This window comes from Lissotriton helveticus, chromosome 9 (assembly GCF_964261635.1).
Source record: "Lissotriton helveticus chromosome 9, aLisHel1.1, whole genome shotgun sequence".
Taxonomy (NCBI): domain Eukaryota; kingdom Metazoa; phylum Chordata; class Amphibia; order Caudata; family Salamandridae; genus Lissotriton; species Lissotriton helveticus.
The window spans coordinates 1,285,755,491-1,286,043,848 of record NC_136070.1 but is presented as its reverse complement, the minus strand read 5'-3'; the positions used below and the strand labels follow the sequence as shown (position 1 = coordinate 1,286,043,848).

General features: G+C 50.6%; 1 protein-coding gene across 2 annotated transcripts; it reads right to left on the bottom strand.

Annotated features, from left to right (window-relative positions):
• Window positions 1-108,422: 108,422 nt before the first annotated feature.
• LOC144782497 (uncharacterized) lies at window positions 108,423-241,948 on the bottom strand. 2 transcript variants are annotated; one of them, XM_078661887.1, is made up of 13 exons: window positions 241,654-241,928; window positions 238,115-238,199; window positions 233,943-234,114; window positions 216,432-216,611; window positions 168,342-168,449; window positions 143,518-143,633; window positions 141,663-141,796; window positions 134,128-134,196; window positions 133,131-133,283; window positions 120,469-120,660; window positions 109,811-111,195; window positions 109,198-109,758; window positions 108,423-109,098 (listed from the first exon to the last, which is right to left on the bottom strand). In XM_078661887.1, exons 1-11 carry the CDS (start codon window positions 241,666-241,668, stop codon window positions 111,079-111,081), a joined length of 1,341 nt encoding a protein of 446 aa, XP_078518013.1. In that variant the 5' UTR covers window positions 241,669-241,928; the 3' UTR covers window positions 108,423-109,098; window positions 109,198-109,758; window positions 109,811-111,078. The 2 variants fall into 2 exon arrangements, with proteins under 2 accessions (XP_078518013.1, XP_078518012.1); XM_078661886.1 differs by having other exon boundaries at window positions 109,256-111,195; window positions 241,654-241,948.
• Window positions 241,949-288,358: the final 46,410 nt, after the last annotated feature.

Sequence of the window (288,358 nt, the reverse complement as noted above, 5' to 3'; positions counted from 1 at the left end):
GGAAGTGGTGGACATGGGTGGGGACAGTCCCATCAGGAATTTACATAAGAAGGGTGTTTACAGCGTAATAAACAAGGATTCAAACACATGTGCATGTTACAGATGGAGTATTTGTCAAAGACAGAAACCTGCCCTGGCAACTTTTTATTATAAGGCCCAGAGGTGCCATGAAGGCGCACCATACAAGAGATGCTGATGACATGATGCATTGTGGGGCACCATCTGTGCATCCCTCATACACTTTAGGTCTGCAGTTCTAAAGAGAGTGGTACCAAAGAACGTCTACACTTTATCCAAAGTATTCCAATCTCCCCTCTGCACCCCATGGCACACTCCTGCACAAGAATCTGCTGCCAATCAAGTTGGTAAGACTGACAGTTCTCAATTCAGAGTTCACAAGTATATGTTAATGCCCAGTATTAACAAATAATTCACAATTTTAAGCAGTCTGGAATCTTCTCAAAGAATATACCACAAAAAAAACATGCACAAACTTTAGTCTACAGAGCAGGACAGACTTAAGGCATGGGCAAACTGGAGACTGACCCATAGGGGCTTACTTAAGATGGGCGCACTGAGCTTCCCTATCAAATTGATTTTTAAATCATTTTTGGAGATGCCCAAGTACAATGCCACACATGGATTCCACAAACACACAGAATATGCTCGCCACTGTGAGAATGCAAATCTGAGTTCAGAGTAGGCCTGGGCAGTAAATTCCGTTCCGCTCACGGAATTTGCAGAATTTCTGTAATTTAGTGTTCCGCGGAGAACGCAGAATTGCCAAAAAGTCCGCGATCCGCGGCTTTGCAGAATTTTTTGCTTGTCCGTGCTTTCAAAATGCGTGTTTGCAAGATATTTCTCCCGAAGCATGCAAACAGCGTTCGTGAACAGGAAAAAAGCATCACGAATGGGCGGAACAAGCAATTCCGCGTGTTCGCTGTACTTTTTGCGTGCTCGCAGAGATTTGTTGCCGTTTCCTAGGGCTTTGTGTAGCGCGACTACACAAATACTGACCACCCCTAATTCAGAGTCCTCAGTCCCTTTCACTTTTTCTTACTGGTTTCGGCCTCAAGGCACTTACTACTTTTGGTATTCACAGAAGTTGGGACTCAAGACAGACTTAAGACAGACTTAAGTTAGGATTTTGTCTTAAGTCTGTCTTAAGTCTGTCTTAAGTTTGTCTTAAGTCTGTCTTAAGTCTGTCTTTAGTCTGTCTTAAGTCTGTCTTAAATCTGTCTTAAGTCTGTCTTAAGTTTGTCTTAAGACAAATTTAAGATAAAAACTGAAGACAGACTTAAGACAAAATCCTAACTTCTGTGAATACCAAAAGTAGTAAATTCATTCTGTGAATACCAAAATAGCAGTAAGTTTAGGATTGAGTCTTAAGTTCATTCTGTGAATTGGGCCCATAGTGTTCACACTATACACATCATACTTTGCATTCTGTCTAACAATTGTAGCAGTTCACCTCTCTTGTATGAGAGAGAAGACTGTTCAACAAATCCTTTTATTGAAAACACCTGTCTCACTATTTCTCTGCAACTCTGTAGAAACAAAGCGTGCACGATTGACTGAGTGAAATAGTTATCTATTGTTTCTACAACTCTAAAGATATTTGTTCCTATCATAGGGAAACAAAGTTGTCATGTTTATGCAGTTGTCAGAAACGAATCCCTTCTTGTTTATTCGAGAAAGTTTCTATTGACCTCTGAGTTAGTCGGCACACTTAATTAAGTTTAGTAGACTCGATAGAGACATACTGACCTCAGTCCTATGTCAAATCTATAGTGTGTATTATTCCAATACGCGTAGCCTATTGGGAATATAGGGACTACACTGCAAAACAACCTCACAATATTTATTCGAGTAAAAACATCTAAAAGCACATGGTAATTAGTTAACATCTCATGCTGAAGCCACTAATTAACACTGCATTCCTAGGGCCTTCTTGCAACTGGACCTGATTTTACTGCCTCTTGATTCCAGCTGGTAAAACCACCAGAGGCCCCACCCTCCCTGGCTGGTTTCTCTGGGGGGGGCAGTATTCACTACTTCCCCCTGCCAGAGCTGAGCCCCCTGTCCCTCATCGACTTCCCTACCCCAGTCTTTAACCCCACCCCACACAGAACCCCCCAACACTCTGGACCACCTGAGAGGAGCTGGTGGTGAATGTGTGCATTTATCTCCTCGGAAAAGGTAATACTGTGCAGGAAACTGCCTGCCCTTGTCACCACAGTTATTCCCCATTTAGAAGGCTTTAGCTCCTAATGGCACAGCACTGGCGCAATTGTGTGCGCACCCTTTGCTCCCGGCCTCTACTGTGCAACCAGTAATCAGGGCCAAGGTCCCCGATCTCATAGTTTTAAGTGTAATTTGATTTTTATTCTCATCTGTAAGATTATTAACATTTGTAGCTGCATTTATGAGCTGACACTAAGGGCCAGATGTACGACCATGTCATTTAGCGACTCACAAATTGCGCTCAATTTCGGCTCTAAATTTGCGACTCGCTAAATGCCATGCACAACAGTGTCTGAGACAGTTAGCGATTCCCATCCCATCCCAGGGATGGTGGCCTGCTGGGCTCAGCAGACCACCAAGTCTGGGACTGCTTTTAAATAAAGCCTGTTTTCCTTAAAGTAAAGTGGAATGCATTTAAAAAGAGAAAAATGAAAAGTTTTTGTTTAATTTTTTAAGGGCAGATAGTGGTCCCTGGGACCACTGCCTGCCCTTAAAAATGTATATTGCATGCATTTGCAAAGGGAAAGCAGTCCCCTTGGGACCCCTTCCCATTTGTGAGTGCTTTACCACCCTCTTGAAGAGGGCGGTAAATTGTGAGTGTTTTGTGTACGCAATAATTGTGAGTGTTTTGCGACCGCAATTGCGTTCACAAAACATTCTTGCATAGGCGTCTGACTCGCTATTAGGAAGGGACGCCCTTGGAACGCCCCTTCCTAGTAGTGACTCGCAATTCCTATTTAGCAAGTTGCAAAAAAAATCCGACTCGCTAAATACGAATTGTACATGGTCCTATTAAATTTTGCATGCGCAAACGGGTCGCAAACACGTTTGCACATGAAAAATAGGGTCGTACATCCTTCCTTAGGTGTGTGAGTTGTGGTTTTCATGACTGTTGTATGAATACCCAGTACCTGGTGCAAACTCAGTTAGCACTGGGGTCCCTTTATCCCTAAAAATACCAGTTAGGTCTGTGTTACCTTGTGCTGTTTGAAAGTGATGAGTACCATGAACTCTTGACCTGTAATAATCCCTAGTCAGGGGGGTAGTAGGTGGAAGAACAAGGACCACGGGCAGACCTAGGGCCTTATTTATGAAGGACTTGCGCCGCCGGTGCGTCACTTTTTCCCATTTTAAAAGTGGCGCACCGGCGGCGCAAGGCCTTCATAAAGAAGGCCCCTAGTGTTAAAAGGGTCTGAACACAGAGCTGTCTGTGGGGATTGCACAGGGCTGAGGTTTCAACATCTGTTTCTGTGCTCGAGAGCATCAAACACAAACGACCCTCTGATGTTCCATTGTTGACATGTGCACTGATGTGGTCCATGCACCGCGTCACAGGTGACGTCACATGAACCACACATGTCGTGGCTGTTCCTCATGGTGCTGGGTTGTGTGACCGCTGCCTCCAGTGCTGCCGATGGGGTCAGGCGGTGACCGTCAGAGCTGGTACCACTGTGTCGTGTGCCGGCACCCTGCTGAGCTCAGAGCTGAGCACCAGCGACACCCCTTGAGCACCAGACCCTCATGTCAGTGAGGTCTCGGGGGGGGGGGGGTGGTGTGGGGTTAGAGGCTCAGAACTCAACAGATCATATGATATCTCTCCATAAACCAAGGCCCAGCCAGTGCCTCTGATTATCAAAAGTATAAAACACCAAAGAGGACATGGCACTCGAATGAAGACAGTAGAGAAAAGTCATTTATAGATATCTTCTTCTTTATTCAGAATATTGTTTTCTTTAAGCAAGGGCACAGCCAGTGCGTTTCGTTCCCTTTGTTCCATGGGAACTTCGTCAGGGCTGTAAAAATTACAAACATATACATGTACATAAATATACAGAAAGGAAAAAACACACAAGCGAAATTAATATGTTCATTACATACAGACCAAAAAAGTCACAACACTAAAATTCACTGACCCAAAGAACAACATACTGAGGTTACATCAATATACAACCCACAAAACAGAAAAACACTATAGGTACAATTTTCTTCACATATAACACAAATAAGTCAATCTAAGAATCACAAGATAAGAGTCATGGTAAATACATATATCTATAAAATCATACCGAATATCCCTGAGGTGAAACTACAGGATATTTCAGAGGAAAACAACACTAAAATAGTGAGGAAAGGTACTTGAGTTTGGGGACCACACATTACTATCCATAGAATTCAGGGCACTTCACATTTCACTCTGATATTTTATATGGGGGAGGGGCCTCTGCTCTTCCATCAGGAGAGAGCGCCATCAGCAATGATCAAATGGACCGTTCACCCTCTTGAGGGAAGCTGGCGGGGGGAGTCTTCCTGAGGTCCACCCCACCTGTGATCCGGCCGACTCCTGCCCAGGAGATGGGTGCATTACAGCTCAGTGGGGCAGGGTCGCCATCCTTTCTGTACTCGGCAATGTTTGTGATCTGCAGGCGTGGCCGACACTTGCCAAAGGACATCTCCAGGAGGTTTGCTCCATGCACGCTCGCGGAGTGGGGATTGTCTCCAAACGCGGCTTGTGCAGGTAAGAGCAGTGGGGCGGTGGGGCCAGGGGTATTTCGATAGATGATGATGAGTGAAAATTATTTATTTATTTTATTTTCCCTCTTCATCGTCCATCGAAATCCCCTTCCAGCCGGCCCCTCTGCTCTAACCTGCACAGGCCGCGGCTGTTGTCTACTCTCTGCCCCGCCAAGTGAGGGTACGGTAGTATGTGGTGCACCCCGCCAGGTGCGGGTAGCAGTATGTGGTGCACCCCGCCAGGTGAGGGTACAGCAGTATGTGCTTCACCCCGCCAGGTGAGGGTACAGCAGTATGTGGTGCACCCCACCAGGTGCGGGTAGCAGTATGTGGTGCACCCCGCCAGGTGAGGGTACAGCAGTATGTGCTTCACCCCGCCAGGTGAGGGTACAGCAGTATGTGCTTCACCCCGCCAGGTGAGGGTACAGCAGTATGTGGTGCACCCCACCAGGTGCGGGTAGCAGTATGTGGTGCACCCCGCCAGGTGAGGGTACAGCAGTATGTGCTTCACCCCGCCAGGTGAGGGTACAGCAGTATGTGGTGCACCCCACCAGGTGAGGGTACAGCAGTATGTGGTGCACCCCACCAGGTGAGGGTACGGCAGTATGTGGTGCACCCCACCAGGCGAGGGTACGGCAGTATGTGGTGCACCCTGCCAGGTGGGGGTACAGCAGTATGTGGTGCAGCCTGCCAGTGAGGATACGGCAGTATGCGGTGCACCCCGCCAGGTGAGGGTACGGCAGTATGCGGTGCACCCCGCCAGGTTAGGGTACAAAAGTATGTGGTGCACCCTGCCAGGTGAGGGTACGGCAGTATGTGGTGCACCCTGCCAGGTGAAGTACAGCAGAATGTGGTGCAGCCTGCCAGTGAGGATACAGCAGTATGTGGTGCAGCCTGCCAGTGAGGATACGGCAGTATGCGGTGCACCCCGCCAGGGTGGGGTACGGAAGTATGTGGTGCACCCCGCCAGGTGAGGGTACGGCAGTATGTGGGGCACCCTGCCAGGTGAGGGTACGGAAGTATGTGGTGCACCCCGCCAGGTTAGGGTACGGAAGTATGTGGTGCACCCTGCCAGGTGGGGGTACGGCAGTATGTGGTGCACCCTGCCAGGTGGGGGTACAGCAGTATGTGGTGCACCCCGCCAGGTTAGGGTACGGAAGTATGTGGTGCACCCTGCCAGGTGGGGGTACAGCAGTATGTGGTGCACCCCGCCAGGTTAGGGTACGGAAGTATGTGGTGCACCCCGCCAGGTTAGGGTACGGAAGTATGTGGTGCACCCTGCCAGGTGGGGGTACGGCAGTATGTGGTGCACCCCGCCAGGTTAGGGTACGGAAGTATGTGGTGCACCCTGCCAGGTGGGGGTACAGCAGTATGTGGTGCACCCCGCCAGGTTAGGGTACGGAAGTATGTGGTGCACCCCGCCAGGTGAGGGTACGGCAGTATGTGGTAAACTCTGCCAGGTGAGGGTACGGAAGTATGTGGTGCACCCCGCCAGGTTAGGGTACGGAAGTATGTGGTGCACCCTGCCAGGTGGGGGTACAGCAGTATGTGGTGCACCCCGCCAGGTTAGGGTACGGAAGTATGTGGTGCACCCCGCCAGGTTAGAGTACGGCAGTATGTGGTGCACCCCGCTAGGTGAGGGTACAGCAGTATGTGGTGCACCCCGCCAGGTGAGGGTACGGCAGTATGTGGTGCACCCCGCCAGGTGAGGGTACGGCAGTATGTGGTGCACCCCGACAGGTGAGGGTACGGCAGTATGTGGTGCACCCCGACAGGTGAGGGTACGGCAGTATGTGGTGCACCCCGACAGGTGAGGGTACGGCAGTATGTGGTGCACCCCGACAGATGAGGGTACGGCAGTATGTGGTGCACCCCGACAGGTGAGGGTACGGCAGTATGTGGTGCACCCCGCCAGGTGAGCGCTGATACAGTCAGTACGGGCGGTTGAGACACTGCGTTCAATCAACACTGCTCACGGTCCCATGGATCTTGCTTCAAGGGCAGGAGCTTAGCAAATATTTTTCAGTGAATAATATTTTTTTAATTTCCCCTATATATACCATGGTCACACTCTGCAGTTGGGGCGGAGATGTCAAAATATCGTATTGAATCGAAAAAGAAATATTAAAAATATGTTTACATTGAATATTGATGTAAATCCATTTTACATATTTATTTTAAATCATCTGAAGTGTCCACTCCACTGGCAGCTGAAGCTCTTCAGACCAGTTTCCCCCTTATATCGAGTTCATCTGGACGCAGCCGTCGCAGGCCCTGGGGTCGCGCCAGGACCACGAACAGGCCACATGAGGGTCCCTCACAGACCACTGTTCGTAAAAGTAACTTCGCACAAATACACTACACGTGGGAGGCTTGCTCTGCAAAATGCATGAACTAACCAAAATGTAATACGTAAATAACCAGAAATGTAATAATCTTGTGTATAGTATCAATCAATCAATCAGTGACACTTATAAAGCGCGCTACATACCCGCAGGGTCTCAAGGCGCTGGGGGGGGGGTGCCGCTACTGCTCGAACAGCCAGGTCTTCAGCTTCTTCCTGAAGGAGAGGTGGTCTTGGGTCAGGCGCAGGTCGGTCGGGAGGGAGTTCCAGGTTTTGGCGGCCAGGTAGGAGAAGGACCTTCCTCCTGTAGTCGTTCTTCGGATGCGGGGGACGGCGGGGTAGTATGAATTAAGAAGGTTTTGCATGGCAAGGCCGCATGTATATATAGTAAAAGGCATGACCTGTGCTTTATGATCCTAATAAATAATGCTGCTTTCCTGCTTATGCTATGCTAGGAAAACCGATAACATGAAATAGAGCTAAGGTCGGTGGTAAACAGTAAAAAATACATTATCACATAATTAATAAACGTCTGTTTTGCTTTTTTTCAGTAATGGATTAATCCTCCATCTTATGGAAGCTGAGCACATAACGGGCGGGTGGAGTTGTGTGCGCGAGGGATCCATGTGAACACATGACCGAGCTGTTGAACAAGCTGAGAAAGCGAGACCTGGTGAAGGACAGAACATTTCTCAAGCGGCCAAAGCCAGCGTCTTCATGGGAATGGAAGTCAAGTCGTTTAAAATATTAAGGGGCAGATTTACAAGCCCCTTGCGACATATTTACGCTGCCGTTGCGTCACTTCTGTGACGCAGTTGCAGCGTAAATCATGCGCCATCTTGCGCCGTATTTACAACGTGACGCATCTAGGGAGATGCGTCACGTTGTAAACCCCTGCGCCACATGAAACCTGCGTCAGGTTTCATGTGGGCGTTCCAGCGCAGGGTGGGCGTTCCCTCACAGGCACGCCTCGTAAAAGTGACGCAGTGAAATCTATAAGATTTCACTGAGTCACTTTTCCGGCCATCCTGCGTCAAAACCCTGCGCCAGCTTGAAGCAGGCGTAAGGAGTGACGCAGCATGGTAGGCATAGGGCACCCCCAGGGCTTGCTGGAGCCGCATCGCCCTTGCGACACGACTCCAGCAATGCGCCGCCTTTCCGCCAGGGGGATGCGACACACATCTGCCCGTCTGTGCGCCGCAGCGCATTGTAAATGCGGTGCATCAGTGGTGGGGAACGGGTGGTTTTGCGGGTCGCAAGTTTCCTGGCGCATCCCTGCTGATTTGCAGAGATGCGCCAGGAAACGTTAATCTGTCCCAATTGTGTCATAAAATGTAGCAGATTTACCCGTGAGAAGCTGAAATTGATGACGGTATAAAAAAATGTTTAGAACAACAGCGTAGTCAAGAGTAGAATGATTTCACCATGGGCTGTCATCCCACCCCCAGAACTCAACTAATCCCTTAGCTAGAATGTACGGATATAGCAACTACGGTGGGACGGGCGTGTCGTTTTTGGGTATAAGACTGGGTGCATTGGGGGTGTGGTTTGGTCTGCTGCAGGTCGCATAGGCTGAAGGTGTCCGAGTGAGGTGTGCGCCGCTGATCGTCGGGTTGCAGAGAGGCCTAGCTGTTCCTGTCCTGTCCCTGTCCTGATTTTCCTGAGTCCCTGATCCCTGACTCTTGGTCCAGGGGTCCCCACTGTTACCAAGGCCTGGGTGGTGGTTTTCGATTACAGATGCTTTGGGTTTGTATTTGATTTAATCTAGCTTTGCAGAATAACTTTGCAGTCGTATTTTATGTCCCTGTGCCTTCTGTCTCTTCATCTATCCCTCCGAATTGACAGTATAAATCAATATATTTTGACCGTAATCTGATGTCTCTTCATCTGTCCACTCTTTTGCAACATATATTTGAAATGACAGTTTTGTTATTATGTTGATAAGTTTTGCTCTCACTCACGAGGTTTCCAGCATTTGAATTTATGTATTAATCGATAAGGGCATTTTAATTACTAGATAAATGTATTACATCTCACCGAGGGTCTCTGAATATTTTAGTCAGTTTTATTAATTAAATGTTTCCTCTGGACTTACCATTGCCATCAACTCTTCAACTAGTTGGTCCATCGACCGAGTAGATAAAAAGCAGATTATGAATATTCAGATCACACAAATATACAATTTTAATGTTTAACCTGAATAGCGGGAATAAAATTTAAAACAAGATAACAAACTCGACCGCAGCGCATCAGGGATCTAGGTGAAAGTGTATGGGCCGATAAATTATTTATTGAATGTTTATCCCTTATCAAATTATTGGGTTCACGCTGGATCACCCCCATTCCAATTCTTGTGGTCTCTCCTTTAGCCTTTTTTTTCCCCCTCTCCAGTGCTAGATAGAGTCTCTACCAGATTAACTTTACCACTAGGATTTTGTCTCAGTTAAACTCAAGTTTGTCTTAAGTTTAACTTAAGACCAACACTTAAGTTTAACTGAGACAAAATCCTAACTTTAGGACTCCTAAATGCCTTCTGTGAATACCGAAAGTCGTAAAGTTAGGATTTTTCTCAGTTTAGGAGTAGTAAAGTTAGGACTCCTAACTTTAGGACTCCTAAATGCCTTCTGTGAATACCGAAAGTCATAAAGTTAGGATTTTGTCTCAGATTACTTTTGTGACGCAGACCCTGTGTGTGGCGCCTTCTGCAGCACACACAGAAGGAGCAAAATGCCATCAATGATTGTTTTCGTGCAGAAAGGTATCCCTTCCTGCATAACAAACATCATCCCTGCAAATCAGGCACCATTGTGTAAGGGGGCCGCGTTGGTGCACAGCTGCTGTTTTAACACTGGCACACGGGCGAGGACCTGGGTGCCCCATATTCTTGTAAATATTGTGCATCCCTGCGTTTTTTAAGTGACGTAGATCGGAGCAACAAAATTGTTTGTGGAGCTGCACCATTTAATTGTACATTTGTCCCAGCGTTTCTCTCAGCATTTGTCGTCTGAATGACTCTTCAGGCTCTCAGCTTCTGATGTGTCAACTTTTCATTGATGATTTCATTAGTGTCAAATGCTTTTCACGGAACTGGGGCTGCACACTTTGACTCTACATACACCAAACATTGATTCCGTACTTCGACGGAGGCACACGTGGCATGCACAAGCAGTTTGCTGGACCACGGGATCATTTTATGTGAGAGCACTGTCGGTCGTCAGATTACTCATCCCATATCTTGTCGCCAGTTGTAGCATCCGCCCTGCCCGGGTACTCTCCAATGACTACGCCACACACAGAGCTTAGTATAACACGTCTTTAATCTTCTGCGTCTTTCTAGACCTATATTCACTTCACTACGCTCGCATGCTTACATCACAGTACACCAGGAGCCACAAAGGTTCAGTCATCACATGCTCACACAACACTACAAAGGTCAACTGTTTTTCTACCTTTGAAGAAGATACCCAAATGTATATAGTAATCTTATAATATTGTCCCAGTGAATGGAGTTTGTACCACTACTACCAATCTACAGTTCTAATAGTTCTCCATGTAAACGAGCGCGCTAGACATTTGAAGTTCCAGGAGTTTATAAGGCATGCCAAATGCAAGACGAGTATATTGCTGACAAGCGCAGAGTGTTACCGAATGAATAAATGATTAATCAGTTCTTCTATTTCTTTGTAGGTTTTCATTAGGGATTTCTTGTGAAGCATTAAAAATCGCCAAAAATATCTGCTGAGGGAATCGGGCAACAGGTAAGCCGAAATCCAGAAGCTCAACTTCATCCAAAAAGGCTAGAATGACAGGCATTCTTCTCTGGTCGCGCGAGGCTACATAGCCGAGCGCAACCAGCCCCACTCAACATGGCTGCCAGGTCTTGCCGGATCACTACAACTGCGGGACTTTGTCTGCTTGTGCAAACAGACCCGATCTCCCCCGTACCCTGGCTGCTCGGCACTGTACGCCAGGATCAGGTCAGTGTCCTCGACATTCTTCCGCTGTAAAGTTCAACTCGCGGTAAACACCCGAGACATATGCCAAGTCCCCTCCGAGATCTGGACGTAGTCAGAAAGATTCCTCTGATGCTGCGCCCACTGTTACTTCAGGTCCCACTGCGGTGCCCGCATATGCCAACGGGCATGAGTAGCCAGTAGGATACAGGAAGCCATGAGGCTCAACCGCATTAGAGTCGGTCTCACCAAATCCAGAAGAGAGGCTGAAACCCTGGAATCATAGCCTGAATATCCTGGACTCACCGCTCTGGAAGATAGACCCGAAACTGCACAGTGTCCAGAAAGGCTCCAATGAAGGGGAACATCTGAAAGGGAGTCGGTGTGACTTTGGAATGTTGATAGTGAACCCCACTGAGTGCAGGAGGTTCGCCGTGGTCTGAAAGTGGAAGACGACTGCCGGGGGTAAGCTCATCTTCAACAGCCAATCGTTGAGGTAGGCTAAGACTGAATCCCCGGCCTCCTGAAATAAACTGCAATCACATTTGTAAACACCCAAGGGGAGCTTATAAGGCCGAAAGGGAGCAAATAAAACTGAAAGCGCTCTTGGCCCACCATGAACCGCAGGTAATGGGGGAAACATCACTTACAACGCAACTTTTACCACGCAATGCTTTTACATCGCAGCTTTTACAACGCAAACCATTACAACGCATTGCGCTGGGTGGCGCTCTAGGATAGGGAATATATTTAATTTACTATCCAACACCTTCCCTACTATCCACAGGGACTGGAGTTGGAATAGTAAATTAAATAATTCACTATCCAGCGCCCCAAAGCACTATGTGTTGTAATGGTATGCGTTGTAAAACTCGCGTTGTAAAAGCATGTGATGTAAAAGCATGCGTTGTAATGTCGTACATCCCAGGTAATGCTGTGGGCAGGCAGCACGGAATGTGGAACTATGCATCCTGCAAGGCCATTGCTACCCTCCACTCCCCCGAATCCGGGGCAGACAGACCTTGGGTGAGCACGGGCTTTTGAACTTCTCCTGAGATGGCGCATGTGTGGGATAGGATGAAGCCCTACATCCTTTTTTGGCATCAGACAGTATTTATTTTTTATTTATTTATTTATTTAATTTGTATAGCGCGTTATAACCACCGGGGTCTCTAAGCGCTGTGTATTGGGAATAACAACCATGACATACGTCTATGGCTCACGTGCCATGAGAGCCTGCACTTCCTGACAGAGCCAGGAGAGATGGTCTTCTGTCAGCCAATCATAAGTGGGTGGCATGGGTGGCGAGGATGCCACATAGGAGAGGGAATTGCCCCTTTGGGCAATCCGGAGGACCCAGCGGTCTGATGTTACTGACCATCAGTGGGAGAGGTGAGGGCCTATCCTGCCTTCCACTGGGTGTCCATGATGGTGGGGGGGCAAACTAAAGAGGCATGGAGGCAGCGGCTGCCGAGGGTGGTGGACTCACTCGATTGCTGGCTGCTACGTTGTCTATGGGACCCATGCCCTCAGCCACAAAAAGGCTGGGAAGCCTGCCGGCCATGGTGGCTAGGAGAGTATGGGCGCTGCTGGAGACCCCTTCTGTGGCCGCAGAAGGTATGAAAGGCAGACTGCGGTTGGCACGGGCCGTAGACAAGCACAAGGATCTGGCCGTAGCTCTTCTGTCCTTCAAGCTCACCAGCGCTGATTCCGGCCTTCTCTCCAAAAAGGAAAGAGCCATCGAAGGGCATATCCATGAGGGAAGGCTGAACATTCCCCCAAAAAACAGCTGTTCTCAGCCAGTTGTGGTGCCGCAAGGCCACAGATGATTAGATCGCTCTGCCCAGCGAGTCTGTCATATCGAGCCCACACCTTATGTTGACCTTTGCTGCATCTCGCCCACCAGCAATAGGCTGGGTGAGTATGGCTCGGGCCCATATCGCATGGGAATAATGGCCCAAGAGGCACACAGGGTTCACCAACAGAGCTTGGCTGGCAGAAAAGAACATTCTTATGCCCAAGTTATCCAGCCTCTAGGATTCGCTATCTGGTGCACTGGTAGGGAACATGTCTGGATTAATTCTGGACAAGGAGGATTGGACCACTAAGCTCTCCAGGCTGGGGTGCTGGGCAAGGAAACCGGGGTCTCCAGGAGTGGGGCAATGACTGTGGGCAACGTCCTATGCACAGGAGCCCCTCTGCAGGTCTTGGACCCGGCCCTAAGTAGGACGTCTGAATGGGCTTCTTTGAAGGAGAGTAGGATTCAGAAGGGGAGACACTTGGCTGAAGCACCTCTGTCAAGATGTTCGTATTGGCTACCACTGTGGGCAATGAGGTCCAAAACCTCAGCCGCCCTACGTACCACCATTGCAAACGAGGCTTTGTTGCCAAGGTAAGAGGAGAGACCAGACCAGTGTCAGGTGAGGTGTCTAACCCACTGGCCTCCACCAGTTCGTTATACCACTTGTCCTGTTGCTGTTCATTTTCTGAGAGCTGGTAGCCTTAATGGTTCATAGACCCTTTCCATGTGTCTTCCTCCCCAGGCCTATCAAAATAAATGAGTCACTGGCTCCACTCCGGGAAGCATGGACTCATCCGGCTCAAGAGTCGGTGTTGGACAACACCCATCCGGCTCCATGTTGGAGTTAGGAATAACAATGGGGGATACACTGGCAATGCGTGTTGGCGGCGCCGGGGCATTGGCATTGGAGCAGGCACCAAGGTAGGTCTTGGACTTATTGCGGATCCACTCTGCATCCAGCAAGGGATCCAGGAGGCCCGAGTGGGGACGTGGGCGAACCTGCTGGTGTGAGTCCAGTAGGGGCCCCACTTGCACCCAAGGGTCCCTACAGCCCTCCAGATAAGCCGGGCCACCCAAATATAAGGTGCATGCCCTTAGAAACCTTCAGCTTGGAAGGGCCCTGGGAAAATTGTGGAAGCGCAGAGTGGAACCGGGTCCAAGCTCCACCAACTTGTGCAGTCTGGAGTGCCGACGGTTCTGCATCTCGTCAGAAGGCTTGGAGAAGTCGAAGACCTCTTCGACTTCTTGTGCTTCTGGGTCTTATCCAACGTCCCCGACAACTTGGATTGTAACAATTACCATCGGGAAGAGGTCCGCGAATGAACCTGGGACCTTCCGTGCAAACGGGGCCTCAAGAAGTCCACCAACGTTCGGCGGCGAGGAGCTTGAGGGATTGCTCCCTCAGTGTGGTGGTGAGCCTCAGCAAGGCCTACTAGTGCAAGGGGTTCGCCCTTCTCTGCACAAGTCCTCAGACCAATATGATAGAAGTTGGCACAGAAACTGGAATAGAAAAGACAGAGTTTATTAAACCTCATGAGGTGGAACTACATTCACACAGCACCCTTCGGTAATGTATGAAGTAGCATACTGAATGGAAGGAGCTTGGTCCTTTTATACCCACACAGGGGCTCAAAAGAAGGCGGTACAAGAAGAAGGTTTTAGGTACATGTAAAGTCATACAGAAAATGCACAGTCAACAAGTGGGAGGAGCTAACAGTTGCTAATTCTAGTGAACACATCCTGACAGTTACAGACTAGGGACAGCTGCAAGGACAGCTGCAAGCTCAACTGAGCATGTGCGAAGCAGAAGAGGCTAAATATAACCTGTCTCTAGGCAGATTTCAAGGGCAGACAACAGCAAGGTAGGACAGAGCACATGGCACGCGCGTGGTAGCACATGGCAAACAAGATGGCTGCCAGAATTACAAAATGGATTCCACAAAACTGACAAGATAGCCTCTAAATACAGGATGGCTACTGCTAATGCTAACCTAAACGCTGCCAAATTACAACAGACGACCCTTTTAGCATTAGCTGAAGACATTCGTTCATCTGGAGTAATCTACATATGAATCCTGTATATCTATACTCATCAGTTCAGTGACCTCTTTATTTAGCATTTGTTGGGCTTTCATTTCTGCAACATTTCTCTTGGCAGGTGTACAAGCAGTGATGCAAATAGAGCAAAGCATAGGACCACAATGTATACATATACAGAATGTAAATAGTATCACCAGTAGTATACATAAGATAGTCAGTAGCTTCCAGCCCCAAGTAATAAAGAGTGTCCATATCCAGTTCGAAAATGTCCATGTACCAGTCTCTGGGTGAATCTCTGTAGCAATCTTATGCAGTTTAGAGATTGCATCATATACTGAAGGCGAGTGATCCGGAATGAAAACACAACAGCTGCTGCCAATGATGCAACATGCACCACCTCGATCAGCCAGAATCACATCAAGCACCATACGATTCTGGAGTGCTACAATCCTCGCAACTTGCAGCTCCTCTGTAATGTTCTCAAGTGACAAAGCTGTCTGATTGGTAACAGCTTCCACAACACAAGTCAATCGCCTTATCTTTCTGCTGTTCAATGCAGCACCCACAAAGAAGAAGAATCCTAAATTAAAATTGACGTATTGTTGTAGAGCAGTGTCAGTTTGGTCAACTTCATCCATACTTATTGTCCTCTTATTACTGTTCTTGGAAATGTCATTGTATAATTTGAAGTCGAGGTGATATGACGCAGGTGCCAAAAACACAGGGGGCAACAGAAAGGACACATAGCAGATCCCTGACCACCCAACAGGTAGTTGATAGTATCCCTTATTTCCGCACACGAAATAAGTATTATGTGAAGACGTAAAACTGCTAATATTAGCACCTTCAATGGTCAGGACTATGTGGAAAAGTCAGCCCATAACGCTCCTGATGCCCAAGCTGCTGGCGCAAGACGCCTCTTAGTTCCCATCTTGAATAATTACCCAATAAAGAGACGGGCGCTGGAAGCAGGAAAACAAGAACAGAGTTTTATTTCTCATGAGGAGAGCCTGTCATTTCGGACACTCGCATAGTGTCTTCAGGAGGTGCTCTAACTAGCCTCTCTGAGGCCCGGTCTTTTATACACTGGTTTAAGACATGTGAACGCTCTTTATTACAATAAAGACATTGTGAAGTATGAAGATGACATCCCCGGTACCCCCCCAGTTCCGGCTCATTCCAACACGTGGCTACAGTAGAGGCCCTTACCCCCCATACAATAGGAGGGGGCTATCACGCAGCTGAGTGTTCTGCCGATTCCTTTGGAATGTGTGCGCCTGATCGAATCCCAGGGGGTGGGAAGGTCATGATCAATAGTAGCTCCTTTGAAGAGGGGCGAGTGCATACAGTAGTGGGCAATAAACTGTATCCTCAGGCTGAGGGATGACCAGCGGTCCGTGCAGACAATCAGGCTCAGAGGAAGGGGTCATCAAGGGAGGGGTATTCATGGATGAAAAGGAGGTGTTGGTCAGGCGCGGGGTGTGATTCCCAGAGACAGAGTCATGCGGAAGGGGAAGGGTTCATGACTTGTGCATGTGAGAGTGAGGGCGGTCGGGGTGCATGGGGGATGCTTGCAGGGTCAGGGAAGGGCGCTGATGATCGATCGCGAACAGGGAGACCATGGTACCTAAAATGGCTGTCGTATATATGTGCGCATGGGTCTATGCTGGCGGGATAACACAGTCAGTGTTTTGCAATATCCGTTCTGCTTACGACAAGAGGTACAGTGAACACAAATGAACGCCGCTTATGTGTATATACGTTGCCAATTTCAACAGTCGCCGCTTTTTAACATACGCTAGGTCATTTGTGTTTACCCCAACTGATGGAGTGTACATATAGTCATGTGTGGCCAATGAAATAGCGTTCGTCAAATGCTAGCAAATTGCGTGTAACCATATGCAGTCGATACAATTGGCGGAATGCGGTATATATGAATTTACATTCGTTGGGTTATTCATACAAATCTAGAGATCGGCATAATACTTAGTCGGGGTCAACCAAGGAATCAGGTTCTGACTTTCTCTCCGATTACATCAACATACAGTAAAAAGTGCTCTGATACTTTCGGGTCTTGTCAGTGCTATATGAGACTTTTTGGAAGACTAAATACATGAGTGACCGATGACAAAAATTGCTGAGGGAGGAATTCAGCTTGATACAAGCAATTAGTCAAGGGGTGGGTAGAAAGTTCAGGAAGGGGGGGTCTTTGTCGCAATGTCTTTTTAACAGCGAGCCATCATTGGTAGGCTCTGGTAGTCCGTCTTCTTTCGTTGGCGCTGTTGAGCACCGGCGGTGGAGCTATAAGTCCAGCTCGGATCCATCCTTACGCGTTGCAGGGTGCGATCAGTCCTCTGCTGTTAGATCACAGTCCTGTTTCCTACCTGATCTTCTTAGGGGTGCCTCATGCTGGGCACCTGCGTGTCTTTCTTCTTCCGTGGCAAAACCTTATTCTATCTAAATGCTGCTCTTCTTTTCTGAGTCAAAAGTTTATGCGAAAAGGGTGATGTTGTTGAATAATCGAGGGAAGAGAGGGCGGAGTGGGATCAGATCTTTGAACACACCAAGGGACCAAAGGAGCAAAGGATGACGAGCAGGCAGGCCAATCAGTCGGGCTCAAAAAGGACGGGGACTTCAGGCACGAGTGGGTCAGCAAATCGAGGGCTTCAAGGCAGCCCTTCATTCCTTCATCTGCCGAGTTTGAGAGTGGTGCCTCGTCCCGCGTCTCGTTGCTCTGCAACTCCATCTTTGGTCGAGGTCACACGTGCTTCATGATCTGTGGCCAGGCTGTGCGTCACGTCCAGCTCCTCTCCTCCAGTGATTGTATCTTTGAATGAGTACAAAACAAGTTTTAGAAAAACTGGCTGGAGAAGACATTTATACATCTCAATTCCGTCCCCAATCCTACATAGGTGGGGGATATGTTCATCGATCACAGTCAGAAGTCATCACTTATGGAGTATGTAGGAGGGCATTTCTACTGAATTCGTAAGCCTATTTGGCGCTCAGTCGTGACGTACGTGGGGAGAAATCGGACTAGGTACTGACAATCTTACATTTCCCTTCGGGGTCGGCTAACTCTTGCTAGCAGGGGGTTATCATCATGAGAGGGGGGACAGAGGTGAAACATGCTTTACTTGGGGAGCGATAGTTAACCAAGGTCATCAATTACACTTCGGGGATAGCTGATATGGAGCTGGGGTCAATCGGGAGAAGCGGGGATGCTTTGGACAGGGAGCTGGGGTCAATCGGGAGAAGCGAGGCCGCTTTGGACATCCGCACTTAAGTGCAGAGGGGTGGGGCAATCTGGGCATTGGGGATTGCATTTCTAACGAACTGAAAAACAGAAGACCATTGACGTTATAGTCCTCCTACAAAAGGCCAGATTAGGGGACATCAGTTGTCTTACCTGTCCTTTCTTTCATTACCAACTCGGGTTCTATTGTTTTGCAGAAAGGAGAGGTAGTAATATGGCAAGTTATGATCGTTTTAGTCCCTGTCAATTTTGCCGAACATCTCTGTGTTCGAAGAGACCCAATTAGGTTTGTGCCGGTGGGGCACAACGTTACCACAAGGGAGGAAGGAACAGGGGGACCCTCAGAGAGAGAGTCGCCCGCACTCTAAACGAACCATTTGGTACACGTATGACGTGGAGAGAGAGAGAGAGAGAGAGAGAGGGAGAGAGAGAGAGAGAGAGAGGGAGAGAGAGAGAGAGAAACGTGTACAATAATGGTCCATTCAGTGCGCACACAACACAGAACAGCAGGGGTTAAGTAATACGGAAACACAGGCAGAGGGATGACGTAGATCCATACATCACGTACACACAAACTCAGACGGGGGAGACAGTACATGTATTATATACAAACATCCAAGACAAAACATAGAACAGTTATTGGCCAAAATTATCTTTTCCTGTATGCTGTGCATCCTTAGCATCCTAAGCTCTTTTTACCTTTTTCTTCTCTTTTATTCGTCGGCTGCCTTCACTGGTGGCTTTGATTGTGCACACTTACGCCTTTGGCAATTGGTCAAGAACTAACCTGATCGGGCTAAGGTGTTTCCAGCCTGAGGCAACAGTGGGTGTCAGTTGGGAGAACAATGGGGTAGCTTTGAGTTTCATGTCTATGAGGGTGCGAAGAAGGATGCAGTAGATTTTAAATGTAAACCTCACCTCAAAATATTCCTTAAACTTTCCCTATTTAGTTAATTGTAGGATGCTTATTCATTAGTGCACGTCATTTTAGTTGTACTATTCGGGGTGCCAAGCGAAGTTATATTTTGTAGTTTCCCCTTCAGGCTGCCCTCCCAGGCGCTAAGTTCAGGGAGAGAAATAGTCATTGTTTGCATGTCCTGTGTAGGCACCATAATCAAATCCCTTTTTCCCATCTCTTCGTCCGCTAGACCACTACTTTTTTCGTACTTTTTACTCGACGTTCCGATGTGACCTGCAGAAAGAAGGAAAAAGAAGGGGGGGGGGGGGCGGGGGCAGCATTTAAACAACATATTAGCGCGCATAAACCCGAAAAGGCTTTTACTTACTACATACTCGGCCTATCTCCGCAGGATGCAGTCCCTGCCAACTTGGCGTTTAAGCCCAGGTGGACCCTTTAGCGTGGGAGAAATTATTATCGGAAGCCTGTGGATGGCATAGGTCGCCCAAGTGTGGTATTACGGATCGTGCGCAGGGGGGGGGGTCAAGTCGCACTCCTTCGGGGTGACTTAGGGGCGTTTTAAAACAACCTTCCTGTTACAGGTAGCATATAAAGTATAGGCTAAATACCAGGATCTTTTAACGGTTGCTTTAGGCTGTAAAAAAATGCAAAACACATACAACAAAAACCTGGACCGTTCATATTTGCAATATTTCTGAGCACTATACTTTTTAACTCTTAACTAATCGAGCTGAGCCATTTCACCTGTATTTTAGTTATATCGGAAATAGTGGTCATTTATTCGAAACTTACCAATCTACGTGTGACAACTATGTTTGCTTTTTCCAAAAATCTTTAATAAGAATGTCGGTGCACACATACGGGCCTACAACCCCGTGGGCCGGCCACGGAGCAGGCTGGAACTGTACATGTGGGGACACTTATTAGTGGAAAACCTAATAGAGTCGGTGGTCGTTAATTTCATAATAAAAAGTGCGACAAGTGCAATAAAATCATATCGGAACTTCAGTGTGAGCGAGTATCATAAGTGTTGAAATTCGAACTTTCAATAATCATGATGCGTCAAAATTTAACAACAATTCATTGTCCGAATGTTCAATCGGTACCCATCTCATGTCAATTCATTGTCCTTCATCGTCCGAACACACAATCAGTACCTATCCCATATCAATTCATTGTCCGAACTGACAGTACACATCCTATATCAATCCATTGTCCGAACATATAATCAGTACACATCCTATATCAATCCATATGTTTAAAAACTACATACATATCCCATGACACCAAGGCTGAGCAATCGGGGTACAACAAGGAGTTGAAAGTTTCATTTGTACCGGCGCCATTTTGGGTGCAACCAGGCAGATCCAGGCATAGTCTAAATCTCCACTAACTCGTGGTTGGCCCAGAGCTTCTTTCGGCAGTCCAAGAGTTCCGTTAAAGGGCAAAAGAAAGGATCGGTGGTCTGAACCATCAGTCAAAGGGGGAGGGAGGCAACAATTTTCCTACCGGGTCATACTGGGTTTTCACCGGAACTGATCCGAACTGTAGTCTGCAGGATTCTAGTCATTCAAACTGAGGCTGGCGCCAGCATGGGAGCACCGACGTCTCGCGGCTACATTTTCATCGTTCCGTGGGCAATCATGGCAGTCATTCCCCATCGGGGGTGTCTGCGGGGGTCGGGGACTCCCGCGGCTCCTACAGAATCTTCAAGGTCGAGGAGAACTTTTATGATGGTGGGACTCGTTTCTTAATCAACAAGCAGCCGGGCCATCTCTTCACCCCGGGCCCGCTCCAGCAGGATCGTCCGCCATTTTACGAGTGGTCGAACCCATGTCGGGTGAGTGGAGCGTTGGGGGTGCCGCTGGGGGCCTCCACCTGGGGAGGTGGGAGAGGCTCGTTCGCGCCGCCTCTCCCTCCCAGCGCACCCCACGCCGTTTTCCTCGGCGCTAATATACATGATGGCCGGACCAGGCGATGAGAGAGGGGGGGGGGGTCGGAGGCATAGGCAAGACATCCCCCCCAGGTTGTCGCAGCCATTATTGAAGAAGGGGCGCCCAGTACGTTTCGGGCCGGGCCTCCGGTTGATGGCGGCCGGACGCTCTTCGCCACGGCCCCAGGAACGGGTCCCTTGGTTCATCCTGGGGACAGACCTTGGCGCGTGGTGCCGCCTCCGGGCTATTCGCGTAGTGGTCTCTCCACCCCCAGGCCTCTTATGGAAGCCGGACCAGGCGATTAAGAGGGGGGGGGGGTCAGAGGCATGACCAAGACATCCCCCCCCAGTGTTGTCGCAGCCATTATTGAAGAAGTGGGGACGTCCGGACCCCGTCGGCCTCGGCTCTTCTTCGGGACCACCTTACTCGATGACTTCCGGCCGACGGCTGGCAGCAGGACCCGCCCTACACGTGTTGAAGATCTCGTCTTCCGGATGGGCGTAGCCGCGAACCTGTTGCACTTCGGGAGTTTTCAGAATGGGGGTAGGTATCTGTTGACTTGTATCTATCTCATGTTACCGTTATTGGGGCGTGGCGGGCGGTGGGACAGGCATGTTTGGAGCAGTGAGGGGTGGCGAAGCCTAATTGCCTCGTGGCCGTCGTGATGTCAAGCTTGGCTTCTCTCACCATTTTCATGTTTCTTATTACGGGCTTATTCCTAACGTTTCTCATTTCTAGCAAAATCATGTATTTTATCGTGAGCTATTTCTAACGTTTTCTTATTTGTAGCGAAAATCAAAAAACTCATCAGTGGCCTACTGACTTTACTTGATTCCTTTTGTTTTCCCTAACGATTTTTATATATATATATATTTTTTTTATCTGCTAGCACGATACAGCGGCTAGTCCGCATTTTTCTTTATATTTGTCCTTTTTATTAGGGGTGTCCTCCGGGCTGAGCCGGATGACCTACCTCTAATAAATGGTCCGGGTGGAACTAGTTTACCAATCAGTGGGGAGTAGATAGGCATGAAAGATTACAACGGGGGACAAAAGGTCCACATTACCTACCCTTCACTATTTGCAAAGACTAGACGGAATATTTCTATTCCACGTTATTTGCAAACAGAGAATACCTCCAAAGAGAACCAATTCCAAACAATCAATGTTCGGACAAACAATCAATCAATGAGGAATGAAATAGGCACGACGGGTTACAACGGGGGCAAAAGCCTGCGTTACCTACCCTTCACTATCTGCGAAGGGAGAGAGAATATTCCTATTCTTCCCCGTTTGTAGGCAGAGAAGATCCTTAAGAGAACCAACTTCGAACAATTCAATGCTCGATCAAACAATCAATCAATGGGGAGAAAAACAGGCATGACGGATTACAATAGGGGACAAATGTCTGCATTACCTATCCTTTACTATCTGCAAAGAGAGAAAAACGTTCCTATTCATCGCTGTTTGCAAACAGAAAATGTCTCAAAGAGAACCAATACTTCAATTACAATCAATCAATCAATCAGATGGGCGAAGCCATCCTACCAATCGGACGTAAAAGACGTCCTACTTAACCTTACCCGGACCGGACCATGTGGGCAGTTCTTCGCCTTCCTTTTTCCAGCGCCCGATCGTTCTCTTTCTCCATGTTTTTACCGCAGCATTCCTGTGGGATTCCAGTCAGGACAGTAGGTCACTTGAGAGAGGTCCGTTCGGAATCGGTGAAGTTCATTCAATCGGCAGCCGGACGAGGGCCCTCTCAAGGCAGGTATACTCCAATCGTTTAGATGTTCACCCCATCGTCTGGACCTCTCTTACCGGACCTTATGTCGCTGATGGACCCCGCGTTGGGACGCCAATTGTGGAAAAGTCAGCCCATAACGCTCCTGATGCCCAGGCTGCTGGTGCAGGGCGACTCTTAGTTCCCATCTTGAATAATTACCAACTAAAGAGACGGGCGCTGGCAGCAGGAAAACAAGAACAGAGTTTTATTTCTCATGAGGAGAGCCTGTCATTTCGGACACTCGCATAGTGTCTTCAGGAGGTGCTCTAACTAGCCTCTCTGAGGCCCGGTCTTTTATACACTGGTTTAAGACATGTGAACGCTCTTTATTACAATAAAGACATTGTGAAGTATGAAGATGACATCCCCGGTACCCCCCCAGTTCCGGCTCATTCCAACACGTGGCTACAGTAGAGGCCCTTACCCCCCATACAATAGGAGGGGGCTATCACGCAGCTGAGTGTTCTGCCGATTCCTTTGGAATGTGTGCGCCTGATCGAATCCCAGGGGGTGGGAAGGTCATGATCAATAGTAGCTCCTTTGAAGAGGGGCGAGTGCATACAGTAGTGGGCAATAAACTGTATCCTCAGGCTGAGGGATGACCAGCGGTCCGTGCAGACAATCAGGCTCAGAGGAAGGGGTCATCAAGGGAGGGGTATTCATGGATGAAAAGGAGGTGTTGGTCAGGCGCTGGGTGTGATTCCCAAAGGCAGAGTCACGCAGAAGGGGAAGGGTTCATGACTTGTGCATGTGAGAGTGGGGGCGGTCGGGGTGCATGGGGGATGCTTGCAGAGTCAGGGAAGGGCGCTGATGATCGATCGCGAACAGGGAGACCATGGTACCTAAAATGGCTGTCGTATATATGTGCGCATGGGTCTATGCTGGCGGGATAACACAGTCAGTGTTTTGCAATATCCGTTCTGCTTACGACAAGAGGTATAGTGAACACAAATGAACGCCGCTTATGTGTATATACATTGCCAATTTCAACAACTACAGCACATTCACTTCTCCCCACTGGAATTCTCCCAATACTACTAATACATAAATCTGCTTTAGCTCTTGTCACAGAAATTACAAAAGGTCCATTGTTCTTAATATTTCTCATACTCGTGAAGACTTATGGTGTCGAAATATTGTCAGGTTGATACTCTTCCCATTCCCATTTAGTCCCTTTAGCTTGAGGATAACCATCTTTATCTTGGTAGCATACTTTATTGAGGTGAAAGTTAATCCCACCTACTGAAGGCTTTCCAGAAGCAAACAAAAGCGCAAACCACACTTGACAAGAACCATTGTGCGAGAATGGAAGAGGAATGAAAGGTGTTCCTCCCTTTTCTGGTGAGCAGGTATCATCCCACACACCCAACAGTTGGTAGTATTTGTGGCATTATGAGTATGATGCAGTATCTGAATAAATGTATTATTTAGGTAGGATTGTCGATGCTTCTGCTCATGGTACGGAAGCGTGAAGTAATGATGCTCCACTGGCACTGGAGTAGTAGCAACAAAAAGCTGTCGAACAGGAGCCACCTTCTCAATGTGCCATGTGATTGCTGCCATAATCACCATAGCACCAACAAACCCTACAGCACAAATTATTTTCTTATTGCAGATCTTAGCAACCTTCGATCTTTCGGCAGACATGATCACTGCTTTGTAAAAAACCCAACCGTTGGAGCTCTTATCCCTGGGCAGCCGTTGGTTTCTTCACCGAGGGTCAAGACGGGTGTCACTACACTATGCAGGACTGATCCCCCCCCCCTTGCCACATCGGCACTCCGTTTCACTAACCCAGGGCAGTAGCTCAACCAGTCCGCTTCAACAACGCAGGCTCTTTCCTTGGTCTTAGTTGGTATCGCGATGCTCCAGAAATCGTGTGGTTCGGGAAGACTTCCTCAGATTCGTCAGGTGGGATGGCTTGGTTTTTCTCCGTATCCAGGATCTCTTGATGGTCGGTCAGCACAGCAGGTTCCACCAAGGTAGGCGACACACGTTTGCAGTGTGTGCTATGGATCCAGTTCTTTCTGTTTGTCACTCGAACTGCTGTCCTCGTCGCTAGGAGCACTTGCTCCGGTCCTCGCCACCTCGGTTCCAAGCTGTTCGACCTCTCAAAGACTCGGACCATAACCTGGTCTCCAGGCCGGAGATCGTAAGCCTCACCTGTAGATCTGTCAGGAAGAGCTCCTCGAACCTGTTGATGAATAGAGATTAAACTGTCGGTTGTTGGACAGGCCACATGAAGGGCTCGCTCCCTCCCCGCAGGACAGGGCCCGGGCCACCGTCAGCACCACTGCCCGGCCCAACCGCCATCTTGGACACGGCACCACGCGGCCGTGCGGCCTCAGCCCGACCCCAACCCTGGGCCTGGCCAGGCCCCGACATCCCGGCACCACCCTCCACCCAGGAGGTGAACGGCCCACTTGGCAGGTCAATGGGAGTACGAAGTGTCGATGGCTCTCCCCCGCCAGGTGCCGAGCACCCCCAGCTTCCTCGGGCGCTGGCTCCACCCCCCTGCTGGGTGTCTGGACTCCCTCATCCCGGACCTCCCGACCTCCAAGAGCGAGGGTCCGGACATCAAAGGGCGCCAGACCTATAACTGAGGCAGCCCCAGGACAGGAAGGCAGTTGTATCCTGGAGTCGAGAGACACCGCGACGAACTCATCCTTGACGGACTGTTGGCGCTGCCCCAGCCCTGCCTTGGGAACTATTGCCCTGCCTGCTGGCGCTGCCGCGGCCCTCTGCAACCTTCATCCTCGTGGGACCTGCTGGCGCTGCCGCGGCCCTCTGCAACCTGCATTCTCGTGGGACCTGCTGGCGCTGCCGCGGTCCGTTGTAACCTTCATCCCCGTGGGACCTGCTGGCGCTGCCGCGGCCCTCTGCAACCTGCATTCTCGTGGGACCTGCTGGCGCTGCCGCGGTCCGTTGTAACCTTCATCCTCGTTGGGACCTGCTGGCGCTGCCGCGGCCCGTGCCACCTACGACCTCTTCGGGACCTGCAGGCGCTGCCGCGGTCTGACCCCTCCGAACACCGAGCTCGAGGATTGTGAGCTATCACCGTCACCCACCCGTACCCGTGGGTACCAAGACTGTCCCGCTACCCCCTTCCCTTACTAGAGACTAGAATTGAGAGGATCATCGTGTCCTGATCGCCCTGTATCGTACCACTCTACTACCCGAAGTGCCTATAAAAGGTGTTACCATAAGCTTTGTGTGGTGTCCATCTGTGGGGGGGAAGTTACCTGTCTGTGCGATCACTGTGCTCGGCCGACCCTCCAGGTCCCCGTCTAACATTGGTGGCAGCGGTGGGATCCGAACCAACGCGTACCGTACAGACAGTAACTCACCCTACGACTAAAACCACAATGACGACCAAAGAGAGCGGATCGGCGGAGAAGTTCCAGATGGAAAAGCTGGAAGAATACAACCACCGAGAGCTCAAACAATTTTGCATGGACTTAGGCATTGCTACCACCGGGCTAAGCACAAAAGAAGACTTCAAAAACGCCCTAGAGGCCTGGACAGAGACAAATACCGCAACCCCCCGGGACCCCGCAGCCCCGGAAGTCAACACCACCCGGACGGGGGAACGGAGAACAGGCCCCTCCCATGAAGAGATCCAAGAGCGGGAAAAAAATAGATTACACGAGTTAGACTTGGCACGACTCAGATTAGACGGAGAATTGAAACTGGCGGAACAAAAAATAAACTTAGAACACTTACGGCTCAGAGAAGAGCGAGAGGAAAAACAGAGACAGAGAGACCTCGAAGAAAAAAGACTGGCATACGAGCACGAGTGCAAACTAGCGGAGATAGAAATGCGCAAACTGAACAAAAACCTAGGGGTGCCCGAGCAACCGCACTCCCCGGGTCCTACCGAGCAGAAGGTCCACATCCCCAAGGATGTGGTCCGAGAATATCACCGGAACGACGACATACAGCAGTGGTTCAAGGCCTATGAGATTGCCATGACCGCCCACCGGGTCGCTCGAAGTGACTGGGGAGCCGGTCTATGGGGGAGATTCGTCAACGAGGGTCGTGATGCCCTGCTGCAGCTTCCGGACCATCAAATGACGTCCTATGACCACATGAAGGCCGCCCTCCTCAATCGATATGGACTTACACCCGAAATGTACCGCCAGAGGTTCCGCAACTGCACCAGGATCCCAGGTACGACGTGGTTGGAATACGTGAACTATTTCAGCCGAGCCTTCGAGGGGTGGATCAAGGGTAACAACGTAACCACCTACGAACAACTCTTCCATCTCATTGTGTGGGAGCACCTCTCCAACAACTGCTTTGTCGAGCTCAGGCAGCACCTCCTCGACAGTAAATTGACTGAACCCCGGCAGCTCGCCACCGAGGCTGACCGGTGGGAGAGCACCCGAGTGGCCCGGAGTGGGCCGAATGAGCAGAACAGAACCAACCAAGGTCACCATCGTCCCCGAGGAGGAGGAGGAGGCCCGGGCCGGGGCAGAGACGCCGCCCCGGCCGCACCCACTAACGCCACCCCGGCCCCAACAGGCCGGGGAAACCCCCCGATGCGCCCGGGGTTCCGAGCTAACGTGACGTGTCATCGATGCCAGCGAGTCGGCCACTATGCTAGTGACCCGACCTGCCCGAAGAACCAGGCCCCCGGGCCCCGCCAGATGGCGGCCGCCGCCCTGGGAGAAGAACAAGTCTCCGAAGACACGGAGACCTATGAGTCGGAGCAGTTCGAATGGGAACCCGCCGCCATGACCCGGGCATGCCTAGGAGGAAGAGACATGGTCCCGCGGACTCCCCTGCCCGCCAACACTCGGAAGTACAGCCAATGGGTGAGCATCAATGGGCGCAAGGCCGAGGCCCTGCGTGACACCGGGGCCAGTGTGACGGCCGTCCGCTGTCACCTGGTGACCCCAGAACAAATCCTACCAAACGTACTTTGCCCCGTCCGATCGGCAGATAACTCGGAGAGCCTGTGTCGGATGGCCTGCGTCCCCTTCGAATGGGGAGGAGTGTCCGGCATGCTGAAAGTAACTGTCCGTGACGATGCCCCCGTAGACTGCCTCCTGGGGAACGATCTCGAGAGCTCCCCGTGGGCCGCTGTGGAAAGAAGAGAGCATCTGGGGATGTTGGGTCTCCCGGACTGGGCGTGCGTAACCACCCGGTCCATGGCCACCCGCACCATCCCTAGACCAAAAGAACCAGAATGGGCAGCACCTCCGCCCTCGATCACTCCAGAAGAAGACTTCCTCCAGACCGACCACCCGGACCCCACCCCAGAGGGGTCCACACAGCCCCCCGAGCTTCCCGACCTGGCTCAGTGGCGTCAAGAAGGGGGGCCCACCCAGGAACAATTCCGGCAGGAGCAAAAGACCTGCCCCTCTCTCGAGGGATTGCGACAGCAAGCGCTCGCCCAGAGCCAAGGAGACACCACCGGGGCCCACTGGGTTTATTGGGACAATGATCTCTTGTACAGCGAACAGAAAATCGCAGAACTGGGGGCCGGTCGAGTGCTGGTGGTGCCCCTCCACTTCAGAGACTTCCTGTTGAACCTAGCCCATGATGTCCCCCTGGCCGGGCACCTGGGCCAAGACAAGACCTACCACCGCCTGGTGACTCACTTTTTTTGGCCCAAAATGAGGAATGACGTATCCAACCATTGCCGGTCCTGCCAGACCTGCCAGGCCAGTGGGAAGAGCGGCCGCAAACTCAAGGCACCCCTACAACCATTCCCCGTGGTGACCACCCCGTTCGAAAGGGTGGGAATAGACATTGTGGGGCCCCTGGACCCCCGAACAGCACAGGGACATCGCTTCATCCTGGTCCTGGTGGATCACGCTACCCGCTATCCTGAAGCGGTCCCCCTTCGTACGATAACAGCCCCAGTAGTGGGTCGAGCCTTGATGGGGATCTTCTCTCGAGTGGGCTTTCCCCGGGAAGTCGTCAGCGACAGGGGTACGAACTTTATCTCAAAATACATGAAGTCCCTCTGGCAACAGTGTGGGGTCACCTACCGATTCACGACCCCCTATCACCCTCAAGGGAACGGACTGGTTGAGCGGTTCAACCGCACGCTCAAAGGGATGATTGGGGGGTTGGAAGAGCCCCTCCGTCGCCAGTGGGATGTGCTACTACCGTGCCTTCTCTTTGCCTACCGAGAAGTCCCCCAGAAGTCCCTCGGCTTCAGCCCTTTCGAACTCTTGTATGGACACCCGGTGCGAGGCCCGCTCAGCCTAGTCAAAGAAGGCTGGGAAATGCCCCCGCTAAAAGACACTCCAGATGTTTTCAAGTACCTCCTAACCCTCCGCAACCAGACCAGGAGGTTCAGAGAGATGGCAAAAGCAACCCTGGAGGCCAGTCAGGAGGACATGAAAAGGTGGTACGATCAAAATGCATCCTCCATCGAATTTGAACCCGGCCAACAAGTGTGGGTAATGTCTCCTACCGAGCCATGCGCCCTGCAAGACAAATGGACGGGGCCCTTCAAAGTAATCGAGCGCAAGAGCCCTGTCACCTATCTCATCGATATGGAATCTTCCCGAAACCCCCTCCGGGTCCTCCACGCTAACAGACTGAAACCCCACTTGGCACGCTCCGAACTCAGTCTCCTGATGGCGACCGACAATGGAACCGAGGAGGACTCCGAACCCCTTCCTGACCTCCTACGGTCACGGGAGAAGGACGGCTCCGTGGACGGGGTCCGACTCTCGGAGGTCCTCACCCTGGAACAGCGCCAAGACTGCCGAGTCCTCCTGCTCCAGTTCTCCACCCTGTTCTCCCTCACCCCAGGGGTCTCCCCCTGGTACTTACACGACGTGGACACTGGAGACAGTCCCCCTATCCGCCATCGGGCCTACCGCGTACCAGATCGGGTACGGGCCTGCATCCAAGAGGAGGTCGCCAAGATGCTCACACTCGGGATCATCGAGCCCTCAGACAGCCCCTGGGCCAGCCCAGTGGTACTGGTCCCCAAAGCGGCCGCTCCCGGCGCCACGCCGGAGCTCCGGTTCTGCGTCGACTACCGGGGCTTGAATGCGGTCACCAGAACAGACGCACACCCCATCCCCCGAGCGGATGAACTAATCGACCGCATGGGAGCTGCCCGCTACCTCAGCATCTTCGACCTGACAGCGGGCTACTGGCAGATCGGTCTCACACCCCGGGCCCAAGAACGATCGGCATTCTCTACTCCTGATGGCCACTATAACTTCAAGGTCATGCCATTCGGCATGAAGAATGCGCCAGCAACATTTCAGCGGCTAGTAAACCAGGTCCTGGCAGGACTCGAAGGATTCAGCGCCGCCTACCTGGACGATATCGCTGTGTACAGCCACCACTGGTCCGACCACCTCCACCACCTCCGAGAGGTGCTACAGGCCCTCCAACGAGCTGGCCTCACGATCAAGGCCAGCAAATGCCAAATTGGCCAGGGGTCCGTGACCTATCTCGGGCACCAGGTGGGAAGCGGTCTGGTGGCCCCTCTGCAACTCAAGATCGCTGCCATCCAGTCGTGGCAGTCCCCCATCACCCAGACCGAGGTCCGCGCCTTCTTGGGACTCACAGGCTACTACCGACGGTTCGTGAGGGACTATGGCAGCATCGTAGGGCCCCTCACGGAACTCACCTCTAAAAACCAACCCAAGGAGGTCAACTGGACCCCAGACTGTCAAGCGGCCTTCGAGAAGCTGAAGACCGCCATGTGCTCCGCCCCGGTGCTCCAGGCCCCCGACTACAGCCGGGAATTTATCGTCCAGACAGATGCCTCCGACCACGGCGTTGGGGCAGTCCTTTCCCAGCTGAACCCCGAAGGACTTGACCAGCCAGTGGCTTTCATCAGCAGACGGCTCCTGGCCCGAGAACGACGCTGGAGCACCATCGAGAGGGAGGCCTTCGCCGTGGTGTGGGCCCTCAAAAAGCTCCGGCCTTATCTCTTCGGCACCCACTTCCGGGTCCAGACCGATCATCGACCCCTGCAATGGCTCATGCAGATGCGGGGGGAAAACCCGAAACTACTACGTTGGTCCATCTCCCTGCAGGGGATGGACTTCACTGTGGAACATCGACCCGGCCAAGACCACGCCAACGCGGATGGCCTGTCCCGCTTTTTCCGCCTCGACGAGGAAAGTCCCCAAGAAGATGGGTAACTCTCCCCGCCTTCAGCTGGGGGGGACGCATGTTGGACAGGCCACATGAAGGGCTCGCTCCCTCCCCGCAGGACAGGGCCCGGGCCACCGTCAGCACCACTGCCCGGCCCAACCGCCATCTTGGACACGGCACCACGCGGCCGTGCGGCCTCAGCCCGACCCCAACCCTGGGCCTGGCCAGGCCCCGACATCCCGGCACCACCCTCCACCCAGGAGGTGAACGGCCCACTTGGCAGGTCAATGGGAGTACGAAGTGTCGATGGCTCTCCCCCGCCAGGTGCCGAGCACCCCCAGCTTCCTCGGGCGCTGGCTCCACCCCCCTGCTGGGTGTCTGGACTCCCTCATCCCGGACCTCCCGACCTCCAAGAGCGAGGGTCCGGACATCAAAGGGCGCCAGACCTATAACTGAGGCAGCCCCAGGACAGGAAGGCAGTTGTATCCTGGAGTCGAGAGACACCGCGACGAACTCATCCTTGACGGACTGTTGGCGCTGCCCCAGCCCTGCCTTGGGAACTATTGCCCTGCCTGCTGGCGCTGCCGCGGCCCTCTGCAACCTTCATCCTCGTGGGACCTGCTGGCGCTGCCGCGGCCCTCTGCAACCTGCATTCTCGTGGGACCTGCTGGCGCTGCCGCGGTCCGTTGTAACCTTCATCCCCGTGGGACCTGCTGGCGCTGCCGCGGCCCTCTGCAACCTGCATTCTCGTGGGACCTGCTGGCGCTGCCGCGGTCCGTTGTAACCTTCATCCTCGTTGGGACCTGCTGGCGCTGCCGCGGCCCGTGCCACCTACGACCTCTTCGGGACCTGCAGGCGCTGCCGCGGTCTGACCCCTCCGAACACCGAGCTCGAGGATTGTGAGCTATCACCGTCACCCACCCGTACCCGTGGGTACCAAGACTGTCCCGCTACCCCCTTCCCTTACTAGAGACTAGAATTGAGAGGATCATCGTGTCCTGATCGCCCTGTATCGTACCACTCTACTACCCGAAGTGCCTATAAAAGGTGTTACCATAAGCTTTGTGTGGTGTCCATCTGTGGGGGGGAAGTTACCTGTCTGTGCGATCACTGTGCTCGGCCGACCCTCCAGGTCCCCGTCTAACATCGGTTAACTGTGCCAAATAATCATTCATCAGAACACATGGTACATCATGTATGGGGCGTGGCTTAGGAACTCCCCAAATGTTCATCGGTCTCCCAAATACCACTTCATAAGGTGTGAGCCCAGATCGTGAATGTGGCACCGATCTTATGGACAACAATGCCAAGGGTAGTGCATCTGGCCACTTCAAAGACGTGGAAGCCAGTATTTTCGCCAACTTTAGTTTCAAAGTAGTGTTGTACCTTTCCACTAATCCTGCTGATTGCGGGTGGAAGAATGCATGGAATTTCTGCTTGATCCCTAATCCTTTCAGGACATGTTCAACAACTTGCCCAATAAAATGAGGTCCGTTGTCACTCCACAAAAGTTTACAAACACCATATCTTGGGAAAAACTCCTTTAGAAGCACCTTAGCTGTAGTGAGAGCTGTATTATCCTTTCTAGGGGACGCCTCTATCCATTTACTGAAGGCACATACCACCACTAGGACATATTTTAAGTTATTGCAGCATTCAAGTTGGATGTAATCCATCTGAAAAATTTCAAAAGGTGAAGTCGGTGTAGCAAACCCTCCTGTAGGAGTTCATATCCCTTTACCAGGATTATACTGGCAACAGATCAAACAGGACTGTACTATTCTCTTAGCTGTGCTGGCAATCTCAGGATGCTCCCAAACTCGTGTAAGCAATTTTGTTGTCGCTAGAGCTCCAACATGTGCCAGCCCATGTGCCATTTGAACCATAGGTTGTAAATAGGCTGCAGGCAGTTTCCATCTATCCATGTCTTTGTTGCGCCAACAACCTTCATCGTCCAATATTCTTTCTTTGGCCCATTGCTCACATTCTGCTACTGAAGCTGATCTCTGTACATCTAGTACTTCCTCTCTAGCATCATGCCATCGCTCAGCTTGAGACTTCACTACGTGCATGGAAGTGGTGCTTCGTTGCATTGAAGTCTCACGAGCTACGCGATCAGCAAAAGCATTACCTTGTCCTATCTTATCAGTCACTTTCTTGTGTGCGCTACACTTCACAATCTCTATCTTCTTCGGATATGTCAGTGCAGTCAAAAGGTTATGCACTAATTCTCCATGCATTATCTGCATCTCGTGGGATGTCAGAAAGCCTCTTTCCTTCCAAAGTAGGCCAAAATCATGGGCCACTCCAAAAGCATAGTGGCAGTCTGTGTAAATGTTCACACGCAAGACAGAGCTAAGTTCACACGCTCTCCTTAAGGCTATTAGCTCAGCTGCTTGAGCCGACTTCTGAGGTATGCGAGCGGTCTCCACTATTGTCTCAAGTGTCCTAATTGCATATGCAGCTGAGGTTGTGCCATCAGGTAACTTCAAACAGGACCCATCAACCCACAGTTCTCCATCTACATCTGAAAGGGGCGTATCTTGCAAGTCGATGCGACCCTTTGCCTGTTCCTCAGTAAGAAATATACAGTCATGAGGGTCGTTTGACTGAGACTGAGTCGCAGGATATGGCAACAAAGTGGCTGGGTTTAGTGTCACACACCTCTTCAAGGTAATATGAGGTGCTAACAGTGTCAATTCATATCCTGTCAGGCGAGCACTAGTTAAGTGTTGTGTCTTAGTCTGATTCAAAGGGCATCGACTGCATGGGGTACTTGCACCAACAGCTTATGTGACAAAACTATCCCTTCACTCTGTCGTATTGACACAGCTGTTGCTGCAACTGAACGGAAGCATCCAGGCAATGCACGACCAACAGGATCAAGTACAGCTAAAAAGTACACACAGGGACGCTGCTCATCACCGTGTGTCTGTACTAAAACTGATAATGCACATCCATCTTTCTCATGTACATAAAGTGTAAAGGCCTTCGTGTAGTCTGGAATACCTAACACTGATGCAGAACAAAGAGCTTGTTGTAACTGTCGGAAAGCAGTCTCACATTCATCTGTCCATGGAAGGGGTACTGGAGTGTCTTTAGTCAAAAGTGCTAGCAGAGGTTTAACAATGTGTGAAAATCCTGATATCCATTGCCTACAAAACAAAGTCAAACCAATGAAGGCACGAACATCTTTCTGAGTTGAAGGTACTGGTGTGTCTAAAATTGCTTGAATGCGATCTGGTGTCAGTGCACGGCCCTCCTTAGACCTAAATAGGTTACCTTAGGTCTACAATATTGCAATTTCTTTTGTGATACTTTATGATGGTGTGTAGCAAGAAAAGAAAGCAAGGACAAAGTACACACTTCACACAGTTCTGGCATATCGGCTGCCAACAAGATGTCATCGACATATTGTATGAGAGCCACTCCTTTAGGCAAAACGAAAGAATCAAGTTGTCTCTTCAATATTTGACTGTAAATACTAGGACTCTCAGTATAGCCTTGAGGAACTCTACAAAATCTATACGATCGATTATTCAAAGTGAAACCGAACAAATATCGGCTTTCAGGATGAATAGGGATCGAAAAGAAAGCGTTCTTCAAGTCTATCACGGAGAATGTTGTTGCTGTCGGGGGAACAAAAGTAAGTAGTGTCGTTATGTCAGAAACCACAGGATATTGTGGTACTACAATCTTGTTAACTTTTTGCAAATCAATAATGAATCTGTAAATCCTAGTGTCAGTATCTGTTTTCAAAATAGGAAGAATAGGACTGTTGCAAACATTGTAAAGGACTTCCTCCACAACCCCCACTTTAATCAAATCATAAACAATGTGTATAAGTGCTTCTTCGCCTTCTTGAGAAATTTTATATTGAGGCAATCGTGGCAATGAAGCGCCCTCCTTGACACTAATATGCACTGGTGGGATAACCATCTGTCCTACATCTGTGTCTGAAGTAGCCCACACAGTACTAGGGAGTGAAGCTAATGCAGTGTCCTCTTTAACAAGACAAGATTTCTCAATTGTGGGGTAATTGTCATTCAAAATAACACGTACTCCTTCAGGAGAACATCGTATCGTAGCCCTGAAATATTTGAGCATATCAAGTTCCACAATATTGTCTGGTGTGTTCGGAGAGAGCAAAAATGGACATGGAGCAGTAAACTTATCAACATGGAATGCAAGTGGTTGTGACAACGGGCTAAGGGAAGGTGTTCCATCGAACCATATCGATGTAATGGTTGAGTCAGACAGGGGAGCCCTTGGAACCAATTGTTTAGATAAGGCGCTACGAGTAGCTCCTGTATAAACCAGAAACTGATCAGTAGAACCCAAAACATGTGCTGTAACATAGGGACCCCTCTGGTCTACTGGAACTTCCACTGATTCCTTACCCCATCCTAGGCAATCCTATGCATACGCAGAATCTTGAAAATCAGACGGCACATAATCGGACATTTGATATTGGTTCCTTCTATCAAAAGTGGTAAACCCATCCTGCCCACGTGTATTAGCATCAAACCTAGCACGTTCATCCATGCTTCCTCTAGGCCCTGAATATCCTAAGCGATTTCTCGTTTGTCCCCTGTCCACGTGGATACTGCTGAGCACGCAATGCCGGTCAATCAGAAGCCCGATGTCCAAATTTCCTGCAGTACGCACACTGGTCAACAGACAAATTCGAACGAGTATACGAAGGAAAAGACGAACCATAAGATCCACGTCCTGGCGAGGAATGCGCATGCGCAGGCTCCCGCGCATGGGCAGTTTCCAAGATGAAGCTGCGATGGGGAAGATTGCAGCGCAATAAGGTAAGTTTTATTTAAGTTGTATTGTAGCCTTTAAATATAATTTAATAAGGCGGGCGGGAGGCGGGCGGCCACCTTCCTTTCCGCCCGCGAATGTGCGGAAATTTGCCCCGTTTTTCCGCCTTCTTTGCGGAAAGTGCAAATTTCCGCACATTCCGTGGGCGGAACGGAAATGTCCGCCCACCCCTACCTGTGAGGAGGTAAGGCAGTAATGGTGCGTGTAAGGGGGAAAGTCTCTTGTTGAAGCCCAGTGGCGTAAAAATAGCCCCGGTGGAGTGAGAGGGCCCCAGTGCTCCAGGGGGCCCCTTCTGGCACTGTGCAAAGGCCCCTCCTAACTATGTCCTGAGTGTGAGGTGCCTCCTCCATGTACTTTGCACAGGGCCCCCCTCAAGTTTCGTTACCCCACTGTTGATGCCTGTTAGGAGTTAGAGCAGTAATCGTGCCTGTCGGGGGTTAATTCTTCAGCCTTTCCTGTCTATGCCTGTTAAGGGTTAAGGCAGTAATGGTGCCTATAAAGGATTACGTCTCCAGCCCCTCCTGTCTATGCCTGTTAGGGGTTAAGGCAGTAATCTTGCCTGTATGGGGTTACGTGTCCAGCCCCTCCTGTTGATGCCTGTTCGGTGTTAAGGCAGTAATCGTGCCTGTGGGGGGTTACGTGTCCAGCCCATCCTGTTGATACCTGTTAGGAGTTAAGGCAGTAATCATGCCTGTGGAGGGTTATGTTTCCAGCCTCTCCTCTTGATGCCTGTTAGAGGTTAAGGCAGTAATCGTGCCTGTCGGGGTTTCGTCTCCAGCCTCTGCTGTCGATGCCTGTTAGGGGTTAAGGCAGCAATCGTGCCTGTAGGGGTTACGTGTGCAGCCCCTCATGTCGATGCCTGTTAGGGGCTAAGGTAGTAATCGTGCCTGTCCGGGGTTACGTCTGCAGCCCCTCCTGTCGATGCCTGTTAAGGGTTAAGGCAGTAATCGTGCCTTTAGGGGGTTATGACTCCAGCCTCTCCTGTCGATGCCTGTTAGGGGTTAAGACAGTAATGGTGCCAGTAGGGGGTTACGTCTCCAGCCTCTCCTGACGATGCCTGTTAGGGGTTAAGGCAGTAATGGTGCCTGTAGGGGGTTACGTCTCCAGCCTCTCCTGCCGATGCCTGTTAGGGGTTAAGGCAGTAATGGTGCCTGTAGGGGGTTATGTGTCCAGCCCCTCCTGTTCATGCCTGTTAGGGGTTAAGGCAGCAAATGTGCCTGTAGGGGATTACGTGTCCAGCCCCTCCTGTCGTTGCCTTTTAGGGGTTAAGGCAGTAATCGTGCCTGTATGGTGTTACGTCTCCAGCCTCTCCTGTCGATGCCTGTTAGGGGTTAAGGCAGTGATTGTGCCTGTTGGGGGTTACGTGTCCAGCCTCTCTTGCCGATGACTGTCAGGGGTTAAAGCAGTAATTGTGCCTGTAGGGGGTTAAGTCTCCAGCCTCTCCGGTGGATGCCTGTTATTGGTGCCTATAAGGGATTACGTCTCCAGCCCCTCCTGTCGATGCCTGTTGGGTGTTAAGGCAGTAATCGTGCCTGTGGGGGGTTACGTGACCAGCCCATCCTATTGATGCCTTTTAGGAGTTAAGGCAATAATCGTGCCTATGGAGGGTTACGTTTCCAGCCTCTCCTCTCGATGCCTGTTAGAGGTTAAGGCAGTAATTGTGCCTGTCGGGGTTACATCTCCAGCCTCTTCTGCCGATGCCTGTTAGGGGAAAAGGCAGTAATCATGCCTGTAGGGGGTTATGTGTCCAGCCCCTCCTGTCGATGCCTGTTAGGGGTTAAGGTAGTAATCGTGCCTGTCTGGGGTTACGGCTCCAGCCCCTTCTGCCGATGCCTGTTAAGGGTTAAGGCAGTAATCGTGCCTTTAGGGGGTTATGACTCCAGCCTCTCCTGCTGATGCCTGTTAGGGGTTAAGGCAGTAATCGTGCCTGTGTGGTGTTACGTCTCCAGCCTCTCCTGTCGATGCCTGTTAGGGGTTAATAAAGCAGTCCTCTGCAGCGCGGGACTGGAGAGGCAGCATTGCTTCACTTCCTGTTCCCCCTCCCTCTGAGCCCATAAAGTTTGCAGATGTCTGGAAGGTTCTCCAGGCAGTCTGCCCCCAGCCAGGGCCTGTGCAAGCCCGGCCTGCAGCCCCCTCCCCCCGCAGTGTACACCCAATGCACACCGCACACTCCCCACAGCGGGCCCTGCAATGACATCACCAGATCCCGGCTGCACTTTTAAACATCGAGTTATGTGAGTTATTCCTTTTGTAAACTCACATTTAAGTGAGGGAAAGACTGCGTCATGGCACGCTCAGGCGGTGCGGGACACGCACCAGGGGGCGTTCTGCAATGTAACCTTTGACCCTCAAGACAAGCTCTGCGTGGGTGTTTACACGGTCTGTGGATGTGCACACTTACACAGTCTGTGGATGTGCACGCTTACACAGTCTGTGGATGTGCAGACTTACACAGTCTGTGGATGTGCACACTTACACAGTCTGTGGATGTGCACACTTACACAGTCTGTGGATGTGCACACTTACACAGTCTGTGGATGTGCAGACTTACACTGTCTGTGGATGTGCACACTTACACAGTCTGTGGATGTGCACACTTACACAGTCTGTGGATGTGCAGACTTACACAGTCTGTGGATGTGCAGACTTACACTGTCTGTGGATGTGCACACTTACACAGTCTGTGGATGTGCACACTTACACAGTCTGTGGATGTGCACACTTACACAGTCTGTGGATGTGCAGACTTACACTGTCTGTGGATGTGCACACTTACACTGTCTGTGGATGTGCAGACTTACACAGTCTGTGGATGTGTGTAAAGTCTTGGCCCTCATGCTAATAAAGACTGCGACAATAAAGACTGCGACAATAAAGACTGCGACACGGACACACTGAATGCATGGTGCAACTGGCCCAGAGCACGTGGGCTCGGCCTCTTTTATTTAGGCTGCGTCACCTGACCAGTGACATCAGTGGTGGGTGGGTGTTAAGTGTAGATACATGCTCAGCACTAGAATGCTGACTTATGCTGGGGCACTACAATGTGCAGACTTACACTGTCTGTGGATGTGCACACTTACACAGTCTGTGGATGTGCAGACTTACACTGTCTGTGGATGTGCACACGTACACAGTCTGTGGCTGTGCACACTTACACAGTCTGTGGATGTGCACACTTACACAGTCTGTTGATGTGCAGACTTACACTGTCTGTGGATGTGCACACGTACACAGTCTGTGGATGTGCACACTTACACAGTCTGTTGATGTGCAGACTTACACTGTCTGTGGATGTGCACACGTACACAGTCTGTGGCTGTGCACACTTACACAGTCTGTGGATGTGCACACTTACACAGTCTGTGGATGTGCACACTTACACAGTCTGTGGATGTGCACACTTACACAGTCTGTGGATGTGCAGACTTACACAGTCTGTGGATGTGCAGACTTACACTGTCTGTGGATGTGCACACTTACACAGTCTGTGGATGTGCACACTTACACAGTCTGTGGATGTGCAGACTTACACAGTCTGTGGATGTGCAGACTTACACTGTCTGTGGATGTGCACACTTACACAGTCTGTGGATGTGCACACTTACACAGTCTGTGGATGTGCACACTTACACAGTCTGTGGATGTGCAGACTTACACTGTCTGTGGATGTGCACACTTACACTGTCTGTGGATGTGCAGACTTACACAGTCTGTGGATGTGTGTAAAGTCTTGGCCCTCATGCTAATAAAGACTGCGACAATAAAGACTGCGACAATAAAGACTGCGACACGGACACACTGAATGCATGGTGCAACTGGCCCAGAGCACGTGGGCTCGGCCTCTTTTATTTAGGCTGCGTCACCTGACCAGTGACATCAGTGGTGGGTGGGTGTTAAGTGTAGATACATGCTCAGCACTAGAATGCTGACTTATGCTGGGGCACTACAATGTGCAGACTTACACTGTCTGTGGATGTGCACACTTACACAGTCTGTGGATGTGCACACTTACACAGTCTGTGGATGTGCACACTTACACAGTCTGTGGATGTGCAGACTTACACTGTCTGTGGATGTGCACACTTACACTGTCTGTTGATGTGCAGACTTACACTGTCTGTGGATGTGCACACTTACACAGTCTGTGGATGTGCACACTTACACAGTCTGTGGATGTGCACACTTACACAGTCTGTGGATGTGCAGACTTACACTGTCTGTGGATGTGCACACTTACACAGTCTGTGGATGTGCAGACTTACACTGTCTGTTGATGTGCACAATTACATGGTCTGTGGATGTGCATTCTTACACAGTCTGTTGATGTGCACACTTACATCGTCAGTGAATGTGCACGCTTACACAGTCTGTGGATGTGCACACTTAGACAGTCTGTTATTGTGCACACTTACACAGTCTGTGAATGTGCACACTTACACAGTCTGTTGATGTGCAGACTTACACTGTCTGTGGATGTGCACACTTACACAGTCTGTTGATGTGCAGACTTACACTGTCTGTGGATGTGCACACTTACACTGTCTGTTGATGTGCACAATTGCATGGTCTGTGGATGTGCACTCTTACACAGTCTGTTGATGTGCACACTTACACCGTCAGTGAATGTGCACGCTTACACGGTCTGTGGATGTGCACACTTACACAGTCTGTTGATGTGCAGACTTACACTGTCTGTGGATGTGCACACTTACACCGTCAGTAAATGTGCACGCGTACACGGTCTGTGGATGTGCACACTTACAGTCTGTGGATGTACACACTTACACGGTCTGTGGATGTGCACACTTACACAGTCTGTGATTGTGCAGACTCACACTGTCTGTGGATGTGCACAATTACATGGTCTGTGGATGTGCAGACTTACACTGTCTGTGGATGTGCACACTTACACCGTCAGTGAATGTGCACGCTTGCACGGTCTGTGGATGTGCACACTTACACAGTCTGTTGATGTGCAGACTTACACTGTCTGTGGATGTGCACACTTACACCGTCAGTAAATGTGCACGCGTACACGGTCTGTGGATGTGCACACTTACAGTCTGTGGATGTGCACACTTACACCGTCAGTGAATGTGCACACTTACACGGTCTGTGGATGTGCACACTTACACAGTCTGTGGATGTGCACAATTACATGGTCTGTGGATGTGCACAATTACAAGTATACTACATTTACAACACTTACACAGTCTGTTGATGTGCACACTTACACTGTCTGTGGATGTGCACACTTACACTGTCTGTGGATGTGCACACTTACACTGTCTGTGGATGTGCACACTTACACTGTCTGTGGATGTGCACACTTACACCGTCAGTGATTGTGCACACTTACACGGTCTGTGGATGTGCACACTTACATGGTCTGTGGATGTGCACTCTTACACAGTCTGTTGATGTGCAGACTTACACTGTCTGTGGATGTGCACACTTACACCGTCAGTGAATGTGCACGCTTACACAGTCTGTGGAAGTGCACACTTACATGGTCTGTGGATGTGCACTCTTACACAGTCTGTTGATGTGCACAATTACATGGTCTGTGGATGTGCACTCTTACACAGTCTGTTGATGTGCACAATTCCATGGTCTGTGGATGTGCACACTTATCAATCAATCAATCAATCAATCAGACATTTGTAAAGCGCGCTACTCCCCCATGAGGGTCTCAAGGCGCTGGGGGATGGGGGTTGGGGAGCAGCTAATGGTCAAACAGCCAGGTCTTGAGAAGTCTCCTGAAGGTCAGCAGGTCCTGGGTCTGCGGTAGGAGGATGTGGAGGGCGTTCCAGTTCTTGGCGGCGAGGTGGGAGATTGATCTGCTGCCGGTGGTCTTTCGGCAGATGCGGGGGATGGTGGTGAGGGCGAGGTCGGCGGAGCGAAGCTGGCGGTTCGGGTGTAGAAGGACAGTTGTTCATTGAGGTATGCTGGTTGGCGTTGTGGAGTGCCTTGTGAGTGTGAGTGAGGAGCTTGAAGGGGATCCTCTTGTTGACCGGGAGCCAATACAGATCTCTCAGGTGGGTGGTGATGTGGCACTGGCAAGGGAGTCCGAGGATGAGGTATGCGGAGGCATTCTGTATTCGTTGGAGTCGTTTCTGGAGTGTGGCCGTGGTTCCCGCATAGAGGGCGTTGCCGTAGTCCAGTCTGCTGCTGACGAGGGCCTGGGTGACTGTTCTTCTTGTATCTGTTGGGATCCATCTGTAGATCTTGCGGAGCATGCGGAGGGTGTTGAAGCAGGAGGAGGAGACAGCGTTGACCTGCTGGGTCATGGAGAGCGTTGAGTCCAGGATGAACCCCAGGTTGCATGTGTGGTTGGTGGGTGTCGGCTCAGCTCCCAGCGTGGTCGGCCACCAAGAGTCGTCCCACGAGCAGGGGTTGGAGCCGAGGATGAGGACCTCCGTTTTGTCAGAGTTCAGTTTCAGATGGCTGGTCTTCATTAAGCGTGGGCGGCCAGATACGCTCCGTGCACGGAGTGCACGTAGTGCCGTCTCCTACGCATTTTGCGTAGCGGGCGTAGCCAGGCGGCCCTACGCGCGCTCCGCAGACGGTGCGTAGCCGGCCGCCACCCGCCTCCCTCCCGCCCTCCCTAAATACATAAATAAAGGGATAGAAAGCTTTTAAAAACACTTACCTTGTCTGCCGCGTCCCCGGGGCTCCCTCTCGCCGTCCCTGGATTCGCGCCGCCATTTCGGATACTAATGCGCATGCGCGGGCGCCCGCGCATGCGCATTAGTATCTGAATCGGTGGCGGCGCGGAGTGGGGCTCCGCGGAGTGCCTGGGTGGCCGTAGTTTTGCGCCCACTTTGCGTAGCTCCGCGGAGCCCCACTCCGCACACTACGCCCAGGGTTAGTCTTCATCCACTCTGCGACGGCCTTCATTCCCTCATGCAGGTTGGATTTGGCGGAGGCTGGGTCCTTGGTGAGAGAGAGGATCAGCTGGGTGTCATCGGCGTATGAGATGATGTTGAGGTGGTGCGCTTGGACGATGTCGGCGAGCGGTGCCATGTAGATGTTGAAAAGGGTCGGGCTGAGGGATGATCCTTGGGGTACGCCGCCGGTGATTGTGGAGGCTTCGGATTGGAAGGGGGGGAGGCTGACCGTCTGAGTTCTGCCGGTGAGGAAGGAGGTGATCCAGTTCAGGGTTTTGTCCCGATCCTTGCATTGTGGAGGCGTCTGCGCAGGGTGCGGTGGCAGACTGTGTCGAAAGTGGCTGGGAGGTCTAGGAGGATGAGGGCCGCTGTTTCGCCATTGTCCAGCAGGGTCCTGATGTCGTCGGTGGCGGCGATGAGAGCGGTTTCGGTGCTGTGGTTGCTGCAGATGCCGGATTGGGAGGAGTCCAGGATGTTGTTCTCCTCCAGGAAGTCGGTCAGTTGTCGGTTTGCGGTCTTCTCAATGACTTTTGCCGGGAACGGGAGCAGGGAGATGGGGCAAAAGTTCTTGACGTCCTTTGGGTCTGCTTTGGGCTTTTTGAGTAGGGCGTTGATTTCGGCGTGCTTCCAGCTCTCCGGGAAGGTGGCGGTTTCGAACAAGCTGTTGATGATCTTTCGTAGATAGGGTGCGATGATGGAGCTTGCTTTGTCGAAGATGTGTTGTGGGCAGTGGTCCGAGGGTGAGCCTTTGTGGATGGTGTTCATGATTTTGATGGTGTCTTCGTTGTTGACGTTGTTCCAGGAGAGAAGGAGGTTGGTGTGTTTGGAGGGTGTTGGGTCAGGGGTGTGGCAACTGTCGCCAGAGTCTGGGTGTCGAAGCTGTTGTGGATGTCAGTGATCTTGCGGTGGAAGAAGGTGGCGAGGGAGTTGCAAAGTTCTTGTGACGGCGGGATGTCGTTGGAGCCGGAGTTGGGGAGGCGAGCTCTTTCAGGATGCTGAAGAGCTCTTTGCTGTTGTGTGCGTTGTTGTCGATGTGTTCCTTGCAAAAGGTCTTTTTGGTGTATCGGATGAGTTGGTGGTGCTTGCGTCTGGCGTCCTTGGTGGCCGCGTGGTTGTCTGGTGTCTGGTCTTGGCGCCACTGCTTCTTGAGCCTTCGGCAGGTTTGCTTGGAAGTCTGGAAGTCGGCGTTGAACCAGATGGCTCTTGTGTCGGTGCGCCTGTTAGAGGTCTTCCTTAATGGGGCGAGGGTGTTGGCGCAGTTGTTGATCCATTGTCTGAAGTTGTGGGCCGCTGCGTTGGTGTCCGAGGGCTCAGATGGGGGGTCTCGGGCGAGGGTGGTGAGGAGCTGGTCTTTGGTGACTTTGTTCCAGCTGTGGCGTGGGATACGTTGTGGTTGGCTGTGTGCGGTGTGTTTCCCGAAGGAGAAGTGAATGCAGAGGTGGTCGGTCCAGTGGAGTTCGGTCGTGTGGCTGATGGTGACGTGATTGCTGGCTGAGAAGATGGGGTAGAGCGTGTGTCTGGTGGAGTGGGTGGGAATTGTGATGAGCTGTTTGAGTCCGAGGTTGGCGAGGTTGGCGATCAGGGTTGTGGAGTTGTTGTCCATGGCGTTCTCGAGGAGGAAGTTCAGGTCTCCAAGGAGAATGAAGTCTGTGGAGGCGAGGGTGTGCGTGCTGATGAGGTCGGCGATGGAGTCGCTGAACTGTGGTCGGGTGCTCCGGGGGTCTGGAGACAAGGGTTCCTCTGAGGGTGGTGTTGTGATTGACGTGGATCTGGAAGTGTAGGTGTTTGGCCGTGCTGAGGGAGTCTTCAGCATTGGTCGAGATTCTGATGGTGTTCCTGTGGACGATGGCGATTCCTCCTCCCGGTTTGTTGTTTCGGTCCCTGCGGGTGATCTTGTAGCCGTCCGGGATGGCTATGGCTATGTCGGGCACCGAGGAGGCGTTCATCCAGGTCTCCGTCAGGAAGGCGACATCTAGGGAGGTAGAATCGAGAAGGTCCCAGAGTTCGATGGCGTGCTTGTGGACTGAGCGGGTGTTGAGAAGTATGCATCTCAGATTGGTGTGGTCTGCTTTGTTGGGTGGGCAGGAAGCCCAGGAGATCGCTGGCTGGTGTAGCTGCAGTTTTGGCAGGTGAAGGGTCCGTGGGTGAGCTTCGGGGCAGCCTGGAAGCAGGTGGAGATTCGGCTGGCGTTGAGTGCGTGGAGGGAGTTGGCGTCGTACCGGCGTCGGGTGTCGTGGCGTTCGCGGGGCCAGGGGGTCTGGCTCTGGGCGCGGTCCAGGCACAGACGGGCTTGTTTTAGGTGAGCGCCGCTGCGCGCGTCCGCTGTGTGACCGTGCAGCGGTTTCCATTATGGAGGGGCGGGGGAGGGAATAGGAGCAGCTGGGAGGCGGGCACGACATGGGCGGGAAAGATGGGGGCAAAAGGAAAAGGGGACAGAGAGAGGAGTCAGCGGGGGCCAAAACAAAATACCAACAGGACAGAACCATGACGAAATATAGGTCAGACAAGGCAAAATACAGTGACACAATCAAATAAAATAAAGCAGGAAAAAAAAACAGTACCGGCACCAGCAAGGTGCAGACTCAAAACCTGTCTGGGCAGACCGCAGTCAGAGAACAGCAAGGAGGAGCTGCAGGGAAGGAGCTGATCCCTGGGCGGGGGTCAGGGATCAGCCCTTACACAGTCTGTTGATGTGCACAATTACATGGTCTGTGGAAGTGCACACTCACACGGTCTGTGGATGTGCACACTTACACAGTCTGTGGATGTGCACAATTACATGGTCTGTGGATGTGCACAATTACATGGTCCGTGGATGTGCACACCTAACACGATCCATGAATGTGCACACGTATTTGGTCTGTGGATGTGCACACTAACCATGGTGTGTGAATGATCACACTTGAATGGTCAGCAAATGTGTACATGTGCAGTCATCGAATGTGCACACTTGCAGAGTCCCTGGATGTGCACACTTGCAGAGTTTGTGGATGTGCACACTTGCAGAGTCTGTGGATGTGCACACTCACACAGTCCTTGGATGTGCACACTTACACAGTTCGTGTATGTGCACACTTGCAGAGTCCGTGGATGTGCACACTTACATGGTCCTTGGATGTGCAGACTTGCAGAGTCCGTGGATGTGCACACTTGCAGAGTTCGTGGATGTGCACACTTGCAGAGTTCGTGGATGTGCACACTTGCAGAGTTCGTGGATGTGCACACTTGCAGAGTCTGTGGATGTGCACACTTACATGGTCCTTGGATGTGCACTCTTACAAAGTTCGTGGATGTGCTCACTAGCAGAGTCCGTGGATGTGCACACTTACACGGTCCTTGGATGTGCACACCTGCAGAGTCCGTGGATGTGCACACTTGCAGAGTTTGTGGATGTGTACACTTGCAGAGCCCGTGAATGTGCACACTTGCAGAGTTTGTGGATGTGCACACTTACACGGTCCCTGGTTGTGCACACTTGCAGTCCGTGGATGTGCACACTTACACAGTCCTTGGATGTGCACACTTGCAGAGTCCGCGGATGTGCACACTTGCAGAGTTCGTGGATGTGCACACTTGCAGAAACCGAGGATGTGCACACTTGCAGAGTCTGTGGATGTGCACACTTGCAGAGTCTGTTGGTGTGCACACTTGCAGAGTCTGTGGATGTGCACACTTGCAGAGCCCGTGGATGTGCACACTTACATAGTCCGTGGATGTGCACACTTGCAGAGCCCGTGGATGTGCACACTTGCAGAGTCCGTTAATGTGCACACTTGCAGAGTCCGTGGATGTGCACACTTGCAGAGTCCGTGGATGTGCACACTTGCAGAGTCCGTGGATGTGCACACTTGCAGAGTCTGTGGATGTGCACATTTGCAGAGTCCGTGGATGTGCACACTTACGCGGTCCTTGGATGTGCACACTTGCAGAGTCTGTGGATGTGCATTCTCGAAGACCCTTATGAACTATTATTCAGGCAACGCAGTGACACCTTGCTGCGCTGCGTCAAATGGAGAGCGGGAAGGAGCCATGTTTACTAAGATACAGCGCAGTGCTGCTCTCTTTTGCTGCGCTGGTGATCACAGTACAACCCAGCGCCAATGCAGGCATCCTGGCGCCTTGGTGCAAGGCTGTCTGTATTTTATTCCGGATTGCTTTTGTGGAAGAAGGGGAACCTTCCTGCACAAAAACAATCCTGTGAGGCCTTTACCACTTTCTATGTGTGCAGCAGAATGCAGCACATAGAGAAAGAGGGAATAATGAGGCAAAATAAACATATTTTTCCTTGTTACTCCTCTGTTGGGAAGGTGCAGCAGCATTTCAACGCATTCCCAGGTTCACTAGTCTTAGCAAATCCTGGAATTCGTCAGAATCCGTGGGTGGATGTGTGGGGACACCCAGGCTCCACCGGGTGGATGTGTGGGGACACCCCGGCTCCACCGGGTGGATGTGTGGGGACACCCCGGCTCCACCGGGTGGATGTGTGGGGACACCCCGGCTCCACCGGGTGGATGTGTGGGGACACCCAGGCTCCACCGGGTGGATGTGTGGGGACACCCCAGCTCCACCGGTTGGATGCCCCCCAACGCAGAGTGACACAAAGGAGCGACGTGTCCTGCCTTGCGTTACTCTAGATTCACGAGGCCGTGCAGAGCCGTGCAAGGGGGCTTTGCGTGGCTCAGTAAATCCCACTAAAGGGCTTGCGTTGCCTGCGCCTCCTTGTGTGATGCAAAGGCTCCCTAAATCTGGGGCTCAGTTTGCACCACACTCCTTCAAAGGGAAGCAGAGGCCGCGAGGTGGAAAACAACACATCCTCGTGTGAAACACGTTCTGTCACTAGGGGTCTGTCGTACCCAGACAGTGGGCACTAGGACCCTGGGTCTGGGGCAAAGGGCAGGGGACACCGGACACCAATTCCGGTCAGGGGAGCAGGGTGGGACAGAGGACGACCAGCCGGGCAAGGGGCCGGACATAGATGTATGATGTGCCATAAGATATAATAAATGTACCTTGTAATCAGCCACCGCGTCCTGTGATCTCTGGGGGCTGGAAGATACGACAGGGTCGTTCGGGAAAGGTCTCCAGAAGAGGTGTCCCTGCCATACACGGTTACTAAAGGTGGTAATTTCAGTACTGCATCTGTCAACGTGCCCGCACATCTCGCTGTGTCCTGAGGGGTACACGCTACCACCAAAATCTCTTCTTGTCCCCAGGGGTACACCTCCAGCCCTAGTACCTCGTATTGTCCCCCAGGGGTACACCTTGAGCCCCAGTGCACCTCCTTGTCCCCCAGGGATACACCTCCAGCCCCAGCGCCTCTCCTTGTCCCCCAGGGGTACACCTCCAGCCCTAGTACCTCTCATTGTCCCCCAGGGGTACACCTTCAGCCCCAGTGCATCTCCTTGTCCCCAGGGGTACACCTCCAGCCGCAGCACCTCTCATTGTCCCCCAGATGGCACATGCACACCCAATGCCTCTTCTTGACACCCAGGGGTAGGTATGAGGCTCCAACACCTCTCATTGTCCCCCAGGGGTACACTACTAGCCCTGGGCCTCTTCTTGTCCCATCTGTACACCTCTCCAGCCCCAGTGCTTCCCTTTGTCCCCCAGGGGTACTCCTCCAGCACCTCTCATTGTCCCCCAGGGGTACACATCTATCCTAAGTGCCTATCTTTGTCAACCAGGGGTACACCTCCAGCCCCAGCATCTTTCATTGTCCCCCAGGGGTACACCTCCAGCCCCAGCGCCTCTCATTGTCCCCCAGGGCCACACATCCAGCCCCAGCACCTTTCAATTATTCTCTGGGAATTGCTTTGGAGGGAAACATCGTTTTTTAGGTCTCGGGCCTAGCGTACACTGCGCATGCAGTGTCGCGCAGCGTGAGCCTATTCCGGGCGATTTGAAAATAGGCCTTGCATTCCACAACGCTCGTGCCGTTGTGAAATCCAAGGTCTAATTTCATTGTCCTTCGGGTGCGTGATGTTTTGTAACAGAACACGCAATAGGCCATGGGCGGTCGAGTAGCTCCGCCCATGGCCTATTGGTGTCTGTTACGTGCACCAGAGGCCATTTGTTTTAAATTATCGCGGCTTGACAGCCGTAATATTTCAAAACATATGCTCGCAGTGGCGCGCGCGCACCACTCGCGAGCTTCTTTTTTTAGGTCTCGCCTAGCGTATTGCGTAAGCAATCGCTATGCGAGAGATATAGAGAGCTGCTCCAGGAAAGCTTACCAAGAGGGCTTTTCAATGCGGATTACGGACAGTGCATGTGCTCATGTGCGCCCTCGCCATTTGCTTCCCCCCATCAGACTTGAAAGGAAGCCGCTCGCACACCACCATTACACCATTTGTCTGTGCCTCCCATCACTTCAAAGCCTCCCACCCCATCAGACTTCAAAGGAATGCGCTACCCCGCCCCCGCCACAGCAATGCCGAGAGCTTGTTTTTTTTACTAATTAAATACCGGACTGACATCACAAATGCAGGACAGACCCACAGAATCTGCATGCACAAATTAAATAAAGTACTTTTATAAATCGGAACTACGTAATAATCACTGACTAGCCCCACATTTAAAAGTTTTCATTGCCCATTTTTATCAGTAAAAGTAAAGCCGCTTGGAAAATAATCCGGAGTTAAATTATTTCTCTTCAGCCTTGGCTGGTCTGGGCAGTACTGCTGTTTTACTTTTCTTTTGCTGCCATAGAACCATAGCTCGTCCGTTCACAGATAAAATCAGGGGGCAGCAGCCCCACCTGCTGGTAGATGTTTAATATTTTTCTGTGTTTTGATGTGGAATGAAATGGAAATACATCAATCCCTCAGCCAAACCATGAGAAGATTAGGAGGTACAGAGAGCCCCATGCGCGAGTGGCTTAGCCAGTGCAAGCTTTCTTTGCACCTTGGGACTTGTTTTTTGTTGCAAAGTTGAAAACCGACTCAATCGATCTTTGACGTTGATGCACCCTACATTTAAGTAAGTGATCCCAGGTCATGCTAGCAGCAAAGGGGATGCCCAGATATGTAAAATGTTGCACTTGACTGTCTCAGCCCCTCTGTTTTAGTGTTTTAGGCTCAAGTTTCATGACAAGTGATTTGGTTTGGATGGTGTTTAAACTCAAATCATTAATAAAGTTGCTGAAAGTATCTAGCAATATTTGGAGCCCATTGGAAGTTCAAGTTATTAGAACAGCCTTGCCTGCCTATTACAAGACTAGAACTGGGCAATTTCCTCACCTGTGGCATGTGTTTCCGTACTAACCTAGATGGGTTCCCAGGCCATTTATATGCTTTAAGAAAAGCAAGAGGGGCCAGCACTGTCCCTCGGCTGACTCACAGGGGACATCTGATTTTGAGTGCGAGTTTGCGGTTAGGTCCTTTTGGGCCACTGTGTTCGAGTGCATTCAGCGCAACCGGTCTATAAGAGCTTTGTTGAAACCCATTCCCTCTACAATAACCCATCAGGACATCCAGAATTAAATAGTTTTGTAAACCAACAAAAAGCATAGATTACTGTGGAGCCTAGCGGGCCTGAATCCTGTCCATGATGCAGAAGGAGTTGCAGCATATTATTTTAAAATACTATTTTATTCACACATCTATCATCAGAACAATATTAGCTTTTCACGATTTTTTCAATTCAAACATGTCACTTTAATGTGGTTTAACATAGTTTGCAAGCTAGGAAAAGCAAGAGCGCAGATAACATAAGTTAACATTTGTTATGCTCTGGATTTCTCTAGCCTAGAGAACGCTAGCAGTGCAACCTATATAGAAGGTATATGTCGAAACAGTGTAAATGTAAATTGTGTGTGAGGGATCAGTTGGCTATGTGACTTGAAACAATATCCACCTTGAAAAAGGTACATGGTCCCAGTTTATCACTGAGAATCTCAGACACAATGGAAGCATAGCAGCAACATGTCTTTTGTTTCCATACCCGAAAGGCACTGATGAGGAATAATTACAGTGGAGCCATATTGGCTGATGAATAAATATATTGAACATCAGGTAGTGCGATACACTACCAGAAACACTGCAATTTTATTGGATCCTGGCTGATCGATTTCTACTCAGACGCTTCTTGCATACTAACTGAGACAACCCTCATTAAAATGTTCGCCCAGCTCCCAAAGTACCTGCACTGGAAGACACACCCCCCACACACCTCCACACACATCCACACACACATCCCCATACACCCCCCCCACACACACACACAAACACACAACCCCCAACACACAACCCCCAACACACAACCCCCCATACACAACCCCACACACACAACCCCACACACACAACCCCCCACACACACAACCCTAAACACACACAACCCCAAACACACAACCCCAAACACACAACCCCAAACACACAACCCCACACACAATCCCACACACAATCCCACGCACACCCCACACACACAACCCCCCACACACAACCCCACACACAATCCCACACACAATCCCACACACACACACCCCACACACACAACCCCCCCACACACAACCCCACACACACACAACCCCCCACACACACAACCCCACACAACTACACACACACACAAACCCCCCCCACACACACACAACCACACATACAAGCACACAACCACACAACCGCAAGCACACACAACCACACACACAATCACAAGTAACCACACACACAACCCCAAACACAACACACAACCACACACATCCCCAAACACAACACACACAACCCCACACACACACAACCACACACACAACCACATCCACACACACAACCACAACCATAATCACACAACCACACACACAACGAACCACCTATCTATCCATCGCACTCACTCTATCTCTCTACCTATCGCCCTCACTCTATCTCTCTACCTATCGCCCTCACTCTATCTCTCTACCTTTTGCCCTCACTCTATTTCTCAACCTATCGCCCTCACTCTATCTCTCTATCACCCACACTCTATCTATCTATCTATCGCCCTTACTCTATCTATCTATCGCCCTCACTCTATCGCCCTCACTCTATCTATTGCCCTCACTCTATCTATCGCCCTCCCTCACTCTATCGCCCTCACTCTATCTATATATCTATCGCCCTCACTCTATCGCCCTCACTCTATCGCCCTCCCTCACTCTATCTATATATCTATCGCCCTCACTCTATCTATCTATCGCCCTCACTCTATCTATCGCCCTCACTCTATCTATCTATGTATCGCCCTGACTCTATCGCCTTCACTCTATCGCCCTCACTCTATCTATCTATCTCGCTATCTATCTATCACCCTCACTCTATCTCTCTATGTATCGCCCTGACTCTATCGCCTTCACTCTATCGCCCTCACTCTATCTATCTATCTCGCTATCTATCTATCACCCTCACTCTATCTCTCTACCTATCGCCCTCACTCTATCTCTCTACCTATCGCCCTCACTCTATCTCGCTACCTATCACCCTCACTCTATCTATCTATCTATCTATCTATCTATCTATCTATCGCCCACAATCTATCTATCGTCCACACTCTATCTATCTATCGCCCTCACTCTGTCTATCGCTCTCACTCTATCTATTGCCCTCACTCTATCTATCTATCTATCGCCTTCACTCTGTCTATCTATCGCCTTCACTCTGTCTATCTATCGCCCTCACTCTGTCTATCGCTCTCAATCTATCTATTGCCCTCACTCTATCTATCTATCTATCGCCTTCACTCTATCTATCTATCGCCCTCACTCTGTCTATCGCTCTCACTCTATCTATTGCCCTCACTCTATCTATCTATCTATCGCCTTCACTCTGTCTATCTATCGCCTTCACTCTATCTATCTATCGCCCTCACTCTGTCTGTCGCTCTCACTCTATCTATTGCCCTCACTCTATCTATTGCCCTCACTCTATCTATCGCCCTCACTCTATCTATCGCCCTCACTCTATCTATCGCCCTCACTCTATCTATCGCCCTCACTCTATCTATCGCCCTCCCTCCCTTACCTTAGTCGCCGCTCCTCCCCCGCGCTCCTCATTTCACCGCACATTGTGCAGCAGCCCGGCCCCCCGCCCGCCCCGACATTGTCAAGCAGCCCAGACCCCCGCCCGCCCCGACCCCCGCCTGCCCCGACCCCCACCTGCCCCGACCCCCGCCTGCCCGGAGCCTTACCTCAGCCGCCGCTCCTCCCCGTTCTCCTCATTTCACCGCTCCTCGCCGCTTACCGCTCCTCCCGCCTGTCCGCCGGTCCTCACCGCCATTCCGCCATTCGTCACCGCTCCTCCCCCGCGCCATGTCCGCCGCTCCTCCTCGCGTTCCTGGACGCCGCTCCTCCCCGCGCTGCTGACGTCAGCACGCAGGTCGCGGCCGGCGCTACTTTGAAGGGACTACATTTTTTTTTAATGTTCATTTTTTAAATAACGCATATATTTATACTTTATATAGCCTATGTCCATCTGCACACCCTGACGATTACAATGATGTATTGTATCGGGTGTGTGGATTGGCGCTGTGGTTCCCGAGTTTACCCGCCTCAAAGGTGCAAAGTTCTTCCTTTATAATAGTAGTATAGATGTCACAACAATATGTTAATATTTCACTTCTGTTCTTGGATTTTCATCACAATAAAATACACTGAACATAAGCTTCAAAAAAGTTATTTACAAAACTTTAAGCTATTGCCATTATAAATTACAATAACTTTTATTTAAGTATTAATTATTTAAAAAAAATAAAAGACATTGTTATTTGTAATAGCAATACATCTAAGTCACGTAAATACAAAACATGTTGCATTACAAATGCTATAGGTGTCACATTTGCGAAAGTTATAACTATTGGCATTGTAAATGACAAAGCTATTAATTTCGCTATTTTCAAAACCAACACATAAATAAAAAATGTGTCATTTACAATACCCATAGCTCAAACTTTCCTAATGCGAGACCTATTGCATTGCAAGTGCTTGTCTTTATTTCTTGTTGCTTTTGGGCCATAGTGCTGCCGGTCCCCGGTCCACCACGGTCTATTAGGGACCGATTGTTGTGGAGGGACGTGGCTCCTCCCCCTGCCTCCGTCATTTCCGCAGACGGATTGGCATTTAAACCGGGTGGAGATTCACGGTGATATTTGACAGAACTCCCATTGCCAGTAGCTAGCGATTTTTATGCGCACAGGTAGCGATTGTTGCATGCTGCCACAGCGTGTTTTTAAACTTTACCTTTAATCTCGGGGCATTGCTTTGGGGGGAAACATTGTTTTTCTTTATTTCTTGTTGCTTTTGGGCCATAGTGCTGCCGGTCCCCGGTCCACCACGGTCTATTAGTGGCCGATTCTTGTGGAGGGACGCGGCTCGTCCCCCTGCCTCTGTCATTTCCGCAGACGCATTGGTATTTAACAAGATGGAGGCCCGGCCGTGTCGCAGATGCGCGCAGTGAGGCAAGCCCGTCTGCGCCCGTCAGCGTCCCGGAGGCGGCCGGGGCAGGAAACTCTGCTGGTCTCAACCGTTTTCCTAACAAGGTACTTACCTATGATAAGGAGACTCTTATTGAGTTGGGCTCAGCTTATAAATGTAAAAACATAACTGACATAGGGCCAGATGTAGGTAAATCTATTTTACCGACTCATAAATACCGAATTTTACCGATTCGGTATTTATGAATCGGTAAAATAGAAGTACCGAGATGTAGGTAAATCCAGATGTGGATTTACCGAATCTTTAAAAGTCGGTATTTACCGATTCGGTAAATACCGACCGGTAATGCTCCATTCATTCCTATGGGCTTTGAAGCCCATAGGAATGAATGGGGCATTACCGGTCGGTATTTACCGAATCGGTAAATACCGACTTTGACAAGGGTGCAGGGGGTGTCACTTTGACACCCTCTAGCACCCCCAAAAAAGGTACGAGGGCCATGTGGCAGGCATACCTGCCCTAAGGGCAGGTCTGCCTGTCATATGACACAGGTGTGCATGCACACATGTGCATGCACACCTCAATCGGTATTTCACCATCAAATTGAATTTGATGGTAAAATACCGATTTCTTAGGCCTTGTGGGACTCGGAAGAGTCCCACCTACATATCAATTTTACCGATTCTGTAGAAATACCGGTCGGTAAATTTACCGACCGGTATATTTACAGAATCGGTAAAATTACCGATTTGCCCCGTTTCTGTCCTCCTACATCTCGGTAGCCAAATACCGGTCGGTAACGGCCGAATTCGGCCGTTACCGACCGGTATTTGGCTACCTACATCTGGCCCATAGTGACTAACCTCTCCTTCACAGGGTGTCAATGCTGTACTTGGGGTAATATTACTGGTAGCCTTAATAGGATGCCTGTGTATAATACTCATAAACAAGATAAGTCAGAGGATGTATCTAAGAAACAGCCATTGTTTGAGGCTCTACTTTTAAATTGTCGTTCTTTAAACAAACATGCTTTACACATTTATAACATTTTGATGGAGTCTACACCTGATTTAGTGTTTCTGACTGAAACATGGCTGTCGGATTCGTCCAATTCCTCTATATCTTAAGCCATTCCCCCGGCTACTCCATTATGAGGAAAGATCGGGTCGGTTGCAAGGGAGGCGGAATTGCTATTATTAGCAAAACTGAGATTGCCACCACTTGCATTCCCTTGGAGGAGTTAGAAGGGGTGGAATGCTTATGTTTTCAGGCTACCCTGTCCCCCCATCAGTGCCTTTCGGGAGTTCTCTCGTATAGACCCCCGGGGCAGGACATGAAGTCCATTGGGGATGTTATTGCTCCGGTGGCCTCCAGATTTAAACACTTTCTCGTCCTGCAGGATTTTAACATACAGACGGATCAACAGGACACCTCAGAGACCATCTCTTTGTTAGAAACCCTGGGCACACTTTTGGACTCAGAATGGTGTCATATGCGGACGACACGCAGTTGATCGTGTCCGTACAAGAGTCAGTGGTGGAAACTGCAGGGAATTTTTCCAATGGTATATCAACCTTGATGACTTGGATGTGCACTAATTTCCTAAAGCTCAACGCGGATAAGACGGAGGTGCTGGAGTTCGGGCAGAAGGAGTCCATCTGGAACCAGCTGTGGTGGCCCTTAACAGCAGGTGCCTGCCCTTCGCCGGTTAACAAGGCAAAAAACCTGGGTTTCATTTTTGACAAGGCTTTATCCTGGGCTTCTCAGATTAACAAAGTGGTTTCGGCTTGTTTTCTCACCCTGAAGGGTCTGAAGAAAATCCTGCCATTCATCCCGTTCGATCTGAGAAAGATGGTGATAATAGCATCAATACTGTCAAGAATCGATTACTGCAATGCACTGTACCTTGGAGCGAACACTGGCCAGCTGGCCAAACTTGAGTCAATCCAAAACGCGGCAGCCAGAGTTCTGCTACATCTGCCCAAACACCATCCCACGTCTGAAGCAATTGTGCAGCTTCACTGGCTTCCAGTGAGGAGTCGTGTTGACTTCAAAGCTCTCTGCTTGGTACACAAGGCATTGTTCGGAGGTGGTGCAGTTGCAATGAGGCCCCTTTTCACTTTCTATGTACCCACCCGCTCTCTGAGATCCGCCTCCCTGGGTCTGGTCAATACTTTCGAGCTCAAAAGGGCAAGATGGGGCGGCAAACGCTTCTCTCATCTAGCCGCCAAGCTGTGGAACACGCTCCCTACACATCTTAGGCTGATACCCAACCATCAGCTTTTCCGTAAGCATATCAAGACCTGGCTTTTTGAACGTTTGTTGTAATCTCGCTATTGTCACTCACACTACACAGCGCCAAGACGCCTCGGCATTAGTGCGCTCTAGAAATACCCAGTCAGTCAGTCAGTCAGATTTACACCCTCCTATGCTCACTGGTGGTATAGAGCAGGATGCAGAGGCTCCAGTAGAGTCGAGTGCACAGGGCGCTCTGATCCTTGCTACCCCCATCTTGCGCCCCACAAGAGCAATTAGAATGTCAGCCCCTTGGTATAACAAACACCCTACGTCAATGTAGGAAGAACTGCAAACGCCACGAAAGAGCTTGGAGGAAGGACTTCAAGGTGGAAAATGAAAAGAACTACAAAGAGGCCTTATGAGACTACCATAAAAAGATGCAGGCAGCGAGGAAGAGCTTTTTTGCCTCTAAAATTGAATCGGCGGGGAATAAAAGCAGGGAAATTTTCAACATTGTTAAAAGCTTCTCCTCACCGAAGGCGGAGGCTAGGTTGACCCCCCTCTCGGATGAGTGGATTGGTAATCTAGCTAATTTTTTCTATTCAAAAATTGTTGCCATACAATTCGCTTTTGATGATCCTGCTGTGACAGAGGTGCCATCCTCTGTACAGATCGCCTCAAAGGGGCAGGAAGTTAGGGCTTCCCAGTCTATTTTCCCATCTATGCCGTTAACAACTGCATTGGCAATAATGAAGGGCCTGAAATCTGGCTCGCCGGTGGACCCTTGCCCGGCCAAGTTTCTGACATCCATGGCCGAGGTTTTGAATCCCACCGTAAACTGCGTACTGAATACTTCCCTCTCTATGGGACAGGTTCCAGCAGGCTGGAAGAGTGCGAAGATAATTCCTTTACTAATAAAAACCACGGTTGATCCTATGGTCTTAACTAATTATAGACATATTTCTCTTTTGCCGTTTTTTGCTAAAACAGTCAAGAAATATGTTCATACTGTGATCAGCAACTTCGCAGAAGCAAATAATTTGTTTCACTCTAGCCAGTCAGGCTTTAGGCAGAATCTCAGTACAGAGACAGCGTTGCTGGAGGTACCAGACTCCATCAAAGAGACTCTGGATGCAGGTGGCTAAGCGGTCTTGGTCTTGCTAGACCTCTCGGCGGCTTTCGACACCGTGCCGCACAGCCTCCTTTTGCAAAGCCTAAGGGATTGCGGCCTTGTGGGCACGGTGTTGAAGTGGTTTACCTCTTTCCTAGACGGTAGAAATCAGGAGGTCTGGTCGCCTCCTTTCTCGGCCAGCATACCATCTTTAACCCGTTTGCTGCTTTGAACGTTCAGCGCCAGTGCTGAACGTTCGAAGAAACGGGTGCGGCCGCGTCGGCCGTTGGACGTGCGCAGCACCTGGGAGGTAGCTCGCGCGACGGCCGACGCGAAGGGGTTAAGCGTGGGGGGGCCACAGTGCTCTATTTTGAGCCCTGTACTTTTCAATCTGTACATGGCCCCCCTGGCTTCTCTGGCCAAAAAGAATGAGGTGACAATAATATCATACGCCGATGACACTCAACTGCTGTTCACCTGCAGGAAAGGTGAGGAATTTAATGGGGAGAAGATTAATAAATGCCTGAAAGAAACTTTTGTTTAGTTTAAACAGAACCATCTGAAATGTAACTCAGAGAAGTCCGAAATTATTTTTTTCGGCTCCCCACCACTGTATATCTGGACACAATGGTAGCCTCAAGATATGTCCCCACCCCAGGCCGCAGTTAGGGTTGTAAAGAACCTGGGAGTAAAGATAGACAACATCCTCTCAATGGTACCCCAGGTGCGGCGGTGGCAGGGATCTGCTTTGGCCTCCCAAAAAGGTTGGAAATGTTTTTGTTTTTACTCCAGACCTCACAAAGGAAAATTGTTATCCAGGCCCTCATTATGTCCCGATTGGACTATGCCAATGTTCTGCACCTGGGCCTTCCAGGGCTCTTATTAAATAGAATGCAGGTGGTGCAGAACGCAGCAGCCAGGGCTATTCTGAGTCTTGGGCTTAGAGACCGGATCTCCCATCATATCAGGAACATGCACTGGCTGCCCGTTAGCAAAAGAATTCGTTTTAAGGCGCTGGTTCTGGCGTTCACAGTAGAGTTCATTTTAAGGCACTGGTCCCGGCCTTTAAGGCTCTGCATGGCCTCGGAGCAAAGTACATCTGCAGAAGAGTCGCTGGTTATGTACCGGTCAGATCTCTTAGATCCGCCCAACAACATCTTATGGTCACCCCGAAGTATTGCAGGGTCCGTAAAGGGGGCCGTTCTTTTCAAGTGCAAGTGGCAGGACTCTGGAATAAGCTTCCCCTTTTACTTAGGCAAACCACCGATCTGTTGACTTTCCGGAAGCAACTGAAGACCTGGCTGTTTCAACAAACTACCTAATTGTCTCTTTTTTGGTGTCTTTTTAGGTCTCGTAGACCTATTGCAGCCGAGTTGCCTGTGAAGCGACATACACAGGTGCACGAGCAGCTACAGACAGGTGCACGAGCGTCGATTTCCCAGCGTGGGCGCGCACGCCCAGCCCCCCGGAGCCGTGCACATCTCCTATCTCAGTCAGCCATGCCTCTCTCAGTTCTCAGTCGCGCGCGCACACACAGGCACACACACACGCTCACACACACACACACACACGTGCACACCCCCCCCCAACCTACTCACGGACTCACACACACACACAGTCACACACACGCATCCACCCACTCGAAGTGGCCATCTCCTGTCTCGCTAGCCTGATGCACCCAAACACAGTGTTTACACAGTGTTTACATGTCCCCCTACTCACCGGGCTGACTCTGGACTCCCCCGCTGCTCTCCAGGCCGGTCTTTCCTCCGCAGGTGTGTAGGGTCAGCGGCTCAGGCTCGGCAGCATCGGGGCTATCCAGGACGAGTTTCCTAGACGTCCGAAGATGTGCACGCTCACAGCAGCGCATGACTGAGTGTGCGCCCGTACAGCTGAGGTGCACGCACGCGCTGCCGCAGAGACCAGGGCAGGTGCACGAGAAGAGCAGCCTACAAACCCAGCTCGCTCTGCGATATCCACCAATGGGAGGCCGGATGACGTGTGTGGCTCTGGGCGCATGCGCGCAACTGGAAACACCTCTCGTCACAGCGTGCGCAGACCGGGTGACACCAAAATGCACAATAATGGGACCCCCGCCCGTGGACCAGCCTGCACCGGAGAGCCCCGAGCCCAGGCAGGGACAGCATGGCATCCATAGAGCACTTTGACCCGGTGACCACCAATGTGACGGCCACTAAGATCGGGATCACAGTGTCCTGCAGGTAAGACCCCCGTCCGTGCAGCTGATCCTCACACGCACCCCCTGACACACCCAGCAGCGGACCCCACACACACGCACCCCCATCAATTCCCCCTGAGATATAAACTGCCCAGCGCCCTCGCACACAGCCCCCGGCCGTCGTCTCAGCCATGTTTACTTTCGTCATTAGAGCTGGGCTTATAATCCAGCGATGTGTTAGTTAGCTTAAAGCAGTCCCAGGGAGTCCTTTAAAACATTCAAAGGAGCATCCTGTTCACAGCGGAGAAAAAAACCAATGGAGCGAGGACCCTCTGGCGTCGAGGTAGTAGTGACTTCATAAATGACGCAGTTACATCAACGTTTATTGATAGTCAATTAGGATTTAATGTTGGTGTTTTAAGGTGAGATGTTTTTGTCCCTTACTGCTTTTTTCAAGACTTTCAACACATGTTCCTTTCCAATCTTCCACCAACTTAACGAATTCACAAACTGCAGATCCTCTCTGCAAGACATGAGGCTCGGAAAGAAAAGGTGTAAAGCTCCCAGAAGCCCCGTATCTTGTTGCAGTGCCAGCTATGACGACAGAGTGACCAGACTTCTAGAAGCCTTGTAGAGTGACGTCACCATACACATAGCAGTGTTAAAGCTCCTTGAAGCCTGTAAACTGTTTCATATTACATGCACCATTATAGCGCTACGAAGCCCTGTATGCTATTGTTAAATCGCATATACAATGCCAAAGCTCCAAAAAGTCTGAATTATAGTGTAATATCAAGGGTGTTTTAAGTCTTCTGTTATGCTGGGACATCACTCACCAATTATTAAAGTTCCCAGAAGCCAGTGGGTTTGCTGTGATGTCACACAGCATGGTTCAGCTCCTAGTCCGTTTCTATCCTATTCGGATATATACACACACATCACAGGCGTGTGCAGGGCTGACACCCGTGCACCAGTTTCTATGTGCATCCTGCTGAACTGCTTGTGTGTACTTATGACGCAAGAGCCCGTGACATGGGGCAGGCTCTGGGTCCAACCCACACGTGGCTTTGTAATGAGAGCAATCTCTTCGCACCGGTGCTGTCTAGCACCCCAGTACTTTGTCATTGTAATTACAGTGATGACGACCCCGCCTGGTTTCAGCCTCACGTGTCTCCCAGCTGCATTCTATCAATTAAGCCAATAAATACTTCATGTTGGGGAGAAAAAAAAGAGCTGCGTACTCCCCTCACATTTGTGGCTGGGTGGCTCCCGCGTACACCTGTTGGCAGGGGGCCCTACTCTACACTACTCTCATTGTGCAAAGTCTGTACATCGCTGTAGCATTCCATTATGCACAGTGTGCCTGTTCCACTATGCACGGCTGTCCTGTGATCACAGTAGGCAGAACCCATTTGGGTACTGTCCTGTCCCGTATGCACTATCTTCTTCGTACCTCTCTGTGCACTGTTGCTCTGCATGCACAGTTGTATTCCTACTCTCTGTGCACTGCTGTCCTAGGTGTTGTGTGTGGGGGTGACAGTCGTGTTCCTGCCCCTCCGTGCACTGGTCTGCATGTACAGGTTTGTCGACCCTGTCCCTCCTTGCACTGCGGCCCTCGGGGTGTTAAAGGGGCGGTGTGAACAGTCAGCCCCTGCAGGTGTGAAGTGTTTTACTCCTGCACTTCCCGTCAGTGCTGCCCTGAGGGCGGTGCTAATGGCTGAACACTACAGACCCTTGCTGCACAGTTGCCTGGTGTGTAACATGTTCTCCTCGGTTAAAAGGTTGACTTTGGGGAACTTGCTTTGATTTTAAAAATGTTCATTGCGCTTAGAAATAAACCCCGAGTTCTGGGTCTGGGCATTTCAAACCCCATCTGGGAGGGGCGAGCGGGCTCTGAGTCATCAAGCCCACAAGGCAAGTCACGTAAACTCTCACCTGAGTGAGCCAGAGATCGGCCTAAACTGAGCCATCTCGGGCATTAAGATATGACAGCACCTTTAGTTTTACTCAAGTGGTCAATACGTTCACCAGTGAAGTGGAAGGGCCCCGACATCTCAGAATTAAAGATACCCAATCTTCGCCTCTGGGACTGGCAGCTCTTCGCAAGGTCTGTCCATGTCCTTGTTTTCAACATTCATGCTGCACGCTGCAATGAGGCCAACCCTAACTCTGTGAGGCCCGCCTCACTGTGGGCCAAGAGGAAAATATCATCAATGCTGATGCTCTCATGCAAAACATCTCCAGCCTTAAATTTCACCACATCCCAAGTGCACACCTTTGCATCTCCTAGACCAAATATAAAATGGTACACACGCAGCATTGCCCACATTGTTCATTTAATGATACAGAAGGTCAAATTGTCCAATACTCTCAAAAATAGGTCATTAAAAATTGCAACTTACAGAACGATCTCAGCAGCAATTTTGGTAATAAAGCAGTTTGGATGGTGTAAAAACACAAATTACCTCACCCACTGCAGTTGCTGTATGCTTACACTCCAGTCCTGCATCTCTGACACTAGCGATCCCTCCCAAAATATGCAGCAAATTAATTTTATTTCTCACAACAATCATCCTCTTCAGTACCCCAACAGTACCAATGAATTTCGCTTGAGCCATTCTTCAGCCTCATGTTTGTCCTATTCTTAACCAGTCTTGGGTCAATCTGCCTCGGGCTCTAAACCTTTTAGGGAGGGTTCCAGAGACAAAGCCCTGGTACAGGAGGCAACTAGTAGATTGCACAATACCACACCTAAGCTAGAAGATGGATACTGCTTCATTAGCCCTGGTTCAGTGGTCCAAAGAAAGAGGTCCTATTCCAAGGCCCTGCTTCAAATTGAGATCCTTCTCCTGGGTCCTGATGACTCTTCCTTCCAATTTTATCCATTGATTTTGGATTGGCTTCATCCCACTCCATCAAAAAAACAACTCAATCTCTGAGTCTTGTTCTAACCGTAGGATTTACAAAAGCGCCAGTTCAGTGCTAGTGACTCTATTTTATTGCCGACTTTGTGTTTACTCTTTTGGGAATTTTCGAATCCAGTTCCTCTTTAAACCTGCATACTACTAAAGCAAAACATTTCCTTTTTTTACCGTTGGAGGAGGTTGGTTTTACAAAAGCGACTGTTCATTGCTGGTGACTCAGGTAAGGGACATTTTCGGTGATAACAAAGATGTCATAAATGTTAAACTATAGTATGTTTAAAAAATACTTGTAAGCGCGATTTAAAATTTCTTGGTGTACGCCGCTGCTCATCGCTCACAGACATGTGCTGTAGTACCTCCTGCTTACTCTGCTTATTAATCTACTAGGTCTGTACCTTTCACTGTAAATAGCTAGTATTTTTCTTGTCTCTCTCACTACCTTATAATTGTTGCTCCGTACAAACATTGTCACTCTGCACCACCACAGCGTCACTCAGCACCACCACAGCGTCAACTGGTTCAAATATGTTCTCTCAATGTTTCAAGCTTTATTACAAATGTCACAGAAAGATGTTAAAATTTCACTTCTGTTCTTGGATTTTCGTCACAATAAAATACACTGAACACAATCTTCACAAACGTTATTTACAAAAGTTTAAGCTATTTCTATTATAAATTACAATAACTTTTATTTAAGTATTAATTATTTAAAAAAATTAAAAGCCATTGTTATTTGTAAAGCAATAAATCTAAGTCACGTAAATACAACACATATTGCATTACAAATGCTATGGGTGTCACATTTGCCAAAGTTAAAACTATTGGAATTGTAAATGACTAAGCTATTAATTTAGCTATTTTCAAAACCAACACAGAAATAAAAAAACTTGCCATTTACAATACCAATAGCTCAACATTTCCTAATGCGAGACCTATTGCATTGCAAATGCTTGTTTCTGTTTCTTTTTTCCTGTGCTTTAGCTTTGGGTTTTCTGTCTTAGCGCCGGGATACTCTTTGAGTAGCTGTGCGCTCTATAAGACTATTTTAACATAACACATAACATAACATTGTCCCCCAGGGGGACATCTCCAGCCCCAGCACCTCTTAATGTCCCCCAGGGGTACACCTCCAGCCCCAGCACCTCTCAATGTCCCCCAGGGGCACGCCTCCAGGCCCAGCGCCTCTCCTTGTCCCCCAGGGGTATACCTCCAGTGCCTCTCATTGTCCCCCAGGGAAACACCCCCAGCACCAGCACCTCTCATTGTCGCCCAGGGACACATCTCCTCCCCCAGGGAGACATCTTCACCCCCTGCCTTTTGTGTCCAGGTGCACACCTCTCCAGTCCCAAAGCCTCTCCTTCTCCCCCAGCGGTACATCTCCAGTCCCAGCACATCTCAATGTCCCCCAGGGGCACGCCTCCAGCCCCAGCACATCTTCTTGTTCCTCAGGGGTACACCTCAAGCCCCAGTGCCTCTCATTGTCACCCAGGTGATACGCCTTCAGCCCCAGCTCCTCTCTTGTTCACAGGTGTACATCTCTATCCCCAGCACCTCTCCTTGTCCCCCAGGGGTACGCCTCCAGCCCCAGCACCTCTCATTGTCCCCCAGGGGTACGCCTCCAGCCCCAGCACCTCTCATTGTCCCCCAGGGGTACAAGTTTCCAACTCAAGCTCCTCTCCTTGTCTCCCAGGGGTACGCCTCCAGCCCCAGCACCTCTATTTGTTCCCCAGGGGTACACCCCGCCCCCAGGTGATGCTTGCTCATTGAATGGAGCAGAGTCTGGCATAGGGTTGTAACCAGTCACACACAGGTGGAAATGCTGCACCTGGCCAGTGTGTACTGCTACAACCCCCTGAAGTGTACAGGGGTGGCAGGGACTCTCACCTCCTTACACCAAAGTCCACACACCTCTAACCACTTATGCTGCATGTCGAGAGGCCCGTGCCCCTCCTTGGCCTGCATGTGTGTCTGTAAATAGACCCTGCCTTCACCCCCCCCGCTTGCGCTTTTGTGGGAAATATAGATTATATTTATGTTACTTGCATGTGGATTCCAAACCCTGCCTGCTCTTTGCTGTTTTTTAAAGAATACTTGGCCTGAATGTTGTTTCGCCCTCTGCACTTGTGCCTTCCTTTATGGCGGCTTCCTCAGCACAGGTACTAATTCCACCGGAAGTAACCTCAGTTCAGATACCTTGTCCTGGGACCACCTCTGCATTTCATCTTCATTTAGTTCAATAAAGGTTATTTCCACAAGGCCTTTCTCCAATAGGTCATCCTAGCCTGTTTTACTAAACATTCCTCTATCCTTGGCAAGCTCTCACCTGAGTCTCTAGCTTGGCTCCGCCCAGGAGGGTCCATTGTCCTCAGTCACCAAACTGGTTCTTCTTTTGTGTTTAGTGTGGCACAGTCAGCCATGCCAAGGCAAGAGGTGTTAATGTGGGTACCATGGTGCATGGCAAGGGAGCGTAAAACATCCCGATGGTCTCAGCACCACCAATGCACTGCGCCAGGCAGACGTTCAAACGCGAACACAACATCCCACTGGTCTCACCACCACCACCACTGCACATTCTTGTAAATACGGTGCATCCCAGAGTTTTTGAAATGATGCAGTGCGGCGCTGCAAAATTTACTACAGCTCTACGCTGCACCATTTCTTATACATTAGGGGCAGATTTACAATTACTGGCACATACCTACATATAGCATGGATGTGCCTGTTATTGTGCGCCATGCCTCCGCCACCATAGATGCGCCGCATTTACAATGCTGCGCACCATGGGGCAAAAACGGCACAGATGCGTGACGCGTCTGTGCCGTAAAAGCTGCGCATTGCAGGAGTTGGGTCGCTAGCGTGACGCAGCTCCAGCAATGCTCTGGGGGGCCCTATTCTTACAACGCTGCGTCAATCCTTACACCTGGTTCAAGCAGGCGCAGGGTTTTGACGCAGCATGGCCGTAAAAGTGACTGAGTGAAATCTTGTAGATTTCACTCAGCCACTTTTGGGAGGTGTTTCTGCGCCGGAACGCCCCCCCACCCCCTGCGATGGAACGCCTCCTTCTGGCGCAGGGCTTTACAACGTGACGCATCTCCCAGATGCGTCGCGTTGTTAATACCCCGCACCATGGCGCATCTTTTGCGCTGCCGCTGCATCACAAAAGTGACGCAACGGCGGCATAAAAGAGGCGCAAGGGGCTTGTAAATCTGCTCTAAGCTCTGCAGTTCAGGACTAAAATCCAAGGACTCAGAGGGCAACGTGGTCCACAGCGTCCGGCGCCACCCTGGGTGCAGACCTACCGCAGAGAGGTAGGTGAGGTGGGGGCCGGCCCATTGCCCTCGAACGCAGAATGGCATCGAAATGTATTTGTTGATACATTTTTATATAGCCCAAACATTACCCAAAGGTGCTAGAGCACTTTTCAATAAACCGGGGAGGGGGTATGTAAAGGAAATTACGCAGCACAGTGCTGCACACAGTTTAGCAGTGCAGCGCTGTCTCATTTCCAAAACGCAGGGATGCGCTGTGTTCACAAGAATATGGCACGTCCCTGTGTTTTTCCTAGCACTAGCGCTAAAAGGAACTGCCTAGTGCCAAAAAACAGACACCCTTGCACCATAGTTGTCTGTGTAGCCGGGATGAATGTTTATGAGCAGTGTTGGACCTGGCCTCGTGGCGTGGTTCCCCCCTGTTCCTCAGCACCCTGTTAGCCTAGCCCTGCACCCAGAAGCCCCGGGTCATCCTACTCCCTGCACGACCCCGCCAGCCAACACCAGCCCCGCATGCCCCCAGCCTCCTTCCCGGCTCCGAGCGCCCCGAACCTGCATCACCCCACAGGGCCCCCGGCAGCCATTTTCCCTTCCTGAGGTCCCGGACTCCCCAGGCCTAGCATGACCCCGGCCCCAGCGAAGCTTAGACTCCAAGGCGCGCCAGTCCCGGCTGGGGGGTAAAGGGCTCCCCGAGTGAGATAAGACAGGGAGTTTCGATTGCCCCTCCGGCCTCCCCTGAGAGACTGGTTTCTCTCACACCTCTGGCCTTCCCCTGTGGGCCGGTTTCGATCGCACCTGTGGTCTCCCCGAGTGCTGGCTCCAGACCCTGCTGGGCGTCTAAGAATGCCCGGGCGCATCTTCAAAAGGATCAAAGAGCCAACCGACGGACCTCTCCCCCGACCAGCCCCCAAGGACTGCGACCTCCACCTGCGAGGGTCCGGACATCAAAGGGCCACTGGACTATTTCAAGGCCCGCCCAACAACTGACGGGCAGTTATATCCTGGACAAGAAAGCCCTGCTGATCTGATCGCGGCTGCCCCTTGGGGAAAATTGAACCTTCGAACTCTTTGAGCCCTGCTGACGCTGTCGCGGCTCCTTCTTGTAACACAGAACTGGAACATCGGAGCCCTGCTGACGCTGTTGCGGCTCGTCCTCGGAAAAACCGAACTAGAACATCGGAGCCCTGCTGACCTCGTCGCGGCTCGAGCTTGAACTCTAAAGAGATCTTATTGAAACCTCCTGAGCCCTGCGGACGCTGTCGCGGCTCTTCAAGAACACCTCCGGATCGAGCCCTGCAGACCTCGTCGCGGCTCGAGGAGTACTCTGGTCCGGCTGGACCATCGACGCTACCAACACGACCTGAGTCAACTCGAAGGGAGTGAAGCAGCTAGTACCACCGTCATCTTCCGTATCCCCCGGCTCGAGGATTGAGAGCTGTGCGCAGGGTACGCTTCGTACTGGCCTAAAGACTGAGACTGTCCCGCTTCCCTCTTCCCGAATTCCTGAGACTTTACGATCTCTCGATCGCTTGTAAATAAGAGTGCTGATTCCTTTTTACTGTTCTTAAAGAACTTGTTACTGAAAACCTAGGTTGTGGTGTCCATTCGTAAGGGTGGTGTGAGCTCAGTGTGTACGATCCTAGGCCCGACGTCTTCCCCGGCGAGGACCTCACGTTAAGACTCGGCATTACTTGTGGGAGAGGTGGTTCCCAGGGTGGTCGGGTGAGCATAACCTGGCCCTCTGAGATCGCCCCTTCTAACATTGGTGGCAAGCGACGGGATAAGAGCCTACGTCTAGGGATCGTACAGTAAACGACTGACACACTACCTGAAGGAAGAACAACCATGAGCCTCATTGTAAGAAGCGAAAAGACCACATTCCAGAAAGACCTTCTGGAAGAGTACACCCACCGAGAACTGAAGCAGTTCTGCAAAGATATCCATATCGCTACCACTGGGTTAAGTACCAAAGAGGACTTCCAAAAAGCCCTGACAGCATGGGTAGAGGCCGAAGCCCATCTTCCCCCGCCAGAAAGAGACGGTGGAGAGGGAGGGCCACCGACCGAAACCCGCGTTCAAGAGGGTGAGGGAACAGATTCCCTGACACGGAGTCCCAGCACGGAGAGAGGTCTGTCACCGGAGGAGATGACAGACTGAGAACGCAACCGAAGCCACGAGCTAGAACTGGCACGCCTTAAAATGGAAGGGGAACTCAAGTTGGCTGAGAAGAAACTGGCCATCGAGCAGTTACGGCTGCAAGGAGAACTGGAGGAGAAGAAGCTCCAGAGAGAACACGAAGGCAAGAGACTCCAGCTGGAGCACGAGCGCGGCCTGAAGGAGATTGAACTAAAGGCCCGAAGTGGAGACAACAGAACCTCGGAGAACCGAGATGCCGTTCCCCCGGCGGAACCAAAAGTCCACATCCCCAAAGATGTGGTAAAAGAGTACTACAAGAACAATGATATCCAGCAATGGTTCAAGGCCTACGAAGTCGCTATGACCTCCCACCGAGTTCCTCAGAAGGATTGGGGAGCCGGGTTGTGGGGTTGATTCCTGAGCGAGGGGAGAGACACCCTACTCGATCTACCGTCCTCAGAGCAAACCTCCTACAGCCACATGAAAGAGGCCCTCCTCACGAGATATGGGCTCACCCCAGAGATGTATCGACAACGGTTTAGAGACTGCAAGAAGATCCCTGGCACCACATGGGTAGAATATGTGAATTTCTACAGCCGGGCCTTGGAAGGGTGGATCAAGGGCAGCAAGGGGACCACTTTTGAAGGACTCATTGATCTCATCGCCTACGAACACTTATCATCCAATTGCTTTGTGGAACTGAGACAGCACCTTCTGGACAGCAAGTTGGCCGACCCCCGGAAGTTGGCTGTCAAAGCAGACCGCTGGGTGAGCACCAGAGTCCCCCGGGGGCCCGGGGGAGACTATGGCCGACACGAGCAAGGATCTTCCCGCCAGAGGGGAGGGGGAGGTCAGGGTAGACAGAGGGGGTCCCAGACAGGGCCCCAACGAAGCCCCCCCAGAAACCAGTCCGGAACATCCCCTCCCGCAGCAAGAGCCAGGTTCCCCCCAGCTAGACAAGGACCCAGAATCAGCAACGCCTGCTACCGATGCCAGCAAACAGGGCATTATGCCAGTGACCCCCTGTGCCCCATGCTCAAGAAACCCGCTGCTGCAGGTCCCCCAGCGCGCCAGCTAGCCACAGTAGCCTTAGAAGAGGAAGAGTTTGAGGATCCAGAAGGGTGGGAACCAGCAGCCATGACTTTAGTCTCCCTGGGTGAAAGGCAAATGGTCCCGGGAGCCCCCTTGCCAGACAACACGGAAAAATACCGACAGCCGGTGACGATCAACGGGCACCGCATAGGGGCGCTCTGAGACACAGGGGCCAGCATTACTGCAGTAAGGTGTCACCTAGTCACCGAGGACCAAATTGTACCCCACGCCTCCTGCAGGGTGATCTCAGCAGACAATTCCGTCCGCACCTGCCAGATAGCTCAGGTCCCGTTCGAGTGGGAGGGCGTCTCCAGGGAGTTACGAGTAGCGGTCCGCACCGACATGCCCGTGGACTGCCTACTGGGTAACGACCTGGAGAGCTCCCCTTGGAAGCAGGTAGAGCGAAGAACTCACCTGGAGATGGTGGGCCTGCCCGAGTGGGCCTGCGTGAACACTCGATCCATGACCGTCCGACTGTCCACCCCCGAGGGGGTACAACCCGAGAACCCTCGCCCGGTCTCTGATGACCCGGAGGGCGGCGGGCAATCCAAAGTCCCCGGGCTTCCCCCCAGTGAGAGCATTGACCCCGAAGCAGATCCCCTAGGCCCTGTCGTCGAACAGACCCCGAATTTGGACGACCTTCCTGAGTTAGCCCAGTGGCACCAGGAGGGGGGACCTTCCCGAGAAGAATTCTGCCTAGAGCAGACCTCCTGTCCTTCCCTGGTTGGGCCGCGGCAGCAGGCCGCCGCCCAGGCCGCCGGTGACCAGTCCGGCTCCCACCTTGTCTATTGGGAAAACGGCCCCTTGTACAGTGAACAGAAGTCTGCCGAGCTAGGGTCAGCCCGGGTGCTGGTGGTACCCCTACGCTTCCGCGGCTTCTTCCTGAACCTGGCCCATGATGTGCCCCTGGCGGGACACCTGGGACAGGACAAAACCTACCACCACCTGTTCACTCACTTTTACTGGCCCGGCATGCGCTCCGATGTGGAGGCCCACTGCAAGTCCTGCCCCACGTGTCAGGCCAGTGGAAAGAGCGGAGGGAGACGCAAGGCTCCCCTCCAACCCTTCCCCGTGGTCAGTACCCCCTTTGAACGGGTGGGGATAGATATCGTGAGCTTCTAGACCCCCGGACCTCCTTAGGCCACCGGTTTATCCTCGTCCTGGTGGACCATGCCACCCGATACCCCGAGGCCATTCCCCTCTGAACGGTGACGGCCCCCGTAGTGGGGCTGGCCCTTATGGGGATCTTCTCCCGAGTGGGATTCCCGCGAGAAGTGGTGAGCGATCGAGGGACAAACTTCATCTCCAAGTACATGAAGTCCCTCTGGCAGCAGTGTGGAGTGACATACAAGTTCACCACCCCATACCACCCCCAAGGTAACGGCCTGGTTGAGCGATTCAACCGGACCCTCAAGGGAATGATCATGGGTCTCGAAGAGCCCCTGAGGCGCAAGTGGGACGTCCTCCTTCCCTGTCTCCTGTACGCGTACAGAGAAGTCCCCCAGAAATCCTTGGGGTTTAGCCCCTTTGAGCTGCTCTATGGGCACCCCGTCCGGGGGCCCCTCAGCCTGGTCAAAGAAGGTTGGGAAACAGCGGCCCCAGAGCCCCTGTCCGATGTGTTTCGATACATCTTGGCCCTCCGAAATCAGACTCGAAAGTTCCGGGAAATGAAACGCTGGTATGACCAGAATGCCACTCTGGTCGAGTTTCAGCCCGGACAGCAGGTCTGGGTGATGGCCCTAGTGGAACCTTGTGCCCTTCAGGACAAGTGGACCGGGCCATTCAAGGTGGTGGAACGCAAGAGCCAAGTGACCTATCTCGTAGATGTGCAGTCCCCCAGGAACCCCTTGCGGGTCCTCCATGTGAACCGCCTCAAACCCCACTTTGTGCGGTCCGAGTTGAGTTTGCTCCTCGCCACAGACGACGGAGCAGAAGAGGACACGGAGCCCCTCCCCGATCTCCTGTGTGCGAAAGAAAAAGATGGCTCCGTAGAGGGAGTGAGTCTCTCCTCCTCCCTCTCTCCCGAGCAGTGCGAGGACTGTCGCCAGTTACTGGGACAGTTCTCTGACCTTTTCTCCCTCATCCCCGGCGTCACCAGCTGGTGCGTCCACGACGTGGACACCGGGGACAGCCCTCCGGTACGGCACAGAGCCTACCGCGTCCCTGACCGAGTCCGGGCCTGCATCAAGGCCGAAGTCTCCAAGATGCTAGCCCTGGGAGTGGTCGAGGCCTCTGACAGCCCACGGGCCAGCCCCGTGGTCCTGGTTCCGAAGGCGGCCGCCCCCGGCGCTGTTCCTGAGCCAAGGTTCTGCGTGGACTACCGCGGGCTCAACGCAGTCACCAGCACCGACGCCCACCCCATTCCCCGAGCAGACGACCTCATTGACCACCTAGGAGCGGCGCGCTATCTCAGCACGTTCAACTTGACCAGCGGATACTGGCAGATCGCCCTCACCGAGGGGGCCAGAGAGAGATCCGCCTTCTCCACCCCGGATGGTCACTTCCATTTCCGGGTGATGCCCTTCGGAATGAAAAACGCCCCCGCCACCTTCCAGAGGCTGGTTAACCAGGTACTGGCTGGGTTGGAGGAATTCAGCGCCACGTATCTAGATGATATCGCGGTGTTCAGCTCCCACTGGACCGAGCACCTCCAACACCTCGGGGAGGTGTTGAGGGCCCTGCAGAGGGCGGGTCTCACCATCAAAGCCAGCAAATGTCAAATCGGACAAGGGTCCATGGTCTACTTGGGACACCAGGTGGGGAGCGGCCTAGTGGCACCCCTCCAGCCCAAGATTGATGCGATCGTGGCATGGGAGGCCCCTACAACCCAGACGGAAGTACGGGCGTTCCTAGGGCTCTCGAGGTACTTTCGAAGATTCATAAAGGGATACGGCAGCATCGTAGTCCCCCTCACGGAGTTGACCTGCAAAAACCAGCCGAAGAAAGTTAGCTGGACCCTCGCTTGCCAAGAGGCATTTGAAGCATTGAAAGACGCCATGTGTACTGCCCCTGTACTACAAGCCCCCGACTACTCCCGAGAGTTCGTGGTCCAAACAGACGCGTCCGAGCATGGCATCGGAGCAGTCCTGTCTCAAATGAGCGAAAGCGGCCTAGACCAGCCAGTGGCATTCATTAGCCGGAGGTTACTCCCTCGAGAGCAAAGGTGGAGCACCATCGAGCGGGAGGCCTTCGCGGTGGTTTGGGCCCTAAAGAAGCTGAGGCCCTACCTGTTCGGTACTCACTTCCGGGTTCAAACCGACCACCGACCCCTCCGGTGGCTAATGCAAATGAGAGGGGAGAACCCCAAACTGTTGCGATGGTCCATCTCCCTCCAGGGGATGGATTTCACTGTTGAGCACCGGCCTGGTGTTGCCCACGCCAACGCAGACGGCCTGTCCCGATTCTTCCGCCTCAGTGAAGAGAACCCCCAAGGGGATAGGTAGTTCTCTCCGCCTTTCAGCTGGGGGGGACGCGTGTTGGACCTGGCCTCGTGGCGTGGTTCCCCCCGTTCCTCAGCACCCTGTTAGCCTAGCCAAGCACCCAGAAGCCCCATGTTGTCCTACTCCCTGCACGACCCCGCCAGCCAACGACCAGCCCCGCATGCCCCCAGCCTCCTTCCCGGCTCCGAGCGCCCCAAACCTGCATCACCCCACAGGGCCCCCGGCAGCCATTTTCCCTTCCCGCGGTCCCTGACTCCCCGGGCCTAACATGACCCGGGCCCCAGCGAAGCTTAGACTACAAGGCACGCCAGTCCCGCCTGGGGGGTAAAGGGCTCCCCGAGTGAGATGAGACAGGGAGTTTCGATTGCCCCTCCGGCCTCCCCTGAGAGACTGGTTTCTCTCACACCTCTGGCCTTCCCCTGTGGGCCGGTTTCGATCGCACCTCTGGCCCCCCCGAGTGCTGGCTCCAGACCCTGCTGGGCGTCTGGGAATGCACGGGCGCATCTTCAAAAGGATCAAAGAGCCAACCGACGGACCTCTCCCCGACCAGCCCCCAAGGCCTGCGACCTCCACCTGCGAGGGTCCGGACATCAAAGGGCCACTGGACTATATCAAGGCCCGCCCAACAACTAGCGGGCAGTTGTATCCTGGACAAGAGCGCCCTGCTGATCTGATCGCGGCTGCCCCTTGGGGAAAACTGAACCTTCGAACTCTTCGAGCCCTGCTGACGCTGTCGCGGCTCCTTCTTGTAACACGGAACTGGAACATCGGACCCTGCTGACGCTGTCGCGGCTCGTCCTCGGAAAAATGGAACTAGAACATCAGAGCCCTGCTGACCTCGTCGCGGCTCGAGCTTGAACTCTAAAGAGATCTTCGTGAAACCTCCTGAGCCCTGCGGACGCTGTCGTGGCTCCTCAAGAACACCTCCGGATCGAGCCCTGCAGACCTCGTCGCGACTCGAGGAGTACTCTGGTCCGGCTGGACCATCGACGCTACCAACACGACCTGAGTCAACTCGAAGGGAGTGAAGCAGCTAGTACGACCGTCATCTTCCGTATCCCCTGGCTCGAGGATTGAGAGCTGTGCGCAGGGTACGCTTCGTACTGGCCTAAAGACTGAGACTGTCCCGCTTCCCTCTTCCCGAATTCCTGAGACTTTACGATCTCTCGATCGCTTGTAAATAAGAGTGCTGACTCCTTTTTACTGTTCATAAAGAACTTGTTACTGAAAACCTACGGTGTGGTGTCCGTTCGTAAGGGTGGTGTGAGCTCAGTGTGTACGATCCTAGGCCCGACGTCTTCCCCGGCGAGGACCTCACGTTAAGACTCGGCATTACTTGTGGGAGAGGTGGTTCCCGGGGTGGTCGGGTGAGCATAACCTGGCCCTCTGAGATCGCCCCTTCTAACAAGCAGGAAGGAACACCTTCCTGCACATAAACAATCTTTTAAGTCGATTTGGCCCTTCTATGTGTGCTGCAGAATGCACAGCAGATAGAAAGAGCAAAAATGAGGAGAAATACAATTATTTCTTCCCATTGTGCCAGTGTAACGCCTGCCAGTCAGTAGGGTTAGTTTTTAGTGCTACCTCGGATTTACAAGTCTTTGTAAATATGGGGCAGAGTGAAAAAGCAATGGGTGTTGCAGTGGAACGCCTACCGCAACACCCATTGCACGCCCCTTTCACGCAGAAAACTACCTGGAAGGGTAACATATTTATAAAGCGCTGTTAAACCACTCCAAGTGTGTAAATGCCACTTTTGAAATATGGTGCATGGCTTGTTACTAAGACATATGACATATGATTAAAAAGACATATGATTAAGGAACATATATTTTTTTAAATGTCGGAGCACAGAGCTTCGCCAAATTTCAGCAGCGCTGTGCTCTATTATTTTTAAAACGCAGGAATGCGCCTTATTCACATGCCTGCGCTTCCCCTAGGGCTGGTGCAGAAAAAGCTGCCTGGCGTTAGCTCAAACACCCTGCTGCCGTGTTGCAAGGGTGCCTGCACTGCAGGGGCAATGGATTATGTGCAGGAAGGGACACCTTCCTGCGCATAAACAATCATTCATGGCAAATTGCTCTTTCTATATGTGCTGCACAATGCAGCACACATGGAAAGAGCAAACCACTAGGAGACATTAATAATTTCTCCTTGTGTCGCGATTCTAACGTCTGGTAAACCACGGCATTAGAATGGCACTGTCTCAGCCTTCTAAATCTCGGCCAATAGCAAAAAGCAATGGGTGTTGGGGTGGAACACCCACAGCAACACCAATTGCACGCCCCTTTTCTGCAGAGGGCTGCGACCGAAAGGGACATAATTACAAGGTGGCGTTAAGCCACGGTAAGTGGCTTAGCACCACCTTTAAATATTGAAATGGTGCTGGGCCACCTGAGCGTCAAAAATAGTGAGGCTCCGGTGGCCGTAGGGGCTTGTACCAATGCCCCCACGAGTCATAAAGATGCCCAGATTCGAAACCCTCGAGATGTATGTGCATTACTGGAGTTAGGAGCTGTCCATGTAGGAAGGGATGAAAACACGTCATCAAGAATAGAATGGGCAAACTTGCCCCTTTTCAAACGAAACAACGTAAAAGTCTTTCAGAGAGATATCTGGGCCTGAATTAACGAAACGCAAACAACCAGAGTCTTGAGACAGGTAAACGTGAATAACACCCCTTAGGTACTTCTTTATATGAAGGGTACACCCTCGCTCCTCAGAGTCGGTTGTGAAGACCAGCACCACACCTGAAGTCCAGGCCCTAACAAGGGACCCCGTGGCTGACCTGCCCCCGGCCTGAAGTCGAGGGTTCTCTCTGGTCTGCTCAAACCTCTAGGGCCACATGCTTTCAGGCTCATCGCAAGGCAGTGTCTGAACCCCGAAACACGAGGGTCTAGAAGTGAGGCAAAGAACAACGGGCCCGATTCACAGAACTAACTTGAGACGAAATCCTAAACTTACTACTTTTGGTATTCACAGAAGTTAGGATTTTGTCTTAAGTTTGTCTTAAGACAGACTTAAGACAGGCAGCCTGGCGTGGAGAGGACTCTGGAGCATTGACCTGGGGATAGGCCTTATAATGCTCGTGTACACTCATAGGGAAAGCCAGTGGGATTGACTATTTTGTCTGTGGTGGCACTTTTTTACACACATAGGGAGATGACTGCCTTAGAGTGGAATGTTGCTTCCCTTTGGCCTACAGAGACCAGTGATGTATTGAAATGGAGCGGAACCTGTGCGAGAAAACCAAATCTGCAAGTTCCACAAAGATATCTGAACAACTTATGGGTCACCCAGCATTGCCACATTTCTCTGGCTCAGCTCAGGGTCCGATCCCGGGCCTCTTCCCACCATCCTGTGCCAGGTTAATTACATTTCTCTCCAGCAGGAGGAACAAAGGCCTCCCCACACAAAGGCAGCAATTAACAGCGGTTTACTCAGCTTCTGAGGAGGAAAGGGGTGGTCCTGTGGGTGCATCAATCATCAGCTCACACTGTAGCAGGGATGGGCCTGTCCAAGCCTGCTGAACAAAGGAGGGAGCCCAGACCTCTGGAGCCAACAGAGGGGGGTGGGGAGCCTAGAAGATTTAGTGAGGAAGGCCCTGGCAGTGATGTCAGCGAGGGGCGGAGCTGGGCCCCCAGAGGAGATGGCACTAGTGACTTCTGGATGACGCCATCTTGAACTGTCCTAGCATGCTGTGCAGGAGGTGGAGGACAGTGGTGGAGAGGTACCGTGACATCCTAGGATTTGCAGGGGCACCTGCCTTCTGGAACCTTCCATTACCCTTTTAAAAACATACAAATGGGAGACTCCCTTCTTCCTGGTGTGTTTCTGCACTTTGTTGCTGGAACCTGGGGCCGCCATGGACAACTGGAAGAAAGAACCCCATGATGCCCACAAAGTACCAAGGACTCTGCCCAGATGACCTCAGGACCAAGGGGTCTCCCAAGGGCCAGTGAGGCTGCCCCCCTTGCACCCTTTGAGGAGCAGGTGGGGGGAAAGCCCTGAACTTTTGCGGCCAGAGACAGGGACCAGGAGAAGGCTGGTGCCAGGAGAACAAGCTCTCTGTGAATTACACTGCTTTGGAGGCAAGGAGGTCTGCTGCAGGCGTCCCTGGGGGCCAACGCTTGCCACCAGGAGCAAATTGAGCCCAAGATCAAACAAATTGGCCAAATGTCAGAAGAGTTATATCATTAGGTCTCGCCTGTCAATGTGCATGCGCATTGAGCAGAGCGAGACTATGGGGGCTTAAACAAAGCTTACCTACACTGGCGATTCACTGGCGATTTGATGAAGTGCATGTGCACTTTTAACTCAATGCGCAAGCGCAATTAGTTAACATGCGCGTGCACAGCATCAAATCGTCAGCTTAGTGCCGCCAGCAGCTCTTCCCGCTCCGCCCCCTGCTACATCAAAGGCTTGGCGCTCTGCCTCAGCCCAGCCATTCTCCTCCCCTAATTACCCCCTGCGGCATCAAAGGCTTTTTCACGTCCGGCCGGCCGTGCTTTCAGTTCACGGCTGTCTCCTTTTCTTTTTTTTTTTCTTTCATTAATTGAATGTCTTCCAGCAAGCTCTCCTCATCCGTAGCTTTAGGTGTGATGACAGCATTTCCTTATAAGATTACTGCTCTCTTGGGAATATATGAGGGCAGGAAGCCTTCTGAATTCGGCTGATCATTATCAGAGAGTGTTTTGGTGAAAATACGGGACTTTTCTTATGCGTGCTGCTACAAAAAGAGCTCAGCTCTCCTTAGCTACGGGAAAGCTGTTTGGCTTACTTCTGCTCGCTCAGCCAGCAATTGTGCCATGTGGTGTGTTTTTAGCTTTACTATCTCATTGGTGTGTACTGGCTTGCCACTTTGCTGGAATAAAGTACCGGCCATAACGCTGAATACGACTTTCTTTTAATTAGTTCCCCAGTTTGCTGCCAAGTGAATTTGAGAGTAATAGTGGCAATCATGTTTGAAACTGCATAACGTGAGCGGAATAAGCTTGCAAGCCTCAATCACCCCACATCCACCACATCCACCACCACATCCACCACCACATCCAACACATCCACCACCACTTCCACCACATCCTCAACCCCTCACCCTCACCCTCACCCTCACTCACCCTCAACCCCTCACCCTCAACCCCTCACTCACCCTCACTCTCACTCACCCTCACTCACCCTCAACCCCTCACTCACCCTCACCCTCACTCACCCTCAACCCCTCACCCTCACTCTCACTCACCCTCAACCCCTCACCCTCACTCTCACTCACCCTCACTCACCCTCAACCCCTCACCCTCACTCACCCTCACTCAACCCCTCACCCTCACTCACCCTCACTCACCCTCAACCCCTCACCTTCACTCACCCTCACCCACCCTCAACCCCTCACCCTCACTCACCCTCACCCTCACCCTCACTCACCCTCACTCACCCTCACTCACCCTCACTCACCCTCACTCACCCTCAACCCCTCACCCTCACTCACCCTCACTCACCCTCAACCCCTCACCCTCACTCACCCTCACCCTCACTCACCCTCAACCCCTCACCCTCACTCACCCTCAACCCCTCACTCACCCTCACTCACCCTCACCCTCACTCACCCTCAACCCCTCACCCACCCTCAACCACAACCCCTCACTCACCCTCACTCTCACTCACCCTCAACCCCTCACCCTCACTCACCCTCAACCCCTCACCCTCACCCACCCTCAACCCCTCACCCTCACTCACCCTCAACCCCTCACTCACCCTCAACCCCTCACTCACCCTCAACCCCTCACCCCCTCACCCTCACTCACCCTGAACCCCTCACCCTCAACCCCTCACCCTCACTCACCCTCACTCACCCTCAACCCTTCACCCTCACTCACCCTCAACCCCTCACCCTCACTCACCCTCACTCACCCTCAACCCCTCACCCTCACTCACCCTCACTCACCCTCACCCTCACTCACCCTCACTCACCCTCAACCCCTCACCCTCACTCACCCTCACTCACCCTCACCCTCACTCACCCTCAATCCCTCACCCTCAACCCCTCACCCTCACTCACCCTCACTCTCACTCACCCTCAACCCCTCACCCTCACTCACCCTCACTCACCCTCACTCACCCTCACCCTCACCCTCACTCACCCTCAACCCCTCACTCACCCTCAACCCCTCACCCTCACTCACCCTCAACCCCTCACCCACCCTCACTCTCACTCACCCTCACTCACCCTCACTCTCACTCACCCTCACTCACCCTCACTCACCCTCACCCTCACTCACCCTCACCCTCACTCACCCTCAACCCCTCACCCTCACCCACCCTCACTCACCCTCAACCCCTCACCCTCACTCACCCTCACCCTCACTCACCCTCAACCCCTCACCCTCACTCACCCTCAACCCCTCACCCTCACCCTCACTCACCCTCAACCCCTCACCCTCTCACTCACCCTCACTCTCACTCACCCTCAACCCCTCACCCTCACTCACCCTCAACCCCTCACCCTCACCCTCACTCACCCTCACCCACCCTCACTCACCCTCAACCCCTCACCCTCACCCCCTCACCCCCTCACCCTCACTCACCCTCACTCTCAACCCCTCACCCTCACTCACCCTCAACCCCTCACCCTGACTCACCCTCAACCCCTCACCCTCACTCACCCTCACTCTCACTCACCCTCAACCCCTCACCCTCACTCACCCTCACCCTCACTCACCCTCAACCCCTCACCCTCACCCACCCTCACCCTCACTCACCCTCAACCCCTCACCCTCACTCACCCTCACTCACCCTCACTCACCCTCACCCTCAACCCCTCACCCTCACTCACCCTCAACCCCTCACCCTCAACCCCTCACCCACCGTCACTCACCCTCACTCTCACTCACCCTCAACCCCTCACCCTCACCCACCCTCACTCACCCTCAACCCCTCACCCTCACTCACCCTCACCCACCCTCACTCAACCCCTCACCCTCACTCACCCTCAACCCCTCACCCTCACTCACCCTCAACCCCTCACCCTCACCCTCACTCACCCTCAACCCCTCACCCTCACTCACCCTCAACCCCTCACTCACCCTCACTCTCACTCACCCTCACTCACCCTCAACCCCTCACCCTCACTCACCCTCACTCACCCTCAACCCCTCACCCTCACTCACACTCACACTCACCCTCAACCCCTCACCCTCACTCACCCTCACCCTCACCCTCACTCACCCTCAACCCCTCACCCACCCTCAACCCCTCACCCTCAACCCCTCACCCTCAACCCCTCACCCCCTCACCCTCACTCACCCTCACTCACCCTCACCCTCACTCACCCTCACTCACCCTCACTCACCCTCACCCTCACTCACCCTCACCCACCCTCACCCACCCTCACTCACCCTCACTCACCCTCACTCACCCTCAACCCCTCACCCTCACTCACCCTCAACCCCTCACCCTCACTCACCCTCAACCCCTCACCCACCCTCAACCCCTCACCCTCACCCTCAACCCCTCACCCTAACCCTCACTCACCCTCAACCCCTCACCCTCAACCCCTCACTCACCCTCACTCACCCTCAACCCCTCACCCTCACTCACCCTCAACCCCTCACCCCCTCACTCACCCTCACTCTCACTCACCCTCACTCACCCTTACTCTCACTCACCCTCACTCACCCTCACTCTCACTCACCCTCACCCTCACTCACCCTCAACCCCTCACCCTCACCCACCCTCACTCACCCTCAACCCCTCACCCTCACTCACCCTCACCCTCACCCCCTCACCCTCACTCACCCTCAACCCCTCACCCTCACCCTCACTCTCACTCACCCTCAACCCCTCACCCTCACCCACCCTCACTCACCCTCAACCCCTCACCCTCACCCACCCTCACTCACCCTCAACCCCTCACCCTCACTCACCCTCACCCACCCTCACTCACCCTCAACCCCTCACCCTCACCCCCTCACCCTCAACCCCTCACCCTCACTCACCCTCACCCACCCTCACTCTCAACCCCTCACCCTCACTCACCCTCAACCCCTCACCCTCACTCACCCTCAACCCCTCACCCTCACTCACCCTCACTCACCCTCACCCTCACTCACCCTCACCCTCACCCACCCTCACTCACCCTCAACCCCTCACCCTCACTCACCCTCACTCACCCTCACCCTCACTCACCCTCACTCACCCTCACTCACCCTCAACCCCTCACCCTCACTCACCCTCAACCCCTCACCCACCCTCACTCTCACTCACCCTCAACCCCTCACCCTCACCCACCCTCACTCACCCTCAACCCCTCACCCTCACTCACCCTCACCCACCCTCACTCAACCCCTCACCCTCACTCACCCTCAACCCCTCACCCTCACTCACCCTCAACCCCTCACCCTCACCCTCACTCACCCTCAACCCCTCACTCACCCTCAACCCCTCACTCACCCTCACTCTCACTCACCCTCACTCACCCTCAACCCCTCACCCTCACTCACCCTCAACCCCTCACCCTCACTCACACTCACCCTCAACCCCTCACCCTCACTCACCCTCACCCTCACTCACCCTCAACCCCTCACCCACCCTCAACCCCTCACCCTCAACCCCTCACCCTCACTCACCCTCAACCCCTCACCCCCTCACCCTCACCCTCACTCACCCTCACTCACCCTCACTCACCCTCACTCACCCTCACCCACCCTCACCCTCACTCACCCTCACCCACCCTCACTCACCCTCACCCACCCTCACTCACCCTCACCCTCACTCACCCTCAACCCCTCACCCTCACTCACCCTCAACCCCTCACCCTCACTCACCCTCAACCCCTCACCCTCACTCACCCTCAACCCCTCACCCACCCTCAACCCCTCACCCTCACCCTCACTCACCCTCAACCCCTCACCCTCACCCTCACTCACCCTCAACCCCTCACCCTCACTCACCCTCAACCCCTCACTCACCCTCACTCACCCTCAACCCCTCACCCTCACTCACCCTCTCATCCTCACTCACCCTCAACCCCTCACCCTCACTCACCCTCAACCCCTCACCCTCACTCACCCTCAACCCCTCACCCTCACTCACCCTCAACCCCTCACCCTCAACCCCTCACCCTCACCCACCCTCACAACACATATTGTGTTACAATAGGTGTCACATTTGCGAAAGATAAAACTATTGGCATTGTAAATAACAAAGCTATTAATTTCGCTATTTTCAAAACAAGCACATAAATAAAAAATGTGTCCTTTACAATACCAATAGCTCAAACTTTCCTAATGCGAGACCTATTGCATTGCTGTGCTTCTCTCCCCTGCTGCACTCTCCTGCTCTCTAGAGATGTGGCCTAACGACCAGAGCTGCCATCTAAGTCACGTAAATACAAAACATGTTGCATTCCAAATGCTATAGGTGTCACATTCGCGAAAGTTATAACTATTGGCATTGTAAATGACAAAGCCATCAATTTAGCAATTTTAACAACGAAAAAATAAATAAAATATGTCATTTACAAGACCAATAACTACAACTTTTCTAATGCGAGACCTATTGCATTCCAACCCCACTCATCCACGCAACGCCACTCACACACGCAATGCCACTCACACACGCAGCGCCACTCATCCACGCAACGCCACTCACACACGCAACGCCACTCACACACGCAACGCCACTCACACACGCAACGCCACTCACACACGCAACGCCACTCACACACGCAACGCCACTCACACACGCAACGCCACTCATCCACGCAACGCCACTCATCCACGCAACGCCACTCATCCACGCAACGCCACTCATCCACGCAACGCCACTCATCCACGCAACGCCACTCATCCACGCAACGCCACTCATTCACGCAACGCCACTCATCCATTTGCAAACGAAAAATGTCAAACTCTTCTATTGCGAGACCTATTGCATTTTCAATGCTTGTTTTTAAGATTGCTGACATTTGACCCCCTTGACAAACGGAGCACAAGGGGCTTCACTGCACCCTCCTTTAATTACCCAAGGGGTGGGCAAAGGCCCAGAAGTTGGCAGGATTTATTGATTACATTTCCTCTGGGAGGGGCATGCATGGGACCGCTCAGGCTCTCTACTGCCTGAGCACCCCATCCCAGGGCCATTTATATTGAAAGGGGGTGGAAGTCCATCCCTGGCCCCTGAAACCAAGGAGGATGGGGGAGCACCATTGCCACAACCAGGGCACAAGTCCTAAACAAAGAAGTGGGGGGACGCGGTCACCGGAAGTGATGTCACGACAGGAAGTGATGTCACGAAAGGTGGCTTGCACCATCAGGCTCATTGCCTCCCCTCGCTCACCCCTTAGATGTGATTGCATCTGAGAAGCCAGTGCGTGAGCAGCACGCTGTGAGCTCCGATCTCGTACCGGAGAGGCCAAAGAGTGAAGTCCTGCTGTTTGGCAGGGGGGACGGCGTCCACCCGGTAAAATAAGTGGGGGGACGCCGTCCACCCGCGTGGTACCCCGACTCGAGCCCTGGCTACAACCCCATGGCGGTGGCCTCCCTGCACCTGTGCCTGGGGGAGCGGGGTGGCCACCATAGAGGTCCCAGCAACCCCCCTGCCCCCCCCCCAATAAAAAGAGGAAAAGCTGTGCGGCGCGAGGCCACTGGCACAAACAAGGCAGTAGCTTACCCTGGGGCAGCAGGAGCGCTGCTCATTAAGTATTCACGAACCCGGCCGGAGCGCCCCCTAATGCCCTCCTTGCTCTTCAATTTACACATCTTGTTTCTACTTGTGGTGGCCTCAGGATGGCAGGGGCACCACCAACTAAATGGAGGAAGCGAAGGAGGAGAGCTGCAGGAAGGCAGCATCGCCCCCTTTAAGGGTGATTAACCGGGACTGACCCTATGTCTGCGGGGGTTCGGAATCCTGGACCGTCATCAATGTTTTAAAGGCCGGAGCTTGGGCTCCACAGCTGAGAGTGCAGCGCCCTCTTGGTGCTTATTTTTTTAATTTTATTTTTAAAGTTTCATATAGCGCTAGCTTGACCCGTAGGTATCAGAGCGCTTTACATACACACTGTAAAAACAGAAGGCAATTGCATTACATAGTAGGAAGGCAGTAAGGAAGCAAAACAGAGAAAAAGAAATACAAGAAAAATAGGTAAACAGTGCAATGGAGGGAGAGAAAACAAACGAAGGTGGCTAACACAGTCCGGTCACCAACAATCCTTGAATGTCAAGGGAGAGAGGAGCCAACTCGGATATTGAGGTCTGGGTTAGTTGACGTTGGTCAGGAGAGTATTTGTTAAGGAGGCGGAGTTTCAGGTCCCTCTTGAAACAGGAGAAGGAGGGGTTGCATCGGAGGACTCCCGGGAGAGCGTTCCATATCCCGGGAGCGTTGCCAGAGAACGATCGGTCTTGGGTGGTTTTCTTTTTCAGTTTTGGAGGGGTAAGAAGGAGTGAGGAGGAGCTGCTCAGGGTTCTGGATTTTCCTGCTCTTACTAGTTTGTGGTTCAGGTAGTTTGGGGACAGAGAGTGAAGCCTTTTGTGTGTGATGCCGGCCAGCTTGTAAATACACTTCCCTATCATGGGAAGCCAGTTGAGGCAGTTGAGAGCTGGAGTGATGTGTTCACATTTTTTTACTCCCGATACGAGTCGAGCGGCCATGTTCAGCACTGCTTACTTAATGGTTGCAGCCATGGTGGCCTGAAAGTGTATAAAGAAGTGTATGTGTACAGTGCCCTCTAGGGGTCAAGTCTATTGTTGCAAATTATAATATCAGAAGCTCCCCAGGGGCGGTTCTGACTATTGCATTTTCATGGTTGAAAAGTTTATAAAAAGCAGACATGTTTTGCTAATATTGAAATGCTTTAGTGCTATAATAACACTGGCAATGGTTTTTGATAACAATGCATATGCTCTATTAACAGTAATAAGTGCATATACACATGATTATTATTGATTGCATTTAACGTAGAGAATCAGGTCTTTAACGCGTGGGTTGTTGATCTTGAACCTTTGACCGAGCCAGCAGGCTTCCCGTATATGTTTGTGGGACTCTCTTTGGGGGGAATCAAAGGGGATTATGCAATGTCATCTATGGTATGTTCCATCTGTCATCACGCCGACGTGGGTCTTATAAGGAGTCGATGACGTCAGACGGAGTCGCGCGCGCGATGCCGTGCTCCTATGATGTCGTCCATGCCGGCGTGCTACAAAGAATTTTCCGAACATTGCTGGCGCAAGGGGGATATTCACAAGGCAGATGTATCTATCAGAAAAATGTACTTTTCCTTTTCTGAAGAAAACTCACAAGCTGGACAACCATTTGTGAGTGTTATTGTTGTGTGCCAGTGAATGGTGATTATGAGCCCACACCACCTCCCCCGAGTAGGCCTTGGACTGCTCTGCTTCGCTACCCTAACAGAGTCAAGCGCTACAAAGGGGTGCTTGGTTCCCAGGAAGGAGAAATGGGAATTATTTGTTGCACAGGCTGCACAATTAATAACCCAATTTCCTACAATACTACAGCACTTAAACAGTTATAAAGTGAAAACACAACACAAGAAAAAAAGAAATCACAGGCTAATGTAGAAAAATAGAGCACATTTTAATATATTACTTGACACAACAAGGACAACAGTTCAATCAGTAGAACCTGAGATAAGCAATTTCATAGATTCAAGTAAGTATAGCGCCTAAAGGCAGAAAGCACCGCTCATGGGTTTCTGGTCATGCTAGACCCGGGGAGAGTCGCAAGTTCAGGCCAACAGTGGTGGAGTGCGGTCCGGATACGGGACCAGGCTTATCCCTGTGAAAAAGTTACTCTCTCAAAGTCCAGCGCAAAGTGTCCAGACCGCGGTAGAGGATGCGGCGTGGTGAAGGGAGGAGCGTCGCGGCTGGTCAGCTGTAGCACTAAGATCCTGTTGGGCATCACGGACAGTCGCTGCTGGAGCTTTGCGTTGGTGGTCAGCAAGAGCTCGGTGTTAATGGGCCCGTTCACAGTTGCGAAGAGCCCAAAACTTACGGATTTCTCTTTTTCTTCCAGAAGTGGCTCAACTGATGCCAGATCAAGGGTGCAGGACCTGGGAGGCACCTGTTGGGGAGGAGGGACTCACTGCAGCAGAGGCCGGAAGGGACAGGCAGGTCCGGGGCAGGTCCAGTGCAGCAGGTCCGTCAGGCAGCTGCAGCAGAGGCCGGAAGGGCTCAGGCAGGTCCGGGGCAGGTCCAGTGCAGCAGGTCAGTCGGGCAGCTGCAGCAGAGACTGGAAGGGCTCAGGCAGGTTCGGTCCAGCAGGACAGTCGGGCAGCTGCAGGGAGGCCTCCGTAACGTATTCTGCCCCTGTAGCTCTGAACAGGAGGTCAGTCAGCTGACCTTTGGAGTCCCTTCAGGTAGCCTGGGATGAAAGGATCAGGTCCAATTAATAAGGTAACCCAATGTTATCCCATAGGAGGCATGAAAAGCTTAAACGTGCATGTACAACTTTTTAATGACAGTGCACTGCAAGGTTTGACGAGCACAGGCCAGAAGCCCTCTCTATTCACTAGTAACGCACCTCCTGCGGTGCTACAGGTCACACTTTAGATTACACATCACCGCGCTCTGTGGCGCTGCATTGCATTGAACCTTATAATGTACAGAAGAGATACAGCTGGAACATTTGAGCGACGAGTCACGGGTATAAAGGGTGCTGCCTCTGCACAGGTTAAATTCCAAACCCACCGCACGCTCTGTTCAGGGTTCAGTTTCTGAACTAATCTTTGGGAAACATTTAGAGCAGCAACGGGACAGAGTATCTCCAAAAACAGACAACTCACAAGTTCTGAAGCCACAAGATGTCTATTTGAGTTGACTGTAACAGAGCCATAGAAGCAGGCTTCCTAACTAGCATTCAAATACCTTTAACCCCTTCGATGCTGGCCCGTTTCCGCCGCTGTGCGGTAAACAAATGAACAGGGCGGGGCCGTGACAAACCCCAGCCGTCATCCGCACACGAGCACCGCGGAGGGTGATGGCTGGGGTTTGTCACCAGCATGCAAGGGGTTAAACAATGTAAAACCAATGGCCACAGTCTGGAAACACCTGAAACGTTTACAATTACCTGTTGGAGGATAAGGTTTATTTTCATGGTCCCTCCACTGTGGCACAGGTGGCAGCTGCACAGGAAGCTCAATGACTCCAGAGGTGTGGTACCCAGAGGCACGCACCCAACAGACACATCTGGAGAGGTCAGCAGTCCAGCTCTGTATTAGAACTCTGTGGTTCCATTGGCAGCAGAGGCGTGAAAGGTGCCCCTGGGGCACATCTGGAAGAGTAGTCAGCAGGGGGCCTGGGTGTACACCAGAGATGTGTACCCAGAGGGAGAGAGACAAGTTGTGAAGTAGGTTCAGTGTCTTGACTCCAAACTCGCCATTGCCCCCTCACCAATCATTGGACACCTCCACGCCATCCCACACCACAACCCTGCAGGCACATGTGAAGTCTGTGCTTCACCATGCAATCCAAGGATGCACAGACGCTGGGTTATGGTGAAGGAGAATACCTTTATTAAATTATATCAGACACAAGAGGAGCGCCGAGCGTCTTACTCCAATTTGCGTTCCGGTCGCTCCTATAACGCTCGCGCCGTTTCCTGTGCATGCGCACATCCGCTCATCCCCCACGTCCTTGCGTGATGCGTGGTGATGCGACGCAAGGACTAGAGCGCAACACTACATATCTCCCCTTTTTATACATATACAACAGAGAGCTGAGAGTCCTCAGTTTAACAGTCCCCCAGTTCAAAGTCTCTGAAATGAACCGGTAGGACCACCGCTCTTCCAGCACGTGTACGTCTTACCGATGTAGAAGCTTCACGAACAGCCCCTTCCACAGGGCTCACCCTTCTGTCTCTCTGCTGACTCTGTTCATTTCTGTTGGGTGTCGTGCTCTTCTCAGCCTGCGCATCTTCCGCTTCCGGCACCTCCTGATTGTCTCCCTCCATCTGAAATCCTCCTACTTGGCAATCACTTCCTGCACTCATCTGGTCCTCACCGATTCTCGGTCCTTGATCTTGTTGGTCTACCTCTTCTTCCACAGGCCAGTGCAGGATTTTGTTAATTTTAGCCATGCGGTCATGGGACCACACATTTCCATCACTGAGTAACGCAGCTCTGTCATATACTTCTTCTACTTGCATGGGTGGGCTGTACTTGCTTTCTCCCTTTCTCTTCCGTACTGCCAGCTTGACTCTCACCTATTCCCCTCTCTCCAGGGCTGCTTCCTTCACGTTTATCCTTCTATTATAGTGTTCAGTGTATACTTTCTGGGCCTTCTCCAGGTTATGCTGGACAACCGCAGGTGACCATTTGCTTGTGACAGTCTTCTCCCTCCAGACAACATTATCTTTTGTAAAAGGATGCCTGCCTATTAAGATTTGGAACGGGCTGTACCCCGTAGAGGTTGGGGTAATCCTGTACGCCCATATCATGCTCTGGATTTCTTTCTCCCAGTCCTTGCCCTTCATGATGGTGGCCTGTATAGACCCCATGAGGACCTGATTGAACCTTTCCACCTGTCCGTTGCTTGATGGGCGGTACACCGCGGTGTGTTTCGTCTTGATTCCATTCCTCTCTGTATGCTTGCACCACTTCTCGGACGTGAATTGTGGGCCATTGTCGCTCAGGATCGTTCTCGGGATCCCTTCCCTCAGGAACACCGAGGTGAGGAACCTTATCACTGTGTCCGAGTCCATTTCTTCCTGCACATAAATTTCTGGCCACTTCGAGTATTTGTCCACCAGGACACACAGGTACTTTGACATCCCTTGGCTGTCCAATACCGGTCCCAGGATATCAACCGACACATCTTCCCACGGGTTGCGAGGCTGCTCAAATCTGCCTAACGCTGGCCTTAGCGGTTTCAATATCTTGTCCGCTCCTTGGCACTGGTCACAGTCCCTTACGTGCTTTTCCACTTGTTTGTCCAGACCCGGCCACCAGTACATCTGTTTCACTCGCAGTTTTGTCTTCACTATGCCGAGATGACCCTCATGCAGTTGGCTCAGCAAGAGCGGAATGAGTTTCGTGGGGCGCACCACCTTGTCACCTCGATACAGGAAAATTCCGGAGTCGCTCACCGATAATTCCTCCCGTACTTCATAAAATTTCCGGAGCACTTCCTTCAGGCGCCTCTTCTCAGGCCATCCACTGATTAGGCATTCTTTGACCTCAGTAATATCTTCATCTTCCTCATACGCCTGTGCCCATTCTTGTTTACTGATCACTCTTTCTGAGTCCTCCGTCATCGCCATCATTTCTCCACTCTCCCACGACGACTTTGGCGCGTCTTCCATGGCCGATGCTCGACTGAGGTAATCAGCCACTTTATTGCCCGTTCCCGGAATGTACTCCACGTCGTATCTGTACTCAAACAGCTTCAATGTCATCTTGGCTATGCGGGGAGTGGCTGTTGCATGTCCACTTGAGGTGAGCACTTTGACGAGTGGTTTGTGGTCCCTCTGGAGACGAAATCTGGTGCCCCACAGGAACTGTCTGAATTTACCCATGGCCCATACCGTAGCCAGCATCTCCTTCTCAATCACACTGAACTTCTGTTCAGTAGGGGATAATACTCTAGATGCAAAACTGAGAGTCTCCACCGTGCCATCTTCTCTCTCTTGCGCCAGGACAGCTCCTAGCCCCTTCTCACTGGCATCCGTGGTGAGTATGGTTTGCCCCTGAGGATCATGACCATGTAATGGCACCGCTTGGCTTATGTCTCTTCAAGTCGTCGAATTCTCGTTGAGCTCCTTTGTCCCAACGGAACGCAGTCTTGTCTCGTATGAGTTGTCGCAAGTGATGGGTCTTTGTGGCGAAGTGCTGGACAAACTTGCTATAATACTCCGTCATCCCCAGGAAGGATCTCACCTCCTCTTTGCTGACGGGAGCTCTGGCTTCGCAGATGGCTTTCACATTTTCTCTTTTAGGAGTGAGCCCTTTTCCTCCTTTCTTATGACCAAGGTAGGTGACTGACGTCATACCCAGCCGACATTTGTTCCACTCCGCCGTTAGACATTTTTCGTGCAGTACACTCAACACCTTATGCAATTTCTTGTCATGGTCCTCACGGTCCATCCCCATCACCAGGATATCGTCCTGAAAATACTGGATGCCTTCCACGTCCTTGAACAGGCGGTGCATTAGCTTTTGGAACACCACTGCAGCCGATGCTAGCCCAAAGGGCATCCTACGGAATTGATAGCATCCAAAGGGGGTAATAAAGGAAGTGAATTTTCGGCTTAATGGGTGCAAATCTATCTGATGATAGGCGGATGCGAGGTCAATCATGGAGAACCACTTTACTCCTCTCGTTCTGGCGAGCATCTCCTCTATCCGGGGCAAGGGAAATTTCTCCACAATTGGGCTTCCTCGCTACAACTAAGGGCGCCAACCATTCCGAGCTGTTTATGGGTTCGATTATGCCTTGCTCTTCCAATCTACACAGTTCTTGTTGCACAGCTTCCTTCACTGCTATGGGTACATTTCGGACCTTGTGGGACACTGGACGGGAGTGTTCCTTAAGTAGGATCTTGTGTGTAAATTTCTCCAGTTTGCCAACCTTCCCACCGAACACTCTCGGGAAGTCTCTTTTGATGTTTTCCACGTCTGGCCAACTCTCACAGTCCGTGAGCAGCACCTGCACATCGCCTCCCGGATCTAACTTTGTTCCTAGGTCTCCTTGATCCATCCAACCCAATACTGAGGGGCCCTTCTCCGCCACATACACTTTGCACTCCGCAGTCCTTCCCCTGAATTCAAACTTCAGGGTTCTGTAGCCTACCATGGGGATTGGATTATTCGTGTACAACACCGGTCGTATATCTGGTGGTTCCAACTTGGGTTCTCGGCTGGGCTGGGCTTGAAGTCTTCCTCCCACACTGCCCTTTGGACTATGGTGTACGGGGATCCTGAGTCTATCGCAATCCTGATATTCACTCCCCCTATCAGCATGTCAGCACGTGGTTTACTAGAGCGTTTGCATTCTATTCCCAACACTTGCTCTTCGACACATAGCACTTGGTCCTCGTCATCCTGCTCCTCGTCATCTCCACTTGGTCGGTCCCGAGCTATGTACTTCACTATCGTCTTCTTTCCTTTCCTGCGACAGACTTTCTCATAATGTCCTATTAATCCACAGAACATACACTTCGCTTGAAACGCCGGGCAGCGTTTATCTTAGGCTGTGTGGTTCGCACTACCACACCTGTAGCAGGCGCATTGCTCTCCGCAGACTGCTTCCCCGCATGTCCTGACTTCCCTGCCCACCTGCCGGCTCCTCCATTATCTCCTGGCGGTGTCCTTTTTCTTCCTAAGGGCTCTGTGTCATCCACCCTGTTCACCATAGTCCTCTGGGCGTTCTCTCTTTTCGCCGCATCGGCACAACGCTTCGACAATTTCACCTTTTTTACTATCGCTATGGCTTCTTTTAGCGTTGTTTCTCCATGTGCCCACAGCTTATCTTTGACTGTCTTGCTGGTGGTATGCATAACGATTTGGTCCTTTATGAACTCGTCTTGGAGTGCCCCATACTGGCACGTGATCGCCAATCTTCTCAGGGCAGCAACGTAGTCATCTATGGTTTCTCCTATTTCCTGCTTTCTTTGTTGGAAGTTAAAACGATCAATGGAGACAAACACCGCTGGGCGGTAGTGGTTGTCCAGGTCCTCTAAAGCATGTTTGAAGACATCGACGTCTGCCGCCGGCCTGGTCGTGGGTACAAGGTTCGTGAACACTCTTATCCCTTCCGGGCCTAGGTAATGCAGGAGTATTCTTCTCCTCCTTGCGCTGGGAAAGGCTTCCCCATTCTCATCCTCCAAGGCTTCAAGATAATTTTTGAAATATTCTCGCCAGTCTTCCCACTTCATCTGGGGTTTGCCTGGCTTGGGCAGGAACGGGATCGGCGCTGTGAGTGATGACGCCTGGGCACTCATTCTGGCCTGTTCTTCCGGTTCCCCTCCTTGGCTCCTAGGGCTTCCTGGCGTGCTAGCGTTCCCGCCTTCCTTCGTGGTGAGTCGGGGCTCCCCTTCTCCCCTTTCTCCACGGACTCCTCGAACCACCAGGGCCCCTGAGGGGTTGTCGCCACCCCCTTACCATGCCTCACTTTCGTGTTCGCCTCGGCGTCTGGCTCCAGTGCAAGTAGAGGGAGTATCCTGCGTCTATGCGCCTCTGCCACGCTCCTCTTGCGATTCCACCGTTTTTTGGCCTTCTTCACCCCCTTCCAGTGAGCTCGTGCAGCACAGCCACTCCTTATATCCTGCTGCTCCTCTGTGTGTATCACTGGTGCATCCACATGGACTGCTTCCACACGTGGTGTTTTTTTTTTCCACCCACGATGTGTTTCTTGTGGGAAATCCCACTCTTCGTCACCACTGTGAAGTCTGTGCTTCACCATGCAATCCACGGATGCACAGACGCTGGGTTATGGTGAAGGAGAATACCGTTATTTAATTATATCAGACACAAGAGTAGCGCCGAGCGTCTTACTCCAATTTGTGCTCCGGTCGCTCCTATAACGCTCGCGCCGTTTCCTGCGCATGCACACATCCGCTCATTCCCCACGTCCTTGCGTGATGCGTGGTGACGCGACGCAAGGACTAGAGCGCAACACTACAGCACACACCATTCTAACACATCGCCAGCAGGAAACATAAAACCACAACACACAGCCCGATCAAGAGACATATGTACATATCTCAAGACACAACAAGCCTTTCCTAGATCTCGTTTGGGAGGAGGTGGAGGAAGACTGCTCATAAATAAGTGCAGCTTCTGTACATCAGGGAGAGAGAGGAGCACCCCACAGGCAAAGCCAGCTCAGTCCTAGCGGTTTCTCTGCTTTAATCTCGTTTGCCTCAATTTTAAGGACATCTTGAACACGTCTAGGGGTGTGCTCTGGCACAGACCCACACGCCACACTCCTGCACCAAACGCCCTCTTCAGTGACACCACACACAGCTGCAGAAATCTTTCGAAAATACTTCAGTTCCAAAAAATCAGAAACAATTTTTGTTCCAGAACAAGCGTCAGACTTTTTTCTCAATTACGATTTTCTATGGATCATTGGCCAGTAATCACATGATAGCGCCTCTCCCACTATCGTACACGAGACGGTAGCAAGGCGGTCTCCAAGCTTCAAGGCATCGTAGACGCTTTACTAGGCCTTCTTCAGGAGATGTGAACAATCCTGTCTTTTAATGTCATTTAAATTCCTTTCCTAAATGAGGAGAAATGTACACAGATCATTGACAGCAGCATTGCAGCTCTGTTACTGGAGTCTCAAAAGCAATATAAAAATAAGTTCTTGAGAAGACTTCCCAAACATCTGGTGGTGAATGCGGGCCGCACAGCGGTGCCGTCTTGGATGGAGGCGGCCAATTTTCAAATCCAGAATACCTCATGCGGAAGTAAATCTCAGGCTCTCTCCCCACTTCCACTTCCTGTTCTACTGTTTCAATACTTGGAAATGTAACGCTCTCAGATACTCTGTGATATCTGAAGGACAAGGTACACACCTTTGGTACCAGATTATCTGGTAGAAACAGGGTCTAGCCGCAGATTCCTCAGCTTAGAATCCTCCCCAGCCGCCAGACCAGATCTGAACATTTTCCCAGCAGTACCTCTGCGCGTCGGTAGAGGGCGTCGAGCGACTCTGCAGCGATGGCGTTGTCCAAATGTCCATCAACGTAGTTCATATAAGCCCTCCCCGATGTGCTGCCGTCAGTTTCCTTGGGACTATTTCCACACCAACAACGCAGAGCCAAGTAGAGAAGCCGTCTCAGGAAGCAGTGTGCCAAAGAGAAAAATTTTGTATCAACAAGTTCAGATTGAAGAACTGAAGCAGAATCAAAGAGGGGATCCGACGACCAGAGCGCCCTCAGTCCGCTGCGTGGAGAGGATGGGTGAGTCGATAAGGAATCTGCCACTAAATCCAATGTACCACATAAGGTATTACCAAAGGTAAGTAACTTGTCCATCTGATCGGGAATCTGCAGCTAGATGTCTATCTTGGAATAAGATACCCAAACAATACCATCCTTGGAGGAGCTACAAAGCAACCTCGCCAAAGTCCCTCGAATAGGAACAGCCAGTCCAAAAGTAAGAAGGGGCTAGAGAATCAGGAAAATGATAGGTGACACAAATATGCTCCAGGAGTGATCTCGTAAAAGGACTATGGGGAGCCCAGAAGGAGTAGAAAGCTACAAGACCGTGAGAAACAGTATAGAACCAGTAAAAGAGGCAGCCCCAAAAAGGGTCGCAACCCACTATCCTGGGATGCAAGGGACTGAGGACAGTAGTCCATACAGACAAGGTTCCAAACTAATGGAAGGAACATAAACAGAGTGCTCAGCAGCAGGAAACAACAAACAAGAGCACCCACCGATTGTAAAGGAAACTATCTGGAGAATAGATTTTAAAAAAAAGTAACTCTAATCAAGAATGATGGAGAAAACAGAAAGGAAAAACACTGAATGTTGAAGAGCATCGCTAGAAAAGCAAGAGCAGTAAAAAATAACCTCTCATACGAGAACCTTGATAGAGACACAAGGCATCCTTCGTAAAATGTAACGGAGACACATATTGAAGAGAAGGAAGGAAGGAAACAGACAACCACAACCAAGTAGGTTGAACCAGGTCACTAAGAAGGGTGTAGGTAAATGCAGTTACTTACACCCTATGGAACCCCAGAATACCATCTGGGCAAAACACACACACACACACACATAAATACATACATATATATATTTGAAGTAAAAGACCTGAACAAGAGATCTATGCAAGAGAAAGGGAAACATATGCAGAGACATCCAAAGATAAACAGGATGAATATGCATACAAAAAACAGAATTCCCGTAGACACACAAGTCATACATGGTACAGCAAAAGTAGATCCACTCCTCCGAAGGTAACCCACGTCCTCCACAGCGAGCAGGGTGACGAGAAGTGGAGGGACACTCCATAAACAGAGGTAACCAAGGAAGGACAGAGATAATACATCCTACCACCGTAAAATAAAAGGTTACAATGGTAACTGAAGTGGAGACGGAAAGAAAGCTGACAAATAAGAGTAGAAAGTGGAAGAAATCGCCCACTACAGGAAAACAAGGGCAACCATCCAAGAACCAATGCCACCGACTGAGGAAGGATGCCAGAAGGCGGTAGCAGGAGAAGCAAGAATAAACAGCATCTGGAAAGGCCATGAAATAGAATAATAATGATATGAGGAAATGGAGGGCTGGCAGAAACCAAGGGCAACAGATAGTTGATTATGTCAATCACACATTGTCCAATGGATGGAAGCAGGAAAAGCAGGTAAGAAACCTGTCCAAGGCTTCACAGAAACTTGAGGAAAGATAGGATATGCCCCAAGACAAAGTAATAAAGTACCCTAACCAAAGAAGGGGACAAATAGAACCTCTACCATAGAAAAAAGGGGGACACCTCAAGGGGAGGAGTGAAAGAAGATACAGGAAGAGAGGGGAAACCCAGGCTCCTGTGAAAGAAGGATGCTAGACAAGGATCCAAGCAATCAAGGGGACTGGCGTCCCTAGCGAAGGGACCTGAAAGAACAGCAGACACGACAGCTACCCCACAGTGCAATGGCAGATATAGATAACCCCCCGCAGGAGGCTACAGCCGTACCCCAAGTAGGTAGAACACGAAAGGGTGAAAACACAACATACAGACTGCTGAAGATAAACCGCATTAGGAGCATGGCAAAGTAGAAAGGGGCCTACACAAGAAAGCAGGGAACAGGCGTAATTGGAAATAATATGCCAAAAAGCTGCAGATACAACAAGGGTATTAGGGAGGTGGAGTCAGCAATCAATTCCGAACCAATAGGAACACAATAGGAGTAGTAGAAAATCCATGTGTCCCACAGAGTAAAACAGAACAAGGAGTAAGTTCACACCGAACATGGTCAAAGACCGGAAAGAAAGTTAACGAGGCCAAGAGTGTGCCTGCCCCTGGTACCAGTGTCACTCTATGGAGCGGGCAGAGAAAGATGTGGTAGATGTCTCTATGAGGCATATGAAATGCATAGAAAGCTATCAAAATGACTCCAATGCATACATAATAAGGTCCCTGAACACGGGGAATACATCTATAGTACATCCGCAGAACCGAAACGGAATACCCACCACAGAGCAAGGAGTGGGTAGGAAAAATCAGGCGGCGAAAAGAAACGGTAAGAACAGACTCATGAGACCGCAACGCAAGATATGCTCCAGATGGCTGGAAACTAAACCTGTTACTGACAGCATAAATGAGAAGAAAAGTACCTGCAGAAAGCAGGAACACCACACTGGGTGTAACCCTGGAAGGGGGAGAGAAGTACTCCATCCTATGAAGGCAAATAAAAGTAAAAACAGGGGAAACAAACTGTCCCCAACAACCCTAGTACAACAACAGAGTTAAGACTCCGTACCACCATGACTATCTCTGAACTGGCATAAAGCGGAGTCAGCATGTGCACCGAAAAGGGAGGTGCCATCAAAAGGCATGTCAATTAAAGTAGTTTGCACAGCCTCCGAAAACCAGAAAGTATGCAACCTTGCACGCGACATAGAGCTATGGAAGAGGCCATAGCCCAACCAGAGGAAATGGTGGTATGCATACCGCATCGGATGATGAGTGGCAGCTTGTTGCCCATCCCATGGATGGAGAGCATTCCAAGCTTCTTCCGGAAGGGAGGGCAAGAGGTGCACCACAGAGTCCCACAAGGCGTGGGAGACGTGGGCAAAGTCCCAAGAAGTGGTTAGAGAGAGAAGGGCAGAGCTGGAAGAAGAGAACATACACCTATTACAAGCATCAAGTTTCCTGGTCTCTTTCTTGAGGAACAGGAGGGAGAAAGTCAATATTTTGTAAAGCTAAAGTAGACTGAACCACAAAGCTCCTCGTAGAGCGATGTCTAAGGAGACAAGAGGTAATCGATTGGTGCTTCAGGTATTTGTTTATTGCATTATCTGGTACAGCACGTGTCCTCTGACCTCTTGCCTCGAGGTCCAGCTTGTTGTGTGTGTGTCCCTTCCTGTCCTCTCTCCTGACCGGAACTGGTGTCCGGTGTCCCATGGCCTCTGTCCTGTGCCCCAGGGTCCTAGTGCCCCTTTCCTGGGCATGACACCCCGGGCCGGGCAATGCCTGTGAGAAATGTAGCGATCCACAGGGAGCCCTGTTTCAGGTTTAGCCCAAGAACCCAAGCAGAATGTCAAAACGATAGTTACTATAAGGAAGTACGGGCTCAAAGTTACACTGGTCAGGATGTAAAATGGAAAGGAAGGGGTCTGGTGACAATTCCACAGAAGGAAGTTGTAAATCCAGTATGACCGAAATTAGATTGAACATATCCACCAGAGCAGAACTCGCCTCCGTAGCCAGACCAGGAGGATGAGAAGATTCTAAGCCACTTGGGTTACCCAAGTCAAGTAAGCAGCTAGACTGTATTGGGGATGGATCCATGTCCCAAATGGGAGGGAGACGCACCACACCGTCTGTAGTACTTCCACAACCATGGTTCTCGGAAGGAAAAACCAGAGGACGGTAGTCTGAAACAGTCAGCTCCATGGGCGCCACATCCGATGCCGTAACCAAAGCCAATCAACACTGAGAAAGTGATGCCTCACGTTAGAAGGAGTGTCGATCGGCATCAACGGCACCACTATGGAAGATGGCAGACAAGAACCCCACTCCGATATTGGCGTTGGCAGACCAGAAGTAGGAACAGGCGGTGGGAGTCTCGATGGGCTGGGCACCGGTGGCGCTAATGAATTAGACACGGGAGGCCCGACCTGGAAGCTGAGGAAGAACCTGCCGGCGGGGTCAAAGGCACGACCTCATGCAATTCCGTGCGGCCCGAGGGTAAGCAAGGAGGAGGCGCCAACTCAAGAACAGAATGAAGAGATCGAGAATATGGTCTCATCTGGGTCAAAGCCGCCCCAGCCCCAGGATAGGTGGGGAGACGCGGGGCAGACTCAAGCCCCAACACTTCAACAGAAGAGTGGGGGCCATCAGCAGGAGGCGCCGTGACTTCGACCGCTGACGCCAAGACTTACCGCAAGACATTAAAGTAGAATGACACCTATGGGAAGGGCTTCCTGTGAGGACTTGTGGTCTTGTTCATTGAGCGCGTGGGGGACCGAGGACAACAGGAAGACTTAAATGACTGACACCCTTGCCGCAAGGAGCTGCAAGCGACGTTCCCTGCGCGCCTCCGGTCAGAGCTGGCGACAGGAGTCATGGTGCTCACCCAGGCACCAGATGCAAACCGAGTGAGGGTCCGTGGCAGACATTGGTCATCCACAGCACTCACATGGCTTGAACCCCGAGGACATGAAAAAGGCTAGAAAAAAAAGGGGGCATAGTGCTCCGTCAACAAAAAAGCATCAAGTAGACTGAAAAACGGCCAGAGGAACTGCAGTTTGGGTCCACGTTGCTAGCCTGGAAAAGATAGAACTGACGTCAGCACGTAGGGGGAGGGCTTATATGAACTCCGTTGACGTCACATCTGGTAGACTACGTCTCTGCAAAGTCGCTTAATACCCTCCACCGATGTGCAGAGGTACTGCTGGGGAAAAATTCCAGAGCCAGTCTGGCGTCTGGGGAGGATTCTAAGATAAGGAATCTACAGCTAGATGTTTATATCAGATACGTAAAGCAACTATTGACCTGGTACAAGCAGCCTTCATAGTGCTTTTAAGTTCATATTGATACAATTTGCATTGGATTCTTTCTTACCAACATAATTCTTTCAGCAGGAACATTTTAAATAAGGCAGACATATAAACTCATATCACACACACCAGATCTCTTGACTGGGGGTGAATGTTTTGATTTGTTCTGCATTCCGTCCATCAATTGTGCGTCTTTTGCTTTCTCGTCCTAAGTGCGCCATGTATGCCCAGAAGTGGGTCCTGTGCTCACTGTGCCACTGGTGTCAAGCTATCCGGGCTGAAGAGGAGTGAAACCTCGAAACCGGTCCTATGATGCTTGTTTCAAGTCAAGGAAGGACCTGGCATAGCAGTTCGGGCTGGCCTGTTCCCATTGGGCACAGGGTGAAGACTGATTTGCATATGGCTGGGTCCAAACTGGAATGGCATGGTGAGCAAAAACACGAAAGATTTAGGCCCAGATCTCTGTACTGGGGTGAATGTATGACATTGTTCTGCATTCTGCCCATCAAGATTTCTTTTTGCAATTGTCACCCCAAGTGGGACGGGTATCCTCCGACGTGAGTCCTGTGCTCTTCGTGCCACTGGAATCAAGCTATCCTGGCTGAAAAGGGGTGAAACCCAGTAACCAGTCCTAGGATACTTGTCTCCAGTCCAGTGAGGACCTGGCCTGGCAGTTCAGGCTGGACTGTTCCCATTGGGTGCAGGGTCAAGACTGATTTGCATATGGCTGGGTCCAAACTGAAATGGCATGGTGGGCAAAAAAAACGATGGATTTAGGCCCAGATCTCTGTACTGGGGTGAATGTACGACATTGTTCTGCATTCTGCCCATCAATTGTTCTTTTTGCAATTGAGTTCTGCTGCTGGCCTCTGCTGGAGTGAGTCCTGATCCTCAAAAGGTGCCATCCAGGTCCTGGACCCTTTGCTGGCATCAGAGTGTATTCCTTCTGAACTCCAGGTGACAACATAGCATTCTATTTGCACCCAGAAATGACTACCAATACAACCGCCAAAGCGAAGGTCCAGTGAGACCTTCACTTCGGTCCAACAGTGATCCTGGCTCAACCTCCAACGCAAAGACCCAGCGACAACCGGATCTTCACACTACAACAGCGCCTATCCAAGACGTCAGAACTGCTACTCATGCCGACAACGACCTTCAAACAGCCCCCGCCAACTAGAACGGCATCTCCTCGTGTGGACTTGAGAGTCACTTTTCAGGGAGACAAATTTGTCCCTGTGTTTGGACCGCGCTCCACTGCGGTTGCCCTGAACTTGCAACTTCCCCCAGTCCAGTGTGGCCAAATAACAGTGAGTGGTGCTTTTTGGCACTATATTCACCTAAAAAAACTCATATGTTTGGTTCTACTCATCAGTGTTTTTATCATTTTATTTATAATTCTACATTTGTTTGGGGTTTTCTTGTGTTATGTTTTGACTTTTTTTCACTGTTGGTTGCTTCAAAAATACTTTACACATTGCCTGTAAGTTAAGCCGGACTCCTCTGAGCCAAGCTACCAGAAGGATAAGCACGGGTTTATATTGTGACTTCTGTGGTTAACCCGGACAAGGACGATGTTTATTATTTGAGTGGGGCTTCCACCCCTCTCAACTAATAACCCATTCTGTTACAGTCATGATATACTCCATACATTCCTCAGGGAATGTGATTTTCTCAGCTGGTGTGATCGAGGACATTTGGCAGGCGCGAGGTCAAGTGATCGGCACTGAAAGGAGTGTCCTGGCGAGTGGGAAGGTTTCTACAGCCCATCCTATTCTTATGGATAACACACCCTCACTAGGAAGAATAGAAGAGTGAGTGAGGGGGTCCAGCATCCTGTTAGACGTCTCTTTGAGTCACGTGTCTGGTATAAGAACCAGGATATCCAGGTTCTGGCTATGAACAGTAGCAGATGTCGCGAAACAGCGCTGAGTTGCTGCGGAGGGCAGTTACGCAGCAGCCCATGCAGAGGGGACTGGGTGGCTTTGGACACTGGAGTCACTCGAGGCTACGAGGGAGCTTGTAGGAGGTTAACAAGCACCACCGTCGTGGATGATGGGCAGGCATGGTCGAAGTCTGTGGTTAATGACGGGAACGCGACCAGGGTTTGTTCTGTGACTTCGTTGGTAGCAACATTTGTATATTCATAACTTTCAACTAGTTTATGATGCTCTGCTTCATCAAGTAAAAATGTTGCTCATTGTGGTGGGGGAGAAACAGGATTGCTGCTAAACAACTTACCACCCAGCATTGTTCTTCATGAGAAGACAGCTGGGACAGCCAAGAAGCAAGATTTTTGCAGGATTCCCTAAGCACTTAGTATTCATTCAATTACGTAACTTTTCCAACCTACCACCCATCCCATGGCCTTTCTCGTTCTCTGCTTCCTTAGCTTCTCCAGTGGGTATCGGTTCCGCTCCACAAATATGAAATACACAAATTATGAGAACGGCATTTGAGTTTGTCCATCAAACAAGACAATTGAGTAGCTCCCTGTGATAGGACATCAATTCTCTTAGTAAGATGAACAAGAGAGGAGCGAGGGAGGAGATCGGTTTGTCTTAAAGTGAAATGAGTCGATCAGTCCACGCGGATTGGGGCCTAGAAGTCTAAGGTTGTGCGTTGGCTGCAAGAACCTGAAGGGTGAGAAGGAGAAGAGTTTTGGGGAGTGGAGAATGCAATAGAGGGGGATTTTTAGGAGGTAGGCAAGGTGAAGAGGTGTGAAAAAGAAGGAGCTTTGTTTCTGGGGTCAGCTCTACTTCTCAGATCTCCAGTGACAAGGACCCCCACCAGAAACGGATAAACGCATGGGCTCGGATGATATTTGACCACTCTACAAGATGCAACATCTCGCGTGGAATCTTGAATATTTGCCCTCTGTTTGTACAGTTCACTAATCCAATCCTTTTTCAGCTATCAAAATAAGGCAATTGTGACGTAAAATGCTCTTCTCTTCAAACAAGAACTCTTCTGAGTTCCTCTTGTATATTTTATATCCCATCAGTTCATGATTATTTAAGACTAAAAGCAGCGACACAGACTCGGGACAGTAGATCTCACAGACAGAGTCTGTTTAGAACAAACTCAGGACACTAGATCTCACTGAAAGAGTTTGTTTAGAACAATTGCTGTCTTCACGTCACACAACTGCAGTTACATACATGCAGCCAATACAGAGCGCTCTCCGCCCCCTTTAGGTTTATCAGTGCGACATACGAGTGAAATAAAAAAAATAAAAAACTTCTGACAACACTTGGGGCCAGAAGTAGAAAGCCTAATACCGGTCGGTAACGGACGAAATTACCGAATTTCGGCCGTTATCGACCGATATTAGGCATTTGAGATGAAGGGGCCTAATTTAAGGATTCGGTAATTTACCAAATTGGTAATTTAAGGAATCGGTAAATTACCGAATTCTTAAATACCGATTCGGAAAATTACCGAATCCTTAATTTTTATTTATTTATTTAGAAGTTTTCTATAGCGCTAACAAGACCCGAAGGTAGCAGAGCGCTTTACAGTAAAAGGAATGAAAAGGTGAACAACAAGACATGTAACAAGTAAAGGAGATCAACGAAAGACAGTTTGGGAGGAGGCAAAAGTTCGTATAGTAGGACTTCTAGGTAGTAGGATACAGAGATACCACATAGTTCTGAGGATGCTGGCTGCTCCTAGTTACCCACGACCTAGGGAACGGATAAGGAACAAGGATTTGAGTTGGCTCTTGAATTCCACATAGGACGGTATGGTTCTGATGTGCGGGGGGATAGAGTTCCATATTTTGGGGGCCTTTCCTGTGAAGGAGCAGTCCGCAGTTCTCTTCTTTCTGGTTTTTGGTAGGATGAGCAGCAGGGAGTTAGAGCTTCTCAAATTTCTAGCTTGGCCTGCTTTTTTGAGCTAGTTTGCCAAGTATTCTGGTTTTCCGGTATGGAGGGCCTTGTGGGTTAGGCAGGCTGTTCTGAAGGTACTACGCATTTCCACCGGTAGCCATTCGAGTTCTTTGAGTGCTGGGGAGATGTGGTCAGATTTTTTGCATCCTGTGATCATTCTCGCTGCCGCATGCAGTGTTGTTTTTAATGGGGACAGGTGCGATTTGGGGATGCCTGTTAGGATTGAGTTCCCGTAGTGCAGTCTAGATAGGACTAGGGATTGCATGGCTAGTTTAAGGTCCTTGTTGGGAATGAAAGGTTTGATTTTGTTCAGAAGTCTGAGGTTAAAGAATGCACTTTTTGCCGAGTTCTTAATGTGGTTTGTCAAGGTTAGTTTGGGGTCTAAGGTGAAACCCAGAGATTTAACGGAGTCAGCTAGCGTGAGAGTACCTTTAAGAGCATCGATCGACTTTAGCCACTCGATGATTTGAGGGTTGTCTTCTTTGTTTGAGATGAGAAGAGTTTCAGTCTTGTCGGGATTGAGTTTCAGGTGATGCTTCGTCAGCCAATCTTGAACATCATTTAGGACAGCATTAAGTCTGTGGATGTCATTAGGAGAAGAGGTTTCCAGGTAGATCTGCGTGTCATCTGCATAGAGGTGGAAGTGGATGTTGGCATTCCTGAGTAGTTTGGCGAGCGGTTCCATATAGATGTTGAAGAGTTGAGGAGAGAGTACTGAACCTTGGGGGACACCCTTGTTGACTTGCCGAGTTTCGGAGGTGAAGTTCTTAATTTTTATTATTTGCGAGCGGTTATGTAGAAAGGAGGAAAACCACTTGAGAACTACTTCGCCAAGGCCAGCTCTTTCTTGCAGAGTTTTGATGAGGAGCTTATGGTCCACCGTGTCGAAAGCAGCTGATAGATCAAGGAGTATGAGGAGGCAGCACTTGTCTGCATCAAGAGAACCGTGAATGTCGTCTATGATGTTCAGCATCGCGGTTTCTGTGCTGCGGCCTTGTCTGAAGCCGGATTGGAGGGGGTCCAGGAGATTGATGTTGTCCAGATGATGCGTCAATTGCAGGAGTACGCAGCGTTCCAGTGTTTTTGCGAGCAGAGGGAGGTTAGATATCGGTCTGAAATTGTTCAAGTCAGTAGAGTCAAGACCGGGTTTTTTCAGCAGAGGGGTGACTTGTCCCATTTTTAGACAGTCGGGGACCACTCCGCTTTGTAGGGAGCTGTTTATGATTTTGCCCCAAATAGGTGCTAAGGTGAGCTTCATTTTTTTGATTAGTGAGGGAGGAATGGGGTCTGAGATGTGTGCTGATGGTTTGGAGGTCGAGATCAACGAGATTATCTCAGTTTCCTGCACGGGGCGAAAGCTTAGCCAAAGGAGGGGAGAGGAGCCGGATGGGAGGGCTTGTGGGATAGCCGCGTTGCTCTTCTGGAGGTGTAAGTTGTTGATGTCTAGAGATAATTCGATTTTTAAGACCTTGTCGTTGAAGAAGCTGGCGAAGTTATCGCATAGTTCTTTGGACGCCTGTAGGGTTGAGGGCAGAGGCTTGGATGTTTGATGTCTGATTATGTTGTAGAGCTCCTTAGGTCTGTTTTTGGAATTGGCTAGTGCCTCTCGGAAGAAGCTGGATTTCTTGTTTTTGATATGGTTGTTATACTTCCTGCGGGCTATTTTTAGTTGTAAGCGAAGGATGGCTGTTGGGTTGTTTCTCCACTTTCTTTCTTTGGCTCTCAGCGTTCTTCTTTCTGCGTTGAGGTCCGCATTGAACCAGGTTCTAGATGGGGTGGCACGGCTTCTTTTGAGCTTTAGAGGAGCTAGATTGTCGAGGATGGAGACTAGCTCGGAGTTATAGTGGTCGATGAGATTATTGGTCGAAAGGTGCAGAGAGTTGACTGGAAGAAGTGAACTTAGCTAACCTACTAGGATGTCTTGGGGTACTTGGGAGAGGTTTCTCGACCATTTCGGGGGGTCTTGAGGAGGTTTAAGCGGGATGATGGGGTGAATGATGTGAAATAAGATCAAATGATGATCTGACCAGTCTACGGGAAGTATGTGGTTGACCGCGATGGAGTTATTTTGTGCAATGATGGCGTCCAGCATGGCTCCTTTGTAATGTGTCTCCTCAGTACAGTGTTGAGTAAGGTTGTTATCAGCGAGGAGGCTGGATAGCGATCTGATTAGAGGGTTATGAGTTTCATTCCATCGGACGTTCAGGTCACCAAGAATTAAGTTTTTGGAATCGCCGAGTGCGTCTTGTGCAATCAGGTTGGAAAGTTGATCTCCAAACTCGTTGTTTCTGCCCGGGGGGTGATAGAGTAGGTGGCACAGTAGAGAGTCGTGGTCTTTGGTCTTGATGACAGCGGATAGACATTCAAATGAGTCGTACTCGAAGGAGGAGGTTTCTGTGATGCTCCAGCTGTCCTTGTGGATGATAGCGACCCCACCTCCTCGTTGGAGATGAGGGAGAACCCAGGTGGAACCAGCATGTCTAGGCAGGGAGGAGATGTCTTGTTTAGCCAGGTCTCAGTGAGGAACGCAACGTCAATGTCATGTGTGAGGATAGCTTCAGCTACGTCCGTTGCGTGTAGTGAGGCTGATCTGCAATTGATTAGGAGGCAGTTGGTGATTTTCTCCTGATTGCTGGTGGTTTTGTCTTTAGCCTCTCTAGGAATAGCGGTGAGGACTGGTGATCTCGGTCGTTTGAGAGTGGGGGGATCTTTCCGGTGACCCGTGATTACTTGGATTTAGGCGAATCTGGAATGGGAGAGTCGTAGGTAGCGGCTAGTAAGGTTGCTTCCCTGTCTGACATAGGAGCTTCTGATCTAAGCGGCCTGGAGGTCAGGTGTTTTGAGCCCGCTAGGGTGGGAAGTGAGAATGAGGTCAAGGGCCTGGTGCATGGGGCTCTAGTTGATTCGGGTTTTTTAGGACCGGAACCCCGGCCCTTGGGATAGGGATCGATCGGCTGGGCGCTGAGGGCATCTGTGGGCCCCTGTGTGATGTTGGCGTTGGCGAGGAGGGGGGTTCGGAGAGAGGGATTGTGGGGATTACAGGCTATACCGAGGTTAGAGAGGATTTCTATTAAGCCTTGGGTGATGGTGTCGACCTGGTTTTCAAGGGCTGTGAGCCGCTTTGTTATGGAATCGAGGGGGGGTTGTGGGCCTCTGGAGTGGGGCCGAGCGTGTTAAGGTTCGAGAGGAAGGGTTGGGAGATAGGGATCAGGGTGGAGGGCATGGGGGGTCGGGAGGGGGCTAGGAGGAGGTTTAGACATGGGAGAGATAGGGAGAGGGACAGGAGGAGGATTAGACAGGGGAGGTTTGAGAGTTGGAGGGAGACTCGAGAGGAGGCTCGTTGGCTGGGGACTGCCTGTTGGCAGGGAGGTGATTGTCGTAGGAGGTGGTCGTTGGCTGTGGCTGGGGGAGGTGAGGTTGTTGGGGGGAGGGGTAGGGGGTGAGAGTTGGGTTTCCTGTTGGTGGAGGATGGCTGGTTGTGGGGGATGAGATGTGACGGGTGGAGGGGGAGCCTGGCGGGCTGTGGGTGGATCGATAAAGGGCGTGTTGAGGTCTTCACTGTCAACTGGGGGAGTGGTCGGTGAGGGCGTTGAGGCGAGGTGAGGAGGGGAAGGGAGGGCTGATCTAAGTGAGGGAAATAGGGAGTCGAAGGCTTCCAGGTTCTCATTGTTGGCTTGGATGAGGACTGTGCCATTAGTGAAGATAGTCACAGTTGTATAGCCTCTACCAACTGATCTGAACTGGAGAATCGCGGTTAATTTGCAGCTAGTTTGAGGTAGTTGAGGTATTTGAGGTAGTTTTGGCGATGAACATCCGCGTTCTGATCGTGGAGACCCAATATTCGGGTCTTTCAGTGTGGAATATTAGATCCATCTTCATCGGACCTATGGAGGCCGAGTGGTAGATGTCGATGATTAGGGTTTCTTTGTGTTTGCGGATGAGTTTCTGCTTGAAAGTGCGTCGAAGTTTTGTAGAGAGGAGGGGGAGGGGGAAGATGATGGTGAAGGAGTTCCGACTGTGAGGTTTGAGGTGGGCAAGTGGGACTGGAGGAGGAGGAGGAGGCTGGTACCGGGCCATCGTGAGGGAGATGGAGGGGGGGGGGGGCGGAGCCTGGTTAAGATGAGGTGTGGGGCTTGGAGCTTGTGTGGCCCGGAGGGCAGGAGACAGGCTGAGTTAGGGTTTTGAGTCCGCGCGGTTCATTAGGACACTAGACTTGGGATCCAGTGGGGCAGTGTGTCTGGAGATCAGTGGCCGAGGGATTGCTTTGCTAGGCTTGCGGTGTTGAGGGCTTAAGTTCGCAGGTAGAGGCAGCTCCAGGGCGGCAGAAGTCGGGAGCGACCGGTCTAATGACCTTTCCGAAACAGGCAGCCAGGGTGGCGAACCGTAGGGATCCCGTGGACCAGGCAGGGGAGGGGTCCTATCGCCCGGGTGATTCTGCTTAAGAGTTTGCAGGTAACCAGTCTCTGATTGGTAGTTGAGCCTTTGTAACTTCGCACCATGGGAATGGTGTATGGGGAGACTCTGATCAGGAGAGGTCCTCCTTGGCCGCCTATTTGAGGATAAGTGAGTAAAAATTATGGAAAAAGGACGTTTCGTTGCCCCCCTGTTTGGTGCCCCAAACAAATTTAGCAGCCAGTACCAGTAGCGAGGAGCAAAACGGAACCGGTGGAGGCTCTGGTCAGGCGATGTCCTCTTTGGCCGCCATTTTGAGGTCAGGCATGGGGGCGGCGGGTAACATGGGGAATTCGGTGAAGAGACTTTTGTACAGTTCAAAGGAAGTCAGGGCTGTAACTTGGCGCCCACATAGCGATCGGTACCTTAACAGGTGGAAGAGGCGGTTCCGGTGGAGGTTCCCATCAGGCGACGTCTTCTTTGGCCGCCATTTTGAAGACAGGCGTGGGGTCAGTAGAGGCGGGGATCGAGCAGCTCCGGTAATGGGACTATTTACTTTTGATGGCAGTCGGGTCAGAAGCTTGGCGCCCACATAGCAGTCAGTGCGCTTAACAGGGTGAGAAAAGTGGCTCTGGAGGGGGGCTCCGGTCAGGCGACGTCCTCTTTGGCCGCCATTTTGGGGACAGGCGCGGGGATCCGGCGGTGTCGGGAGTCACGGAGCTCCGATGAGGGCACTTTTTCTTGCTTGTTGAGCGGGCCTGAGGCGTTCAAAGTTCCTGGTGCGGGAGCTGAATGCTGGATCCGGCAGTGGTCGGCAACACGCGGGTGAGTGTCCTGGGGTCGCAAGGAAGGCAGAGGGGCGCCGATCACCGGTAAGCGTGATCAGGCGGCAGCACTCTGCTTTCCGAATGCGGGACAGGCTGCACTTATCCGTCTTTGGCTCCGGTCGCGCTCCTGGTGTTGGGCAGCGCTAGGGGGGCTCTAATTAGGTGGCATTCAATTGAGCCAGGAGCTCAGTTTCAGAGCTCACTACCCCTGCGGCCATTTTTCAAATGTTTGTAGAACTCAATGTACTCAACTTAATGTAGGAAGCTCAAACTCAACTTAATGTAGGAAGGACTCAAGTGAGTGCTTTTCACTTGTAAGGATTCGTTATTTACCACCAACTACACGTTGGTGGTAAATAACGAAAACCTTAAAAAAAAGCAATTTTGTGCTTTTTTCAACTGTGCCATGTGGCAGACATACATGCCCTTAGGGCATGTATGTCTGCCACATGTGCACCCATGCACTATACAGGGGTGCAACAGGGTGTCAAAGTGACACCCTGCCACCCTTGTAGGTCTACCCCCTATTACCGAATCGGTATTTACCGAATTTTACTGATTCAGTAAAATTTACAGAATCATTAGCTACATATCATTTACCGATTCTAAAATACCAATCGGTAAAATTTGGTATTTTAGAATCGGTACATGATATTTACCTACATCTGGCCCCTGGTGTTGAACAATAAGAAACTCGTTCATTGCGCTATTTTCCTTTTTTTACAAGACTGCGTAAGATACTCAACACACATAATGAAAGAAGATCTGGTGGGTTTGGTCTGAAGGGTAAGACACTAGTGTCGATTCTTGGGCAGGAGTGGTTTCTTCTGGAGCCAACTTGAGCAAGTACAGGTCCTCGTCACCACCAGCCTCTGATGCATGTGCACCTTGGTGGCACGGACACTGCGCCGGGGTGGCACGAACACTGCACCGGGGTGGCACGCACACTGCACCAGGGTGGCACGCACACTGCACCAGGGTGGCACGCACACTGCACCAGGGTGGCACGGACACTGCACCAGGGTGGCACGGACACTGCACCAGGGTGGCACACACACTGCGCCAGGGTGGCACACACACTGTGCCAGGGTGGCACACACACTGCGCCAGGGTGGCACACACACTGCACCAGGGTGGCACGCACACTGCACCAGGGTGGCACGCACACTGCACCAGGGTGGCACGGACACTGCGCCGGGGTGGCAATGGGGAACGTGCACAGTCACTAAACACCATCTGACTCGCCAGGTTGACTTAGATCAAGGCACATTTATTTTATTTGATTTACATTAAAAATACAAATAAGCGCTCATTACAAAAACAAACACAAAAATATGTACATTTTTACAATAACACATATGATCTAATTTCCAGACTCCACACACTCAAGTTCTGCAGAGAAGTTAGCATTAAAAGGCTTTCCTGGGTCAATAATGTGCATTTGAAGACAGGAAGGCACTTCTGTGTCATGGAAGACCCTGGAGGAGAAAGCCTTGGACTATTGTTTGCAAATGTAGCAGAGCAGGGAATCAAGAGCCTGGACCTTTGCAAACCCTGGATGTCGTGCCATGGGGAGGTAGCTTGCAGTCACTGCCTCACAGGGAGATCTTATGGATCCGGCCTGCCTGACGCAGAGGCGGAAACACTTACAGGACACGGCTGCGTGGCTGATGTGTTGAATCACAAACATCTCGTTTCTCCTCATCTCAGAGCCTCTCAGTGGCTGCTGGTGTGAAGAATTCTGCTTACATCTCTTTATAAAAGCATTGTCTGTTGGTCGTGTGTGGATCTGGGTACTTACTAAGCAAGGAGGATGATATATTACACACAGTCAAACGGGTCTTCTGTGATTTGCTTCCCATGGACTCCCAACTGTGCCGTTTCAGAAGAACCCAGAGAGGTGGTCAGACCTTCTCTATCCAAGCTGCACATCTGTGGGACTCTGGCACACGTCCGTGGGACTCTGGCACACACGTCCGTGGGACTCTGGCACACACGTCCGTGGGACTCTGGCACACACGTCCGTGGGACTCTGGCACACACGTCCGTGGGACTCTGGCACACACGTCCGTGGGACTCTGGCACACACGTCCGTGGGACTCTGGCACACACCGTGTGGACGTCTACCTGCATCTTTCAGCTCGGATTGCCCACAAAGCGAGTCTGTTCCAGCAGGAGCCATCTGTAACTTGTGGATAAAAGAGAATATATTTACAAACTAGGGACTTCTTTTTAAGCGGGTCGCGGGTAGTCAAGTGTGACTAGTAATAATAGATCAGATACCATCAATTGCTCTAGAAATGACATGGATGATAAGAGTCAATGCATGCCATAGTAAAACGAAATCTTACATTTTCAAAGAACGGCTACCTTTCATGCGTGGCCATTGTGCCATGTCCAGCTAGTACACCCCAAACACACTTCATCCAAAAAATGTCCTCATTCCGGGGAAATGTCCGTTATGCAACAGTAGAAAGAATGACCCTTAGGAGAGATTCACTGGGACTTCCATAGACCTCCACATGGATGGACACGTGCCAACAGGTGTCGTGGCCTGGGACTTCCATAGACCTCCACATGGATGGACACGGGCTAACAGGTGTCGTGGCCTGGGACTTCCATAGACCTCCAGATGGATGGTCACGTGCCAACAGGAATCGTGGCCCTGTTGCCTTTAGACAGGCGGAGGAGGAACGGGCTGACTTCTGAAGACCACCACTGTGACTCCACTGCGGTGTGTACTGACCAATGCTCCACAGTCACCAGCCTCTAGTGGTAAGAGGAGCCATGAGGTGCATAACTAGGAGCGTACAAGCTCTGCAGCTATGTACAGCCATCCCACCAAATGCACAGTCACAGCTGGAGAAACATCAGACTTCTAGTGTCCATCACCAGTGGGCACACCTGTGAAGATCTGTACGCGACATCACGTCTCCCAACTCCGGACATGCAGCTCTGCGATATTGCTAAACATTTGCAGCGCCATCTAAAAACTTTCAAAAATGAACTTGTGTTCTTGAGGTGGGAATTGTAAACTCGACTCCGCTCTGGCACATGGTGGAAGACGTTGATGTTGCCATTTTCGGATTTTTCTCAAAGGAGAGGAACTGTTTTTTCACACCAGCTTTTGTCTCATAACTCAAGTGTCCTTCGACAGGAGGTGTTAGTATTGTAACCAGAAAATAGTGCACCAACCGTTTCCCAGAGGAGCCCAACCGCATAAGGCACAAGTAAATGTCTTTCGAGAGGTCAGGAGCGTCCAAGAACAATCTACGGTGCCTGCGAAACTACAGATCGAACATAAGAAAGCATCCGGCGAGCTGCCCAGTGACTGCGACAAGGCTGTTTCACGCCATCACCTGCAGTCAGAAGCAAGACGCGTCTAAGAGCCATGCCCAGAATCACTGGGTCGGGGAATGAATCAGAGACACTGAGGTAGCAATGACAGAGTCTTTGAGAAGAGTGCTTTTGGGAACTCCAACTTCAGACAGATTATTAGCATAGACATCAAGGTTTAGGATTCATGCCACGTGCTCAGTTCCACAGGACACTTAAATATAGAGGTCTGCAGAGAGTGCGTGGCAGTGACGGGGAAACCAAGGGCAGGCAGTCCATAGCATCACTTAAGGGTTAAAGCAAAGAGAAGCAGACAAGAGACGTGAGCTGGAAGCAGAAACTAAAGACAGGATGGAGAGCTAACAAATCATTCCTCCTTGAAGAAGGCCCAGAAGAACCATCAAGCAGCCCCCCAGGATGCTTTAGTGAAAGTGTTAGCACCATCAAAAGCTTCTTAAAAGGCACTTCACTGTTCAGCAGCCACGGGATTAAAAGATTACAGAAATAAAATTCACTGCATAAAAAGTGTACAAAAAAGTTCACACAAAAATATCGTGAGATCGTTTCAGAAGCCCCTCACGCCTCCCGGCCATCCGTTCGCCGTATTTGGAAAGTCATTCGCTGCTGATTGTCCAGGCACTCTCTCAACTTGTCTTCAGTTAGGGTCAGTCTTTGCTCCAAGATGGACACGGTCTGTCAAAGAAAAGAAACATATTGGAGTGTAAAATGCTACAAAGTTGGATTCATGTTCGATACAGCACTTTTGGCCACTACTGCTCTTTTATCTGCGACGAAGAAAGGTTGGCGCCTGGAGCAAGTTACAGAAACTCCCCAGCCCTGAGAGCAAGTTACATACCTTCAGTAACGCCATTCGTAGTACACTCCAACAGGAGATTCTTCACCTTGTGAAATTACTCCAGACGCCAGACTGGATTCGGAAACTTTACTACAGTTCCCTTCTGCATAGGTAGGTGGCGTTGTGCAGCTCTGTGGCCGCTTATTACTGCCTCGGATATAACATCGGGCCCTATATGTGTACCACCCCCGCGCGATAATGTCAGTTTGTTTCTAATCTCTGTCCGAGCCATCAAATGTGGAGCCATATTAAGTAGTTAGTACAGTGTGCAGAGCATTTTGTTGGCACCTTAAAACTATTCCATGGAAAGGTGGGGAGGATGGATCGGTGAGGACGCTCCAGTTAGACCGAGTCTCTACCTGAAAAGGCCTTACCGAAGGAGAGTTCCGATCAGGAGCTCTAACCACAGATTTCTCACCTTGTAACTAGATACCAAAACAGTACAACCGCTCCGGTGGTAGGTCTGTGGAATGGCTCAGACCAGGATATCCTGCAAGACAGAGCCGGAGAAGCTCCTATACCACTGGACCTGGCTATCTAGGCAGTAATGCTTTGTGTGCAGCCGCGGCATGTGCACGTAGGAGCGGTGGGGCCGGGCTGGTGAGGGGGATTCAACAGACCACCATGAGGGAAAATGAAATAAATAATTAATTTTCCCTCATCGTCATCTGTCAAAATATCCCCCTCCCACCACCACCACCACCAACACCCGGCCCCACTGCTCCTCCCTGCATGGGCCGCGGCTGTTTGTGTGGCGGGACACCCACGTAGCGGCCTGGCAGATCTCTAGGACTATACATCCCGTGCCAGGACAGTGGTGGCAAGCTTCGCACTGGTGGAAGGAGCGCGCTTGCCTTCTGACGGCCGCTTCCTGGCTAGCCCGTAGCAGATATTAGCGCCTCAGGCTATCAATTTCTTTTTCATTTCATTTAATTGATTTCATACTAATGCATAGTATAATCCATCTTGAGATGGTTGATCTTATTTTGCACCGTTTTGTCTTCCTTTGTCCCAGAGAAACTGACGTGAGTTGTGTTGTACCCTGCACATTACATATAAATGTAATACTTAGAATATAACAAGTTGGTTGTGCTGTCATTATCCCTGGTTCGGTCTACATAGATGCAAAGCACCCATTTATGGTCAAGGCCATGTGGCCGTTCTTCCTCCATGAAGGGGTAAGGCGATACATAGAAAGGCAGCAAGGTGATGAATTGCACTGTGTGGAAGGACGTGACTATCTTCGGCAGTAATGGCGCTTCTGTACGGAGGGCTAATTTGTCCAGGATGAAATAAGTATATGGAGGATCCACGGACAATGCCTTGAGTTCACTCACTCATCTTGCGGATGTTATGGTAACGAGAAATGCTCCCTTGATGGTAAGGAGTCTAAGAGAACAGCCATGCATGGGCTCAAAGGGAGTGCACATCAAGTAGGTGAGTAGCAGATTACAGTCCCACTGCTGCATGACAGAGTATCGGTGTGAACATATGGACCAGCCCCTTTAAAAACGTATCACAAAAGATGACTGGAAGAGGGTTGGCTGGTCCGGTAAATGCAAGAAGGCAGAAAAGGTAGAAAGGTAACTTTTAGTTGTTGCGATAGCAAGGCCTTGCTGGGCCAATGACCATCACAACAAGAGAACATCCGATAGCTGTACATTCAGGAGTTGGATGCATTGGGAGGGACACCAGGTAACAGACTTCACCCAGCATCCTGCAGAGATCAATTTAGTTGATGGACGCTCTGCTGCTAAGACAACACCAACCATTTTGGAAGGAAGATTGAAAGCCATCAACAGTCGCTGCTCAGTTCCCACACATGGAGGTGCAGGTTCGGGGGAACCATTTGGATATTAAATGGTTCACTAAGGAAAAGGCCTACCCCTATCTTAATCCCAACTACTATCAGGATGGAGGACAGAATGGCTATGCCCCAAATTACAACAACTATCAACATAGAAGGTTTACTAATTTCTCAGACTCTGGATCCTCTGAGTCAGAGGGCGATAACTATCAAGACTCTGGGAATGGACAATATAACTCTAGATCCTTTAGAGGTAGACCAACACAACGGCCTTTCCATGGACGTTTTTTTTTTACCACGGGGCCAATACTGGGGAAGGAATGTCCGGTGGCAACAAGACGGAGGTGGGCAACATCAGATGAGCCCTCAACCATATGTAAAGACTCACAACCATCAATATTGGTGGTAGATAATCTTTCTACTACTGCCAAGCATAAATTGGAGGAGGTTTTGGCCATTTATAATTTATCAACCACGACTCTTAAATCAGAAGATATATCTATGTTGAGTCGTGGTTTGTCGTTTGTGCCATGTACCCAATTGAACAAATTCAAATTACATGAAGATTTGTTCGCATTTTTTAGGAACAAATTTTTCACGGATCGACCACCTGTAGAGGAAAACGACAATTTGTCACACTGCAAACCCCCATCAGCGTTTACACCTACGTTGGATATGGTAGGATCTGAAGTCAAAATTTTCGAGCAAAATGTGCTACAAGATATTGCTCGGATTATTAAACATCCATACAAACCACAATTTAACCTATCAAAAATAGAAAATATGGCTTTGGAAAGAATTAAGAACGACCCCAACTTAGTAATTAAACCTTGTGATAAAGGTGTTAGTATTGCTATTTTTAATAAGAACCAATAGGACCAGAAGATGCTGGATATGTTATCGGTTACAGAACACTATAGACCAGCACAATCCAGAGAACTTACGAGACTAAATGTAAAGATACAAGAAATGACCCAGGCTGCCTTGTTGGAAGGCTATATTTGTGAGGATGAATATGAATTTTTGAATAAAACTTGTCCTATCACCCCTGCCTTGTATGGCCTTCCCAAAACGCATAAATGTGAGACAAATCCTCCTATGCGGCCAATTATATCTACGATTGGTTCCAGCACCGAGCCCCTCTCTAAATATGTAGATTTTTTCCTATGCCCACTGACACACAAGTATGCATCCTTCATACATGACTCAGGAGACATTATTATTAAGATAGAGGGGGTCCCTTTTAATCCTGAGAGTGACACCTTGGTAACGCTTGACATTGAGGCATTATACACCCATATTCCTCAATGTCAGGGGTTACACTCGGTTGCAGCTCTCTTCGAGAGATTTCCAGACAACAGACCGGACAACTTTATTTTACAGTGTCTTGAGGTTGTCCTTTTGAATAACTTCTTTGAATTTAATGGCTCCCTTTACCAACAAATAAAAGGGACATCGATGGGTGTATCTTGTGCCACCAGTGTGGCAAATACATTCATGGGGGAGTGGGAACTACATAATATTTATAATGAAGCGGCCCCATTTTTTGAAAATGTCTCTCTATGGAGACGCTTTATTGACGACATTTTTTGGAGAGGGCCGACTGAGATGCTACATGAATTCATCCTTCTGCTTAATGCCAGCAACGCCAATCTTAAGTTCACAGATAACTGGAATCATTCAAAAGTGGAATTTTTGGACATCACCATTGATGGTACTAGTGACCATCTGAAAGTGAGTTTATATAGAAAGCCTACAGCAAAGAACACCATTCTACAATTTGGAAGTTACCACCCGAATTGCCAAAGAGAGTCAATCCCCTTTGGGGAATTCTTACGCATTCGGCGTAATTGTACAGACATGGCATCTTTTCACGAACATGGGGACGCCCTAAAAGAAAGATTACTCAGTAGAGGCTATCCACATTGGCTCATACGCCATGCTTATAAGAGCAAAATACTAGAACAAGGAAGCGTTATTGCAAGGCTCCAAACGTGCATCCCAAAATCGTATCACTTGTGTGATTAATCACTCCACTCTTAATTTTAAAATTAAGAATGTGATTAACAAAAATTGGAGGATACTCAATACGGATGAAGACATACCTCCCATACCACTCCCTCTAGAGGCCTATCGTAGAAATAGGAACCTCAGGGATCTGTTGGTTCATACACGAAATATCAAGAGGCTAGATTCTGGCACACAGAGGTCAGTCACTGGTTTGCCTATTATTTTGGGCAACCATCTAGCATCTGGCATACATAACAAGGGCCTGGATAAGCATTTTTAACATTTCCTTCCAGAGGAACAAGTTCAGAGAGCAAAGTTCGTAAATGGGATGAAGGCTTTGGCCCTTTTCGGCCCCATAAAATAATGGGAGTAGCGACCAGGCCCGATCTCTGAAGCGGCGCACTCTTTAATGCTCCACTGGCCAAGAGAGCCTGAACTTCTCCTTGAGACATTTGGTTCTCAGGGAGGTGTTGTAGTACAGGGTATATTTGTGATATAGGACAGGAAGGATACTGAATATCCATGTTCCACATTTTGGAGCACCCATTAATTTGACATGTTGCTCAGTCATCTGGGGAATCTAAAGGTGGCACGAGCTATTGGGGGACTGTGTACCACCAGAGATGATTTAAAGCGTTTTATCGGCGGGGTGAGGGGTTGGGGTAGTGCGATGTCCCCGAGGGCTTGAATGCGGTCGGCTAGCTCCTTGGTCTCGCTCTCGAAAGGTCTGGAAAGCCTGCTGCTGCTGAGGCCTGCTTTGGAGCTGCCTCTGCAGGGATTCCCTACCGAAGTCACAAAAGGGGCAGTTGTTGGGAGACTGCTGAATATTCTGAGCTAGGCCGAGAGACCAAGTGGTGGCTCTGCTCTCTTTAAATATCTTGAGGGCTGAGTCAGCCTTTGCTTCGAAACGTGTAAAATCATCCATCCAACAAAATGCGGTCAAGCAAATCCAAGCGTGGCGCATGTTGGTCCCAGCTGTCCTACCCAAGCAGTCAACGGTGTCCAGGAAAGTACAGATGGTGCACTTCGCAGCATCTTGGCCATTGAGGATGATCTCACATCCTCCGGATGGCTAAATATCCGCCACCCTGTCCTACAAGGGTGCGGATATCATCCCAGGAGGCTGAAGGGATTGACTGATCGCATTGCACAGTACTTATTTCACGAAATATTTCGTTCTTTTGGATTCCCAGTCAGCTGGGGTAGTAGGGGATGAGTTTGGGTTAAGGCGACAGGATGATGCCTGAACCCCAAGACTATCCGGGGTAGGGTGATGGACTAAGACATCTGGTTGCCACCTTGGCATCTGTTTGTTGGGGCTAAGGGGGGGGGGCAGGGGGAGGTGGAGGAAGGGGTAGATCCTGGTGTTACCCAGGTGCCCTCTAGTATATCTGTGGGAGCCTTATTAATGGGGAGTGGTGGTTCTTGGGCGGCAGCTGCAGGGTGAAGGACTCCTCTCAAAATGTTGTTTTTGACCTCCTGCATGGGCAGGGTTAAAGGCAGTATTTACACAAAGGAGGCAGTTTCTTCTGTGGCCATAGGGTTTAGGGAGTTAAGGCTGTCAGGAGAAGTGTCCAACCTACTGGCATCTTTCAGGTTCTGAAGAATGTTACCTTCTTCATACGTGGGAAAACTGTCATCAACTTCATAGTGCTGTTCTGGCTATGAGAAACTAATGACGTTAGGGCGCCGTTGAGCTTCTGAATCCAATAAAACTATTGGATCCGAATCCAGCATTGGTGCTGGTGTCGACGCTCAGGCTTGTAACGTCCGACTCATTTTGGGGGGAGGATTGGTGTCCACCTTGGACAGAGGGTGAGTGGGTTGGGGAGAGATGTGTTGCCAGCCCTTCGACAAGCTGCCACCTCAAATCCTTGGGGGCCAGAAGGCACTCTAGGGGGGGTTACACGAGGTACCAAAATGGCTGCTATGGCCTCCTTCAGAGGTTGTATTTAGCCTGTGGTTGCTTGCTGAGGCAGGAGGTCATGTGGAAGCACTTCCGGAGTCCACTTCGAGGTAGAGAGGTAATCAGAGCGCCACGCGGCTCTGAACAATGTGAGGTGACATTCACGACACACTTGAAACCTGTTGTTTTGTTTTCCAGACAATTATAGTAGAGATGGACATTAGTCCTCAACTGTAGTATAAATGGACCTTGGTCCAGAGCTCTTCCACCCCATAACTGGTTAAATACTAGTGGAATCCACTGCTCCTGGTTGCAGTAGATAAATGGACCTACTAAGAGCTCACTTTGGAGTGATCAGAAAGATCCCTTGCTGCTGCTAGATCCAACGCCTTCTTTCCCGCACTCATCGAGAACGTTCTTCTCAAAAGCAAAAGAATGGTAGGAAAATGGACCTCAGTTGTATGTGGCGATGGAAAGAGCGATGCCCACATTGAGAGGTGCCTTCAGTTGAGGCTGAAGGGTAAGAGTATCAAAGTAGAGGCATCTTCTTCAGAATACACCGGTCACACATTTCTCAGAGGGGCGACAGTATTCTCATCTCCAGGACCCGGTCCAGCTCATGTTTTGGAGAGTGCCCTGTAACCTGCTAGAGATCGCAAGTATCCGGACACCGAGTGCTTGAAGATCAGCAGCATCGGAAAGTTCTTACACGTCCACAGAAATCAATACCTTGACATTCGCTGCTACCACGGGGCATGCGCAGTAATGCACTTTGATCAATACTTGGTTTTCCCGAAGGGACCACATACAGCCACTGAAGAGCAGTATTCAATTCAGATAATGGAGAGAAACTCATTGAACGCACAAAACACAGTAATACAAACTTGTGAGAAATAACGGGTATTATAAGAGCAAATCCAGTCATATGGTGGAAAAACCCAGAAAATGTCCGCCACCGCAGTGGGCCCACTCGGGGGCTCTTGATCAGTGTGATGGATTTATTGGACGAAAGAAGTACACAGATTCGGCTGATCGAACGAGTAGTAAGGATTTACATTATTTAGTAAATCTAGGACCATGAGAATGTTAAACCCAGAAAGAGGGGAATGAAGTAAACCAGCCATAACAGTGACGTCACATGTCCAAATAGAACACTAAGCCGAGGCAAAAATAAATATCTGCTAAGTGGAGCATGCTTTTACAACTGGTTTACACTCTCCGCATTAGGTAATGCTCTTTGAATGAGGGGCGGAACGACATTACCCAATGCCCAACAGGCTCGTTTTTCCATAAACCCGGCTGGGAGGATTGATTTCATACCTGTGTTTATGGGGCGGCTCGAGGTCTAGAGGCTATGAAAGGCCTTTTTACTGATGTAATGGAGTGTGAGGGAAGGCTGCGTGGAAATAGGCGACTCGTCAAAAGAGGCTGTAAACCAAAGTTGTGGTCCTGGGTCCTTTTGTGTGTAGAATATACAAATATGTAGGTAAGGGGGACTGTGGATAGGTATGAGGGGTGCGCCTCGCCAAAGGCATCAGATTAAACTGTAAGGGAGTGAGAGTAAAAGAACTGTTCTAAAGAAAACGATCCAATGGAAACCATCTCCTGGTGGAGTTAGCACAGTTACAAAACAGTGAGGCGTAGTAGTAATGTTAGAGGTGTCAAGGAGAACCGCGCTGAGGTCAAAGGCCCTGAGCAATAAAGACAATGTTGGCCTGAATATCTGGGTTTCAGCAATATCAACCAAATATATGAACAAACAGACAGACACACACACACCGCCCCTCTCTCTAGGCATCCCATTCACCAGGGCCATTTTTAATTTTAAAGGGGAGGGGGTGGGGGCATACCCCCCCCCCAAGCCTACTATGGCCCGAGGACCTTATCCTCCAATGCCAGACACATTTGGCGTAATTCCGTTCAGCGGTTCGGGCTGCTGTCATGTCTAAAATCCCTATGTGAATTTGCATGTGGAAAAGGCGGTTTGGTACCCCCCCCCCTTTATTTCGGCCCCCGCTTGTCGAATCACCTCTATAACTATCAATGAAGTACCTGAAGATGTTCTGAGTGATGTCATATGTGAGGTAATTAACAGTGCCTGGCGAGGGCGGGCGTTATAGTTACTTGAGACGATTAAGACTATAACGGATGAATCTCAGGGCTTTTTAGAAATGAAAACTTAACGTTGTTACTGGACATTTCACCAAACTATAACGTCACTTTAACCTCTGGTTTCTTCAGTGAAATTCTAGTTAGTGATGTTAATGATTGCCCGGGTGGGGGGCGGGCAGAGGCGCGGGGAGCACTAAATTACTGCCCCACAGTAACTCAACAGAGCCGTTTAGATGAGCTGCCCACCCCCCATAATCTGCAACAGAAAAACCATTAAAAAAATACAATACAGATACAAATTCGGCAGTAAAACCAGATAAAAAGAAAGTAAAAGACAGAGCGGGTCAGGCGTCAATGCACACAGAACTGCGAGCCACACAATGAGGTCGCATCACTGAAAATACGACATTAAAAACAAGATAGGAACGTGGACATTGCCATTATGGATATGGATGGAGGTGTGGAGTGAGAACAATGGTGCGTGGGAAAATGCAGTGGTATCCAGGAAGTGGACAGCATGCTGAGAAAATTCACTTTGCAACTAAAGTGAAAGAGTGCACGAACACAAAAGGAAAAACCCTTTTGTGAAAGGATACCTGTAATAGGCTAATACTCCAGGGAAGGAGCAAGACATGAGGAGGTGGGACATAGAAGGCAAAAACACAATTAAGGAGCAAACGTTTGCGAGTGATGCTTTCCTTAACCAATCAGCAGCGAGGGGCGGATGAAAGCCCACATACTGAATACAGCATGTCTAGCAGACAGCGCAGGCGCGGTCTAGGCTCGATCTTACGGTGTGTAATGGTCATCCAACCTCATGCAATTTAGAGAAGTTATAGGGAATAATTCCCATCACAAACACCCCACTAGCAAGATCTGCACAAGGTATAAACCAACAATCCTTGACACAGGGCACAGTCAACCGACACATTTAACACGCCAGAGGGGAGAGTGTGCTAGCCCATGCCGCCTGGTCCCGCCAACCCTCGCATCTCAGTACCGTACTGAGATGCGAAGGATGACAGTACGAACACTTTCTTTATCAGACTTATGGCTTTTGAACCAGATGACGTCAGCAAGCATCCTAACAAGGGACGCCTCAAGGGTCGCCCCTGCATATGTCGGCAGCCATCTTCTGGTACACGTATCATGATGGCAACGCAGAGTCTGGAGAGCAGGCGTCGTACACCGAGGACATGACCCCCATCATAGACACCTGGGTCAAGACATGGGAAGAGATGCAACGGGATGCCCGGGAGTCTGAAGCAGGCGTACCTGGGTCAGGACGTCGAGCTGCCCCACGATGTGCTCCAAGGTGCTGGTCAGCATTGGGGGGAGGCCAGGCTGGACAGGATCCTGCTGCAGAACTTCTTGAGGCGTCGCGGGCTGCTGCCACTGCACTTGCTTGGGCTGCGGTTTACTTTTATTCACCATATTAACGGGGACTTCAGCAAAATGAACCTCCGGCTGTGAAAACACAAATGATGAGTTAGCCGCAGAGTACAAGTGATGCAGGAGTTCAATGTACAAACTTAATTAAGTTGGCACTCGACTGCTCTTAACAGGAGCTTGCTGCAAAAAACAGCATCATACCCACAGGATGCAGCCTTCGAGCCCTTGAAAATACAAAACAAACACCAGACAAAGATTGCGGACTCTGAAAAGCACCCTTAAAGCACCCTTCGAACATTCGTGGTTTCATTACTGCTGCTCTCCCTTCCTGCACAGTTCATAATGCAGAGGGTCATTCATTCTTTGCTCCACCCAAAAATATAAATGACACGCTTCTTACCCACAATAATATATCAAAACTAATGCTTCCAGTTTTATATATTTTTTAAAACATTTCTGTCCGAATTTATCCATATTTCTTTTTTAGCCATCTTATCAGTATTTATTTTGGGATTTATAAAGAAGTTAAGTTGCGAAGTTGTATATTTCCACGTCAATTTTACTGATAAACGATCATTGCTACTTTGATGACTGTCGTGTTTTAATGTATTAAGCAGCCAAAAAGGACATTCCAATACACTCACTGGTAAATATAATCATTCTACAAATATAATTTGATATGTTGACATGACAGTATTCAATGAAATTTTATCCTGTTTTATTTATTTATTTTGTTAAACTACCCCTGCCGTCTATCTGTTAAGCAGCTGGCCTGGAATTCAAGAAGACGGCATGGAGAGTAACCCTGGGCTAGTACGCGTAGTTGCACCACGCTACGCAAAGATCACGTTTAACTACATCGCGCTATGTGTAGCTGCGCGAACTGCGTAGTGTGGTAGGGAAATGCTGTTCGCAGTGATTGCACAGTGCTGGATGCTTGTCCGCACTGTGCAATGATTGTGAACGGCATCATGCACAGTGCAAGCCGCATTTTCCGCCGCTCGAGTAGATTTGTACTCGAGTGGCAGCTTTCTCAACGCGGACTGGTAGTTTCTCATCGCGAGCAAGAATGCCATTTTTCTGCTTCTAAAAGTAATCAAGGCAAAAAACACACTGTTTTCTGTGTCTATCTGTAAAATCAGTAAAACTGAAATCTGGGATCCTTAACCATAACATGTCTGCATGTTTACCATGGCTTTCTTTCGGTTTCAATATAGTCCACAATCCTACAACAGTGATCCCAGAGCTGGGAGGCCCATGCTATATTATACTAGTAGAAGTGCACTGTAGACAGGAGAGGTGCAGACAAACCGCAAACTTTTCAGTGTTTTGTGAAAAAATAAGTTTGATTCCTGAGGTTTCAGCAGCGCCCTATGGTCGTGACATTAGGGGAGAGTGGACACTGAGCAGTGTCCTATGGTCGTGACATTAGGGTAGAGTGGACACTGAGCAGCGTCCTGTGGTGGTGACATTAGGGTAGAGTGGACACTGAGCAGTGTCCTATGGTCGTGACATTAGGGGAGAGTGGACACTGAGCAGCGTCCTGTGGTGGTGACATTAGGGTAGAGTGGACACTGAGCAGTGTCCTATGGTCGTGACATTAGGGTAGAGTGGACACTGAGCAGTGTCCTATGGTCGTGACATTAGGGGAGAGTGGACACTGACCAGCGTCCTGTGGGGGTGACATTGGGGGAGAGTGGACACTGAGCAGTGGCCTGTGGGGGTGACATTAGGGGAGAGTGGACACTGAGCAGTGTCCTGTGGTGGTGACATTAGGGGAGAGTGGACACTGAGCAGTGTCCTGTGGTGGTGACATTAGGGGAGAGTGGACACTGAGCAGTGTCCTGTGGTGGTGACATTAGGGGAGAGTGGACACTGAGCAGTGGCCTGTGGTGGTGACATTAGGGGAGAGTGGACACTGAGCAGTGGCCTGTGGTGGTGACATTAGGGGAGAGAGGACACTGAGCAGCGTCCTGTGGTGGTGCCATTAGGGGAGAGTGGACACTGAGCAGTGGCCTGTGGTGGTGACATTAGGGGAGAGTGGACACTGAGCAGTGGCCTGTGGTGGTGACATTAGGGGAGAGTGGACACTGAGCAGTGGCCTGTGGGAGTGACATTAGGGGAGAGTGGACACTGAGCAGTGGCCTGTGGTGGTGACATTAGGGTAGAGTGGACACTGAGCAGTGGCCTGTGGTGGTGACATTAGGGTAGAGTGGACACTGAGCAGTGGCCTGTGGTGGTGACATTAGGGGAGAGTGGACACTGAGCAGTGGCCTGTGGGGGTGACATTAGGGGAGAGTGGACACTGAGCAGTGGCCTGTGGGGGTGACATTAGGGGAGAGTGGACACTGAGCAGTAGCCTGTGGTGGTGACATTGGGGGAGAGTGGACACTGAGCAGTGGCCTGTGGTGGTGACATTAGGGGAGAGTGGACACTGACCAGCGTCCTGTGGGGGTGACATTGGGGGAGAGTGGACACTGAGCAGTGGCCTGTGGTGGTGACATTAGGGGAGAGTGGACACTGAGCAGTGGCCTGTGGTGGTGACATTAGGGGAGAGTGGACACTGAGCAGTGGCCTGTGGTGGTGACATTAGGGGAGAGTGGACACTGAGCAGTGGCCTGTGGGGGTGACATTAGGGGAGAGTGGACACTGAGCAGTGGCCTGTGGTGGTGACATTGGGGGAGAGTGGACACTGAGCAGTGGCCTGTGGTGGTGACATTAGGGGAGAGTGGACACTGAGCAGTGGCCTGTGGGGGTGACATTAGGGGAGAGTGGACACTGAGCAGTGGCCTGTGGTGGTGACATTAGGGTAGAGTGGACACTGAGCAGTGTCCTATGGTCGTGACATTAGGGGAGAGTGGACACTGACCAGCGTCCTGTGGGGGTGACATTGGGGGAGAGTGGACACTGAGCAGTGGCCTGTGGTGGTGACATTAGGGGAGAGTGGACACTGAGCAGTGGCCTGTGGTGGTGACATTAGGGTTAAGTGGACACTGAGCAGTGGCCTGTGGGGGGTGACATTGGGGGAGAGTGGACACTGAGCAGTGGCCTGTGGGGGTGACATTAGGGGAGAGTGGACACTGAGCAGTGGCCTGTGGTGGTGACATTGGGGGAGAGTGGACACTGAGCAGCGTCCTGTGGTGGTGACATTAGGGGAGAGTGGACACTGAGCAGTGGCCTGTGGTGGTGATATTAGGGGAGAGTGGACACTGAGCAGCGTCCTGTGGTGGTGACATTAGGGGAGAGTGGACACTGAGCAGTGGCCTGTGGGGGTGACATTAGGGGAGAGTGGACACTGAGCAGTGGCCTGTGGGGGTGACATTAGGGGAGAGTGGACACTGAGCAGTGGCCTGTGGTGGTGACATTAGGGGAGAGTGGACACTGAGCAGTGGCCTGTGGTGGTGAAATTAGGGGAGAGTGGACACTGAGCAGTGGCCTGTGGTGGTGACATTGGGGGAGAGTGGACACTGAGCAGTGACCTGTGGTGGTGACATTAGGGGAGAGTGGACACTAAGCAGTGGACTGTGGGGGTGACATTGGGGGAGAGTGGACACTGAGCAGTGGCCTGTGGTGGTGACATTGGGGGAGAGTGGACACTGAGCAGTGGCCTGTGGTGGTGACATTGGGGGAGAGTGGACACTGAGCAGTGGCCTGTGGTGGTGACATTGGGGGAGAGTGGACACTGAGCAGTGGCCTGTGGTGGTGACATTAGGGGAGAGTGGACACTGAGCAGTGGCCTGTGGTGGTGACATTGGGGGAGAGTGGACACTGAGCAGTGTCCTATGGTCGTGACATTAGGGGAGAGTGGACACTGAGCAGTGGCCTGTGGTGGTGACATTGGGGGAGAGTGGACAGTGAGCAGTGGCCTGTGGTGGTGACATTGGGGGAGAGTGGACACTGAGCAGTGGCCTGTGGTGGTGACATTAGGGGAGAGTGGACACTGAGCAGTGGCCTGTGGGGGTGACATTAGGGGAGAGTGGACACTGAGCAGTGGCCTGTGGGGGTGACATTAGGGGAGAGTGGACACTGAGCAGTGGCCTGTGGTGGTGACATTGGGGGAGAGTGGACACTGAGCAGTGGCCTGTGGTGGTGACATTAGGGGAGAGTGGACACTGAGCAGTGGCCTGTGGTGGTGACATTAGGGGAGAGTGGACACTGAGCAGTGGCCTGTGGGGGTGACATTAGGGGAGAGTGGACACTAAGCAGCGTCCTGTGGTGGTGACATTAGGGGAGAGTGGACGCTGAGCAGCGTCCTGTGGTGGTGACATTAGGGGAGAGTGGACGCTGAGCAGCGTCCTGTGGTGGTGACATTAGGGGAGAGTGGACGCTGAGCAGCGTCCTGTGGTGGTGACATTAGGGGAGAGTGGACACTGAGCAGTGTCCTGTGGTGGTGACATTAGGGGAGAGTGGACACTGAGCAGTGGCCTGTGGTGGTGACATTAGGGGAGAGTGGACACTGAGCAGCGTCCTATGGTAGTGACATTAGGGGAGAGTGGACACTGAGCAGTGGCCTGTGGGGGTGACAGTAGGGGAGAGTGGACACTGAGCAGTGTCCTGTGGTGGTGACATTAGGGGAGAGTGGACACTGAGCAGTGGCCTGTGGTGGTGACATTAGGGGAGAGTGGACACTGAGCAGCGGCCTGTGGTGGTGACATTAGGGGAGAGTGGACACTGAGCAGTGGCCTGTGGGGGTGACATTAGGGGAGAGTGGACACTGAGCAGTGTCCTGTGGTGGTGACATTAGGGGAGAGTGGACGCTGAGCAGCGTCCTGTGGTGGTGACATTAGGGGAGAGTGGACACTGAGCAGTGGCCTGTGGTGGTGACATTAGGGGAGAGTGGACACTGAGCAGCGTCCTATGGTAGTGACATTAGGGGAGAGTGGACACTGAGCAGTGTCCTATGGTCGTGACATTAGGGGAGAGTGGACGCTGAGCAGCGTCCTGTAGTGGTGACATTAGGGGAGAGTGGACACTGAGCAGTGGCCTGTGGTGGTGACATTAGGGGAGAGTGGACACTGAGCAGCGTCCTATGGTAGTGACATTAGGGGAGAGTGGACACTGAGCAGTGTCCTATGGTCGTGACATTAGGGGAGAGTGGACGCTGAGCAGCGTCCTGTAGTGGTGACATTAGGGGAGAGTGGACACTGAGCAGTGGCCTGTGGTGGTGACATTAGGGGAGAGTGGACACTGAGCAGCGTCCTATGGTAGTGACATTAGGGGAGAGTGGACACTGAGCAGTGTCCTATGGTCGTGACATTAGGGGAGAGTGGACACTGAGCAGTGGCCTGTGGTGGTGACATTAGGGGAGAGTGGACACTGACCAGCGTCCTGTGCGGGTGACATTAGGGGAGAGTGGACACTGAGCAGTGTCCTGTGGTGGTGACATTAGGGGAGAGTGGACACTGAGCAGTGGCCTGTGGTGGTGACATTAGGGGAGAGTGGACACTGAGCAGTGTCCTGTGGTGGTGACATTAGGGGAGAGTGGACACTGAGCAGCGTCCTGTGGTGGTGACATTAGGGGAGAGTGGACACTGAGCAGCGGCCTGTGGTGGTGACATTAGGGTAGAGTGGACACTGAGCAGTGTCCTATGGTCGTGACATTAGGGGAGAGTGGACACGGAGCAGTGTCCTATGGTCGTGACATTAGGGGAGAGTGGACACTGAGCAGTGGCCTGTGGTGGTGACATTAGGGGAGAGTGGACACTGAGCAGTGGCCTGTGGTGGTGACATTAGGGGAGAGTGGACACTGAGCAGTGGCCTGTGGTGGTGACATTAGGGGAGAGTGGACACTGAGCAGTGGCCTGTGGTGGTGACATTAGGGGAGAGTGGACACTGAGCAGTGGCCTGTGGTGGTGACATTAGGGGAGAGTGGACACTGAGCAGTGGCCTGTGGGGGTGATATTAGGGGAGAGTGGACACTGAGCAGCGTCCTGTGGTGGTGACATTAGGGGAGAGTGGACACTGATCAGCGTCCTGTGGTGGTGACATTAGGGGAGAGTGGACACTGAGCAGCGTCCTATGGTAGTGACATTAGGGGAGAGTGGACGCTGAGCAGCGTCCTGTGGTGGTGACATTAGGAGAGAGTGGACGCTGAGCAGCGTCCTGTAGTGGTGACATTAGGGGAGAGTGGACACTGAGCAGTGTCCTGTGGTGTGTTGGACTTTGGCCCTTAGGGCAGGTCCACCCCTAGACTTTTTGCGTGAAATGGTGACCTGGTGATGGTGATTTTTGGGATTCTGCGCACTTTCACTGTGTCCCAGTGGAAAGTGCGTGCGCACTCTGAGTGCATGTGCTGAGCTAGGCCTGCCCGCCCATAGGAATGCATGGGGAATGTATGTGTCCCTGGTAGTTCCTGATGCGTGGGGTGTACAGGCTTGAGTCTGGTATGTGTGAACTCGTGAGAGTGAATGCTGCGAGATGGTGTATGCAGCATGTATGTGTCTAGTAGCGAAGCGCCATTTCTAGACATGGCTGTACGTGTGCTGTGAGGGTGCTGGCGTGTGATTGGCTGGAGCTGGCTGGCATGCCAGGCTCCAGGAAGTCTGGATGGGTCTGCCCGGTGGTGAGTGGGAGATTAGCATGAGTGATGTGTGGGAGGAGTGTACCTGTGTCCTGGATGGGCTGGGTTTTCCCCACACAATGCTGGCTCCGCCCCCCTGTGGTGTGTCTAATGACCCAAGCCCTGCCAGTGAATAGAGAGGGTGGTTGAGGTAAACAGAGTACTCAAGAACCAGCTGCGACTGGTTCCGCCCCCACTCTGCACCCTTGAACAAAGGAATGCACTGTATAAAAATGGGGCTGTGTCCCCACAGATGTTGTTCTCTTCCAGGATCCTGAGGGGGCTGTTGCTGCTGCTGGGCCAGAGGACCGCCACTTGGGGTGTCTCCCTGCCTGGAGACCCAGTGAGCTGGCTCTGGACCCAGCCTTGCCCCCTGCCCCCCCTGGAAGGACTTTTGCTGACTTGGTTGTCCCTAGCGCTGGTGAGCGCATCCTGATTTTCCTAGCGCCTGGGAGCGCTTTGTTTGGGCCTCTAGCGCTTGAGAGCGCGTTATTTTCGTCCTAGCGCTAGGAGCGCTTTATTGGGGAGAGCCGGTGCCCACCCGGCATTCGCCCCGATCTGGGCTGATCTGGGAGCCCCCTGGCAGGTGCCCACCCTGCCAGGGACATTGCCGCCCAAGCGAGTGCCACCTCGCTTTTAATTGTGAATTCCCGGGAGGCTACCCCGGATTGCGGCGAGAAGAAGTTCCTGCCTGCCCAGCAGCGCGACCCGGAGCCTGGGGGCTCGTCTGCAGGGCCGCGCTGCCATTGGCTGTCCTGCCAGCCTATCGAGTATCAGCCTGGCCAGGAGGGTTGCCCGGCAACGGAAGGAGCGTCCTCGAGGACGTCGGATAAATGGCGGCCTAATTGCGGCTGGGGCGCCGGCCGCACGTGCTGTCCAGGAGGCAGAGGGACAACAGGACGACCCCGGAAGTGATTTTGGTCCCGCGGGGCTCCCGTGGCCTGGGAGAGCCCCGCCGACGGCCGAGGGTGCGTCGCCATCAAGGAGGAGGACGAGAGCCTACCCCGCCTCCTCCGGACCCAGTGTGTAGCCTGCTCCGCACCGGAGCAACAGAGGAAGTCTGCAGCAACCGCCGGAAGGAGCCCCCGCCTGCAGAAGTGCCGGTAAGTGAAGCCGGCTGGGCGGGAGCTCCAAGTCCAGGGCAGTTGAGAGAGAGGGGGGACGTCGGGGCACATTGTCGGTGCTCGCGCCCCCCCCCCCCTCCGGTATTCAGAGCCTGCGAGTCTCAGGGCATAATTTGGTAGTTGAGCCCGAGAGGCTCAAGGGGGCAATTATTTCACGAGCCCTGAGAGGCTCTAGGCGCCCCATTTTTACTTCGAGTCCCCAGGAGGGGGACTCCAATGACGGGCCAGTGTTCTCGAGTCCCCCAGAGGGGGTGACTCCCACAGAAAGGCGCCACAGTTGTGAGAGGCTCGAAGTGCCAAACAGTTATTTAGAGCCACGAGGGCTCTAGGGGCATCAGTTATCTTGAGCCTGAGAGGCTCCTGAGGGGCCAGTCCTCGTTTAGAGCCCAGAGGGGCTCAGGGGACAGTCAGTTGGCCAGAGCCTGCGAGGCTCCAGCGTTGGCCCCATCATTGTTCTTTCAGCTGCCCAGCACTTTGTGGGCAGCTGCCACGTTTAGGCCCCTGACATTGGGACAGTTCTGGTGTTCCTGCCTATGGACAGTCACAGGTGGTGACTTGTGAGTTTGGCGCCATTGTTATTGTTTTTACACCTCTGAATGAATGTCATGCATTGCATCATGTGTATGTTCTTACACCCCTACAGGTATTGTGATACATAGGTGGTTGTTTTCTCCCTAGTACAGGTGGTGCTAGTGAGGTCCTGGTTACCAGTGATTACTGGTTGTATACTATTTTGTGCTAAAGTACATTTATATTCTATGTTCTAAGTGCTATTTCTGAAAGTGCTACTTCTGATTCCTGACAGTGGCCCAGGTGGCCCTGTCTTGTAAATATCCCCTGTAAATTCTGCCCGTGCCTCTGGCACATTGTAAAGTGTGTGTTTTATCTAATGTGTTTTGGTGTAATACAAAGGCTATTTTTATATAACCTTGTGTGGAGTTTCCTTTGTGGTGGGCCTTTGGGTGTTGTTGCTGGGGTGCGTGCGCAAATACTTAGCCTACATCGCCTCCAAGTTTAGCCTTGCTGCTCGCGCCACGTTACCTAGAGGGTGAGTAGGGGTTATCTTGGCGTGTAACTCCCTTGCCCTGACTTGGGGGTGGTGGTCTCTGACTGACTTTGGCGAAAGCCCTGGCCAGCCGGGGATCCCATTTCCAACATGGTGACATTAGGGGAGAGTGGACACTGAGCAGTGGCCTGTGGGGGTGACATTAGGGGAGAGTGGACACTGAGCAGTGGCCTGTGGGGGTGACATTAGGGGAGAGTGGATGCTGAGCAGCGTCCTGTGGTGGTGACATTAGGGGAGAGTGGACGCTGAGCAGCGTCCTGTGGTGGTGACATTAGGGGAGAGTGGACGCTGAGCAGCGTCCTGTAGTGGTGACATTAGGGGAGAGTGGACACTGAGCAGTGGCCTGTGGTGGTGACATTAGGGGCGAGTGGACACTGAGCAGCGTCCTATGGTAGTGACATTAGGGGAGAGTGGACACTGAGCAGTGGCCTGTGGTGGTGACATTAGGGGAGAGTGGACACTGAGCAGTGGCCTGTGGGGGTGACATTAGGGGAGAGTGGACACTAAGCAGCGTCCTGTGGTGGTGACATTAGGGGAGAGTGGACGCTGAGCAGCGTCCTGTGGTGGTGACATTAGGGGAGAGTGGACGCTGAGCAGCGTCCTGTGGTGGTGACATTAGGGGAGAGTGGACGCTGAGCAGCGTCCTGTGGTGGTGACATTAGGGGAGAGTGGACACTGAGCAGCGTCCTGTGGTGGTGACATTAGGGGAGAGTGGACACTGAGCAGTGGCCTGTGGTGGTGACATTAGGGGAGAGTGGACACTGAGCAGCGTCCTATGGTAGTGACATTAGGGGAGAGTGGACACTGAGCAGCGGCCTGTGGTGGTGACATTAGGGGAAGAGTGGACACTGAGCAGTGGCCTGTGGGGGTGACATTAGGGGAGAGTGGACACTGAGCAGTGTCCTGTGGTGGTGACATTAGGGGAGAGTGGACGCTGAGCAGCGTCCTGTGGTGGTGACATTAGGGGAGAGTGGACGCTGAGCAGCGTCCTGTAGTGGTGACATTAGGGGAGAGTGGACACTGAGCAGTGGCCTGTGGTGGTGACATTAGGGGAGAGTGGACACTGAGCAGCGTCCTATGGTAGTGACATTAGGGGAGAGTGGACACTGAGCAGTGTCCTATGGTCGTGACATTAGGGGAGAGTGGACACTGAGCAGTGGCCTGTGGTGGTGACATTAGGGGAGAGTGGACACTGACCAGCGTCCTGTGCGGGTGACATTAGGGGAGAGTGGACACTGAGCAGTGTCCTGTGGTGGTGACATTAGGGGAGAGTGGACACTGAGCAGTGGCCTGTGGTGGTGACATTAGGGGAGAGTGGACACTGAGCAGTGTCCTGTGGTGGTGACATTAGGGGAGAGTGGACACTGAGCAGTGGCCTGTGGTGGTGACATTAGGGGAGAGTGGACACTGAGCAGTGGCCTGTGGTGGTGACATTAGGGGAGAGAGGACACTGAGCAGCGTCCTGTAGTGGTGACATTAGGGGAGAGTGGACACTGAGCAGTGTCCTGTGGTGGTGACATTAGGGGAGAGTGGACACTGAGCAGTGGCCTGTGGTGGTGACATTAGGGTAGAGTGGACACTGAGCAGTGTCCTATGGTCGTGACATTAGGGGAGAGTGGACACTGAGCAGTGTCCTATGGTCGTGACATTAGGGGAGAGTGGACACTGAGCAGTGGCCTGTGGTGGTGACATTAGGGGAGAGTGGACACTGACCAGCGTCCTGTGGGGGTGACATTAGGGGAGAGTGGACACTGAGCAGTGTCCTGTGGTGGTGACATTAGGGGAGAGTGGACACTGAGCAGTGGCCTGTGGTGGTGACATTAGGGGAGAGTGGACACTGAGCAGCGTCCTATGGGGGTGACATTAGGGGAGAGTGGACACTGAGCAGCGTCCTATGGCAGTGACATTGGGGGAGAGTGGACACTGAGCAGCGTCCTGTGGGGGTGACATTGGGGGAGAGTGGACACTGAGCAGTGTCCTATGGTAGTGACATTAGGGGAGAGTGGACACTGAGCAGTGTCCTGTGGTGGTGACATTAGGGGAGAGTGGACACTGAGCAGTGGCCTGTGGTGGTGATGTCTGGGGAACCTTCATCCAAAACACATGTAATGGTTTCCATCACCTCAAGAAGGGCAGTTCTGTGCTGCAGGCTAATGTCTGATTGACTCCGGTGAAAGAATTGTGTAGAGAGATTCCATCTTTTATGAATATAAGAGAGACTTCCTGGATGGACATGGAGCACTTGTTTGTACGCTATTCTCTTTTACATTCTTATAGGGCCTCGCTCAGGTGGTACAAGGGCCAAGTTTACTCCAATATGACCACAAATTACCCACGTGTGCTGTGCCACTGGGTGCTCTTGTACTTCGAAAAGAAACCCTCTTCTGTGAGTGCTCTGGTTCCTTCTGCCGACCTACACACTGCACATCCAGTGCTTGGGGAAATATCACCCCGCTGGAGAGTCCTTGTACATTCAGCCATCATTTCACGTCTTTGGCTCGCAGCCGGAATCTCTGCCGGGGTTAAAATAGGAAGGACTTGGAGCATCTTCTGATGAGACTGCTGCAGCTCCATGACCTGAAAAGATTCTTTTTTACTCCTAAGCTTTTAACAATAAGAGAAGGCAAGACCTGGTTCAGGGGTCAAAGGTAGATACACCAGAGATCTGCACGCTGGGCAGTCACCAGCAACGGAGTTTCATCAACATTGAATTGAAGTCTATTACTTCCCATGCAGTGCATACACTCCAACATACAGCGCAGATGCAACAGAAGCAGCGTTTCATTAGAGTAGGAGCAACATTGGAAGGTAGTTGACCAGATGAAGCATGCAAAGAGCTTAAGGCAGAAGTTACCCAGGCAACGCGACCGTGCAAAAGTCCAAGGAACTCAACTGATGATGGTGGAAGTGAAGATGGAAGCATCACGCTTGTTTGAGCCAAACATAAGCATATGTCCACCTAAGATATACATCAAGAGACAGTGGTCAACAGTATCAAATGCAGATGACACGTCAGACCAGGGCATGGCACCGGCGCCGCCACGGTCAGCAGACACATGAAGATCCACGACGGCTGCTGCTACCACCACCTTTGTGGTATGACCAAGGCGGAAGCCACCCTGAGCGTCGTCACCAATACCGTGGGGTTCAAGAAAGGAGCAGAGCTGTATAGCCATATGATGCTCAAGAAAGTTTGCCAGAGTCCGCAGGAGAGATGGTCTATAGTGCAGGGGACAAAGAATCATGGACTCTTTCTTTGCAAAAAAAGGCAAAGCTTTGAATTATAATGCTGTAACCCATAAATAAGAACCTAACTTCAAATGGCATCCAGCTTTTACTTCCACCGCAGTTGCCACCTAGGTGCGACAGCGTGGATCCGTGCTCCGCAACGTCAGGATTTCCATCTTTATCACTATGCTGCTGCCCCGGCAACAGGTGTCAAGTGATATCTCTTTGCAGAAAGCTCATCCCTTTGGCTGTGATATTTCTTCTGATCCAGTTTAGTTTCCTTGTTCAAATGTCCCAAACCCTATCAACTGGCGCTTTAAGAGTGGTGCACCGCACGAAGTTCAGCGTGGTGCACGGCGTCCAGGATCCAGCCAGTTGAATACCCCTTCACTTCATTAACAATGGTGAGGCACCTTAGTTACCAAGTAAAGAGCTGGGGTAGAGTGGGGACACACAATGTGCCAAGACACCAGTACTGCAAGGAGAGGGATAAAATCAAAAGAAGAGCGGAAACAAGCAAACAGTGGCAGTCTTTGTTCGAATCAAGCCTCTTTACAGTATCGCTCACCTCAACACTATATCCTTTGGCCGTACTCTGCTGTGAAAGCCTTGCGCGGGGGTCCACGGTCGGCTCCACCCCACACACACTGGTAGATCTCTGCTGGGTCCTCAGCACCTCCCCGTAGTCGGTGGCGTCGAAGTTAGTCTTCCAGACCATGACCTGTTGAATAACAGAGGGACGTGGTCACTTGTGGAGCAGACCAATGGAGAACAGAGGAACGTGGACACTTGTGGAGCAGACCAATGGATAACAGAGGGACGTGGTCACTTGTGGAGCAGACCAATGGAGAACAGAGGGACGTGGTCACTTGTGGAGCAGACCAATGGAGAACAGAGGGACGTGGTCACTTGTGGAGCAGACCAATGGATAACAGAGGGACGTGGTCACTTGTGGAGCAGAGCCAATGGATACCAGAGGGACGTGGTCACTTGTGGAGCAGAGCCAATGGATACCAGAGGGACGTGGTCACTTGTGGAGCAGACCAATGGAGAACAGAGGGACGTGGTCACTTGTGGAGCAGACCAATGGAGAACAGAGGGACGTGGTCACTTGTGGAGCAGACCAATGGAGAACAGAGGGACGTGGTCACTTGTGGAGCAGACCAATGGAGAACAGAGGGACGTGGTCACTTATGGAGCAGACCAATGGAGAACAGAGGAACGTGGACACTTGTGGAGCAAACCAATGGATAACAGAGGGACGTAATCACTTGTGGAGCAGACCAATGGATAACAGAGGGACGTGGACACTTGTGGAGCAGACCAATGGATAACAGAGGGACGTAATCACTTGTGGAGCAGACCAATGGATAACAGAGGGGCGTGGTCACTTGTGGAGCAGACCAATGGATAACAGAGGGACGTGGTCACTTGTGAAGCATATCTAATCCATTGCAGTCCAAGGTACTGCCCCTTGAGAAGATCGGACAGTTACCGTCACCAGATTCTGAGAGTTGGTGGCACTTGAGATCTGCCCTTCCCTCCTTCAAGCACAGCGCACCCACCTGTTCATCGGAGCCCCCAGAAGCAAAGGAATCCCCCGCTCGTGAGAAGGCGACACAAGTGGCTGGTCCCTGTAACACAAAAAGAGTTCATTAGAAATGTTAAAGGCAGTATAATGCTCCGCCTAGAATGATGCATAACACGCTTTATACGTGCTGTGTCACAGTTCGAACAGCTCCATGGCGTCAGACAACTTAAACTCTACACCTCCAGCGCACTCAAGTTCAACATTAGAGAGCAAGACGCCATCAAGTACTGCACATACTGGGATCGAGGATGAAAGAATCGGGGTTTGTGGACACTTCAACCACACGTGCGTTCAGGGACATAAGAGGGAACATGGGTAATCTCAGGAGGCATGGGGTGGCCACTGGGGAGCCAGTGAACCCCCACAAAGTTGCAACTTTATGGATAGTCCAGTGAACCCCACAAAGTTGCACCTTTATGGATAGTCCGGTGAACCCACCTGTTTTGACACCAGGCCCAACAAATTAGAGGGGTAAATACATTTGAATTGGGTCCACTTATTAACTGAGTGGTAGGCCAATGAAAAATGTGTTTTATTACAAAATCTCAAATAAGTGATACAGAAATAAGAGTGCAATGCCATAAAGGCTTAGTTACATAGTCTGATATGAGAATTACTCAGCTTCTAATAAGAAGTAAAAATCATAAGGTCCGGACTGTCAGGTTTGCAAAGAATATGGACAGCATCTCTAGAAAAAACAAGCATTTGCAATGCAATAGGTCTCGCATTTACGCAAGTTTAAGCTATTGGCATTGTAAAGGACAATGCCTTTTATTTTGAAAACGAAAACACAAATAAAAGGCACTGTTATTTGCAATGTCAATAGCTCAAACTTGCGTAAATGCGAGACCTATTGCTTTGCAAATGCTTGTTTATTATGTGAACACAACCAAAATAATGTGCGTACTGTTTGCCAGGGTGCAGAAAGGGTGTTGCTCCATTCCCTCTACAAGCAGGAACAGATACAATGACGCTGCTCTAATTCTGTTCTCCGTTTAGGGCATAAAGTGCGCAACGAGGCCCCGGGGGCTTTGCCTCCAAGACGGGACAGCGAGGCACCCAAACAAGGCAGGGGCCCCCTCCGCCGCCGTGCGTCATGGCGCGCCGGGGTGGCCACTCCGTTCCAGGACTCCAGACCTGTGAAATGTAAATTTGGCTCTACCCTGGTGTAAGCTGATGGCATCTGCTGGACCTACACACCAGGAGGGTGGGGTTGTGACGCCCCCTCCCCCCTCAGGAAGCAGCAGCCCAGGAATCCGACAAAAACAAGCACCCAGGTGGCGCATTCCAGGGCCTGACGCATGCAGCGCATTCCGAGAGGTGTATTAACAGATCTGAGCAGGCAGGACACCGGGCTGAGAACGTCTTTTCAACCATCCACATTCTCTCCCCCCCCCCTCCCCCCACACATTTCCAGCAGCTTCCTAGTAAGACATGCTCAAGTCCCAGCAACTACTCCAGGGGTCATGACCTAGAACCACTAACCTCTTAACAAGGCCCTCTCCACCGCTAACAGAGCCCATGACCTAGAACCAGGGCTCCTAGTAAAACCTGCTCAAGTCCCAGGAACCACCCCCTGGTCCTGACCTAGAACCACTAAACACTTCGTAAGGCTTTTTCCACCACCCAGGCGATGACCTACAACCTCAAGTCAAGTCAAGTTTAAATTTGTATAGCGCGCTACTCACCCAGAGGGTCTCAAGGCGCTTGAGGGAGGGGGGAAGCTTTACTTATCAAATATCCAAGTTTTTAGTTGTTTTCTGAAGGAGAGGTGGTTCTGTGTGAGGCGGAGGTGGGTGGGGAGGGAATTCCAGGTCTTGGCCGCTAAGTAGGAGAAGGATCTTCCTCCCATGGTGGATCTTTGGATGCGTGGAATTTCGGCGAGGGCTTGATTGGACGATCGAAGTTGGCGGGTGGGTGTGTAGAAGGACAGGCGCTTGTTGAGGTATTCGGGTCCTAGGTTGTAGAGGGCTTTGTGTGCGTGGGTGAGGAGGCGGAACGTTATTCTCTTGTTGACGGGGAGCCAGTGGAGGTCTTTCAGGTGACCGGAAATGTGAGCTTGGCGGGGGATGTCTAGTATGAGCCTGGCTGAGGCGTTTTGGATGCGTTGGAGTTTTTTCTGTAGTTTGGCTGTGGTTCCGGCGTAAAGGGTATTTCCGTAGTCTAGTCGGCTTGTGACCAGTGCATGGGTGACCGTCTTTCTTGTTTCGGTGGGGATCCAACGGAAGATTTTGTTGAGCATACGTAGGATGTTGAAGCATGATGATGAGACAGCGTTGACTTGTCTGGTCATCGAGAGGGAGGAGTCCAGGATGAAGCCCAGGTTACGTGCGTGGTCCGTTGGTATGGGTGCGGTTCCCAGGGCTGATGGCTACCAAGAGTCGTCCCAGGCGGAGGGGGATGATCCTAAGATGAGGACTTCCGTTTTGTCCGAGTTAAATTTTAGACGGCTGTTCTTCATCCACTCGGCTACTTCTTTCATCCCTTCGTGTAGGTTGGTTTTGGCGGTGTTTGGGTCTTTGGTGAGGGAGAGATCAGCTGGGTGTCGTCTGCGTAGGAGATGATGTTGAGGTTGTGTTGGCGTGCTATGGATGCGAGGGGACTCATGTATACTTTGAAGAGGGTGGGACTGAGTGAAGATCCTTGGGGTACGCCGCAGATGACTTTGGTGGCCTCTGATCTAAAAGGGGGGAGGCGGACTCTCTGGGTTCTTCCGGCGAGGAACGAGATGATCCAGTCCAATGCTTTTCCTTGTATTCCGACGTTGCTAAGGCGTTGTATGAGGGTGCTATGACACTGTGTCGAAGGCTGCGGAGAGGTCGAGTAGGATGAGGGCAGCAGTTTCTCCGTTGTCCAGTAGAGTTCGAATGTCGTCTGTTGCTGCGATGAGGGCGGTCTTGGTGCTGTGTTTGGCTCGGAAGCCGGACTGTGAAGGGTCGAGGGATTTGTTGGATTCGAGGAAGGCGGCGAGTTGACTGTCGACGGCTTTCTCAATGACTTTGGCAGGGAATGGGAGGAGCGAAATGGGGCGGTAGTTCTTAAGTTCAGTGGGGTCTGCTGTAGGTTTCTTCAAGAGGGCGCTGAGTTCGGCGTGTTTCCAGCTTTCCGGGAAGGTGGCGGAGTTGAGGGAGCAGTTGATGACGTCTCGAAGATGGGGTGCGATAATGGAGTCTGCTTTGTTGAAAATGTGGCAGGGACATGGGTCGGTTGGTGATCCTGAGTGAATGGTGTTCATCAGGCGGATGGTGTCTTCAGTGGTGATTGGGTTCCAGGCGTAAAGGTTGTTGGAGGGGGGGTTTTAGTTCGGAGGTAGGTGGGGTGGGCTGGTCTCCAAAGCTGTTATGTATGTCAGCGATTTTGTTGTGGACGAACGAGGCTAGAGAGTCGCAGAGGTCTTGGGATGGAGTGATGTCGTTGGTGCCTGCAGTGGGGTTGGTAAACTCTTTGACGATGTTGAATAGTTCTTTGCTGTTGTGGGCGTTGTTGTCGAGTCGATCCTTGAATGCTGATTTCTTTGTGGATCGGATCAGTTGGTGGTGTTTGCGGGTGGCGTCCTTGAAGGTGGTCAGGTTGTCATTGGTTGGGTTTTTTCGCCAGGCTTTCTCGAGGGTGCGACAGATCTTCTTGGATTTCTTAAGGTCATCATTAAACCAGGGGGCTTTTTTGCTGCCTTGCTTGATTTGATGGTTTTTCAAGGGTGCTAATTCGTCTGCGCTGTGGGTGATCCATTGTGTGAGGTTGGTGGCTGCTTGGTTTGGGACCGATGATTTTACAGGAGGATTTTGGTGAAGCGATGTGAAGAGCTGGTCGGTGGTAATTTTATTCCAGTTTCTCCGGGGAACCTGCATCCTCCTAGTAAGACATGCTCAAGTCCCAGCAATCCCCCGCTCATGACCTAGAACCACTAACCCTTTAGTTAGGCCTTCTCCAAATACCTGCAACCGCCAACTCAGGCCACGACCTAGAACTGGTCCAGGTCTCTGCAGTCCCCTACTGATGAACAAGGGCACGTCCAACAAGAACCAGCAATCACCTATTGATGCCTTCTCCGGTTACCAGCAAGCACTGCCCCTGGTCAGGCCCTAAAACCGCTAACCTCTTAATAAGGCTTTCTCCACCTCTAACTCCGATCATGAGCTAGAACAAGCAGCCTCCTAGTGACACCTGCTCAAGTCCCAGTAACAGACTAGAGAGGTCTCCTCTTGGAACCAGTGAGACCTAGTTCAACAACTGGCAACCACCCATTCTGGTCCTAACCTAGAAGTAACATCATAGTGCGGCCTTTGTCCAAGTGCAAGCAATCGCCGACTCAGGTCGTTACCTAGAACCGGCACCTGCTAGTGAGGCCTTGTTTAGGAATCAGCAACTGCTCCCTCTAGTCAGGGCTAGACCAGCAATGGTCTAGAAATCCCTTATTTTAGAACCACAAAGGCCTTCACCAAGGATTCCACTGTGCCTCCTGTCACCTCCAGCAACAACTTCTACTCACAAGACCGGAGCAACAAGCTCTTGGAATTCTTCTGTAAGAAAATCACCTCCATATATGGCAACTTTGACCATCAACTCAATTTCCCATCACAGCCAAAGAACAAACCCTGAAGTAGTGCCGTGCCGTCACAACTGTAACAAGCATTGGCATAGCCCATATGTTTCGCCTTTGGGACCTTAGAAGTGTTTAGTTATCCAGTATAATATCCTTGATGCAACAACATCAAGTGTTGCATGGCTAAACACTTATAAAGTCCCAATGGCGAGACCTATTGGCTATGCCAATGCTTGTTTTGAGTGAGTGGCTCATCCAGGTATGCCACTGTGAGGTAGAGATGCTGCGAGCGCTTTTACAGGAGCCCCTGTGACATTGCACCTCTTCAAAATGTATCTTAGGGCTGGTGTAATACTTCTAGCCCCTATTCCCGCACCCAATGCATCCTTAAATGTCCCATGTACAGCCAGGGTTGACACTCCTATTACCCCTGCCCTCCAATGACACTTTACCGGTCACAGGTGGTGGTGGACATGGTGGTGGTGGTGGTGGTGGTGGTGGTGGACGTGGTGGTGGTGGTGGTGGAGGATGACTATTGGGTAGGAGGGTGCTGGCAGAATGGGGAAGGAGAGGAGGATCTGAAAGGGGGCACTTGGGAGAGCAGAAAGAGGCTGAATATTAGAAACAAACACTGAAGATAAGAAAATCGCACAGCTGCCATTGTTCACTATTCGACTTAGCAAGTGCAGCTGTCGCGCTGGTTTAATAAACCTTAAAAAGCAGCGACGGAAGAGAGGCAGTGACTGGTAGAAGTGCTTCACAGCGTAAACAAGTGGTCTTCACTTTTCAAGCACTCGCACTCGTGGCGGCATCCACCTTGCGGGAGCGAGCAGCGGCCATATGTTTGTAATCAACATGGCCGCGCTGCTGCTTGCTCCCGCAAGGTGGATGCCGCCACAAGCACGAGTGCTTGAAAAGAGAAGACTGATGGCTAAAGGCCCTCCTAGAGCAGCGCATGCACGCTGCCTAGGCGAGACCTAAAAATTGCTGCTCCCATAAAGAGCATCCACTTAGGGGCCCCATCTGACCCGTGACCCTATCACACCTTCATCAAAGGACTAATACCTATCAGCAAAGCACTAACACCCCTCTTCAACGCCTCCATCCACTCAGCCACATTCCAGGACATCTAGAAACATGCCACCATCATGCCCCTGCTCAAGAAACCAACTGCTGACTCAGCCTCGCTTTTCAACTGCAGATCCATCTCCCACCTGCTATACCTGCCAAAAATCTTAGCACAACCAATCAACCGACATCTCACAGATCACCTCAGCAACCACCAGGTCCTTGATGCCACGCAGCCCGGATTCAGGCCAAACTATAGTATAAAAACAGCACTCATCGCCCCCACGGACAACAATTGCATGATCCTTGACAAAGTAGTAAGTATGTTTACTACTCATGAATAATAAAAATCGTTGATATACATAACATTAAACAAATTAATTTACACAAATTAGATTTGATTTTAAAAGGAATAAAAACCACAATATAGTACCGGCCGCTTAAGATAGAACTTTGCGCTTTCAAGCAATGAGTGAAAAACAATAGTGACAGTTTTCAAACAGATAATCCTCCATGGATTCGTCTTGTAATGTCATATAAATGGCAAGAGCAGCGTAATCAAAACACATGTTTAACACAAGAAACAGAAAGCACACCACAAGCAGGAAGGCACACCACGGAGGAGAAGAAAACTTTGATTTGTCCGCATAAAGCCTCCAGAAACCTTCGTTCAGACGCACTTCACCTAGCTGTAGTCCCCAGAATCAGAAAAGCTAGAAGTGGGGGGCAGGGTTTTTTCGTACAATGCCCCCAGGCTTTGGAACTCCCTCCCATTGTACCTTCGTAGAGAACACAACCATCTCATTTTCCGAAGGCATCTGAAGACTTGGCTCGTCCCATAATCTCTGGTCCCTTTCCTTAGGATCGATCAGCGCTAGGTCATTCCCGGGTAGCCATGCGCTTTACAAGAACCCTTTTCATTTCATTGGTATTGCATCTGTTGAGTTGGAGGGCGACAAGACTGTGTGCCGATGCCCCATATGTTGTGATTGGTACATGAATACCAACAACTGCCAGTCTGTTGATGGGTTAAAGTCATTCACACCTTAGACACCAGTTGGGAAGTCCTTCTGAAAAGTACATCTTGAATCACCACGAAGTAGTTCAGCTAAGTTTGGTGACGTTGTTTAAAAAAGGAGGTGAAGCATGAATGATCTCACAATCACACACCCCGTCTTTATTTATAAGAGCAAGCATTTTAGCAGGATAAAGAGGCTTTACATTTTTTTCTTCTGGGAACTGGTTTACATGTTGGGAATCCAGAGTGGGCATCGTCTGAATGTGGTCCTTCTCCTCAATGAGAATAGTGGGAGTAAAAGAAGCTCTTGCTATTTGCGGTTCTTGAAGCGTCTCTACCCCGTGGAGTGCAGTGATGCGTGGTCAGCTTAATGATACAAGGGTAGCTGTCCCTCTGTCAATGTATTTGGACTTTGAGAAGTAATGAGTTTGTGTGAACTGGAACTAAGGGCCACATCTTTTCTCATTTCTAGAACACATTTGTCTGACAACACCTTCTATAAATGCAGAGGAAAGGCCTTAACTGCAGTAAAATCTAAGAAAAGAACACTTCAGGCAGACCCTTGAATCTATAGATGGACACCAAATGAAGCGGGGTGACGGCAGCAAGGCGGCACCATGCAGGGGGTTACTTACACGAACACTCCTACCACTTGACACCACATCGCCCAATACCTACTAGATAACATTACAGAAGAAGAAACAGGGACGCGGACATTTACCAGTTCCCGTCATCTATGACAGTGAAGGTTCAGGAGACACCACAAGAGTGAAGCCGATCGCCTTGGAGAAGACAAGTGAGAGTCGCAATCACCAAGTGCTTCAAACACCTCACAGCGAACGAACACACTGCAAACCATACAAAAATCCATTGCGCTCACCTGATGACCGTGGAGAGTGTACAGCAGCCTTCCCTCCAATAAATCCAGGATTTTCAGGGTGGAGTCATTGGAAGCAGTGATGAGGTAGTTCCCAGAAGGGTGGAAGGACAGACTGTTCACTGCTGCGCTGTGCACTAAAGAAAGGAAATGAATCTTTGTTAAACGTGTGACATCACGTGTGCGCACCATCAGTTTATCCCGCTGTTCACGTGAAACCTCCAAGCATGGCTGGTCCTTGACACGCATAAGGAGGATTGAGAAGGAACATGGAATTTTATCAGCTCACGAAAACATCTGGTCTACCCACCTTACAACTACACATCCAAGGAAGACCACACAAAAGTCAACTGTGACTGGGTACAAGGGTTTAGTTGCTAAAGTTTACGCTGCTATGATTAAAAGAGTCTACTCAATGAGGAGGTACACCGAGGAAGGAATAAACAAAACCCCCCCAGAACAAAACTACAAGAACGGAATCAAGGCCGGCAAGAAAAGGCCAATCCTGGGAATAATCCCAGGAGTTTCTAGAATGTTTAGTCACCTTGTGGGTATCCAGAGCTACCTATAGGAGCCTCACAGACAAACCCCACAATGCATGGACCTCAACGCCAACAGTCCTCAGTATTTCACAAACACATCCTCCTCTGCCCCCATTTTAAGAGAATGACGGTAGAAGCTCTTGTGCACAGCTCTACTTACGCAGTGAGCGGTGTCTCCCGTTTAGGCTGGAAGAACACCACAACATTTCTGAAGTTGTATAGTGAGAAGAACAGCAGTTATGCGGCATAAATGTAAATAAATGTAGTTGAGCTTATATAGCGCACAGCTACCCGCAAAGCAGGTGTCCCGGCGCTTGCTTAGGGAACCCTTCCTGATATTCCCCTGTGAGATAGCAGGGTATCCACAAGGTGAAAGTCAGGCATCCCGCCACGAGGGGCCGTTGTGGAGATTAAGCAAGCTGTTGCCCAGAGTCGCAGAGTGTGAACCCGTGAGTCGAGGAGGCACCGGGGTGAGAATTATCGAGTCCGTGGAATTTTTAGCCCAAGACCCGCCGGGGCGGGGAATTGAACCCTGGTCCAGGACCGATCTCAGATTCCGGGTCTGCCGCCTCTAACCCCTGAGCCACACTTCTCCACAATATATATAATATACTCCTTAGATGAAGACAACAGGAGACGCTGAACCTTGCCTCTGATCAAAGAGCCAAATCAGTGCTACCTACTCACTTCAGTCAGTTAGTAATGCTTTCTGAAAATCTAACCATGGCAAATCAAAGGCACTTATCCTCTTCCACCCATGAATGCATGGAACTGATGCAAGCTCGTTTTACAATGATTTGTTTTAGAAATCAGACTTTCAGTGTTTGAGAGGTCTGTAGGACCCTCTGTTGGGCAAACTGCAAATATGTACATTAGTAAATTACATTTCTGAGCCACCATTTCCAGTAAACGACAAGTCACTAACAGTAACTGTCAGTGTAAAATGGCACCGCTCAAGTGAAATATTCATGTAAGCAAACCCAAGAGGAGGGACAGGAGCAGAATGCAAGTAGAACCTAAGGTTTGTCGCAAGAACACTTGAAAAGTTTGATGCAAAAACTGCCCTCCGAGGGCTTCCACTCTCCACGGAAGACACTTTGTAGAAAGGTTTGCACGAGAGGAAAGCCGGACCACAGACTTTACCCTTTGCTGCACATGCAAGTGCTGTCCATAAACACTGAACACACCTCAGTTACATAGGACTTTTACTTAAAAAGAACAGCCATGTGTGCTCCTTGTCTGATGTCAACACAATGGAAATCTGCAAGATGAAAACATATTCTCCTGTCTGCTTAGAGACAGGATTCACATCTCACCTTGATAATGCTGAAGCAGCTTGTTCATTCGGACATCCCACACCTTGACGGTATTATCCGTGCCAGCGGAGGCGATGCAGGTCCCACTCGGGTGGAAATCCACATAATTTACAAATCTAAAAAAAACCACACAATAAACACACTGTTACTTTCTTAGTCGTTTAGAAGATGAGTTGCTTTTCCATTATCATTTGGATACAATAAAAAAATGAGTGAAGAGACAGGAGTTTGAATCAGGAACAAGGTGTGGGTCTTGATGCAACATCCACATTCTTATGTTGTCTGTGGAGGATTTACATTTTCTGGGTTTGTTTTGTGAGGAAGTACGTTTATTTTGAGACATGTCTGTGGTATTCTTCTTTTTACTGCTGGACTCAAGTTCATGGGCTAATTAATTAGGTAACTGTCAGAAGGCATGTACTTTATTGCATGTTGCAGTGCACATATTCAAGCGAGCATGCTGTGTTTTCCCTAAAAGAGTTCATGTAGGTAGACCTATGGAGTGGATTTAGTTTTGCAAACCCACCAAAGTCCATTCCTTTAGGGGAGCACAGAAAGGTGCTGATTCAATGCCCAGATCCAGAAAGCCACACGTGCCGCCTGCCAAGGCCCTCACAGCAGTGCGAGAGGCTAAGGCTGCCAACGGCTAGAACAGTGAACATAGAGTGGACTACTTTGACTGAATGAAAGGCACTTCATCAGAATTGCTGTAACTGCAGGTAGTTAGAGCAACTCTGTTTGGGTAGATTTCACCCAATCAAAAGTGGCCTCAGTTTTCATCCTCTGGATTGTCTGCAGGTGAGGCGACTAGACCCTGTCAGACTGTCTGTGAGAGAGAACGGCTGGCCCGGTGATCTCACAGCAGTCTCTGCTGCACTCTCGACCATCACCCAGAACATGTCAGTCTTCGATAGTTGCTTCCACATACTAAAGAGTATAGACAAAAAGAACGGCCCACCCAAAGCAAGAGCGTGTTTGATGCAATCAGCAGAATGAACAAGGCGACATCTGCCCCTTCCCTCGAACCTCTAAACGTTCAGACTGGACTTAAGGCACATCCATGTGAACAGGGTTGTTACCTACTGGACAAGATGGGGGTGTTGCCTCACGCACGTCTTACCACAAAGCTCATCTAGAAGCAGATACTCTGGAGGGACTGCTCCAGTTACTCTACAAGTCACCAGTTCACTGTTTATATTTGGTTATAATGCAGCCTTCCCTTTGTTTATTCTGCTTACGAAGTTATCACGCCCCAGGTAATGAGCTATACAATCCCCGATGTAGATGAAATATGACTTTATGAATCAACCAACCAATCAGGACTTGTAGAGCGCACCTAATCATCCGTCAGGGTATCCAGGCACTGAGAACCTTGCTGCTTCGTGGGGGTGGGGGGGTGGGAAGAGGTTCAGTTGAACAGACTGGTCTAGAGACCTTTCCTGTATATCAGCGGAGGATGAGGTCATTCCAGGATTTCACAGCGAGGTAGGGCAAGGAGCGTCCTCCACAGTTGCTTTGGCGGATGCGGGGTGCGTGAGGGAGCGGTAGCTGCAGGGCAGCTATCTGGAGGGTTGGTGGCAGTTCAGGTGGTGGTTGATGCACGCTGGTCCTTGGTTGTGCTCGGCTCTGTAGGCGTGGATCAGCATCTGGAAGTGTCATCTCTTGTGGACGGGGAGCCAGTGGAGCTTCTTGAGGTGCGTGGGGGGGGGATGTGGGTCCATCTAGGGAGTTTGAGGATGAGTCTGGCTGCTGCATTCTGTATGGTCTGCAGTCTCTTCAGGGTCTGCGGGGTGATTCCTACGTAGAGTGAGTTGCCGTAGTCCAGCCGGCTGGTAACTAGGGCTTGAGTGACTGTTAGTCTGGCGCCGGTGGGGAGCCGTTTGAAGATCTTTCAGAGCATGCGAAGGTTGAGGAAGTAGGCAGAGGCGGCTGCATTATTTTGGCTTTTCATGGTGCAAGTTAATGCTAAGGTTGAAGGCATGGTCTGTTGGAGTGGGGGTGAGGGTCCTAGTTCAGAAGGCCACCAAGAGTCGTTCCAAGGGGAGGTGTTGTTCCCGAAGATCACGGGAGAGAATGTGGCCTAACGGCTAGGGCGGTTGACCTCGGAGCTGGGGAACCAGGTTTGAGCCTCGGCAGGGACGCTCAACATCCTGTGATTCTGGGCAAATCACTTAATCTCCCCAAGTCTAAGAAAACTGAATGTGTCGGTCTGTAATGCAACTGGTGCTCATGTAAAGTGCTCAGATGCCCTCGAGTCTCGTTCGCACTATATAAAACTCCACAAAAAAAAAAGAAAAAGATCAGCACTTCCGTTTTATTTATTTATTTATTCTTTATTTCGGCCAAATGGCCATAAAAGACACACGTATATACATACATGAACAAAAAATGATAACAGTAGACATGCATCAATTCATTTAAAACAATAGTTTTTAAAAAATAAAATGCAGAATTAATTCTCACCAATCAATTTGAAACATCATTCGTTTTAGCAGCAAAATTCAGTTTTTAGAATTAGTCCAACTTAGAGCATCTGTCCCAGTTTCTTTCGGACAATGTACGCAGAGTAGAGAAACCTACTAATACTGAATACAATAAACTGAGCAGTGTTAGTTTTTAAGATCCTATATGCTGTTAAGCACGATCTGGTTCCTAAAAGAACACACATGGGTTTGAGCCATCTTTTGCGCGCTTTCAGATACGCTTTACATATAAACAACATATGGACCTCATTCTCTTTACACAAATCTGAACACATGGGACATCTCTCGGTTATGCTATTCAGAAAATCAGGTTTATTCTTTGACCAACGCTCTATGTTGGAATTCAGCATGAGATTCCCATACCTGAATTTCAGAAAAAGAGTCTTGGCAACAGGAGGCTCTATTTCGTCCAAAAAGGATTCAAAACAAGGTTCACTTTTAAAGGATAAAAAGTTTTGAGTTAAAGTGCCAATTCTGCTTTCGTGGGCATGCCTATTGTTCATAAAGCACCAGTAGGCTCTTTTTACCATGGGTTTAGCAAAGGGAGGTAGATTTTCTGGGTTCTCCCAGAACGAATGCAAGCCCAGATTAACGAGCCATTTTTTAATATGCCCGAACCACCGAAGGGAGTTAAAGGAGTCTAAGTTCATTACTTCTCGAAGACCGTTCCTATAGTCTATCAATTCTGGCGTGGACCAAATCCTTATCCAGAACATTAACGGTCTAATAGTAGTTAAGTGGTCGGTTCGTTTGAAATTCAAATCGAGCTGAAGAGGAATCAAAGGTGTACTAATTGGAACCCTTGTAATTGTTCTCATAAATTTATTATCCAGGCCTTGAAAACTCTCCCGGGCCCAGGGTCCCCATATCTCTGCCCCATATAGGGCGGCAGATTGAATTTTAAATTTAAAAAGTTCAAGTACAGGCGTTACACTTTTACTTGTACTAGCATTCAATCTGCAGATTATTGGTTTCGCATTATGAGCATATGACACCTTACTTTTCTCGATTTGGGCCTTCCATGTTAACTTAGAATCAAGAACTACCCCCAAATAGATGAAATTCTCCACAGTACCTAGGGTTTCCCCATTCAAAGTCAGGTTCCCTCTATCCGGCTTACTAGGATTCAAAGCCATGCATTTGGTTTTATCAACATTTATTTCTAGCCCTTTGGTCACACAGTAACTGCTGAAGGAGTTTAAGAGTGCCTGGAGGCCCTTCTTGGTTTGGGATATTAAGATGGTATCATCCGCGAAGAGCAACGCAGGCACTCTCTCTCCATTGAGCTGAGGTGAGTCATTGCTACAAGCATTAAGATAATCAGGAACATCGTTGACAAAAATAGAAAACAGGGTGGGGGCCAGGACGCATCCCTGTCGGACACCACGCTTAATCGGGATGTCACGCGTCAGTTCGCCATTCGGACCCCATCTGATGTTTGCATGATTTCTATCGTGTAGCTCTATGATGTGGACCAAGAGGCTTCCTGGCAGGCCAGCTTTGTTTAGAGATCTCCAGAGCAAGTTGCGAGGAACAAGGTCAAATGCCGCTCTCAAGTCAATAAAGGCTACATACAAATGACCTTTCCTAATGTGAACATACTTCCAATACAGACAGCAAAATCTGAAGATCTGGTCTATGGTACTGGTCTTAGACCTAAAGCCTGCCTGAAATTTGGAAAGTATAGCTGACTCCTCCAACCAATCATTTATCCTAGATAGCAAGTGTTTGGCGTAAAGTTTTTGGAGAATGTCCATTAAACTAATAGGTCTATAATTTGAGGGGACAGATCTTTTCCCCTTTTTGAAAATCGGGACGACTTCTGCTGCACGCCAACTATCAGGAAATTTGCAGCTTACAGACAGAGCATTAAACGGGCGATTAATATAGGGAGCCCAGACTTCAGATTCATGTTTATAAAGGTCACCTGGTATTTTATCAGGGCCGGGAGCTTTGTTATTTTTTAATTCGTTGATGGCCCTGTTTGTTTCTTCCAAGGTAAAATCAAGGCATACAGGAAGTGGAAGTGAGCCTAAAAACTCCTCATCATCACTATCATATTGTTTATACAGGTTGGTAAAATGTGACACCCATGTCATTTCATCAATGAACGTGTCCTTCACAGGTCTTCCAGCATGCCCCCCATTTGCTACCAACCTCCAAAAGCCAACATTATCATTCTGTTTTGCAGCAGTCAACAAATCAGCCCAAATTGACTCTTCCCATGTTTTTTTCGAAACTTTTTGGACACGCTTATACTCATCCCTGGCGAGTCTAACATCATCTTGGGGTTTATTTTTAATAGCATTTAAGAGCTTCCTCTTAGCCATTTTACATGTATGGTCGTACCAAAGTTTCCCATGACATCCCACTCGTACATTTTGCTGATTCTTCCTTGGCATTTTGGACATATAAGTTCTCAATTCATTAAAAAAGACCTTATGTAGTTCAACAAAATAATCGCAGCTATCAGTTGACAAGGATTGTCCTACTAAAGGTGCGAAGGTTTTATCAAACAATGAGTAGACTGCAGCCAAGGTCTTACCCTCACTTAAAAGGTGCGGCCATTTTAGAGCACGTCTGTTATTATTAATTGTATGTGGTTGTTCGCATAGATCATCACTAATTATCTCAGTTGACATAGGGGCATTAATATTTCTGATTATCTGTGCGTCAATATAAAGTTCCAGAGGGTAATGATCACTCTCGGCCCTTATTGATACTTTAAAATCAATCATAAAATGCCAAATAGTTAAAGAAACAAAAATAAAATCTAGCCTGCTTTTTGATTTCCCAAAGGTAGGTTGTTTAATTAGATCTAAGGGGAAACGACCATTACACGCTCTAAGACCATGGTCAACTGTTAACCTTAGTAATTGAACCGCCAAAGTAGTACACGGGACATAATTCGAGGTTTCAAGCTGAGGAATATTATAAGCTTGGTCTTCATCTTGAAGAACGTCAGTAATCCCGAGGATCGGTTCGAAATTACAATTCAAATCGCCTCCCAATATCACAGGGACTTCGCCCACCATCCTTTTTAAGAAAAAGTCCAAGATTTCCAGAGTGGGCGAGACCTTGGAATGCCCTGTAGGTCTATTGTAGACATTAACAATGTAGTATTCACCCCCTTGTGCGGATACAATTCTTAAAGCCAAAATATCAGGGAATCCTGTATCTATAAGTTCAACCTTTATGGCTAAAGTAATCTTAAGCCATATAATCAGTCCCCCAGATGGCCTTCCCCTATCAGGCTGAACGGCCTCAATGCCAAAGGTTTTGTATCCCATCCTATGCGGGATGTCCAATGCCCAGGTTTCTTGCAGTAGGCAGAAATCACTACAATCTACATAATCTGCCCATTCTGGATCTTTCAGATTTTTGCCTACTCCTGCAATATTCCATGACAGGAAAACCAACTGTGGGTTAGGCCCACTGCCAGAAGAATCACATTCGGCAGTAGGCGGCATTGGTGCCAAAGGGGGAAGTACTCTATCTTGGTAAGGGTCATCTATTTCAGTCTCTACGTCAGTAGTCGGAGCCCCTGGTGAAGTGCTAATTTTTACACCGGTACGATCCTCTGCTATGTCAGTGCCTACTATAGTCGAAACCGGGTAACTTTCCATATGTCTGCGACTATAATCAGACACTACGGGGAGACTATCAGAGAGCCCTACAATCTGGAGTGACGAGGCCGTTACCACTGTATCGACAGTAGGTTGCCTTGCAAGTCAGTCTACCTCTTCAAGGCTACCGAACCTGTTCGTGGTGGATAGACCATTCCAACTCACAAAAGGATCTTGGTAATTGGAGGGATGGATCCTCCATGCATGGCGCTGTACCACGGACCAATCGTTTTCCCGTGATTTTTTAAGGGGTGGCGGATAGAAGAAAGGCAAAAGCCTAGGTATGACAGAGGAACCTTCACCGGTGGGACAAGAGCAAATATAACGTGCTGTATGTGGGTCATCGAAGGTGACCACTATACAGTCCCCAACCACAGATTTCTTTGTGGGACCCACCCAGGGAACACGACGCACCATCAGGACTCTGCTCTTCCGACCATTGGGAATTGGACGGTTCGCATTAAGCCAGTGCATTGTCTTGTTCTTCAAAGACCAGTGGTTCTCATAATGGCCGTTCTCAATCTGAGAAACGCCCGTCAGAACAACCACATAATCATTGGCCTCTGGGGGAAGATCGATATAGCCCCCTCTGAAGTTATTCTTAGCAGAAGTGCCCTGGGAATTTTGCTGGCGAATTTCACTGGGGGGAAGTTTGACAGGAGGGCCTGTAGTAGTCTTTAGGATAGGTAGGGGAGTAGGACGGGTGGGAACCTCAGGTTTAGAGGTAGCAGTAATTTGGTTCACACCCATAGTTCGCGGCTTCGGAACCGGGCGTTCTGGTGGTGATATGGGGGGAGGAAGATGTGATGGTTGTAAAATTGGGTCCTCTACCCCGAAGCCCTGGTTTTCTAGACTTCTCAAGCCAAGAGTGGCCAAAGCAATAATGCTTTTCTCCATCTCCAGCAAGCTGTTTTCGATACATGAGAGTCTAAGAGCAAGGGGGGAAAGAAGTTTCTTGAGTGTTTCCCAAACTATACCTATAAAATCCCCATCCTTCCCTTCCTGACCATCAGCAGATGAGCCCCCCTCTTGTACAGTAGTGGTGGTAAGAGCGGGAATTGTCCCCATAGAAACCCCCTCTCGATGTGGCTGATCCCTAGGGGTAATCTCTTCTATTATATTGGATAGTGGTACACTGGGCAATTTTGGTTTCTGTGTCACCGCTACTCTTGCCTTCTTACGGTAGTAAGTATACCGGGTGGTATTTTTTCTTTTGGGTGCATTACCCGAATTTGTTTTGATTCTAGATGAATTAAAAATTACTGGGGCGGGGAAATCAGAGCTGGGGTCCTGCTTACCAGTGAATGGTTTTAAAATTGTCGGGGTTGAAAAATTAAAATTAGCCTTCTTCATAGGAGACAGCACAAGCGGGATCGTGTTACCTGCATCAACAACTAGTTCACAATATATGCCCCAGTGAGGATTTTTTAGAAACTGCAATTACCTCCGATAATTTTCTAGCGGCAGCCAACTCAAGTGAGACACGAGTCTGTAGTTTGGAAATTTCCTCATCAATCGCCAGATTAGTACGAGTGATGAAGTCATCCATCGGACCGTTAATTGATGTACCTCCCTTGCCAGCCTTGCTACGAGTTAACCTGGCGGACATGTTTATACAAGACAGAAGCCCGGGTAAGGCCTCCTAGAAAATGCAAATAATTACAACATCAAACCCAATTAATCAGTAACGGAATGGTGGGCGAAAGAGGGTAGGCCAGTCCAGTCCTCGGCCGTCCTCGAACGGCCTCAAACGGCCCAGTCTTTGCCCTGTCTTCGCCCGGGCTGCGTCCCGCGCTGCGGGAGGGGGAGGTATGAATATAGGGGGCGTGGGGGGGCGGGCCAGCAGGGAGAGCGGACCGGAAGCTCTCCGTCGGTCTTGCAGGGACTTCTGGGAAATGAAGTCCCCGCACACTCGCAGCCCCGCTGTCGCCACACGCCCGCAGCCGCCTTACCGCCACAAAGATTGCCCCGCTGTGTTGGTGTCCGTCGCTCTCGTCGATGCGGCACCCGCGAAGCGGGTGCGGCGAGATGTGGGCTTGGAGCGCTGATGTGGTGTTAAAAGAATGCCGCTATGCCTCTGGAATTGGAGCAGGAACTGCCGCTAAAACAAAGTGAGTGTCCGTTTTATCTGCATTGAGTTTTATCTAACAAACAAACAAAAAATCAATGTGGGAGAGAGAAGTTAGCGTTCCACTCAACTTTCCAGAACGTAACAGTGAAAAATCAATGGAAGTGGATTTGTATAAAAAAAGGACCAACCTCACTATTGTTGAAAGACCCTAACAGTTTTCTGCTGACGTTCTTAGTAACTGATCGTCACATCATTGGGTCTGTCCTCCACCAGGAGGATTTGTACTTCTTATCAGAGACTGAGGTCCATGGTGTGAAAAATATACTTAAAAATACCTCCTACCAGCAAAATCATGCGTCCTAACGATTAATGAAAAAGAGGGCAGTGGTATCATTGAAAGAAAAGGAGATTTGACTGGAGAAGTATTAGGTGTCATATCTACATCTGGAAAAACCAGGTCAGCAGGGTTCAGCCTGCTTTGCGCCTTTGTGGAGCAAAGGACTGGGTCTTCTCTAATCACCTATGAAGAGAATATTTCTACAACCAAGGGAAAATATCCCAAACGGTTTTTAGAAGGGATCTAAAAGTAGACCTTTGGTCCAGATGAAAGACATTTACCCACAAGGGCGCAACGCAAATGGCTGACACGGAGTGTTGGGATTAGGAAGGACCTCGGGCTAGAACCCCTGTTACACTCACTGAACCTAGAAAGGTAAAATAAAAGCATGTGCCCCACCTGCACCCCGCCAATCCCGATAATTATGCCTGATCTAGACGACCCAGACACTCGCATAGAATTAGCACAACACATAGACCCAACCGTGTACATATCCCACTAACTACCAAACAAAAGCTACAGAACACACATTACAGCTCAGTCTTATTAGTGGTAAACCACGGTGTAGGTTATTTGTATCCAATTCTGTGATCTTAGTTTCTAGGTTGAACTCCAATAATTTTTTGTATATTGGACACAACACAAATTAGCTACCTTATTATATTTCAGTATTGTTGTTGTTATACCGCTTAATGCCCTTCAAGCATTGTTGACTTGACAAAGATTTGTAGACTAAGAGCTGCCGACATGTGTTTCGCCCCCTGCGGAGCGCAAGCATGGAGCGGTTTAACAGTGATACACCAAATAGAAAGGCTGGGTCTTGATAAAAGTCTTTGGGAAGTGGTCTGAGTGCCCGACAAAATATCCCTGTGCATCCAGGGCAAGTAGTTTTCCAGTATTCTATTTCTGGGAAAAGCCTGGTCTCGGAGTATCAAGAATAAGTCTGTATTCGATTGCTCGCTCACACAAGGCATCTTTCCCGAAGCTCTCACGATAGGCCCGATCCCACCCACTCCGACAGAAATGAAAAATACACCCTGATGACCTCGCCAACTACCAGCTCGTCACTCAGATACCATTCCTCGGCAAGATCTCTGAAAAAACAGTCTATGTTCAACACTAAGATCATATCAGAATTAATCATCTTGTGCACGACTACGAATCTGGCTTCAGATCACACTGCAGCACGGAGACGGTTACCATGCACATCGTACACCATGCCCTCCTCTCTACCACTGAACCCTGATACAGCTAGACCGCTCCGGTGCCTTCAACACAGTTGTCTATCAGAATCTTATACGCACCCTGGAGACTCAAACAGGATTCACCGGTAATGTCCTTCACTGGCACTCCGCCTACCTCTCCAAACTCCTAATCACATGTGCACCTCCGGATCACAAAGGATCCCCATCACCTGCGGAGTCCCCCAAGGTTTAACAATGTTTCCCGTTATATTCACCCTTTACACAGAGCTGCTTGGTGTACTACTCACTGTTGACCAAATCATGATTCACCATTATGTCGATGATACAAAACTGTAGTTTAAAGTCTCCTCTGCTTCAGCTATTCAACGCCTCAAACACTGCTTCCACGTAATCCAGAAATCGATGTCATCCAGACATGGATTTGCTGCGCCTACCAAAGGTTCAACCCAACCAAGACAAAATTCCTGTCATTTGCCAAGAACAAACAACAACAAACAGTGCAAACCCTGCTCAAGGACATGAACCCGGATGGCTTTGAACCCAAACATTCACTTGGATTCACCCTGAACACCAAACTCTAGGGGCACACTGCCAAGAAGTCAGCCTAGTGTCAGCTCTCTCTTCTAAAGAAAGTCAAACCATTTCTTCTAGAGAGTGAATAAAGAGCTGTTGTTCAAGCCATCATACCCTCACACGGTTACCCTTTGGAGGTATCCTATAAGCCGCATCATGTCTCCTCCAGGACCTCAAGAAATATCACATCGCCCATATCCAGATGTAACGCCATTGGCTCCTCTTTCCAGCCTGCACCATCTTCAAAACCAGCAGCATCATTTGCAGCTGGCCAGCACCATCTTCAAAACCAGCAGCATCATTCATTTGCAGCTGGCCTGCACCGTCTTCAAAACCAGCAGCAACATTTGCAGCTGGCCAGCACCATCTTCAAAACCAGCAGCATCATTCATTTGCAGCTGGCCTGCACCGTCTTCAAAACCAGCAGCACCATTTGCAGCTGGCCAGCACCATCTTCAAAACCAGCAGCAACATTTGCTGAGCTATCACGACCAGCACACCCGCTTATATTGTAGACAAGCATTCAGTCTCTGGCTCTTGGCACACAAAGCCAGAACTCCAGACTAAGAATTGCAAAAAGAGCACAAATTAGCAAGCCTTTTGCATCTATGCACCAGGATCTGGAACAACGTCCCTGTATCCACCAAGAACAGCCTCAACGGTGGTAGAGTTTTGAAAACCTCATTAAAAAACACTACATCACAGTGCGTGAACAGTTCACAAACCAGCTCATTCTCCTACCGCTCGTTGACTTTATGATTGCCTTGGACCATGTACAGTGCAATGTAGCTCATTGGCTAGGTTCCAGGTATATACATACATGCATAGTGCAGGTATATAACAAACAGGGCAGCACAAGAACTATGAGGGTAGCTTGTTTCACCATTACCCTATATCACAAAAACGACTCAGAAAAGGGTATTATTTTGCCTTTATATAAAACCAAAGCTAAATTTCCAACTGAGAAGTGGCAGGTTTCAGAGAGGCAAAAGAAATGACAGATTGAGAAAGAAGGAAGCAGTCCCTGCACACAAACTATAAAAGACAGGTAGTGCGAGCCATACATTTAGCATTAAGAGTGGCTTGAACTAAAGACACGCGATAGAAGGCCTTTCTTCAGGGTAGCAGAGCATTCATGAAATTACAAGGAAGAAAAGTGGTGGTGCGGTTTGGAAAGGAAAGGATGAGAAAAGTAGCAATTCCTGATCTGGGTATAAACAAAGAAGACGTCAGCGACCACAGTACGATTACATTTAGGATACACATACAGACCGAAAGGGAACAAAAACCGAGAGAGGGTTTTAAAATAAATATTTAGATACAAAAATGATGCATTGAAAATTATTTAAGAGAATTTACTGTAAGGAGATGCAAGAAATTTCTGAATTACCAAACATTCAAACAGCAATTGAGTCAAAGGAAGGAACACTCAAGTACAGATTAAGTTGAAAGAGTCAGGCAATGCAACTGTTCTTGGGACTAACAGATTAAACCAGGGAGTCCCCACTTTATAAAGAATAATGTTTTTCATAATTGTTACATTATGGCAGATTTGAACTTTTGTAATTTAATGTAGAAAAACAATTTTTTTTCGCCCATCGATTACCTGGTGCATTAAATTGTGAATGGTGCTGTAATTACGACCAATGCGTAAAGAGGTGTTTTGTTTGGGTTACAGAACATCTGGGCACAACTAATCGCGGTCTAGTATATTGTTATAGTAAAATGATGGCTTAGTAGAAAACACGTGCCCCAGAGGTCCTTCCTCTTCTGATGTATGGAGGAGGGGTATGTGTGCCAGAGACAGATATTACCCAGATATTGAGTACAGTCCTCTAGAGACAGATATTACCCAGATAACGAGTACCGTCCTCCAGAGACAGATATTACCCAGATATCGAGTACAGTCCTCCAGAGACAGATATTACCCAGATAACGAGAACCGTCCTCCAGAGACAGATATTACCGAGATAACGAGTACAGTCCTCCAGAGACAGATATTACTCAGATATCGAGTACAGTCCTCCAGAGACAGATATTACCGAGATAACGAGTACAGTCCTCCAGAGACAGATATTACCCAGATATCGAGTACAGTCCTCCAGAGACAGATATTACCGAGATATCGAGTACAGTCCTCCAGAGACAGATATTACCCAGATATCGAGTACAGTCCTCCAGAGACAGATATTACCCAGATATCGAGTACAGTCCTCCAGAGACAGATATTACCGAGATATCGAGTACAGTCCTCCAGAGACAGATATTACCGAGATATCGAGTACAGTCCTCCAGAGACAGATATTACCCAGATATCGAGTACAGTCCTCCAGAGACAGATATTACCCAGATATCGAGTACAGTCCTCCAGAGACATATATTACCCAGATATCGAGTACAGTCCTCCAGAGACAGATATTACCCAGATATCAAGTACAGTCCTCCAGAGACAGATATTACCCAGATATCGAGTACAGTCCTCCAGAGACAGATATTACCCAGATATCGAGTACAGTCCTCCAGAGACAGATATTACCCAGATATCGAGTACAGTCCTCCAGAGACAGATATTACCCAGATATCGAGTACAGTCCTCCAGAGACAGATATTACCCAGATATCGAATACAGTCCTCCAGAGACAGATATTACCCAGATATCGAGTACAGTCCTCCAGGGACAGATATTACCCAGATATCGAGTACAGTCCTCCAGGGACAGATATTGCCCAGATATCGAGTACAGTCCTCCAGAGACAGATATTACCCAGATATCGAGTACAGTCCTCCAGAGACAGATATTACCCAGATATCGAGTACAGTCCTCCAGGGACAGATATTACCCAGATATCGAGTACAGTCCTCCAGAGACAGATATTACCCAGATATCGAGTACAGTCCTCCAGAGACAGATATTACCCAGATATCGAGTACAGTCCTCCAGAGACAGATATTACCCAGATATCGAGTACAGTCCTCCAGAGACAGATATTACCCAGATAACGAGTACCGTCCTCCAGAGACAGATATTACCGAGATATCGAGTACAGTCCTCCAGAGACAGATATTACCCAGATATCGAGTACAGTCCTCCAGAGACAGATATTACCGAGATATCGAGTACAGTCCTCCAGAGACAGATATTACCCAGATATCGAGTACAGTCCTCCAGAGACAGATATTACCCAGATATCGAGTACAGTCCTCCAGAGACAGATATTACCCAGATATCGAGTACAGTCCTCCAGAGACAGATATTACCCAGATATCGAGTACAGTCCTCCAGAGACAGATATTACCCAGATATCGAGTACAGTCCTCCAGAGACAGATATTACCCAGATATCGAGTACAGTCCTCCAGAGACAGATATTACCCAGATATCGAGTATAGTCCTCCAGAGACAGATATTACCGAGATATCGAGTACAGTCCTCCAGAGACAGATATTACCCAGGTAACGAGTACAGTCCTCTAGAGACAGATATTACCCAGGTAAAGAGTACAGTCCTCCAGAGACAGATATTACCCAGATATCGAGTACAGTCCTCCAGAGACAGATATTACCGAGATATCGAGTACAGTCCTCCAGAGACAGATATTAACCAGATATCGAGTACAGTCCTCCAGAGACAGATATTACCCAGGTAACTAGTACGGTCCTCTAGAGACAGATATTACCCAGATAACGAGAACCGTCCTCCAGAGACAGATATTACCGAGATATCGAGTACAGTCCTCCAGAGACAGATATTACCCAGATATCGAGTACAGTCCTCCAGAGACAGATATTACCCAGATATCGAATACAGTCCTCCAGAGACAGATATTACCCAGATATCGAGTACAGTCCTCCAGAGACAGATATTACCCAGATATCGAGTACAGTCCTCCAGAGACAGATATTACCCAGATAACGAGTACCGTCCTCCAGAGACAGATATTACCGAGATATCGAGTACAGTCCTCCAGAGACAGATATTACCGAGATATCGAGTACAGTCCTCCAGAGACAGATATTACCGAGATATCGAGTACAGTCCTCCAGAGACAGATATTACCCAGATATCGAGTACAGTCCTCCAGAGACAGATATTACCCAGATATCGAGTACAGTCCTCCAGAGACAGATATTACCCAGATATCGAGTACAGTCCTCCAGAGACAGATATTACCCAGATATCGAGTATAGTCCTCCAGAGACAGATATTACCGAGATATCGAGTACAGTCCTCCAGAGACAGATATTACCCAGGTAACGAGTACAGTCCTCCAGAGACAGATATTACCGAGATATCGAGTACAGTCCTCCAGAGACAGATATTAACCAGATATCGAGTACAGTCCTCCAGAGACAGATATTACCCAGGTAACTAGTACAGTCCTCTAGAGACAGATATTACCCAGATAACGAGAACCGTCCTCCAGAGACAGATATTACCGAGATATCGAGTACAGTCCTCCAGAGACAGATATTACCCAGATATCGAGTACAGTCCTCCAGAGACAGATATTACCCAGATATCGAGTACAGTCCTCCAGAGACAGATATTACCCAGGTAACGAGTACAGTCCTCTAGAGACAGATATTACCCAGATAACGAGAACCGTCCTCCAGAGACAGATATTACCGAGATATCGAGTACAGTCCTCCAGAGACAGATATTACCGAGATATCGAGTACAGTCCTCCAGAGACAGATATTACCCAGATATCGAGTACAGTCCTCCAGAGACAGATATTACCCAGATATCGAGTACAGTCCTCCAGAGACAGATATTACCCATATATCGAGTACAGTCCTCCAGAGACAGATATTACCCAGATATCGAGTACAGTCCTCCAGAGACAGATATTACCCAGATATCGAGTACAGTCCTCCAGAGACAGATATTACCCAGATATCGAGTACAGTCCTCCAGAGACAGATATTACCCAGATATCGAGTACAGTCCTCCAGAGACAGATATTACCCAGATATCGAGTATAGTCCTCCAGAGACAGATATTACCCAGGTAAAGTGTACAGTCCTCCAGAGACAGATATTAGCCAGATAACGAGTACCGTCCTCCAGAGACGGATATTACCCAGATATCGAGTACAGTCCTCCATGGACGGCGTGTTCTGCAGCTGAGGAATTCTATGCCAGATGCTTCCCAGTAGCAAGTAACAGTTGCTTGGTTTTGGGGATGTTTTTTGTCTTATTGGGGTCATACATTGGTACCCTCTTGACATCCAATGTCCCCTCTAACTCGGGCTCAGGATTTATAAAGGTGGGGGAACTTCACGGTCTGATTTACATGGAAGCAGCTAGCACCTTGGGTGGAAACGTTCAGTTTGTCCTGAGCACACCTCTGTCTTTCTGAGCTTGTATAAAACGTTCTTCCGCTTTGAGGCTTGCAACTCACCTTGGGGAGGTGATTGCTAGTAGGAAGGCTACCTTCAAAGGAAGAAACGGCGTCACGAGAGCGTAATGGCTCAAAAGGACGATCCTCAGTTCTGGTTAATACCACATAGAGGTACAATGGACGTGGCTTGAATAAGTCTCTCCAAAGAAAACTTTACACTACTGGAATGTCGAACAAAAACAATGTGTTTGTATGTTGGCTGCCCCAGTCTCCAAGTGTCGCTGAATTTAAAGCCATGCAAGTCCTGCTATTGCAAGTGCAGGAGGTAACCAATAATATCCAGCACCGTGGCTTTGAGCGGTTTGATTTGTGTAGTCGCGTAGAAATGGAAACATCCTTTTCATTTTCCAGCAGGACAGTCCCACGTGGTGAACTTGCGTGCATACACTCTCAAGTAACTAAACTCCAAGACCTCGGGTGCCAAATCGCCATTTTCATTTCCTTGAGGTTTGGGAGCCTGAGCAGGTCGCAAAGTTAGAAGGTCCAGTTTGATGGGTAACATTTTGTGCGGATTGCCAGATATTTCTAGTAACCATCGGTGTCTCGCCCACGTTAGTGCCACCACAATAAGGGTCAGCAACACCTGCCTCATTTCTCTCACTACATACGGTATCAGGGGAAGTGGAGGAAAAGCGTGAGCAAAGATCCCGGACCAGGCCCTCTGGGTGTGTAACATTTCTGAAAGTACCTTTGAAGTACTTGGATATTTAGTGTTCATTTGTGAACTCGTTAACGCCTACTGCTTAGAAGGTCCACAATATCGAAAGTCACCCCAGGTCGATGATGCTACCCTTGGAGCCGAATGTGACGTCACATCTTTTGGGCTGGCACTGACAGCAGAGGAGAGTTAGTAAACCAAATTCTTGCGACCCCATTGCCACAGTTCCTAGATTTAGTATATAAACTGTCATGCAGTGAGTCTTTTCTAGGGCTATTTTGTCTCGAATGAAGATGTAAAATACTCCGAGTGCCAAGTGAATTTTTGTCAGCTTCAGGTAAATGTGACATTCCTGTCGTCGCGTCCACGTACCCTGAACAGAGGTGCTCCCCAGCCCATGAGTGAGGCATCTGAGGTAGTGGCTGAGGTTACGCACTGGCGTACCAAGAAACATGTTCTGATTGTTCCACCACAGGAAAGTATATAGAGTTTTGGGCTCTATCAACGTTAAATCCCACCATTGACCCTGCACTTGTTACCATTAGCTCCCTAGACACTCTTGGGGATGCAAGTTTAATCCATGCATGTGGCACCATTGCTACACATGAAGCCATCACCCCCGCAGTTTCATCACCTTCTGCACCATACGGGGACAACATCTGAGGACAATATGGCAAGGGGACATTTTCTGACACTACTCAGCCTCTTCCATGGGCGCAGTGATCTTGGTCCGAACGGGGAGTCCCAATTTTCATGAAAGCCACAATCACAGACCCCGAGGGTAGATTTGTCCCAGTGGGGGTGCACTGGATAGGCTTCCCTTAGCGTTGGGCATTATATATATCTCAAACTCTGACCAACACACATTCTAGGCTCAGCTATGAGGTTTCCTTGCTACATGTGCCCACCTCCCCTAGGAGTTTGGTGGAGACTAATACTGTATTAGACATCTCTAGATAGATTGCATCCGTCGTTACCTCAGACCAGCCACGTCTGGCAACGCCAGTTCCCTTCCAATTTGGCTTCTACATTGTTCCCTAGTACATATTTGGAGACCACACAAACGTGAGCTACGACTATACAGCTATTGCTCTTCCCCATAAATTGTATGCACTCCTCTACCAAATCCACGTCCCTCCATTGGTCTAGGACCCTTCCTCGATTCCCACTTGGTACTTTCAGGGCTCGGCTCTGGAAGACGCCCTAACTCAGGAAACCAGTCACGTCCTGTATCCTACACTATTTTGAAGTGAATGAGAAATCTACCTCTTTCGGAGCTGCACAGAATGGAACACCTTCAAGTGGTCATTTGCGACCATTGCATAGAAGAGACATCAAGCTTCCCCAAGACAATTGAGGAGCACTCGTCTGAAGCGGCAGAAGCTTCCGGTGGTATAGAACGACTGATAGTTGATGACCCTGGTCTGCGAGAGACACTGAATGCTGCCCAAACCCATGAGCCCCCGCTTCAGAAGCTTAGGTGTCTAGGTGTTTGCAAGTACATTTCCAGCACATACGAAGGAGCCACAGTGGGTAGGGTACTGGCTTGGCTGACCTCCGGAAGCACGTCGCAAGACTCAATTACGGATCTTAAGAACCAGGCTGATACTCGGGTGTACATACATGGCGAGATCTTGCAAGGTTTTCATGGCCATTACCGTGGTCTTTACCAAGAAGTACCCGGTGACCCCTCGCCCCAATTACTGAGCTCCTCAGGGACCTCCTCTTGCCCCACATTCTCCCCCATGAAAGGGAAGAAATTGATTCAGTAAATACGCCCCACGGGATTAAAATGCCTATTCGCAATCTCATAGCTGGAAAGGTGCCGGGTACCAAATGCCTTCCCCATAACTTTTATCAGGCATACCAAGACATTCTCGCCCCTCGATTGGCTGAACACGAGACAGCATTGGAAGATGGATTTTCGCAGTTGCTTTGAGATGCACCCGTGGTCCCCCTCCTAAAACTGGGGCGTCCTCCCAGCGACCCAGCCTCCTATAGACTTAACTCCGGCTACAAGATCTTGAGAAAGGACCTGGCCTCCTGTATCGTTCCGATCCTCCCTCGGTTGATCCTTCTTGAATCAGAATGGGTTAATTCCACATAGGAAGACCATGCACCTATATCCTCTGTTGAGGTGGCCGCAATCTGCAGCCTTGATCTCTAAAAGGGTATTGATACCTTGCGCTCGGACTACCTTTGAGGTTCTTCAGTTTCAAAGCCCACAGCATTTGTATCATCCAATTTCCCCCTCCTTCGAAATCAGCAGAGGAACTAGACAGGGTTTCTCCTTTCATTTCACCCACCCCCCCCCCAATCTGTTTTTCACCCTAGTGATGGTCCATTGCGGCACAATTTAAGACCAGTAGGGGAAGTCAGGAGAATCCTACTAGTAGACACTCAACCACCCTTTATGCAGACAACCTCCCCATCCTTCAGGGACTTCAAATGTGACACTTTTAGGATTAAATCTTTTTTATTGTTATAGAATAGAGCAAGTGATTCACACAGCAAAATGCCTACACCCCCAACTGGGCCGGCTGCAGAAATCAAATGCATAACATCGAACAATCCATGAAGCGTTCGCTGGGAGACCTCTGGGTGAGGAAAGGTACGCAGCAGGTCGCCTACAACCCAGATTGGGTCGGCCGCGTAAGGGGGCACTTCTTAAGGGGGAGTATATCAACTCTCTTGCCCTCTATTTGTTGTTTGCAGTAGAGACAGTCTTTGCTCAAATGAATGATAACAAATTAACAGAAAATGCTTAACCAAAATAAACAGATATGGAAGCGCAGCATCCACCCAATGGAACACATACCGTGCACGGAGAGTTTGTTCCATGTTCATTTGGGTAGTGAGATTCAGAATCTGGGATTTTGACAGGTTCATCTTAAAGCCTGAAACTGCCCCAAAAGCCTCCAGTTCAGCGAGAACGGTTTCTAGCGAGATGAGGGGCTGGGCGATGGAAATAATAATGTCATCTGTTATGTTATGTTATTTATAGTCTTATATAGCGCAACGGATACTCAAAAAGAGTGTCCCGGCGCTTTGAGTAAGGGGAACTAATTCAGAATAACATAACAATTAAAAAAAGAAAACGCCGCACACACAGAGAACACAGAAAGACTGCTAGGGAGGCCTACTGGGTAAACAACCAGGTTTTAAGACCTCTCCTAAAATCCATAAGACTAGTAGCTCCCCGAAGTGGAAATGGAAGCGAGTTCCACATCTGTGGGGCCAGCAGACTGAAAGAGCGGCCGCCCAAGCGAGCTCTCTTGATACGAGGGACAGCCGCCAAAAGCAAAGATTCAGACCGCAGAGAGCGGCCCGGCTGGTAAAAGACCACTCTCTTTTGGAGATGTTTTGCTCCCACTGCGTGTAGTGCCTTATAGGCCAATATCATGGCCTTAAAAGCGATCCGTTTACGGATCGGTAACCAATGCAGAGTCCGCATTAGCCCGGAGGCGCTGGCGCGTCTATTAAGACCAAAAATGGCCCTGGCCGCCGCGTTCTGCGCAACCTGGAGCCGCTGCAGCAGGTACTCGGGTAGGCCCAGGTAGAGAATGTTGGCATAATCCAACCTGGAGCCTATCAGGGCCTGCACTGTCAGCCTCCTATGCTCCTCCGACAAAAAAGGCAGGAACCTCCGCAGCATTTTTAAAAGACCAAAGCAGGTGCCGGTCACCCCAAAGATCTGGGCTTTCATCGACAGTCCCCTGTCCATCTTAACCCCCAAGTTCTTAGCCATAGGGGAAGAACCGGACGGAGGGAACATGTCGATGGGCCACCAGGCCTGCCAGCAAGGCTCCGCATCGCACCCGAAGAAGAGTACCTCGGACTTATCGGAATTGCACTTGAGGCAGTTCAGTTGGAACCATGAGAACACTGCCCCAAGGCAATTCCGGATACTCTCCCCGTCAAAGTCGGCCCCTCTCTCACAAGAGAAGAGGAGCTGGGTGTCGTCGGCATAAGACACAATCCGGGCACCGAAAGACTCCGCGACCGCCGCCAAAGGGGTCATAAAGATGTTAAAGAGGGTCGGGCTCAAAATAGAGCCCTGAGGGACCCCGACTCCCAATGGCGGCATCACAGCGGTGTCAGGCGGCGCCCAGATCGTTTGCCGGCGGTCGGCAAGAAAAGATGAAAACCATTTGAGCACCGTCCCCCGCAGGCCAATCTCAGAGTCTTGCGAGGAGGCCATCATGGGGGACGGTGTCAAAAGCCGCCGACAAGTCCAACAACACCAGCATGACTTTACCCCCGGTATCCAACCCTCCCTTGATGGTTTCAGAAACCTCAAGGAGCGCGGTTTCGGTGCTACGATTTGTACGGAAGCCAGACTGGGAGTCGTGCAAGATCTCATGAGACTCCAGGAAATTGGAGAGCACCGACTGAACGTGCTTCTCCAGGATTTTAACAAAGGCCGGCAACAGCGAAATCGGTCTATGATTGGCTGGGACCTTCGGGTCGAGCCCCGGTTTTTTTAGCAGCGGGATAACCATTGCCTGCTTCCACCCTGGCGGAACCACTCCCTGACTCAATGAAAGATTGAGAAGAGGGTTCGCCAGTGGATTAACCACCTCCGCCAACTTACCCAAGAGCTTAGCTGGGCAGGGGTCAAGTGGAGACCCAGATTTTAAATTGCCCATAAGTGCTAGGGAAGCAGAGGCCGTCAAAGATGGAAACTCGGCCAACATGGCATCCTGCCAAACGGGAGGGGATAGGCCAGATCAGCCAGTAGAGGCTGATGAGATGATGGTCCGCCCCAAACTTAATGCCCACAGCCATGGGGTTATCTCTTAGCATCTGGGCGAAGGGCTCCATGTATATAGCAAAGAGAAGCGGAGAAAGCGGGTACCCCGCTCCACTCTGAACCATGCAAAGCTTATCCCGTTCACTCGGACTATTGCACTGGGCATGCTGTATATACTACTCATCCATTTCAAGAACCAGTCTCCCAACCCAAAGTGCTTAAGGGTCGCAAACAGGTAGGGCCAGGGCACCCTGTCGAACGCCTTCTCCGCGTCTACCGCCATTAAGAGGGCCTCTTCCAGGGATCGATGGAACTTGTCAATAAGATGATACATGAGCTTAGTATGGTCCCCGCATTGACGCAAAGAGATACATCCTGATTGATCGGGATCGATCAAACCCGGCATCAGGTGGTTGAGGCGATATGCCAGGATACCTGCAAATGATTTTGCGTCAACATTGAGCAAAGATATCAGGTGGTAAGAACTGCAATGTTTAGGGTATTTCCTGAGTTTCAGGATCACTGAAATGGATGCCTGCAACATAGATTTGGTCAGTGAACCAGTCTCGGCAAAGAAGTTGGAGAGTCGGGTCAAAAAGGGAGCTAATTCAGCGCAGAAGGTCTTGTAAAAGATTGCACTGAAGTCATTCGGGCCCAGTGCCCTCATGGGCTTTAGTCGTGCGATTGCAGTGATCACCTCCTCGATCCCGATAGGTTGATAGCGTGCGTTTGACTCCTGCGGTGGTAATAGGGTGATTGCAGCGGACTGAAGATGGGGTAGTGGGTCATGGGCCACTAAGTGATCTCTTGTGTATAGGTTGGAGTGGAATGCCCGGGACTCTGCCGCTATGTCTGGGGCGTCATGTGTAGTCGGGCCCGAGCGAGTATGAATAGCTTTGACAGTGTTGGCGTGTTGAGTGTTGCGTAGTGTTGCGGGTTTGGCAAGCTCTTAGTTGAGCTCGTCTGGCACAATGAGCAACGCAAAGTGCCCTTGCCAAGCTTTGTCCACCAGTTGAGGTGGGTGGCCTGGTAGCCCCCTTTGATATATTAACTTGCCGCCCAATTACAATGGTTTGGCAGATTGCTTGCGGGACTTGCACTCAATTAAACATGCTTAGAAACTCAACCCCTGCGAACGGCCAAATCAAATCTTCTCCTGGAAACGAACACCCGCCGTCTCCGCCCTCATCTTCGCCTCCTTTGAGTTGTGCTAGGGTGCTACTATCGGGCAGTTCATCTTACCAAATGGGTAATCCCATATGCCCAAGCTATTCCCCTTCTGGGCTTCTCAGGACCACATGCCCCCCGGGCAGAGGAACCTCAATTCCTGGCAGGACTCAATCTCACAAGACTGGGTGTTTGAAGAGCACCACCTCCTCTCGCTTGAGAACTAAAGCCCTTAAATACTGCCCCACAATCACTGCCAGGCCAGAGATTCATTTTCTATTCAAGCAGTCTGTACAATAAGGCTGGCCCGAAGGCTCTTCACCTGGTTTTACATGGTCCCCCTTTCACAAACTTCACTATTGGTTTCGCTACTGCAAGATAAAAGGGAGGCAGAGGCGGCATAGTGTTTCAGAAAAAGTCCTGGTCAAAAACCCTAGCTTTAATCGCATCCCATTAATGCCACATTCAAACAGAGGAAATGCTTAATACTGCATGAGGCTTCTCTCCCCCGCTGTTGTAAATGTTTCCCACAAGCAAATGCTAAATGCCGGCCGCCTTTCTGCATGCGCTCTGGGCATGCCCTTCCCTAGCGACTCTGTGCTCAAATAAAAGACCTTATATGCCCCATCAGTAAAACCTCTCCTTGACGACTGGGTATCAGTAACTCCCAGAATTTACAAGCCCCCAAACAGAGACAAGGTGGCATCTTGGTTTGTAAATCTCACCCTTCTGGTTGCAAGACACCACTGCTACACACTTGAAGGCCAAGCCCCAGTCTTCCCTGGCGGCAAGTGCAATGCTCGATTTAGGTGGGCGTCAGCTGAAGTCAAGCACGGACAGGGGGGAAACCAGAGACCTCCGCAGACCTCCATAGCAGGGACTTGGGAAACTATCATGGAGAACATGAAAGTGATGCTGGCTGAGAGGACCGCGCCCCTATAGCTCCCCCTGATTTATATCGCTGTGTAAAACGGGTGTTCACTCACCAACTCATGCCAGTTAATACTACAACATCAAACTACATAATGCGCCCATGATATCATTATCCTGAAGAACTCACTCCTGCAGCAAACCCAACACTTCTAGCTCAGCTGTTTGAACGAAGACCAAAGACCCTTCCAGTTTAAACCCCCAATTTAGTATTATGACCTCATTGCCACCCAACATCAGACGGGCTTAAGAACTAAAATTCACATCGTCGGATGATGCCTGCGATACTGCACGCCCACGGACTACTAGCGTAAGCTCACAATCCGAACATTATTATCCAATAAGAAGAAATGTATATTTTGCTCCAGAACCACATTCTAATGACACATTGATACCTTCTTCAGTGAAGCAAAATAATGTATATTTTTATTTGCCGATAAACAATCTTATGGAATGAGAAAAATTCAAAAATGCCAATAAAGTTATTATTTAAAAAGCGGCATTGTATCTGGTAAGAGACAGGGCAGCCTTTGGAACGCTAATACTTTTTCTAGGTTTGGGTAGACAGTCCCACAGCTCCCAGAAAGGGCTGGATCCCTTGCGTCTCAAAATGCAACATTATTTGCATCAACTGTGAACCCCAGTGTGTGTGAGACAAGGACACTACACCAAAGAGTGGTCTGCTGCTCTGTATCAACCAACTGCCCCGGTACAGGAAGACCTGCAGGGCATTTGTTCATAGATGAGTCGCTACCCCCTTTAGACATTTGGTGAACACACTTGGGGACGCGGTGACCCGAGTAGTAGAACTTTATATAGGTAGTCTTGTCCAATTGCCACAGGCGCAGGCAGCACTGATGTGCGGGCTGTGTAAGGCTGTGAGAATAGGCCTCCTTGACGTTGATCTGTTCTTTAGGGCATCCCTTAGTGATGAACACATGGACAGAAGGGTGAGCGAAGATTTAGGATGGCTTAAGACACTTTGTGATTTTAGAAAAGGTAACCAAAAGTAACAGTCTAAGAAATAATTCAAACATTATATAGTTGGACGATGCAAATCGATGAACAAGGCAACACACAAGGTATCACTATTAATTATACCTCATGGAGATCATTGAGTAATGTATGTTTAAAATGCCAGAGTTCTACTGCGCTTCACAGAAGTGCACAGATTGGGCTACATTTTACAGTCTTCTCCATCTCAGAACGTTGTCAAATCTTTCAGACCAGTTTGTATGCCTCCAGGGTAATCTCCGGCATTCCAAACAGTCGGAGTGTATTTATATTGCATTGCTCTGGTGAAGAGAATGCAGCACATTTGAAGGTGTAATCCTGTTGTTCAGGAGACAGGGCTAGGCGAGGGGAGTTAGATTTAGAACAGGGGGGTCTCCAACCTCTGGAATGTCTTGGAGATTCACATAAATTAAACGTATGTGGTGGTGATGGAAGTCTGTGACTAACCAGATGCAAGTTAACAAGGATGACAAAAATCTACAGATAATGTCAACATTTTTATATTAACAAACTTTTCATGGATTTTTTTGTTTATCCTGGGGTACTGTCTTAATGCTAGGGTGAACAGTTACTGGGATTACGGACACAGCAATGGCGCACTTACCCTCCGTGCTCGCAAAATGTGTGTATACACTCTCTGCTCGTTTTATCCCACAGCTTGATAGTTTTATCATCACTGGCAGACACGATTAATCTTCCATCAGGAGAGAATCTGTAATAGAAATTTCATTATTCATACATGTAAATATTCTCTATGCTAATGCATTACAGGCATTACACAACATGATTGGAGGTAAACAGACTAATTATAGTGCAGGATTCCCGTTTGTTCCTATACGCACCTTACAACACCTCTTGGACTCCCTCTTAAAACAACAGCAGGGTCATTCAAACTTGTAGTCAAACTCTCTCTTCCAGTGGAGTCTATTCCAACCTATTCTCTAACCCTGTTCTGCAATCACCCGTCCAGTAACTTCCATCTTTTGGGAATCCTAGGCTTAACCAGGAAACGTAGATAAATGCAGTCTTCGAAACCTCGCTAACTTTTTCTTCTTTGAAAAGACTAAAATCACTACACTTAAACAAAAAACATCTAATCTGATTTACATTGTAGTCTATACCGGTCTCCAGCAACAGCTGGGAAAAGTTTAAAAGTCTCTGTGGGGCCATTTTGAACCTGGTGAGTAGCCAGTCTTTCTGCCAGCTCAGTCAAGGCCTTTGCCTCCTCTGACATGGGGGAACGCTACTGTGGCCAGATCTTCTAGCCGTGCACCGTGTTCAGGGCAGGGAGGGGACTTCTGGCTTGCCATGTGCTCTGGAAGTAAGGGGGGGGCTATTGATTTGCATTGAGTTGAGGGCAGCGAGGCGCTTTCTAGCTTGCACAGCGTTCGAGGCAGTGAGGGGACATCTGGCTTGCCTTGTGCTAGGGACAGTGAAGGGGGGTTTGGTTTGCCTTGTGCTCAGGGCAGTGAAGGTACTTGTGGTTTGCCTTGTGCTCAGGGCAGTGAAGGGGCTTTTGGTTTGCCTTGTGCTCAGGGCAGTGACGGTACTTGTGGTTTGCCTTGTGCTAGGGACAGTGAAGGGGGTTTGGTTTGCCTTGTGCTCAGGGCAGTGAAGGTACTTGTGGTTTGCCTTGTGCTCAGGGCAGTGAAGGGGCTTTTGGTTTGCCTTGTGCTCAGGGCAGTGACGGTACTTGTGGTTTGCCTTGTGCTAGGGACAGTGAAGGGGGTTTGGTTTGCCTTGTGCTCAGGGCAGTGAAGGTACTTGTGGTTTGCCTTGTGCTAGGGACAGTGAAGGGGGTTTGGTTTGCCTTGTGCTCAGGGCAGTGACGGTACTTGTGGTTTGCCTTGTGCTAGGGACAGTGAAGGGGGGTTTGGTTTGCCTTGTGCTCAGGGCAGTGAAGGGACGTTTGGCTTGTCTGGTGCTCGGGCCAGGAGGGGCCTCTGGTTTGCCTTTCTCCTGGCTACTTCTGATGCAGGTTATAAATCTGGGGTTCAGGCACTAGTCCAGACCATCTTTACATAAAGGCTTTCAAACCTATTTTGCGCTTTGCTGCCTTTTGGCACTATGCAAATACCACACACGCACAACCGTGTTTGAGTTACTTAAGCACAATGTCTTCAAGATTTGTTAGATGGGTTTGCTCTTGGTGTCATAGCTCAAGGGGGTGAATATTTGCATTGACCCTCCGTCCCCCAAGGTTTCAGATTTAGAGAAAAGTGCAAACTCACAGGAGGACTAGTTGTGGAGGGTGAATCAGACCAGGATGAAGCTATTTCCACTCTGAAGGTCTGAGCAACATTCACCAGGGAGTTTAGTCCAAATCTTTGAAATTCAAGTTTTCCCTGGTGAATCTACTTCTGCTCAGTGCAAGATGCAATCTTCCTGGGCAACCTCAAGGGTTTCTTTAACTGCCTTAAATTAAGATTCTAGAAAGTGACAATCCTCGGAGATTCAGATTCTCACACCCCAGTAGCTGATGAAGACGCGTGCTAAGGGTCTGATACCTGTGGAGTTTGAGCCGATGGTGGGCTCATCTACTCACCAGAACAGGCTCATTTAGAGCGGATCAGGTCTTCTTTAAAGAGCAACGACCATCACGGTTTACTTGAGGCGCCTAATCAGGTTAGACAATTGAAACAATAAGCTTCTTTAGATACTTAAGGGGAGAGTCACTGGGTAAGGAACCAATTCACTAGTAAAAAACACTATCAAGTGAACTAATATTTCCCCTTTACTGCCACCGCTCCTGTCAAACAAAAACTTGAGACACTTTCCTCAGCCTGCATGGTGTGGTTAACTCTCTGGAGCCTAAGACGAGGATCGAATATAAACTAGAGGTTTTTCATAACTAATTAAAAACTACGCAGAGGAAGAGCCGCTGACCACGAAGAAAGTGCCATGAAAATCTGAGAGGGTTTAACAGTCAATCAACACAATCTTAAACTGTTGAAGTCAGCCAGTAAGGGTCAGCGTTCACACTTATGCAATGCTCATCAGCTACGTCACATCATCTCAGAACACTGCAGTTCGATGAGAGTGCAGCGTTTGCAAAATGTGGCTACAGAAACAAGGCTGTGAGCCGACATCCTGTCCGTTCGCCAGCACCAAGCCTCAGAGAAGGTCCCCTTCCTGCAGGCGGAGGAGGGGGGCAGCTTACGAGAAGCAGATAAGGCCCCACCTGCCCGATGGTGCAGGCCGGGGTGGACTCCTTCCGTTTCCAGACCTCTTAGTAACACTCATTGGCTCCACTGCCAACACCCAACGCATTAGAGAGAACTCACCTGATTGGAGGATGCGGTTACGCCTGTGCTAAAAATTAAATGACTAAGTAAAACGAACTTATGCCTGCCAGATTGCTGCAGTAACAGTGATAACAGATTTTCCAGAAATTAGCAGAATATTCAAGAAAATAAGTATAATTTAAGTGCAATCAGACCATCCGCTACCGATTGTGCTTCATCCTAAAATATGATGCTTATACCTTTGTCCTGTGTCTTACAGCTTGATATAACCTTCTGGAGATGGTCATTGAGGGAGGCGTTGAGGTGCTCATCTTACAGACCACTTGTCAACCCAATGGATCACAATCGTGTGTGCCATCGGTTAGAGGACGTCACCCGCCCGGACCAACTGTCCATCCCAAGACCTGCTTTTTTTTGTAAGCTGCCAAATTCAATTTGTGAAAAGTGGATCTATATGCGGTCGTACATCTACCACGCGTTGTTCCTTAGGACTCAAAGTACTGCCTTGCATCTTCAGCACACGTGGAGCCCTTGACGGCGGTCATTTGAGAATCACAACTCATGTCTCAATGACACACGGACGACAAACGGTGTACTATTAAAGAGTACAAATTCTCAAATCAGCTTTGATCATTTACTTACCTCTCAAAATGGGTACGACTGAAAGAGCTGGTAAAATACTAAGCACCAGTAAGATGGAGGTTCAAGATCGGCTCGTGGCTGAAATCACAAAAGGGAGATGCGCGCTCTCCTTTCACAGGAGATCTTTGCACAACCGTCGACAAGCTCCCCCAAACCTTCTCCGCCCTATTAAAGGTAAAGATCTTGGAAGACAACAGAGTGAGAGAGTGTTGGAAATGGGATCCCCGGCTGGCCAGGGCTTTCGCCAAAGTCAGTCAGAGACCACCACACCCAAGTCAGGGCAAGGGAGTTACACGCCAAGATAACCCCTACTCACCCTCTAGGTAACGTGGCGCGAGCAGCAAGGCTAAACTTGGAGGCGATGTAGGCTAAGTATTTGCGCACGCACCTCAGCAACAACAACCAAAGGCCCACCACAAAGGAAACTCCACACAAGGTTATATAAAAATAGCCTTTGTATTACACCAAAACACATTAGATAAAACACACACTTTACAATGTGCCAGAGGCACGGGCAGAATTTACAAGGGGATATTTACAAGACAGGGCCACCTGGACCACTGTCAGGAATCAGAAGTAGCACTTTCAGAAAGTAAAATTACTTTAGCACAAAATAGCACACAATATAACAATAGAGCGCACAACCAGTAATTACTGGTAACCAGGATCTCACTAGCACCACCTGTACTAGGGAGAAAACAACCACCTATGTATTACAATACCTGTAGGGGTGTAAGAGGAAAACACATGATGCAATGCATAAAATTCATTCAGAGGTGTAAAGAGGAAAACACATGATGCATCACAATACATTCAGAGGTGTAAGGCACATGACGCATAAAAACACATTCAGAGGTGCAGAAAGTACAATTGCGCCAAACCCACGTAAGTCACCACCTGTGACTGTCCCTGTGTCCAAAGTGTCAGGGTCCTAAACGTGGCAGCTGCCCACAAAGTGCTGGGCAGCTGGGAAGCAATGCTGGGGGGGGACAACGTTGGAGCCTCTCAGGCTCTGCAAAAAGCACTTGTTTCCCCTTGAGCCTCGCTGGGCTCTTCACGCTACCACATGCCTCCACTGAGCCTCTCTGGGCTCTGAAACACAATGTGGGCACTCAGGAGCCTCTCAGGGCTCAAACCCAAAAAGATGGAGCCTCGTTGCGCCTCGAAGAACAAATGCCCCCCTGAGCCCCACTGGGCTCTGCACACCAGGCCTGGAGCCCCTTTCCGGGCTCCGGACACAAAATGGGGGCGTAGTTGGAGTCCCCCTCCTGGGGACTCAGTGAACCAAGTAATGCCCACACGAGCCTCTCGGGCTCTCAAAACAACTGCTGCCCTGAGCCTCGCCGGCTCCAACAACAGGTAAGGCCCCCACGAGCCTTTTACTAGGGGGGAGGGGCGGGCACCGAAAATGCGCCCCGACGCCCCCTCCCCTCCCGGGCACTCACCGGTCTCTGCAGGCTGCAGCACTTTCTGCCTCTGACTCCTGGCGGGCGGGGAACTCCTCCTTCGTGCTCCGCCCGGGGCACACGTCCAGGCTCTGTCTCTCCCTCGGGGCTCGCCCTGCAGGCAGCAGCTTCCGCCTGCCTCTCTGTCCTGCCCCCGGCCTGCCTGACTTCCAGGTCGCGGGTGCGGGGCGGGACTTCCGGTCGGCCTACTCCCTCATTGGCCGGCCGGCAGGAACACTTCCGGGTCGTCGCGGGCAGCGCGGCGGCCCGTCTCCAGCACTTCTAGGCGGGGGACGAATTTACCGAGGGGTCGCACCCTCGAGGGAAGAACGAAAACGGGCAACAAGGTCCCTGGCAGGGTGGGCACCTGCCAGGCGACAAAGTAACTACAAATCAGCGAGGTGGCACTCGCTAGGGTAGGCAAAGCGCTCCCAAGCGCTATAGGCAGAATAAAGCGCTGTTAGGCGCTAGAAGGAAAACAAAGCGCTCCCAGGCGCTAGGAACCTCAGAAAGCGCTCACCAGCGCTAGCTACAGATAAGGGTCCACAAAACGTCCTTCAGCAAGGCAGGGGGGGCAAGGCTGGGCCCAGAGCCAGCACACTGGGTCTCCAGGCAGGGAGACACCCCAAGTGGCGGTCCTCTGGCCCAGCAGCAGCAACAACAGCCCCCTCAGGATCCTGGAAGAGAACAACTTCTGTGGGGACACAGCCCCATTTTTATACAGTGCATTCCTTTGTTCAAGGGTGCAGAGTGGGGGCGGAACCAGTCGCAGCTGGTTCTTGAGTACTCTGTTTACCTCAACCACCCTCTCTATTCACTGGCAGGGCTTGGGTCATTAGACACACCACAGGGGGGCGGAGCCAGCATTGTGTGGGGAAAACCCAGCCCATCCAGGACACAGGTACACTCCTCCCACACATCACTCATGCTAATCTCCCACTCACCACCGGGCAGACCCATCCAGACTTCCTGGAGCCTGGCATGCCAGCCAGCTCCAGCCAATCACACGCCAGCACCCTCACAGCACACGTACAGCCATGTCAAGAAATGGCGCTTCGCTACTAGACACATACATGCTGCATACACCATCTCGCAGCATTCACTCTCACGAGTTCACACATACCAGACTCAAGCCTGTACACCCCACGCATCAGGAACTACCAGGGACACATACATTCCCCATGCATTCCTATGGGCGGGCAGGCCTAGCTCAGCACATGCACTCAGAGTGCGCACGCACTTTCCACTGGGACACAGTGAAAGTGCGCAGAATCCAAAAATCACCATCTCCAGGTCACCATTTCAAGCAAAAAGTCTCGGGGTGAACCTGCCCTAAGGGCCAAAGTCCAACATAACCCCCTTCCAGCCAAAACGCAGGGGAGACCAATCACCACCGTGATGGACTTCCCTGCTTGGGGCGATAGAACACGGACGCAGGCCCGCAACTGCAGGGACACCCTCCTGTTCTACGCCACGGTGAACCCATGGGATTCCCTCTAAACACACTGTCTGGACCAACTGGGCTACCCCACTGGTACTCCCAAGTTGTCCGCGGCCAGGACCAGGCCCTGGGCCACCCAGGTGCCACTGGTCCATGCCAATTCGCAGAGCGGGGGGTAGTAACCCCTGGCACATAGGAGCCATTTTTCACTCTTCCTGTCTGCAAGACAGGACTAGACTGCCACTGGTACTCCAGCCTAGGGCCTACAACCTCAGGCTGACCAGGAGTCTCAGGGAAGGCTCTCCTCCCCCTACCTCTTCTCCTAGGGTTCCTCCTCCCTCTGCGAGGGGTACCCCTAGAACGCCATTCCAACCCAGGACTTATCCACTCAGGTTGCACCGGGGTCAGAGGTGGGCTCTCCCACCCTCTGCACCCCCTTCCAGAGGTCTGCCCTCTCCCACCTGGAGAAGTTCCTCTGGAAGAATAACCGGTCAGGACACTGGTTACAGTCGTCCTACCCTTCAGGTCAGGCTGATCCTGAACCTGGCCTCCCAACCTCTGGTCTAAAACCTTCGGTGGAACAATTGCCTGGCACTCCAGGACTTCTGGGGATTCACACGCAATCCCCCTGAGGCTAACAAATGTCACATCGGTTGCGTGACTGTCTGTCTGGCGCAGATCTCCCGCCCTCTGTCCACCTGACAGTGCGTGACGATCCCCCAGACCAGAAGTGGTGTCACCATGGTCACTACACGGGAATCTAGCCCAACTGGGTAGTCCCTGACCCACTGGTCCTCCCACTGGGGAACTCCCCCAATCACTCCTCACTCTGGACTCCTGTACCCTCCCTATCGGAGCGGTACTGCCAGACTCTAGAACCACAGGAGCTCTGGTTACAGACGCTCCAGGTCCTCTACTCACTAGGAGATCCTCCTCAACTGGGTTAACAGGACAGCCTAGGTCCCCAACCTGGTGTTCCCTCAAGAAACCACCCAGGTTCTGAGACAGGGCTTCGGGCCTCTGGGGGCTCTCAGCCACCCACTGACTCCTGCTCCACTGAGCCAGGCAGTCAGCCCCTCCACCCTTCTCACTATACTGGGACCTCGCTGGGCTACACTGAGCCTCTTCCACCACGCTGGGCTGGAAGATCCCTGACCCACTACTTTTGGAGTCACTCACCAATGACTCTACAGAACCTCTGGTCCCTTCCCAGCGGTCTGCTTCCTCTGCCAGCTCACATGGTTCAGCCAATCCACACCCTAACAGGTGTTGGCGCAACCCTGGTGAACAACAACTGAGCAACTGCTCTCTGAGAAACATATCGAACAGTAGGTCCCAATCACATTTCGTGGGCTCCCGTACCCAATCACACAGGGCTTCACAACAGTCATCCTCAAAGTCTTCCCAAGACTGATGAGACGGTTTCCTAAGGTTCCTAAACCTCAACCTATTCTCCTCCTCTGGGGAAACAGGAACCATACTCTGGGAACTGGGACTTTCTAGACTGAGATTTAAATAGCTGCCACCACTGGACCCAACCCTCCCTGAGGGATCCAGAAACTCAACACTGCGCGCAGGGGATAGTCTACCCTCCAGAGCTACTTCGCCTCTGGTGGAGGCCCTCTCAGCCTCCTCTATCCTTTCCTGCGCTAAGACCCTCTCGGTCTCCAGCTGTTGCTTTCTAATGCCCAGCTGTGCCATAGCCTGGGCATGCTCCAACCTGAGCTTTTCTAAAGCCAGCTGGTGCTCCCTTTCTCTCCTCCTATCTTCCAGCTCCTCTGGGGACAGGAAAAGGGATGAGGCGCTGCCTCCTAAACTGGACCCAGCAAGGGACTCCCTATCTATGGGGTCCTCACTATCTGCTGGCGTCCCTGTGCTATCATCTTCCTCCTCCTCAGACTCTTCAGGGCTCCCCTCTGACCCACCACCCTCATGGTGTGAGACCCGGGCCCTCTCCGCACTGTGCTCACGCTCCCAGTCATCCTTCTGCCATTGGATCAGGTTACCCCTAAGTTGGGACTGGGTGTCTGACTCATTCACTTCAATGTCTCTCTCTTCGCAAAACTCTCTCAGTTCATGCAAAAACAGACCCCAGACATTAAAAGCAGACTCCATCTTGGCAAGATGCTCACAGACACGTGCAACACAGGGGACTTAACAATCTGAAGTAAGAGGACACAATTCCAAAACTTCAACAATCTCCTTATCAAAGAGAACTCATACTCATGCGTCCAGGAAAACACACCATTCATCCACACACACCCTCCCCTCGGATCGGTAAGGCAGTTTCTACCACCCCTGACTTCTCAACCTGACCAAAAGCGACACAGGTACCAAACTCTGGAAGCAGGGCGGGGGACAAATGTACTGAACACAATCAAATGACACTCTTCAGGAGAAGAAACAATGGAATTTCAAAAACAATACAATCCCCTAAAATGTGGTCATCTAAAATGCAGAGTTTTGTGGTGCAGCCAGCTGCTACTAAGGTACAACGCAAACACAAATCCTTATCCCGCCGCTTGCCGCCAATGTTGGAAATGGGATCCCCGGCTGGCCAGGGCTTTCGCCAAAGTCAGTCAGAGACCACCACACCCAAGTCAGGGCAAGGGAGTTACACGCCAAGATAACCCCTACTCACCCTCTAGGTAACGTGGCGCGAGCAGCAAGGCTAAACTTGGAGGCGATGTAGGCTAAGTATTTGCGCACGCACCTCAGCAACAACAACCAAAGGCCCACCACAAAGGAAACTCCACACAAGGTTATATAGAAATAGCCTTTGTATTACACCAAAACACATTAGATAAAACACACACTTTACAATGTGCCAGAGGCACGGGCAGAATTTACAAGGGGATATTTACAAGACAGGGCCACCTGGACCACTGTCAGGAATCAGAAGTAGCACTTTCAGAAAGTAAAATTACTTTAGCACAAAATAGCACACAATATAACAATAGAGCGCACAACCAGTAATTACTGGTAACCAGGATCTCACTAGCACCACCTGTACTAGGGAGAAAACAACCACCTATGTATTACAATACCTGTAGGGGTGTAAGAGGAAAACACATGATGCAATGCATAAAATTCATTCAGAGGTGTAAAGAGGAAAACACATGATGCATCACAATACATTCAGAGGTGTAAGGCACATGACGCATAAAAACACATTCAGAGGTGCAGAAAGTACAATTGCGCCAAACCCACGTAAGTCACCACCTGTGACTGTCCCTGTGTCCAAAGTGTCAGGGTCCTAAAGGTGGCAGCTGCCCACAAAGTGCTGGGCAGCTGGGAAGCAATGCTGGGGGGGGACAACGTTGGAGCCTCTCAGGCTCTGCAAAAAGCACTTGTTTCCCCTTGAGCCTCGCTGGGCTCTTCACGCTACCACATGCCTCCACTGAGCCTCTCTGGGCTCTGAAACACAATGTGGGCACTCAGGAGCCTCTCAGGGCTCAAACCCAAAAAGATGGAGCCTCGTTGCGCCTCGAAGAACAAATGCCCCCCTGAGCCCCACTGGGCTCTGCACACCAGGCCTGGAGCCCCTTTCCGGGCTCCGGACACAAAATGGGGGCGTAGTTGGAGTCCCCCTCCTGGGGACTCAGTGAACCAAGTAATGCCCACACGAGCCTCTCGGGCTCTCAAAACAACTGCTGCCCTGAGCCTCGCCGGCTCCAACAACAGGTAAGGCCCCCACGAGCCTTTTACTAGGGGGGAGGGGCGGGCACCGAAAATGCGCCCCGACGCCCCCTCCCCTCCCGGGCACTCACCGGTCTCTGCAGGCTGCAGCACTTTCTGCCTCTGACTCCTGGCGGGCGGGGAACTCCTCCTTCGTGCTCCGCCCGGGGCACACGTCCAGGCTCTGTCTCTCCCTCGGGGCTCGCCCTGCAGGCAGCAGCTTCCGCCTGCCTCTCTGTCCTGCCCCCGGCCTGCCTGACTTCCAGGTCGCGGGTGCGGGGCGGGACTTCCGGTCGGCCTACTCCCTCATTGGCCGGCCGGCAGGAACACTTCCGGGTCGTCGCGGGCAGCGCGGCGGCCCGTCTCCAGCACTTCTAGGCGGGGGACGAATTTACCGAGGGGTCGCACCCTCGAGGGAAGAACGAAAACGGGCAACAAGGTCCCTGGCAGGGTGGGCACCTGCCAGGCGACAAAGTAACTACAAATCAGCGAGGTGGCACTCGCTAGGGTAGGCAAAGCGCTCCCAAGCGCTATAGGCAGAATAAAGCGCTGTTAGGCGCTAGAAGGAAAACAAAGCGCTCCCAGGCGCTAGGAACCTCAGAAAGCGCTCACCAGCGCTAGCTACAGATAAGGGTCCACAAAACGTCCTTCAGCAAGGCAGGGGGGGCAAGGCTGGGCCCAGAGCCAGCACACTGGGTCTCCAGGCAGGGAGACACCCCAAGTGGCGGTCCTCTGGCCCAGCAGCAGCAACAACAGCCCCCTCAGGATCCTGGAAGAGAACAACTTCTGTGGGGACACAGCCCCATTTTTATACAGTGCATTCCTTTGTTCAAGGGTGCAGAGTGGGGGCGGAACCAGTCGCAGCTGGTTCTTGAGTACTCTGTTTACCTCAACCACCCTCTCTATTCACTGGCAGGGCTTGGGTCATTAGACACACCACAGGGGGGCGGAGCCAGCATTGTGTGGGGAAAACCCAGCCCATCCAGGACACAGGTACACTCCTCCCACACATCACTCATGCTAATCTCCCACTCACCACCGGGCAGACCCATCCAGACTTCCTGGAGCCTGGCATGCCAGCCAGCTCCAGCCAATCACACGCCAGCACCCTCACAGCACACGTACAGCCATGTCAAGAAATGGCGCTTCGCTACTAGACACATACATGCTGCATACACCATCTCGCAGCATTCACTCTCACGAGTTCACACATACCAGACTCAAGCCTGTACACCCCACGCATCAGGAACTACCAGGGACACATACATTCCCCATGCATTCCTATGGGCGGGCAGGCCTAGCTCAGCACATGCACTCAGAGTGCGCACGCACTTTCCACTGGGACACAGTGAAAGTGCGCAGAATCCAAAAATCACCATCTCCAGGTCACCATTTCAAGCAAAAAGTCTCGGGGTGAACCTGCCCTAAGGGCCAAAGTCCAACAGAGAGCTATCCTTGGAGGTGTAAACTAGTGACCAGCACTATGTGGCATCAGGTCATGAGAATGCATAGGATTCATTCGGGACATCCTGCCCCATCCGGCCTGCAATAAACTCCAGACTGGGTGGTGGCAATGTGCAGTGTTTGTCCAAACTTGAAAAAATTCAGAATGCACCAATTCACATGCACTCTGGTGTTGGACCCGGCCTCGTGGCGTGGTTCGCCGCTGTTCCTCCGCACCCTGTGAGCGTAGCCCTGCACCCTGAGTTCCCTGCGCAGCATCCCAGTCAGTGTAGCCTGCACCCCGAACCCTGGTCGTCCTACTCCCTGTACGCCCAGACCCCGTAACTGACGACCAGCCCCGCTTATCCCGTTCCACTCCCGGCTCCGAGCGCCTAACCTTGCATGCCCCACAAGGCCCGGCAGCCATTTTCCCTTCCCGAGATCCCTGACTCCCTGGGCCTAGCGTGACCCCGGCCCCAGCGAAACCCAGACTCCAAAGGCGCGCCAGTCCCGGCTGGGGGGTAAAGCGCTCCCCGAGTGAGATAAGCCAGGGAGTTTCGATGGCACCTCCGGCCTCCCCTGAGAGACTGGTAGCTGTCACACCTTTGGCCTCCCCCTGGGGGCCAATTTCGATTGCACCTCTGGCCTCCCCGAGGGCTGGCTCCAGACCCGCTGGGCGTCTGGGAATTCCCCGACCCATTTTTCAAAGGATCAAAGAGCCGGACCTCGCCAACGACCAGCCCCCAGGGCCTGAGACCTCCGCCTGCGAGGGTCCGGACATCAAAGGGCCAATGGACTATATCTGGGCCCGCTCAACAACTAGCGGGCAGTTGTATCTTGGACCTGAAGCCCTGCTGATCTGATCGCGGCTGACCCTGAGAAGAACTCAACCTCGCATCGCTGAGCCCGGCTGACGCTGTCGCGGCTCCCTCTTCGCAACAAGGAACTGAACCACCTGAGCCCTGCTGACGCTGTCGCGGCTCAAGCTGATTTCGTAACCATCGGAGCCCTGCTGACGCTGTCGCGGCCGTCCTCCCTAAAGACCTCGGAGCCCTGCTGACACTGTCGCGGCTCGAGCTTGAACCTGTAACCACCTGAGCCCTGCTGATGCTGTCGCGGCTCTTCACGAACTTCTCCGGATCAAGCCCTGCTGACCTCGTCGCGGCTCGAGGAGTACTCTGGTCCGGCGGGACCATCGAGATCGTCATCACGACCGAGTCGACCCGACGTGAGCGAAGCAGCCAGTACGCCATCACCTTCCGTATCCCCCGGCTCGAGGATTGAGAGTTGTGCGCAGGGTACGCCTCGTACTGGCCCAAAGGCTAAAGACTGTCCCGCTTCCCCCTTCCCGAATCCTCAAAGACTTTGTGATCCCTCGATCATTGTGCCCATAAGAGTGCTACTTTCTTTTACTGCTTATAAAGAACTTGTTACTGAAATCCAACGTTGTGGTGTTCGTTCGTAAGTGTGGTGTGAGCTCCGTGTGTACGATCCTAGACTCGAAGTCCTCCCCGGTGAGGACCTCACGATAAGACTCGGCAAGATCTGTGGGAGAGGTGGGTCCTGGGGTGGTCGGGTGAGCACAACCTGGACCTCTGAGATCGCCCCTTCTAACATTGGTGGCAGCGTCGCGATAAGAACCTACGTCTAAGGATCGTACAGTACTGACACACTACCCGAACGAAGAACAACCATGAGCCTCACGAACGACGAGACCACCTTCCAGATGGAGCTTCTGGGAGACTATACGCACCGAGAACTGAAGCAATTCTGCAAAGATCGCCATATCCCGACAACGGGATTAAGCACCAAGGAAGACTTGCAACAAGCCCTGACAGCCTGGGTGGAGGCCGGAGCACAACCTCCAGCACCGACAGAAGTCGATGGAGAGGGAGCACCCCTGACCGAAACCCATGCACCAGAGCAGGAGAGAGCGGAGTCCCCGACGCGGAATCTCAGCACGGAGAGAGGTCTGTCTCGAGAAGAGATGACCGACCGAGAACGCAACCGAAACCACGAGCTGGAACTAGCGCGTCTGAAGATAGAAGGAGAACTCAAACTGGCCGAGAAGAAGCTGGCCATCGAGCAGCTGCGGCTGCAAGGAGAACTGGAGGAGAAGAAACTCCAGAGAGAACACGAAGGGAAAAGACTCCAGCTGGAGCACGAGCGCAGCCTGAAGGAGATCGAACTAAAGGCCCGGAGCGAAGACAACCGAACGACGGGGACCCGAGAGTCCGTTCCCCCGGTAGAATCCAAGGTCCACATCCCCAAGGATGTGGTCAAAGAATATTATAAGAACGATGATATCCAGCAATGGTTCAAGGCCTACGAAGTCGCCATGGCCTCCCAACGAATTGCGCGAACGGATTGGGGAGCCGGGCTGTGGGGGCGATTCTTGAGTGAAGGGAGAGACACCCTGCTCGATCTACCGTCCGCCGGACAGACCTCCTACAGCCACATGAAAGAGGCCCTTCTCACAAGGTACGGGCTCACTCCCGAAATGTACCGCCAGCGCTTTAGAGACTGCAAGAAGATCCCCGGCACCACGTGGGTGGAATATGTAAACTTCTACAGCCGGGCCCTGGAAGGGTGGATAAAGGGCAGCAAAGTATCCACCTTCGAGGGGCTCATCGACCTCATTGCCTATGAACATTTGTCCCTGAACTGCTTTGTGGAACTCCGACAGCACCTCCTGGACAGCAAGTTGGCTGACCCCCGGAAACTGGCAGTCGAGGCCGATCGCTGGGTGAGCACCAGAGTCCCCCGGGGGCCTGGGGGAGACTCTGGCCGAAATGAACAGGGATCTTCCCGCCAGAGGGGAGGGTGGGGGGGGGGGGGGGGGGGAGTCAGAATAGACAGAGGGGATCCCAGGTAGGGTCCCCGCGCAGTCCTCCCAGAAACCAGCCCGGCACCTCACCTCCCACAGCGCGCGCAGGGTTCCCCCCAGCCAAACCAGGGCCCCGAGTCAGCCAAGCCTGCTTCCATTGCCAGCAACCAGGGCATTATGCCAATGACCCCCGATGCCCCCTGTTCAAGAAGCCCGCCGCTGCGGGGCCCCCAGCGCGCCACATCACCTCAGTAGCCCTAGAAGAGGAGGGGGAAGAGGAGTTTGAGGGGGCTGACCCCACAGCAATGATGTTAGTCTCCCTGGGTGATAGGGAAATGGTCCCCGGAGCCCCCCTGCCCGACAACACGGAGAAGTACAGACAGCAGGTGACCGTCAATGGCCACCGCATAGGGGCGCTCCGAGACACCGGGGCCAGTATCACCGCAGTCAAACGTCACCTAGTCACCGTAGCCCAAATTGCTCCCCACATCTCCTGCAAGGTGATCGCAGCTGACAATTCCGTCCGCACCTGCCGGATAGCTCAAGTCCCGTTCGAGTGGGGGGGCGTCTCTGGGGAGTTACGAGTGGCGGTCCGCACCGACATGCCCGTGGACTGCCTGCTCGTCAACGATCTAGAGAGCTCCCCATGGAAGCGGGTTGAGAAAAGGACCCACCTGGAGATGGTGGGCCTGCCCGAATGAGCCTGTGTGAGCACCCGGTCGATGACCGCCCGGGTGGCTACCCCTGAGGGGGTGAATCTTGAGACCGCACCGCCAACCCCCGAGGACCCCGAGTCCTCTGAAACCCCCGAGCTGTTCCCCGGAGAGAGCTCCCCCTCCGACGCAGTTCCCTTCAGCCCTGACGTCGAACCGACCCCGAGCTTGGACGACCTTCCTGAGCTGGCCCAGTGGCGCCAGGAAGGAGGACCGTCCCGAGAAGAATTCTGCCTAGAACAGACCTCCTGTCCGTCCTTGGGTGGGCCGCGGCAGCAGGCCGCCGCCCAGGCCGCCGGTGACCAGTCCGGCTCACACTTTGTCTATTGGGAAAACGTCCTCTTGTACAGCGAACAAAAGTCTGCCGAGCTAGGGTCGGCCCGAGTGCTGGTGGTACCCCTACGCTTCCGCGGCTTTCTCCTGAACCTGGCCCATGATGTTCCCCTGGCGGGACACTTGGGACAAGACAAAACGTACCAGCGCCTGGTCACGCACTTCTACTGGCCAGGCATGCGCTCCGATGTCGAAGCCCACTGTAAGTCCTGCCCCTCGTGTCAGTCCAGCGGAAAGCGCGGCGGGAGGCGCAAGGCCCCCCTCCAACCCTTCCCCGTTGTCAGTACCCCATTTGAGCGGGTGGGAATCGACATCGTGGGCCCTCTCGACCCCAGGACCTCCTTAGGTCACCGCTTTATCCTTGTCTTGGTGGACCATGCCACCCGCTACCCCGAAGCCATTCCCCTCCGAACGGTGACTGCCCCCGTGGTGGGGCGGGCCCTCATGGGGATTTTCTCTCGGGTGGGATTCCCCGGAGAAGTCGTCAGCGACCGAGGGACCAACTTCATCTCAAAATACATGAAGTCCCTCTGGCAACAATGTGGGGTGACGTACAAGTTCACCACCCAATATCACCCCCAGGGTAACGGTCTGGTGGAGCGATTCAACCGGATCCTCAAGGGAATGATCATGGGTCTCGAAGAGCCCCTGAGGCGTAAATGGGACGTCCTCCTTCCCTGTCTCCTCTTCGCGTACCGCGAAGTCCCCCAGAAATCTCTGGTGTTCAGCCCCTTCGAGCTGCTCTACGGGCACCCCGTCCGGGGGCCTCTCAGCCTGGTCAAGGAGGGTTGGGAGACGGCGGCCCCCGAGCCCCCTCCGGATGTGTTTCGATACATCCTGTCCCTCCGGAACCAGACTAGAAAGTTCCAAGAACTGGCCGAGGCCAACCTCGAGGCCAGTCAAGAAGAAATGAAACGGTGGTATGACCAGAATGCCACTCTGGTCGAGTTTCAGCCCGGGCAGCAGGTCTGGGTGATGGCCCCCGTAGAGTCCTGTGCCCTGCAGGACAAGTGGACAGGGCCCTTCAAGGTGGTGGAGCGCAAGAGTCAGGTGACTTATCTCATCGATGTACAGTCCCCCCGGAACCCCTTGCGGGTCCTCCACGTGAACCGCCTAAAACCCCACTTCGCCCGGTCCGAGTTGAGCTTGCTCCTTCGCCACGGACGATGGAGAAGAAGAGGAAACGGAGCCTCTCCCCGATCTCCTATGCGCAAAAGAAAAAGATGGCTCCGTAGAGGGAGTGAGTCTCTCCTCCTCTCTCTCTCCCGAGCAGCGCGAGGACTGTCGCCAGCTACTGGGACAATTCTCGGACCTTTTCTCCCTCACCCCCGGGGTCACCAGCTGGTGCGTCCACGACGTGGACACCGGGGACAGTCCACCAGTACGGCACAGAGCCTACCGCGTCCCCGACAGGGTCCGGGCCTGCATCAAGGCCGAGGTATCAAAGATGCTAGCTCTCGGAGTGGTCGAAGCCTCTGACAGCCCATGGGCTAGCCCCGTGGTCCTGGTTCCGAAGGCAGCCGCCCCCGGTGCTGTTCCCGAGCTGAGGTTCTGCGTGGACTACTGCGGGCTCAACGCAGTCACCAGAACTGATGCGCATCCCATCCCCCGAGCCGACGAGCTTATTGATCGCCTAGGGGCTGCTCGCTTCCTCAGTACGTTCGACCTGACCAGCGGATACTGGCAGATCGCCCTCACCGAAGGGGCCAGAGAGAGATCCGCTTTTTCCACCCCGGATGGTCACTACCATTTCCGGGTGATGCCCTTCGGAATGAAGAACGCCCCCGCCACCTTCCAGAGGCTGGTTAACCAGGTACTGGCTGGGTTGGAAGAGTTCAGCGCTGCGTATCTAGACGACATCGCAGTGTTCAGTTCCCACTGGCCCGAGCACCTCCAGCACCTCTGGGCGGTGCTGACAGCCCTACGGAGGGCCGGTCTCACCATTAAAGCGAGCAAGTGCCAGATCGGACAAGGGTCCGTGATCTACCTCGGGCACCAGGTCGGAAGCGGCCTCGTAGCCCCCCTACAGCCCAAGATCGATGCGATAGTGGCCTGGGAGGCCCCTCACGACCCAGACGGAATTGCGGGCGTTCCTAGGGCTCACGGGGTACTACCGAAGGTTTATCAAAGGGTACGGCAGCATCGTAGTCCCCCTCACGGAGTTAACCTCCAAAAACCAGCCGAAGAAAGTCAGCTGGACCCCCGCCTGCCAAGAGGCGTTCGAAACCCTAAAAGACGCCATGTGTACTGCCCCAGTCCTACAGGCACCCGACTACTCCCGAGAGTTTGTAGTCCAGACGGACGCGTCCGAGCATGGCATCGGAGCAGTTCTGTCCCAGGTGAACGAGAGCGGCCTAGACCAACCAGTGGCATTCATTAGCCGGAGGCTACTCCCTCGAGAACAAAGGTGGAGCACCATCGAGCGGGAGGCCTTCGCGGTGGTTTGGGCCCTGAAGAAGCTGAGGCCCTACCTGTTCGGTACTCACTTCCGGGTCCAGACCGACCACCGACCCCTCCGGTGGCTAATGCAGATGAGGGGGGAGAATCCCAAATTGTTGCGCTGGTCCATCTCCCTCCAGGGGATGGATTTCACTGTTGAGCACCGGCCGGGTGTCGACCACGCCAACGCAGACGGCCTGTCCCGATTCTTCCGCCTCAGCGAAGAGAACTCCCAAGAGGATGGGTAGTTCTCCCCGCCTTCAGCTGGGGGGGGACGCGTGTTGGACCCGGCCTCGTGGCGTGGTTCGCCGCTGTTCCTCCGCACCCTGTGAGCGTAGCCCTGCACCCTGAGTTCCCTGCGCAGCATCTCCGTCAGTGTAGCCTGCACCCCGAACCCTGGTCGTCCTGCTCCCTGTACGCCCAGACCCCGTAACTGACGACCAGCCCCGCTTATCCCGTTCCACTCCCTGCTCCGAGCGCCTGACCTTGCATGCCCCACAAGGCCCGGCAGCCATTTTCCCTTCCCGAGATCCCTGACTCCCTGGGCCTAGCGTGACCCCAGCCCCAGCGAAACCCAGACTCCAAAGGCGCGCCAGTCCCGGCTGGGGGGTAAAGCGCTCCCCGAGTGAGATAAGCCAGGGAGTTTCGATGGCACCTCCGGCCTCCCCTGAGAGACTGGTAGCTGTCACACCTTTGGCCTCCCCCTGGGGGCCAATTTCGATTGCACCTCTGGCCTCCCCGAGGGCTGGCTCCAGACCCGCTCGGCGTCTGGGAATTCCCGGACCCATCTTTTCAAAGGATCAAAGAGCCAACCGCCCGACCTCGCCAACGACCAGACCCCAGGGCCTGAGACCTCCGCCTGCGAGGGTCCGGACATCAAAGGGCCAATGGACTATATCTGGGCCCGCTCGACAACTAGCGGGCAGTTGTATCTTGGACCTGAAGCCCTGCTGATCTGATCGCGGCTGACCCTGAGAAGAACTCAACCTCGCATCGCTGAGCCCGGCTGACGCTGTCGCGGCTCCCTCTTCGCAACAAGGAACTGAACCACCTGAGCCCTGCTGACGCTGTCGCGGCTCAAGCTGATCTCGTAACCATCGGAGCCCTGCTGACGCTGTCGCGGCCCGTCCTCCCTAAAGACCTCGGAGCCCTGCTGTCGCGGCTCGAGCTTGAACCTGTAACCACCTGAGCCCTGCTGACGCTGTCGCGGCTCTTCACGAACTTCTCCGGATCGAGCCCTGCTGACCTCGTCGCGGCTCGAGGAGTACTCTGGTCCGGCGGGACCATCGAGATCGTCATCACGACCGAGTCGACCCGACGTGAGCGAAGCAGCCAGTACGCCATCACCTTCCGTATCCCCCGGCTCGAGGATTGAGAGTTGTGCGCAGGGTACGCCTCGTACTGGCCCAAAGGCTAAAGACTGTCCCGCTTCCCCCTTCCCGAATCCTCAAAGACTTTGTGATCCCTCGATCATTGTGTCCATAAGAGTGCTACTTTATTTTACTGCTTATAAAGAACTTGTTACTGAAATCCAACGTTGTGGTGTCCATTCGTAAGTGTGGTGTGAGCTCAGTGTGTACGATCCTAGACTCGAAGTCCTCCCCGGTAAGGACCTCACGATAAGACTCGGCAAGATCTGTGGGAGAGGTGGGTCCTGGGGTGGTCGGGTGAGCACAACCTGGCCCTCTGAGATCGCCCCTTCTAACATCTGGCCTTCCAGACAGATGTCGGCAGATTGGCTGGTTGTTGTGGAGTTGAGGATATAAATCAAGGTCGACTGACACATGTCTCATTGATTGGAGACAGCTGCTCCAGTGTCTTTAATGCATAAAGTAGCCCTGTATTTATAGTTAGACTATCTATACGTATATCGATTTTTTCGGGCCCAAGCTCGTTTCCATCCGTCTTATTTTGAAGGATGAAGACACAGCCACTGACGAGCGAAACAATGAACCCCCTCCCACTAGACATTCAAATCGAATTTCAAAATATTGAGGATTAAAATCATAACTGTCGCGTTTCCGTACTATGACCTTCCTGTAGCTTCTCTGATGATCAGAGCCTACAGGAGTGTTGTGCACTTCACAGGTGTGCTTCTCTGATGATCAGAGCCTACAGGAGTGTTGTGCACTTCACAGGTGTGCTTCTCTGATGATCAGAGCCTACAGAGGAGTGTTGTGCACTTCACAGGTGTGCTTTTCTGATGATCAGAGCCTACAGAGGAGGGTTGTGCACTTCACAGGTGTGCTTCTCTGATGATCAGAGCATACAGGAGTGTTGTGCACTTCACAGGTGTGCTTCTCTGATGATCAGAGCATACAGAGGAATGTTGTGCACTTCACAGGTGTGCTTCTCTGATGATCAGAGCCTACATAGGAATGTTGTGCACTTCACAGGTGTGCTTCTCTGATGATCAGAGCCTACAGAGGAGTGTTGTGCACTTCACAGGTGTGCTTCTCTGATGATCAGAGCCTACAGAGGAGTGTTGTGCACTTCACAGGTGTGCTTCTCTGATGATCAGAGCCTACAGAGGAGGGTTGTGCACTTCACAGGTGTGCTTCTCTGATGATCAAGCCTACAGAGGAGTGTTGTGCACTTCACAGGTGTGCTTCTCTGATGATCAGAGCCTACAGAGGAGTGTTGTACACTTCACAGGTGTGCTTCTCTGATGATCAGAGCATACAGGAGTGTTGTGCACTTCACAGGTGTGCTTCTCTGATGATCAGAGCCTACAGAGGAGGGTTGTGCACTTCACAGGTGTGCTTCTCTGATGATCAGAGCCTACAGAGGAGGGTTGTGCACTTCACAGGTGTGCTTCTCTGATGATCAGAGCATACAGGAGTGTTGTGCACTTCACAGGTGTGCTTCTCTGATGATCAGAGCCTACAGAGGAGTGTTGTGCACTTCACAGGTGTGCTTCTCTGATGATCAGAGCCTACAGAGGAGTGTTGTACACTTCACAGGTGTGCTTCTCTGATGATCAGAGCATACAGGAGTGTTGTGCACTTCACAGGTGTGCTTCTCTGATGATCAGAGCCTACAGAGGAGTGTTGTGCACTTCACAGGTGTGCTTCTCTGATGATCAGAGCCTACAGAGGAGGGTTGTGCACTTCACAGGTGTGCTTCTCTGATGATCAGAGCATACAGGAGTGTTGTGCACTTCACAGGTGTGCTTCTCTGATGATCAGAGCCTACAGAGGAGTGTTGTGCACTTCACAGGTGTGCTTCTCTGATGATCAGAGCATACAGGAGTGTTGTGCACTTCACAGGCGTGCTTCTCTGATGATCAGAGCATACAGGAGTGTTGTGCACTTCACAGGCGTGCTTCTCTGATGATCAGAGCCTACAGAGGAGTGTTGTGCACTTCACAGGTGTGCTTCTCTGATGATCAGAGCATACAGGAGTGTTGTGCACTTCACAGGTGTGCTTCTCTGATGATCAGAGCCTACAGAGGAGTGTTGTGCACTTCACAGGTGTGCTTCTCTGATGATCAGAGCATACAGGAGTGTTGTGCACTTCACAGGCGTGCTTCTCTGATGATCAGAGCATACAGGAGTGTTGTGCACTTCACAGGTGTGCTTCTCTGATGATCAGAGCCTACAGAGGAGTGTTGTGCACTTCACAGGTGTGCTTCTCTGATGATCAGAGCATACAGGAGTGTTGTGCACTTCACAGGCGTGCTTCTCTGATGATCAGAGCATACAGGAGTGTTGTGCACTTCACAGGTGTGCTTCTCTGATGATCAGAGCCTACAGAGGAGTGTTGTGCACTTCACAGGTGTGCTTCTCTGATGATCAGAGCATACAGGAGTGTTGTGCACTTCACAGGTGTGCTTCTCTGATGATCAGAGCATACAGGAGTGTTGTGCACTTCACAGGTGTGCTTCTCTGATGATCAGAGCATACAGGAGTGTTGTGCACTTCACAGGTGTGCTTCTCTGATGATCAGAGCCTACAGAGGAGTGTTGTTCACTTCACAGGCGTGCTTCTCTGATGATCAGAGCATACAGGAGTGTTGTGCACTTCACAGGTGTGCTTCTCTGATGATCAGAGCCTACAGAGGAGTGTTGTGCACTTCACAGGCGTGCTTCTCTGATGATCAGAGCATACAGGAGTGTTGTGCACTTCACAGGCGTGCTTCTCTGATGATCAGAGCATACAGGAGTGTTGTGCACTTCACAGGTGTGCTTCTCTGATGATCAGAGCCTACAGGGGAGGGTTGTGCACTTCACAAATGTGCTTCTCTGATGATCAAGCCTACAGAGGAGTGTTGTGCACTTCACAGGTGTGCTTCTCTGATGATCAGAGCATACAGGAGTGTTGTGCACTTCACAGGTGTGCTTCTCTGATGATCAGAGCATACAGGAGTGTTGTGCAGTTCACAGGTGTGCTTCTCTGATGATCAGAGCATACAGGAGTGTTGTGCACTTCACAGGTGTGCTTCTCTGATGATCAGAGCCTACAGAGGAGTGTTGTGCACTTCACAGGTGTGCTTCTCTGATGATCAGAGCATACAGGAGTGTTGTGCACTTCACAGGTGTGCTTCTCTGATGATCAGAGCCTACAGAGGAGGGTTGTGCACTTCACAGGCGTGCTTCTCTGATGATCAGAGCCTACAGAGGAGGGTTGTGCACTTCACAGGTGTGCTTCTCTGATGATCAGAGCCGACAGAGGAGGGTTGTGCACTTCACAGGCGTGCTTCTCTGATGATCAGAGCCTACAGAGGAGTGTTGTGCACTTCACAGGTGTGCTTCTCTGATGATCAGAGCATACAGGAGTGTTGTGCACTTCACAGGTGTGCTTCTCTGATGATCAGAGCATACAGGAGTGTTGTGCACTTCACAGGTGTGCTTCTCTGATGATCAGAGCATACAGGAGTGTTGTGCACTTCACAGGCGTGCTTCTCTGATGATCAGAACCTACAGAGGAGGGTTGTGCACTTCACAGGTGTGCTTCTCTGATGATCAGAGCCGACAGAGGAGGGTTGTGCACTTCACAGGCGTGCTTCTCTGATGATCAGAGCCTACAGAGGAGTGTTGTGCACTTCACAGGTGTGCTTCTCTGATGATCAGAGCATACAGGAGTGTTGTGCACTTCACAGGTGTGCTTCTCTGATGATCAGAGCATACAGGAGTGTTGTGCACTTCACAGGTGTGCTTCTCTGATCATCAGAGCCTACAGAGGAGTGTTGTGCACTTCACAGGTGTGCTTCTCTGATGATCAGAGCATACAGGAGTGTTGTGCACTTTACAGGTGTGCTTCTCTGATGATCAGAGCCTACAGAGGAGTGTTGTGCACTTCACAGGTGTGCTTCTCTGATGATCAGAGCATACAGGAGTGTTGTGCACTTCACAGGTGTGCTTCTCTGATGATCAGAGCCGACAGAGGAGGGTTGTGCACTTCACAGGTGTGCTTCTCTGATGATCAGAGCCTACAGAGGAGTGTTGTGCACTTCACAGGTGTGCTTCTCTGATGATCAGAGCATACAGGAGTGTTGTGCACTTCACAGGTGTGCTTCTCTGATGATCAGAGCATACAGGAGTGTTGTGCACTTCACAGGCGTGCTTCTCTGATGATCAGAGCATACAGGAGTGTTGTGCACTTCACAGGTGTGCTTCTCTGATGATCAGAGCCTACAGAGGAGTGTAGTGCACTTCACAAATGTGCTTCTCTGATGATCAGAGCCTACAGAGGAGTGTTGTGCACTTCACAGGTGTGCTTCTCTGATGATCAGAGCATACAGGAGTGTTGTGCACTTCACAGGTGTGCTTCTCTGATGATCAGAGCCTACAGAGGAGGGTTGTGCACTTCACTGGTGTGCTTCTCTGATGATCAGAGCATACAGGAGTGTTGTGCACTTCACAGGTGTGCTTCTCTGATGATCAGAGCCTACAGAGGAGTGTTGTGCACTTCACAGGTGTGCTTCTCTGATGATCAGAGCCGACAGAGGAGGGTTGTGCACTTCACAATGTGCTTCTCTGATGATCAGAGCCTACAGAGGAGTGTTGTGCACTTCACAGGCGTGCTTCTCTGATGATCAGAGCCTACAGAGGAGGGTTGTGCACTTCACAGGTGTGCTTCTCTGATGATCAGAGCCTACAGAGGAGGGTTGTGCACTTCACAGGTGTGCTTCTCTGATGATCAGAGCATACAGGAGTGTTTTGCACTTCACAGGTGTGCTTCTCTGATGATCAGAGCATACAGGAGTGTTGTGCACTTCACAGGTGTGCTTCTCTGATGATCAGAGCCTACAGAGGAGTGTTGTGCACTTCACAGGCGTGCTTCTCTGATGATCAGAGCATACAGGAGTGTTGTGCACTTCACAGGCGTGCTTCTCTGATGATCAGAGCATACAGGAGTGTTGTGCACTTCACAGGTGTGCTTCTCTGATGATCAGAGCCTACAGGGGAGGGTTGTGCACTTCACAAATGTGCTTCTCTGATGATCAAGCCTACAGAGGAGTGTTGTGCACTTCACAGGTGTGCTTCTCTGATGATCAGAGCATACAGGAGTGTTGTGCACTTCACAGGTGTGCTTCTCTGATGATCAGAGCATACAGGAGTGTTGTGCAGTTCACAGGTGTGCTTCTCTGATGATCAGAGCATACAGGAGTGTTGTGCACTTCACAGGTGTGCTTCTCTGATGATCAGAGCCTACAGAGGAGTGTTGTGCACTTCACAGGTGTGCTTCTCTGATGATCAGAGCATACAGGAGTGTTGTGCACTTCACAGGTGTGCTTCTCTGATGATCAGAGCCTACAGAGGAGGGTTGTGCACTTCACAGGCGTGCTTCTCTGATGATCAGAGCCTACAGAGGAGGGTTGTGCACTTCACAGGTGTGCTTCTCTGATGATCAGAGCCGACAGAGGAGGGTTGTGCACTTCACAGGCGTGCTTCTCTGATGATCAGAGCCTACAGAGGAGTGTTGTGCACTTCACAGGTGTGCTTCTCTGATGATCAGAGCATACAGGAGTGTTGTGCACTTCACAGGTGTGCTTCTCTGATGATCAGAGCATACAGGAGTGTTGTGCACTTCACAGGTGTGCTTCTCTGATGCTCAGAGCATACAGGAGTGTTGTGCACTTCACAGGCGTGCTTCTCTGATGATCAGAACCTACAGAGGAGGGTTGTGCACTTCACAGGTGTGCTTCTCTGATGATCAGAGCCGACAGAGGAGGGTTGTGCACTTCACAGGCGTGCTTCTCTGATGATCAGAGCCTACAGAGGAGTGTTGTGCACTTCACAGGTGTGCTTCTCTGATGATCAGAGCATACAGGAGTGTTGTGCACTTCACAGGTGTGCTTCTCTGATGATCAGAGCATACAGGAGTGTTGTGCACTTCACAGGTGTGCTTCTCCGATCATCAGAGCCTACAGAGGAGTGTTGTGCACTTCACAGGTGTGCTTCTCTGATGATCAGAGCATACAGGAGTGTTGTGCACTTTACAGGTGTGCTTCTCTGATGATCAGAGCCTACAGAGGAGTGTTGTGCACTTCACAGGTGTGCTTCTCTGATGATCAGAGCATACAGGAGTGTTGTGCACTTCACAGGTGTGCTTCTCTGATGATCAGAGCCGACAGAGGAGGGTTGTGCACTTCACAGGTGTGCTTCTCTGATGATCAGAGCCTACAGAGGAGTGTTGTGCACTTCACAGGTGTGCTTCTCTGATGATCAGAGCATACAGGAGTGTTGTGCACTTCACAGGTGTGCTTCTCTGATGATCAGAGCATACAGGAGTGTTGTGCACTTCACAGGCGTGCTTCTCTGATGATCAGAGCATACAGGAGTGTTGTGCACTTCACAGGTGTGCTTCTCTGATGATCAGAGCCTACAGAGGAGTGTAGTGCACTTCACAAATGTGCTTCTCTGATGATCAGAGCCTACAGAGGAGTGTTGTGCACTTCACAGGTGTGCTTCTCTGATGATCAGAGCATACAGGAGTGTTGTGCACTTCACAGGTGTGCTTCTCTGATGATCAGAGCCTACAGAGGAGGGTTGTGCACTTCACTGGTGTGCTTCTCTGATGATCAGAGCATACAGGAGTGTTGTGCACTTCACAGGTGTGCTTCTCTGATGATCAGAGCCTACAGAGGAGTGTTGTGCACTTCACAGGTGTGCTTCTCTGATGATCAGAGCCGACAGAGGAGGGTTGTGCACTTCACAATGTGCTTCTCTGATGATCAGAGCCTACAGAGGAGGGTTGTGCACTTCACAGGTGTGCTTCTCTGATGATCAGAGCCTACAGAGGAGGGTTGTGCACTTCACAGGCGTGCTTCTCTGATGATCAGAGCATACAGGAGTGTTGTGCACTTCACAGGTGTGCTTCTCTGATGATCAGAGCCTACAGAGGAGGGTTGTGCACTTCACAGGTGTGCTTCTCTGATGATCAGAGCCTACAGAGGAGGGTTGTGCACTTCACAGGTGTGCTTCTCTGATGATCAGAGCCTACAGAGGAGGGTTGTGCACTTCACAGGTGTGCTTCTCTGATGATCAGAGCCTACAGAGGAGGGTTGTGCACTTCACAGGTGTGCTTCTCTGATGATCAGAGCCGACAGAGGAGGGTTGTGCACTTCACAGGCGTGCTTCTCTGATGATCAGAGCCTACAGAGGAGTGTTGTGCACTTCACAGGTGTGCTTCTCTGATGATCAGAGCATACAGGAGTGTTGTGCACTTCACAGGTGTGCTTCTCTGATGATCAGAGCATACAGGAGTGTTGTGCACTTCACAGGCGTGCTTCTCTGATCATCAGAGCCTACAGAGGAGTGTTGTGCACTTCACAGGTGTGCTTCTCTGATGATCAGAGCATACAGGAGGGTTGTGCACTTTACAGGTGTGCTTCTCTGATGATCAGAGCCTACAGAGGAGTGTTGTGCACTTCACAGGTGTGCTTCTCTGATGATCAGAGCATACAGGAGTGTTGTGCACTTCACAGGTGTGCTTCTCTGATGATCAGAGCCGACAGAGGAGGGTTGTGCACTTCACAGGTGTGCTTCTCTGATGATCAGAGCCTACAGAGGAGTGTTGTGCACTTCACAGGTGTGCTTCTCTGATGATCAGAGCATACAGGAGTGTTGTGCACTTCACAGGTGTGCTTCTCTGATGATCAGAGCATACAGGAGTGTTGTGCACTTCACAGGCGTGCTTCTCTGATGATCAGAGCATACAGGAGTGTTGTGCACTTCACATGTGTGCTTCTCTGATGATCAGAGCCTACAGAGGAGTGTTGTGCACTTCACAGGTGTGCTTCTCTGATGATCAGAGCATACAGGAGTGTTGTGCACTTCACAGGTGTGCTTCTCTGATGATCAGAGCCTACAGAGGAGGGTTGTGCACTTCACTGGTGTGCTTCTCTGATGATCAGAGCATACAGGAGTGTTGTGCACTTCACAGGTGTGCTTCTCTGATGATCAGAGCCTACAGAGGAGTGTTGTGCACTTCACAGGTGTGCTTCTCTGATGATCAGAGCCGACAGAGGAGGGTTGTGCACTTCACAAATGTGCTTCTCTGATGATCAGAGCCTACAGAGGAGGGTTGTGCACTTCACAGGCGTGCTTCTCTGATGATCAGAGCCTACAGAGGAGGGTTGTGCACTTCACAGGTGTGCTTCTCTGATGATCAGAGCCTACAGAGGAGGGTTGTGCACTTCACAGGTGTGCTTCTCTGATGATCAGAGCCTACAGAGGAGGGTTGTGCACTTCACAGGCGTGCTTCTCTGATGATCAGAGCATACAGGAGTGTTGTGCACTTCACAGGTGTGCTTCTCTGATGATCAGAGCCGACAGAGGAGTGTTGTGCACTTCACAGGCGTGCTTCTCTGATGATCAGAGCCGACAGAGGAGTGTTGTGCACTTCACAGGTGTGCTTCTCTGATGATCAGAGCATACAGGAGTGTTGTGCACTTCACAGGTGTGCTTCTCTGATGATCAGAGCATACAGGAGTGTTGTGCACTTCACAGGTGTGCTTCTCTGATGATCAGAGCCTACAGAGGAGGGTTGTGCACTTCACAGGCGTGCTTCTCTGATGATCAGAGCCTACAGAGGAGTGTTGTGCACTTCACAGGTGTGCTTCTCTGATGATCAAGCCTACAGAGGAGTGTTGTGCACTTCACAGGTGTGCTTCTCTGATGATCAGAGCATACAGGAGTGGTGTGCACTTCACAGGTGTGCTTCTCTGATGATCAGAGCCTACAGAGGAGGGTTGTGCACTTCACAGGCGTGCTTCTCTGATGATCAGAGCCTACAGAGGAGTGTTGTGTACTTCACAGGTGTGCTTCTCTGATGATCAGAGCCGACAGAGGAGGGTTGTGCACTTCACAGGCGTGCTTCTCTGATGATCAGAGCCTACAGAGGAGTGTTGTGCACTTCACAGGTGTGCTTCTCTGATGATCAGAGCATACAGGAGTGTTGTGCACTTCACAGGTGTGCTTCTCTGATGATCAGAGCATACAGGAGTGTTGTGCACTTCACAGGTTTGCTTCTCTGATGATCAGAGCATACAGGAGTGTTGTGCACTTCACAGGTGTGCTTCTCTGATGATCAGAGCATACAGGAGTGTTGTGCACTTCACAGGCGTGCTTCTCTGATGATCAGAGCCTACAGAGGAGGGTTGTGCACTTCACAGGTGTGCTTCTCTGATGATCAGAGCCGACAGAGGAGGGTTGTGCACTTCACAGGCGTGCTTCTCTGATGATCAGAGCCTACAGAGGAGTGTTGTGCACTTCACAGGTGTGCTTCTCTGATGATCAGAGCATACAGGAGTGTTGTGCGCTTCACAGGTGTGCTTCTCTGATGATCAGAGCATACAGGAGTGTTGTGCACTTCACAGGCGTGCTTCTCTGATCATCAGAGCCTACAGAGGAGTGTTGTGCACTTCACAGGTGTGCTTCTCTGATGATCAGAGCATACAGGAGTGTTGTGCACTTCACAGGTGTGCTTCTCTGATGATCAGAGCCTACAGAGGAGTGTTGTGCACTTCACAGGTGTGCTTCTCTGATGATCAGAGCATACAGGAGTGTTGTGCACTTCACAGGTGTGCTTCTCTGATGATCAGAGCCGACAGGGGAGGGTTGTGCACTTCACAAATGTGCTTCTCTGATGATCAGAGCCTACAGAGGAGTGTTGTGCACTTCACAGGTGTGCTTCTCTGATGATCAGAGCCGACAGAGGAGGGTTGTGCACTTCACAAATGTGCTTCTCTGATGATCAGAGCCTACAGAGGAGTGTTGTGCACTTCACAGGCGTGCTTCTCTGATGATCAGAGCATACAGAGGAGTGTTGTGAACTTCACAGGCGTGCTTCTCTGATGATCAGAGCCTACAGAGGAGGGTTGTGCACTTCACAGGTGTGCTTCTCTGATGATCAGAGCCTACAGAGGAGGGTTGTGCACTTCACAGGCGTGCTTCTCTGATGATCAGAGCATACAGGAGTGTTGTGCACTTCACAGGTGTGCTTCTCTGATGATCAGAGCCTACAGAGGAGGGTTGTGCACTTCACAGGTGTGCTTCTCTGATGATCAGAGCCTACAGAGGAGGGTTGTGCACTTCACAGGTGTGCTTCTCTGATGATCAGAGCCTACAGAGGAGGGTTGTGCACTTCACAGGTGTGCTTCTCTGATGATCAGAGCCGACAGAGGAGTGTTGTGCACTTCACAGGTGTGCTTCTCTGATGATCAGAGCCTACAGAGGAGGGTTGTGCACTTCACAGGTGTGCTCCTCTGATGATCAGAGCATACAGGAGTGTTGTGCACTTCACAGGCGTGCTTCTCTGATGATCAGAGCATACAGGAGTGTTGTGCACTTCACAGGTGTGCTTCTCTGATGATCAGAGCATACAGGAGTGTTGTGCACTTCACAGGCGTGCTCCTCTGATGATCAGAGCCTACAGAGGAGTGTTGTGCACTTCACAGGTGTGCTTCTCTGATGATCAGAGCATACAGGAGTGTTGTGCACTTCACAGGTGTGCTTCTCTGATGATCAGAGCCGACAGAGGAGTGTTGTGCACTTCACAGGTGTGCTTCTCTGATGATCAGAGCATTCAGGAGTGTTGTGCACTTCACAGGTGTGCTTCTCTGATGATCAGAGCCGACAGAGGAGGGTTGTGCACTTCACAGGTGTGCTTCTCTGATGATCAGAGCCTACAGAGGAGTGTTGTGCACTTCACAGGCGTGCTTCTCTGATGATCAGAGCCTACAGAGGAGTGTTGTGCACTTCACAGGTGTGCTTCTCTGATGATCAGAGCCTACAGAGGAGTGTTGTGCACTTCACAGGCGTGCTTCTCTGATGATCAGAGCCTACAGAGGAGTGTTGTGCACTTCACAGGTGTGCTTCTCTGATGATCAAGCCTACAGAGGAGTGTTGTGCACTTCACAGGTGTGCTTCTCTGATGATCAGAGCCTACAGAGGAGTGTTGTGCACTTCACAGGTGTGCTTCTCTGATGATCAGAGCATACAGGAGTGTTGTGCACTTCACAGGTGTGCTTCTCTGATGATCAGAGCCGACAGAGGAGGGTTGTGCACTTCACAGGTGTGCTTCTCTGATGATCAGAGCCTACAGAGGAGTGTTGTGCACTTCACAGGCGTGCTTCTCTGATGATCAGAGCCTACAGAGGAGGGTTGTGCACTTCACAGGTGTGCTTCTCTGATGATCAGAGCATACAGGAGTGTTGTGCACTTCACAGGCGTGCTTCTCTGATGATCAGAGCATACAGAGGAGTGTTGTGCACTTCACAGGCGTGCTTCTCTGATGATCAGAGCCTACAGAGGAGGGTTGTGCACTTCACAGGCGTGCTTCTCTGATGATCAGAGCCTACAGAGGAGTGTTGTGTACTTCACAGGTGTGCTTCTCTGATGATCAGAGCCTACAGAGGAGTGTTGTGCACTTCACAGGCGTGCTTCTCTGATGATCAGAGCATACAGAGGAGTGTTGTGCACTTCACAGGCGTGCTTCTCTGATGATCAGAGCATACAGGAGTGTTGTGCACTTCACAGGTGTGCTTCTCTGATGATCAGAGCCGACAGAGGAGGGTTGTGCACTTCACAGGTGTGCTTCTCTGATGATCAGAGCCGACAGAGGAGGGTTGTGCACTTCACAGGTGTGCTTCTCTGATGATCAGAGCCTACAGAGGAGTGTTGTGCACTTCACAGGTGTGCTTCTCTGATGATCAGAGCCTACAGAGGAGTGTTGTGCACTTCACAGGTGTGCTTCTCTGATGATCAGAGCCTACAGAGGAGTGTTGTGCACTTCACAGGCGTGCTTCTCTGATGATCAGAGCCTACAGAGGAGGGTTGTGCACTTCACAGGTGTGCTTCTCTGATGATCAGAGCCGACAGAGGAGGGTTGTGCACTTCACAGGTGTGCTTCTCTGATGATCAGAGCCTACAGAGGAGTGTTGTGCACTTCACAGGTGTGCTTCTCTGATGATCAGAGCATACAGGAGTGTTGTGCACTTCACAGGCGTGCTTCTCTGATGATCAGAGCATACAGGAGTGTTGTGCACTTCACAGGTGTGCTTCTCTGATGATCAGAGCCTACAGAGGAGTGTTGTGCACTTCACAGGTGTGCTTCTCTGATGATCAGAGCATACAGGAGTGTTGTGCACTTCACAGGCGTGCTTCTCTGATGATCAGAGCATACAGGAGTGTTGTGCACTTCACAGGTGTGCTTCTCTGATGATCAGAGCCTACAGAGGAGTGTTGTGCACTTCACAGGTGTGCTTCTCTGATGATCAGAGCATACAGGAGTGTTGTGCACTTCACAGGTGTGCTTCTCTGATGATCAGAGCATACAGGAGTGTTGTGCACTTCACAGGTGTGCTTCTCTGATGATCAGAGCATACAGGAGTGTTGTGCACTTCACAGGTGTGCTTCTCTGATGATCAGAGCCTACAGAGGAGTGTTGTGCACTTCACAGGCGTGCTTCTCTGATGATCAGAGCATACAGGAGTGTTGTGCACTTCACAGGCGTGCTTCTCTGATGATCAGAGCATACAGGAGTGTTGTGCACTTCACAGGTGTGCTTCTCTGATGATCAGAGCCGACAGAGGAGGGTTGTGCACTTCACAGGTGTGCTTCTCTGATGATCAGAGCCTACAGAGGAGTGTTGTGCACTTCACAGGTGTGCTTCTCTGATGATCAGAGCATACAGGAGTGTTGTGCACTTCACAGGTGTGCTTCTCTGATGATCAGAGCATACAGGAGTGTTGTGCACTTCACAGGCGTGCTTCTCTGATGATCAGAGCATACAGGAGTGTTGTGCACTTCACATGTGTGCTTCTCTGATGATCAGAGCCTACAGAGGAGTGTAGTGCACTTCACAAATGTGCTTCTCTGATGATCAGAGCCTACAGAGGAGTGTTGTGCACTTCACAGGTGTGCTTCTCTGATGATCAGAGCATACAGGAGTGTTGTGCACTTCACAGGTGTGCTTCTCTGATGATCAGAGCCTACAGAGGAGGGTTGTGCACTTCACTGGTGTGCTTCTCTGATGATCAGAGCATACAGGAGTGTTGTGCACTTCACAGGTGTGCTTCTCTGATGATCAGAGCCTACAGAGGAGTGTTGTGCACTTCACAGGTGTGCTTCTCTGATGATCAGAGCCGACAGAGGAGGGTTGTGCACTTCACAAATGTGCTTCTCTGATGATCAGAGCCTACAGAGGAGGGTTGTGCACTTCACAGGCGTGCTTCTCTGATGATCAGAGCCTACAGAGGAGGGTTGTGCACTTCACAGGTGTGCTTCTCTGATGATCAGAGCCTACAGAGGAGTGTTGTGCACTTCACAGGTGTGCTTCTCTGATGATCAGAGCCTACAGAGGAGGGTTGTGCACTTCACAGGTGTGCTTCTCTGATGATCAGAGCCTACAGAGGAGGGTTGTGCACTTCACAGGTGTGCTTCTCTGATGATCAGAGCCTACAGAGGAGGTGTGCTTCTCTGATGATCAGAGCCTACAGAGGAGGGTTGTGCACTTCACAGGTGTGCTTCTCTGATGATCAGAGCCGACAGAGGAGTGTTGTGCACTTCACAGGCGTGCTTCTCTGATGATCAGAGCCTACAGAGGAGTGTTGTGCACTTCACAGGTGTGCTTCTCTGATGATCAGAGCCGACAGAGGAGTGTTGTGCACTTCACAGGCGTGCTTCTCTGATGATCAGAGCCTACAGAGGAGTGTTGTGCACTTCACAGGTGTGCTTCTCTGATGATCAGAGCCTACAGAGGAGTGTTGTGCACTTCACAGGTGTGCTTCTCTGATGATCAGAGCATACAGGAGTGTTGTGCACTTCACAGGTGTGCTTCTCTGATGATCAGAGCATACAGGAGTGTTGTGCACTTCACAGGTGTGCTTCTCTGATGATCAGAGCCTACAGAGGAGGGTTGTGCACTTCACAGGCGTGCTTCTCTGATGATCAGAGCCTACAGAGGAGTGTTGTGCACTTCACAGGTGTGCTTCTCTGATGATCAAGCCTACAGAGGAGTGTTGTGCACTTCACAGGTGTGCTTCTCTGATGATCAGAGCATACAGGAGTGTTGTGCACTTCACAGGCGTGCTTCTCTGATGATCAGAGCATACAGGAGTGTTGTGCACTTCACAGGTGTGCTTCTCTGATGATCAGAGCCGACAGAGGAGGGTTGTGCACTTCACAGGTGTGCTTCTCTGATGATCAGAGCCGACAGAGGAGGGTTGTGCACTTCACAGGTGTGCTTCTCTGATGATCAGAGCCTACAGAGGAGTGTTGTGCACTTCACAGGTGTGCTTCTCTGATGATCAGAGCCTACAGAGGAGTGTTGTGCACTTCACAGGTGTGCTTCTCTGATGATCAGAGCCTACAGAGGAGTGTTGTGCACTTCACAGGCGTGCTTCTCTGATGATCAGAGCCTACAGAGGAGGGTTGTGCACTTCACAGGTGTGCTTCTCTGATGATCAGAGCCGACAGAGGAGGGTTGTGCACTTCACAGGTGTGCTTCTCTGATGATCAGAGCCTACAGAGGAGTGTTGTGCACTTCACAGGTGTGCTTCTCTGATGATCAGAGCATACAGGAGTGTTGTGCACTTCACAGGCGTGCTTCTCTGATGATCAGAGCATACAGGAGTGTTGTGCACTTCACAGGTGTGCTTCTCTGATGATCAGAGCCTACAGAGGAGTGTTGTGCACTTCACAGGTGTGCTTCTCTGATGATCAGAGCATACAGGAGTGTTGTGCACTTCACAGGCGTGCTTCTCTGATGATCAGAGCATACAGGAGTGTTGTGCACTTCACAGGTGTGCTTCTCTGATGATCAGAGCCTACAGAGGAGTGTTGTGCACTTCACAGGTGTGCTTCTCTGATGATCAGAGCATACAGGAGTGTTGTGCACTTCACAGGTGTGCTTCTCTGATGATCAGAGCATACAGGAGTGTTGTGCACTTCACAGGTGTGCTTCTCTGATGATCAGAGCATACAGGAGTGTTGTGCACTTCACAGGTGTGCTTCTCTGATGATCAGAGCCTACAGAGGAGTGTTGTGCACTTCACAGGCGTGCTTCTCTGATGATCAGAGCATACAGGAGTGTTGTGCACTTCACAGGCGTGCTTCTCTGATGATCAGAGCATACAGGAGTGTTGTGCACTTCACAGGTGTGCTTCTCTGATGATCAGAGCCGACAGAGGAGGGTTGTGCACTTCACAGGTGTGCTTCTCTGATGATCAGAGCCTACAGAGGAGTGTTGTGCACTTCACAGGTGTGCTTCTCTGATGATCAGAGCATACAGGAGTGTTGTGCACTTCACAGGTGTGCTTCTCTGATGATCAGAGCATACAGGAGTGTTGTGCACTTCACAGGCGTGCTTCTCTGATGATCAGAGCATACAGGAGTGTTGTGCACTTCACATGTGTGCTTCTCTGATGATCAGAGCCTACAGAGGAGTGTAGTGCACTTCACAAATGTGCTTCTCTGATGATCAGAGCCTACAGAGGAGTGTTGTGCACTTCACAGGTGTGCTTCTCTGATGATCAGAGCATACAGGAGTGTTGTGCACTTCACAGGTGTGCTTCTCTGATGATCAGAGCCTACAGAGGAGGGTTGTGCACTTCACTGGTGTGCTTCTCTGATGATCAGAGCATACAGGAGTGTTGTGCACTTCACAGGTGTGCTTCTCTGATGATCAGAGCCTACAGAGGAGTGTTGTGCACTTCACAGGTGTGCTTCTCTGATGATCAGAGCCGACAGAGGAGGGTTGTGCACTTCACAAATGTGCTTCTCTGATGATCAGAGCCTACAGAGGAGGGTTGTGCACTTCACAGGCGTGCTTCTCTGATGATCAGAGCCTACAGAGGAGGGTTGTGCACTTCACAGGTGTGCTTCTCTGATGATCAGAGCCTACAGAGGAGTGTTGTGCACTTCACAGGTGTGCTTCTCTGATGATCAGAGCCTACAGAGGAGGGTTGTGCACTTCACAGGTGTGCTTCTCTGATGATCAGAGCCTACAGAGGAGGGTTGTGCACTTCACAGGTGTGCTTCTCTGATGATCAGAGCCTACAGAGGAGGTGTGCTTCTCTGATGATCAGAGCCTACAGAGGAGGGTTGTGCACTTCACAGGTGTGCTTCTCTGATGATCAGAGCCGACAGAGGAGTGTTGTGCACTTCACAGGCGTGCTTCTCTGATGATCAGAGCCTACAGAGGAGTGTTGTGCACTTCACAGGTGTGCTTCTCTGATGATCAGAGCCGACAGAGGAGTGTTGTGCACTTCACAGGCGTGCTTCTCTGATGATCAGAGCCTACAGAGGAGTGTTGTGCACTTCACAGGTGTGCTTCTCTGATGATCAGAGCCTACAGAGGAGTGTTGTGCACTTCACAGGTGTGCTTCTCTGATGATCAGAGCATACAGGAGTGTTGTGCACTTCACAGGTGTGCTTCTCTGATGATCAGAGCATACAGGAGTGTTGTGCACTTCACAGGTGTGCTTCTCTGATGATCAGAGCCTACAGAGGAGGGTTGTGCACTTCACAGGCGTGCTTCTCTGATGATCAGAGCCTACAGAGGAGTGTTGTGCACTTCACAGGTGTGCTTCTCTGATGATCAAGCCTACAGAGGAGTGTTGTGCACTTCACAGGTGTGCTTCTCTGATGATCAGAGCATACAGGAGTGGTGTGCACTTCACAGGTGTGCTTCTCTGATGATCAGAGCCTACAGAGGAGGGTTGTGCACTTCACAGGCGTGCTTCTCTGATGATCAGAGCCTACAGAGGAGTGTTGTGTACTTCACAGGTGTGCTTCTCTGATGATCAGAGCCGACAGAGGAGGGTTGTGCACTTCACAGGCGTGCTTCTCTGATGATCAGAGCCTACAGAGGAGTGTTGTGCACTTCACAGGTGTGCTTCTCTGATGATCAGAGCATACAGGAGTGTTGTGCACTTCACAGGTGTGCTTCTCTGATGATCAGAGCATACAGGAGTGTTGTGCACTTCACAGGTTTGCTTCTCTGATGATCAGAGCATACAGGAGTGTTGTGCACTTCACAGGTGTGCTTCTCTGATGATCAGAGCATACAGGAGTGTTGTGCACTTCACAGGCGTGCTTCTCTGATGATCAGAGCCTACAGAGGAGGGTTGTGCACTTCACAGGTGTGCTTCTCTGATGATCAGAGCCGACAGAGGAGGGTTGTGCACTTCACAGGCGTGCTTCTCTGATGATCAGAGCCTACAGAGGAGTGTTGTGCACTTCACAGGTGTGCTTCTCTGATGATCAGAGCATACAGGAGTGTTGTGCACTTCACAGGTGTGCTTCTCTGATGATCAGAGCATACAGGAGTGTTGTGCACTTCACAGGCGTGCTTCTCTGATCATCAGAGCCTACAGAGGAGTGTTGTGCACTTCACAGGTGTGCTTCTCTGATGATCAGAGCATACAGGAGTGTTGTGCACTTCACAGGTGTGCTTCTCTGATGATCAGAGCCTACAGAGGAGTGTTGTGCACTTCACAGGTGTGCTTCTCTGATGATCAGAGCATACAGGAGTGTTGTGCACTTCACAGGTGTGCTTCTCTGATGATCAGAGCCGACAGGGGAGGGTTGTGCACTTCACAAATGTGCTTCTCTGATGATCAGAGCCTACAGAGGAGTGTTGTGCACTTCACAGGTGTGCTTCTCTGATGATCAGAGCCGACAGAGGAGGGTTGTGCACTTCACAAATGTGCTTCTCTGATGATCAGAGCCGACAGAGGAGGGTTGTGCACTTCACAAATGTGCTTCTCTGATGATCAGAGCCTACAGAGGAGTGTTGTGCACTTCACAGGCGTGCTTCTCTGATGATCAGAGCATACAGAGGAGTGTTGTGAACTTCACAGGCGTGCTTCTCTGATGATCAGAGCCTACAGAGGAGGGTTGTGCACTTCACAGGTGTGCTTCTCTGATGATCAGAGCCTACAGAGGAGGGTTGTGCACTTCACAGGCGTGCTTCTCTGATGATCAGAGCATACAGGAGTGTTGTGCACTTCACAGGTGTGCTTCTCTGATGATCAGAGCCTACAGAGGAGGGTTGTGCACTTCACAGGTGTGCTTCTCTGATGATCAGAGCCTACAGAGGAGGGTTGTGCACTTCACAGGTGTGCTTCTCTGATGATCAGAGCCTACAGAGGAGGGTTGTGCACTTCACAGGTGTGCTTCTCTGATGATCAGAGCCGACAGAGGAGTGTTGTGCACTTCACAGGTGTGCTTCTCTGATGATCAGAGCCTACAGAGGAGGGTTGTGCACTTCACAGGTGTGCTCCTCTGATGATCAGAGCATACAGGAGTGTTGTGCACTTCACAGGCGTGCTTCTCTGATGATCAGAGCATACAGGAGTGTTGTGCACTGCACAGGTGTGCTTCTCTGATGATCAGAGCATACAGGAGTGTTGTGCACTTCACAGGCGTGCTCCTCTGATGATCAGAGCCTACAGAGGAGTGTTGTGCACTTCACAGGTGTGCTTCTCTGATGATCAGAGCATACAGGAGTGTTGTGCACTTCACAGGTGTGCTTCTCTGATGATCAGAGCCGACAGAGGAGTGTTGTGCACTTCACAGGTGTGCTTCTCTGATGATCAGAGCATTCAGGAGTGTTGTGCACTTCACAGGTGTGCTTCTCTGATGATCAGAGCCGACAGAGGAGGGTTGTGCACTTCACAGGTGTGCTTCTCTGATGATCAGAGCCTACAGAGGAGTGTTGTGCACTTCACAGGCGTGCTTCTCTGATGATCAGAGCCTACAGAGGAGTGTTGTGCACTTCACAGGTGTGCTTCTCTGATGATCAGAGCCTACAGAGGAGTGTTGTGCACTTCACAGGCGTGCTTCTCTGATGATCAGAGCCTACAGAGGAGTGTTGTGCACTTCACAGGTGTGCTTCTCTGATGATCAAGCCTACAGAGGAGTGTTGTGCACTTCACAGGTGTGCTTCTCTGATGATCAGAGCCTACAGAGGAGTGTTGTGCACTTCACAGGTGTGCTTCTCTGATGATCAGAGCATACAGGAGTGTTGTGCACTTCACAGGTGTGCTTCTCTGATGATCAGAGCCGACAGAGGAGGGTTGTGCACTTCACAGGTGTGCTTCTCTGATGATCAGAGCCTACAGAGGAGTGTTGTGCACTTCACAGGCGTGCTTCTCTGATGATCAGAGCCTACAGAGGAGGGTTGTGCACTTCACAGGTGTGCTTCTCTGATGATCAGAGCATACAGGAGTGTTGTGCACTTCACAGGCGTGCTTCTCTGATGATCAGAGCATACAGAGGAGTGTTGTGCACTTCACAGGCGTGCTTCTCTGATGATCAGAGCCTACAGAGGAGGGTTGTGCACTTCACAGGCGTGCTTCTCTGATGATCAGAGCCTACAGAGGAGTGTTGTGTACTTCACAGGTGTGCTTCTCTGATGATCAGAGCCTACAGAGGAGTGTTGTGCACTTCACAGGCGTGCTTCTCTGATGATCAGAGCATACAGAGGAGTGTTGTGCACTTCACAGGCGTGCTTCTCTGATGATCAGAGCATACAGGAGTGTTGTGCACTTCACAGGTGTGCTTCTCTGATGATCAGAGCCGACAGAGGAGGGTTGTGCACTTCACAGGTGTGCTTCTCTGATGATCAGAGCCGACAGAGGAGGGTTGTGCACTTCACAGGTGTGCTTCTCTGATGATCAGAGCCTACAGAGGAGTGTTGTGCACTTCACAGGTGTGCTTCTCTGATGATCAGAGCCTACAGAGGAGTGTTGTGCACTTCACAGGTGTGCTTCTCTGATGATCAGAGCCTACAGAGGAGTGTTGTGCACTTCACAGGCGTGCTTCTCTGATGATCAGAGCCTACAGAGGAGGGTTGTGCACTTCACAGGCGTGCTTCTCTGATAATCAGAGCCGACAGAGGAGGGTTGTGCACTTCACAGGTGTGCTTCTCTGATGATCAGAGCCTACAGAGGAGTGTTGTGCACTTCACAGGTGTGCTTCTCTGATGATCAGAGCCTACAGAGGAGTGTTGTGCACTTCACAGGTGTGCTTCTCTGATGATCAGAGCCTACAGAGGAGTGTTGTGCACTTCACAGGCGTGCTTCTCTGATGATCAGAGCCTACAGAGGAGGGTTGTGCACTTCACAGGTGTGCTTCTCTGATGATCAGAGCCGACAGAGGAGGGTTGTGCACTTCACAGGTGTGCTTCTCTGATGATCAGAGCCTACAGAGGAGTGTTGTGCACTTCACAGGTGTGCTTCTCTGATGATCAGAGCATACAGGAGTGTTGTGCACTTCACAGGCGTGCTTCTCTGATGATCAGAGCATACAGGAGTGTTGTGCACTTCACAGGTGTGCTTCTCTGATGATCAGAGCCTACAGAGGAGTGTTGTGCACTTCACAGGTGTGCTTCTCTGATGATCAGAGCATACAGGAGTGTTGTGCACTTCACAGGCGTGCTTCTCTGATGATCAGAGCATACAGGAGTGTTGTGCACTTCACAGGTGTGCTTCTCTGATGATCAGAGCCTACAGAGGAGTGTTGTGCACTTCACAGGTGTGCTTCTCTGATGATCAGAGCATACAGGAGTGTTGTGCACTTCACAGGTGTGCTTCTCTGATGATCAGAGCATACAGGAGTGTTGTGCACTTCACAGGTGTGCTTCTCTGATGATCAGAGCATACAGGAGTGTTGTGCACTTCACAGGTGTGCTTCTCTGATGATCAGAGCCTACAGAGGAGTGTTGTGCACTTCACAGGCGTGCTTCTCTGATGATCAGAGCATACAGGAGTGTTGTGCACTTCACAGGCGTGCTTCTCTGATGATCAGAGCATACAGGAGTGTTGTGCACTTCACAGGTGTGCTTCTCTGATGATCAGAGCCTACAGGAGTGTTGTGCACTTCACAGGTGTGCTTCTCTGATGATCAGAGCATACAGGAGTGTTGTGCACTTCACAGGCGTGCTTCTCTGATCATCAGAGCCTACAGAGGAGTGTTGTGCACTTCACAGGTGTGCTTCTCTGATGATCAGAGCATACAGGAGTGTTGTGCACTTCACAGGTGTGCTTCTCTGATGATCAGAGCCTACAGAGGAGTGTTGTGCACTTCACAGGTGTGCTTCTCTGATGATCAGAGCATACAGGAGTGTTGTGCACTTCACAGGTGTGCTTCTCTGATGATCAGAGCCGACAGGGGAGGGTTGTGCACTTCACAAATGTGCTTCTCTGATGATCAGAGCCTACAGAGGAGTGTTGTGCACTTCACAGGTGTGCTTCTCTGATGATCAGAGCCGACAGAGGAGGGTTGTGCACTTCACAAATGTGCTTCTCTGATGATCAGAGCCGACAGAGGAGGGTTGTGCACTTCACAAATGTGCTTCTCTGATGATCAGAGCCTACAGAGGAGTGTTGTGCACTTCACAGGCGTGCTTCTCTGATGATCAGAGCATACAGAGGAGTGTTGTGAACTTCACAGGCGTGCTTCTCTGATGATCAGAGCCTACAGAGGAGGGTTGTGCACTTCACAGGTGTGCTTCTCTGATGATCAGAGCCTACAGAGGAGGGTTGTGCACTTCACAGGCGTGCTTCTCTGATGATCAGAGCATACAGGAGTGTTGTGCACTTCACAGGTGTGCTTCTCTGATGATCAGAGCCTACAGAGGAGGGTTGTGCACTTCACAGGTGTGCTTCTCTGATGATCAGAGCCTACAGAGGAGGGTTGTGCACTTCACAGGTGTGCTTCTCTGATGATCAGAGCCTACAGAGGAGGGTTGTGCACTTCACAGGTGTGCTTCTCTGATGATCAGAGCCGACAGAGGAGTGTTGTGCACTTCACAGGTGTGCTTCTCTGATGATCAGAGCCTACAGAGGAGGGTTGTGCACTTCACAGGTGTGCTCCTCTGATGATCAGAGCATACAGGAGTGTTGTGCACTTCACAGGCGTGCTTCTCTGATGATCAGAGCATACAGGAGTGTTGTGCACTTCACAGGTGTGCTTCTCTGATGATCAGAGCATACAGGAGTGTTGTGCACTTCACAGGCGTGCTCCTCTGATGATCAGAGCCTACAGAGGAGTGTTGTGCACTTCACAGGTGTGCTTCTCTGATGATCAGAGCATACAGGAGTGTTGTGCACTTCACAGGTGTGCTTCTCTGATGATCAGAGCCGACAGAGGAGTGTTGTGCACTTCACAGGTGTGCTTCTCTGATGATCAGAGCATACAGGAGTGTTGTGCACTTCACAGGTGTGCTTCTCTGATGATCAGAGCCGACAGAGGAGGGTTGTGCACTTCACAGGTGTGCTTCTCTGATGATCAGAGCCTACAGAGGAGTGTTGTGCACTTCACAGGCGTGCTTCTCTGATGATCAGAGCCTACAGAGGAGTGTTGTGCACTTCACAGGTGTGCTTCTCTGATGATCAGAGCCTACAGAGGAGTGTTGTGCACTTCACAGGCGTGCTTCTCTGATGATCAGAGCCTACAGAGGAGTGTTGTGCACTTCACAGGTGTGCTTCTCTGATGATCAAGCCTACAGAGGAGTGTTGTGCACTTCACAGGTGTGCTTCTCTGATGATCAGAGCCTACAGAGGAGTGTTGTGCACTTCACAGGTGTGCTTCTCTGATGATCAGAGCATACAGGAGTGTTGTGCACTTCACAGGTGTGCTTCTCTGATGATCAGAGCCGACAGAGGAGGGTTGTGCACTTCACAGGTGTGCTTCTCTGATGATCAGAGCCTACAGAGGAGTGTTGTGCACTTCACAGGCGTGCTTCTCTGATGATCAGAGCCTACAGAGGAGGGTTGTGCACTTCACAGGTGTGCTTCTCTGATGATCAGAGCATACAGGAGTGTTGTGCACTTCACAGGCGTGCTTCTCTGATGATCAGAGCATACAGAGGAGTGTTGTGCACTTCACAGGCGTGCTTCTCTGATGATCAGAGCCTACAGAGGAGGGTTGTGCACTTCACAGGCGTGCTTCTCTGATGATCAGAGCCTACAGAGGAGTGTTGTGTACTTCACAGGTGTGCTTCTCTGATGATCAGAGCCTACAGAGGAGTGTTGTGCACTTCACAGGCGTGCTTCTCTGATGATCAGAGCATACAGGAGTGTTGTGCACTTCACAGGCGTGCTTCTCTGATGATCAGAGCATACAGGAGTGTTGTGCACTTCACAGGTGTGCTTCTCTGATGATCAGAGCCTACAGAGGAGTGTTGTGCACTTCACAGGCGTGCTTCTCTGATGATCAGAGCATACAGGAGTGTTGTGCACTTCACAGGCGTGCTTCTCTGATGATCAGAGCATACAGGAGTGTTGTGCACTTCACAGGTGTGCTTCTCTGATGATCAGAGCCTACAGGGGAGGGTTGTGCACTTCACAAATGTGCTTCTCTGATGATCAAGCCTACAGAGGAGTGTTGTGCACTTCACAGGTGTGCTTCTCTGATGATCAGAGCATACAGGAGTGTTGTGCACTTCACAGGTGTGCTTCTCTGATGATCAGAGCATACAGGAGTGTTGTGCAGTTCACAGGTGTGCTTCTCTGATGATCAGAGCATACAGGAGTGTTGTGCACTTCACAGGTGTGCTTCTCTGATGATCAGAGCCTACAGAGGAGTGTTGTGCACTTCACAGGTGTGCTTCTCTGATGATCAGAGCATACAGGAGTGTTGTGCACTTCACAGGTGTGCTTCTCTGATGATCAGAGCCTACAGAGGAGGGTTGTGCACTTCACAGGCGTGCTTCTCTGATGATCAGAGCCTACAGAGGAGGGTTGTGCACTTCACAGGTGTGCTTCTCTTATGATCAGAGCCGACAGAGGAGGGTTGTGCACTTCACAGGCGTGCTTCTCTGATGATCAGAGCCTACAGAGGAGTGTTGTGCACTTCACAGGTGTGCTTCTCTGATGATCAGAGCATACAGGAGTGTTGTGCACTTCACAGGTGTGCTTCTCTGATGATCAGAGCATACAGGAGTGTTGTGCACTTCACAGGTGTGCTTCTCTGATGATCAGAGCATACAGGAGTGTTGTGCACTTCACAGGCGTGCTTCTCTGATGATCAGAACCTACAGAGGAGGGTTGTGCACTTCACAGGTGTGCTTCTCTGATGATCAGAGCCGACAGAGGAGGGTTGTGCACTTCACAGGCGTGCTTCTCTGATGATCAGAGCCTACAGAGGAGTGTTGTGCACTTCACAGGTGTGCTTCTCTGATGATCAGAGCATACAGGAGTGTTGTGCACTTCACAGGTGTGCTTCTCTGATGATCAGAGCATACAGGAGTGTTGTGCACTTCACAGGTGTGCTTCTCTGATCATCAGAGCCTACAGAGGAGTGTTGTGCACTTCACAGGTGTGCTTCTCTGATCATCAGAGCCTACAGAGGAGTGTTGTGCACTTCACAGGTGTGCTTCTCTGATGATCAGAGCATACAGGAGTGTTGTGCACTTTACAGGTGTGCTTCTCTGATGATCAGAGCCTACAGAGGAGTGTTGTGCACTTCACATGTGTGCTTCTCTGATGATCAGAGCATACAGGAGTGTTGTGCACTTCACAGGTGTGCTTCTCTGATGATCAGAGCCGACAGAGGAGGGTTGTGCACTTCACAGGTGTGCTTCTCTGATGATCAGAGCCTACAGAGGAGTGTTGTGCACTTCACAGGTGTGCTTCTCTGATGATCAGAGCATACAGGAGTGTTGTGCACTTCACAGGTGTGCTTCTCTGATGATCAGAGCATACAGGAGTGTTGTGCACTTCACAGGTGTGCTTCTCTGATGATCAGAGCATACAGGAGTGTTGTGCACTTCACAGGTGTGCTTCTCTGATGATCAGAGCATACAGGAGTGTTGTGCACTTCACAGGCGTGCTTCTCTGATGATCAGAGCCTACAGAGGAGGGTTGTGCACTTCACAGGCGTGCTTCTCTGATGATCAGAGCCTACAGAGGAGGGTTGTGCACTTCACAGGTGTGCTTCTCTGATGATCAGAGCCTACAGAGGAGTGTTGTGCACTTCACAGGTGTGCTTCTCTGATGATCAGAGCCTACAGAGGAGGGTTGTGCACTTCACAGGTGTGCTTCTCTGATGATCAGAGCCGACAGAGGAGGGTTGTGCACTTCACAGGTGTGCTTCTCTGATGATCAGAGCCTACAGAGGAGTGTTGTGCACTTCACAGGCGTGCTTCTCTGATGATCAGAGCCTACAGAGGAGGGTTGTGCACTTCACAGGTGTGCTTCTCTGATGATCAGAGCCTACAGAGGAGGGTTGTGCACTTCACAGGCGTGCTTCTCTGATGATCAGAGCCTACAGAGGAGTGTTGTGCACTTCACAGGTGTGCTTCTCTGATGATCAGAGCCGACAGAGGAGGGTTGTGCACTTCACAGGTGTGCTTCTCTGATGATCAGAGCCTACAGAGGAGTGTTGTGCACTTCACAGGCGTGCTTCTCTGATGATCAGAGCCTACAGAGGAGGGTTGTGCACTTCACAGGCGTGCTTCTCTGATGATCAGAGCCTACAGAGGAGGGTTGTGCACTTCACAGGCGTGCTTCTCTGATGATCAGAGCCGACAGAGGAGGGTTGTGCACTTCACAGGCGTGCTTCTCTGATGATCAGAGCCTACAGAGGAGGGTTGTGCACTTCACAGGCGTGCTTCTCTGATGATCAGAGCCTACAGAGGAGGGTTGTGCACTTCACAGGCGTGCTTCTCTGATGATCAGAGCCTACAGAGGAGTGTTGTGCACTTCACAGGCGTGCTTCTCTGATGATCAGAGCCTACAGAGGAGGGTTGTGCACTTCACAGGCGTGCTTCTCTGATGATCAGAGCCTACAGAGGAGGGTTGTGCACTTCACAGGCGTGCTTCTCTGATGATCAGAGCCTACAGAGGAGGGTTGTGCACTTCACAGGCGTGCTTCTCTGATGATCAGAGCCTACAGAGGAGTGTTGTGCACTTCACAGGCGTGCTTCTCTGATGATCAGAGCCTACAGAGGAGGGTTGTGCACTTCACAGGCGTGCTTCTCTGATGATCAGAGCCTACAGAGGAGGGTTGTGCACTTCACAGGTGTGCTTCTCTGATGATCAGAGCCTACAGAGGAGGGTTGTGCACTTCACAGGCGTGCTTCTCTGATGATCAGAGCCTACAGAGGAGGGTTGTGCACTTCACAGGCGTGCTTCTCTGATGATCAGAGCCTACAGAGGAGTGTTGTGCACTTCACAGGTGTGCTTCTCTGATGATCAGAGCCTACAGAGGAGGGTTGTGCACTTCACAGGCGTGCTTCTCTGATGATCAGAGCCTACAGAGGAGGGTTGTGCACTTCACAGGTGTGCTTCTCTGATGATCAGAGCCTACAGAGGAGTGTTGTGCACTTCACAGGTGTGCTTCTCTGATGATCAGAGCCTACAGAGGAGGGTTGTGCACTTCACAGGCGTGCTTCTCTGATGATCAGAGCCTACAGAGGAGTGTTGTGCACTTCACAGGTGTGCTTCTCTGATGATCAGAGCCTACAGAGGAGTGTTGTGCACTTCACAAATGTGCTTCTCCGTTGCAGTCTAGAAACCCCTGGTGTGATCTCAGGAGGGAGAGGTTCCTTTACTGGCTCTTTGGTCCACCAACCAAGTCTACTCAAGACCTAGATCTGCGTGGATTGTCAGGGTGGTCTTCACTCGAAAATGTCTGTATTTTCAGAACTGCTTTAAACAGTTGTGGAAGAACAGACCAACTGGGGTCTGGTGGGGGAGCGTAAACTGTGCCGGTCAATGGTCCTCGATTCTGTGCATGCAGTAGGGTTTTTTTTAAGCTAGAAACTAGCTGTGTTTTATGTGGGATCTAGAAGTAATAATTTCGTTTGGTTGCTGCCTCCGAGTGCGGTGAGCAATCTGAGCACGACAAAGAAGTGAAACGTCGCATCTGCGGCCATGCTACACGACGGGGCCCTGGTTATAGTCTTCAAACTTCTTGAAAAGCAGAAGAGAACACAGGAACCGGTTGCGTCACAGTCGCTAGATCACCTTGTGAATTCAGCTCATGAGTAAAGGGGAAAGAAAGAGTGGATTCCAGGCACTTACTTACCTGGATCATTCTTATTGACAAAATATTTTTATTTATTAATTTAACGCCACACTCTTCCAAACCGTCCATTTTCAGAGAGCTGAAAAAATGTCAATCAAGAAAATGAATTCAAACCCTTAAATAAGACGAGCTCGGGCGCTCTACGAGAATGCCATGGGCCTCAAAGGGAGCAGAGAACTGAATGAAAAAGGCTACTTCAGCTCTGTCGGCTTGTACAAGTAAAGAGCCCGTCTCCGGGTCTCCTTGAATCGAACCCTGGCTCGTGAGAGTGAGGGACTCTGGTGTCCTTGGATTGGTTTACACACACGGTGCTGTGTTCGACCATAGAGGCTGATGGCGGGCACAGACTGTGCCATCTGTGTTATCCAGCCCCTTGTGCCGAGGCTGCACTTTAAGAGGTTTTCTGTATTTTTTGGCACATACAAGACTATTAATTCTTGTATCTACTGATAATGAATAGAGTTTAGAGGATTCTGCAGTTTAATATTTTGAGAGTTTACACCGTTCCTTTAGTCTGTTGCTTATTGGCTGGCTTAGACTGTGGCTGACATGGCTCCAGCAGCAGTAAAACCACCAGGAGCTCGATACTGCCAAAAAAAGAAGAAATATACAGATCCATTTGTGCATGAGGATGGGGCCTTTTCAGTAGTCGGTTTAGTCTTAAAGGAAATGTTCTTAGGTTTGAGAGTGCTGCGTTTCACATATTCAAGGCCCTACGCGACCCACTGCGTGGTGCTCAGACTGGTTCCATTGGAGATGGCTCGCTTCCTTTGAGAGTTTCTGGATCTGTATGGTGAATGCCACCTGTCTCGTTTATTAAACAGAAGGTAAAGGAAGGGGCTGCAAGTTAGAAATCTGGCGGTTTGCTTTTTCTTTAAATGAATCCCCTAGATTATGAAAAGTTGGGATGTAAATACCAATGATTAGCTCGACTCTGAGAAAGTGACCATTGAGTGTGGTGATGGAAGTTTAGTGTCTAAAGAGGATTCAAAATGTCGTTGTCTTTGTTGTGTGTTTGTATCCGTGCCAGCTAATAGTGAATTGTTCCAGCCCCCATCGTGTGCAGATAATCAAAGCTTCAGAGAGTCGGGTACAAAGTTCACTTTGACTTGGGTCACCTGCAGATCTTAAGCCTGGCTTTTGTTACACATGTTGGGGTGGAGGGTAAGCGGTGACCTGTCTACGTGTATCAGGCCCTTGTGGCGGTCAGGGATGTGTCGCTCAGCAGAGTATCAGTCATTATAAAGAGTTGCAGTCAGTGCTGCTCTGGAGGTAACTGAAGACTGAGGCACATCTGAAGGGGATACATCACTAGCGAGGGGGTGGACTAAGGGGCCAGGATCAGGGTAGACAGAGGCGAGTAACAGTGTTAACAAGCACTGACCACTGTTATAGATGTTCAGTGCAAGAAGGAGTCAGTGTGTCTGCATCCACAGCCATGTCTGAACTGGGGTGGCGGAGTGAGCTAAAGAATGATGATGGATTAAACCCAGATCAGTTGACTGGGGGTGAGTCCTTGATTTGCTCAAACGCTCCGTCCATCATCCCCTTTGTTTGCCCTAAGTGTGGCAGGGTATGCTCAGACGTGAGTCCCTTGCTCACTTTGCCACTGCTTTCAAGCAAGCCTGGCTGATGACGGCTGATTAGCCAGAAACCGGTCCCAGAATGCTGGTTTCCGGTCCAGGGAAGACATTGCTTGGCAGTTCGGGCTGGACTGTTCCCATGAGGCACAGGGTCGGACTGATTTGCATATGGCTATGTCTGAACTGGAGTGGCAGAGTGAGCTAAAGAATGATGATGGATTAAACGCAGATCAGTTGACTGAGGTGAGTGCTTGCAATGTTCAACACTCCGTCCATCAGCCCCTTTGGTTTTGCATCCACAGCCTCAGCCCGCATGGCACCAATGGCTTCTTCAGAAATATTTTTACACAAAATACATACATTTTTGCACCAAATGGGACAGGAAAGACCGAAGGGCTTCCGGCCAGGACTCTACTTACTTGGCACACCGGACCCAGTTTATGTGCTGGTTGAGGGAGAACAGAAACTTCTGCCGGTGGACGGTCCAGACTTTGATGGTTTTGTCATCGGACGCGGTCACCAGGGACTGGCCATCGTTGGAGAAGCAGACGCTCCGGACTGTCCCTATGTGGGCCTTGAAGACGGTGGACTCTCCTTTGCTGCAATGACATCAACAACACGTCACAATTCATCAAAGTAGCACAGTGTGTCCTAAATCCATCACACACAATCCCCTTCTTAGGACACCAGTATCCCAAACTCTCCTGACAGGCATGTTTACGGACTCAGCCATCGCTTCAGGAACCATTCTGGTAAACGACGGGCTTCAGAGCGGGGACATTGTACATACAACGCGCTGCAGGATGGAAAAATACCACTGCTTGTTTAAAATCTATTTTTACAATATGCTATTCACTGTCATTACTTGGCAGGACGGTTGCTATAGAAACAACCACAAACTGGTACACAGCATAACCCAGCTCTCTCGATGTGTAATGTGCCTATTAGCACTGAAGTGGTTTACAGGAAGAGGAGGTCGCGAGTCCGTCTGCACGGAGGAATCATGGACCAGCTCTCTAAAACACCTGCCGGCCACACTCCCTTCGTTCTCTTCATATTACAAGTTTCAGCGAGAATGATCAATTATTTTGACAGCTTCTGAAATTAGAATTTTTGCACTAAAAAGTAAGTATGATCCAAGTACTCCTGCCCACTGACCCCTTTAAATATGTTCTAACCCTAGTTAACTCTTCAAATGGTTATGTCCCACCTGTCCAATGACCAGGAACATGCTACACCAGAGGGGCAGGCCACAATAAACTACACAAACGTAAAACCTGCTCCATCAATGGCTGATCGATATAGAGACATTTCCAAACTTAGTACAACAGTCCTGTGGTGGAGCCAGATCAGACCTTGATAGACAAACCTACAGGGGGAGGGGGGGGATTGACGTAGGAAAACTGAAAGGTTATATAGAACTGAACATTGTGGTCCTAAAAGTGCCTTTTATCAGTCTAAAATCAATTTGCGTCACAATCTGATACAATATGGTTCATTACACAAAGCTGTTCATTATAAATAAATAAAAAATATATATATATAAAGAACAAAAATAACTTTCAATAATTTCTCAAAGCCAATTGCGAGCGCATGTTCAACATAAACTCACAAATGGTTTGAATTATAGGTGCCAAGAATTCACAAAAAGTGGCACTACAGTCTCAAGTCAATTAACTCATGACAAATATAACTCAACTATAATGTCAGTATGGAGTGTGAATGAATCCGACACAGAGCGAGGAAGGGATGCTCTAGGGCGAGGATGCCCTGGAACATTCGAGAGGACACAACAGGCCTCGACTCGAGAAAGACTTGATCAGGTGGAGCTGTTTTTTAGCCCCTGCTGGCCCATTGGGGCCAATGAACAATCTGGAAAGCAACACAAAGATGCCTTTCTATCTGGTTTGTATCTTGACACATTAACTGTCTGTTCAAGGAAAGAGGTCAAATGTCAGCCAATCTTTTTGCCAATTGCTGCTTGGAAAATGGCGTTGAACCTCCTGGTCTTATTACAGTTACCGTTTTTTGTCAGTGAGCGGTCTGACCATCATTGTGAAGCAAAAGGCTATAAAATGTCCGTTTTGTTATCTAACACATTTAAATAGCTAGTAAATGAATAGTACACATATTTCAAATTATATCAGGAAATATGACGTGTAATTGAGAAGTGTGATGCAAAAAAAGGTTTAAATAGGAGCGAAACCAATCAGGACACTTTACTTGGTGGTGAGCAAATGACCAATATTTACAGGAACTCGATTTCCAAACATTGTTTGTGCCCTGTGTAGTTTTGTCAGTAAAACCACACGTCAGAGGGAACTTTTGCGGCCATTTCAATGCAAAACCTGCTGATTGCAAAAGACAGTGTGCTACCACTTTATGCTTTAGTTTTATTCAAAGTGGTAGGTTTTATGATTTGAGAAGCATGCCTGCCCCCGCCGTGAAGACAAGGCTGTTAATGAACTAGGAGACACATAGGGGGCTATATGTGGATAGATTTGTATATATGGAGGAAACCTTTGTAAATGTAAGTGTGTTTGTATTTGTATAGCGCACTTCTACCCAGAGGTCTCGTAGCGCTGTATTCATACCGCTGTGGAACCCATCCTGGCTTTCCTGTGAAATGTCCACTCCTGGGTACCCCCATGGTGAAGCCAGGCATCCAAGCGCTGCTGGGGCCGTTGTGGATATTAAGCAAGCGATTGCCCAGAGTTGCAGAGTGGGACTCCATGTTTGGAATAGGCACCGAGGCGAGAATTATCAGGGCCGAGGAAATTGAGCCCAAGACCCGCCGAGGCGGGGAATTGAACCCTGGTCCCGGGCTAGACCTCTGCATCAGGGTCTGCCGCTCTAACCATTGAGCCACACTTCTCCACTTGAGCCACGCTTCTTTACTCTTTTAAATTGAACAAAAGGGTTTTTTGCACCGCAGGCATGCTGAACTTGCAGATTTGAAGAAAAGGGCGGCTCAGTGAATTAAAATATTTGCCCAGGGTCAGATCAGTTTAAACCAGTTTATGGGTCAAGAGCAGTACACTTAAGTCGAGTAGATGATTGAAGTCACTGGACCAGCAGGTCTAGTAACATGTTTAAGATTTTCCAAGAGTACTTTGGGAGATCTTGGAGACTTCCTTGAAGTTGGAAATCTGCACCCATGCGAAGTTATAAACCTCTGTGTGCAGATTTAAACATGATTTGTAAACTGGGCTCTTGGCAACTTTTCTTTCATGTGGTTTAACCCAAAAAAACTGTGCAGGAAATAGAATGTAAAGGGCCGCACAGAGCAACTAACTCTCCTCCCTTCAATGATGGAGCCTTGTTACAGTCTTTGTAAAGGAAGCCAACATCTCTGGCGGCAAAAAGAGGCCTTTACTGCAGTTGTGTACAGTTGTGAAAACATTTTGTTAGTGTCTAAACTCAAGCTTTGAATCGCAGTCGCCGCTCGGTATTTTGTGCAGATAAATGCCAGGGGGCGAGACTTACTCACCCAAGTGTAGAGGGTGAAGGGTGGCTGCAGGGGCTTCCTCCCACTCATGAGGATGTGTGTGGGGCGGGGCTGGGTGTTTGTGTGGGTGAGTCAGTGAGTGGGTACGACAAGGGTCTCAACCGGCACTCGGGGTGGGAGGCTGGGGAAGGGATCTTACAGGACACCAGCACTAGGAGACATGGCGCGATGCTGGCAATCCACAATCCTGGATTACAAACGTGAGCAACTGAGGACATAATTAGGACTTCCTGATTTTACGAATAATCGCTGCCTCCGTTTCAACAGGAAATCACAGTTTTTTAGGTCTCGCCTAGGCCGTACCGTCTCTTCGCAACATGCTGTATTTAGGACATGGGCATGAAGTTTTGCCCACTTTCCACCCATCTTTTCAATTGGCTAAAGTCACGGTCCTTTGTAAATGGTGGTTTTTCATTGGTCAATAGGCTAAGTAGTCCCTCCTTAGTACCGCCTAGTCTCTTCTTATAACATCCTATGAGGACACTCCTTGTTACATGTGTTGTTAATCAGTAGGCTTTAATTATAGCTACCTTTCTTAAATAGTTTTTCTCCTGAGCAAGACACGCTCCCCCCCCCCCCCGACACACCTTTTTTTTAATGTAGGTAGGGCGGCATGATGCACCTTTCTTTTTTTATTTGAGGTGCCGAATGTGGCCACATGCATTCCTTTTTATTTTTCAATGGCGGCCCCGCGCTCTAACTTGAAATATCTTAAGCTAAAGCGTGGGTGCTGCGATTGCTTCAAAAGTAAAAAATATTAAAAACCACGTTTAAGCGGGTGCTGTCACCAAAAAATAAAAAGTGAACAAAAGAAATAAGCGTGTGGCCACTATTTTTTCTCTCTATTTGTTTACTTTGTTATAATCACAGCATTGACACCGCCAATAGCTCAAACTCTCGCAAATGCAAGACCTATTGCATTGCAAATGCTTGTCAGCCTTCCAGTGTCTGCTCCAAGATGGCTGCCTTTCCTCTTCCTCGCAGCCTCCCCAGACTTCAATGGTTTGTCAGCAGTGTGAGAGGGCGGACTGTGTGGCCAAGAGACAGTGCTCTCAGACGGTACGGCACAGCCCGCTTGCGGCCTACGTATCTTTGCATGCGGTCACCTGGTCAACAGCACGACTGTACTCAACTCAGCACTAGCATTAAAAAGAATTAACATTAAACAGCAAGCTATTTATTTATACTTAACTGAAGTAAAGGGAAAGTAGAAAAGAGGGCGTCTTGCACCACTTAACTTTAGGAAAACATCTTCATTTTTAAAGACATCTTGCAAGAAACATTGAAAAAGAACGGTAAAGTCTTATTAAAATTCAAAAAGTCTATTTCATTATCATGCAGAAGGATTTCACCTGAGTAGATCAGATTGCAGAGGTGCTTTGACAAGCATTTTTTTAAGTAATAAGTTTCAAGTAGAAATGTAGAAACTTTCATGGTCCCCACCCCACCCTGACGACAATCCCAATGAACCTACCCCCGCTGCAGGTGCACAGCGACAGACACATGGAGGGGCCCCCTGCGGAAAGGAAGCCCCGAGGCGGTGGAAATTCATATCTTCACTAAGACACATCACTCTTCGCATCAAAAATTAGAACTAAATGTAAAGATTGTCATGACTAAAACAAAACATCTTTTTGAGCCCAAAACAGGTGCAGCTGACAACAAAGAAATGGTGATTAGGTTGTGAGAAGTGTTTCTACCTCTAGAGTGTTGGAGTTGGGAATTTTCCTTCTTTGCAAAGTTTTTTGCTAATTGTGAGAATTCTCACTGAATAGCAAAATCATCCTGAGTTGAAAGTAACTCAGCTCAGGTGGAGAACATATTCCGGGGAGTCGGTGAGGCTTCATTGCCTGAGTTTATCAGCGCAGCTGCCCCGACGACAAGAACAGCTCTGGGCCCTCGCCTTATAGTCCAGACAGGTATGAAGGTGTGACCCCTGCTCAAACTCAGAGCAGGCTTTCCCTTCTGTGCTGTGTCTGAAACAGCTTTTTGTCAAGAAACAAACAAATGAGGGTGGGACTGCCATGGAAGTGTAGAGCAATAATGTTGGGGCTTTTCTTGTTATTTACACTCCGAGCACTTCTTGCTGCGGTCAGAATTTGCCTTTATTGCGGTTACGATTCATATTGTGTGCAATGGTTTAGGGCTCATATTAAAACAAAAAAATCTTTAAAATGTATCCTTCGCTTGCCAGAGATTCCTGGGTCTACCCTTCTGAAGGAGAAAGGGGGGTTGCTCTAAATATTCCAGTGCCGTCTCATTGGATTGTGCCTGAAATACATCGAAGTACATACTGCCATGAGGGGTGTGTGTGTGGGGGGGGGGGGGGGGGTGCTAGGTGGTTGTAGTCCAACTGGGTTTCAGTCTTCGGTTTTCACACTGAATGAGGCCTCAGTGTCATGAGGTCTGGAAAAACAAACCGTGTATTCTAGAGACATCTAGAGATCAGATCATTTGGTGGTACCCGGCTCAGTGCACATATATTCTAACACTTCAAATAATTATGCCCTCCGCAGACCCACACCTCCTACAGCCGCCTGGTTGTTGCGGTGGCCACAGCAGCCATCTCTCAGAATAGGAGCCCCTGGGTGGGACTCGAGGGTCAGGTTTGCACAGGGGGCTCTTGTTCTGGGGCATTGGGCTCCTATGCAGGTGCTCAGTCGCGCCAGGTGTACAATGGTTCTTCAGCAGGTGGACATCTTGGCCAATTGTAGACCCCGCCCGATGAGGCTTCCGTACCAGTGGCAACGAGGGATCTCCAGCTCTGCTATCGGGAAGGGATAGCAGCGGGGTCTTGGGTGCCCTGCAGGAGGCCGGAAGACACGTTGATGGTTTGCTGTTGAAACTCCTGGTGCAGTTCATAGAGACCGGGAGACCCCACAACAGACATCTCCAGGCCTTGCACCCTCACTCAGCTTCCTCTGGGTATTAGCTGTGGCAGAAACACACTTTGCTTTTCCTTCTGCTTGGCCGGACATCCACCCTCCCTCCCTCTCCCAGCAGGAAGACTTCTAGGTGCTAGGTGGACAGGCGCCTCTCCCAGCAACCAGTGCAGAGTGTAGGCGACGTCTTCTGCCATGGAGACGCCAGCCCTGGTCCCATGGCAGTCACCAGAGCGCTCTCCCGAGCAGGAGCTTCCTTGGCCCTAGTTTCTTCTAGGTCCACATTCTTAGTGACTGCTTGGGCCCCTCTTTTACATTTATTTTTCAGCCAGAAGATGTGGATCCACTGTAAGATTTTAGAACTAGTCTGACTTTGTCCTTTTCAAAAGTCGTTTTCTGTCTTCAGTGCAGACGCAGCCTCGCTGAGGGAGATGACTCCAGCAGGACAATCCAACCCAAGGGCGAGGGCTCTTCACCTGGCCGTCGTCAGCCTTTCTGGAATAGTACCTGGGGTAGGACCGGCCTAGGACCTTCCTCGTCTTGAACAAAACCTGCAGCCCCACCCTCGCACCGACCAGTTACCAAACGGCAATGAAAGAAGTGATCTGGAGCGCTCTGCCCACAAGGACCTCATTCAATCTCTAAGGGGGACCCTGTCTCAGTGCTTGGATCCCCAGCCTCCAGGCTCACAAGGATGGCAGGACACCCCCAGTGTGCAGGAACCTGAATCCATCCTCCAGCGTGTGCAAGCCTAAACCAGGGGCCGCCCAAGACCAATGCCAGCGGGCGCGCTCATAAACGCACCACAGAGGCGCACAACCACACGTGCTACAAACTATCGCACGTACACGTACTTAATACTCTGAATACCCGGAAAGTATCTGAGGCACAGATAAAAAGCGGACTTCTAAAGCGAGAAGTCAGCTGACCGCGCTCTTCAACAGCTCAGTGCGTTGCCACCAATGCTTTATGCCACTGCCCCAAACACGAGTAAATCACACCGAGGGGGTCCCCCGGACTGATGCCGAGGCAGGGATTCAGGGGAAACTAACAACAAAACCAGCAAGACAAATCCAACCGCCTGAAAGATTTCTTAATATGGCGCAAAGTCTCACCCGTGTAGTAGGGATAGGTCTCCTCATCCGCGGGGGACAAAAGAGTGCAATGAAGGACGCCTAAGTGTAATTAAAGGTCACGTTTTCATGTTAGCGAAACATATACATACTTTTTATAAGATGGATCTGTATAATAAATGGACTATAGATCAATGAACGTTGATAATAAAATTCTTACACAGAAAATATTAACAAGTACCCCTACACATCAATAACTAGCTTCATTCTTGTAGTGAGCAGTCTATCCCACCGTGCCACACAACCATTCAAACCGAGCTCTGACATTCACACTCGAACACATGAACAAAGCATAAGTGGCCAAGCGACCAAGCAAAGAATACTAACACAGAACCATAAACACCCCGAACACCAACAGAGACTTTAGCCACACTAACTCCTGTAGAGAGCTAAGTTGATGTCAACAGCAGCGGTTCTTTCTGTTGAATATTTTATTTAAGAGCACGTTTGTTATCCAGTCTTGTTGATACGATGCACTGACACGGGTTTCGGTGAAGGTCCAAAATGTGTGGTCACACCTTCTTCAGGGCGCTTCAGGGATGGAAATAAGGGTCAGCACAAAGGGTTTATCTGGACGTAGCGCCTTGTGGGTCGCAGGACCATACACAGGTGTAGCCACACTACAGCTACACTACTGCGCTCACCCAGCTGGAAGTGGCATCTATTTCTACAGCCACAGCGGAGGCCGCGCCTTCGCCCAGCTTCACGCCAAGTCCCGGACATCACCCCCGCGGACGGACATCACCCCCGATGACGGACATCACCCCCGATGACGGACATCACCCCCGCGGACGGACATCACCCCCGCGGACGGACATCACCCCCGATGACGGACATCACCCCCGCGGACGGACATCACCCCCGCGGACGGACATCACCCCCGCGGACGGACATCACCCCCGATGACGGACATCACCCCCGATGACGGACATCACCCCCGATGACGGACATCACCCCCCCGATGACGGACATCACCCCCCCGATGACGGACATCACCCCCGCGGACGGACATCACCCCCGCGGACGGACATCACCCCCGCGGACGGACATCACGGCTCTTCGACTGAACCTCCCGCCCCAGCGCCTGGACACCCCGGGCTTTACAAGTAGTGACTGATTGAGTGATGATTTACTATTACTCGAGGCTGCAACACAGCTAAAGCGGCCTCTATGAAATCTAAAGAGAACATGAACCAAGGACTTCCAGGGCCTGCAGCCTCACACAGGGGTAACAGTGGAAGCTCTACAGAGTGTGCTCTCTAAGGGGGGACCCCGCACCCAAACTCTGGGGTCTGCTGCAGGCAGAAACAAAGGCATGCATTACAGCAACTGAAGACACTTCATGATTATTCTCTATACATTCTCTGTCAGAGCGTGCGAGTGTTTTAAAGGGACGCTGCAACATTCGGTGGAAAGGGGCGCCCTCCTGTGGTCGCTCACAGAATTACAGCCTGTTGAACCAGAACACCAGGCTCTCTGCTGGAGCTTCCACAAAACAATGTCCCCTCTTGTGCCTGGTTGCACAGTACAAGACGGCCACATATAGGATGCACCGAGTCTTTCACCTCCTGGGCCCTGGCACCTCTCCGTCTGCTCCTCTGATGAGGCTCTGCATCTTTTTATAGGCGGAGAGCATGGTGGAAAATGTACCCTACAGGATGAAATGGGATCCTGTGTGTCCTGTAACCTACAGGATGAGGTGGGAACCTGTGCTTCCTGTAACCTACAGGATGAGGTGGGATCCGGTGTGTCCTGTAACCTACAGGATGAGGTGGGAACCTGTGCTTCCTTTACCTACTGGATGAGGTGCAATCCTGTGCTTCCTGTAACCTACAGGATGAGGTGGGAGCCTCTGCTTCCTGTAACCTACAGGATGAGGTGCAATCCTGTGCTTCCTGTAACCTACAGGGTGAGGTGGGATCCGGTGTGTCCTGTAACCTACAGGATGAGGTGGGAACCTGTGCTTCCTTTACCTACTGGATGAGGTGCAATCCTGTGCTTCCTCTAACCTACAGGATGAGGTGGGAACCTGTGCTTCCTGTAACCTACAGGATGAGGTGGGAACCTGTGCTTCCTGTAACCTACAGGATGAGGTGCAATCCTGTGCTTCCTGTAACCTACAGGATGAGGTGTGAGCCTCTGCTTCCTGTAACCTACAGGATGAGGTGCAATCCTGTGCTTCCTTTAACCTACAGGATGAGGTGGGATCCGGTGTGTCCTGTAACCTACAGGATGAGGTGGGAACCTGTGCTTCCTGTTACCTACTGGATGAGGTGCAATCCTGTGCTTCCTGTAACCTACAGGATGAGGTGCAATCCTGTGCTTCCTGTAACCTACAGGATGAGGTGGGATCCGGTGTGTCCTGTAACCTACAGGATGAGGTGGGAACCTGTGCTTCCTTTACCTACTGGATGAGGTGCAGTCCTGTGCTTCCTCTAACCTACAGGATGAGGTGCAATCCTGTGCTTCCTGTAACCTACAGAATGAGGTGCAATCCTGTGCTTCCTTTAACCTACAGGATGAGGTTCAATCCTGTGCTTCCAGAGACATGCATGAAGAGGAGCGATCCTGTGCTTCCTTTAACCTACAGGATGAGGTTCAATCCTGTGCTTACAGAGACATGCATGAAGAGGAGCGATCCTGTGCTTCCGGAGACATGCAGGATGAGGAGCGATCCTCTGCTTCCGGGGATGTGCAGAATGAAGTGCAATCATGTGCAACCTGCAACCTACAGGGTGAGGTGCGAACCTATTATTACTGTATCCTACAGGATGAGTTCTATATGTGTATGTATGCATGAGTGTGTGCTTCTATATGTGTATGTATGCATGTGTGTGTGTGTCTGTATATGTGTATCTCTCCCCCCCACTGAGATCAAGACACCAGCAACTAAGGATAGCGCCCCCCTGCATTCCATTAAACACTGATATTCCTTCATCTCCATTCAGGAAACAGAGATAGTCAATCTAATCCCCAACACTAAACCCTCATCCCACTCCCTAGATCAGCTTCCCCTGAGCCTGGTTAGAGACATGAAACTCATCTTAGCTCCAATATGGTGCAAGATCATTAATAGCTCACTGAGCTCTGGAATCATACCACAATGCCTCAAAGTATGTCATGTCACGCCACTACTAAAACAAGCATTGGGAATGCAATAGGTCTCGCAGCATTAGAGTTAGTGCTTTTAGAATTGTTTATGGGTTTTTTTGTAAATCTTTAGCATTTTTGTTTCCTGTAGCCAATGCTAAAGAATTAAAAAAAAAAAACCATAAACATTTCTAAAAGCTCTAACTCAAATGCTCCGAGACCTATTCCACTGTGTGAGGGTGAGGGGTTGAGGGTGAGTGAGGGTGAGTGAGGGTGAGTGAGGGTGGGTGAGGGTGAGTGAGGGTGAGGGGTTGAGGGTGAGTGAGAGTGAGGGGTTGAGGGTGAGTGAGGGTGAGTGAGGGTGAGTAAGGGTGAGGGTGAGTGAGGGTGAGTGTGAGTGAGGGTGAGTGAGGGTGAGTGAGGGTGAGTGAGGGTGAGGGTGAGTGAGGGTGAGGGGTTGATGTTGAGGGTGAGGGGTTGAGGGTGAGTGAGGGTGAGTGAGGGGTTGAGGGTGAGTGAGGGTGAGGGTGAGTGAGGGTGAGGGGTTGAGGGTGAGTGAGGGGTTGAGGGTGAGTGAGGGTGAGGGGTTGAGGGTGAGTGAGGGTGAGTGAGGGTGAGGGGTTGAGGGTGAGTGAGGGTGAGGGTGAGTGAGGGTGATGGGTTGAGGGTGAGTGAGGGTGAGTGAGGGTGAGGGTGAGTGAGGGTGAGTGAGGGTGAGGGGTTGAGGGTGAGTGCAATTAGGTTAATGTCAGGTTGATTGCCCATTCAAATTATCACTGTCCTGTAACTCAGGATTGCTTTTAAAACCAGGGAATCCTGTCTGAGAAAAAAGCATGAAACATGCGTAATTACTGTGGTCTTCACTGGCTAAACTAAACACGTGAGAAGTCACATAAAATCAGCCTCTTACTTAATTGTACGAGGAATCCTGGAGACCTATTTAGTGCCCAAATGCTTGTGCTAAATAAATGTATTATATTTCGCAAAGTCCACCACAAACTTCAAAAAGCAAAGAGAGATACAGTAAAATTCCCCTCGATACAATGCCCAGTAAAAATGTGAGACTCCGGCCATGCTTATGTATACACAAAGGCTTACCGAAATGTTAAAGCATGCGGATGAACACCACCCGCTAAATTCGCCGGTTCTTTTAAAAAAGTGTAAGTAGCTGGCCTTTAGGTGAACCGTGTCTTGTGCTGTGAAAAAGAAGTAACCATGAAACCTCTCGCTCACTCATTGCGATCGTGCCTTAACTAAAGAGCACATAAACTTATCGGACCGTGCCGCAAAAAGTATCCCTCGTGTGCTGGACAACTCGGTGATTGAGTGCAACCGATGCGTTAGTGTCTCCAGTGTATTACGTGACATGGAAGCAAAACATGTGTGCAGTGAAAGTGAAAAAAAGAAGTAGGACTAAAGTGAAACATTAAATCATAGAGAGTGAAAATCTGCCGCCATCTTGAACGAATAAAAACATTTGTATACTGCTGCTACACCAGTCATCTCTTGAAATGCTACTGCACCAGTAGTATATGACAAACATACACAAGGGGAGGGGGCGGAGCGGGTACAATAAACAAGACGGAGGGAAGAGAGGGGAGGGGGGAGGAGAAATGCGACACGGCGGGAAGGGGAGGGGGCGGAGCGGGTACAATAAACAAGACGGAGGGAAGAGAGGGGAGGGGGGAGGAGAAGTGCGACAGGGGAAATGCGAGACGGCGGGAAGGGGAGGGGGCGGAGCGGGTAAACAAAGACGGACGTGCACGCCGTCTTGTGGCCGTATTGTGGAGCAATATGCGAGACGGGCTGTAGTAGCGCAGCACAGTGCGCAGCTATGATGCTAGGTGGAAATGGCGGCGCCTAGAGACTGCAAGAGGTGGTGCTTAGAATGTGACTGACTGGCAGATCAGGACGGTGCACACGTTTTAGATTCCTTTGCGGTTTTGACCCAGAGCAACAGGGCGTCTTCAATTTTGGCTCTGCCTGGAGATGGGAGGGGGCGGGACTCAAGTGGTTCTATTTCAGTCCGGACGCTGCTTTGGTGACGAGGCCACAGCTGTGTGACTGGGAGGTCGACGGCAGACATCTGGGCTGCCGGGACGGGGGCAGGCCCTGCAGACCTTGCCTTCGCAATGGAATCTGGCTTTATATAGCGCGTTGCAGGCGATGTGCTGACCCAGGCAGCGATATCCTGGCGGCGGAAATACAAACAAAACAATGGCTATCGAACAGACGGCGAGGGGAGGAGAGTAGGAGGAGGAGAGTAGGGGAGGCACGGCCTAGCGGCCGTGCAATCAAGAAGTGAGGGGGCGGGAGAGTAGGCAAGGCAGGCGGCTGGGGGGAGGGGGGAGGAGAAATGCGACGCGACATGGCAGGCAGGGGAGGGGGCGGAGCGGGGGTGTGGGAGGAGTGCGGGAACAGACAGAGTAGGAGGAGGAGAGTAGGGGAGGCACGGCCTAGCGGCCGTGCAATCAAGAAGTGAGGGGGCGGGAGAGTAGGCAAGGCAGGCGGCTGGGGGCATGTGCACGCGCTTTTAAGCTCAATGCGCATGCGCATTGAGCTTAAAAGTCACGGGCACTGCAAGGAATCGCCACGATTCCTTGCAAGTTGGATAAAGAGTGGATGAGCCCCTATAGTCTCGCTTGCTCGATGCGCATGCGCATCGACAGGCGAGACCTAAAAAAGCAGGGTTAGACACCGAGGATATGAGCAACTTTAGAGCCGTATCGAACCTAACTCTTCGATCCAAAATCCTGGAAAGATGTTTACTTTCAAAGCTAACCCAACACCTGCATAACATCAAACTCCTAGACCCACACCAATCGGGATTCAGAAAGGGCCGCGGCACCGAAACCGCAATCCTAAATGTCATAGACGATCTACATAAGTCAATTGACTCAGACCAATGCTGCCTTCTCATTCTCCTAGACTTATCGGCCGCTTTCGATACAGTTGATCACACCCTGCTCCTCAAAGGCCTTCAAGAAAGAGCAGGCCTTGAAATGACGGTCCTCCACTGGTTCTCTTCCTTTCTCCTCAACCGCTCGCAAAGAATACAAATTAAAAACTTTGAGTCCGACCCCTACCCCGTCAATAGGAGTTCCACAAGAGTCAGTACTCTCCCCCCCAACTTTTCAATATCTACATGGAACCCCTCATCACACTACCCAGGAATTCCAACATCCCCTTCCACCTCTATGCGGATGACACACAGCTTTATCTGGAAACCACCTCCATTGACGACATACAGAGACTAAATGTCACGCTAAAAGAGGTTCAACACTGGCTCACAACGAACCACCTCAAACTCAAGAGAAAACAGAAGTACTCCTCATCTCCAACAGAGACGAAAACCCCCAAACCGAAGAATGGCTCAAAGCCATTGAAGGCCTCAACGGTGCCCTAACGCCAACGGACTCGGTGAAATCTCTAGGCATCACCGTAGACCCCAAACTAGACATGAAAAAACACATCACAAGATTCGCCAAAAGCGCTTTTCTCAATCTGAAACATCTATACAAAATAAAACCCTTCCTTCCCCCAAAAGACCTTCAACAGGCCACCCAAGCACTGGTGCTCTCCAGAAGGGACTATGGAATCGCAGCCATGACCGGGACAGCAGAATCACACCGAGGCCCCCTGAAAACTACCTTCAATGCCGCAGCAAGAATGGTCACAGGAACTAAGAAATTCGAGCACATCTCTCCCGCACTCAAGGAACTTAAATGGCTCCCAATTGAATTGTGAGCCAGCTTCAGAACGGCCTGCCTCACACATAAAGCCCTTCAGACAGTCAAACCAGAATACCTGGCCGCCAAACTCAAAAGGGCCGGCCAGTCCAGGAACCTCAGGAGCTCAAACTCTCTACTACTCATCCCACCGAAAACTCGGAAACACAAAACCACAACTAAATCTTTTGCAGGAAATGCACCAAAGATCTAGAACTTAATCCCCCCCACATCAGAAAAAACCCTTCATTCCAGAAATTAAAGAACCTTCTCAAATCCCTCTTCCTAGATCGCTTTCGAACAAAACGATAAGAACACAAGATACACCGGAAACGGTTCGACGCCTTACCGCAACTCCGCTTTTGTTCCGAAACAGTCGTCTCAGAACTAGAAAACGTCGGGATCACCCGTCTTGCCGTAACAACGAAAAATTCTTGGAAGCTCATCTTGATGGTTTGACACCCTACCCGCCCCTAGCACGTTAGCTCCTTTATCTGAAACCTCAGAGCCCAACTCCTCATGTTCGACCACAATATCTTTATTGCATATATCTCTATAATGCTCATAATTGTGCACGTTGTGGATTGTCTTTATGCCGATAATGCTCATAATTGTACATGCGGTGAAGCGCTCTGACACCCTCGGGTCCAACTAGTGCTATTCAAAACGCCTAAATAAATACATAAATAAATAAGTATGTATGAGTGTGTGTGTCTGTATATGTGTAAGTGTGCATGAATGTGTGTGTCTGTATATGTGTACGTATGCGTGAGTGTGTGTGTGTGTGTGTGTGTGTGTCTGTGTCTGTATATGTGTACGTATGCGTGAGTGTGTGTGTGTCTGTATATGTGTACGTATGCATGAGTGTGTGTGCCTCTATATATGTAAGTATGCGTGAGTGTGTGCGTCTGTATAAGTGTAAGTATGCGTGAGTGTATGTGTCTGTTTAAGTGCAAGTATGCATGAGTGTGTGCTTCTATATGTGTCTGTATGCATGAGTGTGTGTCTGTATATGTGTAAGTATGCGTGAGTATGCCTGTATATCTGCGATTCAGCCGCTTGGTTTGGTCTTCACTGGACCACAACTGTGCTGTGCTGCTCTACAGCTCGGTCTCTGCAGCACTCACACTCAGCACACATGAACTGCCTGGATTCTCAAGGACACTGGGCCCCCAAAGACCACATGCTGTGGAGAGGTGGAGAAAGGCAGTACTGTAGAGCTCTGCTCCTGGGGCACTATGGAACGGAGACACTTGCAGAAACCACCGTAGTTGCTGTGCTGAGGCCATACACTTGCGAGGAGGCGGGTATTTGGACCAAGGCACAGGCGACAGATGCCCCCCGGCCCACCGTGGGAAGGAGACCACTGCAGTGCTGTGCTGAGGCCCGACACCTGCCAGGAGGAGGGAATATGTACCAAGGCACGGGAGAAAACTACCTCCTGGCCCATCATGGGACTGAGAACACCGAAGAAGCATGGCTGAGGCCTGAAACCTGCAAGGATGAGGGTATATGGACCATGGAAAGGGAGACAGATGTCCCCTGGCACACCGTGGGACAGAGACCCCTGTGCACAGACCACCGTAGTCGCAGTGCTGAGGCCCAACACCTGCACGCATGAGCATATGGAGCAAGGCAAGGGAGACAGAGTCCCCGTGGACCCCCATGCGTGCGGAGACTACCGTAGTCGCAGTGCTGCGCTGAGGCCAGACACCTGCAAGGAGGAGGGTTTGAGGGCATATGCACCCAGGCACGGGAGACAATGACCCCCTGGCCCACCATGGCGCTGAGACCACTGAAGGATGAGGGTATATGGACCATGGAAAGGGAGGCAGGTGCCCCCTGGCCCACCATGGGGCAAAGACCCCTGTGCAGAGACCAGTGCTGCGCTGAGGCCAGACACCTGCCAAGAGGGCATTTGGACCAATGCAAGAGAGAGATTTTACTTTCTTTAATGGAGTTTTATAGAGCGTGAACTCGACTCGAAGGTATAGGGTATCAGAGCGCTTTACACGAGCACCAGTTGTGTTACATGAAAACACATTCATTTGTGTTAGGCACGGGGAGATGAAGTGATTTGCCCAGAATTACAGGATGTTGCGCATCCTTGCAGAGACTCGAACTCGATTCCCCAGATTGGAGGCTGACCACCCAAGCCGTTTGGCCACAACTTGTCCCCCTGGCCAGCTAGAGGAGATACCTAGAAGAAAGGCAGTGCGGCAGCCACTTCACCAGGCAGCGAGACCAGGCCTCCATAAGTGCAGGGTGCCCTAAAGCTGCAATCGGTCCTTCAACTCGGTCATGGTGGATGTCTTGGGTGTTGGGCTGTTGCCATACAGAGCAGGGTCATGACTGATTTGCAAGTGGCTGGGTCCAAATTGTGGTGCCGCAATGAGCACAAAAAAAAACCACAACAACAACGGATTAAACCCAGATTTGTGACTGGGGGAATGTTTGATTTGTTCAGCATTCCGTCCACCATAATTCTTTTTGCTTGGGTGCCGCCGAGTCATACACAACCTCCTTCGGTGTGAGCTATGTGAAGGACCAAAAGGCGTTATTATAATGGTGCGCAGGGCCACCTGTGGCGTTTGTATGGAGAATTAAGCTCCAAAGGGGGGGGGGGGAAGAGGAAAAACACTGCAAAAATCAAGCACTGAATACGCTACAGGTCTCACTTGAGAGCTCAGACTACATCTGGGCGCAACATACAGTGAGGTGTGAGGTCCCTTGAGTGGGGAGATCAGAGTGCCCCCGATTGTTTCGCTGCTTACTCATGGTGGAGTCTGCAACCTACTCTAGGCACGCGCTTCAATCCGCAAAGTGTGGCTGTAGCTCTATTCCAATGCTTTACATTATAAAGAACACACAGCACGTGTTTATAATGTAATATACCATGAACCGTACACGCGAAGGATGCCCTTATCCCAGCACACCCTCCAAACGCACGCAAAAACACATTTAGGACACTGTAGAACCAAGAACACTTGGTGCAAAAGGGCATCAAACACAAGTTCAACAAGTCTTGAATCATGAACACAAATAATAACAGGACAGAATACTTTTAAAAACAAATGTTCTTAGACCCACAAGCCAGTAGGAAGGAGAGTGAGGTGAGGGGGTCCCAGACCCCCAAACCTATAAGAAGGCGAGTGAGGTCAGAGGGTCCCAGACCGCCGAGCCTATAGGAAGGAGAGTGGGGTCAGGGGGACTGTTTTTACCAGTAAGGCATTGGCCAAAGCCCAAATAATGCCAGCACAGTAATAACAAAATATTTTTACATTCCCTGGACAGGAGGCTTCCAATAATGTTTTTCAACATAGAGAATGGGTGTAGGAAGAAAGATTCTCTTTATAGAAGGCTTCTGAAGAGCCGACCAATGTCATCAGTTGGTTGGCGCTGGCCAAACACTGCCCCTTGGCAACCACTGGCTACGTGTAGGGGGTTGGAGCGTTGCGCCAATGCTTTCCCATCGCTTATGCCTTATGAAGCAACCCTTTCAAAGATGGATTAGAGATTTTACTGCACAGTGTACAGTTTGGAAACCATAGGCCTGTTGTACATGCAACGCTTTCTCTGCCATACTCACACGCTTGGAACCCACAGACGGACAGTTTTATCTCTAGACGCAGAAGCCACCAGGTGACCAGATGGTGAGAACTGGACGGAAATAATGGCGTCTTTGTGACCCACGAAGCGATAGGCTCTCATCTGCGCTTTCATATTCCAGATCATTAGGCAGGAGTCCATGGAGCCGCTGGCTGCAGAGGAGGAAAGAAGAGTTCGAGGCTCAGGGGCTGTTCCAAAGTGAGATAATTTTGCAAAAAAGTGGATGTTTGGGAGAACCTAGAGACAGAAGTTACAGGAGTTAAAAAGAAACGTAACAAAAAAAAAAAAAAAAACATACAAATCTGCCAGGCTGGATTAAAAAAAAAAAAAAATCCTAAACCCAAAAACAGAAAGCTTGATAACACTGAGGAAATTATTCAACATGTTTAACACTACTACTGATCAGTTACCACAAGTGAAAACTTCAGGAGGGAGAACAAATGGTGTAAGAAACACCAGTCTTTCTTTGGTTAAAAATACTATTAATCTGATAGAGAAAATACTTCACACAAATACTCTATCATTAATTCTTAAAGGCGACAAGAACACGTGCCTTATACGTTACTGAAGATGCTGAATGCCAAGGTCATCTCTGCCCTCCAAAGGGGATTAAAGAGCATTTCTATATCTCCGACCCTGTCCTGCTGGAGATAGAGTTTTTATGACACAGAAGAGCGTGGGGTTATCCCACGGTTAATAATAATCCCCAATAGAAGGAGCGATGGCCCAGTTCTGGTGGGTTCTGGAGAAAGCACCTCGGATCAGTTACAGAAACACCTGGAAAGCAACGCCTTGGAAAAGTGGCAGGCAGGATTTTCACCCAACTGGGTCACCCAAAATTGCCATATTGGACCTGAAAACACACGGAGCCTGATTCACGAAGGTAAACAGAGATGAAAGTCAAACTTTATGACTTTCGGCATTCGTAAAGGGCATTTAGGAGTAGTAAAGTTAGACTGTTGTCTCAGTTAAACTTAAGACCAAAACGTACGTTTAACTGAGACAAAAGTCTACCTTTACTACTCGTAAATGCCCTTTGTGTATACCGAAGTCGTAAATTTCGACTTTCGTCTCAGTTTACATTAGGGAATCGGGCCCATGGTTTTTGATACATTAGATGCAGTCCGTGCTACCAACCTTGCGGCCCCAACTGACAGCCTTGAGCACAAGATCGTACCCGACACCTCATCTCGTGGGATGCCGGGTAGAAGAGGCAGTCAAGTACAGCAGGGTTCATCACTGTTCCTACAGGGGGTCTTTTCTTAACTATGTTGACGACATCCAAACAACATTTTCAGCTGTCCAAGGAATTAGATGAAAACAAAGACCTCACACAAGGAATTTGCACCCAGACCCAAATCCTGGATGAGGTCTAAGGGCCTGAACCTCAATGAGCTAAAAACAAGTTTCTAGTATGAGGAACAAGTCACCTTCCATGCTGGTGACGGAACCACTCCGTCACCAGCCTTGGACGTGCTGGGCTAATGACGGAGTGGATCCATCGCGGCGCTGATTTCGCACCTGCGCGGCGCGTTCTATTGGGCGGGCGGGCCGTGACGGAACCACTCCGTCACAAGCACAGCGCGCCCGAGGCTCGTGACGGAGCGGTTCCGATACGAGCATGGGAGCGCCGTGCGGCCCCCCCTACCCCCTAGCGCTGCGGCGGAATTACCGCCGCAGCCAAGGGGCTAAAGAACACAATAACAGTAACTATCTTAGTTTGCCGTCAACAACAATAACGCCAATTGATAAAGTCAAATTCCTCTGTTTCATATTTGAAGAGATATCTGTAATATTACAATATATTCCTGTGATTACCACATTAAATGAAATAAGGTAGTCAAGGAAGCCGAGGGAGCAACAGCAGCGATGGCCGGAACTAATCAAACCCTGAATGCGATAAACCCCACGTCCTGGGACTACAGAGAAGGATATTGGCACGCTTGAGGTCTTATAAAATGCAGCATCAATGACGGTTAAAGGAACATCTCTTTCGTGCCAAGAAACTCACGGGCGAGTGCTGGCTTCACAAATATACGCTACATTACGTAAATACTATACAATGCCAATCCTAAAACCAAGCCATGGGTTCAAGGTAAGACGAGAATCGGGTTACGGTATTAACTCTGGTACGTAAATCTATTTTTATTAACACCCGAGGATTCCTCAGAGACTCCCCCCTTCCCCCCACGCTACAATGTACCTGGACTTCAGATCTATGGTGCAGAATCCGATATAGAAGCTTATAGTTAGGGCTCCCTGTTTTTACTGACTTTTACAGGTAAATACAGACAAAAAACATTGTGTTTCCTGTCTGTATTCATTTTTAAAAGCAGGAATACACAGATAATTTGGCTTCTTTTGAGTGACTCCATGCTGAGATTAATGACTTTCAGGCCAACAGCTGAACTTCTTTCACAGCGTGGGGAGTAAAAATGGCGTTTCCTTAATTGACTGCATATCTCAATTTGTATTTGTGCTAATATGCAAATTTTTTTATGTGGATTTATTATTTTTGTTTGTGTAACGTGCTAAAACCGGACAGGCCTCAAGTATGAATGCATGTTTATTTGTTAAATAAATGTGGAAATATAAAAGTTATCAGTTCCAGGATGCATCACATCGTACAGGTTGGTAACCTTGCTCATAAACCGATTAATCCACAGTCCATTTTTTGTTCCAAATTTAAAACAGTTTATTGTTCTTTTGTTGATATGGTCAAACCAAGGTGATTTCAATTTTCAAATGCATGTATAATGCCCAACGGCCTTTAAATACAGCATGTAAAATCCCTTGCTCCATGAAATATGATTTAACCCAATGCATTTCAAGCCGTTCTGGCCCTTCCTCAGGGGTTCATATCTGTAAAGTTGAAATCAAATATATTACCATTTATATTTTGAACCCATGTTCACATGTCAATATAAATTGTCTAGCAGTTTTTAATAGCCCATTGCATACCCTGTTATACCTCGCCATAGCCAGCGTTTTCCCTGTATATGCTCGGCGCTTTGTGGATGAAAGCGTTCCCCAGGATAGCTCCATAAGTGAATTAATTAAGATGAGCTTGTTTAAATAGGTGTGCGAGTCTCCATCTCAACTTATTAATATAAAAGTTATCACATCATCTGTTCACAAAACAAAAATGGATTAATACCAATAAAATGGCCAAAAATTAAATTTGGGTAAATACAGACGGAAATGTTTATAAAATAAATAAATAAAGCACCAGACTCAAATGTGCTTCTTTGTGTAGGAGTTCAGAAAGTGACTACCTGGAAACACCTTAAAATATCACTTCCTGTAATCCATGTAGCCTCGCGGGCTCCTGCTTTCACCCGCCAATGGTTGCTTTGCACAAGGGAGCTCCACAAACATTTTATTCGAGGAGAGTGACCCATAATTCCCTTTCTCCGCCCACCTCCCTGCATGTCTGCCCATAATCTACCTGAACTCTGAGTTCAGCACCCAAGTACTTAGACCACAGCAAGTGCCCCGAACTCAGTACGAACACAGACCTGGCACCAGCTTCATCATATAGGAGCTGAACCTTAACAATCTATAGATATCTTCGGCTGGCACTCCTATGGACAGGACAGAGAAGCAGGGACTGGAAAAAAACTGCTCAATGGCTCTCCCGGCTCCATTTATCAAAGCTAATAAAACCTTTCGGAACCAAAGACCCAGAGCCTATGTCTCTTGGAGAAGACACGGTTCCCATCTGATGAACATCCCCTTTAGAAGCCGCTCCACAAGTCCAGCTTGCTCCCAAATTACAACAAATACCAGTCAAGTTGGGCTAAGGCGGAAGGGTTCCCAAGTCGGACTGTAAAGTTGGTTTACGAGGGGAAAGACAGTGCCCTGTGGAGGAAAGTAGGCAAATGTCTAGCCTAAAAATACCATGAAAGCCTCTAGCTCCCTACACTCCCAGACAGGAGGCCCAGTTACCGCCCCTCCCGGATAGAGGGTCTGGCCCCCGCCCCTCTCTCAGTTATCTGATTTTACTCAAAGTCCTTGGGCATCAGACTGTTTTACGTGCAGCACACTGTTGAGGTGCTCCTGCTGCAATAAAAATGTTATGAAATGCACAATGCTGCTTCTTTTCAGGTAGAAGAAACACAGAAAATGATAATAAAAGGTGGACTCATTTACCAAGCTGCTTCGTGTTGGGGTTGAAGTCCACACTAGTGACCGTGTCACGATGGCCTTTAAAATGTCGCTCCAATGAAGGGTCTTCCTGTAAAGAAAAACAGAATGGATTCATGGTACCCTCAGCGACCAGAATACATCAAGATCTCACCTGGTTTATCAATGACCTGAGTGAGTCTTATCACACCCACTGCAAGTGATACAGAAGTGCTTGGAGCCTCCCGGGCCCGGCGATGCCCTCCACAGGCTGTTCATTACTCCAAGCCCAAGGAAACTGTCCATCTAATGCAGGCTTGCACACCTCACACCTCCCCAACCGAAGCTCAGTTTTCTGTCAGTGCTCTGATGCCTGTGTTAACATACTCATTCATTGGTAATGAGCACACACAAGCTTGCCTACCAGACTAGTGCAGAGCGGCTGCACTAGAATGAATGAATGAATGAAGACAGCTCACAGAGAACGCAGCACCTCAAAGGGTATTTAAGCGCTTGGGTGTAGAACCATAGAAAGAAAACAACAGAGGGTGTGAATAGTTACCTTTTTAGTGGTTTGCATAAGGCCAAGTGATTCGACAGAAATAACAGAGACGAGGAGTGCTATCCATGGCTCAATACTAACAAGCATTGGCAATGCCAATAGGTCTCGCCTATCCAAGTGCTAATGGCTTTGCCAATGTGTTTTAGCCATGCTGTATTCCAGTGTGGCTGCTGTTCGGCATGGTGAAAAGTTGAGTGGCATAGAGTGCAGTGATGCAGAGTGGAGTAGTGCAGAGTAGAGAGGCGCAGAGTGCAGCGTTGCAGAGTAGAGTGTTAGAGTGCAGTGGAGTAGAGTACATTGATGCAGAGTGCAGTGGTTAAAGGTCTAGTGGTGTAGAGGCATACAGTGGAGTGGTGCTGAGTGGCATAGAGTGCAGTGGTGCAGAGTAGATTGTTTCAGAGTAGAGTTAAGTGGCACAGAGTGGAGAAATGCAGGATAGAGTGCAGTTGTATAGAGTGTAATGGTGTAAAGTGGTGCAGAGTGCATTGGTAGAGTGGATTACTGTGGCGTACAGTGGATTGGCAGTGTACTGGCATAGAGTTGAGTGTTAAAGTGTAAGGTGTATTGGCATGGAGTGCAATGGTGTATGAGTTGCAGAGTGGAGTTGTGCAGATTAGATTGATGTGGCCAAGACTGGAGTGGTGTAGAGTTTAGTGGCGAGAAGTGCAGTGGTGTTGCATAGAGTGAAGAAGAGTGCATTGGCATAGAATAGAGCGGTATATGGTAAGGTAGAGTGCAGAATGGAGTGGCGTAGAATGGAGAATACATGGTGTGGTAGCGCACTGCCATTACAAACAACACATTTTCAATTGAAATTAGCATTACGTTTGCACAGACATACAGCTTTACTGATAAAACTATACAGCGCACAAATGATAATGTGTGGAACTTGGCATCACCTAGTGTATTGATTTGTTTTGAGCATATTAAAGTATTTGCTTCTTACACACTTTAGAAAGAACAACAAAATGTGCTTTATCTTTGTTTCTAATTCTGATTTTTCTGAAATACTTACAGAATGTATTTTAATGGTGTTGTGTGCTAGAAAAATCTCCTCCCTACTCCCAGTGCCAAGCAAGATTGTCACAAATTCACTCACTATAAAGTCAGGGAAAGAAAAGTAAACAAGCGTGCTCAGAAGGTGTCTGCCATTTTTCTTCAGTCTTTAAATACACAGCAAATGTGATGAGAACAAGATTTACAGGCCTGTTTACAAAAAGCGAGTTTGTGGAAGATTACAGTAAATACGATTTAGGAAACTGCAGGGATGAACTGAACCCGGAGAGCCTAAAGCAGATGAAGCCAGCAAATAGAAAGCCAGAAAATGGGAGTTAAAAACTAGGGGTGGGCAGAATTTGTGTAATCGCGTTACGCAAATTTTAGCGAAACGGTAAAAAAATCTCTGCGAACATGTGGATTTGCTCATTTGCGATGCTTTTTCCTGTTCGCAATCGCTGTTTGTGTGCTTGGGGGAGAAATATCTCGCAAACACTCATTTTGAGAATGCGAACAAGCAATAAATTTCGCGATGTTGCGGAACGCAGAATTTTGGGCAATTTCGCGTTCTCCGAGGAGCGCAAAATTACCCAAAATCTGCAAATTCTGTGATCGGAACGAAATTTACCACACAGGCCTATTAAAAACTACAACGCCAATGTCAATCAATGGGAGAATGGATTTGTAGGTGAACTTTCTGAAAGTGTCCAAGAGGTCTTTAGTAAAGTAGACGGCTGTGTTGTCTGGTAGGCTGCTAACTAAAAAGGGCTGCCACGGGTCTAGAGCTGGGACCTTGTGGACAGCCTTAGATTGGATTGATAAGGGCACAACTCTGCGCCTCTGGCAGCAGAAGTGGTAAAGTAGGGGCGGCATTCGGCCGTATCCAGAGGCTCATTAATGACCACCCCTTGTGTACCAGAAACCAGTGTGCGGGTCAGTTGATCAGAAATGTAATGTCTGTAAGAAAGGCCTGAAACAAAGATCCCTAGATGGACCATGGTAGACAGTCTTTCCATATTTGAACGCAGAGGCAATGACTTCCTGGGTGACCGCATTTCTGCAGCTGAGGAAAGTAACTGAAACACATTTTGTGGTCACTCCTGGAGGGACCCCAACAGCTCTCTTTCTTCGTGAGTTCAAGCGGCGACATTCAATGTGCAGTTTAGTAGAGTCGAAGACCTTCCTTCTCAGAGATGCTTTCGTACCCTGGCCCCCTCACAGGCCCACCCATCGCCCCCTCCGCCCCCTCACAGGGTCCAGCCCTGGCCTCGTGGCAGGTCATGCATTCCTGTTGACTTCCCAGTGAGTGGTTCAGTCTCTGCTGCTGGACTCGGGGATAATAATAATCCACATTTGTAAAGCGCACAATCACCCGTAAGGGTCTCTAGGCGCTGGGGGCCGTCGGGAAGATTAAGCGAGCTATTGCCCAGAGTCACATGGTGCTGGGCTAACCTGCCGCCGGAGCCGGGGATCGAACCGTGGTCCCCAGATTCCAGCGTCAGCCGCCCTGGCCGCGGCGCCACACCTCTCCCAATGGGGTTCTGTTAGTATTCCTGGACTGCGGAGTTTGACTCTATGCATTCCATGCTGCCCTGGAGGGACCCTTAGGAACATTACCCAGAAGTCTGTAAATAAACATGTTGATGCATGCATGAAGGAGAGCCCAGCCCTGCACTCTCCTGCCCCCTTCCCTCGGTGTCACCCCCACCCTTGCAGCAGAGGTCGCTCTGCACTTCACATGGTCCCCTCACCAACAAGCACTGGCACATGTCACTCCCTGCACACAAGCCAAGCCCCAGGGGCCCCAAGTCTCTGCAGGGAGGGGGCACCTACCAGCAGAGAGACCATGGCGGGGGCAGCACCCATGTCTCGGTGTCACCCCCACCTTTGGTGCAGAGGTCACTGCCCCTCCCATGGACCCCTCACCAACAAGCACTGGCACATGTAACTCCTTGCACACGAGCCCCAGGGGGGGGGGGGCAAGACCCTGGAGGGAGGGGGCACCTACCAGCAGGGAGACCATGGTGGGGGCAGGTGGGGGGCTGCACCCCCTGGTCTGCAGCGGGGGCTTCTCCCCCTGTCTGTTCCTGGGGAGCCCCTGCGCTCTCTCCTGCTGCAGGGGCTGCAGGCTGTCACTGGGCTCCGGGGGGAGGGGGGCTGGCTCCTGCTCCGGGGGGGGGGGGTGCACAGTGTCACTCGTCTCCGTGGGGGGCGCTGCTCCCCGGCTCGGGCCCCGCTCCCACTTCAAGTTTCCGCGCTTCCCGAAACCCTAGCAACGGCTTCAGGGCGAGGGCGGGACCGGAAGAGACGGACCGGAAGAGGCGGAGCCTCGTGTCCCGGCGGGTGCAGGGTCCGGGTGACGCCGGGGCGTCCAGAAAGAGGTGCCACATGCAAAATGCTAAGCCGAGGTGACAACCGCAGACATGGGAGGGTCGTTTTCTCTACAAATATACATTATTTGTTATTTATTGGGAACATTAAAAAATTCAAAATATGAAGACAGTATTTTTGTATTCAAGTAATTATTCATAAATAATATCTTGAAAACAAAAAAAAGTAATCGTAGGTCTTGGCGCACTTCTCTGTGGTACAATATTTGATAAGCTCCCCTGGATCGACTCTTTTCCAAGATGGCGCCTGAATTCCACAGGACGAAAGCGACGTTAAGTCTGTCGTCTCTTTTCACACCCTGGCACGCCGGTTGACCCCTGTCTCTCTCTCTCTCTCTCTCTTTCTTGTTTGCAGCGACGGCCCTCTCGCTGGCAGCCATCTTGGGTCAGTTTATTAGCAACAATTTTGACAGGTGGCGGATGAAAAAATAGCGCCAACAAACCCATACTTGTTGATACTTTACTTGAATTCACTCATTCATAACTAGCTAAAGGGCTTTACCAAACTCTTTTGGGCTAATAGAGAGTACTTTCATAAAATGAGAAAAATCAACACAAGCAGAAAAAAGTAGAATATATTACTACACAAAAATTGGGTTTAGCCTCAAAATCAGGGTAAGAAATGAGTTTAGCATCCACCTGTGTTTGCACAGAAATAATGAATGTATCAATCAATCAGAAAATTGCAAGCGTGCTACTCACCTGTAAGGGTCTTGTGGGGGAAAGGGGGGTACGCAGCTCTGTTCAGTCGAATAGCCAGGTCTTGAGGGTCTTCCTGAACATGTTCAGAGTGGCCTCTACAAATCAAAGAATTCAGAAAAGGTTTCTGAATGGTTCCAGTAATTCCAGCCGCTTAGTGGTTATCCCTATGTTGATACCGCGCTGGAGTACGGGTCCCCTTTAAAGAGTCACACGCTTGGACCTTCCTGATGCGCGCTTGAGTGCGCGTTCAAACTCTTTGGTATTGAGCTCGGCATGTCTTTCCTTTCTTACATGTCTACTGATATATGCAATAATGTTACCTAGATAGTTGGCAGCCCGTGTAGTGCACTTTCTAGACCTATTGTTATGAGACTCGTTGACAGCCTTATGACACGCCCTTGCTACCCAGACAGTCTCGTGTTGCATCCGGCCAAGGTTACCCGAAGTTTGGCGGGACGAGCAACACTCTAAGTATATACAATTATTCAACCGTTTTGATTTAGCGATTCGATGTGTTTTCACTGCTTTATTAGCACTGCTTTATATACTGGGTATTTACTTGGGTAGGGGATTAAATGCTCCCGGGTTGAATATGTCTAAACGGAATTAATTTTTTAAACCTTTCAATGTTTTAAGAAAGTTAACTTTATCAGTGCACGTTTTTTCATTTTATGTATGAATTCTTAGTCGCCATCTGTAGTTGCTTCAATCATTATCTCTGATTTCGCTGAAGAACCCTTTTTTTCTGTGCATGGGAGTATGTTGACTTCAGCATGTTGTAATTATGGCATGTCAATTGGGATAGGAGACATTTATATGCAGAGTCCGGTTGTTAAAGGTGTAGGTCTGGCACATTTATCTTGTTTGCTTCATTACAATTGCAGGGCGGGAGCAGGTGCAGCCTGGTGTTTAGGGATTAGGGCAACTGACGTTTTGTTTAATGTACATACAGGAACCATGCGGAAGAGGTCTCCGGGGCCCATTGGAAGGACACGGAAGAGATTGTGGGTAACAAAAAAAAAAAGGGGGGGCGGCACAAGTCATACATAAAATGAAAAACCGTGCACTGATAAAGTTAACTTTCTTAAAACATTGAAAGGTTTAAAAAATTAATTCCGTTTAGACATATTCAACCCGGGAGCATTTAATCCCCTACCCAAGTAAATACCCGGTATATAAAGCAGTGCTAATAAAGCAGTGAAAACACATCGAATCGCTAAATCAAAACGGTTGAATAATTGTATATACGTAGAGTGTTGCTCGTCCCGCCAAACTTTCGGGTAACCTTGGCCGGATGCAACGCGAGACTGTCTGGGTAGCAAGGGCGTGTCATAAGGCTGTTAACGAGTCTCATAACAATAGGTCTAGAAAGTGCACTACACGGGCTGCCAACTATCTAGGTAACATTATTGCATATATCAGTAGACATGTAAGAAAGGAAAGACATGCCGAGCTCAATACCAAAGAGTTTGAACGCGCACTCCAGCGCGCTTCAGGAAGGTCCAAGCGTGTGACTCTTTAAAGGGGACCCGTACTCCAGCGCGGTATCAACATGGGGATAACCACTAAGCGGCTGGAATTACTGGAACCAGAGTTGCTGGCAAACAGGTGTGGGATGAAACTAACATGTGTTTTCTATTATAGATCGTCTGTTGGCCAGAAATTTAATGACGCAGAGGAGTTTGAAGTGGGCCAGGAGCAGAATTGTCGCGCTGGGGGGCAGTGCGGGCAGTGCCTTGTGGCCACGCAGTGTATGTCCTTTGCTCCTGGTTGGGCCGCAGATCTCTGGTAATGATGCAATGAGCATTTCATCAGATGGATTACTAAGCGCATAGAGAGTTGGGAGGATTCATCATTGTAGCGTCTAACGTGTGAACCAATTCATGTGTTCTCTTGTAAATCCACTGGTGAGTCTGTGATAATCATGCATCCCCATTGCCATAATTGAATGTGTTCTCTTGAATAACCACTGGTGAGTCGGGGGAATCATGCATCCCCGTGTAATATTGGAATGTGTTCTCTTGTAAAACCACTGGTGTGTCTGGGCAAATCATGCATCCCCGTGCCATAATTGAATGGGTTCTCCTGTTAAACCACTGGTGAGTCTGGGCAAATTATGCATCCCCTGTGCATTATTGCAAGGTGTTCTCTTGTAAAACCACTGGTGAGGCTGGGCAGTTCATGCATCCCGTGTGCCATAATTGAATGTCTTTTCTTGCGAATCCACTGGTGAGTCTGGTAAAATCAGGTTTCCCCTGTGCAATAAGGGAATGTGTTCCCTGGTACAACCACTGGTGAGTCTGGGAAATTCATGCATCCCCTGTGCCAGAATTGAAGGTGTTCTATTTTGAAACCACTGGGGAGTCTGGGCAAATCCTGCATCCCCTGTACCATAATTGAGTGTTCTCTTGTGAAAACACTGGAGAGGCTGAAAAAATCTTGTTTTCCCTGTCCCATAATTGAATGTGTTTTCCTGTAAAACCACTGGTGAGTCGGGGAAAATCCTGCATCCCCTGTGCCATAATTGAATGTGTTCTCTTGTAATACAACTGGTGCTCAAATAAGGGGCTCTGAACCTGACGACCGAGTTAGCATTATGCTTACCGTGCAATGCGGATTATGGGCTGTTTGCATGTATTTGTTCTATCTTCCAGAAGTGAACATGTTTCTTTCTCTGATGGCCAAACCACGCCCAGCAGGCTGGCCTGCCAGGGCTCAGACCAGGTACAGGGGAAGAGCACACTGGGGCCAGTGTGTGGGGTTCTGGGTAAGCACGTCCAGGAATGGAGTGTAACCTTTTTTCTAATTTCAGGAAAATCGGATCAAGTACGAAGGCACCACTCAGAGAAGGGCAGCTGGGAACGGAAGAAGGTGAATGCTGTTCCTGTTAAGTGCTCTTAGGGGTGCCGGACACCCAGGGGAGGGGTCGCAGGGCGCGCATAGGGCAGTGTTAACATTCTACCTTTTCACTTCGACACAGGCGCACTGGGTACACATTCTAATCACTAACAGCAAGGATGTTTGTGCCCCCTTTTCAATGGGGGCAGTGTCCATATTTTCACTGTCATTGTTCCACCACCTCCGAGGGTTTGGGGGACACGGGCTGCAGAGGAAAGGGGGCAGGCCAGGCTACAGCTCAACAGGTGATTCACCTTTGGAAAGGCCTACATTTTAGGTTTATGCATGGCATTTTCATTGCCATGAGCGCCTATGATGCATTTGGTGGTAGTTATGACTTTATTCCTGCGACGTCCTTATTCACTAACACCGATCATGGGTTGGCTCTGTGGTTCCAAGCAGATTGATCTAAGTGGTTTGACATGTCCTTGATGTCAGTCTCAAGTCCATCACTACTTCTTTTCAAATGGTGATACGAGTCAAGGAAAGGACGCATGGGGGCAGTGGCAGCGCTAGATTGGTGCTTTGAATCCGTCATCCGTAGCCATATTACGACTAAACTGATCCGGTAGTTCTCTGGCGTATTCACGCCTAGGCCGGGAAGAAGGGGCCGCTGTGGGGTTGGGGGTGGAACTGTTTGTCTGGTGGCTCTGTCTTGTCAATGTGAAGCTGATGATAATGTCAATTGGAGAGTGCAATGCCTCCTGTGTCTTGGTTTTATTTCACCTGGTATGTGGCTGAGTTATCTCTAATTTAAGACGGTAACGGGGTGGAATTGACTGTCTGGTGGTACCACCTTGTCAATGAGTACTGCAACCTCGCACCTTACAGGTGCTGGAACGGTGAGCTGACGGATTTAACTCCGCCCACAGTAACTTATTTTGTATCACAACATCACCGTAGACCCCGGGCCATTGGCAGTATAGTGATGCAGCAACAATTACGCAGACCTTGGATATTGTATTAGCCTCTCGTATACCTCCTTCATTCGGGCCCACTCTTCATCCACTCCGCTCTGACATCACTGTTGGTCTGGCTGTGACTTTCAAGCCTTTTACTGGTTAATCTCGTTGGAAACTGATTGGCACATTGGGGCCAGGCATTGTTTGTGGCTTCGCAGGAGGGCCTGGGATTGGGTCAGTAGGTGTGCGCTGTGTGTGAGGTAGCCACTTTTCAAGCAGTAAGGTAGAGGGGTCCTGGCTGGATCCTGCGAATCTTAGTCTTGACACTGATGTCATTGGGTCTGCTCACATCGGTACTTTTTGCACCTTCAGTAGAGCGGGGTATGTGGTAGGCGATACTTGGCGCCAACGAGCAGAAGGAAAGACCACAAGGGTAGTCTGCACGTATTATTGCCCTGCCTTAAAAGTCCCTGGATTAGCATTGCAGGAAGGAAATGTCATAGGTCTGGTCCAGGGGGCAGGCGCAGTAGGGATCTCTTAGTGGGTTTAAATTAGTAGGTTTAAGGTTTAGAGTGATTATCCTCCAGGTACTACAGATGGGGAGCATATCTGCTACTCAGTGGATGTGTAGCACTGGAGTAGCGGTAACACATGTGTAGGCATTGTTGATGCTTGTCATAGCAGTCCAGAGCACTACACAGGGTGAATATTAGGCGACTTACCTGGCCATTATGCTTCCTTTATTTCCGCACGCAAGCCTGCATCCTGGTAACCGGCAGCAGGGTCTGGCCAGGGGCTACTCACGTGAGGGTGGGGACCTGGGCCAGCAAAAGGGGGCGTCTGGCTCAAGAAGCAGAACTCATACGATTTGGCATTCACACAGGTCAGACTATTTAAGCGACATGCATAATAGTTGTATATGTGGTGAGAATGGGAGGGCACGCCAAGGGAGATATCTTCCCTTTTACACTGGACCACCTCAATCCAACATGCCTATGGTAAGCGGGGGTGACCGGTAGCGGAATCATAACAGGGCACATTGGGTGTGGCCTTGTCCAGACAGGAGGCAGGACTGACAGGGAAGGTCCTGGCCACATGGCTGCGGAGATCAAAAACGGACCAGGCGGGGGCAGGGAAAGTGATAGTGTGGAACTAGCTGGAGATCGCCAAGTATTGTAAAGTACGCTTGTCTCGAGCTACTTGGCGCTGCGCCCGCAAGCCAGAGTTACCTCTTTATACATGCAGACGGTACACCCATGACCAAATATGAAGTGCAGTGCACAATGGAGGTGTGTTTAGAACTATCAGGCAATAACGTCCAGGGTAGCATTTTTGCAGCTACTCATTTAGTTAGGGGCAGCAACCACGGCCTTCCAGGCGGGCTTGCCAGTGGAACACATCTAACCAGTGGGGCGCTGGGAGTCAACTGTTACAAGAGATATATACGTTTGTAAGAGTTATGGATTAAGCAATGGACCAGGAGCCTAAAGTGTTAATTATTGAGCGACATACCCGATGTACTGGTAATACACCTAGGTGGGGATGATCTGGTTCCCCTAGGGCGTGGAGACCTGCTCCAGGATCGGAGGGGCACTTTGTGTGAAATGAATTACATACTGGGGTCCTGCCAGCTCTGGTGGTCCGAATTTACGCCTAGGCTGTCTGGGCGGGGCACACGGTCAGGGGAAGCCATGGAGACCTCGCGCAAGCGGGTGAACAGCGTGATGTGCAAATTCACGGACCAAAGAGGTTTTGGTTGTGTCAGGCATGGGTTGCTGCATGCGAAATCCACTGGGTACTTTGAGGATGATGGGATACACCTGTCCAAAGTGGGCATGGACCTGTTTCTGCTGGACGTGGGCGAAGCTTTGGAAGCAGCAGGTTGTAAGTGAAACAGGAGTATAAGGTGGGGGGGCCCTGGGGCGGCGGTGGCCACACCCAGGGCCATGGCGGAGTTACAGGGCGATCCAAAGGCTGTAAGGTACAGAAGGGTACCCTCTACAGGAGCACAGTAAGGGTGCGAGAGCCAATTATCCCCAGGGAGGTCCTCGCATGGGATCCTGGAGGAGCGACGGCGCCCCGTTAGTCCTAAGGGCGGTTGTGGATCTGAGCAACCGGGGGTTGCCTGCAACTCTCCGCCCCCCTGGTGTGGGGAGGTGTTAGAAAGGCGACCCGGGGGAGACAGAAGATGTCTGACTGACCACCCCTAGGTCCACCCCTCCGTCGAGAAGTAGCCGAGCGTTTACCGAGAGGCCTCCTGACTGAGGGTCCTCTCCTAGGATCGTACAGCAGAGTAATCACAACACTACAAACGGACACCACACAGGAGGTCAAGTTCTTAAACTTTATAAGTAGTAAACGGTTGCTGGTTCTTGGCAGTATGTACAAGCAGATCGAGGGATCTGGAAAGTCTCGTAAAAGGGGGGTAAGGTAGCGGGACTGTCTTACTCTGGGCGGAGGAAGGGATACCCTGCGCACAGCTCTCAATCCTCGAGCTGGGGGGTTCCGAGCGGGTCGAGCCGCGGCAGCGCCAGCAGGCTAACAAGAGGGTTCAGCAAGGTCGGCCGCGGCAGCGCCAGCAGGCTCTCCGATGGTTCAGCAAGGTAGGCCGCGGCAGCGCCAGCAGGCTCTCAGATGGTTCAGCAAGGTAGGCCGCGGCAGCGCCAGCAGGCTCTCAGATGGTTCGGCAAGGTAGGCCGCGGCAGCGCCAGCAGGCTCTCAGATGGTTCAGCAAGGTAGGCCGCGGCAGCGCCAGCAGGCTCTCAGATGGTTCAGCAAGGTAGGCCGTGATGGTTCGGAGAGGGATGGCCTCAGGATAGCGGGTGGCGTGGTCCACCAGGACGAGGATGAAGCGGTGCCCCTGCGAGGTGCGAGGGTCCAGGGGCCCTACGATGTCTATTCCCACTCGCTCGAAGGGGGTGGTTACCACAGGGAACGGCTGGAGCGGGGCTTTGACTTTCCCCCCCGCTCTTCCCGCTGGCTTGGCAGGTCGGGCAGGTCCTGCAGTGGTTCTGGATATCAGTGCGCATTTTTGGCCAGTAGAAATGGGTCACCAGGCGGCTGTAAGTTTTGTCCTGCCCCAGGTGCCCGGCGAGGGGCACATCATGTGCTAAGTTCAAGAGGAAGTCTCTGAACCGGAGGGGTACAACCAGCACCCGGCCGGCCCCTAGCTCGGCAATCTTCTGCTCACTGTAAAGGAGGTCGTTGTCCCAGTAGACCCAGTGAGACCCCGCGGGGTCTCCAGCGGCTTGCGTAGCGGCTTGCTGTCGCATCCCCTCGAGGGAGGGGCAGGTTTTCTGTTCCTGCCGGAACTGTTCGCGGGTGGGGCCACCTTCTTGGCGCCATTGAGCGAGTTCTGGGAGGTGGTTGAGCTCGGTGGGATCTTCTTGGCCGGGCCCTTGGGGGCCGGGCTCGGGGCCGGCGTCCTCGGGGACGACGGATGGCGGAGGTGCGGGCCATTCTGGCTCCTCCGTTGGAGCTTCCCCCGCTGGGGCGGAGGCTCGGGCGGACATGGAGTGGGTGGTCGCACAGACCCACTCGGGAAGGCCTAGCATCCCCAGATGCTCCCTCCTCTCGACGCCAGCCCATGGGGAACTTTCCAGGTCGTTTCCAGGTCGTTCCCAAGGAGGCAGTCCACGGGGGCATCGTCGCGGACAGTCACTTTCAGCACGCCCGACACTCCCCCCCACTCGAAGGGGATGCGGGCCATCTGACACAAAGTTTCGGAGTTATCTGCGGATCGGACTGGGCACAGGACGTTGGGAAGGATCTGTTCCGGGGTCACCAGATGGCAGCGGACCGCTGTCACGCTGGCCCCAGTGTCACGGAGGGCTTCGGTCCGGCGACCATTGATGGTGACCCACTGGCGGTACTTCTGGGTGTTGCCGGGGATCGGCCCTCGGGGGATCATGTCTTGAGCACCCAGGCAGGCTAAGGTCATGGCGGCGGGCTCCCACTCGGCCTGCTCGTGGTCGTCGTCTTCTTCCTCACTTCTTTCTTCACCTAGGGCAGCTGCCGCGATCTGGCGGGCTGGGGGCCCGGTGGTGACGGGTCGCTGGTTCATCGGGCAGAGGGGGTCATTTGCGTAATGACCCTGTCGCTGGCATCTGTGGCACGTAACGTTCGGGCGGGGCCCCGGCCTGGCTGGGGGGCCCCCTCTCCGGCCCAGGGGTGGCGACGTGGAGGTAGGGGATGACCCCTGGGGGGCGTCTCGACCCCGGCTCTGGCCTACTCTGCCACCTCGTGGTCGGTGGTTTCCCGGGGACCCCCGGCCATAATCTCCCATCGTGTTCCGGGGAACTCGGGTGCTGGCCCATCGGTCTGCCTCGACAGCGAGTTTTCGTGGCTCAGTCAATTTGCTGTCGAGGAGGTGCTGCCGGAGTTCGACGAAACAGTTATTGGACAGGTGTTCCCATAGAATGAGGTCGACCAACTGCTGGTAGGTGGTGACCTGGCAGCCCCGAGTCCACCCCTCGAAGGCTCTACTGTAATAGTTCACGTATTCCACCCACGTGGTACCGGGGATTTTTTTACAGTCTCGGAATCGCTGCCGGTACATCTCGAGGGTGAGTCCATAGCGAGTGAGGAGGGCGGTCTTCATGTGCTCGTACGAGGTCCTCTCGGTATCAGGGAGCTCCAGCAGGGCGTCTCTCCCTTCGTTGATAAACTTCCCCCACAGGCCGGCGCCCCAGTCCTTGAGGGGTACTCGATGGGCGGCCATGGCGACCTCGTAAGCTTTGAACCACTGCTGGATGTCGTCGTTCTTATAGTACTCTTTGACGACATCCTTGGGTATGTGCACCTTCGTGTCCACCGGGGGAGGTGAGGTCTTACCCCCGGAGGTGGCAGTCTCGTTTGCCTTGGCTTTGAATTCTAGTTCTTTGAGGACGCGCTCGTGCTCGAGCAGGAGTTTCTTCTCCTCGAGGTCTCTTTGTCTTTGCTTTTCTTCTAGGTCTCCTTCTAGCCGTAGCTGCTCGAGGGCTAGCTTCCTTTCTGCCAGGTGGATCTCTCCTTCTTGTTTGAGTCGAGCAAGCTCCAACTCGTGGAGCCGGTTCCTCTCTCGTTCTCGGGCGTCTTCATGGGAGAGGCCCGTGTTTGGGTTTGCGGGTCTTTCTCCCGCTGGGTTCGGCTGGGCCTCCGGGCCTCCGTTCGGGCCCGGGTTATCTTCCCTCGGAGGTGGCGCCTCACTGGCGTCCACCCAGGCCTGCAGGGCCGATTTGAAATCTTCTTTGGTGCTTAAGCCAGTGGTAGCGATGCCTAGATCTTTGCAGAACTGCTTCAGCTCCTTGTGACTGTATTCTTCCATCTTCTCCTTCTGGAATTCTGTGCTCATGGTTGCAGTGGGTTTTTCTGGGTAGCGAGTGAATCACTCTCTGTACGATCTGCGTGGGCTCGGATCCCACCGCTGCCACCAATGTTAGAAAGGCGACCCGGGGGAGACAGAAGATGTCTGACTGACCACCCCTAGGTCCACCCCTCCATCGAGAAGTAGCCGAGCGTTTACCGAGAGGCCTCCTGACTGAGGGTCCTCTCCTAGGATCGTACAGCAGAGTAATCACAACACTACAAACGGACACCACACAGGAGGTCAAGTTCTTAAACTTTATAAGTAGTAAACGGTTGCTGGTTCTTGGCAGTATGTACAAGCAGATCGAGGGATCTGGAAAGTCTCGTAAAAGGGGGGTAAGGTAGCGGGACTGTCTTACTCTGGGCGTAGGAAGGGATACCCTGCGCACAGCTCTCAATCCTCGAGCTGGGGGGTTCCGAGCGGGTCGAGCCGCGGCAGCGCCAGCAGGCTAACAAGAGGGTTCAGCAAGGTCAGCCGCGGCAGCACCAGCAGGCTCTCCGATGGTTCAGCAAGGTAGGCCGCGGCAGCGCCAGCAGGCTCTCAGATGGTTCAGCAAGGTAGGCCGCGGCAGCGCCAGCAGGCTCTCAGATGGTTCGGCAAGGTAGGCCGCGGCAGCGCCAGCAGGCTCTCAGATGGTTCAGCAAGGTATGCCGCGGCAGCGCTAGCAGGCTCTCAGATGGTTCAGCAAGGTAGGCCGCGGCAGCGCCAGCAGGCTCTCCGATGGTTCAGCAAGGTAGGCCGCGGCAGCGCCAGCAGGCTCTCAGATGGTTCAGCAAGGTAGGCCGCGGCAGCGCCAGCAGGCTCTCAGATGGTTCAGCAAGGTAGGCCGCGGCGGCGCCAGCAGGCTCTCAGATGGTTCAGCAAGGTAGGCAGCGGCAGCGCCAGCAGGCTCTCTGATGGTTCAGCAAGGTAGGCCGCGGCAGCGCCAGCAGGCTCTCAGATGGCTCAGGTTACCGGGAGGATGAGTTCGTCTGGTGTCGGCCGTGACAGCGTCAGCAGGGCTCCCAGTCCAGGATACAACTGAAGACCTGATCCAGGGCTGGCCCAGATATAGGTATGGAGGTCTTTGAAGTCCGGACCCTCGCGCCTGGGGGTCAGAGGGGCCGGGATGAAGATGTCCAGACACCCAGCAGGGGGGTGGAGCCAGCGCCCAGGGAGGCCGGAGGGCGATCGATACCAGGCGTCCGGGGACGGCTGGAGGGCCATCGAAACTCCTCTCCCTCCGGGATCTGTCGAGTGGCCACTCGACCACCTGGGTGGATCTTGGTGCCTCGATGTCTGGGCTTCGCTGGGGCCGAGGCTGGGGCCGAGGCCACGTGGTCGTGACGTGGTGGGCCCAAGATGGAGTCGGGCACGGCCTCGTGCTTAGGTCGTGATGGGCCTACGCTGGGGCCCGGCCGATGATGGGGGATCCGGGATGGTAGCCGGATCTGTGGTGTTGGTGCGTGCAGGGTCGGGCAGAAGGGGCCGCCCGAGGTCCGGAGGAGGGCTGATGTCGTCCTGGGCCTGCCATGCGGGAGGGTAGGACCACGCCATGAGGCCGGGTCCAACACGAGGGGCGTGAGTAAGGGGTGGACTGGAGGTCCGCCAGGGGGAGGGTCTATCCCTTCCTCCAAATTGACAAGTGATTATTTTAAACTGGCATCACACACAGTGTAACCCAGGCGGTCCATTAAAAGCAGTCACTCCAGAACTCGGCTGGGAGCACCCTTACATTCCCTCTCAAAAAGAATACACCTTTGTCATCACAAAGCTTCAAGTGGCCCCATGAAGTAAAGCCAACACGGGCTCCCAAGCAGCCTTAACGTTTGCAAAGTAACACACTGTGCACAGGGCGCAGACACCTGGTGAGAAGGCTTTGCTCTTCATTGGCACCCTCTCCCTCTCTGGAGTCCACAGCACATGAGCCTCCGCTCTAGCGCCTATATAGGCAACCCTCCCCACCCTTGCAGAACTTAGCATGCAATTGGAATAAATAATCACGCAACTCAATTTTGTTGGGAAAAGTTTGCTGCAGGTTTATTCCATACAAGGAATCCCAACGTGGTGGGTTAACTTACGGGTGAACCAAGGACAGGCAGCGAAGACTGACAAAAACTGCCCTGCTCGCCTAGAGAGTCAGTTTGCGCCATAGCCAGCTCAATCAGTGCTACCAGTTATGAGGGGATTCCCCCCTTGAATTCCGTGAACCACCAGTCCACCACTTTACTCACGCCCTTTTAAGAGTGAACGTTGTAAGGCAAGCCCCTGGTTGCTCAGGCTTACAACAGACCGAAGGACTACGGGGCGCAGACGAGATTTCCCCAGGGTCCAGCCGTAAAGACACCTGGGGTTTGACCCAGGCACCCCTATTGTGCTCCTGCAGAGGTACCCTTCTGTACTCTTCCACGTCCGGAACGCCCTATTACTCCGCCTGCAACACAAATGAAAACATTAAACAGTCCTACCTGGTCGTGTTCACCAGCCGACACGCCGGGCATGTGGCAGGGCGGGAGACAGCATTTCCAGAGCCAAAGAGGGGGCGGGTGGGAGGGTGCTGGTATAAGTACCTCAGCCCTACCATTCGCGCGCCAGAAATGACGCGACATGCACATCAGACTTGGGGACTCCTCCCTAGGTTCCCCTTGGCTCAAGGGGGGGTGGCGGTGTGCCTATTGAGGCACTAAGGTAGCCGCCCTTTTGAGATGGCCCACTGCGTGAGCCGCGGGCATCCTCATATCCCTTCAGCCAAGGCATCTCAACAGTGTATTCACAGTTCCCGTGTGGATGCCTTTCATCAAAAGGCAGGGGAACGGGTTATGCTGAGTTAAAAATGTTTGGGTGCGCCGATCCCCCCAGATCCTGCCCACTTCGACCTCTGCCGAGACACTCCTGAAGGCCACCGCCTTTCCACAGACCTTGTCTCATATTTTCTGACGTTAAACATATTCTGTTTGGTGTGTGATGTATCTGGTCACAGTAAGATAACGATCACAGAAAGGCACCCAAACAGGGCCAGGTGCACAGGAATTTGGTTACACAGGCTATTCCTCTGGCTCACCTGAAGCACGTGTGAATGCTGCTTAGGGGGTAGAGTCTTTACTCTGAAGAAGGAAGGAAATAGTAGTGTAGTGCGGGTTTGTGGCTAGCTTGGCGCTACAGAAACGCAATCTGCATACGTACATGTGCATACATTGTATTTTACACGTTATGTTGAACTATCCGAAAGCATTGGTGTGCCTGAGATTGGTGCCAACGTAAAGAAATCCAATGAAAACTTCAAAGGTAAATATTATATGAAACCAGAAGCTCTCCACTTTTTTCTAAATCAATGTGATTCTCGTACAAGCTCCGCCCAGGGAGGTCCCCACTGTAACGGAGGTTTGTCCCACCTGCTGCAGGTGACAAGGGAATGACAATCTTGTGCACCTTGTCCGAGGAGCACACTCCCAGGTGCACCCACAACACACCCGACACCACAGCATCCCAGAGGCGCCATGATGGTGACTCTGGGGCAGTCCTGGCTAACGGTGCGCCTTTTCACTGCCTCTGGGAGTGGGGGTGCAGGCAGCCATGGTTGTAACTGGAAGGCACCATCACATTGCATGTCGGTGGAAGCAAAGTGTGAAAATACATGAATTCTAGGTGACAATCTCTTACACAAACTGAGCACCAAAGGTTACACTCGATGAATGAATGAATGTAGGGTTTTATAAAGCACACGGAATGGAAGGAGGCCACAGACATCTGTAACAGAATAATTGCAAATATTAATTACAAAAAAGCCCAGTGGAAAATCTTTGTTATGTGGGCGAATTTCGAGTAATTTCCAAATTACGATCGATGTGACGTGTGAAACGGTCGCCGTTTCGCGCCACATGAGGTTTTGTTTGGGTATGGCTTACAGAAAGATTGTTGGTCCAATAGACATTGGGGCAGATGTATCAACCGTTTTGCGTCTCGCAAAGGCCGAAATTCGCAGAATGTCGGCCTTTGCGACTTGCAAATGGTTGTTTTGCATGCTTTAGAATGTAACAAAAATTCGCACATTAAGAAATCGCAAAGATTTGCGATTCCTTAATTTGCCATAGCATTTAAGGAATCGCAAATTTTGCGATTCCTTAAATGCTATGTATGAAGCATTTTTTTGTGCGAATTTTTGTTAAGGAATCGCAAATTACCACCAACTTGTAGTTGATGGTAATTTGCGAAGTCCTCAAAACATGCACAATTTTGCATTTTTAAAGGTGGCATGTGACGCACACACATGCCCATGGGGCATGTATGTGCGCCATATGCACACACATGTACATTTCAGGGGTGTAGCAGGGTGTCTTTCAGACACCCCTGCAGCCTTGAAATAATTCACAAATTGCGATTAGCTAATTGCGAATTCGCAATTTGAGAATTAGTTCAAAATCATTCCTATGGGCCTCCTGGCCCATAGGAATGCATTGGTGATTATTCCTTATTTGCGAATTCGCAAGATGCGAATTCGAAAATAAAGAATATTAAGGAATCGCTAAAAAATAGCGAAATTGTACATACATTCCATTTTACGAATTCTAAATAGCAATTCGCAAAAAATCGCTATTTAGGATACGCAAAATGGAATCTTGATACATCTGCCCCATTGTATTCTCAAATGTGACATTTTCTCCATGTAGCGCGGCAGAGTTTTTTTGCCGCTTCGGGGAGTTCCGCATAGCGCAACCCTGCAAACGCCACCCAGGCTTAAAAGTTACTCGACATACCAGCAAAATATATTTTGAGTAAAAGTGTAATTTCACAAAACTATGGGGCAGATGTATCAAGATTCCATTTTGCGAATCCTAAATAGCGATTTTTTTGCGAATTGCTATTTAGAATTCGTAAAATGGAATGTATGTACAATTTCGCTATTTTTTAGCGATTCCTTAATATTCTTTATTTGCGAATTCGCATCTTGCAAATTTGCAAATAAGGAATAATCACCAATGCATTCCTATGGGCCAGGAGGCCCATAGGAATGATTTTGAACTAATTCTCAAATTGCGAATTCGTAATTTGCTAATCGCAATTTGAGAATTATTTCAAGGGTGCAGGGGTGTCTGAAAGACACCCTGCTGCACCCCTGAAATGTACATGTGTGTGCATATGGCGCACATACATGCCCTAAGGGCATGTGTGTGCGTCACATGCCACCTTAAAAAATGACAAATTGTGCATGTTTTGAGGACTTCGCAAATTACCATCAACTACAAGTTGGTGGTAATTTGCGAATCCTTAACAAACATTCGCACAAAAAAATGCTTCATACATAGCATTTAAGGAATCGCAAAATTTGCGATTCCTTAAATGCTATGGCAAATTAAGGAATCGCAAATCTTTGCGATTTCTTAATTTGCGAATTTTTGTTACATTCTAAAACATGCGAAACAACCATTTGCAAGTTGCAAAACGGTTGATACATCTGCCGCTAAATGTATTTGGCAAAAAAATGCACATGGCTAGCTTGTTGTCCAGAATGATGCCTAGGTTTCTAGCGTGGTCAGTGGGGGTAGGAGTAGGTCAGGGTTCTGAGCAATACCCGGGGAACTTTTGCTTCCGAAAAGCATTCCCTCTGTCTTGTCCAAGTTGAGCTTTAGGCAGTTGTCCATCATCCAGTTGGTGACGACTGTCATGCAGTTGTCAAAGCTTATCTCGGTGTTGGTGGTACCTTCGGAGAGGGAGGGTATACGTTGTGTGTCATCGGTGTAGGATCTGATATTGAGTCTGTGGGTTTTGGCAATTCTGGCCAGAGGTGTCATATATATGTTGAAGAAGGTGGGGCTGAGTGAGGATCCTTGGGGAACTCCGCAGATGATTTCCTTGAGTTCAGAGGTGAAGTTGGGAAAGTACACTATTTGCATTCTTCCGGTGAGGAAAGAGGTGATCCACCTGAGAGCAGCTCCTTGGATGCCTCTGTTGTGCAGCTTGTCATGAGTGTGTAGTAGGAGACCATATCGATGGCTGCCAAGAGGTCTAGGAAGATCAGAATCACAGTCCATCCTCGGTCGAGTAGGGCTTGGATTTTGTCGGTAGCCGCAATGAGGGCTGCCACATGCAGTGGTTGCTGCGGAATCTGCATTGGGAGGAGTCAAACAGGAGGTTTCATTCCAAATGTGAGGAGAGTTATGGTTGATGGCTTTTCTAATAGTTTGGGAAGGAAACGGGTGCAGGGAGCTCGGTGGGTAGTTGCTGAGTTCCCTGGGGTCTGCCGATGCTTGCTTTAGTAGGGCGTTGACTTCTGTCTGCTTCCAGTCCTCAGGGAAGGTGGCCATGGCAACTGAGGTGTTGAACAAGGTGATGAGTATGTGGCTGAATGTTGCTTCGCCTACGATGAAGATGTGGTGAGGGCATGGGTCTGTTGAGGCCCCTGAGTGGGCTGAGCTCATGATGGAGGCGGTGTCCTCTAGGGCGAGCTGACTCCATTCGGTTAGTCGGATGTCTGTGGTGGTAGCGGGGTCTTTGTGTTGCTTGAAGAAGTCGGTGATAGTCATAGTTTCCATTTGGTGATGGTCTTCCAAACCGTTTGGGAGGTGGCGGTCCCACCTCAACCAGCCCAGTGGCAGGTTACCTGTCAAAAATAGAGTTCCCTGCTGTGCTTGCAAGCCATTTTGCCAAAAGTTCAACAACCAGCATTTTTTTTTCTTTTCCCGAAGTAAAACCTCAAAGCAGTAATTTGCTTCAGAAGAACAAGAAAGACAGGCTCTGCCCACAGGAAGTTTTCTTCAGTTGCTTTGGGAATCTTTCTACATTTTACATGTTTGCGACCACCATGGGGCATATGGTGGTAGCCAATGAATAAAATGCATCAGAAGACCCGTCCTGCTGAGGATGGGCTTATGGCCGATGGAAACCTAGTGCTTCCATCACCTGTAAATGAAGCCTGGGAAGAGCGAGGCAGGGAAAGACATCTACAGGTTCTGGTAAATGTCCTGCATCTGCCAAGCCCTACATGACACCCTAAGGGGCACATTTATGAAATAGCGGCGCAGTGCAGCGAGTCACCTTGTGTGCTGCGTTGCATCACTTGGAAAGGACAGGAATGCGTATTTAAGGCGTGTGGCCCATTCCTGACTTTTTCCCCTGTACTGGTGGTCAATGGGCTGCCTGGCACCAACGCAGGCACCCTTGCGCCACGGGTTGCATGCAGGATTGTGCTGTGTGCAGTAAGGGGCACCTTACTGCACAAAAACAATCCTGAAAGACATTTTCATCGTTCTGTGTGCGCTGCACAATGCAGCGCACATAGACAGAGGGAGTAACAAGGAGAAATAAAGATATTTATCTTTGTTACACCTCTCCTAGGGAGGCGTATCTGTTTGGTGCATTCCCAGCTTTACAAAGTCTTGTAAATCCCTGAATGCATCAAAAACCATGGGAGTTGCACGGGAACACGCACGCAACGCCCATGGGACGCCTACCCTGGGCAGAGCAACGCAGCGATTTGCGCTGCGTTTTGTTACTCCAGGTTTTTGAAGCCACCTGAAGTGGCTTTGTGCGGCTTCAAAAATCTGACTTACGGTTTGCGTCACTCTTGCACCACGTTGCGCGGTGCACAAGCAAAGCAAGCGGGGGGATGAATATGGCCCAAGAATTTTACAAGAATGGCAAAGGGCGTGGAACCCTTCATACTGCATAGGGTGTTGGGGCGGCATGGTGTCCACGGGCGGTAGATTTTATCCAGGGATAACAATGGGGTCTAAAGAGAAGCTCAAACCACAGAGTAAATCTTAACCAATGTTCATTGGTAGGGGTCAGTCTTGGAAATGATTCCCGTTGTGACTCTCTGGGTCTGTGAATTCTTGCAACAACAAGACATGTAGGAGACAGGACAGAGGAAGTGTCTTCGCCTAGTTTTACTCTGTTGTTGCTGTTGTGAATGAGCCACAATCTTTATTTTTTATCAGTCCCTTTCACTGAACGTTTCAGTAATATACCTGAACCCCTTTACTCTGCAGACACTGCAGGAGGGGGGGGGTCGAGGCTGAGTGTTTTCCCTGAAGCGGACAAGGCGCGCTTCTTGTTACTTGTGTGATTTCCAAAGACAGACCATGGAAATGGGATCCCCCTTCAGAAATGAGAACCCTGTATCTCCCAGGTGCTGCACAATGTCCCCCTGTGCCTGGCAAGGGGCGGATCTGGAGTGGAAGGACCCCAAAGGTAATGCGGGGGACAGGGAGGCCACAGCAGGAGCTATCGAAGGCCCGGGTGCTGAATACCAAGGCTGCGGGGCCTTCATTCCACCTCAGTCTTCTTCAATCCACAACCAGACACCCCCTCCTCTTCATCTCACTCTTCCACAGTCCTCCTTCCCCTCTTTTGTCACTTTTCTCTCTGTTCCTCTGCATCAAAGTCTCTGGAGGAAAAATAAGTTCCTCTCCCTGTTAGACCTGGCATCATTGGCATGAGTCTCTCCTCCATTTTTTCTGTTTGCCTCCTCTGTTTACGATGTTTTTGCTGGTATATGCTTTGGGCACTGTGCCACTGCTGATCAGTGCCACAGTGCAAGTGCTCCCTATGTGAAATTGCTGTATTGATTGACTTCCATGTTTGGCTTATTTGGTTTACTGTCAGTCCCTAGTCGAGTGCACCAGGAGTGCCAGGGCTTGTAAATACAAATGCTGCTAGTGGGCTTGCAGCACATGTTGTGCCACCCACAAGAGCGGCCTAGTAAAAGTATGTCTGAAGGTCTGCCATTGCCAGACCACGTGCAGTCTGACTGTCACGAGGACTGCGCAAGTACACCTACTTGCCAGTCCCTAAACCTTCCCTTAACTTCATGTTAGTCACCCCTATGGTAGGCCCACGGGCAGGGTGCATTGTAAGCATAAGGTAGGACAAGCCTGACAAGGTTGGCATGTCCTAATAGTGAATTACAGCCATAGTCGTTTTTCACTATTGTAAGGTAACCTGCTCTCCATCAGTTAGAATGGGCTGCCAGGATTATTAATGCTATAATCCTAGCGGGCTCGGGGAGCATGGTGCAATGTCGAGTTTGGTATCCCTGAACTCAGGGTTTAATAATGCATCCGTTTGTGTGGATGGTTTTTGGACTCTGTGTTTGAAAATAGCACTTTTAGAAAGTAGCTATTTTCTTGTCTAACTGTCTACCGGTCTCTGCTGGTTCTGGTGTGTGTGTGACAGGAGCTGGGTGGCTCCAGAGAGTCTGAATGAGTCAGTGTGGGATGAGTGGGGCATTTGCATTGAGAGTAGGGGAAGAGTAGCTCTTGATAGCCTGCCCTGCCTGATACAATGTTGGCTCCGCCCCCCTGCCAGGCGACTGATGACTCTGTGCTTGCCTGGGACTTTCCTGGCCCGCCTCCTGCCGGGCAGCTGATGGCCCTGCCCCTGCCAGTGACAATGCTGGCTCCGCTCCTGCTGAGCGGCTGAGGACTCTGCCCTGCCCAGTGAATAGGCCAGGTGCTCTGGCCTGGCAACACCCACAACAAACCCAGGATGGGGGGAATTTCCCCTGCATGGACAAAGGGATCAAAGCCAAAAAGGGGTATAAGAGAAGGACCCCTGAACCAAGAAATCAGATCACTTCTGACAAGGAAACCTGAACCAAGGACAAGAAGCCTGCTGATCTAAGGACTGCCTACCCCTTCTGCCAAGAGTGCTGTTTGTTGGGGGAATCCTGCATTGCTTCTTTATTTTTGCCAAGGAACCAGGAGAGAGGAACTTTTGTGTGTACTCTCACTCTTTGCTGAGAAAATCTCCAAGGGCTGGAAGAGTGCCAGTCTCCTGTTGAAGTCACAGGGCTAAAGGACTTCATCTGCTTAAAGTGCTATTTGCTGGAGTTTGTGAATCCAGCACCTCTGAAAGAATCCAGCAATCTCGACGCCGACGGACGCCGCCGAATCCAGCTCGACATCGTGAGTAACGGCTCCAGTGTCCCGCTTCCTCGACGCCGGCCGCCGGGCCCGATCGACGCCAGCAGCAACGCCAGTGAGTAGTGAGTTCGGCTCCAGCTCCAAGTGACCCCGTGTCTGCACCGCCGCTGATCGCATCGACTTCGAGCCCTCTCGACGCCGTGAGCGCTGCTCACTCTTGCAACATCGACATCGACGACGCCGTATCCTGCTTCATCCCGTGAGCGCTGCTCCCGCCTGACTTCGGTCGACGCCGCTGCAGATCGCCCCGACTCCGAGGCCCGATCGACGCCGGAGACGCGACGCCGGACATCTCGACGCCGCTGATCATCGAGTGCTTCACTTTTTCCAAGGTACTGTGTTGTTGGGGTCTGTGCGACTCCGGGCTCGACGTAGCGCTCCTCGCGGTCGACGCCGAACCTTTGGATTAACTTTGCCTCGACGTCGTGTGACTCCCGTGTGGGTTACATTGTTGCCAAGAACTGTGTTTTAGAGAAGAAGAGTTGCTTTTGATACTAAAGACTTTTGTGCTAAGAAGAAACCGTGCTTGAACTATTATTTTTCCTCCCAAGAGTATTTATTGAGACTGTGGTATATTTTTGTCGTTATTTGGTCTTGTGCTAAACCTTATATAAAAATCCATATTTATATAATACTACTGTGTCGTGTCCATTTGTAGTGTATTCACTTTATTACTGTATGTGGTCATAAATGCTTAACGCACTGCCTCTGAGATAAGCCTGTCTGCTTTGCCAAGCTACCAAGGGGGTGAGCAGGGGTTATCTAAGTGTGTGATCTCCTTGCCCTGACTAGAAAAGGTGTGTCCCTATTTGTCAGAAGTGTATACCTCTGCCAACTAGAGACAGCCGCTTCTAACATTGGTGGGTCAGCGGTGGGATTTTGAACTTTGCATTTATGACCCATGTGCAGTGATTAGTGTGCGCTACATAGTGAAAGCAGACCATAGCGCAGCCACAATCTGTTTGGGTTGGATATTCTATTTTTGTTCTCCGCTTTTCCTGAAGCTTGATTTTTGAAACTGCCAGTTTTGACCATGAGTACTGCTGGAAGCACTACACCTGTTGTTGCTGTTGTGGAGGAATTTGATAGGAGTAAGATAAATGGTTATTCCTTAAAGGAGCTGAAACACTTTTGCAAACAATTGAAAGTCCCTACTCCAGGCCTCTCCAAGAAAGCAGAATATTTCAAAGCATTGGAAGCCTGGTTAGAGGCCAGAAATCCCTCTGATCCGGTGGTGGGACCGACAGAGGAAGGGGAGGAGGAAGTGCCCGTGACTGGGCCTGTATCCCCTCCTGGCAGCAGTGTTTCCTCCAAAGGTCTTTCCCCTGAAGAAAGAGAAGAAAGGGCGAAGGAGCGAGCCTACAACGTGGAAATGGCAAAACTTAAGATAAATGGGCAGTTGGAGATAGAGAATGCAAGAGGCAGGAGAGAAGCTGATTTGGAGATCAAAAGATTAGAGTTTGAAAGAGAGAAGTTAGCTTTTGAGCGTGAGAAAATGGTGAGGGACATGGAGCTCAAAGCTAAGGAGTTAGAATTGAATCCCTCTGGTGGCAGCGTCCCATCTGTGCCTGCAGAAAGTAGGTTTTATTTTCCCAAAGATGTGATCAAAGATTTTCAGAAGAATGAGGATATTGGTCAGTGGTTTAAAGCATATGAGTTAGCACTGTTGGCCCACCGGGTCCCTGAGAAGGATTGGGGAGCGGGGTTGTGGGGTCGCTTTGTGAATGAGGGAAGAGATACCCTGTTAGACATGCCTGTTGAGAATAGGACGTCTTATGCTCATATGAAAGATGCTTTAATGTTAAGGTATGGCCTAACCCCAGAAAAGTACAGACAGGCCTTTAGAGAATGTAAGAAGTTGCCTGGTACCACATGGGTGGAGTATGTGTCATATTTTTGCAGAGCCATGGATGGTTGGGTAAAGGGCAGCAAAGTGGAAAGTTATGATGCTCTTTATGATTTGTTTGCTTGGGAGCACTTGTCTAATAACTGTTTTCCAGAGCTGCGCCAGCACCTTATTGATAGCAAGATATCTAACCCTAGAAAACTTGCTGAAGAGGCGGACCGCTGGGTCAGTACCAGGGTCCACAAGGGTCCAGTGGGAGACTCAGCCAAAGGTGGGCAGGGTCCCCAGCAGAAGAGTGGGGGGGACAAGGGTAAACAGAAGGAGTCCCAGAAAGGGCCCCAAAGTAATCCCCAAGGGAACCAAGGGAAAGGTTCCCAGCCTCCCTCTGTGAAGAAATCCGAGGCCCCGCCAGGTAAACCTGGTCATAGGGGCCCACTGACCTGCTTCGTTTGTAAGCAGGTAGGACACCGTTTTTATGACCCTCAGTGTCCCTTGAAGAAGTCTGGTGCACTACCCAGTGCACCACCCCGTCAGTTGGCTAGTGTAGCTCTGGGAGGGGAGGAGATGGTTGCCCATGGTGGGGAGGGTCCCGCGGAGATGTCCCTGGTCTCTCTAGGAGACATGGAATTGGTCCCGCCACCCCCTCTGCCTAGTAACACTAAAAAATATAGGCAGTGGGTGACCATTAATGGCCATAGAGTGGAAGCTCTCAGAGACACCGGAGCGAGTGTGACAGCTGTCAAGTGTCACTTGGTGTCCAGAGAGCAGGTTGTTCCCCACGCATTCTACCCTGTGATAGCTGCTGACAACTCCCAGAAAGAGTGTGAGGTAGCTCAAGTTTCCTTTGAATGGGGGGGAGTTTCGGGTACTCTTCAGGTTGCTGTGAGGCCCGCCATGCCTGTTGATTGTCTCCTGGGCAACGATTTAGAAGACTCCCCTTGGGCTAAGGTGGAGAGGGAGACACATTTGAAAATGTTGGGTGTGCCAGAGTGGGTGTGTGCAACCACTCGATCCATGACAGCAAGTAAGGGTGTTGATGGGGTTCTGGAGCCTGAAAGTATGGCCCAGGACCCAGCTGTGAAGAGAAGAGGCAGGGGGCGCGGGAAACCGTCCCCCGTAGTTCCCGTGGTCCAGGAGGAGGCAGACCTCGAGGGGGATGCCCTGGAACCCACAGGTGAACAAGTTGCCGAACTGGGAGACCTGCCCGAGCTGACCCATTGGCAGCAGGATGGTGGTCCCTCCAGGGAGGAATTCTGTGCAGAACAGAAAGTGTGCCCTTCTCTTGTGGGTATGAGGCAGCAGGCCTCAGCCCAAACCTCAGGTGATCAGTCAGGGTCACATTTTGTGTACTGGGAGAACGACCTCCTGTATAGCGAGCCTAAGGCTGCTGAGCCTGGGTCAGCCCGTGTGCTGGTGGTACCCCAGCGCTTCAGAGCCTTCCTACTGGGTTTGGCTCATGACGTTCCTTTAGCTGGACATCTGGGGCAGGACAAGACCTATGACAGGCTTGTCACCCATTTCTATTGGCCTCAGATGCGAAGGGACACAGATGTCCATTGCAAGACCTGTCAGACTTGCCAGGCAAGTGGGAAGAGCGGGCGGAAGCAGAAGGCTCCCCTCCAACCTTTTCCCGTGGTCAGTACCCCCTTTGACCGGGTGGGGATTGACATTGTTGGGCCACTGGACCCCAAGACAGCCCTGGGCAACAGGTTCATCCTGGTCTTGGTGGACCATGCCACACGGTACCCGGAAGCCATCCCTCTCAGAACAGTGACTGCCCCCGTGGTGGGACGGGCGCTGATGGGTGTTTTCTCCCGAATGGGGTTCCCCAGAGAGGTGGTGTCAGACCGGGGCACCAACTTCATTTCCAACTATATGAAGTCTCTGTGGAAGGAGTGTGGGGTAACTTATAAGTTCACCACTCCTTACCACCCTCAAGGTAATGGGTTGGTTGAAAGATTCAACCGTACCCTTAAAGGCATGATCATGGGTCTTGAAGAACCAATGAGGCGTAAATGGGACGTCCTCTTGCCATGCCTGTTGTTTGCTTACCGTGAGGTGCCACAGAAGTCTCTAGGGTTCAGCCCCTTTGAGCTTTTGTATGGTCACCCGGTAAGAGGACCTTTAAGTCTGGTCAAAGAAGGCTGGGAGCAATCTCCCAGGAAACCTCCCCAGGATGTATACAGTTACATGCTGGCCTTTAGGAACCAGACTAGGCGCTTCAGGGATCTTGCTCAGGCAAATCTGGAGGCCAGCCAGGAGGAGATGAAGCGGTGGTACGACCAGAGGGCCACTCTGGTAGAGCTTCAGCCTGGACAGAAAGTTTGGGTCATGTCCCCTGTGGAACCTTGTGCGCTCAAGGACAGGTGGACTGGACCATTCGAGGTTGTGGAGAAGAAGAGCGATGTCACCTACCTGGTGGATTTAAAGTCTCCCAGGAACCCCTTGCGGGTCCTGCATGTCAACCGTTTGAAACCCCACTTAGAAAGGTCCGAAGTGGGCATGCTCCTAGCTACAGATGCTGGAATGGAGGAGGAGAGTGAGCCTCTTCCTGACCTCCTGTATGCAAAAGAGCAAGATGGGTCAGTGGATGGTGTTGTCCTCTCTGACACACTGACCCCTGAACAGCAGCAGGATTGTCGCCATTTGTTGGGGCAATTCCCTGATCTGTTTTCCTTGATTCCTGGTGTTACTCAGTGGTGTGTCCATGATGTAGACACCGGGGACAGCACTCCTATCAAGCACAAGGCTTACAGAGTGACTGACAAGGTCAGAGCATACATCAAGGAGGAGGTCTCCAAGATGTTTGCCCTAGGGGTGGTTGAGTCCTCTAGCAGTCCTTGGGCCAGCCCCGTGGTCTTGGTTCCAAAGGCTGCAGCGCCTGGTGCTTCACCGGAACTTCGGTTCTGTGTGGATTACCGAGGACTCAATTCAGTCACCAAGACTGACGCGCACCCCATCCCCAGAGCTGATGAGCTCATCGATCGGTTAGGGGCTGCCCGGTACCTTAGTACGTTTGATCTAACGTCTGGGTACTGGCAGATCGCCTTGACCGATGGGGCAAAAGAGAGGTCAGCATTCTCCACACCAGATGGGCACTACCAGTTCCGGGTTATGCCCTTTGGGATGAAGAATGCCCCTGCCACCTTCCAGAGGTTGGTCAACCAGGTCTTGGCTGGACTGGAGGATTTCAGTGCCGCCTACCTGGACGACATCGCAGTGTTCAGCGCCAGCTGGGAGGAACACTTGTGCCACCTCCAGGAAGTGTTGTTGGCCCTGCGCAGAGCAGGCCTCACAATCAAAGCCAGTAAGTGCCAGATTGGGCAGGGTTCAGTGGTGTACTTGGGGCACCAAGTAGGGAGCGGCAAGGTGGCCCCCCTGCAACCCAAGATTGATACCATCCTGACATGGGCACCGCCCAAAACCCAGACTCAGGTGAGAGCCTTCCTGGGTCTCACGGGTTACTACAGGAGGTTTGTCAAGGATTATGGTAACATTGTGCACCCCTTGACTTCGCTGACTTCCAGGAAGCAGCCACGACTTGTGAACTGGACTGACGCCTGTCAGACGGCCTTTGACACCCTGAAAACTGCAATGTGCACAGCACCCATACTCCAGGCACCCGACTTTTCTAAAGAATTTGTTGTTCAGACGGACGCTTCAGAGCATGGCGTGGGGGCTGTTCTAGCTCAGGTGAATGAAGAGGGCCGAGACTTACCTGTAGCCTTCATCAGCAGGAGGTTACTTCCCAGGGAACAGAGGTGGAGTGCGATAGAAAGAGAAGCATTTGCTGTGGTCTGGGCACTGAAAAAGCTGAGACCCTACCTGTTTGGGACTCACTTCCGGGTGCAGACAGACCACAGGCCCCTCAGATGGTTGATGCAGATGAGGGGTGAGAATCCAAAGCTGTTGAGGTGGTCCATTTCCCTACAGGGGATGGACTTCACGGTGGAACACCGCCCTGGCACAGATCACGCCAATGCTGATGGTCTGTCCAGATTTTTCCGCCTTAGTGATGAGGACTCCCTAGGGTAAGGGTAGTTCTCCCCACATTTCAGCTGGAGGGGACACGTGTTAGACCTGGCATCATTGGCATGAGTCTCTCCTCCATTTTTTCTGTTTGCCTCTTCTGTTTACGATGTTTTTGCTGGTATATGCTTTGGGCACTGTGCCACTGCTGATCAGTGCCACAGTGCAAGTGCTCCCTATGTGAAATTGCTGTATTGATTGACTTCCATGTTTGGCTTATTTGGTTTACTGTCAGTCCCTAGTCGAGTGCACCAGGAGTGCCAGGGCTTGTAAATACAAATGCTGCTAGTGGGCTTGCAGCACATGTTGTGCCACCCACAAGAGCGGCCTAGTAAAAGTATGTCTGAAGGTCTGCCATTGCCAGACCACGTGCAGTCTGGTACTGTCACGAGGACTGCGCAAGTACACCTACTTGCCAGTCCCTAAACCTTCCCTTAACTTCATGTTAGTCACCCCTATGGTAGGCCCACGGGCAGGGTGCATTGTAGCATAAGGTAGGACAAGCCTGACAAGGTTGGCATGTCCTAATAGTGAATTACAGCCATAGTCGTTTTTCACTATTGTAAGGTAACCTGCTCTCCATCAGTTAGAATGGGCTGCCAGGATTATTAATGCTATAATCCTAGCGGGCTCGGGGAGCATGGTGCAATGTCGAGTTTGGTATCCCTGAACTCAGGGTTTAATAATGCATCCGTTTGTGTGGATGGTTTTTGGACTCTGTGTTTGAAAATAGCACTTTTAGAAAGTAGCTATTTTCTTGTCTAACTGTCTACCGGTCTCTGCTGGTTCTGGTGTGTGTGTGACAGGAGCTGGGTGGCTCCAGAGAGTCTGAATGAGTCAGTGTGGGATGAGTGGGGCATTTGCATTGAGAGTAGGGGAAGAGTAGCTCTTGATAGCCTGCCCTGCCTGATACAATGTTGGCTCCGCCCCCCTGCCAGGCGACTGATGACTCTGTGCTTGCCTGGGACTTTCCTGGCCCGCCTCCTGCCGGGCAGCTGATGGCCCTGCCCCTGCCAGTGACAATGCTGGCTCCGCTCCTGCTGAGCGGCTGAGGACTCTGCCCTGCCCAGTGAATAGGCCAGGTGCTCTGGCCTGGCAACACCCACAACAAACCCAGGATGGGGGGAATTTCCCCTGCATGGACAAAGGGATCAAAGCCAAAAAGGGGTATAAGAGAAGGACCCCTGAACCAAGAAATCAGATCACTTCTGACAAGGAAACCTGAACCAAGGACAAGAAGCCTGCTGATCTAAGGACTGCCTACCCCTTCTGCCAAGAGTGCTGTTTGTTGGGGGAATCCTGCATTGCTTCTTTATTTTTGCCAAGGAACCAGGAGAGAGGAACTTTTGTGTGTACTCTCACTCTTTGCTGAGAAAATCTCCAAGGGCTGGAAGAGTGCCAGTCTCCTGTTGAAGTCACAGGGCTAAAGGACTTCATCTGCTTAAAGTGCTATTTGCTGGAGTTTGTGAATCCAGCACCTCTGAAAGAATCCAGCAATCTCGACGCCGACGGACGCCGCCGAATCCAGCTCGACATCGTGAGTAACGGCTCCAGTGTCCCGCTTCCTCGACGCCGGCCGCCGGGCCCGATCGACGCCAGCAGCAACGCCAGTGAGTAGTGAGTTCGGCTCCAGCTCCAAGTGACCCCGTGTCTGCACCGCCGCTGATCGCATCGACTTCGAGCCCTCTCGACGCCGTGAGCGCTGCTCACTCTTGCAACATCGACATCGACGACGCCGTATCCTGCTTCATCCCGTGAGCGCTGCTCCCGCCTGACTTCGGTCGACGCCGCTGCAGATCGCCCCGACTCCGAGGCCCGATCGACGCCGGAGACGCGACGCCGGACATCTCGACGCCGCTGATCATCGAGTGCTTCACTTTTTCCAAGGTACTGTGTTGTTGGGGTCTGTGCGACTCCGGGCTCGACGTAGCGCTCCTCGCGGTCGACGCCGAACCTTTGGATTAACTTTGCCTCGACGTCGTGTGACTCCCGTGTGGGTTACATTGTTGCCAAGAACTGTGTTTTAGAGAAGAAGAGTTGCTTTTGATACTAAAGACTTTTGTGCTAAGAAGAAACCGTGCTTGAACTATTATTTTTCCTCCCAAGAGTATTTATTGAGACTGTGGTATATTTTTGTCGTTATTTGGTCTTGTGCTAAACCTTATATAAAAATCCATATTTATATAATACTACTGTGTCGTGTCCATTTGTAGTGTATTCACTTTATTACTGTATGTGGTCATAAATGCTTAACGCACTGCCTCTGAGATAAGCCTGTCTGCTTTGCCAAGCTACCAAGGGGGTGAGCAGGGGTTATCTAAGTGTGTGATCTCCTTGCCCTGACTAGAAAAGGTGTGTCCCTATTTGTCAGAAGTGTATACCTCTGCCAACTAGAGACAGCCGCTTCTAACACTCCCCAAAAATGAGTGCGGGTGGGTCCCACCTCCAAACACCTGCTCAAATTTAGGGGCAGATTTACAATAACTGGCGCATCCCTGCATATCAGCAGGGATGCTCCAGTTATTGTGCGCCACAGCTCCGCCACCATGGATGCGCCGCATTTACAATGAGGCGCACCATGGGGCAAAAACAGACAGATGTGTGACGCATCTGTGCCGTAAAAGCGACGCATTGCTGGAGTTGCGTCGCAAGCGAGACGCAGCTCCAGCAATGCTCTGGGGGCCCTATCTGTTCAATGCTGCGTCAATCCTTACGCCTGCTTCAAGCAGGCGCAGGGGTTTGACGCAGCAAGGGCTCAAAAGTGACTGAGTGAAATCTTGTAGATTTCACTCAGCCACTTTTAGGAGGCGTTCCTGCGCCGGAACGCCCCCCCCCCCCACCCCCCCCCCCCTCCGCGCAGGAAGGCCTCCTTCTGGCGCACGGCTTTACAACGTGACGCATCTGGCAGATGCGTCACGTTGTAAATACCCCGCACCATGGCGCATCTTATGCGCCAACGCTGTGTCACAAAAGTGACGCAGCGGCGGCATAAAAGGGGCGCAAGGAGCTTGTAAATCTGCCCCTGAGTGTTCGACACAAAAAGTCAAAGTACCCAATCAAACCCAAGCTATGAAGTTTCATCAGATGCTTCATTTCTGGCATTGCATTTTTTAATTACTAAGGTGTAGTCTGTAATTCGGCCACAAGGTGGTGCAAGGCTCCTACATAATATTTAATTTTAGAGACTGGAAAAAAATAACCATATTTACAGGCACTGCTCACTTCAATCTTTAACCATCGGGACTGGTCCCAGTCAGACCAATATGAAGTGCCTCAGACCTTTAAAATAAATGCACCTTTGCTGGGGCCATTGAGGTCCCCTGATGAAGGGATCTGTCTCTTTCTGTATCTGGATCTCTCTCTCTTCTCATCTCTCACCACCCCTGCCTACCTCTCTTCTCTCCTTCAGTATCTTTTGCTCTTTCTTCTCTCTTTCCATACCTCATCTCACTCTTCTTCAATCAATCTGAGGGTCTTGCAGAGTGTGGCTCATCACCCCGGGGTCTCCAGCTGCTGGGGTTTGGTGAGCCTCGGTCGGAGGGTGGTGGCGGTCAGACAGGTATTTCTCTTTTTCCTAAAGTCCTTTAAAGATGAGGAAGTGCACAGGTGGAGGTTGTTCCAGGACTTTGCGGCGAGGTAGGAGAAGGAGCGACTCCCGCAGCAGCTACGATGGATACGGGGGACGTGAGAGAAGGCGTGCGAGGAGGATCGGAGCTCTCTGGTCGGCCTGTGGAATGTCAGGCGGTTGTTGATGGAGGCGGGTCTGGGCTTGTGGAGGGCTCTGTAGGCATGCATGAAGAGTTTGAAGAGGCAGTGGGGGGCTCTAAGGTGGGGGTGATACTGGGTCTTCTGCGGAGGTCGAGCTTGAGTCTTATCGCTGAGTTCTGGGCGGTCTGGAGGCGGCTGAGGAGCTGGTTGGTGGTTCCGGCATAGAGTGCGTTGCCGAAGTTGAGTCGACTGGTGATGGGGGCCTGGGTGACCGTCTTCCTGGTTGATATGGGGACCCATTGGATGATCTTGTGGAGCAAGTGGAGGGTGTGGAAACAGGGAGAGGAGACGGTGTTAATTTGTTGCTTCGTGGTTAGCTGGCTGTCCAGGAAGATTCAGAGGTTGTGTGCGTGGGCCACGATCTGTAGTCTCACTTGGGGGGCTTGTTTCCGAAGATGATGACCTTTGTCTTGTCCGAGTTGAGCTTGAGGCCGTTGGTCCTCATCCAGGAGTCGATGTTAGTCCTGGTGATTTGCATGTTGGCTCTTGTGGTGTCGGCATCTTCTGAGAGGGATAGGACGAGTTGGGTGTCGCCAGCGTCTGAGATGAAGTTGAGTCTGTGGGTGTGGCCAATGTCTGCCAGTGGCATCATGTATGTGTTGAAGAGGGTGGGGCTGAGGGAGGAGCCCTTGGGGACACTGCATATGATGTCATTGGGTGCGGAGGACAACAGAGCGAGGTGGATCCGCTGGGTACCGCCGGAGAAGAAGGAGGAGATCCAATTGAGTGTGTTGTCTTGAATACCGATGAAGTGGAGCCTGGTCACAAGGGCGCAATGAAAAATGGTGTCGAAGGCTGCTGATATGTCGAGGGGGATGAGAGCAGCTGGTCCACCTGGGTCGAGGAGGCGTCTGATGTCGTCCGTTGCTGCAATGAGGGGGGTTGTGTTGCTGTCGTTGGGTCGGAAGCCGCATTAGTAAAAGATGAGCAGGTTGTTTTCTTTGAGGAAGTTTGTAAGTTGGTGTTTAATGGCTTTCTCAAGCTCATTGGCCAGGAAGGGGAGCAGCGAGTTTCCAGGCATCAGGTATGGTGGCTGTTGTGATGGAGGTTTTGAGGAGATCTGTGAGCGGGCGGTGATTACTTCTCTTCCTAGGTTGTCGATGTGGTACGGGCATGGGTCCGTTGGGGATTCAGAGTGAATGGAGTTCATGATGGAGGTGGTGTCTTCAACAGAGAGCTGCTTCCAATCAGTGACCCAGTAGGAGTGAGCGGGCAATGGTTTGGATGCGGAGGTGGTTGAGGTCCGTGGGTAAGGGGTCGAAGTCACAGTGGGTGTGGGATTGTGGTGGAAGCAGTCTGCCAGGGATTCACAGAGAGCTTGGGAGGGATGGATCGTATTCTTGTGGCAGAGGGGCAGGAAAATTCTCGGACGCTGCTGAAAAGTTCCTTGGTGTGGTTGGGGCTTTTGACAATGCAGGTTTTGAGGGTTTCTTTCTTGGTCTCTCTTAAACCATGGTGATAGCTCTTGAGGGTGGCTTTGTAGGTGTAGAGGTTGGTGGGGGTCTGGTTGGATTGCCAGAGTTTATCTAGTTTCTTGCAGTTTTGCCTGAGGGTCTGTACTTCAGGGGTGAACCATCTCGCTCATTGGGCGGATCCCCTGTTGGACTGTTCTTAAGGGGGGCTACGGTGTCGGTGGCTTAGGAGATCCAATTGGAGAAGTTAAGGTCTGTCCAGGACAGCTCGGTGGTGTGGGAGAACTTGGCTCTGTCGTCGGTGGAGTAGATGGGGTCCAGAGTGTGTCTCTTTCCGTGCATGGGAGAGGTGACACGTTGTGGAAGGCCGGTCCTGCTCATGTTCTCCAGTAGTGTGGTGGAGTTGGTGGCAGATGAGTCTCCTAGGTGGAAGTTCAGATCCCCCATGAAGATGTAGTGCTTGGAGTTGATTACCAGGGGGTAATTAACTCCGGGATGGAGTTGCAGAAGCTGGGGCGGGGCCAGAAAGTTGAGTTGCTCCTTGATCGGTGTCCTGTGGTCGTCTGAGGCGATGCAGTTGAGGGAGTCTTTGTGGATGATCGGGATGCCTCCACTGAGCCTGTTGGGGTGGTCACAATGGATCATCTTGTACCCGGGGGGTGGGTGGTGTTTCGGTGGCAATGTCAGGTGCTGACGAGGGGGTGAGCCAAGTTTTGGTGATGAATATCACGTTGAGGTTGAGAGTGGTTATGGTGTCCCAGATTTCTCTGGCATATTTGCATTGGGATCTGATGTTGAGTAGGGTGCAGTGGAGCTGTGGTCTCTGAAGGGGTGCCTGCTGCTGGTTGATGATCGTAATGGTTCTTGCGTCGCAGGAGAAGCAGTAGTGCTGGCAGGTGAAGGGTTGTTCTGTGGAGCGTGGAGAGGTGTAGCAGCAGTTGTTGTCTCGTGGCTTGGGTTTGAGTTGTCGGATTTCTTCGGTGGAGTACCGGCGTCGGGCTGTAGATCCAGGGGTCCGCGGTCCTGGCGTGGAAGGGCACAGATGGTCTTGCCTTCACACACAGGCAGTGCAGCCAAGCAGTGACCTCCATTAAGTAGCCCTAGGGGGGGGGCAGTCCAAGAGGTGGAGGGCAGGGGCTGGGCAGGAGGACAGAGTGAGTGAAACCGTCAGGAAGCGGTGTGAGGGGGCATGGGCCACGGCCGAGAGGAAGGGCGCTGAAGAAGAATGCAGAGGAGCAAGTAACTAGAATTATGTGGATTCCACAGGTAAGCAATCACACAAGGAGGCAACTAAAATAAGATCACACAAGGAAGCTCTTTAAAAAAACACACAAGGGAGAAACTAAAAATAAAATGACACAAGGAAGAAACTGAAAATAAAATGACACAAGGAAGAAACTGAAAATAAAATGACACAAGGAAGCAACTTCTATGAAGACTAAGCAAAGAAGGCAAGTTACGCTGCACAAGGAGGCACAGGGCCGGGCTCTCACTCTGGGGCATATTACCAATGGATGGTGATTAATATCGCCAAGCGCACTTAGCGCGCTTTTATTTATTGCCGTCTATCGCTGGGTGTTATCGCCGGGATAGCGCATTATTAACAACACCTATCACCAGGGTGATAATATTTCCAGCGAAAGCAGTGTTGTGAGGGGAATATTGCTGGAAATCCAGCAATAGAACCACAGAGATGGCGTAAACCTTGTAAATAGACGAAGGTGCACTCAGCCGCACGATCCACCTGCCATAGGACAAAGAGGGTTAGTCAGTATTTTACCAGACATTAGTTTTGGGAGAAAAGTGGGTTAGCGTGGTTTTTAAAATCGCTAACCGTGTTGTGGGTCGCATTGTAAATATCGCCATGTACTCATGGCGATAATTGACATGTAATTCAGTGACAATAAGCCCAGTGACGCCCACTTTGCATCTCATTAGAGATGCAAAGCGAGGCATCGGGAAAAAGGCTACTAACATGCGTTAATGCATGTTAGCACTGCCTTGTAAAATGGGTAATCAAATTATCTCTGCTTTTTTGCCTTTTAAAGCCAAAAAAGCAGAGATGAGGCCCTTAATAATATGCCCCTCTCTTCCTATCTTATTACACTTCCCCTCTACCTTCATCTCTAACTCCTCCTCTTCCTGCACCCCAAACCAGCCTCAGCTCTTTCTTAACCTCTCCTGCGATGACTTCACCACTTGTCTCTCTCTTTCGACCCATCGCTCCCTCGGTGTACCTTTCTCTCTGCCTCACGACCCTCTTTACCTGACCTATTGCTCCACCTCACGTCCCGTTTTGCTCCCCTCGCTCTGTATCACAGTTCTCTACCAACGTTTCTTACATATGTTTGTAGTTTATCATTACACCTTTCGTCGACCTGTCTACGTCTGTCTGTCTTTAGCCCTAACCTACCTCTCTTCCTGGAATACCTCACTGTCTGTCACTCCAGTGTGTACCTGTAAAGAAGTGCACCGGGCACAAGAAGGTACTTCATTTATTGTGTCCCGGCAGCATCTGTCGTAACCGTACATTCTGTGTTCCACGCAGGGAACCTAACAAAATAGAACGGTCCAATACAGATCCCCAACAGTACCCAAGTCCACGCCCTGTCTCTACATTTCACCCTCCTACCTACAGGCACGGCCACTGGAATTGTGCCGCAATGGAGGACCAAATTATGCGGCAGGGTGATGTAAATCATGTGGCAAGAAAAGGCAAATTATGCGGCCTAACGGGACACATTTTGTGATGGTATTAGTTCATTATTCTTTTTTCATTTCACAAAAGTTTTTATTGAGAGAGTAACAGAGAGCATTACAGTCATGAGCATATATCAGGCATGGTTCAAACATTGACGAAAGCAAAACGAAAACATACGGAGGATGAGGTAAATAAAGAAATTTGGGAGATTAGACATTGCATCAATACATTGTGTAGGTGCCACAACAACAAGAGGTGCGAAATAATCGTACAGCCGATTAAGACCAGCATCTTGGGAAGGGGAGCAAGAAAATCTGCGAAAAAGTATACATCAGCAATTAAAATCATGGGATACTGAAGGGGCGCTAACGCCAGAGGTGCATGTGACCATCAGACAATCACGGAGGTTTGAAAAGGTCGAAGTGAGCATCGAGTGAGGACCATAGTTTCCTATGTGGGGGACGCCATGGTGTAGAGGCAAGCGCTATGTTATCGGCCCCTCTAAGATTTGAGATCCAATTGAGCCAATGGGGGAAAGAGGCTTTACCTGTGTCCTTCCAATTATTCAATATGATTTTAACCGCCGCCGTCAGGAGTATGTCAAGTAGGGCTTTGTCATTTTCATTGAGAGTGACGGCTTTGGTAAAACCCAGGACTAAAGTTGCAAATTCTCTCGGGAGAGAAATGTGTAGGACTTTGGTAATGAACTCGAAGATTCTGTCCCAGTAGGCGGTGACACGAGGGCATTTAAATATTAGGTGTTCAAGGTCTCCACCCTCCGCCATACGGTTCCAGCAGGAATCATCGTCTTTGATGTTGTGCAAGAAGAGTCTCCTGGGGGTCCAAAAGGCTTTGTGGAGTAGCCAGAATTTAGTTTGGGGCAGTGTAGGGCTAATTTTGTGTCGTGTGGTTGACTCCCAGATTCTGGCCCACTCTACTTCCGAGGTAGTTGTGGACGAGTATGAATCCCAGAATGATTTTGCGGAGTTAGTCAGGTTGGACCTCTGTGGGCGGATCATTTTGTATATTCTGGACACCTGATGGCCAAGCCTATTGAGTGTGTTTAGGTAGCCAGGGAGGGAGGGGGTGATGTCGTTTAGATCTGCTTTGGTGAGTGCCACCTTGAGGTGCACGAAATAGTAGAATTCTATGTGTTGGAGTTGAAATCTACTTTGTAATTCGCTGAAAGTGAGTGGTGACGAACCTTCAAATAGTTGGTGAGGGAAGTGTATTCCTTTCCGTAGCCAAGTAGGGTTGTTTAGTGGTTTCCCTTTATATATTAGGTTGTTATTGTGCCACAACGATTCCCACTTCGATTTACGGAATTGGTGAGGTAAAAATTTGCTTACATGAAGGAGGGCTGCTTTCGTGTGTTTGAAGATGGTTCCTGAGTTTAAAGTGGGGTGTAGTTTGGTGGTAAGAAGGGCGGAGGGATCAAGGCCCTGAAGAAGGGATTTTTCCACAGATAGCCACACTGGGGTGTAGTCTGTGTGTGGTGTTAGCCAGAATGAACCTTGTCTGGCCAAAAAAGCAGTTTGGTAGAGTTTAAAATCCGCTATATTGACGCCTCCCAAGGTTTTATCAAGACGTAGTTTTTTCAGGCTAATTCTGGCCTTTTTCCCTTGCCAAAGGAAGGAGGAAATCAGTTTGTCAAGTTTGGAAAGGAATTCTTTGGAAAAGGTAAGGGGTAGCATTGTGCTCCGATAGTTGATTAGTGGGGATATCATCATTTTTATAGTTTCTACCCGACCCCACCATGTGATAAACCGTGGGGACCAGCCATCTAGAATTCTTTTAATTTTTGTTAGTGTGGTTGTCTCGTTATGGTTGAGTGTACTCAGTAGTTTATCGGTGAATTCTATCCCTAGGTATTTTATAACTTCTGTTTGCCAAGCTAGACCCGAGTCACCAAGGACTTCTTTGGTGGTGAGGAAATTTAGTGGTTTGACTTTGGATTTGTCCTTGTTTAACTTATACCCAGATAGGGCCGAATATTTGTTGATTGAGATCATGAGTCCCTCGATTGATTTGGCTGGGTTTTCTGTAGCAATCAATATATCGTCAGCATATGCTGCTAATTTTATCTGAGTATCTCCGAAGGAGACTCCCTTGATGTCCTCATTCCGTTTGATGTGAGTTAGAAGGGGTTCAAGGGCCAGAAGGAAGAGTGCCGGTGAAAGTGGGCAACCTTGTCTAGTACCTTGGTAGAGGCGAAATGGGTTGGAGAGGGTGCCGTTAAGTGCTATTCGAGCTGAGGGGAAGGAGTATAGTGCCATCACCATTGTGATGAAAGAGTGACCGAGGTTGAATGAGTGCATACATTGTTGAAGAAAGGACCATTTATTTATTTATTTATTAATGACACTTGTAGAGCGCGTACAATTACCCGTGGGCGTCTCGGCGCTAATTTGCAATGATGTCTCTCCCTGATCAGTTTGTTCAGAAGCTTGATTTACTGATTAAATAACCATGTTTTCAGTTTTTTTCTAAACTGAAGGAGTGAGGAACTTGTTTTTATGTGGTTTGGTAGGGTATTCCAGATTTTAGGGGCCGCAATTGAAAAGCGGCGGTCACCCCAAGAAACTGTTCTGCTGCGTTGAACCACTAGTTGGTTAAGTGAGGTAGATCGAAGTATTCTGGACGGATTGTAGGGAATTAGTTGCTCTTTGAGAAAACGCGGTCCTTGGTCCTGCAGTGTTTTGTAGACTATGCACAATGATTTGAATTTTACCCTGTTTTGGATGGTTAACCAGTGGTAACTTTTCAGAGTGTCCGAGATGGGTGCGAATTTAGGTTTTTTGGACAGCATGCGTGCCGCTGCGTTCTGCACGGTCTGTAGTTTTTTGGTGACTCTGTTTTGTGCATTAAGCAAAAGACCGTTACAGTAATCTAACGATGTTAGGACCAGGGAGGTGACTAACGTCTTGGCTGCTGAATCTGGTAGATAAGGTGTGATTTTTCTTATCATTTTGAGCTTAAAATGGGCGTTAGCTGCCTCCTTGTTTGCGTGGGCCATGAAGTTGAGCTGGTCATCGAATGTCACTCCTAGGTTTCTGACCTTAACGGTGGGGCAAGGAGGGGTTCCTAGAGCCGATGGCCACCAGGCTGCAGACCAGGCTGGCAAAAGGTTACCAAAGATAACCACCTCCGTTTTATCGGAGTTGAGCTTCAGGCAATTTTTTGCCATCCACTCACCGATGGCATTCATCCCGCTTTGGAATCTCTCTGCCACCTCCTGTCCATTACCCTTTATGGCCAACACCAGTTGAGTGTCATCGGCGTATGAGGTTAGGCCCATCCCATATGCTTTGATGACACTAGCGAGGTCCGACACATATATATTAAATAGTGTCGGACTTAGGGATGAGCCTTGGGGGACCCCACACGGTAATGACAAATCAGCTGATTGAAAAAGGTCCAGTGTAACCGCCTGGGTTCTGTTGGCCAGGAAGGAAGCAAGTAGGTCCCTAGCAGTGAGCTGAATACCCATCCTTTCGACACGGTCGACCAAGATCTTGTGGTCGACCGTGTCGAAGGCTGCGGAGAGATCAAGAAGGACAAGCAGAGCTGTTCCTCCTTGATCGCGGATGACTCTTATGTCATCAGCTGCTTTGATGAGAGCGGTTTCCGTACCATGGTGTTTAGGGAAACCGAACTGAGTGTCATCCAGCAAGTTGTGACTTTCTATATATTCCGACAACTGCTGATTCATAGCCTTTTCGGTAACTTTAGCTAAAAAAGGGAGGCTCACCATGAAACCTTATCGAAGGCTTTTTCAGCGTCCAGGGTGATCGCGACCATTGGAGATTGGCAGTTTTTAGCTTTCTCTAGTACATGGCACAGGAGTCTGGTATTGTTGTTCGACATCCTGTGTTTCAGGAAGCCAACTTGCGACGGGATTATCAGGTTGGGGAGAACAGCGTTTAAACGATTTGCTAAAATCTTGGCATATATCTTGCAATCAAGATTTATTAAAGAAATGGGGCGGTAGTTTTTGGTTTGGAGAGGGTCTTTCCCTTCTTTAGGGATTACAATTATTGTAGCCTCACTCATTGAGGGTGAGATACTCCCACTGGACGCGGTAGAATTAAAGACAGTTTGGAGCGTAGGGGTAAGCTGGTTTTCAAAGGCTTTATAAAAAGATGCAGAGAAGCCGTCTGGGCCGGGGGCTTTGTTGCTTTTCAGAGTTTTGATGGCTGCAGAGATCTCTGTTTTACTGATGGGGGACCCTATTTGTAGTTTGTCAGTTTCTGATAATTCAGGTAGGTCGAGAGACTCAAGGTAGTCGGTGCAAGTTGCTATGTCCAGGGGTTTGTCATTCTTGTAAAGCTCTTCATAGAAGGTTTTAAACGTGTCTAAAATTTTTATTAGGTTGGTGTGGGTTTTGTTTGCAGAATCTTTTATTGAGGATATGGTTGACAACTTTTGTTTGTGTTTGAGGTATGAAGCTAGTAGTTTACCCGCTTTATTTCCCTCGCACAGCTTCAGTGCTTTGAAACGGTTGATCCATACACCCGCTCTTTTACTAGTGATGGCATTGTATTCATATTTCTTTTTGGTTAGGAGGTCGAGGGGTTTGGGATCTTGGGGGTTGGCTTTGTGTTGGGCTTCTAGAGTTCTGATTTCTAGTTCCAGTTGTTCCAGGTCTTTGTTTAGTGCCTTGTTGGCTTTGGCTCTAATATTTATAATGACTCCACGGACCGTGGCTTTAAGAGCGTCCCATAGGATGTTAGGCGCGGTGTTTGGGATATTATTTAGTAGTAAGTATTCCTCAATGGCGTTTGCTATCAGAAGTTTGTCGTTGGGGTTGGTTAGGGTTTCCTCATTAAAGCGCCATCTTCTGGGAGGGCGGATCGAGCGGGAGCCGGCAAGCTTGGTGTGGATGCAGGCATGATCGGAAACCAGTTTGGGGGCAATGTCGGTTTCCTCAATCAGGTGTGTGAATGAGGCTGAGATTAGGATAAAATCAATACGTGAATAGGAGTTATGAGGAGCAGAGTAAAAGGTATAGTCTCTCCCATCAGGATTCTGGAGCCGCCATGAGTCCCTAAGGCAGTAACGCTCACAGAGACGTAATAGGGCCTCATGCGAGCGTGAGGGGTGGGATGAGCACTTGGACTGCCTGTCCAGTATGGGATCGAGGGGCAGGTTAAAGTCGCCCCCCACTATCAGAAGGTCGTCTTGTGGGATATGCTCCATTGAACGAGAGACTGAGTTCCAGAATTCAGGGTCATCTGAATTAGGGCCGTAAATGTTCACTACGTGGATGGGGTCATCCTCTCTGCGTAGATGGGTTACTAATAGTCTACCTTCTGTGTCGTGAGTATGTGATAGTAGTGTCAGATTGTACTTTTTTGATAACAGGGTGATTACTCCACCCTTTTTGTGAGGCGCAGGGGAGGACAGGACATGGGACGACCAGTGGATGTTAAGGAAGCGCAGGTCATCCTCTGATAGTTTGGTTTCCTGTAGTAGGACGATATCCCCTTTTGTTTTTGCAAGATACCCAAATACTTTCCGCCTTTTCACAGGATGATTAAGTCCTTTGACGTTTAAAGAGATTATGTTAAGATCGTCTGTTAATGAATTGGTGTTAGGCATTGGTATTACACTTTACCGCTTGGTGGAGAACTGGCGGAAAGATGTGTGATGAGCGAGTTGTCGTGACAGACTCACGCGGAATGATTTGGAAATGCAGATGAAGTTTTAGTGTGAAACTTAAGAATAGACTGTATACAACAATGTGGTGAGATGCAAGCCTACAGACAGGGAAGGGGATACAGTAGGGAAGCAAACGAACTTGGTGTGCTGGGTTGTGAATGTTATCTCTGTAAAGATCAAACACCATTAGAAACAGAAAACAATACAAAATGAAGTAAAAAGCTCTTAAACTCTGACATGTTTTAGCTCCTACATACTCTCTCTTTTCCAATCCCCCCAGTTGACCCCTCCCTCTCCCCCCACCCTCCCTCCCCCCCAAATACGTATGTAGGGAGTACGACGACAGTACCTTGCTACGCAAAACAGGAGTAACAATAACAGTTGCAATGACATATTAGCAATCCCGCTTTTGAACGTAGTTGGAATGTATAATAAACATGCATATGTCACAGATTAAACTTTGTTAGCATAAATACCATTAAGCGAGACATACTTAGGTATTGGTATTGGTATAAATTGAAAACAGGTAGGTAAAGATCTGTTTTGAAAGGCAATGGAGCAATGTAGGCAACGACCTACTTGGTATGTGAAACGCGCTTTGTCACGCAGCACAGGGCAAGATTCAGTAAGAAGCGCGAGCAGTCTTCCATTACAAGAAGACACTGGTTTGACCCAGGTGGCCTAGTCTATAAACTCACGGTACTGAGGACTCGGCGAGGCTGAACGTCGGTTTTGTTGCTGGAATTCAGGATCCGGATAAAGTTCTTTGTGGAAAGGACTATCATGAGGTCGCCGGTGAGATTCCGCAGTGGAAACAACAAAAGTCATTGATCCAAATGTGCTGCGTCGTGTTGGTTCAGATAAGTGGTCTTCCTTTTGTTGGACAGTCCAATTGATTGGTCCATTTCTTGAGTTGGGCAATCTTCGAGATGGCGTGCCAGGTCTCTCGGGTCCGTGAAGAATCTTGGGCGACCATTTATCATGATTTTGAACTTGGCGGGCCCTGCGAAAGAGAAGGGGATGCTCTTGGATCTAAGCTTGGGTCGGAGGTCCAGGAAGCCCTTGCACACATCCACCGTATCTTTGGAGAAGTCCTGCGTGAAGATGATCTTATGGCCTTCCCAAATGATGGAATGATTTTTCCTTGCATATTGGAGAATCAGTTCAACGTGCTGAAATCTAAGCGGTTTGCATATCATCGGTCTGGGCCCTTTAGCATGATTGCTCGTGAAGGTAGGGATCCTATGCGCCCTGTCCCATTCGAGGCCATGTGGGAACTCAGTCTTGGTGATCATGGGGATCCATGATTCTAAGAAATCCACGCAGGATTCAGCATCTTTTTCTGCGTTTTCTGGTATGCCGAAAATTCTAACGTTCGCCCGTCTGTTGCGGTCCTCCAACTCAGCATTGTGGCGTCTGAGGGTGTCGGTAACAGTTTCCAGGCGTTGGATACTGGATGCCGACTGGCGCGATAGATCTTCTAATGCTAATGCGTTGCTCTGCTGACCCCAAGCCTGAGTTTAGAGCACTCATGTCGGCCCTGATCGCCGTTAGTTCGAGTTGCATTGAGTCAGTATTAGCCTTGGTTGATTTGGAGATATCCGTAAGGTCTGACAATTTCTTTAAGATCATCTCCATTGTTGCCGCCATGTCCGCTTTGCTTTTAATGGGAGAGTCGGAAATCAAAGGCTCTGGTTTCACCTTCTTTGGGTTGTTTCTGTCTTCTCTGTTCGCCATTATGGTAGAGTAGGTTGGCACTAGTAACAACCGCTGATTTGTGCAGAAGGAGATTGATTCAGGAGGGCCCAGATGGCGAGCGTGAGTACACAGTGGTCAGTGACCGGTGCCTGGGCGAGAGCGGGTGGCTAAGGTACCAAGGACCCAAGGATGAGAGGGAGGTACGAGCCAGTCGCCGGAAGCACAGGAGCGTGGGCAGGCGATCACTTTCCGTTTGCGTTGGTTTTGTGTCGGGCAGTGCCCTCTTCAGTCAGGAATAGTATTATAAGATCTTACTTGCAGGAGTCCGCCTCCACGTGGTTCGAAGAACAACAGTGTGTTTGGATCAAACCGTGAGGGCGTCCATGTGCTGCGGGCGTAAGGTAAGTGCTGAACTCACAAAGCGCTCTTTCCTCATGCTGGAAGTAATGAGGGCTATTGCTGGGCAGAGGGCATATGCTGGCAGAGGTTTCTGTCTTCTGTCTTAGATTCCGCTGTTTTGGTAGTGGTTCGAGGGCTTTGGTGGCACTCTCGCTGTTTATAGTGGTGTGGGCTCGTGGTGGGTAGAGATTCCCCTCCTTTTGGTGGTATTAGTGAGGATATAGCCAATTAAAGATCTTGACCAAGGGCTGGGCAGAGGGCCTCGTTTAGTGTTGGGGTAAGTTGTTTGTTACACGTTCCCTTTGCTTATTTGGATGTTAGGCGATTAGAAAAGGCAATCGCGTATCAGGAGGAGCCGCCATTTTGAGGTCAGGCAGGACGTGCCGATCAATGTGTTGCCGCGGCTTATTTTGGTGGTGATCCTCACCTTATAAGGAGATTGCTGAAGGCTTGGGTGAGGTGCTCATTCCCCCGGTCACGTCGGCCTCGATCGGCGGTATTGGAGAGCGGAACCATCGCTATCCGTCAAGCATATCTATCGTGACAGTGCGGCGCCATTTTAGGTGACTTCTGATGTCGGCGCGTGGAGGGCTGAAAACCTGCTTTAAGTCCACAGATACGGGTCCACAGAACCAGTTCAGGCATCCGGAGGGCTCCACATGTCGTGAGACAACGTAATCCTCGATTTCCAATCGAATCGTGACTTGACTACAGCGGGAAAGGATCGTAGTCGCTCTCCTGTGTTGCGGAGCTCCAGGTTAGGCGGCCATTCCCACTGCCGTCCAAGCCACGCCCCCCATTAGTTCATTATTCTGTCATTTTTACACGTGTTAACACTGTCTGGACAAAGGTTTCAACTCATTAACCCGTTGGCTGCTGCCGTCGACCATTGGCCGATGGCAGCACTATACGCTGGTGCTGCCGTCGGCCAATGGCCTACGCGACCGCGCCCGTTTTTTAAAACGGCCGCACTGCCGCAAAAAAGCGGAAGCAGCCAACGGGTTAATAGTGGTCTCTGTCCACCCAGAGAAGTATTCATGCAGGGCGAAGAGGCAAGAGACAGGAGGGGAGCCAGGCAAGAACAGAAACCACCAAGATTCACCCAGTGAATGGAGCAGAGCTTTGGTTTCACTCCTGCAGTGAGAATGCAGCTCTTTGCCTATGGGCACCCGTATCAAAGTAGGCTTTTGCTATTCCTTAATTGCGATTATTAAGGAATTGCAATTAAGGAATTTCAAAAGCCTATGCATGTAGGAATCGCTTAAAAAAATAGCGATTCCCAAATATTCCTTAATTGCGACTCGCAAATTGCGATAAAAACTTAAGGACTGCCTTTCCATTCAATCCTAAGGGCCTACAGGCCCATAGGAATGAAGGGGAAATTGCATGCGCAATTTGCGAGTACCAATAGGTACTCACAAATTGCGCACGCAATTTCAAGGGTGCAAGGGTGCCTGTTGCACCCCTGAAATTGAACTGTGCACACATGTTGCGCACACATGACTCAAGGGCATGTGGGTGTGTAACCTACAACTTTGAAAAATGCACTTTCGTGCATTTTTCAAAGTTTTTGCAAATTACCATCAAGTACAAATTGATGGTAACTCGTGCCCCCTAAAAGCAAAATCGCTATTTGCGATTTCATCATGCATTGCATTTAATTAATCGCAATTTAAAATTCCTTAAATGCAATCGCAATTTAAGAAATTGCAAAAAATTGTGATTTCTTAAATTGTGAGAGCTTATCAGTTTCATGCATCACAGAGGCCCTTTTTGCGGGCGCAAACGGCTGATTTTTGGGAATCGCACCGTTTGCGCTCGCAAAAAAGGTTGATGCATGTGCTTGTATATGTCTTACTTTCATGTTATGCATAGTTCCACTAAACATCCAGCAGTCCCCTTACCTACAGAGGGAGGAACGGGCGCTTAGATTCTAAATTCCGCATTGTTTTTGCAAGACAAAAAAATCTAGATAGAATTCTAATCTGAAATGCGTGTGCCAATGCTTGTTCATGCAGTCTGTTTGTACCACGTGGGTGGCGGGCATGCTGACCTTTCAGTTCTATGCAGGCCCCATTTCCAAAAGTTTCATATTTAATAAGGGATTCTTTATCGCCGTTAGGGCTGGAATTAGCTGAACATTGGCAATAATTCGAAGATATTTGTTATGTTCTGGGGATATGATCCGCCCCTGGCGCCAGGGGCGTGCAGTGTTAAAGTCATGTGACCTGGTATAATAAAAAGAGGCCCCGCACGCACGTACGCAGTTCTGTAACGAGCGCACGGAGAGCCAGCAACTTATTCCCAGAGTCTGTCTCAGTTATTTCTAGGGCCACGTGTCAGGCCTAGTCAGACTTAGATGCCCCGAAGTGTAGGTCCGCAGTTGTGGTCCCTAGGGCTATCACTCCCCTCCTTCAGGACACAACAATTGGCGACGAGGGTGGTTGCTGAATCCTCGCCGGGTGGGTGTACCTGCCTCTTGCCCCGTGGGGCGGCTGCGAGCCCGTTCGTTGGCTCGTGGTGCTCGTGCCTTGCGGTTTGCCCCACCCCCACGTGGAGCGCTTGGAGGGGCGACTTCGAGCGTTGGAGTCTGGTAGGTGAGCCGTGCTGTCCAGCGTCTACCCACGGAGCGCCTTGGTGTGTCTGCCCAGTCGACACGCCCTCTCTCCCGTGGTTTCACCCCCAGCGCCGCACGGTGCCTCTCTGCCCGTGCGTGAAGCGCGCTTCAGTCCGTGTGGCCCGTCGCTCAGGGCGGTGCCCTGTCTCTTCGCACGCATCTGAGGGTCGCGCCGTGTGCCTGATCCAGCACTTCCCGGAGGATGGCCACGATTCCGCCCATCGAACCGTTTGTGGTGGAGGGTGCGCCTTCGGCTCTCGCTCCGAAATGGAAGGAGTGGGTGGACAGGCTCCTAGTGTTTTTCGAAGCTACGGAAACCCACAAGGAACAGAAACGGGCCATGGTGTTACATCTAGGGGGCAAGGACATTCACTCTATTGCTCGGACCCTCACAGAGGCGACCCCCAAAACGCATCACACGTTAATCAATGCCCTCAATGCCCACTTTGAGCCCATGGCCAATCAGGACTATGAACGCTTTGTATTCCGACAAGCGCGTCAGCTCCCTGAGGAATCACTGGACACATATCACACCCGACTCAAAAAGTTGGCGGTAACGTGTGGTTTTCAGGATACCACCGAAGAGATCCGTGGGCAAATCATACAGGGCTGTGCCTCGGCCAAATTGAGAGAACGGATTCTGGAGGAGTCTGGCAAGCCGCTGGCTGATATCTTAACTCTAGGCCGCACGAAGGAACTTTCCAAGGCCAGGGCTGCGCACATGGAAGCCGCCTTGCAAGCATCGGTCAAAGTGGAACCGGTTAACAAGATCCAGGCCTACACGCCCACCAAGTGGCACAAGAGACCGCCCACCCCGGGTGGAGCGTCGTCGGGACAGTCATGTGGCTACTGTGGAGGTCCGCGACACCAGATGGCAGACTGCCCAGCGCGAGGCAAGCGGTGTTCGGGATGTGGCAGACAAAATCATTTTGAAAAGGTATGCCGATCGAAGAAATTCCGCAAACCACGCCCCGTTGTGCAGGCCATAACGGAAGGGGAACAGAGTCACAGTGCTATGGATGACGATGAGGAAGAAGAACGGTCGGTGCACAAGGTACACATGATCGGCACCGCCGCCCGCCGCACCAGGCCGCTACCTCAATGCTCTATACAGGTGGCCGACCAAGACCTAATGGCAGTAGTAGACACGGGTGCATCCATTAACCTCATGAGTGTCTCACTCTACAGAACCCTGGCCACGCCTCCGGCGCTGTGCCCCACCCACATCACCGTTTTTGCGTATGGACAAGACACCCCTCTCAAGATTCGAGGAAAATTCAGAGCGGTCATCCGCCATGGGAACAAGACCATCAGAGCCAACATCTTTGTGTCGGAAGAGGGCCAAGGCATGCTGTTGAGCTGCAGGACAGCCGAAGACCTGGGCGTGGTGACGTTTGCCTTTGGAGTCCATGAGGAGTCCGTCCAACAACTCCTCATGGAATACCCGGACCTCTTTGAGGGCATTGGAAGGTTCAAGGGTCGGGAGATTCACCTACACATTGATCCCACGGTGCAGCCGGTGGCTCTGCGACACCGTCGCATCGCTTTCCATCTTCGGCCGCTGGTGGAAGAAGAACTCCATAAATTGGAAGCAGCGGGCATCATCGAGAAGGTTTCGGGCCCCACTCCCTGGGTCTCGCCCATCGTAGTCACCCGGAAACCGAAACAGCCTGGGGCGGTCAGGATCTGCGTGGACATGCGCCTTCCTAATGCCGCCATAAAACGGGAGCGTCACATCACTCCCACTATCGATGACCTCATCGGAGAGATGGCAGGAGCCTGCTGGTTCTCGAAGCTAGATCTACGATCAGGATATCACCAGTTGGTGCTGGATATGGAGTTGCGTAACATCACCACTTTTTCCACCCACATTGGCCTTCGAAGGTACACGCGACTCAGCTTCGGGATTTCCAGTGCAGCGGAGGTGTTCCAGAATGTTATCCAAGAGTTAATTGCTGGAATTCCTGGAGTGATAAACGTCAGTGATGATATAATGATACATGCCCGCACCATCACTGAACATAATCACAGGCTGACTCAAGTGTTTCGAAGACTCAGAGAGGCAGGACTCACGCTCCACAGAGAAAAGTGTGAGTTCCTACGGAACAGAATAGGGTTCTTTGGATACATTTTCTCAGCCGATGGTGTCAACCCAGACCCTGACAAGGTGAAAGACATCAAAGATGCGCCACCCCCCAAGACAGTCACCGAAGTCCGGAGTTTCCTGGGCATGGTCAATTATTGTGGCCGGTTCATCAGAGATCTGGCCAATCTTACACTTCCCCTCCGTGACCTCACCAAGGACTCCACTTCATGGAACTGGGGATCGGAGCAGGAAAAGGCTTTTCAAGATATCAAAGACTCTCTGTCCAGCAATACCACGCTTGCCTTCTTTGACCCACGAAACATCACGCTCATCGCGGTGGACGCTGGGCCTGCCGGAT

Bases quoted from the DNA above. Each gene is read 5' to 3' on its own strand.
- LOC144782497 (XM_078661886.1), bottom strand. The intron at 234,115-238,114 runs GTAAATGAGTCC...CCTCCTCTGCAG, and splicing joins CCCCAACACGAAGCAGCTTG to CCAGCGGCTCCATGGACTCC. The intron at 216,612-233,942 runs GTGAGTATGGCA...ATGTCATTGCAG, and splicing joins CGTCTGTGGGTTCCAAGCGT to CAAAGGAGAGTCCACCGTCT.